Source organism: Odontesthes bonariensis, chromosome 12 (genome assembly GCF_027942865.1).
Source record: "Odontesthes bonariensis isolate fOdoBon6 chromosome 12, fOdoBon6.hap1, whole genome shotgun sequence".
NCBI lineage: Eukaryota > Metazoa > Chordata > Actinopteri > Atheriniformes > Atherinopsidae > Odontesthes > Odontesthes bonariensis.
The window spans coordinates 8058100-8346457 of NC_134517.1; the positions used below are offsets into that span (position 1 = coordinate 8058100).

Below are 288358 nucleotides of genomic sequence, written 5' to 3' on the forward strand. Positions count from 1 at the left end.
TGGCCCAGTGTGTTCTTTATTATGTTTTCTAACTATCAAGACCAAAAGAACATTACATTCAGACACTTTTATCTGAAGCAACTTACAATTGAGGAACACACTGGGGGGCCAATGACAGGTTCAGTAACTATTCATGCAGCCTCAGTGAACCGTCCTGCTCGTTCTAACTGTACTGGCAAAACATTTTGGATTTGTTGTCAAAATTAAATGTTACATGAACAATTTTGAAGCCTGCTTCATTCCAAACGTGATTACGTACATAAGTACAGAGGAGAATTGAGAACTGGTTCGAATTTTCCCGACTCGTCAGAACTGTACGGCTGCCAGCAGGAGCTGGTATTGTGCATAGATTGCAAAAAAACAACTTCATACACACACGTCTTTCAAATCTCAAGTATAAGGCGTAAGACTCACAATTTGCACTCGTCACACTCTCTGAGACCACACAGCATGTGCACAGCATGTTGACATTGTTGAAGACTGGCATCAACTACCAAAATGTACCAATTGGTAAATGTTGATTCTGACATCATTTCCACATTTAACCTATTGAAATGTCTATCCACACTATAAACTGAAACTGAATCTGTGTTTACCTCAAATCAATATTGAATTTACAGCTTTTAGTGTTCGGTGTCGTGGTTGGTATTTTATTAGAACCAAAACAGCAGTCTCACAGTGATTAAGACATGTAGTCTGAATGGGCCGCTGTTTCAGTCAGTGTCAGAGCCCTTTTATCACCAGAAGAAATAGAAAAATTTGTGAGCCAAAGCTGCTTCAAAGGAAAGTGGACTCTATAGTATATAGTTCTATGTGAGCACAGGGAATAAGAGAGATGCAAACATGTAGAGGGCTGGCATGGAGCAGGATGTATGTGCTTTGTATTCAGTGCTTCAGAATGGTTCGCTTATTTCAGTGTTTCCATTACCACGAAAGCGTACCGGTCCCATGGAACCCGTTACCATTTTTGTAACCCTTCTGCTTGGGGTACCGAGCACACAGGACCGGTTCCAGGCTCTGCTCTTGGTTGTTGGTGAGGAGGCTGTGCAGTGGGAGCTCGATGGCGCTGTGCCAAAAGAAAAAGTTTTCCAGCTGATTGCCGCAAAAATGGCAGAGAGTGGTTTCAACCGGACCGCGAGCCAGTGTCGCATTAAGCTGAAGAAGCTTCGGAGCGATCGACGTAGTGACGCTTCGGCACGCACTCCGCCCACCCCTGAGGGTCCCCTTTGTGCAGTGGGAACGCAAAGCTGACCCCAAAGCGACCCGTACCGATACGAAGTGACCCGAACCGTACTGACAGTGGAAACGAGGCTTATGTATGTGCAGCTCCAGTGCCAATGCTACTGTTTACCAACCGAACAGGTCATCTGCAACCTACAGCAAATATCCTGTTTTATCACAATATTGGCACCATGCTTAGCACATTTTTCCTTGAAATAGAAAACTGAATTAAAAAAGGATCTCCTCATTATTTCAGATGTTGGCCGAGAGATTGTTGCTACAGCTAATGTTAGCTCTCAGGCCACCAAACTGCTCAACTAAAACCTTTAAACCTTTCTGCAACTTGTTCCTTCATAGAAAATCTGGTCAAGATTTGATGAAAAACCACATTGACAAACAGCATTGATTAAAAAAATGGCTTTGGTATCAATAAAATCAGTTGTCACCCATATTCATAAGATTGGTGAGCCAATTTTGTACCTCTGTGACTGCATGTGAGCGCTAACTTCCAAAAAAACAGATCTATATTTGTGTGCTTTGGTTGACTGGATATGTGCACATTTATACTGTTGATAAATGTAAAGCCCTGAGCCTAAGTGTTCTCCCTGTCTCTCTGTGGGCGATGACCAAACATGCTCACCACACAAGATGGCACCGACAGGCACCAAATGCGTGGAATTGGAAATCCCATTAAAATTGGGCCAGTTGATAAGGAAGATGAGTACACAGCGCTCCAAGTGATTCCCAATTTCACACCTCAGTCTCCATTTAGTGCAAGGACTGGAGAGCAGTTTAAAAGTGAGGAGAACTGCATATGCACAAAACAACAAACCCTATTTAAAAAAAAAAACTGGATGCGCTGACATAGTGCAGATAAGTACAAAATGATCCCATCAAAATGAAAGATTCAACTTTCATACCCCACCTCACTGCTCTTTCAGGTCTGTGATCTGCATATTGGACATACTGAGTGCAAATGGCCTGCTTTTGTATTGCTGTTTTCAGCAAACTGTCTGAACTGCTCCATAAGACCATCAGACCCCACTTTAGCCATAAATTACTGTTTGCTGTGGTGTGGGGGAAGCTGCCTGGTCCTTGACCTGTGTCCTATTGATAAACTGTATGAGCATTAACACACAGCTGACGACTATTCAAGCTCCATCAGGTGGATATTAAGCTTCTGTGTCCTCTATGGCTGATGCGTGACATCTACAAAATACTGTGGATGATTCAAGCATAGTATTTTGACCACCTGGAGGCATAACTCTGTTCAACATCATCCGCATTTTGACCTGCCAGTATCAGTATACTGTTGCCTTGTTACACATCCAGCAAACACAATGCAACAATAGAACTAATCTGGAAAGAAGAATCAATAGTTGCTCTCCTTTTGACATCGTTTTGGTCTCCCGAGGGAGGCATTTAGCTAAATAATCAACTCTATTCATTAGTTGGTCTTTAATGTTTACTGTCTGCCTTTGGCTTATTTCTATGTGAAAACATTAGCCTGGTTCTGCAGATCATTTAAACCTAATTCTAATTAGTATTTCATGATCTCCGAGCTTGCATTTGTGAATGCAGTGAACTGTGTTCACTGTTAATGGTCTTCAGGAGTGATTTCCACAACAGAATTGAGTCTGTTTTCAATGCTCAAGGGTCCAAAGATCACAGATTGTGCTGTAGAGAATTAAATCAACCAAATAAACCGTTTTATGTCAAGAAATATTATTCTTGCTGCAGCAGTCAGCTCACGGAAATGGATCAGACTTTTTCACAGCAGGCATTTTGATCTTTTTCACAGCGAGAAAAGCAAAGGTGTTTGTTTGCCTGAGTGCAGGCATGTATGCAGACGTTCTGTCACTGTCCCCTTTTGGTGAAAGTACATTAAAGATGTAACTGAAAACACTTTTTTTGCCACAAGGTTAAAAACTAATGTAATGTGCTGATTGTAAAAGTCTGCGCCCGACAGCAGTTATAGATAATAATTTGGCCAACGACCAATGCCATTGTTTGTGTCATTAATAATTTTCCCTTTCATGCCAGGAAAAAATAAATAAATAAGCATTATAAACTGTAACCAGACCGTTTTCAAGTAGCTTTCCATGAGCAATTCTTTTATTTCAATATATCCACAAAAAAAACACCTTATATACAACGTTTATAGTTTTTTCACATGAGAAGAGAATTCCTGTGATTGATACATAATCAGATAAATGAACCAATTCTCTCATTTTGAATATGGCTCAACAATTTTTCTTTCTCATTTATTTATTTTGTGTACCAAACAAAACTCATTCTAAATAAATCTGTTAGGTTCAAGGCAAAGTAACCAGGACACACTTGGTGGTGCTCGGTTCAAATTTAACAATACGGATAATATATTTGTAGCCCGTGGGAATTGGATAGACACGCACAGGACACAATAACTGGGGTTTTATAGCTTTACTTGGTATTGCTATAGGTCAGTTGGCCTAAATCAGTAACCCAAAAATCTGAGGGCTGTTTTCAGATTTGATACTTGAAAGGAAATTAAAAATAAAATACAAAATGTCCCAGTGGCCGAGGAACTAATCACACAGAACAACACAGGGTCAGTAATGTAACCATTCAACAACCACAATTTGAAATATACAGTACATTAAAATAGACACTTCATCAATCGTCGTTCCACGTGTTTGAGTTTTCCTCACTTAGCACCAAAGTTAGCTGCTAACAGTGGTAGACGCCTAGCGTGTTCACATCCTGAAACGTATTGCCATTCTCTATCAATGACCATGTTCGGTCGCTTCACAAGCAGGTAAGTTCCAGTGTACAATATTTCCCCACATGTGTGTGTGTGTTTTACCTTTTGATTTTAAGCAACAGAGTGCCCGTTACACACTTTGCAGCTCTCAAGCCCACATGCAGCAGAAAAATAAAACGACAAAAGCCCAAAATGCATTTCGCGGTAAAAACTAACAGGCTCAGTGCTGCCACCCCGCGCCCAAAAAAGTGTCTGTGCACATCTCTGCTCCCCACAAAAAGAAAACCAAAACAAAACAAGCAAAGAACACACCATAATACTACATTGCAGTGCAGCATAATATCTGGGTTTAGTTACCACCCGGTTACATATTTAAGAAAAAAGTTGCTTGTTAATTGTGTGGTGCTGGCAAGATGCAGAAGAAAAAAACTGAACAAAAGAAAACAAAAAAGAGGAAAAAGTCAAGAAATGCAGTGTATCTAATGAAGTGATAGTAGAAGTATGAATGTGACTAAATCAAACTAAATTAAATCCCTTCAAGAGTGAAATGGAATTCAGGCTTATGCAGCGCAGTGACTGACAACGACTGAGAGCCTGATTGTTCTGCTCCTGTTTTTGTTCCTGGACAAATTGCACATTACGTCGGCCTATTTTTTTTCATATTGATACACAACGGACTGATTTTGACTGAAGGGGAGAGAAATAGAGATGGCAATAAATTTCATGCTTTAAGAGAATCTATGAACACTTTCCTCTTCTACATATTCTTCTTGGAAAACAAGCGAATGAAAGAAGTCAGCAGAAACAGAGGGCTTAGGGTTTATCTAAGAAAAGAATGTGCTCCTCCTGACAGTTATTAAAGTTCTCCCTTGCAGGGTAAATGATGAATTACACTGTAAGAAAAATTAATTTGTTCAGAGCCAAATCAGAGGGTGTTAGCCAGGGGGAGTGCTGCATTGATAAGGATGCTATAGTGAGGAGGATCTCCGAGGGGTGAATTATGGCTCATACCCAGAACCTAAATTGTTTTCCGGCACATTATTAGGAATCTGTATTTTGAGACCCTCTCTTCTCTTGATGCACAGCTGCCAGTGCTGCTGTGCTCACTGCTGCAGGCCAGCACAAACTCCTTCCTTCGCTTTGCCATTGATTTTCCTGCTGCATTGAGAGATGCAGCCAGAGCAGATACGAGCAGCTTTCGAGTGCCAACATTCTGATGGAACTTGAAGGACATTTTGTCATGACAATATTTTGTGCTCAGAAGCACAGTCACTCTGCTCCTTCTTGATTTCAAACACTGCTGAACTTTTGGTCTGCTTAATTCAAAGAAGCTAAAAGCCATTAATGAACAGTTTTTACCCGAGATAATGAGCATATATTTGGTTATTTCTTTCAATGACGCACCTCTGATTTCAAGTGCAACTTCTTTTTCTTTCCCAGGCTGCGAGAACTGGGTCATCAAAGAAGCCATTTAATAGGGTTTTGAGTAACAAACTTTACAAGTTTTACTTTGGAAATCGGCTGATTTTTCACTCATTTTCAGTCCAGTCCTTGTAGCTGATCATTTTCAGAGGAACATATACATTTTCTTCTTTGTCAAGCCACTAAAAAAAAAGACACCTTACTCAAGGACTGAACCAGTGTTGTGTCTACACAAAACTTTGCAAAAAGCCTATTTTGAATTGTACCTTTAGGCACTTTGTTACTCGCAGCTTGTCACAAAGACACATGATTTGCCCCCATTTTTTTTACTTGTATCTATGAAAAATGCCCAAGATAACACAATTTCACAAACACAAAATAGTATTTTTGCACCAACAAGGTGATTCCCAAAGAGCTATTAGCTGAAAACATGGCATGTTTCAGCCTGGTATGCAGTATATCCTTATACATTTGAGAAAACTGGACATGTGGAGGACAAAAGAAGTGTCAGGCCAATAAAAATCGGCTCCACAGATGAACAGGAAAAGCAGGAAAAAAATCACAGGACCAGAGAGATGCATCTGGACCTTCAGCTGATCCATCTACTGTTCACTGAAGCTTCATCAGAAATGGCTTCAATAGAAGGGTGGCTGTCAACAAGCCATTCTTAAGGAAGGGAAACAGGGAGAAAAGGCTGAGCTGTGCCAAATGACACAAGAAGTGGACTGAAAATCAGTGGCAGCAGGTCTGATGGAGGGATGAATCCTCCCCAGAGCCCGGAGCTCAACATTACTGAAGCAGTGTGGGATGGAACGGAACCAAAGGCAGCCGACATCCAAAGAAGAGCGTAAAGAGAGAAGTCAACCCGGCGCTCAGGTGTATCACAAACAGTCCAAAGTGGTGCTCTTGGGGTCGGGAAATCCACGATCAGAAAAGAAATAAGTCCCAGGCACTCAAAAGTAGAACAGGAAGAAGGTATTAAATTAAAAAGCCTTTAATGACTTTGGCTAATCATAGTAAAATGCAAACATGTTTCAACCACCACCACCACCAAAGAAGAGCTTTGGGATGTCCTTCAAGAAGCCTGGAGAACTATTCCTGAAGACCATTTAAAGAAATTATAAGAAAGCTTATCTAGATTCAGGCAGAGTTGAAAAATAAAGGTGGTCATATTAGATACTGAATTCTGAGCTTGTTGTTTTTGCCTCATATGCTCTCTTTTTTATTTATGTTCAAACATGTTTAATAAATGATATTTATTACATATTTACATGTTCAACATGTAAATATGTATGGAAATTAGTGGTGGCATGAGACTTGTGCACAGTATTTTTGATCAGTTTTCAGTTCCAGTTGGAGCTCTGAGGCAACGCAGTCTGACATTTGTGTGCCTTAACACTATCATGAGCGTTATTTACAGCAGATTTACAGTTTCCAGAAGATTGGCTCACCACAGCGGAAAAGGCTCTGTCTCCTCTGAGCTTCCGTTTAGCCCTCGGTTCCTCCAGGAGCAGCTGATCAGCTGACCTGAGGCACCGGGCAGGAGCATAAGGATGGAGCAGCTCAGAGAGGTAAGGCGAGGCGAGTCCATTTAAAGATTTAAAAACAAAGAAAAGAATCTTAAAATGGACTCTAAAATGCACAGGCAGCCAGTGGAGGGAGGCTAAAATGGGAGTGATGTGCTCCCTCAGACGTGTTCCAGTTAAGAGGCGAGCGGCAGCGGCAGTGACGTGAATGTGTGTGCACTATTGTCATTGTCTGCATGATGATTAATTATTTGAACACATTTAAACCTCAAGAAAGGGGACATCCGGTGTGAAAATGGAGTGTTTTCTTTTCCAAGAAATACGTCAAAATATAACTGCTTTGAAAAGTGAGTGAAGGATAACTGCTTTGTTGGCCACACAACAAACTGGTCTGTCTGAGCTCCATTATAGTGATGATTTCACAACAGCTCATCAGGCCATTGAAAAGCCACTGCAGGCTGCTCATTGTTTGTGGGAACGGCCTGCAGCAGTATCACACTGGCCAGCCGACACACTTCTTTGGGGAAATGAAATGACAGTTGAGTGGAGGAAAAATGCATCTACGGATGATTTTCAGCCTATTTTCACAGCAAAGCATTTTGCCCTTATGGAAGTTTTTGCTCTAAGTGCCAGCCAAAAATGCAACAAAAACACACAAAGAACACACATCACAGCTGTCACTCATTCTTTCGGAGTCCTGTGAGATCCCCCCCCCCCCCCCCCCCCCCCCCCATGTGCCTTAACTCCTGATGACTTTTGATATTTTTCATCAGGAGGCAAAGGCTGTGGCTTGTCAGCTACCCAAAGGGGAATAGTTTATGCCTTCCCACTGTGGTAGCTGTAAAGTGGAGCCTCTGTGGCAGCTATCACCCTGTCTATGTAATTCTCAGCCTCACTCAAGGGACCAGCAAGGGGCAATTTTCTGCTCTTTCGAGGCTTCTTTCATTTTTTTCGGTGTGCTGAGTGAGACCACATTTTTTGGCTTTGATGTCACGTAGCATGTTTGCTGTAAAGAAATAAATAGGAGGATACAGGAGACACGGGAGACGCTCGAGATAGACTATGAGAGTAAAAAAAACAAACAAAAAAAAACACAGGAAACAATGGATGTGCGAAACAAAACAACGAAGCTGCTAATGTCAACAAATACTAAGCAAGACTGTGGAGTACTGCTTTAGTGGAACTTGGCACTCCACCAGCAGAGCCTCAGTGGAACGACCCACTAACAAAACAAAGGAGTGATGATTTGTGTGTTTCCTTCTCCCTAAAGCCAAATGGTCCGGCGCAGGCCCACTTTCAAGGCCGCTGTGGCCCAGATGAATGAAGCATTCAGGGTTTTAGCATGGGCCAGCAATCAGCTCCTCTCCACGCTTCAAGTAAGAAGCACAGTTATTATTATCTGTGTGCATGGCTTGGAAATCATGCACAGTGCAGGCATTATGTGCGGGGCCACAGTAGCAGCCCACTCATTAGTAGTCTACATAGAGAGGATCCATCCCTTGTTTTAAAGAACATAATGTGATTCAAGACATTAAGGCATTATTCCACAATCCTATTATTATCACAACACTTCATTCATTCCACATGAGATACATCTATATATCTTTAGTTAGACAAAGAAAAGAAAGTTTTTCTAAGCAAGTGTGTCAAGTTCAGAAACTCTGTTACTGTGAAAGAATAAGAAAGTTTAAGAAAGCTTGATTTTTAAAAGGCGTATATTTGAAGATGTCTCTCTTCTCTAATGTTACGGATAAGATCACTTTTTTTGTCTGCTGAAGTTTCAGACTGACGTTTCTGAAGCAAAGGGTATGGAAACGTAACATCACCGCCTGTAAATGCCTTTCCGTTTGCAGCAGCAAAGCGTCTCTCTTTTCTTGTTTTGGGGGTGTTTTTCTTTTCTTCCTGCACAAGGGTTTTAGTCCAGCAAGACTCTTGAGCTGATTTGTATGCACAGTTCTTTTGAGGTTTATCTACAGATTTTTCCCTTTGCACCTCTTTTTTTTTTTTAAGAATCATTGTCCATTGGTTGCTTATGGAATCATTGATTCTCTCCACCAGAATATCCACATTTAAATAATGAGTTATCCAGTTCCATGTGTTATAGTTTTATAGTGAATTATTTTCATGACATTTTGCACTATTTTCGTTCTTTTTTAAACCAAAATCTAACAGGCTTAGTAAAATGTTTAGGACTTTAGGACACTGGAAAGTGTTTCTTCTTATTAGAAAGTTATATTTGTTCAGGTATCGTCAAATAAGAGGTTTAATTGACCTAACTAACGTTCCTATAAGCAGTTTTTATCTTCCAGAATCCATTTTGACCTTCATCATTTCCTCTTAACTGCCATTTTTTAAAATTACATTATCATCTACTTAAACGCATGCATGAAATTGCTTTGCTATCTTCTTTAAGCGCTCCTCTGCTTTCTGGGCATCATTTATTTGAAGTCAGAGTGCTGGAGTGGCTGCAGATTGCTGTGACAAGGTTTGAAGGATCAGAGTATTTATGAAGCTTTTAAAGTTGCCTCTTTAAATAATGATGTTAACAAGCTGTAACACGGAAAAGCTAATTAAGGCATGCTGAAACTTATGCACGGAACACCTTTTCTACTTTTTACTATGAAATTGAATGAATTGGTGTTTCGTGAATTTTTTTAATTTTTTTGCAGGTTCCTCTTATGCTCAAATATTTGACAACAGAAAGTAGACCAGGCGTTAAACCCAATTTCAGCCAATGTGTTGGGTAAATAGATGAAAAAAAAAATCCCCCCTAAGAATTATGAGATGATCACAATGGCAGAATTGGGCTTTCATATCCATATCCACTGGTAATCCTCTTTACCACACATACACAGAAAACACACACAGATTTATTAAGTTTTTAAGTAAACAAATGGGTTCAGACAGTTTAGATCTTTATTTGTACTGCTGCACATATACTACAGGATATTTTTCAGAAACTTCCCTTCAACAGAATTTGCAGTTTAAAATATGCCTGCAGGCATCTCCATGGAGTGAGTTCTGTGAAACTGATCAAATTAACATGACTCCCTCTCAGCTGTTTTACTATAAAAGGGTCATTGGATGTCTTTTGTTCATTAACTTTGCTGAGCCAAAAGCAGAACACTAGATAACCCACTCTATTGCACGGGAAAAATATTTATAGTTCGTATTCTAGCTCATGCCCATGCATTTTTTTAGATGTGAAGTGGCCTGAAATTGACAAACTGCAACTTCATTGTCAAAGTTAAGACATTTTTGCAGCAGTCCTAAAGACACCCTGTCCTTCTAATGTAACACAAGACCAGCAGTGACCTTAGATCCAGAGGGAAAGTACCTAATAAGAGGTTCAAGCTAGTAAGACTCAGGACCCTCTGGCCTAAGATGGGACTTTGATGGTGATTTTAGAATTGTCCGTATCAAGATATGACAGCTACAGTATATAGACAAAATACATATATTTGCACGGTGTAATGAAGAGCTTCATTACGTTGTCTGGACACTTAAAATGATGTTTGGAGTATTATTGAAAGAACAGATTACTCTGAAAGAGATTGGAGTATTTTATTAGTTTGTGCGGTTTAGGCAGTTTCTTCTCAGCTGGTACTGAGGATGACCTGTCCTGTGGAATAAACCAAATGAATAAATGAAACACTAGTATTGTAACTAATCTTTGTTTGAAGGTGTATTGTGAAGTAAATTACTTAGGCTACCTCTGTCTCTTCCTCTGTAGGTGTTCAGGCTAAAAGATTCCCCGGGAGCCTGAGCACTGTTTTAAAGGTTCCGGAAGAGACCATTATGAGTTGAAGGGGAGAAGTAAATAATGTGCATTTTGAATGTTTGGTGTTAAAAACCCTAGAACCTAGATAGACTTGTCTTCAGATGTCTGGTGATAGTTCAGATGTCTAGCGATAGAGTTTGTTAAATAAAGTGATGTTTTAGCTATTTTGTATGTATGTTAATGTATGTTTGTTTCCCCTGTCATGATAGGTTTGTTAATGGGAGGGGCTATAAAAGGCTACCGGTGGACAACCTGGGGTTGGGCTGTAGTGAGGATTATATGTGACTTGTATGATGAGGTTTCTGCCTTGTAAATGTTCAGTGTCGGTGAATAAAACACCTAGTGGGTTTGCACCTTTCCTCTCCCTCAAGCCTCCTGTTTAAGCCAGCCACTAAGGACCATTGTAACACACGGTGTTACACTTTCTAAATCTGTTATTCAGGCACTATAACAAGAGTAATCAAACCCTGCGATAAATGCTCTGCATCCAGAGCTGCAAGATAGTGTCAGAGCAACTCTACTCCAGCTTCTCCATCTTGATGATGCCATGTACTTAACACAGATTTTGTATTCTGCGTCATCTTGTATTGTTTGTCTCTGTGACAGTGGGACATTGTACACTGAGCTGAAGTTGTTCTGGTTCTAAATAGATCCCTGGCTAAGAGAATAAGGTCTTCTTTTTTATTACCAACAAGGCTGAGACAGGAGACAAGACTTTAAAATGTTGAATAAATGACAGAAGCCCCGAAGCATATATACATATTCAAGGAAAATGTACATTTTCCTTGAATATGTACATTTTCCTTGAATATACATTTTCAAGGAAAATGTACAATTTCTTTGTGTACTGGATTTCAAAGATAAATCAATTCAATTCAATTTTATTAACAGTACAGTGCATATTAATAACATGCCAGAGTTAGCCAAAGGCTAGTTTCCATCTGTTGTCCTGGTGGCCAGTTGTACAATGGCACCCTAAAAAAACATGGAATGTTAAACAATAAAATCATCAACAATTAAGAACGACATATTAAAACAGTGTTAGTTCATAATAGAGAGAGCAACAATGATGGTAGGAATTAGTAAGATACAAGTATAAGTAGTTCTGAGGATCAGCATAGCTATTCTTTAAGCACACGTAGCAGCAGCAAAGCGTTTAATAAAAACATAAAATCATCACTGAGTATCAAGCATTGATAAAACCGATTAAAGCATTTGGTAGATGCATGATAATTTAACAAACAGTGCTGATGAAATCATAAAAACAAGAGGTTTACACTAGGTCAAAAGAGAATCACACATTCACAAGTAAAACACGTTATGTCAGCAGCAGGGGTTTAATGTTGACAAGTCTGACTACTGATCAGCCGTTGTTTAAAATGAGCGCAAAATAATTTATATGTGTTGATGTCTCTAATTGTTGTGGGAATGGTATTCGATTTGTGAGAAGCTTTAACAGAAAAAGCTGACTGACTAAAAGCACTTTTTCTTAATGGGATGTCACCCCGAGACACTCCTCGAATGATTCTATGTGTAGATGTTCTTAGACTGATAAAATCACTAAGAGGAGGTGGGGCCATCTCATGTAGGATTCTGTATGTCTGAAAGACATTCGTGTACTTAATAAGATTGTCCCAGATTGTTTTTATTTTTATTTTTTTATTTTTTTTCTCTTATATGATTTATGGGGTGACTGGGTCTGGGTCTGGGTCCTGCTGTCCTCTGGCCTGCTTGTGCTGTTCCTGATGGGGGGGACGCATTGCTTTTCCCCGCTGCTCGCGGCCTCACCCACCTGTGGGCATGTCTTGACTCCCGGGGCGCTTGCCCAGGGGCACTGGGGCAGGCGCTGGCCCACTGTGGTTGGCTGTCTGGGGCGCCTGGCCCTCTCGGGTGTTGGGCGGGGCCCCTGCCGGGGGGTTTTGTTGGCGCTCGGGCTCGCGGGGGCCGGTTCCGGCGCGCGGCCCATGTCTGGGTGGCGGGGGCCTGGCGGGGCTGGTAGGCTGCCACCTCTGGTCGCCGGGGGGGCTCTGCCCGATGCTTGTGGGGGCTCTGTCCGGGAGCTTCCTCTGCTGTCTTCTGGGGGATGCGTGGTTGTCCCTATGGTGGGCTTCCCGGGTTCTGTGCTCCTTGGGGGCTGTTGGTGGCCTGGGTCTGGGGGCCCTCTCGGCCTGCTTCTGATTGCTGGGGGGGGGTGGGGATTGTGGCCCTATACACTGATATTTAAGCATGGTTATCATGTGGGACCCTCTATGTGTATTGCAAGTTCATGCACACACACACACACACACACACACACACACACACACTCACACTCACACTCACACACACACACACACACACTCACACACACACATTCATTAGCCCAGTAGCATGCTCACTAAGCAGTTGTTGTGCTGTCCTGTGGTTTAAGGTCACTTGTGTATTATATGAGATTGCTGCTGCTTGTGTTTTTTTTGTTTTTTTGTTTGTGTGTTTGTTCTCTGCTTGTCTGCTTCCAGGTGCTCCTGGTGTTTCTAAGGTTGGATTCCCCACAAAAGCCGTGAATCGTCTTCAGTTTTGTTTTTACAGGTGTAGCAGCTGGTTGTCTGATTTTTCATTGTTTTTTATGTTTGTCTCTTCTTGTTTCTGTTCCTTTTTTCTCTTCTTCGCTTTCCCTCTCTCTCTGTCCCCCGGTCCGGTTCAGCACTATTATCATATCATGTTAAATATTGTAACAAAAATAAATAAATAAAAATGAGGAGTTGATGGGCGTCAAGGGGAGCTTTACATTCATAAAGCTTCCCTTGGCATAGCAAATGTGTTTAGCATAAACAGTATTCAGATTACAATTCTGCTGCCATAATGCTGGACAGGACAAGGAAAATAAAAAAAATAAATAAAAAAATAAGATTGTCCCAACTTAAAAGATTGTATTTTGATAAAATGAAGCAGTGATGAAAGTGTTTTGGTTTCTTGTCAAGTACGTTCAGTGTCTGCTTGTATAAAGACTGTAACGGTTTCACATATGTGTTCACTTTATTGTTAACTGCTTTTTTTTTTTCAGTTTTACTCGATCTTATGACTTGTGTTTGGATCTTCTATCAATTCACAGTTCAAAATACAGCAGAGTTAGTGGACACACTGCTGAGAAACTGGCCTGACCGTGTCGGTTGGCACATCATGATTTTATAATTGACCAAGTAGACTCTTCTGGCTGCATCAAGTGATTAGTGATGGTCTATTAAGGGCCGGCAATTTTCTTCAGTGCACACACATAAACACACAGTTAAGTTCCCAGCACTTCAGAAGACATTAAAATGACTTACAGAATGTAAGCCGTAAACTTGCTGTAAACACAACACAAATCATTACTGCCCCAAAGCTTATCTTATCCAGGTATTCATCATGAATCTTTACAATCTACATGATATACACTTGACTGGCAAGAGCATTGGACAGGATTTTGTAAACAGACTGAAGTCCTTCCAACATGAGCGATGCATGTTTACCACATGCACAAGCTTCCACAACTATCCTTCTTGGGACATTGCACAGCCAAATCCAAATCCTAATGCTAACTGTAAAGTCCTGAAGTTAATTCATTTGATTACAAGATATGTTTAAGATGTTAACACTTAATTATTTGCATATTTGTGTTTAATGGTAAATATATTTCTGATATGTTTCTAATTACATGCTAAGCACTCCACTTTTGCATTGTGCCTTCAAGAGGGAAAATATGGGGAATCTGCGTTTGTGTTTTCCTTTTCCATTAGTCGAACTCCTCCTGGCTTTTGATTGGCTAGCTCAGACACATGGGATAAAGTACAAGTGTGCAGAAGAAGAGTAAAGTCCTGCAGAACGAATAATCTGTCTCTATCCTGCTGTTTATTAGCATCAAGAGTGACTTATCTACCACCTATTGAACCCTCAAGTTACACTAACCATAACCAGTTCCTGCCTAAACCTAACCTTAACCAACAATTACAACTTAGTCCAGAAACAACAGTTAAACTCATTAGGAGCAGGCTTTGGGTCCCATGACAGATCCTTGTGGTGTCAATCTGGGTGTTTGTAACAGGTGACAGGTCCCGGTGAGGACTGTCGAATATCACACATTCACTAATTCCTGCCGACTACTCATTTGCTTTTTCATTACAAACAGCATGACTGCAAGATATTTAGTTTTTTGTCTCGCCAACTACATTTAATTGGAGCATCTTGTTTTTGTCACATCAGGATGGCAACACATTCCATAAAAAATTGGCACAGTAAAGCTTTTACACTTGGCACTGATGCTGTCTTTTCTTCTTACAGCACTTTTTCTGAAATTCTGGTGTTGAGGATACCAAGTGATGAAGTGTTTCAGCTGTTATTTTTTTTCCCGTTCTTCTTGCAAACACATCTGAAGGTGCACAACAATACGGGGTCATTGCTGCATTTTTCTTTTGTAAAGTTTCCTCTCATTCTCTGTTGGGCACAGGTCAGCACTGCAGGGACTCTCTTTTTCCTCAGCCACGGCTCTGAGGTGTGGGCAGAGTGTGGTTTTGCATTGTCTTGTTAAAAATAACATGGAACTCTGTGGAAATAATGCTCTAAATTCTCATTTTATTTTGCTGCATTAGTGCTGCCATCACAGAGGTGTCAATCATTTTTGCCAATCGGACTAACACAATCATCACATATCCTGGCTTAAGAATTTTTTGCTGATAACGGTCTTGATGGTCCTTTTTGTCTTTGGTGAAAGCACCAAAGCAAACTGTGTCTATTTCTCGTATATTGACTGTTCTGACTATAATACATATTTCCAGTGTGTGATGGTCTCAGAGCACTGAAAGGTCGACACCAGCTCTTAACAGGGTTAGTCATGTGACATGGCATTTGTGGATTTAATTCCGTATTGTACAGCTAGACATAGGTTCCCACTGTAATCCTCACCCTCGTGATTTATCAGTTATAGAGGGAATGTTGGGTCATGGCAGAAACATCTCAGTTTAACAATACAAGGTCAAAATTTGTACTATTCCTGCAATTTCCTTACTGTTCCGTGCAAAGATGCAGCTCAAGTTTTGATTCGTCAGCACACCAACATACTTGGTCAGCACGTTGATGTCCTCTGTCTCCTTTTGGGTTGTGTTGCAGGACTGAAATGCAGTAATGGATGTATACTGTATTAACTAAGGAAGTGAGGCTAACAAAACACAACATAGAGTATCATAATGTTCATGTGGTTCATGCTATCTGTTACAAAAAAAGGTTTTATTTATCCCTCATTGTCCATACAGTCTTAACTTACTTGGAGTCTGACTGGATGTCATGGATAGCCATGTGTGATGCTTTCCACCGACACTGAACCTGACAAAGCCAAGAGGACAGGCAATGGATTTTCTACAAAAGAATATCTGATGTTGTTTAAAAAGAGTGTACTGTTATAATAAATTGCGCATTCAAAATATGAATTATGGCTTGAGTTTGGTAACAAAATACAAAAGTCTGACATTGTTTTCAGAATTTCTATGGTGCCTCCCTGAAGAAGCAACATTGCTACAGACTCTAAAAAAGCACAAAGATGTAATAAAAGGTGATAATAATACGGGAAGAGAAGAAGAAGGAAATCTAAAGTACCAAAAATAAAAATATTTCCAAGTCAAGTTCGGGCGAATAAAGGTTTTGGTGGACAAAAACAGAACATTGTGGTCCTGGATAGATAAAACAAACTTTCCCTGAAAATCAAATCAAAGTTTGCAATGATCTTTAAAGAAAGTTGAAATGTCACGTAACACAGGATTCTCATCAGTTCTTTGCTTGGTGCATCTCTGTTTATATTGTTATTCTATGACACTGCGGTGGCCAAAAAAGTGTTGCAAATGGAAGACAGATATTACACACTGTGATCTGATGGCTGTTCTTTGATTTATGGCATTTGTTAACTGCTATAATTGCTACTGTAGCCATCTAAATTATATGCAATAGAGCTGATTCCATAAAGTCATTAATGACCTATGTTATGTTCTGTCACAGTCTCATTTGGTGCTCTCTTTACTTTTATGGTCAATGAGTATTGATTGCCAGGAGGCTGAGTCTCGAGGATCCAGTGTCCAGCCAAACATCTAGCAGGAGCCTTGAGGACAGGACAGAGATGAGCTGCATTCCCTGTTATGTATATGCAGAGGAAAGGGGCATATAAGGTGCTTGGAAAACTAATTTAAGTTTATTTTTATAGAGGAAACACAACAGAGATGAAGAAGAGTAGCATTGAGGAGATTTCCTCCCATTTATTTGAAATAAAGTTGCAATGACAACAGGCTGAGAGGACATTCCACCTGTTTTGCCTGACATAATCTGCAGTTCTTCCTGGAGAATCCTTCAATGTTCCATGGGATACAGGGGGATGAAATAAAGAATCCATCTATGAGGCATCGTAATTAGCCGCTGAACCACTTTAACTGACACAAGTAGTTGAGGCTCTGTTCTACGCTCTTCCAGGGATGCCTGATGACCATTTCTTTAAAGCTGGTCCCAGTCACCCTGTGGAGGAAATCCACAATTTTGTTCTTTTGATAATTTCCTAAGATTATGACCTTCAGAGAGGGTTGGAATCTAAGTCTTCCGATTCAGTAATGGTTCAGTACAAGTCTTGCATAACCACAGACACTGCAACAAGCTCACGCTCCATTTGCTCCTTCAACAAGTTAGAAACAGTAACGCTCAGCCCAAAAAACAACATTGGAGAAGCCCCCATTGTAGACTCTCCACCTGCAGGGATAGACATTGGGGTGAGGTGCATTTTTAGCTAGGTGGCAGACAATGCAGTGAGACAGTGGCCTGTCTCACATCTTCTGGAAGACTGTTCCAGATTTTAGGAGCATAAAACTGAAACGCAGCCTCACCTTGTTTAGTCCTGACTCTGGGCACCAGCGGGAGACCCCTCCCTGAGGTTCTCAGAGTCCGAGTTGGTTCATATGGCTTTAACATGTCAGAGATGTACTTTGGGGCTACACCATGAAGAGACTTGTACACAAGCAGAGCTGTTTTAAAGTCTATTCTCTGAGCGACAGGAAGCCAGTGCAGAGACCTGAGCACTGGACTAATATGGTCGTATTTCCTGGTTCTAGTCAGGACTCGAGCAGCAGCTTTCTGGATGTACTGCAGCTGTCTTACAGCCCATTTAGAGAGCCCAGTGAGCAGGCCGTTACAGTAGTCTAACCTGCTGGAGACAAATGCATGGATTAGTCTTTCTAAGTCTGGTTTAGACACTATTCCTTTGATTCTGGCAATGTTTTTTACATGGTAAAAAGCTGCTGATGTTACAGATTTAATGTGGCTGTTAAAGTTCAGGTCTGAGTCCAATATTACCCCGAGATTTCTAACTTGATTATGAGGTTTTAGAGAGAGAATCTCAAGGTGACTGATAACACTTTCTCTTTGTTTCTGTGGGCCACAGACAAGGATTTCAGTTTTGTCTGAGTTTAGCTGGAGAAAATTGCATCCACACACTGATCTGTTCAATGCAGCGACACAATGTATCTACAGGCCCATGTTCTCCTGCCGTCAGTGACACATAGATCTGAGTGTCATCGGCATAGTTGTGGTAGGACACATTATAGCTACGTATTAGAGGGCCTAATGGAAGCATGTACAGGTTGAACAATAGGGGTCCAAGAATTGACCCCTGGGGAACACCACAGGCCATAGCCATTTGGTCTGAGACACAGTTACCAATTTCAAAAAAACATTTCCTGACTTGAACCAGTTCTAAAGGCTTTGACCTGGATATGTTTGTCCTGATTATGCAGACTTGACTGACAATATTACACAGGTAAGAATAGTACATTATGATATTATATTACTCATATGTGACTATTTATTCTGCAGCAAAAGTAATCAGTTATATCACTAGCTTCATTGTCTTCTTTATTTACTTTTCTCAGCCCAAAACTGTCAAAGCCACCTTTAGACTCCGATGTGTGAACTCTTGAATATGATCATTTGTACTTGGAGCATGTGTATAAACTTCATTATTATAATGTAATTAGTACATAGAGCCATATTTCTTTGCTATCAGCAGAGGCTACCAGCCTCCTCTGACCTAGATCATTACCTCTACTTTCAATCTTATAGTTAAGTTGGCAAACTGCTCCCCAGCTTTGGCCCTATACCAAACAGATAAGGATAGGAGTGTATTAGGTTTGTCACTTAACTCCTGGAAACAAAGTGAATAAGCGTATTTCCCCCAGTGTTCCTGAACAACCTGTCAAGGTATCTTTGAAATTCCATGTCAGAAACAGCAGTTTTCTTCCAGGTGACAGAAATAGAATGACTTCTTTTGTGTGGTTGTTGTGTCTTGTGTGGTAGTTCAAACACTGTCTGTGTTTGAACTAATTATTCACACCACCCCTCTACTGATTGTTATCACTGAGTAAAATCGTAGATTGAATCCCTCGTTGTGAGACACCGCTGTGAGGGGAGCTCAGCATGCCAGGCTATATTTTAACATGCATACTATCTCCCTGTAATGCATCAGTTATAAAGCATATCTGCAGTGCTTATTGTGACACTATGTTCCTGAAAATATGCAAATTTGGACCTTTTTCATGAGCACCGCATTTGAGCAGAAAGACATTTCATGTCCTTCATCTTGACCTTATTATGTTATCGTATTTACTGGTTTTGAAGGTCAGATCATTGGAGAGATGGAGTGAAGTGGGTGGTTGTTTCACCAATTAAGGCCTCAGCAATTTAAATGAGTCAAACTCAATCAAGGAAGGAATAAAAGCATCTATCAACCAAAAGCACTTTTTTTTTTTTTAAACTTCCTGTCCATTGCGACTGGGTGAAACTTGCCCACAGGAGGTCTGAAGTATCTGCTTGAGTTGGGTTTCAAGGAGTACTATAAATCTATCTCTTGGAGATAAAACAGAACAACATACAGGTTGAATCTTACTCCTGTTTTTTTATGAGTGTTTATCACAGCAAACTTTGATTCATGCACTGAGGAAAAGTTACAACTCCTCTTGCTCTAACAGAGGTTCTGTCCTGGGGCCATAACAGAAGTAAATGTGAGCCACACAAAGAGAAATGGTCTGGTCATTGTAACGCTTTCATTTGTTCACATGGCAGATGGTTCATTCACCTAATACACCATTCACTGGTGTATTAAGGTTTAAATATTGTATTTTTTTACTTGTTTTATCCTTGTGTAAAGAATAAATGAAACTCTGTGTCAAGCACAGAGTAAAGATAGTTCAAAAGTAAGAGGACAGGGCTAAACTATTCTTTAGTTGTTTCCACAGTCCTGTTACTGCATTCTCAACAGTCTTTAACTGTAGGCACTATTTGAAATAAGTTATTGTAGATTTTCTATCTGTTTTGGTAAAATATTACTGTAAAAGAGTGAAACTGAAGTTCTCTTTTAACTTGGCAAAAACTAAATAACTGAATTTATTAAAGAAAAATAAACGCTAACACCGAATGGCATCTGGCTTTTGTCTTGAGTGGGAAAAAGTTACAGTCTGAATTCAGTACTCTGCAGTAGTCATTGTTTTTTATCGGCTCTGGCTCCTATTGGCGGTTATGTAAACATTTCGTCAGCTGTAGGTTACCATTCTGTAGGCACTGTTTGCAAAACAGACTTTTACTGACCAAAGCATCAAACATGTAAGCTCTGAAACTGACAGCACCCACCCATGAATTAAAAGAAATGTGACCCACCACCTTTCTCCAGTCACTGAAAATGAGAAATATATATATATATATATATATATATATATATATATATATATTTTCAGAAAGCCAGATGGATCAAAAAGATTTGTACACTGCAAGAAAGTAAATTGGTAGTAGTAGTCTGCACGGATGTCCCTTGTTGAGAAGTACCAGCACCCACAGTGCCGTTAACAGGAAAGAAGTCAGATGCCTGCTGTTGTAGTGATATTTTCTTACACATTTAACCAGAGGGGAGAAAAAATGCTGAGCTTTATTTAAGGATTGGGTGACCATGCATTAATTGTTCAGCAAATCACTTTTTAATTGTGTAAGTTTTAGCTCTCAATGGGACCTATGAGAGCAGATGAAAATGAATCATCAAATGAATCCAATGAACTTAAGACTGTTAAAATCTTGAGCGGTGAATCGTAATAATTTTATGGAAACAAAAATACACTAAGATAACAATGTCATTTTGAACAATATACACAGCCTCAGTGTTGCATTTCCAGTTCAGTCGGTTGTCCAGGCAAACTCCCAGGTATCTGTGGTCCTTAACCACCTCCATCTCTTCTCCAATGATTGAGATTGGGTTTGGTTTATTCATGGTTATTCTAAAATCCTCAATCATCTCTTTTGTTTGTGTTCAAGATGAGTTGATTATTACCAGACCATGCCACTAAGTAGGCGACACGTTCCCTACACTCGGCTTCTTGTCCATCACTGATACACCTACAACTGTGGAGTCATCTGAGCATTTCTGGAGATGACAGGACCCTGAGTTGTGCTGGAAGTCTGAGCTGTACAGTCTGATAAGAAAAGGTGAAAGAACAGAAGTAATGTTAGGTGTAAAGGGTGTGGAAATGAGGTAGGGTCAGGGCGTAAGGGATGGGAAGGGCAGGACTACAATAGATGAGAAGATCAGAAGCTCTTTTTATGGTTCTTTGTGTAGAGCTTCTAAAAAAAGAAAAGCAGCATGTGTTTAAAATCCATAGATCTGCAGTTATATTAAATATGTAGTCAGAAATAAAACGTAAAACTGGGGCAGAGCACCTGAAGCTGGCTATGAGGCACCGGATCCCCTTTATTACTCTCTCCTTTATGTTGGATTTAGAACCACCTTTGCCACAAGCATCTCTTTTACATCTATTGTTTTCTTCTTATAACTGCTGTGACAGCTCAGAGAGTCACTGTCTGGCCTTTCTCATTTTATTAGAGAGCTCCTTCTGCTGGCTGTCCTCTTTTTAAGGTAATTCCTCCCTTTGCTCAGCTAGGTCAAGGAATCCATATGAGAATTTGTGCTTGCTTGTCGCTTTTTGTTGGCAGGGCTGTGTAATTCCTCTTTTTCATAAAAGAACTCTTCTCGTTCACCGCCTATTCTAAATGCCATTTATCCCGCTGTTGATTAATCAGGAGTGGATTTTATCCTCACAGTCTCAGGTTATAATGTAGGGATGCTCTGTGGAAGAGAGCTAACTTCTTCAAATTAATTTAAATTGGGATATAGTGTCATAGCCTACACACAAATAATTTAAGTCTTTCTACTGATGCTTTGTTCAGGTATCAAAAGATACTTTTATATAGATAGTCTTTGTGTGTTTGTAAGGAAAATATACCTGATATACCAGACATATACCTGTCTGCCATTGAGTTAAGAATTTGCTTTAAAAAATACCCACTACAGCAGTGATACTCACTATTTTTTTCACAAGAGCCACATTGGCAGTGCAAAATCAAGGGAAGAGCCACTTTTACGACAACATACTAAGTCCCCTTTTGCAAATGTGCATTTCTACATATAAAACATCCTACAAAAAAAGAAACAACACAGCCAATGCATTTTCAATTAAGACCATATTTACCTTAATACTGGGATGAGGGGAAGCTGGCATGCATGTCCTTGACTTTCTTCATGTTGTATTTGTAGTTTGTTGTTGTAATCATAGTGAGACATTCAAGATGAGCATGGTTTTTGTGCTGGTTTTTGCCCTTTTTTAATTAAGAACCGATCCATTGTGCCTGCATCTCGCGCTGGCTAAAGGAGCTAGCGTGCTCTGTGGTCGAGTGTGACGGTGGTTTAAGCGGGCTGCGTTGCCAGGTTTAACAGAGCCCCCTTTAGGAAACACCATTAAGCCTTAATAAAAATACTTAATACTACAAAAACGCAAACGTAATAAAAATACTTAATACTGTGCAGTATGTGATATATGTTATTTGAAAAAAAATGTATTGTTATTGTTACCATATTGTTATAAGCTACTATACGAGTGTGAGCCACCAATTAAAGCTTTAGGAGCCGCATGTGGCTCGCGGGCCGTGCAATGAGTATCTCTGCACTACAGTTATTATAATTAGAGGCCACCCACAGCCAAGTAATAGTCCTGTCATAAAGACAATGTTCATTCGAGGACAGAGGAGCGTGAAAAACAATTCACAGAGATTCTTTTGGTAGGAAAAGCAGATGTAAAAAAACAAATGTCTTTACGTCATGAGCAAGTCAAGAGGAAAGATCAGGTGATGAAGCGCATAGTGGAGGTGACAAAAGTCAGGCAAATGTACAGCTGTACTGAGCAACGCAAGAAGCATGATAACATTGGTGCAAACAGTTGTGATTTGACTCTCAGAGGACATGAGAGGTGAAGTTGTGGGTATGATCAGGACTGAAAAGACCCATGGACAATCATTCTAAGACATGTCACACATCTCATTCATGATTAACTGGTTGCTGTGATGGACTGTGAAAGCACTAAAGACAAGTATTTCACAGTTACTGAAACATAGATGCAGTATTGATATTGGCATGGATGTGGGCAACTCCACTGATGGTGCAAGCAACACGGATGGACAATGTTGTGGCTTTTTTGCATTCCCCACTGAGCAGTCTCCTTCATAGATTCTCCGACACAAGTGACGACAACTGTAAAGGTGAAACAAGGGAAACAAGGTGGTGGGAGAGGGACTAGGCTCTAACTGGATGTTTTGATAATCCACAGAATGCATTGTTTCTAGACCTGGTGCTGACCGTGGCCTCAGTTGAGACAACGGGAGGACAACAGGGTCAAATGAAAATATTGAAAGCCTTCTGAGGTACAAGAGTACCCTCTCAGTTCATACTCTTATTCTTTCAGCTAAAGCCTGGTTTCCACTATGCAGTCCGGTACGGGTCGGTTCAGAACGGTTCGCTTATTTCAGTGTTTCCATTACCACGAAAGCGTACCGGTCCCATGGAACCCGTTACCATTTTCGTAACCCTTCTGCTTGGGGTACCGAGCACACAGGACCGGTTCCAGGCTCTGCTCTCCGTTCTTGGTGAGGAGGCTGTGCAGCGGGAGCTCGATGGCGATGTGCGAAACCAAAAAGTTTTCCAGCTGATTGCCGCAAAAATGGCAGAGAGTGGTTTCAACCGGACCGTGAGCCAGTGTCGCATTAAGCTGAAGAAGCTTGGAGGTGGTTCGAAATTATGAATGTTATTTGTTATTTGCTGTTATCTGCTATTTACGCTTCGGCACGCACTCCGCCCACCCCTGAGGGTCCCCTTTGTACAGTGGGAACGCAAGCTGACCCCAAAGCGACCCGACCCGTACCGTACCGTTCTGAACTGACCCCGTACCGGACTGCATAGTGGAAACGAGGCTTAAGAGTCTGACTGAAGGACAGAGGAATGCTGTTGATGAGTTTGTTGGCTCATTATGGACACTGTGACAGATGGCATGAATAGGAGGTTTTTAGTAAATGCAAAACTTTGCTCAGAAATAGTTTGTATTGATCCGAAAAACCTTGCTCAAATAAAGCTAAATGGTCTCCCAGCCCTATACTCCATGACGTGCAAATGTCTGCTGAAGTTTGATGCTACAATTAGGACATTCGATATTGAGCTGTCCAGCCTGGTATTCCATCGGGAGAGACTGAAGAGATCCCCTCTTGAGAGATACATGTCAGGACAAGTTTTTAAATACCACCAAGAGGTGAGGAGGATAAAAGTTGTGGTGTGTAACCAGATGTTGAGTTAGAGAGCAGAACATGTTCTTCCAGCAAAAACTGCGCCGTCTGTGTTCATCTCATCCTCTCACAGTACAACCTACTTACCGATGCCTACCATATAATTGGATCGGTATAAAAGTTTTTGTTGATATTTTCAAGCACTCGGGTTCCCTGCGAGAGAAGCTTCTCAACGATGAATTTGTCTCAGAAGCTCAATGGCTCAGAAGCACTTAGAAGCCTTCATGCTAATTTGCACTGAAAAGGTAATCCCCGTGTCCATTCACAATGAAACAATGATAAACAAATTTTCAATGACTAGCACACTGCTTCAGTCATTGTTAATCTTGTAGCTATCTTGCCACGAGATTGTGAACAACAGTGTAATAAATATTTAATGAAGGCTAAAATGTTGCGTTGATTTTTGGACATCATCTTTTTGATTCATATTAGCTTTTTCATTCAATGATCAGTACTCTCACCATTTTGTATTTTTTAACCAAGATGGCATTTATCTTTTAATTTCTTGCTTATTTTCTCATTAAAAAATTTATTTTTTATTCTTGGTAGTTATAAAAACTGCAAGCAAATAAGTGCTTAACCATTGTAAAAAAGTGTGCTCTCGGACTAAAAAACATTTGGGTCCACGCCGGCCACATTCTTGACTTGGCTCCCTCATCAGTCTTCCTCCTTTTATTCTTCAAACTGAGAGGCTTCGGAAAGCTGCATCTGTCAAAGATGGCAAAGGTAAATAATCCAGTTAAATGCAATAAAAAAGGAATATATCGCATGTTGACTATTTTCAGAGAGTCATAAGAGAAATCAGCAATGCGAGTTACCTCAGCTGGGGCTCCCCTGCTGAAACATGAAAACTATGAAAAAAAGATGTTGCACTGCAGCATGAATTTCAGTGTTTGAAGGGCAAGCATGATCCTGTTAAACTCTAAAAATGATTAAGCACTTTGATTTTAGAACATAAATGAAAAATCGTGTATGTCATGAAATGCTCTCAGCCACTCAACTAACAACCAAGACGACCTCACATTTCCTCTGCCTGCAGTCACCATCAACACTGACAAATTACGTCTGGGTTGCAGAGTGAATGTTTTCCCAAGGTCAAAGCACGTGACAGTATACATTCACATTGTCAAGGAGCATGAGAGAGGCAATTTGGACTTAAACAGGCAACTATCTGCACCTCTGTGCCCTCTGCATTCCCTCTGTACTTGGAGGAGAATGAAACATGACAATGGAGATGGAACTGAAACACTGGTTCAAGTTGATGAGGAAACAAGAGTGCAAGCAGGTGACAGAAACTTCAATCCCACGAGACGGTGTAAAAGTATCAGCGGGCCAAGCCAGGCCTGAGGGTCAACTCTCAACAGACCTTGAAAAAGTCCCTGAAGTGGGGCAGCATGTCAAGAATTTAATTGGAGAATTTTAGACAATGTGAACTAACAGCTCAGGCAAAGAGGGTCCAAAACATGGTGTGTGGGCTCTGATTTTATGTTCACTTTTGGGAAATTATGCCTGACAAGTATCATCCCATTGCTGCATAATGTTCTTTCTGAGTATTTACACGCATGCTCAGTTTGAACATAATGTACATGAACATTTTTAGAATGAAAGCCACATTCTTGTCATTTAGCCGTTACCATCTTGAGTTTTTGAAAATCTAAGAACATCATGCGGGTCAGTTGGTTCGCAGTCATGTTACTCACCTGTCACCTAAAGCAGTATCTTGAACAATCATGCGCAATTCCGATTTTAAGATTTTTTAAGATGCAAAATGTTTCTTTCTCTCCCTCTGTCTCTCTCTCTCTCTTTCATTGTCTCAAAATGACCCATTTGCATTCTTGCCTGGAGCACAAGAAAAGTTAGAGCAATGCTGAAATGGAAGAAAACATTAACACAATGTAAAATAAATTAAAGAAAACATGAAAAGCCCATTTGATGTACATTAAATTGGGCTGAGTTGCTTTGTAAAGGAATGTCTCTTATAGTATAAAACCAAATCCATTATTGACAAATAGTTGGTTTTACATTTCTATGAACTATTTTTCCCCTACATATGTATAGCTTCCTGTAAACCTAACTTTGATAAACTCTCTCTTGAGCATCTGTCTGCAACTACTGGTTATGCCCTTGGTTACTCAAGGACAGACTTTAGCACACCATAAAGTCTTTAATATGAAATACCAAAATGGCCATGAAATACAAAACAAAGTATTTTTAATCCTGTAAAAACACAACTCCCTGTTCACCTGTGTTAGTTTAGTGGCCTGCCTTGGTACGGCTAATATAGCAGCTGCACTGACGCAACACAGCAAGGGGCTCAGGCAGTCCAACATTAAACATAAAATTCAACATAAAATGTCTTTGGTTATGGAGATGGCCCTTTGGGAGTGATTAATGCCCGTTTAATGGCATGATAACATTTAAGTCAGACATTTCAGAGGATTTGTGGAGTTTTCAATACAAATAAATCCATTCCTTGATGCAATAAATAATCTCATTGCTATCGGTGCATCTCACAGAATAAAAAGGGTAATAATCGAGCATATTTTATTATCTTAAAATGTTACCATTTTGCACTGAGATTCACCTAATTCTGTCCTAGTTCTTTGCATGAACATACATCAAGACAAAATGGCAATGAGGATGAAACAGAATATAGCATTGTTTTGCTGTTGACTAATTTCTAAATGTGAAAATTAAACTATTGCTAACCTCTCTGCTTAGCATGCGTAACAGTTTTCATAGGTTTCCAAAGCACAAATTTTCTCTATATTTACAAACCCCTATTTCCAGAAAAATTGGATTTGTTTGGACATTTGTTTGGTTTACTTTCACACTGCACTTTTGAAAGCGGACCAACTGCCTGGTCAATGTAACGCAGTTAAAACAACTGGTCGCTTGGGCCACAATGGCCCGAAATTAACATGCCCAGTAAGGAAAAAGGCACAAGGAAGAAGAAAACCTGGCTCAGTGATTGGCCCCTTAAGCCGGCTTGTTCACAACAAGCAATAACTCTAGCCACAAGCAACCATGATTTATAGTCCTCTGACCATATATCAATAAGTGCCTGCGCCTCATCACTATTCCACGTCTGCCCACAAGGTATTTTCCAACTTTTTCTTTGTTTACCTCTGTTTCATTGGTTTCACGCTGTTGGCTTTTTTTGTTTTTTTTTTCTATCCAAAATGCACTGCGCTCTACGTCACTTCCTCTCTTTGGTTCTCTGGATAGTCTTTAGGGGTCCTCTACAAGTGAACCTATACCCAGGGATTCCAAAGATCAAGAGCCAACCCACAACCACACGCTCGTTCAGGAAGTGGTCTCCTGAGGCAGAGGAGGCTCAGAGTGACTGTTTTCAGTCCATTGATTGGAGGGTACTACAGCAGCCACACGGTGAGGACATCGAGGGGGTCACACACTGCATTACGGACTACATGAACTTCTACAGGGACATGGTGCTCCCTATTAACACCGTGCACTGCTTCCCAAATAACAAACCCTGGATCATGAGCGACATCAAGGATGTCCTCAACAGAAAAAAGACGGCGTTTAGAGATGGAGATCGAGAGGGGCTGAAGCAGGCACAGAAGAAACTAAAGGCCTGTCTGCGGTAGCCCAAGGAGTCCTACAGCAGAAAGGTGGAGCAGAAACTCCAACAAAACTGGTCTGGGAGGGGATGAAGACAATCACAGGCTGCAAGAAGAGCCACAGCACGGCAGAGGGGGACAGAGAGAGAGGGTATTTGGGTATAAAAAAAACATTCATTGTCTTTCCACAGAAGGAGGAGCCATGGCTCACCATGAACTAAACTGAGAATCATCAGTGAGTTCCAGAAAATATTTCTCAATACAGGATTTCAAAGAACGTTGTTCTTTAGCACCAACAGCTCAGAGTATTGTAAAAAGAATGAGGGAGGAGGAAATCTCAGTGAGTAAAGGTCAAGGAAGAAAACCACTGCTGGGTGCATGTGGTATTTGAGACCTCAGACAGCACAGCATGAGAAATTGTCATGTCACTGTGATTGGTGTAGTCACACAGGCTCAGGCGTATCTCGGAAAACTATTCAGCACAGTCCACTGCTGCATCCAGCAGGTTTAAAAATACAGAAATGCCTCCAATTCCCTGAGAATAAGGCTAGCTTTACACGACAATGCTCTGAACACAATCCGCAAAAGTGGCGTTGCGTTCCCACTTTTTATTTTGCGTTTAGACGAGCATCTTTGGGTGGAAATCTGCATGCACACGGTAACGCAAAAGTGTGTGAAATTTGATGTAGTATGCATGCCAGGTGGCTAGGTGGTACTGTGAAGCACTGCCAACACCAAGAGCGCGCGCATGCGTTGAAACTTCCTTCTACTTCTCTCCGTAGTGGAGCGAAATAGGAAATAGCCCACAGTCGAAAACCAAAACATGGCGAAGAAGCGATTAGCTATCAAAGCAGCTAAGACAACTTGAATGTCTGACTGATGGAAATAATCCGACATGTTTGTTATTGTTTGGCTGTACTGCACATGGTTATGACGTCAACGCGTATGCGAGGATACCCAGCGTGAGCAGCTCAGAGCACACATTTGCGTTTTCAACCCTTTAGACGGGAACGCGACGGTGGAGCTGTCAAGAGTGGGCTTTTAAGGGAGGACACGGATGCGGATTTTCCAAAAGTAAAAATAGATTTATTTAACAAAAACAAAGTACCAAAAGGAAAGCGTGGCTGAGCCGGATACAAAAACCTAAACTGTGGAAATATCTATGACGAAACAAAACAAAAGCATGGAAACTTATCTGTGGCGTGGCGTGGCGTAGCGTAGCATGGATGGTGACGGGGAAGGATCTCACAAGAACTGAAAAGAAACCTGGAAACTAAATACTGTGGAGGGTGATTAGGGATTGAGTGCAGCTGAAGGGGAAAACACAGGTGAGGGACGTGAGGCTGATTGCAGGGAAGGAGAGGGTGGCGTGACATGAAAACTAAACAAGACCTGAACCTAAAACATGAGAAAAAAAACTAAACTAAGACATGAACTATAAACCAAAACATGACCTAAAACTCGTGACATGGCGTTACAGGAGCGTCTTTAAGATTTCCACTCTGGAGGGTCACTGCATGAAAAGTGGGATTTTCATCCCCGTAAACGCCCGAAAATCTCCCTAATTTTCGGCAGTTAACGACAATTTACAGCCTGCTAACGTGGCGTTTGTCGGTGCCACAAATTGTCGGAAACGTACCATGCTCACGGCTCTAATTAGCATAGGAATGCAGAAACCGCGCTCCTGGCGATGAATGTCCTTACTCAGGATTGGATGAAACCACTACTTTTCAAAAAAGTAAAAATCACTCGTGATTGGTTGGCAGAGCTACCAGTAGGCACGCTCATAAATGTAAACCCCAATAATAAATTATATTTATTATTATGATATATATATATATTTATTATATTATTATTATTATTATATATATGTTTATAATTTAATTTATATGCTATTATGCTGTATATCATTGTTCTCTTATGTAGGCTACTACACGACATGATTGAATTTATTGAGGTAAGGAACATTTACTAGAAACACGTTAATGAAAAGAAAGAGCTTTATTTAAAAAAAAATAAAAATAACACACACAGGAGATCTGCCCACACAACTTGTATGGGTAGCTGACAAAGAGTCAAAGAGTACCCAAAATCCTGGCTACAACTGTGTGAACTGCCGCTCTGCAGCCTCGGAGCAGTAGGTGGCGTTCTGTGCGAGGGCTGGCCGTGTTGCAGGCCGTGTTGTGGGTCGCTCTGTACTTCGGAGTCCCCTCCAATCGCGACTGCAACGTAGTACAGAGTTCGGAGAGGTCCTGGCTACGGAAGGAGGGAGAACGAACTATCCATCCAGACACCCCGCCAACAGTGCCGTCTTCATCGTCGGACATCAGGTTGACTGTAGCGGACTTCCAGAGTTCCTCTTCGGCCGCTGCTAGCACACTCTGTCTCGCTTCCAACAGCTGTAAAAAACAAATCAATGAAGGCAATCAACACTGTGCTATGCACTGCGTATGGACACAACACATCTATCAATGCATCTGAAAAATAGTCAACAAAAAAGTCTTACCCTCTTTCTTCTCGACTTACTCCGAGCTGAAATCTTCGCAGCTTCCTGCTCTGCAAGTCCTGGCTGGTATCGGAAACTCCGGCGTATGCTTTCAAAGTACGTCTTACAGGCCGCTGGAAAAAAATTAAATGAGAGTGGAATTAATAAAAATTAAACGTAAGTCACAGTAACATCAAGCAAGGAAGGAGAACCAGTAAAAAAAAAAAAAAAGTTACTTACACACAATTTCGTCATTATCAGCATCATGTAAATCTGGACTTGCGGACATAGCACCTAGCAAATAAGAGGTGACGGCCTCATTGTGAGGAGAGTTTAGCCTGTGAAAACAAATTATACAGTTAAGATCGGTATCTATTAATGTGTCCATTTCCTTATACAGAAGAATGAAAGCATATTATTTAAATCTTACCCTTGCTCCGGATCGTAGCGCCTAGTATTGGTCTCCGAGTTGTGAAGTCGGCGTACGGCTTCCTGTAAATTACAAGACAAAAATACACTTTAATAAAGAAACATACACTGCTTCTGTTGTTCTTTTGCAAGGCTACTAGGCTACTTTTAGCTTGGGCTACCAAAAAAGGCGTGGTTTTATAGTACGTTTAGCTTAGCTAGCAGTCATCAAACATATTCTTACCGCAATCTTAGGATTGTGCACCCGTCTTCTTTTCTTGGAGTTAGCCACTGGACAGCAACCTGGAGTTAACGGCACTGAACTGCTCGTTCATGCCAGTAGCAACCCGACTCAACCGACGAGACAGTCCGCTAATGGCAACCAACAGTTTCTTGTGGTCGGTCTGCGGACCGGCTGGAAGTTGGTCGCGTTCAACCAGAGGAGTTGAGGCGGGAGAGCTAAATGCGAGACGCCGTCCAGCCATTGTAGCAAAAATCCTTACTAGCGTGTAGACAAGGCAGCAAAACCACAGGAACTGGAGATGAAGGTCTGAGAACTAGCCAGGTACGATAATGTTTGTGTGCTAGTCGTGCAAGTAGCCGTGGCCATGACCTCTCACGTGATGAGGAGTAGAAGGCTCGTCGGGCTCCTCCAATCACATGCGAGGTTATTGTTATACGGAAGGACTCGCGAGACAAGCTCGCCCTGGCTCGCGTCTATGATATAAAAAAGGTGTGCCTGTGAAACTCTTGTTTGTTGAAAGATGGAAGTCCCAAGACGGAAGGAAAGACCTCGGCACTTCTGTGAACATTGCAACTATGAACTCTCTCATTCACAGTATTATGACCACAGAAGGCGCTATTTCAAAAATGGAGTTTGGGAGAGAAAATCCAAAAGCATTCATTAATATTGTGGATGTTAATACATCCACTGTGCATTTAAGTAAGACCAAAGAAAAGGTCACTGTAGTCATGCCACTATGCACAGTGGTTGAGCTCTAGGATGACAGGGACAACAAGAAAGCAGACATTCCCAGCTGCACTTCCCCTCCAGGCAATTGCATCCCCCCCATAGTGTCTTATTCTTATGTGTAGCCTTAGTTCTATTCTTACTGTTCTGTATTTTTTATTCTTTTTTATGTTATTGTTGAGTGTTGTACTTTGAGAGCAAAGATTAACCAGAGTCAAATTCCTTGTTTGTTTACGCCAAACTGGTTAAAAAAGCTAAAGCTTATTCTGATGTTGTGTATCTTTTTTTACATAACATTTGCCATTGCTAATAACATACACAGTAGTTAATCTAGCATACTTTCATTAAATAAATCAATTCAAGCTCAAATGTAAGAGTCTATAATTAGGCTATACTTAGCCTGATCTATTTGTACCAGAGATTTTACCTTTTAGAAAAATCTCACCTGGGATAAAACTCCCCCTGCAACCCTGATTTGAATTTGTATAGCCTCCCCTAGAATTAGAAGCAGGGGGGTCATAGGGGGATGACTGCCAAGCCAGGCCCACGTCAATTTCCGGCAATTCACGGCAGTTTTCTGCATTGCCTGCAAATTGCCGTAAACAGCCGTAAACCTGAAATTTCACGACAATCTACAGTGCCGCATACTGACGAAAATCCCACTTTTCATGCAGTGGTGGGTTCATTTTTTGGCGTTTTTAAGCCCCAAAAACGCTGTCGCCGTCTAAACGCGAATCTAAAGGCACATCTGATAAAATATTTTGTCGGTTTCACCCGGGAGCGTTGTCGTAAAGCCAGCCTAAGTTAATCTCTGATGGACAGAAAGACAGCGCACACGTTGTATAATCAGAAGGATCCACATTTCAGCAGAGTGGTCTTGTTTTACATGCCACAGATCAAAAAGGCAATCCAGGCTGTAATTAGAAGAAGATGCAAAATCCAGAGATTGTGATCTTATGGGGGGCATTAGTCCTTCTCATCAGTCCATCAGGGGGTCCTTGGTTGTATAAAAAAAAACAAAGCTAGACCTCGTTCGGCATGACTTCCAACTGTGTGGCTTCATTGATTCAGTGTGTCTGCATGACTGGCCAGCCTGCAGTCCAGAACTCGTGCTGAAAATGTATGGAGCATGATGGTAAATAGCGTGCACTTAAACAGCACTTTATAACTCTGTTCAGGTTTTACACTGTGCTTTACTATGTTTCTCATTGACCTGTCCAAATACACAATGACCAAGACCTGTTGAACAGCTGACACATGTATGGAGCAAGAATGGACACAGAGTCCTCTTGAAAAAGAGCAACAATTAGAGTCCTTGTTTCAAAATGAAAGGATAATCAAAGATGGTGTAAAGCCCTATTCGGACGGGACTAGTTTAATGGGGGGACCTGGGGTAAAGTAATAATAACCGGGAAATCTAGTCCCGTCCGAACGTGCCATGTTCAGTAAAGATAGCGGAGTATGTCGGTAAACTTTGCCGAGAATTCTACCTCCTGTGAAACGGTCCGGAGTATCTACCATAGGTAATACTAATCCCGTGCGAATGCGACCTTCGGTAATAAGTACGGAATATGTCGTCACATCCTTTTAAAGAGAGAAACAATTCGGTGTGTCTGTTTGCAAACGTGGAGGTTCTCTCTCGTCCAATTCCGGACTTTGGCTTGCTTCGGCCATCTCTGTTTACAGATGGGGTTTACGGAAGTGAAATGAAGACGTGCATAGCATCAAGGATGTGACGGTTGTGCGTAACCAACAACTCCTCCCATGTTAGATGAATATTACAGGGATTTCTTGTCCCGTCCGAATTGGTCATTTCTTCTCCCTGGCGTCGTCTGGTTAACCAACATTACCATACGTCCCCCCATTGAACTAGTCCCGTCCGAATAGGGCTTAAGACAGTTATAATGATAAACTTTTTAAAAACGTATTGCATCAAGTTGTACATGTGTTCATATTTTCTTGAAACAATGAAGCTGGCTAGTAAAGTCAACGAACATGATTTCATGTTTTACTGGCATCTCTTAAATAAGGTTTTATATTAATTAACTGCAGATTAAATTTTTTGCAGCATTTTAAAAAAAAAATTCTTGATATTGAGTTTGGACTAATTATGCAGCAAAGGGCTTTGTACAATTGCATTTTCCCCAAACGCCTCATTAAAACAGCTGCCACTTTAAGTCTAGCACAGAATGTAACAGGAGCAGCACAGTTTTTCTCTCCAAAGATAGCTCTTTAATCCAGCATTGTGCACAGATGCAGCCTCACAGTTTGAGTGCTTGTTTTTATTATGTCACCAGCATAGTGACATTTCGAAGCTCACTCTCTCAATTTTTTATTCGTGGGGAGAGAAAAAATCAAAGAGCTGGGGCTTGACACTGTCAGCTGCAATATCGTTGATATCACTTTTGGAGTGCAGAGAGTAATTTGGTCGGTTGGCACCCAGGTGCTCATCAACTTACACAGGATTTCAGGGAGATGGAAATATCAACTTCAGACAAAACATTTTTTGTTGTTGGCACTCCTAATCCCCAAAAGGATTGGCTTCTTTAGAACCTGTAGGACATCTTTCAAGTGAAAATGGATAAGGCTTAAAGTCTAGTTCCACTTCAGGTCACCAATTAGTTAAAGGAACTCATTTCTTTCTTTTTTTTTTGCTTGTTTAACAACAAAACATGATGTTCATAGACATAATATACGGAAAAGAAAACACTGGGAGCCGCAAATACTTTTTGACATCTAAAATGAAGATATTGTTTTTTTACCTTTACGCTTTGTATAAACAACTCTGGTGTGTTGCTTACAAAATCCTTGAAGTGCTACAGAGAAAATTAAATTTTATTTAGTTAAAGAAAACATTTTGAACATTTCGAACTCTAAAAAGTAATAATAAAAAAAACATGCCGAGTTGAAGGTCTCTTTCAAATGAATTAAAAAGCTGAACTTACAACTTGCAAATTAATCTGCCCAGGCACCATTAAATGTTCTATTTTCTTCAGATATTTTTCTTTTCTTACATTTCTCCAGACTTGGCCTCCCTGGGATTGAAAGTCTCGATAAATGCACAGCGTTTTGGAGGGCATTTACTGGCTTTCGGCGAGTGTGACGCGTACTTTGAGCGACGACAAATAATAAAATTAATAAAATATATTTATTTTAAAATTTCAAAATCACAATAATCTTCCAATTTAGAACTACAATAAAAAAAAAAAAACGAACTAACACAATTAAAATACACTTCAATTGGATATTTTTTTATTTATTTTCCCAAGCCACATGGAGCCGCAGCATAAGGATGAAAAAGCCGCGGGTTGCCGACCCCTGCCACAGGTTTAAGTAATGATGATACTGACGGCTACACCCCAGATTAGCCACATTCTCTTGACACCATTTGGTACACTTGTTTGTCAAGTCTACATCTTCTTCAACTACAGCAACTAGCTCAGACAATATATATATATAAAACTGCAACTTGAAACTGAATTACCTGCACTCGAGTGAAATACTTTTTTCCAGGCTTCATCAGACTGATTTACGGTCACCTACGGAGAGAGCCCTCTCTCTGTCGACGGAGACCCTCCCGGAGATGCTCTCCGTCCCTTGCGTGCGACGGCCAAAATTCCTATCTATCCGTCGAGGCGACGGAGACCGCAAGGGTTGTGATTGGTCGGCTAACAACATCATTTCCGGAATCACTTTTCCGGTTTAGCGCCTTCCTCTCAAAACAACAACAACCGCCATTTTTGAAAGAGTTTAGTGTGTGCCGGTCAACATTTGGTCAAAATTATTTGCATTTCAAAATCAATAAGCTCCAACTCCAACAACAGTCTTTCTCTCGGTCGCCATCGTTCACTGTGAGGAGTGGAACGGAGCCGGAAGGTAAACAATCAATCGACGACTTTCACGTTAGACGTTGTGAGATTGGGTCGTCTAACGTAGCGACGCCTGCTGATCGGGAGGTGAATTGCCTTGCGTATCCAACAGCCGGAGAACTTCAAAAGGATGGAGAACTGACAGATAGCGACGGAGAAGCATACTGAGGCCTTGAAGCTGACGAGTTGCTGCCGGGAGCTGGAATTAATAGTTAGGTCTACCTTTGGTACCAATTACCAATCAACAGATGACAGACCTCTGCAATCACTTTAAAGAGCTAATCGTTGCAGTGATTCCAGGTGGATGTGGGCTTATTTCGGATTTTAAAAATAAAAATAAAAGATGATGGCACTCAGGATCCATCCATAAGGGCTGTGTTGTTACTATTTCACTATAAATCTGGTGTGTGTGTGCAACAGCTGTCATGTAGGTGTGTCGGACACCGTCAGATCCTGACAATGTCATGAGTCCGTGGTAATTTTTAAGCACTCCAAAAGCAAATTAATTATATTCAAATAGTTTATTACACAAAAAGGAGCGACAAACAGGGTTAGGGTTAGGGACAAACACTGTTCACTTACTGATTTAAAACTAATAAAAATAATAATAATACATTTTGGGTAGGTTTCGGAGTTACTCTAAAAAAAATAAAAAAAAAAATAGGCTTAAATAAGCTATTGAAGGAATTGTCGGAATGGTGGTATGTTTTATTTTTTATAAACATCCCGCCATTCCGACAATGGGAGGAAAAAAGTGTCGGAATGGCGGGACGTTTGATAGAAAATTAAGTGTTGCCATTCCGACAATTGGAGATCCATGTCGGAATGGCGGTATGTAACCTAATCCCACAGTAAGTTAAGACCTGCAAGCTATCAGCCTCATATAAAACCAGCATTGACCGCACATCAGCTGGACTGGAGTCATCCATATGGAACAGTATTTCCATGCATACAGATTGTGCACTTCTCTCAGGGAACAGAATTGGATCATGGTGGTCCTGTCAATATATAGAAGGAATTCAATATGGAATTGCCTTTTGCTGATTCATCAAAAAGGTTTCCATTTACATACTCTAAAGAAATCAATGATTCTTGATGTAAACCTGCCATTTTGTGGTCTTTAAAGCTATAATGTGTAATATTTCACGGACAATGAATGTCTCCATGTCGCTCCGCCATTTTAAAACTACGGGATTTGTAGAAGGACATGTCATCAGCTTCGCATTTTCCGTTTCCAATGTGTAAACGGAAAATGCGAAGCTGATGACATGTCCTTCTACAAATCCCGTAGTTTAAAAATGGCGGAGAAACATGGCGACATCCATTGGGGTGTAACACTCTTATGTACATTCGCATGCTGAATATAAAGAATATAAGAACACTGCACTTTTGTGATGGAGGTAATTAATAACGATTGAGGTAATACTTGTGAATGATAAGACTCAAATTTGTTAATAGACAACGTGAAATATTACATATTATGGCTTTAATTCACTTAGATAAAGAACATAAGAAGACTCATTAGACAGTTTAATTATTCTTGTATCAATGGTACCCTTTTAGTTACTTTTTCCCCTTTCTTTCTTCTAAAATGCCAATGTTTGTGACATTGATAAACTTAATTTTTGGATTTAGTCACTCTCACTATGAAGAATATTTTGATTGAAGTAAAACATATGTACAAATGTTACAATACAAGTACAAATGATATTGAAGAAACAGCAGCAGTGATTTGGCTCCACGATGATTACCACCGTCGCCTCACAGCAAGAAGGTTCCTGGTTCGAATCCCAGCCGGGGCCTTTCTGTGTGGAGTTTGCATGTTCTCCCCGTGTATGCATGGGTTCTCTCTTTCCTCTCCCCATCCAAAAACCTGCATGTTAGGATAATTGGTGTCTCTAAGTTGTCCATAGGAATGAGTACGAGCGTGTATGATTGTGTGTCTCGTCTCATCGCGTGGCCCTGCGTTGGACTGGCGACCTGTCCAAGGTGTACCCCGCCTCTCGCCCAGTGACAGCTGGGATTGGCTCCAGCCCCCCTGCGAAGCTGAGTTGGATTAAGTGGGTATAGAAAATGGATGGATGAATGGACGCAGCAGTGATGTGAGATAACATTGTATACCAATCGTAAAAATAAACGGAGCATCCATCAAAACAGCGAGTGTCTTTCAAGTACTGTAATTGTCCAATGTAGATTTCACTTAGAAATATGAATTCCATCTTATGTGTTTTAAATCAGATTTCTAGACTGAGTTCTAGACTTTTCCGAAGAAAAGAAAACATCTTAAAGGGACATGAAGCTGTATGACATCCCATACTTGCAATATCATTTATGAATATTTTCTTACGCCCCTGCGTACTATGAGCCGAGTTCCAGCCTCGTTTTGGCGTTGACAAAAGTAGTCCGGCTAGTTGGCTGGGGCCACAAAAATAAAGCGTTTTGCTTCTCAAAACAATATGCGTTCAGAAGAGTATTACATTTGCATCACAAAATCGTTCTCCAGGAAAAAGTCAGACCTCACAATTGCTTGGCGCTATTTTCTCTCTACCATCGGATCACTGCGTGCTGTGTAGACCGTGCAGACCGAAGTGCAGACCGAGCAGCCCCCTGCTGCTGAGCAGTAAACACCGTAACAGGTGCGGCTGTCGGCAGGTGGCAGCAAAGAAGTAGTTAATGGTCAGAAGGAGAGGTCGATCAAAATATTTTGGTTCTATGCCATATATCCCTGCCCACACCTATCAAACACAAAGCTAAATAATCTGTCATTGCATTCACCTATTACATTCAGCACCTCTATAAAGGAAAGACAGTATAGTTTCATTTGTATGATATATTGATTATGATAAATTGTATACTGGGGATACCAGCCACTGGGGAGGCCAGCCAGAAAAGTAATTGTTTTCAGGAGACTCACACACACTTGCACTCTGTGCAAATGTGTATTCAGGATGAGGATAAACCTGCACAGCAGTTAAGTATTGTCATTCAAAGAGACAGTAAACATCCACTATCACTAGACATTACACTGGCATTATTCTCAAGGTGATCAGAGTAGCGAATGCTTTTAATGTTTACTGAAACTCATAGTGCTGATATGACAGACAAAGAGAGTGAGTGGATAGCATTGTAGAACTTCACCTTTTTTGTTTTTAGCTGTTTACTGTCCACTTCTGGAGAGGAAACATTCCAATTATGGACATTCAATAGCCCTAAAATGCTTGTTTGTTGCTGAAGAACCAAAAAACTCATGACTGTCAAACAGACACATCACAACACATCCCTCCATATGTCAAGAGTGGTCCCCTACAGCGGCCGCCCCGACCAGCAGGACATCAGTGACTCTGCTCTTCTAAGTATGAGGTGGGTTACTGTCATGTTATGGCTGATCAGTGTATGGACCAGAAAATGGCTCTGTCCCGGAGACAGTTCAGCTCAAAATAGCAGGGTGTAAGATTTAAATGGAACATCACTAGGTTGCTGGAATAGTATTTAATCTATGATATTTGGAGTAAAACTAACATTAAACTGGATTAAAGTGGTGTATAATGTGGCCTCACGGAATAACTTTTGAAAAGATTACCTTTAATAAGCCTGTGTTAGCCAGCTGTATGAAATACACGAGGTAAGTCAAATAATTCTCATTTATCTAAAAACCTTTGCTCTCTCACGTTCTTTCAAATCAGGAAGATGTCTATAGATTAGATCTCAAAGCTCATGTGTTAATCACATGCGTTGTGGCAAATGTTGCTGATCAGACTATGATGAGTCCCATCATACAGATAAGAGCATCTGCTTCTATGGTCGTGCGTCACCTACCTTCTGTCTGAAATCGATAATTCCATTTTATGACTCATAAGCTCAGTGAAAGGATTTTGTCTTGAAAAATAATTTGTATTCAGAAGCTGCATTTTTAGGGGAAAAATGAAGCAGGAGAAAAATTGTCTTAGGGCCATTTCAGACCAGGGCGGCAAAGCGTGGCGGAATGGAAGCGATTTTCACCGGCGGAGGCGAAAATACATGGAAACAGATCTGTCCTTGCACACCGACGCAGCGGTAGTCGGGCGGTAGCAGCGCGGGAGACGCCTCCGTCCCGCGCTGCTTTTGGAAAATAGAACTCGAGCGGAATTTAGACGGCAGCGGCCAGCGGCGGCCGGTGGTGTCCCGTTGAAATGAATGGGGAATGCAGACAGGGCTGGAGCGGAACTACCGCGGCCGCGGACTGTCCGGTGTGAAAAGCCAAGTACAACACACCGCCTGATAACCGGCGTTAAAGCTGCGGTCGGCAACTTTTTTTTAATCATATTAGCTTGAACTGTCATGGGATTCTGGAAGTAGAATATTAAATAGGCTGTTTAGGAAAAATAACGAAATCTGTAGCTCTCTCTGAAGCCTGTAATCATGCTTGCAAAAACCGAGCGCTCCCTGCTGTTTTTAACCAATCAAGTTAAGGTGGAGGAATCCTACCTGTCAATCACAGCTTGTGCACACGCTGCTGAGCGTGAGTCTGCCCCAGCTTGTGTGCGCTCACACTGGTGTGAACTCACGTGCACAACCTTGTCCACAGAGGGGGAGGGGTTTGGGGGGCGATTCGGAGCTTGTTAGAGGTTGGGGGAGGGACCTGAAAGTTGTATCAGTTCGAATTTTCCGACTTTAGACTCGGAATTTTGAAAACCTGCCGACTGCAGCTTTAGGGCCATTTCAGACCAGGGCGGCAAAGCGTGGCGGAATGGAAGCGATTTTCACCGGCGGAGGTGAAAATACATGGAAACAGATCTGTCCTTCCACACCGACGCGGCGGTAGTCGGGCGGTAGCGGCGCGGAGACGCCTCTGTCCCGCGCTGCTTTTGGAAAATAGAACTCGAGCGGAATTTGGACGGCAGCGGCCGGCGGTGTCCCGTTGAAATGAATGGGGAATGCAGACAGGGCTGGAGCAGAACTACCGCGGCCGCGGACTGTCCGGTGTGAAAAGCCAAGTTGAACACACCGCCTGATAACCGGCGTTAAGACTGCCGGCCTTAGACTGCCGTCGTCTCGCTGCCGCCACGCCACGCTCTAGTCGATTTCAGACTAGAGCGTGGCGTGGCGGCAGCGAAACGACGGCAGTCTTTACGCCGGTTATCAGGCGGTGTGTTCTACTTGGCTTTTCACACCGGACAGTCCGCGGCCGCGGTAGTTCCGCTCCAGCCCTGTCTGCATTCCCCATTCATTTCAACGGGACACCGCCGGCCGCTGCCGGCCGCTTCCGTCCAAATTCCGCTCGAGTTCTATTTTCCAAAAGCAGCGCGGGACGGAGGCGTCTCCCGCGCTACTACCGCCCGACTACCGCTGCGTCGGTGTGCAAGGACAGATCTGTTTCCATGTATTTTCGCCTCCGCCGGTGAAAATCGCTTCCGTTCCGCCACGCTTTGCCGCCCTGGTCTGAAATGGCCCTTAAATCGGCCTAAGTTCAGGGGAGGCAAATATGAGGCTTCAGTCATTTAAAGTTGATCTAATTTGATGACTAGTCTTTCAGTACAACATTCCCTCTTATTATTGCCCCTCCGCGGCAGAATGGATGATGTAATGACACAGCTAACAAAGGATCTTGACTTGTTTTAGAGAACTAACTTTAACTGCTTGCAAAGATTTATACCTGCTAAAACAAGTCATCTATTTAAATGTACCATTAGTTGTTGTTTTTTAATTTGCCAAAAGCAAAGTTTGTTCCTGATTAATGGGGTTACAGATTGCCCCTTTTTTTGTATCAATTTTAGTATCTTTGCCAAAAGGCTAAGATACCCAAAACACTAAAATAAATACCTGGAATTAAGTTCTGTCACGCGCATGCAGGATCCAGAATGACAAACCTTAGCAAATGGCACTGGCATGATGCCACACAGGACACCATGGACATGTATTCCTTAGAGAGGCTTTAAACTATGGATTAATATGCTGTTAAATACATTAATTACACATTTACCACACTGTTCATGCCCCTCTTACCTCAGCATCTGGCTGGTGATGCCAGGCCTTATGCAACGCAGCAGCCGATGGAAGCTTGTATCAGAAATGTTGAGAGGTTAACACAGATGCACTGGCCTTGCATTAATAACTGAAAGGTCAGGCGAGGAGAGGCCACACACAGCAAATTACTTACCAGCCTTTAGGTGATCTGAATACCCATGAACAAAGGAACAGCAAAGGGCAATCAATTAAATGAACCATGTGTTTCTGTGCATTAATTGAATTGTTCGTGCACTGACTTTATAATTTGTAAGTGTAAGAGTATTAATGTCAGTTTTTCACCTCTCAAGGAGAATCTCTAAGCCAGATAAACATGCCACCAAAGGACTGGACGTGGTTCCTAAATCAGGATCAAAATCAATGCATCACTCAGTATTGAGCCAACTCACTCCCAGCTGAGACATCGTAGAGCAAGGTTTAAGAGACAAGAGAATCAACACCCAGCGGTCTGCATCTTTAAAAAATTGTATATAAATATGTTGTAAGGTTTTACTGGGTATACACATAGGGATATCAAATGTGTTTTTAATTAATTTATGAACAGGAATATGTACATGTTTGTAAAGCCCCGTTTCCACTATGCAGTCCGGTACGGGTCAGTTCAGAACGGTACGGTACGGGTTGGGTCGCTTTGGGGTCAGCTTGCGTTCCCACTGTACAAAGGGGACCCTCAGGGCTGGGCGGAGTGCGTGCTGAAGTGTAAATAGCAAATAACAGCAAATAACAAATAACATCCACAATTTCGAACCACCAACAAGCTTCTCCAGCTTAAAGGATAAGACCGGTTTTTTGACATTGGGCCCTTGATTTCACATTATAACATGATGTTCTACTCACCCCTGCTTGTTGTTGAACATTTGGAGCTGTTCCGAAGATATTCGCGAGGCGTCTGGCTGCTCTCTTGAGATATTCGGCCATGAAACGGTTTCCTATGGGCAAGCTTATACAGGCACAAACTATGCTGTTTATAATTTATTAATTACTATACACTAGCACTGATAACGTGGAGGTGCGTCGCTTACTTAAAAAAAAATCCGGGTTATTGTAATTTTGATTTTTTTTGTCGTAAAGTGGGTGTTACTGACGTCATCGTCGTGCTACTGCCACAGGCAGCCCACAGACCTGCTGCCTATTTATTCATTCGGCTAAAATTCAAAATTAGTAACCCGGATTTTTTTAAGTAAGCGACGCACCTCCACGTTATCAGTGCTAGTGTAGAGTAATTAATAAATTATAAACAGCATAGTTTGTGCCTGTATAAGCTTGCCCATAGGAAACCGTTTCATGGCCGAATATCTCAAGAGAGCAGCCAGACGCCTCTCGAATATCTTCGGAACAGCTCCAAATGTTCAACAACAAGCAGGGGTGAGTAGAACATCATGTTATAATGTGAGATCAAGGGCCCAATGTCAAAAAACCGGTCTTATCCTTTAATGCGACACTGGCTCGCGGTCCGGTTGAAACCACTCTCTGCCATTTTTGCGGCAATCAGCTGGAAAACTTTTTGGTTTGGCACAGCGCCATCGAGCTCCCGCTGCACAGCCTCCTCACCAACAACGGAGAGCAGAGCCTGGAACCGGTCCTGTGTGCTCGGTACCCCAAGCAGAAGGGTTACAAGAATGGTACGGTACGGATCGGTACGCTTTCGTGGTAGTGGATGTCACGCCCATGGACTCTCGTTTTTAGTTTTATGTTTTAGGTTACGTTTTTGTGTTCATGTCTTGGTTTTTGGTTCTTAGTCAATGTTTAGTTTAGTCATGTCTTAGTTTCCCTGCACTCTGTTTATTAGTTCATTCACTTCACCTGTGTTTTTTCCCTCAGCTGCACTCACTCTCCAATCACTCTCACTCCCTATTTAGTTTCCAGTCTCCCCTCTCAGTTTGCCGGATCTTTGTTGCCATTCATGCCTTTCCTGTTTACTCCATGTTCCTCGAGTGACCAAGTTAAGTACTTCTTCATTTATTCTATGTCATGTCCTTTTGATTTTGTTCACAACTACGTTTTTTCCGGCTCAGCCGCATTTTATGTTGATACTTTGTTTTTTTGTATAATAAACCAAGCCTTTATTTTTGAAAGTCCGCATCCGTGTCCTCCCTTCCCCACACCACTTTGACAGTGGAAACACTGAAATAAGCGAACCGTTCCGCCCCGACCCATACCGGACTGCATAGTGGGAAGATGCCATAAGAGAGAACAGCATTTCTTCTTTTATCATTTCTTGTGTATGTTTCAAAGATTTTTTTTTTTTTTTTTGTGTGCACCTTGAAGGAGTAGCTGTAGTCTGCATCAGCTAATGAGCATTCCAAATAAAGTCATATCTAAACAACATGCTATAGGCCTAAGCCATTTGCCATTGGCTTAGAAAAGTCTGCATCCTTTATTTTTATGATCATGTGGAAACAAGTTTTCAAAATCCAGGTATTTTCTAACTCTAGCCTTTAGCCACATAAGCTATTAAGGCTTTGTTATTATTATCTGTTAGCGTTGGAACCATGGCTCGTTTAAATAGACAATTAAATTGAATTAAGGTGGTGTATAAAACTTTTGAGGTGTTTGTTGTCTGTAGACAGCAGTTAGGGTTAGCATTTTCAATTTGGAGAGGTGGGGAGTAGTACTGATGGAAGCAAACCATTGACATGGGCAAACAAAGTTGGAGTTACTCTGAAAGAGGCCACAGAAAAGCCACTAAAACCCTCAATCATTTCATAATTCAACACAATGCCACTTTACTATGAAATCATAATTTTGGCAAACCATTTTAAATGATTTAGGTTTGAGAACTTCTTTTTTGTTACAAGTTATCTGTGCCTTCTTTTTTAAACAAAACATTTTAAAACAAGCGTGTTGCGATGGCTTCACCTATGAACAGACCTGGGGCCTGTTGCACAAAAGTAGGATTAAGACATCCAGGATGAGTTACTTAGCCAGGTTCAAGGAATCCAAAACATGGGCGCCCAGGCTTAGTTGGTTGCACAAAGGCCAAGCCAGGATGAGCAGACACGGATTCATTAAGCCAGGTGAAAGCGATCCTGGATAAGTGCTGCACACGGCTTGCTTAAATAGACCTCACGATCGATCATAGATTCACTGATTCACCATGGCAACAAGGGCGGCGTATGTCTCCCCAGCGGAGCAAGAATTATTAATGGAAACCTATGAAGAGGTGAAGGAGAAAATAAAACAAAAAGGAAATACTGCCACAGTTAAAAAACAAAGGGAGCAAGCGTGGCAAACCATTGCTGACTGCCTGAATGCGTAAGTAGTGCACAAATCACACTCACCACTCCACTGAAACTATCACAATTAGGCTACAATCCAAATAAAATGTTAATTAACATATCGTCACCTTCCTAAAATAATCGCCCAAGTCATTTTTTGGCATCCAAAAAATGGTCCAAAAAATGCCTAAGTCATTTATTTAATCTTAGTTTTTATGAAAATCAATAAGTGTTCTTATGTGAAGCATCCTTTGATACATACTTACTGACTAAAATTATTATTTTATGCAATAATTTCACTTCTGGGAGGAGTTTTTTGTGTTTCCTGAAAAACCTGAAAAAATGACTTATGCGATTATTTTAGGAAGGTGACGATATTTGAAATCATATTTGTAGCCTACTTTGATTATGAATAAGTTGAAATTGACTGCATGTGAGTGAAATTATCTAAATGTAACTCCATGCTCCTCCACTGCTTCATTGTGTGTGTGTGTGTGTTTTTGTGCGTGTAGATTTAACATGACTGGACCAAAACGGACATGGCAGCAAGTCAAAGTAAACACCTGCAGAATGGTAAGTCCCCTGACAAATACTTAACAAGTGTACTTTTTATTAAGAATGTGCCTGCCCACACATTGCCTGTACTGTGCATTAATTGGTTTAACATCTTATCATTTCAGATGGTCTGCAATGCTGACTATTTGATCAGTAATGTTGTGGCAAAGTGGCCCGGCTCGGTCCACGACTCCCGAGTGTTTCGGAACTCGGAGATCTATCAGCGCCTATCACAAGGTGAGCCACAGAACCTCTATTGACAACCACTTTTAACATAATGGCTTTGTTAAGAATGTCACTACTTATGAGGTTGTGATGGTAACATTTTGTATTCACAGGTGAATTCCTGGGTGTATTGCTGGGTGACAGAGGGTATGCCTGCCAGCCTTTTCTGCTCACTCCATTTGCAGAACCTCTGGAGGCACAACTGGCACACAACCATGCCCATGCCAGAACAAGGGCCCGGATCGAAATGACATTTGGCCTACTGAAGGCACGTTTTCAGTGTCTGACCCACCTGAGAGTCAGTCCAGACAGGGCATGTGATATCATTGTGGCCTGTGCTGTCCTCCACAATGTGGCCTGCCTGAGAAAGGAGAGGGCCCCCAGAGTGCCAGCTCTCATAGACTGGGACATTCCTGCCATCTTCCCGGATGACGACTGTGGTCGGCTGGTCAGAGACCAATATGTGTTAAATTATTTTAATTAATATGCATGTTGATTTAAGTTGGGCCTGCAATGGCAGAGGAATTTTTGTTAGGTTTTTGTGCTGTATAGGCAAGGCAATTTTATTTGTATAGCCCATTTTTACAAACAGTTTGTCTCAAACTGCATGCTTTGATTCTGTGCTTTTTGTCTTGTAGAGCACTGTGTGACTTCAGTTTTAAAAGGAGCTGATGGTTTACTTGCTTTGATTCATCCTTGTTCAATAAAGGAACATCATGGTACTCTCTAATGTGTATTTATATTTATATGGTGATGTACTTTATGTGTAGTCTGTGGGAAACTAAATTATCTAGTGGTTCATCTAAAATCATCAGTTATCTAAAATGATTGTAATTAATGATCACAAATGTTTCAATAATGATAGTGGGTATAGTTAGATGTTTTAACAATATGTTCTAGGCAGTGGAATAAATATTGGTTTCCATTTGTGGCAACTGCTGACTGAGATAAGGAATGAGATTAATTAGATCCTGGAACTTAGCCTGGTCTGGAGCAGGCTAGCTTCACAGAATAAATCTCCATGGTAACTTAGGTCTGAACATATCCCACTTCCCTCTATCCCACTTTTGTGCAACGGGCCCCTGCTGTCATGAAATTCATAAGCAAGGCAAGGCAAGTTTATTTGTATAGCACAATTCAACTACAGGGTGATTCAAAGTGCTTTACAGATACATTAAAACAGTAAAAGCAAGATTTAAATTTTAAACAAAAAAGAAAGAAACAAGAACAATAGATAAAATCAATAGTTAAAGTTTTTTAAACTCAAGCTTCAGATTTGGAGCTTTATTCAAATGCAGCTGAAAATAGGTGTGTCTTCAGCCTGGACTTAAATACACTGAAGGCTGAGATATACTTCTTTTAATTGCGCTTGCATCTTGCGCTTGTCTTAATGGCTCGAGACGTTTATACTTCATTTTGCTTTGTCGGCGGTTGCGTGTGCTGCGTGGCGATTCACCGCCAGGACAGTAGGTGGAGCAGCGGGTTTTTTCAATGACAAGCCTACTACGATGAAAGGAAATTCACCGCCAGGACCTCTTCGGCAAGTCTCTCTTCGACTGGATTCATGCTTCTTCTTCTTCTTGTAAATAGCCGGTATTTTGTCAGATTTCAACACCTTGGGGGTCTAAACGACTACTTTCTCGCCTGAAAATGATTCAAATGTTGCTAAAGTTATATATTTACAGAGTTTATAGCTTAAGGGAAATCAGCTTTTCAGGCCGGCTGATTTCGGCTTGGGCAGGAGTGAAGTGCACTGTGTGTAAACGCTCTGCATACTGTTTGATCGATGAGTATGCCGTTTTCAAGTAGTAGGCGGTTTCGAACACAGCCAGTGGCTTGCGCTTGTGTGAAGTTTAGAAAATTGAGATGACACACGCAAGCACGCAAGGGGGGGGCTTGCAACCGCGCAAGGGCTTGCGTTGCGTCTTGCGTCACCGACTATAAATCAGGCTTGAGTCTTTCAGCTGATCTGAGGCTTTCTGGGAGTTTGTTCCAGACATGTGGAGCATAGAAGCTGAATGCAGTTCCTCCATGTCTGGTCCTGAGTCTGGGAACTGATAGAAGGCCGGATCCAGATGACCTGAGGGGTCTGGAAGGTTCATACTGGTTCAGGAGATCACTGATGTATTCTGGTCCTAGACCATTCAGAGCTTTATAGACCAGCCACCATTAGGGGACTTGCATACCACCATTTTCCGTAAAGATACAGACCGCAACACCACATTACATGCGGAGAGCTGTCATCCCCCTCACCTTATTAAGAACATCCCATTCGGGCAACTTCAGCGGCTTCGCCGCATATGCGACAAAGAAGATGATTTCGATACAAAAGCTGTGGAAATGACCCAACGCTTTAGGGAGAGGGGATACAAACAGGATAATCTGCAAACAGCATACAGAAGAGTGAAATCTATGGACAGAAAACATCTCCTACAAAAAACACAAAGAACACCGCACAATTCAAATGTCTATTTTGTGACTAAGTACAGTAAACAGTACAACCAAATATGCAACATCATCAAAAAGAATTGGAATATTTTACATGGAGATCCAATGCTGCTTGAACTGTTTCCTAATCTACCCTCCTTTGCCTCCAGGAGAGCACCTACTTTACAGGACAAGCTGGTCCAAAGTCATCTTGCCCCAAGAACTTCATGGCTCCAGAAACCAAAGGGCACCTACCCCTGCGGACATTGCTGCCACTGTGAGAACATTTCCAAAAGTAACACCTTTGTAGACATATTCAAACAAAAAACATACAAAATGAACCACTTTGCCAACTGCAACACCAAATGTGTAGTTTACCGTCTGGAATGCCCCTGTGGCCACTTTTACATTGGAAGAACTAAAAGAAGATTCAAAGACCGCCTCGGGGAACATAAGACTGCAATTCGCACAATAAACCAGAACTATGCTATGGCTGTGCATTACGAAGAGGCAGGGCATGGAAGCCCATCTTCCCTAAGAGCAGTGGTTCTTGAGAGTGTACCTCCTAATATAAGAGGAGGAGACAGAGTAAAAAAACTTCTACAAAGAGAAACATTTCGGATTGTTACTTTACAGGCTACCAAACCACCAGGACTTAATGATGAAGTGGACTATTTACCATTCTTATGACAAAAAACAAAAAAAACACACAAAAACCTCCTTGATAGATCTGTTCTTCTGAATGTGCCCTATACCAGTGTGTGAATATTAGCCTTCAATGAAGTGTAGTGCTTGTTGTTACTCAGTGGACCCACAACTAAAATATGTTATGATCTGTGTATATTAATCTCATACTTACCTGAACATTAGTTTTCAGTCATGACTGGTGCTTTGTGTAAACTTGTTTTATTCATGCTTTGTGCAACTTGAATTTTGTTAATGCTTTGTGCAACTAAGTCTTACAACTACCTGTTCACTTTGGTTAAGTGGATGGGCCACGCCCACCACCAATGACTAATTAACAGCTGTGATATATTGTGTCTTGTGATTGAATGACTGCACCCTGACAAAGACCGTGAAAGGTCGAAACGCGTCGGTCAGTCCTTTGCCTTTAAGAAAAGTAAAAAATAATGAAACCGGAGTGCCACAGTTTCCTGCCTTTTCTTTTATGATACTTACCACCCACAAAGACTGTTTGAGCACCTGTGTTTAAGACTTGGATCCTCGCAGCGCTTCCGTTTTTCCCCTTTTTTCTGAACTTTATAGACCAGCATCAGAACTTTAAAGTCTATCCTCTGATGGACAGGCAGCCGGTGTAAAGACCTCAGAGCTGGACTAATGTGGTCCACTTTTTTGGTCTTAGTGAGGACTCGAGCAGCAGAGTTCTGAATAACCTGCAGTTGTGTAACTGACTTTTTAGGTAGACCTGTAAAGATGCTGTTACAGTAATCAAGCCCACTAAAGATGAATGCATAGACTAGTTTTTCCAGGTCCTGCTGACACATCAGACCCTTTAACCTTGATATATTCTTAAGGTGATAGTAGACTGACTTTGTTACTGCCCTAATATGTTTTTCCAAATTTAGGTTTGAGTCCATCACTACACCCAGATTTCTGGCCTGGTTGGTAGTTTCTAGGTGTATAGATTGAAGTTCTGTGGTGACCTGTAATCGTTTCTCTTTGGCTCCAAAGACAATTACCTCAGTTTTGTTCCATACATCAAAAGATACAGCTTCAATAATGCTACATTTAATAGCCAATAAGAGGCCAATGTGTCTAAAGCTATAGTGAAACAGTAGAGAGAAAATTGCATCAAATTTCCTACCAGCGATCAACGTTGTTTTTATTTCACCATGGCTTCTGTCATTTTAACTTCACTACATAACATGAAAACCCCTCCCACCGCTCTCTTTATAGTTGTTGAACAGATGATGACTATTTTCTCTCTTGTTAATATGTCACGGCCAGAGAAGACAATGAAAAACAGCTTGAAGATAATGCTATAGCGCTGAAAAGTCACTCTACATCTATCAGCAGAAACAAATGGAACATTCAGTTCTATATGAAGGGTCTTTTCTCAACGAGCACACTTTCGATTAATATCTGTTCCATTTTTCCTGACTGTAGGCTGAATGAAGCTTTTGTGCGAGGATAGAGAAACATATTTCCTGTGTGTAACTGCAGGTTGCAGCTTTACACATCACACTGTCGAACAAGGCAAAGCAAACATTAATCTTCACATGTCATTAAGGCAGAAATTCTCTCGTCACTGCCGTCATACGGACTGCCCACAAAAGCTTCTGTCACTCATCGTTGAGTGATAGTATAACCTAACTACTTTGTAGCCTATTTGTGAGTTTTTATGTTTGCTCTTCTGTATATGTTCTGTTTTTGTGACCCTGGGTTAAAGTGGTCCCTATGGATAAAAAGACATTAAAAGGAAGGCTCAGGTGTCGGATGTGACATCCTGCACAGGGAGATAAATGGATTTCCACTTCATAGCAGTGTGTCCACAATATGAAATCTTTTATCTGCTCAAGGACAAATCTTAGAGAAAACTAAGTGCTTACGAGACGCTGCATTCTTTCAGAAAATTCTGTTTAATTCTGACCAAGAGATGACTGCAATTTGTGCAATGCTGTTGTGGCCTAAGTATTTGCTGCACAGCCTCAGCTTATCGTTGCCCCGTGGTTATTTTGACAGGCTGTATTTCAAAATCTATGTCTCTGAAGGAAGACGTCTGTAAGCCAAGCAGAAATTGTTTGGCCCACATTATGGAAAACTGCAAACTTTTTGTATTTGGGTTAATTTTTTTATTATCACAAGCTACATGGAATTTAGAATCATATTACTTGTTTCTTCAAGGCCCACTGTATTCTACCAGGTAAATTGACTTCTTTCTTGTTGTACTGTTCCTGTATGGAAAGCAGATCGTTCAGTCTGGCCAGCCTTACATATTTCTTTTTGTGGTGTTTTGAGAGGGGAAATGTCATATCCAGGATGGCAAAGTCGTTTCGCATCTTGGGTAATGCTATCCCTGGAAACAATGAGATTTTCATTGTGTGCTATCTTAAGTTTTTTTTTTTTAGCCAGCAGCAGCACCTTGAGCACAAGAAGGAGATTTAGCATTAAGGAATGTTTTGAAAGTTTTGAAACTGTAGAAACAGAAAACGGACATCTTTATGGCCATGAATTGTCATTAACCAAATTGGCCAAAATTAAAATGTTTTTAAGTTGTCATGACCTTGAGAAAGCCATCCATGCCCTAATAAGTTCCAGGTTAGACTATTGCAATGCACTTTATGTGGGGGTCTCCCAGTCTTCTCTCAGTCGCCTTCAACTTGTGCAGAACGCGGCTGCCTGTCTTTTAACCAACACTAACAGACGTGTGCACATCACTCCTGTTCTTAACTCCCTCCATTGGCTTCCTCTCCTTTATAGAATTGATTTTAAACTTTTAATGTTTGTTTTTAAAGCTCTTAACGCCCTCGCCCCATCATATTTATCTGAGCTTTTAACAGTCCGCAATCCTGGTAGAGCTCTGAGGTCCAGGTGCCCAGGTCAAAATACAAACCCTGGGGTGAGCGAGCCTTTTCTGTCGCTGCCCCCAGGCTCTGGAATAAGCTTCCCATCGAGCTGCGTCTTATTTCTGACCTGGGCCTCTTCAAGTCAAGGCTAAAAACCTACTTATTTAGGATTGCTTTTAATACCCAGTAGTATGATGACACTTTTATCTTATTTTCTTTTGTTGTATTTTATTGCTTTCACTGTCCTTTTATTGTTTTTACTTATTCTTCTCTTTATTTATTACCTGCTGTAAAGCACTTTGGTACACCGTAAGGATTGTCTGTAAAGGGCTGTATAAATAAAGTACATGTACATTTACATTTAACAAGGGTGCTGATAAAAGTAACCCATACAAAGAAAGCTGCTATTGTGATAAGGAGAAACAAACTGATAAATGTATGACTGAAACGTTTCAGTTTATCACAGAATGTCCTCAGTTGATGCAGAAGGATAACGATCCTTTAGCTGGCCTCCCATTGCTGTTTTTGATTTACGTTTAGAGGACGTAAATAAGAACAGGTGAATGGAAATGATGAGGAAAAAAAAACTCCCAGTAAAGATGAGTAGAACTTTGCAAACAGGATCTGACCTGGCAAAGATTAAATCATGTGACTCACCAGCTGTTTTTCAGTCTGACCTGGCAACCTATGAACTCACATATGACTGACATATCAGATATGAAACAATATCCCAATAACCCTATATATATATATATATATACATACATACACACACTTTTTTTGATTTTTTTTTTAAACACTGAGATACAAATACATCTTTATGCTAATAGACTCCTTCAAGGTATATTTTCTTCCATTGATCACAAGCTGGAAAGCAATGAAAGCTGGGAGAATGAACCAATGCTTTTCTCCACAGACTATAACATGGAAAATATGTATTAACATATTTCTCAGCTTCGTTCGTGATATTTAGTGCTGCTAAAGTGCATGAGAGACAGGGCACTGAAATCTTATTACATCCACTGTCACGTTCCCTCAGGTGTTTTGAGTAACGACTCCTCACCCACTGACACTGCAGAATCCGTTTCTGCCGATTAAAATTGTGTGGAGGCAGAAATTGATTCCTCAGCTCCAGTTTGCAGCCAGTCTCTAGTTAATTGAGTTAGAGGCCGATAAATTGGCATCCTGCCTCGTGTCATCAACGATACATGAGCCCTCCTGTTTGCTGGAGATGAAGCTTTCCTCTGCTTTAGCGATGAGAAGCAGGGAAGGATCTAGCAGCCAGTCATCACAGTCTGTGGTGAATGTGATGATTTAGAGTTGAAAATATTTGAGACAGCCTCATTAGATCAATTTATCTGTCTCACTGCGATCCAAATCCTGAATATGTTTCTATTATTAGTTGTCATTTTATTAACAGATATTAATAAAGGGGTATTTGTCTGTTCATCTACCAAAAGATATAGCAGACATCAAATTCAATTCACTTTGAAACGTTAAATCATTTTGATTTTAGTCCAAGTTAAATGATTTATAAATTGATATCTGCAGTGCAGTGAAATATTAAGGCTGAACTGTGAACTTTGTTTTAACCATAATACCCAGCCAACATTAATATGTGGGACTTATGTGTGTAATAGGTTGGCTTTACGGGAATACTCACAGTTTCCATTTTGGAAACCAACCTAAGGTCACTGAGGTCCAAATAGGAATTAAGAGAGAAAAAAACAAAAGAAAGACAAACATGGTTGAGGACTACTTTGTATTGTATTCAGATTCATTTAGTGTCAGCTGTTTCCCATGTTCTTTATTACTATCAATTATTCTTATTTGCTTTCTTATTTCATCCAATTTACTCTCCCTCAAATTGGTTGCAACCTGTGTTTCTTTTCCTGCTGGGAAAATCTTGGCTGGGGGAAAGAAGTGGCACAGCAGCCGGGTTAATACCAAGCACCTCAGGAGGAGTGCGAAGTGGATATGAACGAGCAAACTACAAGCCTGCTGCATCCAATACTGGATGCCAACAACTGGCCATTTGAGCTCCATCTCAACTCTTTAGTTCATACACAGCCATTGAACTCAGGCACCGATCCCAAATGCGAGAATGTACAGAGAATGAACTATTCTAAATGTTAAGTTAGCTCTCAACACACTGATATTAAAAATATGAGAAGAAATTGGCTGCAAAGGGAATTAAACATGTTTGCATGAAAATACTGATTGAGAAATTTTTTAAGAATTTATATGGGTGAACCACACTCCTAAATTGATAAGAAATGTGATTAAATGGGAAGCTGTAAGGATGCCCACGGGTCTACACTGATTTAGCAGGACAAAATAAAAGCCATGGCATATGTCACAATTCAGTCAGTTTTTCATTTTCTTTTTTTTTTTTTTTAACTCCTCATTTTTATTTATTTATTTTTGTTACAATATTTAACATGATTTGATAATAGTGCCGAACCAGACCGGGGGACAGAGAGAGAGGGAGAGCGAAGAAGAGAAAAAAGGAAAGAAAAAAGGAACAGAAACATGAAGAGACAAACATAACAAACAATGAAAAATCAGACAACCAGCTGCTACACCTGTAAAAACAAAACTGAAGACGATTCACGGCTTTTGTGGGGAATCCAGCCTTAGAAGCACCAGGAGCACCTGGAAGCAGACAAGCAGAGGACAAACACACAAACAAATAAACAAACAAAAAAAACAAAAAAAACACAAACAGCAGCAATCTCATATAATACACAGGTGACCTTAAACCACAGGACAGAACAACAACTGCTTAGTGAGCATGCTACTGGGATAATGAGTGTGTGTGTGTGCATGAACTTGCAATACACATAGATGGTCCCACATAATAACCATGCTTAAATATCAGTGTATAGGGCCACCCCCCCCCCAGCAATCAGAAGCAGGCCGAGAGGGCCCCCAGACCCAGGCCACCAACAGCCCCCAAGGAGCACAGAACCCGGGAAGCCCACCATAGGGACGACCACGCATCCCCCCAGAAGACAGCAGAGGAAGCTCCCGGACAGAGCCCCCACAAGCATCGGGCAGAGCCCCCCCGGCGACCAGAGGCGGCAGCCTACCAGCCCCGCCAGGCCCCCGCCACCCAGACATGGGCCGCGCGCCGGAACCGGCCCCCGCGAGCCCGAGCGCCACCAAACCCCCCGGCAGGGGCCCCGCCCAACACCCGAGAGGGCCAGGCGCCCCAGACAGCCAACCTCAGTGGGCCAGCGCATGCCCCAGTGCCCCTGGGAAAACGCCCCGGGAGTCAAGACGTGCCCACAGGTGGGTGAGGCCGTGAGCAGCGGGGAGAAGCAATGCGCATCAGGAACAACACAAGCAGGCCAGAGGACAGCAGGACCCAGACCCAGACCCAGGGGGTATTCCTAGAAAGTAGCTAAAGAAAGCCAGGCTATAGCCGGTAAGCGTCGCTTGAACTAGCGCCATCTCCCATTTAAGCCTTAAGTCGTTCCTCAAAGATATTTAGCTGCATCTCGGTGACGCTAATCCAAGCGAGGCTTACATAGCCTAGCTTAGTGAGAGTGCACGAGGAACGTAAGAAGCCCTGACGAGTGGATGGTGGAAAAACGGAGATCTCTGTGAAAAGGAGAGCGAGACAAGAGCTGTTATTTTTTCGTCAACTGAACAAATAATGGTGATGGAGCTGTATGAGGATTTTAAAAGTGTCATCACCAGAAATGGTAATACAGCTGCGATCAATAAAGCGAAGAAACGGCATGGCTAACAACTGCAGACGGACTAAATCCGTAAGTTATGAAAGTTTCATACCATTGACATTCATTTTACTGTCCTCATGTATTTATACTCTCCTCTTTGTGTTATAATTTGTTTACATAAAGCATGCTAAATGGTCTCTGTATGAGATGTACAGCACAAATATACTGGCCCTGCTCAGTTTATTAATTACCCAATAATCGACACGCATCATCATACTTTGTGACTATATTATCCTGTGTGTGTGAGCAATCTTAACAGCCAAAAGCGTACCTGGCAGCAGGTGAAGGTAAAGTAAGGTGAAAAAGGAAAATATTTCAGAGTGGTAAGTAGCCTTTGAAGAAATGTGTTTGTCCAATAAAGAGAGCACCAAACTAGATACAAGAAACTGAAAATAAAAAAGATCACGCTAGAGATTAGGACACCAGAGAGAGATGTTAGTATAAATTCAGACAAAGGAAAAGGTCGTGGTGTGAACTGTATTTAATTCTGTTTTCTCTCCACAGCTTGAGAAACATGTAATAATAATTAAACAATTCAACACAACTTGAACTCAAACTTGTCATTATTGTACGGTTCATGCAACGTGTTAGAAATGTGTTTATACATTTATATTCACAGTGGGGTGCCATGACCTAAACGTGTGGAAAGTTATAAATCATCTCTGTCCATTTAGCCTTCTTACACTTGCTCTGACTTAAACTGCTACTGTGTCGATGATAAATTATGAAAAGAAGTTCTAACTCAAAGGTCCCAACAATAAGGATCAAAGGAAATATGTGTCCCTGTATAGGTCCCTCACTGTGTCAGGAGAAACTGAGTCCTTTCAGGCACTACAACCTGCAGGGACTCAACGAAGAAAAGACTTGAGCCTGAAAAGTTGTCCACAAGACAAAATGTATAAAATATGAAGTATACTATCAATTTAAGATGGCTCTGTCAGAAGTCAGCCATGGTGCCTGAGAACTTTAAGCAATGAACCTGTATTTAATTTGGCCAAAGGTCATTTCTATCCGTGCCCTTGTTGTAGCATGTGCATGGTGGAATGCTCTCTCGGCCCTTGTTGCTGGATCAGGATATGGCGTGAGGAGGTACAGCCAGCATGCATAGCCTCTGTTCCCAAGCATGACACCATTGAACTCTCCTGCAGAATAAGAGAAATGTTGGATGGATATACATGTGTTAAGACTTGACAATTTGATGCAATATGTGCCTTATATGGCTATCTATAATAAAGTATGACGAGCACTTTAAATTCCTTAAGATGACCTCTACACCTGACCTCTCATTACATTACCAAAATTCTGCCTATGCTACACCTTACTTCAAAAGTACACTCCTTCGGGTAAGTAAAATTCTTGCGCCTTGTGCAAACCTCTGTGCCAGTGAGGATGCTCGGAAGATCCTATAATCATGAAATGATCCCAGCCATTTAGCCTCAATGTTGGAAATGAAATGACCTCCATCACAGATCATCTGTATGCACGGAGGATAGGAGTCAATGATGAGGTTTCACTGGGCATAAATATAACATTCCTCAGCATTACTCAAAGGGGTTGATGTGGTATTTTTCAAAATGAGAAATCCAGTTCAGAGTCTAAAGACAATTATCCCCAAGTGTACCTGTACATTTAGGATATGGACAAATTTTCGGTTTACATAGTCAGCCTCCACGGGTCCAGCAGGGGCCTGGACAATGTGACAATGTTTAAATCCAGACTGAAAATAGTTCTATTTAGATGTGCATAGGACACCTGAAAGTATTTTATCTGCACTCTTCACTTTTAAATTAATTAATTAATGATTTTTTTTTGTTTTTTGGAATGATTTTATTGCCTTCTTGTGGTTTTATGTAGCTGTAAAGCACTTTGAATTGCCTTGTGTACGAATTGTGCTCTACACATTGCCTTTGATGCGTACATGGGTACAGTGTAGTGCACCGATAACATTAGGGAAGCCTGAGGGAGATGATGAACTTAATGCAAATACTTCAGCCAGTAGGTTGTTTTACATTATCGGCTACTGTAAATGTGGAGCAGCAGCCTGAAAGGACAGAGGTCATGTTTTTAATATGGTAGCCTAAGATGTTTTAATTCCTGCGTTTTATCTAATATCTTGTTTGTACAGTCCTTGACTGTACAAATAATTTGTATCATTAACATTATTACCTGTCCCCCATTTTTCTGAGTCTGGTCCTACGTGGGTGTGGATCGGATGTTTGTTAGGTATTGATTAGTTTTAATGAATACCATGTTCTCTCTCATTTAATTTCATGTTTAATACGTGTGTATAGTTGCGTTTCTTTAGTTGCACAGGCACTGACTGATTGATTTTTCGAGACAGTGGAAGTGGTGATATGATAACCACAGTTTTTGCTTCGTTTTTTAGACAAGACATGAGTTGCGGGAGCGCAGAATTCTAGGTGAACATTTCTTTCCGGAGTCCGTTTCAGCCGTTCGGACATTTTTTGAGTTGCAGCTAAGCTCATCTTCAACTTTAGCCTGCCCGGGAGCAGGCTAGTTCAGCAGCATAAACTACCATGGTTACTCAGCGGGCGTTCAAATAAGCCACCTTTATGGAACGGAACTCTCGCTAAATTTAGCCAGAATTAGCGAAATAAGCCAGACTTTCCGCTAAGCCAGCTTCTAGGAATACCCCCCCCAGTCACCCCATAAATCATATAAGAAAAAAAAAAAATAAATACATATATAAATAGAAAAAAAAACACATCCACAAACACTCGCACAGCACGTCCATCCCCCAACTCCGCTGGAGTGTGGCGCAGTGGGCACATCCGGGGGCCAGCAACCTGCTGGTTCGGGGCTTCTGAGTAGTGGAGGGCCGTTATCGGCATTAACGTGCTGCTGTAGTGCTCTCAACACTGACGGCATAATTCACTTTCTTATATGTGTTCTGTTATCTGTTATGTTGTTGGTTCATCGTCTTTAATGTTGTGCGGTTCATTGTCTTGAATGTTATGATGCATTTAATAGTTGCGGTCTCTTTAAGAGATCCGGTGACGTTTCATGATAACAGCTGTTCTGGTGATGCGCGAGCTGTCAGTTGAAACTGTCAGTTGGAACTGTCAGTTGGAACTGTCAGTTTTTGGTCAGTTAATAAACGCGACTCACAGAGTCTTAATGTGAGAAGTTTTCGGCTCATCTTTTTGCCTAAAGGCAACTTCCACACTGGTGACCCCGACGTTTGTTTACTGGACGTATCCAGATCGCCATGACCGCAAACGCTGTGTCTCTCAAGCTCCCCGAATTCTGGGAATCGTCTTCTTCTGCCTGGTTTGCTCAGACTGAGGCACAGTTTGCCTTGCGTCAGATAACGGCCGACGAAACGAAATACTACTATGTGGTATCTGCCCTCGGAAGTTCTACGGCATCGAGAGTAGTGAGCCTTCTTAAACGTCCTCCTCTGACGAGAAAGTATGAAACTCTGAAAGAATACTTACTGAAAACATTCAAACTATCTGACACAGAGAGGGCTAGCAGGCTTTTCTCTCTTCAAGGGCTCGGTGACAGCAAGCCCTCGGGGGCTAATGGACCGAATGCTCGATCTGCTCGGTGACAACAAGCCAGATTTCCTTTTCCTCCACCTTTTCCTGCGCCAACTGCCTGCTCATGTGAGAGCTGCTTTGGCCAACACTGCCAGCACTGATTGTAGAGAACTGGCTGCTGAGGTTGACAAGTGTTTCCTGGCTAGTCAACAGCCCTGCGCAGCTGCCCTTCTTCCTGCTGGTGCTGTTGCTGTATCAGAAATATCCGATGATCACATGCTCATCGCAGCAGCAGCTCCGCGTCGGCAGCAGTCTTCAGGTGTTTGCTACTACCATGCCAGGTTTGGCCCCAAGGCCAAACGATGCCGCTCTCCATGCAGCTTCAGTGGAGCGGGAAACGCCAAGGCCGGCGCTCACTAGTGGCCATGAGTGTCGGCCATGCCGGCGGGCTGCTCTTCATCCACGACTCCATCTCCGGCCGGCGATTCCTCTGCGACACAGGGGCACAGCGGAGTCTACTTCCTGCTTCACAGGTGGACGTGGTGGCTGACACCCACGGCCCCCCCATGGAAGCCGCCAATGGAAGCCCTATCCGTACATACGGCACAAGGCATGTTGAACTGTGTTTTGACGGCCAATGCTTCGGCTGGGACTTTGTGACTGCCAAAGTCGCTGTTCCCCTCTTAGGATCAGATTTTTTGTGTGCATTTGGACTGTTAGTGGACGTTAAAAATCAGCGCTTGATCGACGCCGTCACTTTCTGTTCTTATGCCTGCGCGCTCAGCGACTCTGGCGCAGAACACCTCTCCAGCCTGTTCTCTGTCACGGATAGTTTCCAACGGCTGCTCGCCGAGTTTCCAGCACTCACCCAGCCCACTTTCTCCTCTTCTACAGCCAAGCACGGTGTAGAGCACCACATCGACGCCACTGGCCCACCTGTGTACGCCCGCGCTCGACGCCTCGAGCCGATCAAGCTTGCCGTAGCCAAGACAGAGTTCGAGTCCATGGAGCGCCTGGGGATTGTTCGACGCTCCAACAGTCCTTGGGCCTCTCCCCTACACCTCGTCCCCAAACCAGGGGGGGGCTGGCGTCCTTGCGGGGACTACCGACGACTCAACGACGCGACAACGCCTGACCGCTACCCAGTGCCGCACATCCAGGATTTTTCAGCGCACCTGGCTGGCAAGGTCATGTTTTCGAAGGTGGACCTGATCAGAGGATACCATCAAGTGCCCGTACACCCTCGCGACATTCCAAAAACAGCTGTAATCACACCGTTTGGTTTGTTTGAGTTCCTGCGCACACCATTTGGGCTCAAAAATGCTGCTCAAACGTTCCAGCGGCTCATGGACTCTGTGTTACGGGATCTGCCTTTTCTGTTTGTGTACCTTGACGACATCCTCGTGGCCAGTTCATCACCTCCAGAGCACCTTTCGCACCTTCGCACTCTGTTCGAGCGACTTACCGACCACGGGCTCATCATCAATCCAGCCAAGTGCGAGTTCGGTCGGTCCACCATGGACTTTCTGGGGCACAGAGTCACGAAGGACGGGGTTGTTCCCCTTCCGTCAAAAGTGGAGGCCATCACCACTTTTCCACGCCCAGTCACTGTTAGAGCCTTACAGGAGTTCCTTGGCATGGTTAACTTTTACCACCGTTTTCTCCCCAGGACTGCCCAAACCATGCGGCCCCTGTACGAGGCTCTGAAAGGTGCCAAGCCTAAGCACACTGTGGACTGGAACACGGAAAGAGACAAGGCTTTTGTGGACGCTAAGACAGCCCTGGCTAAGGCTGCCATGTTGGCCCATCCCGCCTCCTCTGCCCCAATCGCACTTACCACGGACGCCTCGGACTACGCGGTCGGTGCGGTTTACGAGCAGTGGGTGGGTAATGCTTGGCAGCCCCTCGCCTTTTTCAGCAGGCAGTTACGTCCCAGTGAACGGAAGTATAGCACCTTCGACCGGGAGCTACTTGGAGTGTACCTCGCCATCCGACACTTTCGTTCACTGCTGGAAGGACGCCAGTTCACCGTTTTTGTGGACCACAAGCCTCTGACCTTCGCCATGTCCAAAGTCACTCAGCCATGGTCCGGCAGGCAACAGCGGCAGCTGACTTACATCTCAGAGTTCACGACAGACATTGCACACCTCTCTGGGAAGCACAACCAGGTTGCAGACTGCCTCTCCCGTGCTGTTGCGGGGGCGGTCCACCTCGGTTTGGACTACGGCAGCATGGCAACGGAGCAGGCCACAGACCCGGACGTGCACGCTTGCCGTTCATCCGCTACTGGGCTGCAGCTTCAGGATGTGGCATTCGACGACGCTGGCACCACTCTGCTTTGCGACATCTCTATGGGCTCCCCTAGGCCTGTTGTGCCTGCGAAGTGGAGGCGGCCTGTTTTCGACGCCATCCATAGCCTCTCACACCCCGGAACCAAGGCCTCACAACGGCTGGTGGCAACAAAGTTTGTGTGGCACGGACTTAAAAAGGACGTGAGGGACTGGGCGAACACCTGTGTAGAGTGCCAACGTGCCAAAGTACACCGCCACACCAAAGCGCCACTGGAACAATTTCAAGTGCCTGAACGACGTTTCGACCACGTCAACATCGACCTAGTTGGCCCACTTCCACCCTCGCAGGGTTACACTCATGTACTCACTATGGTCGACAGGACCACACGGTGGGCAGAGGCTGTTCCACTGTCATCCATAACATCAGCGGACGTGGCACGGGCATTTATTGGCACCTGGGTGTCCCGTTTTGGCGCCCCTTCAGACATCTCCTCAGACCGTGGCGCTCAGTTTACCTCCGAGCTTTGGAACGCTGTCGCAGGGAGCTTGGGAGTTAAACTCCACCGCACCACGGCCTACCACCCCCAAAGCAATGGCCTCTGTGAATGATTTCACAGGTCAATGAAAGCCTCCCTGCGTGCCAGCCTGAAGGACAGTTCCTGGGCTGACAAGCTCCCATGGGTCATGCTGGGCATCAGGACAGCGCCGAAGGAAGACCTCCAGGCCTCCTCCGCAGAGCTGGTCTACGGTCAGCCACTGCGGGTCCCCGGGGATTTCGTCCCCAGCACCACGACCCCTTGGTCAGCCACACTCCAGCGCTCCAGCCTGTTAGACAATGCCAAGCTGTTTGCTCCACTTGCTACCTCCTGCCATGGTCTACCAAACTCTCACGTCCCCAGTGGCCTACAGTCTGCTGGGTATGTTTTCATTCATGTGGATGGGCACCGCAGACCTCTCCGTCCGCCTTACGAGGGCCCTTTCCGTGTTGTAGAAACTGGGGACAAGCACTTTATGGTGGACATTGGGGGCAAACCGGAGTGTATTTCTGTGGACCGCCTTAAACCAGCTCACCTTGATCTGGCCAGGCCAGTTGAGTTGGCACAGCCCCCAAAACGGGGACGGCCTCTGACTAGGCCCCCCCTTTCCGTTCCTCCTGCCCCTCGACCATGCCGCAGGGGAGCCCCACAGACAGCCACTGAGGGGGCGGTTCCGCACTCTCAAATTCGGCGGAGCCGCACTGGACGTTTGATTCGCCCCCCACGCCGTTGATATTTTTTCTCAGGTTTTCTGTTAGTGAATTCTGGGGGGGCATGTGTAGTGCTCTCAACACTGACGGCATAATTCACTTTCTTATATGTGTTCTGTTATCTGTTATGTTGTTGGTTCATCGTCTTTAATGTTGTGCGGTTCATTGTCTTGAATGTTATGATGCATTTAATAGTTGCGGTCTCTTTAAGAAATCCGGTGACGTTTCATGATAACAGCTGTTCTGGTGATGCGCGAGCTGTCAGTTGGAACTGTCAGTTTTTGGTCAGTTAATAAACGCGACTCACAGAGTCTTAATTTGAGAAGTTTTCGGCTCATCTTTTCGCCTAAAGGCAACTTCCACACTGCGATAATTTGAGAGTCTTATCGGGCGACATAAAAAAATATCGCTGTTAATCTATTCTCAAAATTGGGTTGGGAACTGGATTAAATAGGTAAGCAAACTGTGATGACTTTTACCTTGATATTTTAGCTCGGGTGTAGGCCGATGTACTTTGTCTGCCGTTATGAAAACAGAAGAACGCCACTTTGCAGAAGCCTGTGCTAGGCAGTTTATGGAGGTCGGGGATAGTTCAAGTGTCGTAAAATGGTGGGACATTTCAAACACAGTCCGGCCAACGCAGACGAGCTGAAAGTCCAGCAAACCTCCCTTGGGCAAGTTCAGGAGCCGCTCGTGCAAGATGTTCCAACACGGTGGAATTCCACCCTCGAGATGATCAAGCGCGTGTGGCACAACAGAGACGCACTGCACACAACGCAACTTGGGTAGCACGCATATTCTGAATGAGCCATTTTAATCTAGATTAATCTAGATTAATTTCAAGATTTCATTGAGATTAATCTAGATTAAAAAAAATAATCTATGCCCACCACTACTTCTGAGACATAGGTTGAGCTGAGCAGGCGGCAGAGCTTTCCTGGGGGGAGTCTGGTCGGCTCCTGCTTCCACACCTGTGTTCCATCTAAACTCATAGGGAGCCCCTCTTAAGGACTTGCAGTAGAAGCTGTTCTTCGTCAGATTCTCTATGTCTTCTGCGTGGTAATCAGGGCTCCCAAGATAATTCTGAGACCTGTTTAAGAAGTTACTTACCTCTCTGTCTTCTTGTGTTCTCGTTAATATTTCTGAATGTTCTGGATTATTCTCGGATTAGTCAAAACTCGAACAAGTAATAAATCACCTTTCCTTTTCCGTGGAGACTCCTACCTTCTGTCTGGATCCCCTGCCTGTGCCTCAGATCCACCTAAGTTTCATCATCTATAATAAACTCATTTTTTATACTAATCATTACGTCTTGGTGTTCTGCTTCGGAGTTGGCAATCGCAAGGCATGAATGTCAAAATGTATTGTGTTCTTTCATTTCTTTTTTCAAGTATTATTTAAAGAAATATATTTATATATAATTTGCAGCACCATTTTATATTTATATATATAAAATGGTGCTGCAAATTATGACAAGAACACTGGCGCTGTGGGCTTTGGCTTTCCTGATGCCTGTACCATGTAAATGAATTCTAACCATAACAATTCACAAATGAGTTTAGTAGAAAAAGGATGAGTTGCAAATTTGACGGAAGTCAGTCGAGAAGTACAATGGTTGTTTAAAACAGACGATCGCAGGACATTATTGACATCTGAGACATTAAAGTGTTGATGCAGAACACTGACATACTGATAAATCAAAACTTAATCATTTTAAATTTTTTTTTTTATCTTTAGTCATTTAACAGTTGACTGTGACTGCACTAATAAAACTTTCACTAATTCGAAGTTCTTACAGATGTAAATTATGGAGCACTGAAATTACTATAATCTGAAACAAATTACAGTAACTTACAGTAATAAATGCATCTAAAATAAAAGAAATGATGAATGCAATAATGTGTGTATAGAAGCTAATTCTGATTTCAGCTGTGTGTTTTTGTGAGAAGAGAGAGCTAGGTGGCTGAAGTGTGGCAAGTAGCTACAGTAATACATTTTACTACTTTGGATTGAAAAAAATAAAAATATGTGAGGAGGTTGCCAAATATATTTGGGCAGCTGTTATGAGTGTCCTGCCCCAGTATCAATATTGTTCTGGAAACTCCGCATAGGAATGTCCTCTATTATGATTTGGAGATTGTTATTGACAAGAGCACTGCTAAGAAGCGTTTCCCAAAGTGGAAGGATGGAGGATATTTCCTCTTGCATTGTAGAGGGTGATGTAATCTCAGACCAGTTCAAGGCACTTTGCATAAATTGCTCTGATTTTGAAATAATTCCGTCTCCTCTTTCCCAGCTCTACTTTTCTCTGCTAATGCTTCTTGATGAGGCTTGGCAGATGCATCAAGGAAATGTAACCTCAAAATAGATCTCACAACAGCCGGGCAGCTTTTCGTCTAGTTGAAAGGACATTGGAGCGGAAAGAGGCCAGAGACAGTTAAAAAGAGGACGGGTGGGATTTATTTATTTACTTCGTTAGTCATGTCGTTGAAGCCCGTGACAAGTAGCAAATGGGAGATGGAGCAGAACATTGACAGCCTACAAACATGCAGCAGGCTGTTCTGAGAGCCAATAAAAGAAACATATATATATATATGAATAAACAGACATATGTGTGTGCATATGTCTGTTTGTGTGTATGTGCTGGGGTGGGGCAGGGTGGGGATGGGGGCTGCTTTTAAACATGTACATGTATGTATGAGAAGTGCTTTATAAATAAAGTTTGATTTGATTTGATTTGACAGTGAAGACTTCAGCATGTTACATCGAGTGATTTCCAGCTGCAATGTCAGTCATAGTCCTTTCCTATATTGATCTCATCTCTGAAAAAAATGTGTCCTTTTCTCTCTCTCTGTGTTTATTTGCTTTCTGCCTCCAACTGGTATCAAATATTATTTGTAGCTTATCATGATATAACGCAGTGCAGCAGTCAGATCCAGCCATTGAATGCCTTGTTTGATTTAACCAAAGATAGCCCTTGCAGGCAGGCAAGCCAATGTTGCTGAAAATGTGGCACCTTGAGAATAGCAATATTGATATACAACAAGCCTGAGAGCTGTCTGTACGAAATAAGATTTATTTTCCTCCCAGTAACGACTGATTAATTTCCTTTTCATGCTGTACTTTTTTTTCTGAAACAAAACAAGGGGAATATTGTTTATATATTAGATATTAAAAGATAACCTGACAGGACACAATGAAACATCAACCCTCTTACTCTTTTTTTCGGTTAAGAAAAATCTGTTTAAGTTCATCATTCATTTTCTCTGATCAACGTAATCTTTGAGTTGCTTTGAAATCTCGCTGCAGCCGGCAGCTACCTTAAAGAAAACATTCTGGCCCTGTTTATCCAGCATCAGATGACAGGCTAACAAGTTTCTACAAGTAGCTGGTGAACAGGGTCGAACACACCTCAGTTGGTTGAGACAAATGAAAACCTAAAGGAAGACTGATTTTTCAGCCTGTCAAAGTAAACAGTTGCTACTTTATATTTAACTGATATGTTTAGTGCCATCATTTTTTGGCAAACGTGTCATGGTTTGGGTTTTGTTTCATAATATACTGGAATTGTCTCACATTTTAATCAGCTTTATGATTACTTCCTGTGTTATTTTGAAATACATTTTCCTTTCTGCATTACAGTCAGCTTTTACTTCCTATGTTTGATTCGCACGTGTTCTTTGTGTAAGTTAGTACTTTATTTCTTCTTATTCTGGCACCTGAGCGCGTAGCGAGGCACACATCACCAGATAGCTAAACACTGTGACTTGACTGATGTACCACAAAGTAGCTTGAATGACGAAGGAGCGTATAAGTTTGTTCTCAACGTGCACTTGAACGTCCGTTTATTGCCGTTACAGAGCTTCCATGTGGCATTTATAGCAGTAGCATCAGCAGTGTGAAACTGAAAATAAACAAATACAAAATGGCTATAAAATCCTCCAATAAATATGAAATACAATTAAATGTGAGCAAAGATAATTTCTTTAGACACAAATGAACTAATATACTCACAAACAAAGCTTCTCCAAGGCTTACACAGTTGGATGGAGTCAGATGTAAACAGAAAACATCAACATGCTGTTTCCCACATTCCTCTATCAGGAAATCTGCCTCGGGTCATGTGACAACTAACCATGTGACTCTAAACGGCCAATGAGAATACAGACCCAAATAGCAGAGACAAGCTGCATTCTACTTAAGCCCTGTAGGAGGTGCTGTAACATTTACACAATGAACACAAGTAACATAACACTCCCCGCCTGGTATTGAACACAATACCACCATCAAAGACTAAACATTTACAACTTAAGAAGTCTACAAAGTCTTTGTAGCTCTAGGGGGACATGAGCACCACCACCTCTGTGATGGGGCGGAGGAAAGTCCTGGAAGTCCCTCCCCTGGTGACCTTGAGTTCCAATGTCCTGACCCTTCCGTCACTTGCAGGAAAGGTTTTCGTGACCAGTGCCATGGGCCACTGGTTTCTCTTCATCTGAGTATCACGAAGTAGCACTAAGTCTCCTTCTTTGATGTTGGGATGGCCCTTCTGCCACTTGCAACGACTCTGAAGAGTAGAGAGATACTCGCGCCTCCACCTCTCCCAAAAGGTGTTGGCCAAGTGCTGGACCCTTCTCCATTGCTGGCGGTGTAGATCTGCATCCACGAAGCATCCTGGAGGAGGAGGACTGCAAACTTTCTGGGTGAGGATCATGGCTGGTGTAAGGAGTGAAGGAGCATTTGAATCTGTCGAGATTGTCGTCAGAGGTCTGGCATTAATTATGGCGGACACCTATGCCATGACTGTAGATAACACCTCGTGAGTCAGATTAGAAGGTCGAACCTGAGACAGCATGGCATCCAGAATTCTCCTGGAAACCCCAATCATCCTCTCCCATACACCACCTCTGTGAGAGGAATGGGGTGGATTAAAGATCCATGTACAGCCTTCTTCATTGAGAAACCTGGAGACACTGGGCTCCTTGTCCTCTTGCAGGAGCATTTTCAGCTCCTTGCAGGCTCCCTTGAAGTTTGTGCCACAGTCAGATCGGATGAGCTTCACGGGACCCCGGATGGCAAAGAATCGCCGAAGAGCGTTTATAAAGCTCGATGTATCCATAGCCTCGATGACCTCTATGTGAACAGCACGCACACTGAGGCAGGTGAAGATCACTGCCCACCTCTTGTTGTTGGCAGCGCCCCCACGAGTGCGTCGAGTAGAGATACTCCAAGGGCCAAATACATCGATGCCTACATTGGAGAAGGGCGGCTCTGTGCTTAGCCGATCTGAAGGAAGGTCAGCCATCTTTTGCTCGGCGACCTTACCCCGGAGCTTATTACACATCACACACTTGTGCAAATGCCTTGCGATGCATCTTTTGGCTCCGATCATCCAGATACCATCTGATCGTATAGCTCCCTCTGTGAAGACCCGGCCTTGGTGCTTGACTCTCTCATGATAGTAATTGATGAGTAGAGCGCCGACGTGGCTGCGACCAGGGATGATGAGAGGATGTTTCTCATCTGCCGTGAGACTCGAGTGATGAAGCCGGCCTCCAATTCTTAGGAGTCCGTTGCCATCGAGGATAGGATCCAACTTTCTCAATGGACTGTCGTTTGGAATGTCTTTCCCTTGCTTGAGACAAGACATCTCAGTTTGATATGCTTCGTTTTGGACACATCCAATGATGACCTGTTTGGCTTTCAACAGATTGTCAGGCGTGTGGATCTGTGAACACTGATGCCAGCCTTTACATTCTGAGCTCTCCTTTGTAGTATTGGCTCTGATGGTTGCAGCAACGTGGATCAGAGTGGCTGTGGCTCTGATGAGAGACCGCCAGCTTGAGAACCTCTCGAACCGCTTAGAGCCCAGGTTTGCATTGGTGCATGACGTGAGGTGAGATCGAACTTCTACATCAGAGTCTGGGTCGACAAGGTCATAAACTGTCTCCACCACAGCCTCTTCTTTTGTAGGTTGCAGTAGGAACTTGGGTCCAGTAAGCCAGCTGGTATGCGAGAGCAGTGCTGTAGTTACTGACCTGGTTGCTACATCCGCTGGATTCTGGTCTGTAGGTACGTAGTGCCATTGTTCAGGGCTCGAGAACTTCCTGATACGTTCCACTCTGTTACTGACGTACACGTAGAACCTGCGGGTGACATTGTGGACATAACCCAGCACAACCTTGCTGTCAGTGTAAAACCTCATGCCGTTGATCTTGACATCCAATTCTCTAGACACCAGTTCCGCAATCTCAACTGCAAGGACTGCAGCTCCTAGCTCAAGCCGAGGGACTGTAAGGGCTGACATAGGAGCCAACTTGGCTTTTCCCATGACGAATCCTACGTGGTACATGCCACTGTCATCCAACACCTTCAAGTAGGCAACTGCAGCGATGGCTCTCACAGACGCATCTGAAAAGATGTGCAGCTCCACACGCTGAGCGTTAGAAACGGATGTACTCGTGTAGCAACGTGGAGTCTCAAAGTGTTCAAGATCTTGTAGTGAATCTCTCCAAGTGATCCACTCTGCTTCTTTTTCAGCTGGAAGGGGCTCGTCCCAGTCAGTGGTATCATGGGTGAGCTCTCTCAGCAGTAACTTCCCCTGTATGGAGATGGGTGCCACTATACCAAGTGGATCGAACAAGCTATTCACAGTGGCAAGCACACCTCTGCGTGTGAAGGGCTTTTTGATACTGGCAACCCGGAAGGTGAATGTATCATTGCTCAGGTCCCAGCTCAATCCTAGGCTGCGCTGGACTGGAGGAGAGTCAATGTCTAGGTCGAGATCCTTTAGATCCTTGGCGTATTCAGAGGATGGAAATGCACGCATGACTGCTGGACAGTTGGATGCAATCTTGTGTAGGCGTAAGTTGGACATACTTAGCATACCTCGTGCTGCCCTGAGTAAGCTGATGGCTTCAGTAATGGAGGGTAGAGCTGCAAGACCATCATCCACATAGAAGTTTCTATGGACAAGTTCTTTTGCTGCGTGGCCAAACTCTCCTTCACCATGCAGAGCAGCTCGTCTCAGGCCGTAGGTAGCAACCGCTGGAGAGGGGCTGTTGCCAAATACATGGACCTTCATCCGGTACTCGACAACATCACCTGTCGGGTCATTGTTCTTGAACCAGAAGAACCGGAGGAAGTTCCTGTGGTCTTCCCTCACAATGAAACTATGGAACATTTGTTCTATGTCTGCGGTGACAGCGACCTGTTCACGTCGAAAGCGCATTAGAACTCCCAACAGACTGTTGTTCAGATCTGGTCCAGTCAGCAATACATCATTGAGAGACACTCCAAGATGTTTGGCGCTGGAATCAAACACGACTCGGATTTGATCTGGCTTGCGGGGGTGATACACTCCGAATGTGGGAAGATACCAGCACTCTTCTCCCTCTGCCAATGGTGGCGCCAATTCTGCATGGTCTTGATCGAAGATTCGCTGCATGAAGGCGACAAAGTGTTGCTTCATCTCGACCTTTCTATCCAGAGTACGACAAAGAGAGTTGAAGCGATTCAGAGCTTGTTCTCTGTTTTTAGGTAGACGTGATCTTGATGCACGGAAGGGAAGTGGGGCTACCCAGCTGTTTCCTTCATTGATAAACATCTCCTTATCCATTAGCTCGATGAACAGTTTGTCCTCGATAGAAGGAGCAACCTTATTGTCGTCCACTGTACGTTGGAAAATCTTACTTCCCAGGGAGTCGTCTTCTGGAACACGAGTCGGTTGTGAGCTCTGCACGTCGTGGGAACTGTGAGACCTTTGACTGTTCACAGTGAACTTCTCTTTCAGAATCAGGTGGTTCAAACAAGGTGTGAAGTGAGAGTGGCGTCCATTCTCAAGAACATGGGTACGATATACATTTACATCTTTGGGTTTGTGAGCAGCGCCTAAACAGGCTTCACCGATGATGACCCAACCGAGATCCAAGCGTTGGGCATATGGTGCATTGTTAGGCCCATTGCGCTGGTCTCTAACCTTGTGGACTTGTAGAACATCCCGCCCAAGGAGAAGTACGATCTGCGCCTCTGGATCAAGTGGAGGGATGTACTGTGCAATGGATCTGAGGTGAGCGTGATACCTTGCCACTTCAGGTGTTGGTATCTCTGACCTGTCTTCAGGGATATAGTTGCACTCTATGAGAGTTGAGAGATCAATGCTCAGACTTCCATCCAAAGGTTGTGCAATGAAGCCTGTAGCTCTCCTCCCTGACATCTCAGTGAGACCAGCACATGTCCTGAGTGTGTATAGAGCATCTATGCCTTCGAGGCCGAAGAGGTCAAAGAACTCAGATCTGGCGAGTGATCGGTTGCTCTGGTCATCGAGAATAGCATATAGTTTCACTGACTTGTCTGGTTGTCCTCGAGGATGTACTCTGATGAGGCAGATTTTAGAGCAGGAGCGTGGGCCATTGTTTTCTCCACAGACTTCTGTACACTTCGAATTTACAGTAGGAGGTGATTCACCCTCTTCCTCCCCGCCGTTCTCTGACTCAGGGGTTCTGCTGTCCCATGGAGCTGGTCCTGGGTGAAGAGCTGCTATATGCTTGTCACTTTTGCACTCTTTACACTGAACTGCGACTTTACAGTCTTTGGCAAAATGTTTGTTTGAAGAACAACATCTAAAACATATGCCTGCTTCTTTGAGAAAAGCCTTGCGCTCGTCTATGGTTTTGGTTCTAAAACCTCTACAATGTTTAAGAGGGTGAGGCTTTCTGTGGATGGGACATTGCTCACTGACATCCGGCCTAGCACTGGGAGTCTCTGTCGAGTCAGACGTGGAAGAGACCTCTGTCCTGTGTGTAGAGACAAAGTTTCTGGGGCTATACATCCTCTTCCCTGTGTTGTCTGGCCTTATCGTTGTAGCAGCGAAAGAGGACAGAGAGAAGCTTGGGTCATTGCGGATGTAGGCCTCTCTGCTGACGAAGTCAGCAAAGTAAGCGAATGGTGGAAAGTGCACGTCGTAGTGTATTTTGTAATTACTCCCATGAGACATCCATTTTTCTTGCAAATTGAATGGCAACTTCTCCACTATGGGGTTCAGGCCTCTAGCAGTGTCTAAGCAACTCAGCCCAGGTAGGTTGCCCTCACGCTGTGCTGACACTAACTCCTGCAGCAGGTCACCAAACTCTCTGAGCTTCTGGGTGTCTTTGTTGTTGAGTTTGGGAAACTTCTCCACTCTGTCAAAGAGAGCTCTCTCAAGCATCTCTGGCGACCCATAACACTCCTGAAGACGAGACCACGCCGTTTTTAGGCCTAGGGTTGAGTTGTTGACATGTATAGCTCTAATCCTCTTGACATGTACTGAAGACTGTGGGCCCAACCACTTAATTAGCAGATCGAGTTCTTCACTGCTGGTAAGATCTGTTCCTTCGATGGAGCTTAGAAAGCTTGACTTCCATGCCCAGTAACTTTCAGGTCGATCGTCGAATGTGGAGAGGCTGGAGCTTAGCAGCTCTCGTCGAGCGAGGAATCTAGCGATGTCACCAAATCCTGTGCGGTCAGCACAGGGAACTTGAGGAGCTTGGGGCTTATGGGGAGTGGATGGCAATGGCTGATGTGGCTTCATGAAGTCAGAACTGTGAGGTTCAGCTTTGGGCTCTGGCTTCATTGCCATGGTGGTAAAAATATGTTGCCTATTTTCTTTGGCACCAAGATGGAGGTTTGGAGCATCACTGATGAATGTAGCAGGATCGCTTTGCTGAGGCTGACTATGTGCAGGAACAGTGAGTGTAGGCTCAGAAGCTGCTCTTGAATGACATTCAACATATTCACTTGTTCTTTTATGTGGAGATTGAGGTGGAAGAGATCCAAAGTATAATGATCTGGAGCCTTTCTCGAATTCTGCTGCTGTGGACTCAAGAGCTTCAGCCTCTGCTTCTGCTGCTGCAATCCGTTTATTTAGCTTTAGCGTAGCGAGAGCAGCATCCATACGTGCCTTTTCCATTAACAGTTCATTTTCCCTCTGAACAAAGGCTGTGCAGGCACGTGCCGCTAACGCTTTAGCTCGTGCTTTAGCTGCAGCTATGCTAGCGGAAGATTTGTTCGTGCCTGAATTGCTTGAAGTGGAGCCTCCGGCCACAGACCTGATAGCGAAGCCGTCATCTTCTGTTGGACCTGCCTGGTGTTCCTCTCTGAGTGGAGTAGCATCCATTTTGTAGCTTATCCGGCTAGCTTAACACAAACAGCAATGTCTCTTGGGTCACGAGGGTGTCCGTTGTGTAAACCCGCTGTGATGCTGTTTTTTCACTATTCTGGCACCTGAGCGTGTAGCGAGGCACACATCACCAGATAGCTAAACACTGTGACTTGACTGATGTACCACAAAGTAGCTTGAATGACGAAGGAGCGTATAAGTTTGTTCTCAACGTGCACTTGAACGTCCGTTTATTGCCGTTACAGAGCTTCCATGTGGCATTTATAGCAGTAGCATCAGCAGTGTGAAACTGAAAATAAACAAATACAAAATGGCTATAAAATCCTCCAATAAATATGAAATACAATTAAATGTGAGCAAAGATAATTTCTTTAGACACAAATGAACTAATATACTCACAAACAAAGCTTCTCCAAGGCTTACACAGTTGGATGGAGTCAGATGTAAACAGAAAACATCAACATGCTGTTTCCCACATTCCTCTATCAGGAAATCTGCCTCGGGTCATGTGACAACTAACCATGTGACTCTAAACGGCCAATGAGAATACAGACCCAAATAGCAGAGACAAGCTGCATTCTACTTAAGCCCTGTAGGAGGTGCTGTAACATTTACACAATGAACACGAGTAACATAACACTTCTTTTATTTTGTTCAAGATTTTTCAAGTGTACTCTGTTTTGTTCTCTTTTTCTCTGTTTTTCAGTTTGGGTCTGGTCTGTGGTGTTCTGGTTTTCTCTGTTGTTGCTTGTTAGTTTCCCTAGATGTCCTCAGTTACCCTCATGTTGTTCCAAATGACTGTTTTACCACCTGTTCCCAGTTTCTCATTACTTACCTGCATCTATTCACCTAAATCAACCCCATACATACTCCCGATAGCCTGTCTAGGTTTTTGCCTCTGGTCTGTTGAGCTTTTTGGTAGGAATGGGCAATCCCTGTCTACCAGCTTTCTTCATGTGGGGGGAGACCGCTAGAAACTCTGGGTTTCTTATAGTAAACCTGCCAGCGAGCAGGTTATGTTCACAGAGTCTGTTACCATGGTGACTGACTCAGGCTACGGCTACACGAAAACGTTTTTCACTGTAAACGATACTTTAGCTTATCGATTGGCTGAGTTTCCCTTATCTCAGGGTTAGCTTACTCTGAGTTTTCACATAACCCGCTTTCTGGAATACCCCTCTGCTCAGCACAGACTTTAGAAATCTAGTGTGCAACTCATCAAGGCAGCACGTTGATGAACTCAGACTGCAGATGATCTCTTCGACTATTTTGTCAGTAACAGGTGCGAAATGTGTCAGCTCTAGGTGTCTAGCTGGCTGCAGAGTAGTTATTTGTGTTCTATTTGTGATATTTGTGTGGAAATTATTGCTTTTATAATGCCTTGAACTTTGTCATTAAAGAATATTGCAAACTCATTACACTTAGATGTAGAAATGAGTTCTAAAGGCAGAGAAACTGGAGGGTTTGTTAATCTGTTTACTGTAGCAAACAGGACACGAGAGTTGTTACTGCAGTTTTTGATGATTTCAGAAAAATAACTCCCTCGTTCTACGCAAAGTCTGGTTGAACACACATAGCTTTTCTTTATAAATGTCATAATGCCGTAACGGAGTAGGACCCAAATGCAGACAACGTAGAGGAGGTGAGTTGATAATGATGATTTAATGAAAATAGATTAAAAGATCCAGGAACACAGGGAGCACAGCAACAAAAACCAAAAGGAGACTAAGGAATGTTCGAGGGGATGACGGGAAGTTGATGAGGGAGACAAGAAAGACTAGTGGGACAAATAAGACGAGGATGGAGTGGTGGAACTGACATGACATATGAACTGGGGAGGTTGATTACTGAACAGGACGCAGGTGAGAGTGAAGAGGGCCGATAGAGAGAGAGAGAGAGAGAGAGAGAGAGAGAGAGAGAGAGAGAGAGAGAGAGAGAGAGAGAGAGAGAGAGAGAGAGAGAGAGAGAGAGAGAGAGAGAGAGAGAGAGAGAGAGAGAGAGAGAGAGAGAGAGAGAGAGAGAGAGAGAGAGAGAGAGAGAGAGTACAGGGGGCGAGGGAGAGCACACTAACTTAGGAAAATGAATCTAAAGCAAAGGGAAAATATACCAGAATAATAACGGGGAAATAATCTAACTAACACAAAGAACACGCAAGGAGTAATTAAACGCAACTGAATATGAGGAAAAAACAAAGCTAAGGTGAAACAAAAACACCACAAAAAACACCCAGATCCAGACAATAAATCTCATAATCAACCTGGAGCTTTGACTTGCACCATTTCCGTCCGGCTCTCCGGCACTCCCTTTTCTGTGCCCTGACTAACTCTTCTTTTCTCCATGGTGCACACTTTTTATAATAGTAATAATGCCACTATGTTCTTTTTTTTCAGTTTGTTGTCCACAGGGAACTAGAAAATCAATTGCATCAGAAGGTCTTTGTGTCAGATAAAAGCAGTGTGACATACTGGAACACAGTTCCGTTGGCCATAAGGGAAAACTCAACATATGTAGCTTTTAAGAAACAACTAAAAACATGGCTTACAGATAACCAGGACTGTAAACATGAAGGGTAGTTTTATTTAACATGCAATACTAAAAATAAATTGGTAGTAATTCTGTAATTCTTAAAATTAGTTGGCACTTTATTCCGTGCACTTTACTCCATGCACTTTAAAAATAGCACTTTAGGATAAACGCACTTTAATATAGTACCAGATGCACTTTAATAAATGTATACTTGTATAGGAGGGTAAAACATTATTTGCCAATCAGATGCATTTTAATGTCTGAAACTACTGTGCGACTAAATTGTGTTGATATGGTTTTTCAGTATGGTATTCGTACCATAACAGGTCATTTGTTGTATATCTAGTGATTTGGTTAAGTGAAATGGAATGTTGTACGCTTTGTTTTCTAGTTTCCTGTTTTTGTCTTTGTCTTGTCTTGATTTTAGTGTGGACAGCAGGACTGCAGATGGAAATTAGCCTTGGAGCTAAATCTGGCATATTTACATTGTATGTTTATTAATATGCAGAGTCCTGTCACAAATAAACAAATAACTAAAACAAAACACTAACTATTGCATCTTTTATTTTTTCTAATACTTCCATTTTCATGAGAAAGCACTTCCTCATTATTAAAATGAAAATAATGAGCTTATTTAGGGTCATATCTTTACCTTGGGTGAAAGATTTCACTTTAAGTTAAAAACTGATCTAAATAAATATGATTCCACATGTCTTTGACTCAGAAGTGCAGAATGTCCACAGCAGCTGTTTTTGGTGTTGGGCTAGGCTGGATAGGGTTAGGGTTAGGTTTTTTCTTCATAACTATTTAATGCAGAGTTTTGCCTGCACAAAATGTCCCCATACTGACATCTCAAGATACCTTTGTGTTTCGAGACCAAGTAATGACAACCCTGTTTGTGACTCACTGGTTCCCATTGGATTATGTGGTACACAGTCTTCCACAAATTTAGGTGCAAATTACCCTGAAGCCCTCAGCTGAACAAATCTATGCTATCACTGAAAAGTTCTTCTACTGACACTGTCACCATGGCACACAATGGACATAGTTGGGTTAACTTTCTCCTTTAAGGTGTGAATCCGTCCAGCAGATGGGTTCCTCATCCTCCTCTGGGTCTTTGTAGACAAAGGAAGGAGGAGATGATTAAAGTGGGTTTACAGAGTTGACTTTTCATTGGATGATGTGATTGCATCACCTCAAAGCAAGCCTATTATCTGTGCAGCAGAGCAGTAAAAGGAAAGCAGCCATTTGGCAAAATTTGTCTCGGGGATGGCCTCTAATTTCACCCTGTAATGAAATTATTTGAGCACTATCTTATCAGCACGTCCTCTCTGACTGAAAGGCAGAGTGGACTGCTTAACCCTCCCTCTCAAGCATTTCCAAGTGATCTGACTGGCTGTGTCAAATAAACTGGACTTGAAAACTGGATAAAATAGTGCATATTAAACAAGCAACTAACAGCAAATTGTTAAGATATTTCTGTTGCTTCTTTAGGGGAAAAACATTTAATTGCTTACTTATTTTCTAAGAAACTCAAGCAGCAATTTTCAGTAAATTATCAAATGATTTTTATTTTATTTATTTATTTATTTTTCTTTCCATTGTTCTGTCTAGCATAATGGCAAGTAGAATTGTAATATGAATACTGTGTTATGCAAAACACGGTATTCCTTTGGCAAAGCAAACACATTTGCTTTGTTAATGGAAGCTTTATGAATGTAAAGCTCCCCTTAATTCCCAAGGACTTCTTATTTATTTATTTTTGTTACAGTTCTTTAGAAATAATAGTGCCAACTCTGACAGGGTGTCAGGGAAAGACGGAGAGCAAAGAAAAAGAAAGAGAGACTAAAGAAATGATAGTAGAAGACCATGAAAAATAAGACAAAACCAGACAACTGGCTGCTATATCTGTAAACACCAAACAGAAAACATCTTAGAGTCTCTGTTGGGAAACCAGGTGAAGAACCATCAGGAGCACCTGAAGTCGACAAACAGAGAGAAAAAAACAAACAGCAACAACACAAGCAGCAAGTATATAGAACATAACTCTGGATACAGATAGTTTGAAACCACAGGACGACACAGCAACTCTATTATAATAAGCATGTGACTGAGTAAATGAATGTGTGTGTGTGTGTGTGTGTATGAACATGCAAAATATATGGTACAGGTTTTACATGGATTGTGCTCAGTCATGATATATCAAATAAAATTTCCATTATGTATTATATGTTCAAGATGTTTTATTCCTTTGTTCTTCCATAGAGTGAAGTTTAGCATTTTATAGTTTTGCAGGATGTCAGAATTGTCCCAGATGAGTCCAAGCTTACACAGGAGAAGTGAAGACTTTCCACCAGGCTGTCAGAGAGGTGCTGATGTTAATGCTTTTAAAACATTTGGGATGTTTTATGTTTGAACTAATGAGTGCAGGTCCGAGATTTCCAGGTTATCACACAGTGCTCGTTCTATATTTAACCATGGTTCATCTTGTGGGCTATAGGTTTAAACCATTTTTATATATATTGTAACCTATTCGCTATGAAATAGTGCTGAAAATTAGGTAAATCTAATCCACCACTGTCTTTGTTCTTTTATTGAGTTTTTAAACTGATAGGTAGTGGTTTGTTTTTCCAAAGAAATTTGGAGATGTATGAGTCCAGTGACTTAAATCAAGTAGCAGATGGTTTTATGGTGATCAGTGCATTTTCCCAATCAGCAGACATCATAATTTGTCACTGGACACTTTCAGCAAGGCTGTCTCTGTAGAGTAATGTTTGCGGAAACCAGACTGAAACGTCTCATGGATGTTACTTTGATCCAGGAATAATGACAGTTGTTCAGAGACCACCTTCTCTAGGATCTTGGACAAGAGTGGTAGCTTTAAAAAAGGCCTGAAATTAGATTAGATTAGATTGTACTTTATTTATCCCACAACGGGGAAATTCACTTGCCACAGCAGCAACACAGCAGCAACAACAAATATGGACAAGAAATTTAAAAAAGAGAAATTTAAAATGTGTCACATCAAAGAAGGGCTTGAATAATTTTTTTGAGTGCAGAGAACACATGCTGACATTCCTGGCAGATCATTATTTTCAAGACCATTCCATTTTGAAATAATTAATGACATCAGGCTCTTTATCTAATGAGTTGTAATCATTACTGCAGACTACGGGGCACTGACAACATACCAATCGACCACAGCACACCGCACCCTATGGAGTCAATAACTTACTAACCGCCTGAAGATCAAGTGTCTAAGCTTGATGTTCTTTTGATCAGGTTTTCTAATCCATAAAAAAGAAAATAGAAACAAGGATTTATCTCTTATTAACTATTTCCATTTTGGTCTTCGGTCAGCAAATACACTGGAAAGAATTACTGGAACTTTGTGGTGGAATGTCATTAGTTAAATAATAACAGTAGATAACTGTAATTTATCAGCATCATTTCCTGACAAACAGACCAACCGAACTTGGTCAATGACACCATGAATGTAGTGAGTTGTTGGACTGATTACAAGCTTGTTTTTTAAGGGGAAGTTTGAGACCTCAAATTAAAGACGACCAACTGGGTGAACTTAAATTGTGGGACACAAATCAACTACCAAATGGGCTTTAGATTATAAAATGTTATAAGTAATGTTATTCACATGGAGTTAGCTGCTATATGCTAGCAAACTTAAACCATTCTGGCCTTGATATATCTTAACACAATAATGTACTGTTATGAAATAAAACAAAACAAAAAATCTTGATAAATTCATCACAACTATGGAAAGTTATGACTAGTTGAGTAAGGATTATCAAAGTAAATATCACTTCACCACCTTCCCAACAATGAGGCGATGAAATACACCTCACAACGACTGCTTTTTCTTCAGGATTTCTGCTTGTATGTTTCATAGAATACATCAATTTGACTAATAATGTTTCTCGTAACATTTGAACAAAATAAAATGCAAATACTTTTTGTTATATACTGGAAACTATTGGGGACGGAACTGTAGTTAAATGGGGGTTGTCCCGCCGGGGGCTTTTTAGTGTGGAACATCCCAGTTTGGATGTTGTTGTTTTGCCGTCTGAATTCTCAAGTAAAGAATGACTAAACTGTTTACCTGCCTCCGTGTGGATTGAATGGATTTATACAGAGACACTCGGTTATCACACTGGCGACGAGGATTAAAAGAAGTGGATTAAAAGGAGTGAACGGGAAGTTTAAAAGGAGCAACGAACTTTAAGTCAGAATGATGTCAACGGTTGGGACGCTCAGTGAGTATGTGGAGACTGACGGAGATTGGGTGGAATATGTCGAGAGACTGCAACACTTTTTTGTGGCAAATGACATTAATGACCACTCCAAACAACGGTCAGTTCTCCTCAGTGTATGCGGTGCCAAGACCTACAAATTGATTCGTAACTTGGCATCGCCGCGGAAACCGGGAGACTTAAGCTTCCAGGACATAGTTAAGCTAGTTCAAAACCACCACAACCCCAAGCCACCAGTGATTGTTCAGCGCTTTAAATTCCACACGCATTCACGCAAGCAGGGAGTGTCAGTGGCTGCATTTGTGGCCGAACTCAGGGCCTTATCCGAGCACTGCGAGTTTGGTGATGTACTAAGTGACATGGTACGTGACAGATTAGTCTGTGGAATTAATGACGACAGTATTCAACGTCCGTTGTTGGGTGAAGCCAAGCTCCCTTTCAAAAAAGCACTGGAGATCGCCCAGGCAATGGAAACGGCGGCAATTAACACCAAAAGTATTCAACAAGCAAGTGGGACGGCGCAACCTGACGCTGTTCATCACGTGACCAATGAAAAAAAAGGTAAACAGCAAAAGTCAGTTGAGTGTTACCATTGTGGGGGACCACACTTTGCAAATGACTGTGGTTTCAAAGACTCTGTGTGTCACAATTGTCAGAAAAAGGGTCACATAGCCAAAGTGTGCAGGGGCATGAAAAACAAACAAAAGAAGGAATGGGGTGGAAAGCCAAACATGTTTGCACATCACTTGCAGGAGGATGAGCCTCAGGAAGAGGAAGAGTGTTCATATAACATGTTCCACATCCATGCCATCAGCCAGCCCAGGGCAGAGCCCATCTACGCTACACTGAAGGTGAATGAAGCTGAAGTGGACACTGGGGCTTCAGTGTCAGTGCTTAGTGAAAATGCATATCACCAACTCTGGAAAGCAGCAGAGGCACCTGCTCTAAAAAAGTCTGACATGCGATTGAGGACGTATACGGGTGAGTGCATTCCCATCATTGGGGCAATTGCTGTGGATATTGCTTACGAAGGACAGAAGACAGCAGGGACGCTGTTAGTTGTTCAAGGGGAGGGACCTAGTCTGCTGGGTCGGGATATACTACAGAAAATTCGCTTGCAGTGGGGGAACATCTGGGGAGAAGTGAAGCACATGACAGCAGTGCAAGACATAATAGCCAAGTATGCAGATGTGTTCAAGGATGAGCTGGGCACCCTCCAGGGCACCACAGTGAAACTGTCTGTGGACCCCAAAGCTCAGCCTCGGTTTTTCAAGCCACGTCCGGTGCCATACGCCATGAGGGTGAAAGTGGAGGCGGAGTTAGAGCGGCTGCAGAAAGTAGGTGTAATTGAGCCGGTGGAATTCTCCAACTGGGCAGCGCCAATAGTGCCAGTGGTGAAGGATTGATGGCGGAGTGCGAATCTGTGGAGATTACAAACTGACAATTAACCAGGCCTCCCAACTCGACACATACCCGCTGCCTCGAGTGGAGGATTTGTTCGCAATGTTAGCAGGTGGACAAACATTCACAAAGCTGGATATGAGCCATGCGTATCAACAACTTCTGTTAGATGAGGAGTCAAAACAATATGTGACTGTTAACGCGCATAAAGGACTGTTCAAGTACAACCGCCTGGCATTCGGTGTCGCATCCAGCCCAGGTATCTTCCAACGCACGATGGACAACCTGTTTCAAAACCTTCCACATGTGGCCGTGTACCTGGATGATATTTTGGTCACAGGAAAAACAGAGGAGGAGCATTTGCGAAACCTTGACCAGGTACTGAGGAGACTGTCTGAGGCGGGACTGCGCCTCAAGCGCAGCAAGTGCGTGTTCCAAGCTCAGAGTGTCACATACCTGGGCCATCGGATTTCGGCGCAGGGTTTGTCCCCAGTGGTAGAGAAGGTGAGGGCGATAAAGGAGGCCCCAAGCCCAAAGAATGTAACAGAGCTCAGGTCCTTCCTGGGGCTAGTGAACTATTACAGTAAATTCTTACCTAATCTCTCCACTGTTCTGGCTCCACTCTACCAGCTGCTGCACAAAGACAGTTTGTGGAAATGGCAGCAGGCCCAAGTGGAGGCATTCCAGCAGGTTAAAGGACTGTTACATTCAGACCGACAGCTGGTGCACTTTGACCCTGCCAAGGAGGTCATCCTGTCTTGCGACGCGTCCCCCTATGGCATGGGGGCGGTCCTTTCACACCGACTGGAGGATGGATCTGAAAAGCCCATCAGCTACGTATCACGTACACTGACCGCAGCAGAAAAAGGGTACTCACAACTGGAGAAAGAAGGACTAGCTGTAGTCTTTGTGGTGAAACGTTTTCACCGGTACCTCTATGGTCGCCGTTTCGACATTTTCACAGACCATAAGCTCTTAATGGGTCTATTCAGTGAGATAAAAGGCATTCCCCCGATGGCATCTGCAAGAATCCAGCGATGGGCACTGACCCTGTCTGCCTACCAGTACCACATAGTGTATAAGGCAGGTAGTGAGAATGCAAATGCTGATGCTTTCAGCCGCCTGCCACTTCCCGACACACCAAGCCACACCGTTTTCCCACCAGAGTCAGTTTTTCTGATGGACAGACTGGCAAACACACCAGTGACCGCAACACAGATCAAACAATGGACTGAAAGGGATCCAGTGCTATCACAAGTAAAGAGGTGGGTGATGCAGGGCTGGCCAGTAGCAGTAGGGGAGGAGAGATTCAAGCCATATGCAAAGCGCAAGTTAGAACTGAGTGTTCTGGATGGCTGTATCCTCTGGGGCTCCAGAGTGATCGTCCCCCTCCCAGGCCAGGCACAGGTGATGGATGCCCTGCATGATGCCCACCCAGGAGTTTCTCGGATGAAAAGCCTGGCCAGGTCATTCGTATGGTGGCCTGGGATGGACAACGCTTTAGAAGAAAAGGTCAAGAAATGTGCACAATGCCAAAGCAACCAGAAGATGCCGGCGTCGGCCCCATTGCACCCGTGGCAGTGGCCGGGCCGTGCTTGGTCCAGGCTCCATCTGGATTTTGCAGGTCCGTTTATGGGCCAGACCTTCCTGGTGCTGGTGGATGCACATTCGAAATGGCTCGATGCACATATCATGTCAAATATGACAGCGGCTGTCACCACTGACAAGCTCAGAAGCATCTTTGCTACACATGGATTACCAGACACGGTGGTGACAGACAATGGTCCCACTTTCACCAGTGAAATTTTCAAAGAGTTTATGGAAAAAAATGGGATCCGACATGTCTGCACTGCCCCCTATCACCCCTCCTCAAATGGACTAGCAGAGCGAGCTGTGGAAACGCTAAAAGATGGACTGAAAAAGATGACAGGACATTCTCTGGAAACCAAGCTCTCTCGTTTACTTTTCCAGTACCGGATTACTCCACACACCACAACAGGGGTATCACCAGCAGAGATGCTTTTGGGGAGGAGGCCAAAGTCTCACCTCGATCTCCTGCATCCAGACGTCGGTGAGAGAGTGGTCCGGTCGCAGGACAAACAGAAGCTGAGGCGGGACCAGCATGCAAAAGACAGAATCTTTCAGCCAGGTGATCAGGTTTATGTTAAAAACTTTGCTACTGGTCTGCCCTGGCTGCCAGGAGTTATTCAGCACCAGACAGGACCTGTGTCTTTTGTTGTGGATTTGTTAGATGGCAGGCAGGTGCGGAGGCACCAGGATCATCTACGTGACCGCTATGATGCAGGAGGGGAGGGGCCTCAACGTGTGGCACACAAGGACAGTGTGTTCAGCCCTGCAGGCCCAGCTGAAGTGCCCCAGGCACCAGAAGAAGACCAGGTCACGCCTGAAAAGCCAGCAGCTCCGACCACTCCGCTGGCCCCCAGGCCAACCCAGCTCGGGGGAACACCAGGCCTTAGGAGATCAACAAGGCCACATACGCCTCCAGACAGACTGGCCTGGTAACCCATAATGTTTGTTATGTTGTTAAGTCAGGTAACAGCCTAAGCACTTTAAGTTCAAACCAAGTTTAGACAGAGAGGTACAACTGTTTTTAATTTGTGCCATAATATGTTTACATTTAAAGGGGGAGAAGTGTTATATACTGGAAACTATTGGGGACGGAACTGTAGTTAAATGGGGGTTGTCCCGCTGGGGGATTTTTAGTGTGGAACATCCCAGTTTGGATGTTGTATTTTTGCCGTCTGAATTCTCAAGTAAAGAATGACTAAACTGTTTACCTGCCTCCGTGTGGATTGAATGGATTTATACAGAGACACTTGGTTATCACACTTTTTAAATAAGACAAACTACAAATTGCACTTCTGTTCAGCCATTATAAAAGATTATATTTGACTGGAAATCTACGTTTGTAGTGTTTTTTCAGTGACTTAGTACTTAATGTGCTACTCAAAAAACTGTTCTGGGATTTAAACTTTTTCTAAATTTAAGGACATTTTACATAAAATAATGTTTACATAATATATACATATATAAAAATATATATGTATATATATTAATAATCAGCATACATTTACATAAAACCTTCCGTCATCCTATCCTTTACAGGTATAAAAAAATACAATTACATACTGTAAATAACAGTGAAGTGAACTAAAAAAATACTAGTAAATTACTTGCATCTCTGCTACCATTGTTTTACGTGACCTTTTTGACAATGTATGGAAATAATTTTAAAATCTAAAAAATGATATTCTATTTCTGCTAAATCCTTAAATATAACAATTAATAACATTCAGAGGTCAACCTGGAGATGACAGTGATGTCAAATGCCATCCATCCTTTCTAGAAACAAATTCTATTTACATCAATATGTAAAAATTACCAGTTAAGAAAGTTATGAAAAACAACTTTGAGATCACCCCAGAGACCTTTACTTTTTAATCAGATATCTCCATCTGGGGGAGTGAAGAAAATAAAATGACCATTATTAATTCCATTATAATCTTTTCTACAACCACCTATCCCAAATTCAAATTTATCTTTTCATGTTTTTCTTGCAAGAATGATCCTCCTTTTCTCTAATGTTCACCCTCAAAACATATCACAAAACAATGTCCACAACCAATGATTCATCTACTTTCCTCTTAACCTTCTTCCTTTTTAGAAATCTCTCTAAATAGTACTTTTCCTTTGCTTTCCTTTTATCCTGATAGGTATCCCGAACTGATAAAAATTGTCATTAATTTAGCAAAGGCATTTCTTATATTATAGCATCTTTGTTACTTTTACACATTGTAACTTTATGTATTGTATAGAAACTGAAATGTCCAATATATATAACAACATTATAACAATATTATAACAACATCAACATCGGTTTTAATATAGAATAATTCAACTTAGCACTTGAATGATACATCTGACTGACACATCTCCAAAGAAACTGCACAAGCCCTAAAACCAATAAAGTTGAAAACAAACATCATAGGTGGGAAGAAGAGTCCTGAATTTCTTTCACTGCTTCTCTTCATGCCCAGCTTTAAAAGGACAGAATTCGCACCTAAAAAGATTCTTGTCTGTCAGAAAGATAAAGACCACCATCCATCACGACCAACCAGACAGATAGGTAACTCTGCAGAGGAGAGAAACTACCTGTACATTCTATCAATCTCAGATCCCTGCTCTTTTATACTGCCACAAGATAAGCTGAAGAGCAAAGGTTGCAGTTGTGAAGGTAATTGTGTCTTGTGAAGAGCAGCAGGTCCTTTGATCCTTAGTTTCAGTTTTGTTTCACTAGACATCTTCTATACATGTCTAATCCATATGCAAACGTATCACATGAAAGTTTGAAGAGAATCTTTTTACATAAAATCAACTTTTTTCTTTTAAAGTACAGTAAGTACTGTACTAAATGGGTCATCTGACCTGGAATGAAAAAAGTGAAAAAAATGTGGAGCAATCTTTTGAAATGAAATGTGACCCAGAAATCCTCAAGGGATCATCTATTTAATCTTTTCTCGGAAGACGATCATTTATGTGTATTCATTGGCTGGCTCAGACCACAAACAGCTGGCAGGTCACGTCATTTTAACCTTTGACAGGTCAGTTTTTCTTCTAAAACAAAACTACCTTAAGATCAATTATTTCATTCACTTTCTCTTTTGCACATCTCACCCAGCAATTGAGGTTACAGATGATGTACTAGTTATTTTGATGTTGCACAACAAGATTGATCCTGGCTCTGCAGCCAAACTGGAGAATGAGGCAGAGATAGTTTCCACTACCTAACTTTGAATTATCAATTCTCATCCAAGCTTCCTCATACTCAACAATGCAGTTTTGGTGGACCCTTGAAATACATCTACCAGATTTAAAGTGAATCAGATTATGACAAAAGCGACACACAGTGAGACACACATACAGAGAGAGATTTCTTCATATTCTGAAAAGGAGGTTGCAGACAACTGAACTACAGCTGGACTTGTTGACAAAGGTTCAAAATGGGGACAGCCCTTCCATCAAGGAGGAAGAAATCTGCAGTGACTGACACAAAGATAAGCTGCAGAGCTACCTTCATGTTTGCTTCTACTACATCTTAAAAGGAGAGCACCTCTTCCACCAGCAGGTGTCCCATTAGCTTAGATGGTTGGAAATCTCTGACCAAACAATACACACCCCTCTCCAAGCTGGCTCATTGGTGTATTTGTAGAACTAAATTTTTTTTACTGGTAGTAACAGAATATGACCTCCCAGAGGGGTGTATTTCCACAAGCTCATGCATATTTGAGGATGTATTTGAATTTGCCTGGTGATACATAAGGAAATCTGAATATGCTTTTTAGGCACGTGGTAAAAATTCCTCAATCTAATTCTCCTTCCTTGCATTTTGTGTCTGTGTTTGTGCTAAAGAAGCATTCAGCAGGAGTGTTATACCTTCCAGTGGGGTCTCCATTATGTGTGTGTTGTCTCTGTGTACAACTGTGTAGTAAATTGATGGAACAGTTAGGACATGGCAACTGCATAATTAAAATATCTCTGTCTGTGTTCATGAGCTACTCTGGAGGCCGTGAAAACCTTCATCCAGCTACAGTGTATAAGTTTAAATCATCTGTATTTTTAGTAAAAGTATTTCTGCTTTACTGAAGAAAAACTGCCTGAAATATAAAAGTAGTAAACCTTTAAAAAGTATGTGTTTTTTTTCCCCTCAAATGCTTGAAGTTTCATAGAGTGCAATTGCATCAATTCTATGCATCTCCTGTCTGTATGTGAAAGTTGTTGAGTAAAAAACTGCAATCTGTCAATTTATTTCCCCCGAATACACCAAGCATCACAAATTTAAAGTTTAGTTTTAGAGAATAGATAAGAAAAATATGTGCTCCACAGCCCAACTTCATACTCAACCACCAGCTGCCACTCAGAAGAAATTCAATTATTTAGGAAATTACTGAAACTGAAGTAAATAGATTGTTTGGCAACAGTCTCAAAGGAGTTGCTGATAGACCAAGAGTTATTTATTTTTGGCTACAATCATACAATCATCTCACCTGGGCTCTGATGTTAAGATTTAGAGATAGTGTCGGTCATCAGATTAATTACTCCACCAAAGCCTTTCCTGCAGAGCCTGGGGATGTATTTTGGTTCATTAAAAAAGAATAAAAACAAACAAACAAACAAAAAATACAGGTCAAATCCGATGGGTTGGAGGAGTTTGTGGGGTCCATCCATCCTCTTTGCTTTTCTCATATTTGGACTTTTCATTTTATGTTCATTTCCTGTTTCTTAGGCAAAGCAGTTATTTTGTTAATTGGTCTCCTCTCTGTATTTGGTGTAACAGTTCCATCCTGATCCATGCACTTTCCTCCAGATTTGATATTTATATACTGCTACTTGTTTTCTGGGAAGTGATTGTTGTATCACTAATGAACTCCTTCTCTGTAGCAGTGGGAACAGCTGTTCTGCCATTTCCAGGGTGACCCTTATTACAGGCTGTTTATACAACTGCACATAGACCTTAGTGTCTAAATGTACTTTAACTTTTTTCTTCAATTAGTAAAGAGGTTTGAGCTATTAAATGGATTAATGCAATGTTTAAAAAAGCTATTTGCTGAAAACCAAAGCCACATTTACAAGGCACATCTAATGGTGTCAGATATATTCAATTCCACTGTTTAAAGGGACATTATGTAATTTCTTCCTCCGTCTAGTGGTGCAATTTTATTTTGCAAAGTCGAATGAATTTGCTCTCTAGCGCCTCGCGTTTTCAAATGTGCGTTGCAACTTCTTGAACTACGGCAGGCGGTATGTGTCAAGACTCAAGAAGCTATAAATTCAGACTCAAGGTCCAAACAAACAAAAAGACATCAAGACACACAGTACAAAGGATTACATAACACACATACAACAACACTATAAATACAGATGACAGATAACATGTCAGATAACATAAGTTGACATAGCCTTTGGTGTGCAAACACGAACTACTTTTCATGTTATGGTTCTGCAACCTCGACCAAGAATTTCTAGTGACGCAAAATGGCGCGCCCAACACCAAGCGAGAATGACAACAACACAGACAACCGGAAAGGCACACCGAGGACCAATCACAGCCGCTTTTGTCTGCGCACTTCCGTTGGTGGTCTGCGTGCGTCTGTCGCGTAGTCAGGATTTTTTTGAGGTGCACGAGAACACGCGCAGAGCCTCTGCGTGGGGGAGTGGTCAAGATTTTGACGCTCGCAGAGGCTATGCGTCCGAGCGTCAGAGGCTTTGCGTCTGAAGCATAAATTAGGCTTTAGCAGCAGTGTGTAGTTGCTATCTGGAAAGTGTTCTTTTAAATAAACTCCCGGTAAACTTACAAACTTTCTAATGCCTCGTTTTGTGAGTTAAGAGCCTATGTGTACTACGGTAGAAGTTTGGTAACAATCAACGCATTATTAGTGGGATAATTTACGAGATACAATCTATTTACCATTAGCGCCGGTAATAAGCATTCGGCGGACGTGACGTCAAAATGACGTCATTTCTGCTTGCAGGCCTGGCGTTAGGGATACGTCCCCTACCCGGGGACCATAAATTAAATAGAATTTTGGAACAGGGAGATGGAATAGGGGCTTGCTCCGTCCACTACACGCATCGACCTGGTATTGCAATATCTCCAGGAACGTTGCACTAAAAAAAAAAAAAAAAAAAAAAAAAAAGGCCTGGCGTTGGGGAAAACGCGATTCGAAGTGCTTTTTGTCCCTCTTGGCACTTAGTCGTTTTTCATAGACCGGAAGGACATGGCAGCCTCCATAGAGCTTGCCCGCTCTATGTAGATACAGACAAGTTATTCTTCACTCAGGAGGATAATTTAGATTTTTGACAGAGATCATTTTACACCAATGAGGACTAATTTATGAATGGATATGTTGATTTGAGCTAATAAATGACTTAATTTATTACATAGTGTGCCTTTAAGTTCTGACTTGACTCACTAACTTAACTCAGGTCACTTAACTCAAAACCACTGCATGTAATCTCTTGAATCGTATTGTGCAAAGATGCCATCATGGCAACCTTTGCGAAATCTGCCGAGCTAAGAGCTGAACGAACATCCAATCACGACCCAAATACATCCTGATTGGGTGATTGTTCATGCAACCTATACCTACTTGTGACGAATATACAACCTCTGGAGGCCATGGGAGTAACTGCATGTCTATTGTAAAAAAAATAGTGGTGGGCCGTTATCGGCGTTAACGTGCTGCGATAATTTGAGAGTCTTATCGGGCGATATAAAAAATATCGCCGTTAATCTATTCTCAAAGTTGGGTTGAGAACTGGGTCAAAATAGGTAGCCTAAGCAAACTGTGATGACTTTTACCTTGATATTTTAGCTCGGGCGTAGGCCAATGTACTTTGTCTGCCGTTAGGTGTGATGAAAACAGAAGAATGCCACTTTGCAGAAGCCTGTGCGAGGTCGCTAATCTGTGGGGGATAGGTGACAAAATCTGTGAATAAGCTGGTCTGCCCTAATGCTGCGTGTTCAGTTCACCAAGAGCGACCTCGCTGGAGAAGCTTCGCTTGAGAATTTGCTTTGGTAGCTTTGGAAGCTCGTGACGTCACATTTAGAATGTTCAATTCTTAAAGGCCCCGTGGCTGTGCAGCATGGGAAAGTGAGGGCAGGGACACGAATAAACGTTTTGTTATTTACAATTTGTTATTCAAGATATACATCACGTTACAAATTATGTAAAACTACATTAGGTACACCTGAGAAGAGCAGGAATAGCAGAGGCAGCTGTGAAAAAGAAACTAAATTTGAAATAAAATTCCAAATAAAACTTAATTGCAGTGAGGAAGGTATGCGTGGGGTTACTACACTATTGTATTGAAGCACTCGACACGGCAATTGCAACAGTCTCAGGATTAAACGACTATTGTTTGGATAGGAACCAAAGTTTACACGTCTGTTTCCGCGAACCCCGCGGATTGTCGGACCCCTGAATGAGCCATTTTAATCTAGATTAATCTAGATTAATTTCAAGATTTCAGTGAGATTAATCTAGATTAAAAAAATGTATCTATGCCCACCACTAAAAAAAAAAAAACGTTTTTTATATATAATTTAGTCCTAATTAGGATAATTTCCTAACTCTAACCAAGTAGTTTTGATTTGTAATCAAAAGCAAATTAAGTCACAAAGTTTTGTTGTGACCTGTGATTACATGTAATCAAGGCAACCAGCAAAATTGAATCTGACAGTAATTCTGCAAAAAAACATGTATTTTAGCCCTAATCATGACCCTTATTCAACCCTAAACAACAATCATTATCTAAACCCAAACAGGATGTTATGAAAGTGTTTTGATAAAGTGTTGTTCTTCTCATTTATTGAACGTAACTCAGAAAAGAAATCGCGATTGTTAGATGATGGTCTTGAACACACATTGTGAAAGGATGAATGACTGAAAGTGCTGTAGATAACTGCATCATCCAACGTCCCCTTTTTCATCCTTATGAGGATTTAGTGGCTTCTAAAAGGATAGACTTAAGAATGATGCTCGGATGTAGAACTGGTCATATGAGTCATATTTTTTGGTACTTTAGAGGCAGTACTTTACGGGATGCTGTTATGGGTTGTATTTGAGGATGTGAACAGATTACCTATACGATCCTTTCGATTGCAGCACTTTTTGCAAATTAATATTTTGCAAAGCTCAAAGTCTGAGGGTGTCCAGACTTTTAATTGATAAATTAAATTATCTTCTTCAACATTCCATTCAATAAATTAATTTGATGTACTCTTCTTGCATCATGATTTATTTACATTGTTTTTTCTGTTTTAGTTCAAAAGCAGTTTATAACTCTTTTCTTGATCCACTCAAAGTCAGACTGTTTTTTCTTCATCCTCAGCTTGGAGAATCTGTTAGTTGAAAGTGATGAGCACAGGTTTAGTCCTGCACTGAAAAATTGAGCCTTTTATGCTTGTGGTATTTGGATTTTAAAAATGGTCGATAATCCTCCCAAGAAGCAACAGATGTTCACAGAATTACGGATTTTCATGATTCTAATGGATGAACAAATGGTAATATGAGTTATCAAGCCTCAGAACGATTGTGTTTTCTCTCTCCACCTAAGGGATTTATTCAAGCTGTGCAAATACTTTTGGCTGCAGGCCCATAATAATTCTTTTTGTAAGAGACATGGAGTCAAAAGTAAATTATTCTTTGCAGTTTACGTGAAAAGCACATTTGCCCAATTAGCAATCTTAAAAAAAGTCTAATGCCCTTTAATCCACATTCTTCTGAATTGTGGCTTGTTATTTATCATAATGCTGCTTGTCAGTAAAGCTCCCCAATGTCTCTGAGTGAAAACAATAGAAAAGAGAAATCATTTTAGAGTATATGCCTTTGAGTACAAGAGAAACTTCAATGGTGTTTTGTGCCATGATATCCGCCATGATTAGTGCATCTGTACTGTCTTTCAGACCAGCCTTTTGTGGCCATTGATAGGACTTCTCGATATCAGCTGCTTCTTCAATCTGTTGGTGATAAATGATGGGCAGAGACATATCCTTCCATAATGATTCATCTTCTTCCTCCTCTCCTCTCCTGGGCTTTATTTGCTTGAGACAGTCACTTAGCAGTTCATTAGTGGGGGCCATCTTCCTGATGTTTTCCTGGATATTAGTTGTTTCATCCTAGATAGTAGCTCTGACTCACATTTGACCCCTGCCTCCCTCCTTCCGCCAGAGTACAATTTCAGGGTCTTGGACTAGGGATGAGACCCTCCATGCACCCTCTATGAGGAGTGACTTGATATCAGTGGCTTCTATCCTTTGGCCAGATTGTTATACCAGCAGACTCACTGATGACTGGCAGGGCATATGTGTTGATGGCTCAAATTTCTGGTTCTTCCCATTCAGCTGACTCTTCAAGACCTGCCTTACTCTTTGTAGGTACTTGGTTGTGGCTGACTTCCTTGTGGCCTTCTAATGGCTGTCATTTGCCAGTGGGATCCCAAGGTATTTGAAGCTGTCCTAAACGTCTGCTATGGTGCCCTTTTGGTAGTTTAACCCCTTCAATTGTGATCACCTTGCCTCTGTTTGATATAACTCGGCCACATTTATCTTGTTGGAATGACATCCCAGCGTCCTTGCTGTATATCCTAGTGAGGAGTATCAGTGAGTCGATGTCTTGCTCAGTCCTGGCATACAGCTTGATGTCATCCATGCAGAGGAGGTGGGTGATGATTGCTCCACTTCAAAACCGGTATCCATAGCCACTCTTTGTCATGATGTGACTGACAGGGTTCAGGCCTATGCAGAACAGTAGTGGGGACAAAGCATCTCCCTGGTAGATACTGCACTTGATGTTAACTTGTGCAATTGGCTTTGAATTGGCCTCCAAGGTTGTCTGCCACAGTCCCATTGAGTTCTGGATGAAGGTTCTTAGTGTTCTTTTGATGTTGTAAAGTTCTAAGCATTCCAGTATCCATTTGTATGGCATTGCATTGTAGGATTTCTTGTACTCAATCCAGGTGGTGCACAGATTTCTCTGAACTTACAGTCTTGAGTTCTGTCTATCAGTAGCTGGTGTTTAGCTCCTCGAGTGTTACTTCCAATTCTCCTCTGGGCCTCACTCGTGTACTGAGTCATGTGCCTACTCATCTTATCTGCTATGATGCCTGACAGGAGTTTCCATGTTGTACAGAGGCAGGATATTGGCCGATAGCTGGATGGAAACGCCCCCTTCTGGGGATCTTTCATGATCAGGATTGTCCAACCTTGGATAACCAGCCTGGGTGGGACCCATTTGCAGCTGTTTCATTTGTGCTTCTAGGTATTCATTGAGTGCTGTTAGTTTCTGTAGAACCTTGCCACTGAGTGTACACTTTGGATGGTTAGTGGAGAACATCCTATTTATTCTCCTGTCTTCAGCTTCTCTTAGTATACCCTCTCAGGAAGGTAGCCAGAGCTGTAAGTCTTGGTTTGGCAAGTCAGTGCCTCAGGGATAGAGAGTTTGTTGTATGGAACTGCCTCCACATTTACGAAAAAAAACCTAAAGAACTGGTGGTAGATTTCCGCAGGAACAGAAAATCGTTATCTTTTAAAAGAAAAAGACAATTTCAATAACTGCAGTGTTGTTCATTTAGATGGCGAGAGCAATGATGGAAGCCTTCCCTCAACTCCCCAAATTGAAGTTTGAAACCTCAAGGAAAGCCATGGAAGAAGTGAGGAGAAAAATGGCTCTCCAAGTCCTTGAGGCGTCAGGTATATACAGTATCTACAACATATTTGAGTAACTTAAAGGCACTCCACATATATTCAGATTAAATGTGTCATGCAAATCCGCTTTCTTTCAGTCTTTGATGAGGAAACATGCTTAATGTGTGGTGCTGACAAGCCCCCTGGACATGCACTTTCTGTTACAGACTGGGTGAGTTGTTGTGAGCAGCAGTTAAATGCCTTGGTCCCCAATCTCTTTAAAGTAACGAGTAACATAAGGCATTACTCTGGGTAGGGAGTAACTAAGTAAAGTAATGCATTACATTTTTAAAATGAGCATAATGAGCAATATGTAATAAATATTTTTTGAGCAACTTCCCCAATGCTGGTGATACCAGTTAAACTTAAGTGTCTTACCACTGACAAAATCATATACATTAATAAATCATGAATTATTTTTTCAATTCAACAGATCCAGTGCGATAAATGTGACAGGTGGTTCCATAGGTTGAGATTGAGGAAAAAAACGATTTCCATTGGAAAGCAATGGATTTTCTGTATTTTCAAATATCAGCACGCAATGTGGGGCTGAAGTAGTTTGACAGGCACGGGCTTACCTTTGGTTTGGTTTTGGTTTGTTTGTGTTTGGGTTCGGTTTTTATTTAGTTTGAACTGGTGGTGGTTTTGTTTTTTTATTACAGGAAGATCTGAAACAATTATATAATTAACAAAACAAAGTTTGTTTAAAGAAATTAATATAAAATAGAGTGTGCATTCAATTTGTGTACAAAAAGGTGTGTGTGGTTGGTACTACATAGGGGAACTATTCTGCATTGGTTTGGAGTCACTAGGTCACATGGCTTGGGAGGTATTGAAAAAAAGAGACCATTCCCTATAGGAAATAATGGCTTTTCCTTAAAAAAAACAACATATAAAATAGAATGTGCATACAATTGGCTTTAAAAAAGGTGTGTGTGGTTGGTACTACATTGGAGAACTATTCTGCATTGGTTTGGAGTCACTAGGTCACAAGGCTTGGGAGGTATTGAAAAAAAGAGACCATTCCCTATAGGAAATAATGGCTTTTCCTTAAAAAAAAACCATATAAAATAGCGTGTGCATACAATTGATGTAAAAAAAAAAGGTGTGTGTGTGGTTGGTACTACATAGGAGAACTATTCCGCATTGGTTTGGAGTCACTAGGTCACATGGCTTGGGAGGTATTGAAAAAAAGAGACCATTCCCTATAGGAAATAATGGCTTTTCCTTAAAAAAAAACAACATATAAAATAGAATGTGCATACAATTGGCTTTAAAAAAGGTGTGTGTGGTTGGTACTACATAGGAGAACTATTCTGCATTGGTTTGGAGTCACTAGGTCACAAGGCTTGGTAGGTATTGAAAAAAAGAGACCATTCCCTATAGGAAATAATGGCTTTTCCTTAAACAAAATCATATAAAATAGCGTGTGCATACAATTGATGTAAAAAAAAAGGTGTGTGTGGTTGGTACTACATAGGAGAACTATTCTGCATTGGTTTGGAGTCACTAGGTCACAAGGCTTGGTAGGTATTGAAAAAAAAAGACCATTCCCTATAGGAAATAATGGCTTTTCCTTAAACAAAATCATATAAAATAGCGTGTGCATACAATTGATGTAAAAAAAAAGGTGTGTGTGGTTGGTACTACATAGGAGAACTATTCCGCATTGGTTTGGAGTCACTAGGTCACAAGGCTTGGTAGGTATTGAAAAAAAGAGACCATTCCCTATAGGAAATAATGGCTTTTCCTTAAACAAAATCATATAAAATAGCGTGTGCATACAATTGATGTAAAAAAAAAAAAGGTGTGTGTGGTTGGTACTACATAGGAGAACTATTCTGCATTGGTTTGGAGTCACTAAGTCACATGGCTTGGGAGGTATTGAAAAAAAGAGACCATTCCCTATAGGAAATAATGGCTTTTCCTTTAAAAAAAACATATAAAATAGAATGTGCATACAATTGGCTTTAAAAAAGGTGTGTGTGTGGTTGGTACTACATAGGAGAACTATTCTGCATTGGTTTGGAGTCACTAGGTCACATGGCTTGGGAGGTATTGGAAAAAAAGACACCTTATTTCCTTATTGTGAATATCTGTCGAATATCTGTCGAATATCCAATATCAAACCAACTTCACCACGGTTCGCACTTAGCCAAGCTATGTAAGCCTCGCTTGGATTAGCCTCACCGAGATGCAGCTAAAATGTCTTCGTGGAACGACTTGAGGCTTAATTGGGAGATGGTGCTAGTTCAAGCGACGCTTTCCGGCTACAGCCTGGCTTTCTTAAGCTTCTTTCGTGGAATACCCCCTTGGGAATTATCGTTACCTTTCAGGATGCAACAATAATAATAATAATAATAAGAGATCGGTTTTATATAGCGTTAATACTCAATGCCGCTTCCAGTGAATACCAGTCAATGAAACAACAGCAAATTCCTAACGGCATAATTTATTTACAAATAATTGCACAAAGTATTTTACATGATACAACCGTCAGCCGTGAGCCTGTTTTCGAGTTGGTCTATCCGGTTTGTCGTTCTCCAAGTTACAAATTTCGACTGGTGCACGACAACGCACCGTCGTGAACTATATTATAAATTATATCAATTATAAATCCAGCTTAATACCACCACTGCACTTTATGGGAAATTATCAATTATAAATCCAGCTTAATACCACCACTGCACTTTATGGGAAAAGGCTGACTTGAGTATTTAGCAGGTCCCGTAATTCCACTGCTGACACTGCTAAAAATAATAGATTTTCCTTTCTGGATCTCGGAAAGCAGAACTTCAATCTCAGAGCCCGTAAAGTTGTTCTTTTTGCACCTTGGTGCCATTCTCATGAATTAACACTTCCTGGCACAGGAAATCGGAAGCGTGGCCTTGTATGGTATTATTTTGCTGCCCCAACAGATGGCTGCAAACCAGATTCTACCCTTCACCACAGACTTATAGAATGCCTAAGCTTTCTTGTGAAGTACAGTATTTTAGACAGCCTCACTGTAATTACTCACAACCTTCTACTCCTTTTCCCAGGATGGGGAGTGTTTGGCTAAGATCCCCAGTCATCTCTTTTGTTTTGTTTGGGTTTAAGATGACTACTACAAAAAGTGGTCAACCAGTTCCCGGTACACCTTTGACCATCAGAGACAACTGATACACTCAACAGCTGTAGAGACATTGCTTTTCACCCCACTCCCACACTGATGAGTATGTATGGGGCAATGTGGGGTTTGGTGACTTGCCAAAAAACATTTTGACATGTGAAGGAGCTATGGATTAGACCACCGATCTTCTGGTTGGAAGCCGACCCTGATCAAAATTATGGTCCAGTGATTGAAGAGTGTCCACAAAACAATTTTCACTCAGTCTTTTGGCTTGTTTATATGGTTGGTGACAAACTGCAGACAGGCTCCTTTGCAGCCCTCCCATACATACCAGTGTTGTACAGAGTTTTCCTGGTGGTGAGCTCGTGAATATTAACAGGCCTTAGCTGCTTAGACTGAAAGTTACTATTAAACATGCTCTTGTAGTCTTTGTTGATTAACCACTCACAGTAGCTCGGGAATTCCCATGCTGCTTTGCGCTCGATTTCATTCTCACTGCAAAGTCAGCCTGGAAACCACCGCCCTTATTTTTGCCTGAGTTTGGGAAACAATCACAGAACGGGGGGGGGGGCAGCAAGACAATGACGACATCTATGCGCTACACCGAAGCTTGTAGAGTGTTAATCCAACATGGCAGCGGACACAACGTTACCGTTCGATGCAGCCTTAGAAAGTGTTTCGGAGTAGATTCACCTTAGGGTCATTTGAACCGTGACATCCAGCCAAGTAGCCCACCCAAAGTTTTTCCGATATTGGCTGAACATCAGCTGAGTTACAGAGTTATCCCGAATAGCTTAGTACAAGCGCTAATGGACCCTGGCAGTATCTCCAAAATTACCACAATAAAATCACATGCCATGACACCAAACTTCTACAGTAGTACAAATATGGTCTGTACTCACAAAGCGATGCATTTGGAAGTTTGTACATAGTCCAGGAGTTTATTATTATCAACACAAGCCTAATAGCTTCTCTGCTGCTAAAGCTGCGTTGACGTCACTTCCTTGATCTGGGAGCTTCAAAATAAGATGAGGGTTGATCTACTACTGTAGACAACAAAGCAAGGCTGCTCAATTTCTCCATTGATAAAATAAATTCACAACTCTACAACATAAAAATTCATGTAGAATATAGCATATACTTTGTAGCTTACTTTAAGTAGCTTAGAGCGCAAGTTTACTTTTATTTCTTTTTCTTCCTCGTCGAATTTCTGTTGTCATCTGGTATAAGTGATACAATTGGCTATGAATCGTGCGCAAAGCAGCATGGGAAGAACCAGACGCCATTTGATAGACATTCGTAGCGCCCAATAAACGGCTCTAGGCATTCGTAAACCACGCCTCAAATACGAGAAAATGCACACCTAGTTCCCAGACCACCATCTCTACGAGATTGTGGACGCGTCAGCCAGGCTACACTCACAGGGGAGTATAATTGGTCTTAGATTTCCTCACTTTAGAGACAGTTTGTAAACTTCTTCAGTCTGATGACCACTCTCTCTCTGAGGTCCTTTGTTTGTGCGAAGATATATATCCAGAGATGAATGTTATGAAACTTTGATAGATTGCTGTTCTTTGGTTGCCATCTAATTGACTGATTACACTTTCACCTTGAAATCAACTGCTAAGCTATGTTTATGCAGACATACAGCATAGATAATGTGAATGTGTGCAAGATAGAGAAATGTGCTTGATGCACAGTATAAAAAGCATTTTATGAATGTGGGTCTGAATAAGTCAGTATGGCTTGCAGTACAGAAGCATGTTAGTGGTAGAGTAAAGCAGAATATAAATGCAGTCAATTTACAATTTAAAAAGGGTTACAAACAAACTATAAAGTGTTTTTCAAACACTACTATATTTTCTTTAAAGGGAGACAGCTAGGTTTTTAAAAATCTAAGGATAATCACACAATTTACTGACTTCATGAATGCTACTGTCAGATCTAATTTTCAGTCTGCTATTTTCAGTTTTGCCTGATCACCAAATTTAGATACTTGTAGCTTGGGATAGCATAAAAACCTTAATTGCACAGCAAACCCTTTGTAGATCTATTTCTGTATTGAAGATATTGTGTGAGCTGAGAATCCCTTTCATTTCCTTTGTTTGACTTTAGCCGAGTTCACAAATTAATTTTAATCAAGTTACGGAGGAGTTCTGCTTTTATGTGGCAATGTAGTGTGACCTATTATACTGAGAGAAATATGCTTCCCAAATTAACAAGTGTTCTTCTTTGAAATTAGTTCAAATGCAACAACTTTTGCAAAAAGCTTACATTGTAATCTTGATTTAATACAGTGGTTCACAACAAAAAATACCTCTATTCTAGGGAATGTTTTCACAGTGTCTTCTCAAGTATGGCAAAAGAGGCTTCTTCCCCAAACAAGCCCACGTGGCATTTGTTCATGCAGGAAGACATGATCAGTCATTTCATGAAATGAATATGCAACCTCCTGCTCTAAAACGCATCTGTTTCTAAAATTTGGAGTAGGTACAAACAAAATGGGAAGGTTTTAAAGGGAAACACTGGTCGATCAAGGAAGACATCAAAGAGAACAGAAAACTCGAATCAATATGCCTCAAAAAGAGAAAATGGACACACACACAAACACATGTGACATGTACAAACTAACAAAAAAAAAGAGGAAAGAAAAACAAATTGGCATAGACAGGTGTCAATATTTCTGACTTGTCAAAGTAAAAAACAGACTGAGGGTAAAAATGGAATTTGCATCCATATAAGCCAAAGTTTTACAGTTATTGCTTCCAGCCATTGCTTCTATATTTTCAAATCAAACTTTCATATGTTCTCAAGACATTGGGCTAGGGATATTCAACTGATATTAAATTTTTTTATTTCAAAAGTTTGATGTCCACTTGAGCCAAAAGTACAATTCATAATAGGCCTAGGATGAAATGTTCAGAGCTAAAGTGGGGCAGTTGAGTAATAGACCAGCACTGCGTAAAAGTTAATCGGTAAAGAAATTCTGTATAATGTATAATAACATTTACTGGATATTTTTACTGGTACTATTTTGCCATCAAAATGTGGGAAAAGTGACTTTCTTAGATATATTTATACTTAAACTTCTAGTCCTGTACACAGGACTGACATCCAATTCCCCAATTGAAGACAAATCAAACTGAGAGAAGGATTTTTGCCAAAAAGCTGAAGTGACACAATCATACCCACACAAAGAAATACACAGATCGACTCACATGGTCTCACATGTACCAAAAATATTCCAACCAAAACTTATCTGTTACATATCAGTCATTCCCCTGTTGAAGAAATGTCACTCTTTTACTTGTTTTTCATTCAAACATTTGACTTATTATTGCATCTCTTTTTTGGAATGCAATTTAGCTTCCAATTTTCTTAGATAAAAATTACCACAAATAAAAGCCTCTGGAATCGATTTGGTATGATCACAGCATGTTCAACTTCTTTGGATATTAACTTAGGCTTCAGTGTTAATTTTGCAGTGCTTTCATACAATGCCATTCAGTTCTTTAACCCCTTATAATTCCTGCAATTTCCCCTAAAATGCCTAAAAAAAGGCATACCCAAAGTAAATTTCCAGCTGTTCTTGAACCATTTGTAGTAAAATTTGAAAGTTTACAGCAGTGGACTATGTGTCTTCATGGATGTAAGACTCGTTGCAGATCAACTATTTTACTGGAGTACATTAACTGGACCCTTGCCAATGTGACAGGACCATTTTTGTTGGAGTTGTATCTGTTCTTGGAATACTGTCAGGCTTCATAGGTGAGTTCTACAGTTTTTTGTATTTGAGACGTTTGACATGAGTGTTTATTGTGTCTAGTTCTGATTATATCCTGAAATGGCGTAGGCCTTACATAATTCAAATCTCAAGAACTTCATCTTTCCGACAATATATAGGTACATAGAAAGAGGGGCGGAGGAAAATCCCAGATTTGTCGTGAATTATGCAAAGTACCGTCTGAAAATTTGAAAATTTACTTTTTCAGCAAGTTCGACCAAGATGATTCACTTGACATAATTTAGCGATCAGCATTTTCTAGCTCATTAGTTTGTATAATTGTATTTGATATTAAGTGATAGTGATAACGATTTTTTTTGTCACAGCCATTTTTTTTGTGACTCCTGGACCCCATGGTGTTGACCCCCTCATCCTAAGTCTACAGGCAGGAGGTGGGAAGCAGCGCAGCAGCTGTAACACACCAGTTCTCTATCTTCTCCTGATTATCGGCTGTGTATCTGGCCTTCACATCCATTCATTGCCAGAGAGTTCCGCGTTCTAAAGCTTAGCTAACTTCCTGGAAGTGTAACCCTCCTGTGTTTTTTTTGCTTGATATTTTGCCCCTGCTTCTTACCTGTGTTTTTATGCCTCAGTTCACCTCGGGTCCGCTGCCGTCCTGCCTCCGCCGCCTGATCTCGACACCTGACTCTCCACACCTCCAATTATCATAGAAAATATTTTCTGTCCACAATAAACTGTACTTTTTGCACTTCATCTGTCTCTTCTGCCTCTTAGTGTCCACGCCAGGATCCTTATACTAAGTGTAAACCCCCCCTGCCCACACACACACACACAATTCATAGACAATAGACACATTCTAAGTATTTAACCCTCTTATTAATACTTATAAATTAAGTAACTAATCATAGTGATTTGGAATAATTACATTTTTTAGCATTTATAAATAATCGAGCTGGACTGAACAATTTTATTGCCCTAATTTAGAACCAAAGCACCTCACAATGACTGAGATTAAGAAATACATTTGGAAACTACACACCACACATGTTCACCAAACTGTAAAGAGAACGACATGAGACAGTAATTTTCTTCTGGCCCCGTGCTGTGTTACATAACAAAATCTGTGGGATATTTATTCAAATGCCAGTACAAGGTTATCAAAAGTAGATAATATATACACTCCTGCAGTATTCATACTTTTATAGTAGGAAAGTTTCAGTATTTCACAAGTAGGTTGACTGCACATTGTCGTGGTTCATGAGAGCACAGGCATGGCAGGCTCTAAAGCAGAACATCAGATAAGGTAAATGAGTAAAAGTGTGTGTGTGTGGGGAGGGGGGGGGGCAATGAGCAGGGCAGGTAAGTTGTGGAGGTGGGAATATAGCTACATGTGAGAAACTGGCAGGACTGAACAGCTGCTAATCAGCATGGGGTTCTTCAGAGGAGGCTGTACCAACAATTTTTACTGCAGTAATAATGAAATATTATTGAACTAAATTTGATTTAATTAAAGTGAACTGACTTATTGTAAGTTGTTAGTCATCTGTTTTTCTTGATTATTTTTCAATTAACAGGAAAGGAGCCAGTCGTAATCAACAGGCAACAGAACCAAATTTCTTTTCTCCCTCCTGTCACCGCTTAGGCTGGAAAAAAAGAAATCACTTCTAAAATAAAAAAATCATATCGAATAGGAAAAGAAACACCTAATCTGATCATAATGCCTCCGTGATGATCAAACTTCAAAGTTAAAAAACTCCTTTCAGCAATGCTTTCTCATTAACAGTAATGGACCAAACAGGAGCTGCTCTATAGAATAACTTATAGTAATATAACATCCCGTTGTGTAACTAACATAATTGATCAAATTGGACTTGGAGGCTTACATGTTTATGAAAACAATGCCAATAAACTACACATGCATCATTAACACAACTGGGGTGATATTTGGCGTTCAATGTTGCGAATGAAAGTGAACTGAGGACCGGGCATAAGCAATGTTGCAGTGTTAATGCAATGACGAGAGCTTCATAATACATCTTATTTACATCACTGCAGGTTTTCCACATTACAGAACATAACTTTTCAGCTAGTGTTTAACCTTTAAGAAGATAGCAAATACTTCTAATTCCCTGGAAGTTTGTGCGACTTCATTACCTAAGCTGTTAACGTCGGCCAGTGGTAAATGGTAAAACAAATAAATTAAACACTAAGAAGTTGTTTGAAAAAGCTATTATCAGTTGCATTACACCATGGAAGGGAGAGACCTGCCATGTCAAGCTTTTTATTTGTAGTTCCCAACTTCTGTGGAGAAAGTGGTGTTTATCTCCTTCAGACACTTATCTCATGGCTATTACCGTTACTGGCTTTGTTAACCCAGCATTACTACAGAGAGGAATTTCCAAAGTGGCAGGTCCAGAGAATTTTTGACAAATATGAAAACATTTTGGTCCTAACTGAACTCTTGCCAGACATCTGTTACCACTGCTACTTTGCTTTAGTCACGACTCAGTTGAACACAGGATGCAGGACTTGATGCAGAAAGTCCTTTACTGAAATCCGTGTTTTTTACCAACAGCACATTCAAAATGGTGTATGAGGCTCCTCAGTAAGTAGTTTGTTCTGATGATATCAGTTTCACATATTCTTGAACGCATCCACAATATCATTGATGAGCATTGATGAACTCCTTTCCATCAGCACACACACTCTGAATGCAGTATACAGTTATGTGTGCTTCTGTGGACTTTCAAGTTACTTGAGTCCATCTGATAAGGCTGGGATGAGAACATTTTAACCAAAGGGCTGTTAACTCGTGACTATGAAAACTAACAAAAACAAATAGAGAACAAATCTTTTTTTTAATGGAGAGATTCTTAGAAAAGTTATTTTTATCTTTTTTTTTTTACTTGCTTTGAAATTCTTTTAAGCCTAATAAGCCTTTGCAAACTACTTTTTAATATGTCTGACAAATTAATTTGACCATGACACATCATGGAAGCAAGGACAGTGTGCTTAGAAATGTATAACTGCCCTTGTGTCGCTTGCACAACTTTATTGACATTTACAGAAAGTTATGAAAATACAGTTGTTGGAATTTGTTTGACATTTTCATCTGTTTTTGCTTTGTGACATTTATCATCAAGCATTAACAGCGCTTCTTTTTTCAAATGGAAGCTCACCTCCCCCCTGAAGCGCAACAACTCATCACTTCTCAGAGATTAAAGCCTCATATATTCTACTGAGACTGGACGTTAATGTCATGTGGGTTCAGATGGTGCTCAGGGAACAGATGTGCCGGGCTATAAACAGTAATGTACATGTGATTATGTGTGCCATCCAGTCGAAAGCACCTTGTCTTTCAGCTCCAGCTGAGAAAGCTTTCACATGTGGCGCTCTGTAAGTGATGACAGCTGATTTCTAGTTTCTAACACATCAATAAGTTGGTCTTCAATGTTCCTTGCTTACTCTATCATTTCCATGTCGCTTCTCCCGCATGCTGTCTACTGATATTTTTTTCAGCCTGTCCACCTCCCCGGCATCCACCTGTAGGGTCCGGAGCAGAATGCACTCATGACTCCAACAGCATACTGAGAAAAGCATGTGCACAGGGCAGAATGGTTGCAGAGCCTACATGCCAAACAAAATGTTTGTTCCACATTAAAGCTTTATAAACATTCTACTTGATAGATGTCTGACAGAACTGATTTTGTGCTTTATTTGGATGGATACGTGACTATTCACAAATCCTCACAATTTATTGTCACAGGTTGCATAATATCTATGAGTTGTAATGTTCACTAAGATCATGTATTTATGATTGGAGGGTCACAAAGATGTGTAAAGTCTTTTCCATCACATTCCAAACATTCTCAATTTGGTTAAATACTCTGTGGTCACCAATCCATGTCTAAAAACAATGTCTCATGTCCCCTTTTACAATTTGAGCCAGATGAATCCAGGCATTGTCATTTTGAGATATGCACACATTATCATACAAGAAAAAATATATTGAGGAAATGTGGTCATTCAATATATCAGGTATTACAAATTCTCTCTAACAGAAATATGGCTTCATCAAGACGACTATGTCAGACAGCTCTGATCGAGGTAACAAACGATATTCACCTGAACACAGATGCAGGCAATCCATCTACCCTGGTTATGAGACCTTATTAAGGACCTGCAGGAGCAGCCAGCCTTCACTGGATTATCTTCATCTTCCATGTGGTAATCAGGGCTTCTCAGTTGCTCCTGCATTCAATATGAAATAAGTTATTTACCTGTTAATCCTGCTTCCTGGTTTGTTTGCCTTCCATGGTTCAACTTGCTTCTACCTCTTCGAGTCAGTTTCCTCGAGTCAGATTACTTGTACTTGTATTGGATCTAAGACATTCAGTTGATGTTCAAGTTGATGTTGGAAGAAAACACTACAAGGACTAATCACTATATCCGTCTTTCAGTGATTCATTGGATTGCCCTGTCTACTCTCTGACTATATCCACCTGTGAAAGATTAAACCCTCTTTGCACCTTTTACAACATTTCTTGAGTCTGCTTTGGAGCTCTATTTTAGCTTGGGCTGAAGCCTAAATGTTAATATTGGCAGGGAGGCCATAATGTTATGGCTAACAACATGGTCTCTGTTTCAATCTGAACAATTTCACCAAGTTGAAAAAAAGGACAGCAGCCAAAATGAACAGCAGCCCCCCTCCCCCCAAAAAGTTTTCATTATTCATTTAATATTCTATCCCCAACTTTCTAATGTTTCTAACAAATGTCATTGTAAAAACTGACACTTTTAACTTTGAATCCATCATTGACTTTCCAGACTTTTTGCTGTAAACAAATCTCTACCAATAAAAGTGTGTGTGCGTGTGTGTGTGTGTATGTATGAGATGAATAAAACAGAAGCCACAACCCTTCAAAGTTGCCAGAAAGTCATTCCTTGATAAATGAGGATGGACCATGTCACCCTTTCATCTGCTACAAGCTACAGTGTCAGATATCTTCTGCGTAAACACATTATTTCAAGCGTTAAATAATAAGGTCAAAATATTGTGAGGGAAAATTAGCACACAGGAAATTCCATCAGCTTTTCTGCAGATTTGACCATGTGACTTTAACTTTCTTTTACTCCACAATGTTCCACACTGAAGGTGGAGGACGGCAGAGGCACAGTTTCCATGAACAGTGTGAGTAATGGCTCTGCAAGCTTAATCTCACAGACAGGCACATTCTTGTCCACTGACTTCCCACACATGTGAACAAAGGCCCAATAAAGCATGCACACCCAGAAACAAACTTGCTGAAACTGTGGCCTGATTCGTTACAAGTGAATCCCTCTAACTTTTCTCTAAAAGAACAAATCTGCTAGAGAATTTAGGTGTTTCCCAGGGTAGCTTACTTTGTTTCAGAAACCGTACAAGTGAGTCATATCAACTTAAAAAAGATGGAAAATCCATCTTTTTACAGCTGCCCTACTGCTTTCAGTCTTATTTACTGTTGCTTCTTACATGATATCAGATCAAAAATGGTAACAATGATCAACTGTCTCATATCAAACATAATTACTGTTCCTAATACACTTATGTGCAATCTGACTTGACTCTATACAAAACTGAAATGTGGTCCTACAACAAATGTTATTTGAAGAATGGTTAAAAACAAGTGATCAAAATGAAATGCTTAAAATTTAGGAAACTGTGTTTATAGAAGTCATTTTCACCTCTGTGAGTTCTGATAACACACATACAACCAGTGAAAGCTAAAGGTACAAAGACAGCAGTTTTTTTTTTGCCATCTGCCAGGTAGTTCTGTACCAAAAGCCTGTCCTTCTTCCATTGCTGTGCTACTTGAGAGGCATGTCGAGACTTTTCATACTACACAAAATGAGACAACGCTGACAACACATGCAAGCGTGTGTCCCGTGTGAGCTAGTGTGGCTGGCATCCAAGCAGTCTCCAGGGCCTCTGCATGCTACTGCATAAAAACAGGGAGAGATTGATTTGATAATGCCCCACAGCAGCACTAATCAGTCTCTGAAACCACACCTCACTATCACAGCACATTGTGGCTGACATCATTAAAGTTACTGTGGCATTTCTTTGTGACCTCCCTGACCAATATCTTAACAAACTGTGACACCCCTCTATGTAGTGAGTCAGACATTTTGTAACGCTGTTCATAATTTCAAATGGAACCTTTCATTTACGATGTGGTGCACTACGAACTCATCACAGAGTACTACACCAAAAGTAGTGAACAAAAGCTGTACGATACATGGGCAAACTTGGACTCTCACGCTTTGCGGCCTGAAACCAGAAGATACGGAGCTGACAGTGTGCTACTGCTAGCCAAAGCTAATGTTTGCAGCTCAACATGAATGTTTTTGGATGGGAGGAAGCTGGAGTGCCCAGAGAGAACCCACGCATACACGGGGAGAACATGCAAACTCCAAATCGAACCTAGAACCCTCTTGCTGTGAGGCGATGGTGCTAGCCCTTTATTTTAATAATTTGAATATGATTACAGTGGAAACCGCTTATAGTGATCACGTTGATCCAGAGCCAATTTGAACACTATAAGCGGTTGATTACTAAAACCGAATTTGTATTACAGTACAGGTATTTCACTTATTTCTTTATGCAGAATATCATCTAAATGTCATTTGGATCATTTTTCAATGAGAAAAATTAAATAAAACGGATAGCTACAGCATTTACTGAATTTTATTATCATGCAAGTTTAATTACAGTACTGCGCAGTGCGCAGACATACTGTAGGCTAACTCAAATACAGTACGTAACTTATTCTCTGCTGTGCAGCCGGTGCCAAGCTTCGCCGCAGCATCTCGTTGGCTCGTTTTTGGTCATTTGTCATACGCCTCGAGGAGACTACGTTTTTCATTCAGAGAAAATGACTTCCTTTTTCCAGCCATGATTCGCGCGCTTGCCGCCCCGTGTCAACTCGTTACGTTAGCTAGTGAGGCAGAAGCATAGGGCAGAAGCAGACGTCCAGAAAGGAATCAAGGCAGTAAAAAATAAAATAGCTACACGTAGTTTTAAAATTATTAAATGGCCAAAAATTAACATTATAAGCGGATTTCTTGATTACTATAAACAAATTATTTAAACAGCATTTGTATAGAAATGATTCTGTCCCAAGCCTTTTGATCTATATAAGCGGTTGATTACTATATCCGTGACCACTATAAGCGGTTTCCACTGTATTTAGTTACAGCTTGGGGTAACACCGATTTGTAACATAAAATTTTATATCAGTAAAACATGGTCTGAACTTAAAAAAAGCAAACTTGAGTCGTCCATCATCTCAGATTTGGTGTGTGCCTATCCTGCCTGCATTTGCTCATGCAGCATACAACTGTGAGTATCTGGAGCTTAATTATGAAGCACTGCTGAATTAAAAAAAATACATCAGCAGCCGGCTGCCCTTATTCTATAGTGAGTTTTGAAGATACAGGCTGTTGGTATGCCTGCTAGGCATTGCTGCCTGACGCACCTCCACCAGTGCCCTCTATTCTAAAGTGCTCCCTTGAAACACCTATGGGCAGGAACGGGTCATCAGCTGGGGACCACCAATCACAGATGTTTCGCTCCTTTAACCCCAGTACATCTCTTGGTGGCGGAGCGATGGCTGGTATCTCTACCTGCCACCCCCTGCTGAAGCCCTAGGTGTTCTGCCCCCACCCTCTATCTCTCCTCCTTAGCCATAGCCAGAAACTGCCCTTCTCTGCCTCCTCCGCCATTTCCTTAATGGCTTTCCGGTTCCCTGCTCCTGTCCAGCCAATGTTTCGAAGCAGGCGAACCATTGAGGAGCCCACGAAGCCCCTACACCCCACCTCAACAGGGCATGTAATGGCTTTCCAGCCAGCCTCCTGACACTCTGCCGCCAAGTCTGCATACTTGGAACGCTTGCGTTCGTTGGCAGCCTCCATCCCTTGTTCCCACGGGACAGTGAGTTCCACCATCAGGATGGTCTTGCTTGGGACTGACCACAAGATCATATCTGGCCGGAGTGATGTTTCCACTATCTCCCTAGGAAACTGGAGCTGTCTTCCCAGGTCAACCCTCATGGTCCACTCTCCACCGGGTGAGAGGAGTCTTGGTGTTGCTCTCTGGTGGGTGGGTTTGGGGTTCTCCCCAGCTCTAGCAAAGGGGATGGGCTGTCTCACTGGGGCAGGAGGTTGGCTGTTGGCCTGTTGCCTGCATGCCTCTGCAACCTCTGCCAGCTTTTTCAGCACCAGGTCATGCCGCCACCTGTAGCGGCCTTGCGACAACGCCGTCTTGCATCCTGAGAGGATATGCTGGAGGCTTGCGTTGATGGTGTTGCACAGGGGGCAGCTTTCTTCCGCGCCAAACCATAGGTGGAGGTTTCGGGGGCAAGGCAGAGTGTCATAGGTGGACTTGATTAGGAAGCTGAGTCTGGCTTGGGGGGTTTTCCACATATCTGCCCATGACATGGGCCTGACTGTGATGCCTTCCCAAGACATCCAGCCTCCCTGCCGGCTTTGGGACACTGCTTTGACGCGTAGCCGATCTTGCTCCGTCCTTGCCACTTCTGCCACCACCATGGCTCTTCTCTGTTCCTTGGAGGCCTTGGACCAGAAGAGGGGGGCCTCCCCTCTCCCCAACCCTGCTCGACCATCCTGTGCTCTTCCCATGACCTCCTGGTGTTTTAACCTGCTGATGGCCATGTCAACCTCCTCCTGGGCTTTCCACTTCCTCCCTGTTCGTACTTGGGCACCAGCCGCTCTCACTAGCTCGTCGGTGGAACCCCTCAGCTCAAGCACCAGTCGGGCCTTTTCCTGCCTGTATCCCTGGCTGATGGATTGCAAAGGCAGTTGCAGCGTGTTCCTCCCGAATAGCCCCACGTCCGACAGGTATCTTGGCAGTCCCAGCCACTTCCTGATGAACACGTTCGCTGACCTGTCCATCTTATCTGCCACTGAGGAGGGGACCTCGCACATTTTCAGTGGCCACATCACCCTTGGGTACAAGATGAATTGGTAAGTCCATACTTTGTACTTGCCAGGGAGCTGGCTCTCGCTGATCCTTGCCAAGCCTTCTGCAAGCTGCTTCCTCACTGCTTCCCCCATCTGCTTGTCGGAGAGGTCTGCCGTGTAGGTCCGACCGAGGCTACGGACGGATTGACTAGCCAGCAATGGGATCTGCTCGCCACCTGCGACGAAGATGGTATGGTCGCTCCTGACCCCTTTCCTAAGGGACAGGCTACGTGACTTTGCGGGTTTGATTTTCATCCTTGCCCAGCCCACGAGCTCTTCGATCCTCTTAAGCAGTCTCGCTGTGCATGCTGCTGTCTGAAGGATGGTGGTGACATCGTCCATATAGCCTCTCACTGGTGGCAGCCTTTGTCCAGATGGTAGCTTCACCCCTCCCGTCGTCTTCCTTGCCCCTATTAGGATAATGGGGGAGATTGAGCATCCCATAGCAATGCCAACTTCCTGTCGTTGCCATCTCGTGGTGAAGTCTTGATGAGTACAACACATCTGGAGGTCTGCGAAATAGTTTGACACCAAGGCGCGAATGCAGACAGGGATATGGAAGAAGTCCAGGGCATACTCGATTAGCTGGTGGGGGACTGACCCATATGCATTGGCAAGGTCTAGCCACACCACATGCAGGTCACTTTTCTCTCTTTTTGCTCGCTGGATCTGCTCCCATATTACTACGGAGTGTTCCACGCACCCTGGGAAGCCTGGGACCCCTGCCTAAGTAAGTAAACTATTGAAAAATCTGAACACAGCCTCTACTATACAAGTAATATATACGGGGGCGCATTGCCTCTCCCCGCTGCTCGCGGCTTCACCCACCTGTGGACATGTCTTGACTCCTGGGGCGCTTGGCCAGGGGCATTGGGGCATGCACTGGCCCCTTACACTTGGCTTTCTGGGGCGCCTGGCCCTCTCGGGTATTGAGCGGGGCCTCTGCCCCTCGTGGGGACCGGTTCCAGCGCACAGCCCATGTCTGGGTGGCGGTGGCCTGACGGAGCCAGCGGGCTGTCGCCTCTGGTCACCGGGGGGCCTCTGCCCTATGCCTGTGGGGGCTCTGTCCGGGGGCTTCCCCCTGCGGTGGGCTTTCCGGGTTCTGTGCTCCATGGGGGCTGCTGGTGGCCTGGGTCTTGGGGCCCTCTCGGCCTGCATCTGATTGTTGGGGGGCTGTGGATTGTGGCCCTATACACTTATACACTCATAATGTATAATGCACGGTTATCATGTGGGATAACCGTGCTAAATACACAGCCATGTGTACTGCATGTTCATGCGCACACACACACACACACACACACACACACACACAAACACACACACACACACACACATATTCATTAGCCCAGTAGCATGCTCACTAAACAGTTGTTGTGTTGTCCTATGGTTTGAGGTCATCTGTATCCACAGTTGAGTTATATGTGTTTGCTTCTACTTGTGCTTTTTTTTGTTTGTTTGTGTGTTTGTTCTCTGCTTGTCTGCTTACGGTATACTGCTTACGCTATTTTGGGTTACGAACCTGTATTGTAACAAAAACAAATAAATAAGCAGTTGATGGGCATCAAGGGGAGCTTTACATTAATAAAGCTTCCCTTGGCATAGCAAATGTGTTTGGCATAAACGGTATTCAGATTACAATTCTTCTGCCATAATGTTGGACAGGACAAGGGGTAAAAAAAAAAATTTTTTTTAAAAAGACTTGCTAGGTTGTCATGACCAGATACAGACAGATTGTTGTTGGGTAGGTTGTAGACTATGAGCTTGTTGATGCTGTTCTCTCAAAACACTAAATGTTTGCAGTAGGCAGCAATTGATCAGATAAACCAGAGGGTAAATGATAAATATGTGGCTGGTGCTCTAACACCCAGGAATAAAGTTCAGGGGTTTAAAATGCTTTCAAGCAATTTTGGGTTGGGCCACAAGTGGTAGTGGATAGATCCTTCAAGTAACTCCCAACATTCAGGGTTTCAATCCATAATACTTTAGGAGTTTAAAAATAAGTCAAACACAAAGAAACAAACACTAAGCAATAAATATGAATTATACATTGCCAGTTTATTCAAGTCACTTGCACACTGTCTAAATCAGTTAGAATATGTCAGGCCTTCTGTGTCTCAGGATATGAAGCTCAGACATTGACCCATGAAAATGAAACAGTCATAGTTTGCTCAGGGTGTGTTGTTGGGATTCAGTTGATTCATACAGTTAACGACATTACCTTAAAAGTATTACCCTCAGCTATCTTCATCGTATTTAGAGATACGCAGCACTGTTTTCTATTTTTATCATCCTATTGCCAAACATAAAACCCTTGCTTTCCTGGTTTGCATCACAGACGATGTTCAAAACAGCCACACAAGGAAGATTACCAAGTATGACAACTAGCCCATTCCCAACTGCTTACCAACTTCATGACAGCAATTGCCATAGGCTGGCTTGATGTCAACTTAGGGAGACGAGACAAATACTAGTTTTCTTCTGTCCAGACTCTCCCAGATGTTCTCCAGACTTTAACCAGGACACCCTGTCACAGTCTGAAATTAGGTTATGGCAACTGATGATGGCACAAAAAAGTGTGGCCATTTCAGTTTCAATTCACCATACTGAATCATTGTTATAATATTATTTTTGGACTGGAGGCCCCTTTCATTCTATGTGATTCCCTGCTCTGAAAGCAAGCAGCAACTGAGAAGAACAGAAGCAAGAAAAATTATCCAGAAGCTGTCCCTTGACTATAGATAGGTAGTTTTAAACTTCTGAACCCTAAAACCCTGCTTCTATCATTCTGTTGTATCTATAGCCTCGTTTCCACTGTCAGTACGGTTCGGGTCACTTCGTATCGGTACGGTACGGGTCGGGTTGCTTTGGGGTCAGCTTTGCGTTCGCACCGTACAAAGGGGACCCTCAGGGATGGGCGGAGTGCGTGCCGAAGCGTAAATAACATCCATAATTTCGAACCACCTCCAAGCTTCTTCAGCTTAATGCGGCACTGGCTCGCGGTCCGGTTGAAACCACTCTCTGCCATTTTTGCGGCAATCAGCTGGAAAAACTGTTTTGTAAATTAGCCCCAATGCTTTTCTGTAACATCTCGAGATGGAAATCTCACTAGGTCTCACCTCGTGACATAAATGCTTTTACATAACAGTTTGCAGGTTTGGCAGGCTACAACAAATTGCTATGGCGATATGACATGTTGTTGTCAGGAAACTAACTCCATGGGGACTTTGTTTAAGAATTCACTTGACTCACTATCTAGTGTTGTGAAAATGGCAAGCATCTTGTACACTCTGTAGCTTTTTCTGTCACTTTCACAGGCATGTCTGAATAAAGTGTGAGGAAGTTTGAAGAGGCAAAGAACATAGCATGAGGTGGCTGTAGCTCAGGAGGAAGAGCTGTTGTCTGCCAATTGATGGCTCGATTCTGGTTTATCTAATCAAAGTGTATTTGGATGAGACACTGAACCCCATGTTGCTAACTATCGTAAATAAAACTATGGAGGGAGAAAAAGCTGGAAGACTATTAGCTGTTTCAGTATGTTTCCTCTGAAAGAACTAAAAAGTCAGAACTGCTTACAATGTCATTGCAAACTGAGGAGGTTAAACATCAATTCCATTAATCCCGTGCCAAATAGCACAATGTGTGCAAAGAGATTAAATATAATGTTGGCAAGAGTACACCTTATATTCTACGGTCTACCTGTAACATAAAAACAAACTATCTTTGGTAAACATTTACTAATATCCAGACTATTTTTTCTTTACTTGTTACCGCTTGTGACTAGGTACATAGGCTACACAGGCAATTTGACAGTGTAATGACTTTTTTCATGTTATGACAGAATAATGTAGAAAGGGACTGAAGCCTAATATTTCAACATATATGTCATCTTGAAGCTCAATTGCAGCATTGCCTGAGGGAGCTAAGGTTTCAGAACCTCTCCCAAGGCTATAAATCCAGTCGCATTCCCTGACTGAAACAGACAGCCGAGTCTTCCCATGAAAATTTCTCATTATTTTGAGATGTATTCCTGCAGATTAAAGGCTAGTTGATGTGTAGAAAAGAAGCAACCCAGGGCTCTGTTTGCAACAGTTTACAGGCTCCAAAGAGATGAGGGCGAACTTGTGTGTTTTGCGAGGTTTTACTCTGATGTGCTATTGGTAGATCCCACATCTATTATCATTGTTATAGCTTCACAAGAATTACGTCATACTTCTGAACTGGCAATAATGACTACATGATATTCAGTGTCAGTCGTCGTTTGCTTCCAATAAATATCTTGATTGGTATATGGGTGAGATTAAATATTTGTATTTATTTTTAATGATTGATGACAGATGGAAATTATTGAGAATTTCACTTTCATGTTGCCCTGCAGCTGACGTTGTTATCAAACGGAAGTACGCACCCGAGCACAGACACACATATACACTGACACTTGCTGAGACACTCAAACTTCAGCCTTACAACTTGAAGTTTCCCTCTAAACCTTACACTTCGCCTGGATCAGCGCTCCGTACGGCAGCATGTCTCTGACCAAGTGGTGGATTTTGTGCGCCGTCTTGCTCGGCTGTCTCTCCCGTCCTGGGTCTTGCAGAAGAAACAGAGGTAAGACGACTTATTAAAAAAAGGGGGGAAACGACATAAAGGCGAAAAAAAGCAATGAGTAGATTTTTATTAGAGGAGGGTACCCCCGCGTTGACTTTTCCTCTGAGTTGCTGTACAGTTGCTGGACGTTTTTCCCCGAAGCGTGTGCGTAAAATGGCACTGCGTCCAGTATTAGAGCAGTTTCAAGTCCTGGCTTTTGTTTAGCCTTGTTGAAATCTAGTTTTCAATTTTTTTACTACTTTTTTTATGATCTGTTCATTCAATAGGGAATTCTTTATTCGGGAATTTAAGCATGAACTTGTTGTCAACCAGGATTTGCGCCTCAAAGTTGTAAAACTAATAACTAATAACTTATTACTTTTTATTTTATTTTATTCTATTTATTTTTGTTTAATAAGTAATTCGTCATTATCTGCAACACTAATATATATTAGTGTTCCTATACTTCCTATTCCTATACTCTTAACAGTTCTGAGGTCCTGCGCGGTATCAATACGCTTTAGTTGTGCTGAAAGCTGTTTATGTCCCATTATTGACGGGAGAGAGGCCGAAGTCCACACCAGCGCAGTTCTCATACCGGCCACCTGGACCGCCAAGACACCCCCTCCTGTCCTGTAGCATAACAACAGACTTGTAATGAGGCTGTTGATGTCACGTAGCCAACAGGCTGTGAAATATGTGATTGAGACAGGTCTTGTCTGAAGTGTATGTGATACCCCCAGATCCTGCAAGCAAATGTCGACTTCAGAAAGACATGCAGTTAAGAGGGAAGTCCAGAGACATAATTTCTAGTGTGGTAGGTCAAACTTTGGCTTGAGGCAGCTGAGAGGTTTTGGTGATTAACTGCAACACTCACTGCAATCCTTAAATGTCAGTGTCTGCCTTCTCTTATCTTAAACTGACATACAACATTTTTACGCATCATTTCCCAGTATGGACAGAGCATTTTCAGGCTATGATTAGAATTTGTTATCGCGGAAGCCTGGAAATCCTCTTATGGTGACAGTAGTTTAATGTGCTTCCCCATATGTGTGGGAAATGTGGCCCAGCGATTGTCACAAACAGTTCTCCAGATGAAAGCAATATTCTACCACAAACACTCTCTTTGTTGGGATTAATTAAAAGGTAAAGCTGCTCTTCCTACTTATATATATATGTTGTGACTACTTGGCCAGGGCCATATTAAACCCTTCATGAGCCTTGAGGCAGAATCCAACTGTGGCCGCCTTTTGACTCCATTGATTTCATCCATTCTGTTTATTTTGTATGTATCCAGCTGTGTTTTTGTGTCTTTTACACACACTCCTTAAAGTCTCTACAGATGGTAGCTTTCAATTATTTTCCCCACAAACCAGAGACAAACTAATGGGCATCCAATATGATACAATTTCATTATGATTTGTACTGTAACCAGATTTATTTGATTAATCAGACTGTATTCAACTCAACTGAACTGGATGGCATTTTTGAATGCATCCCACTGAGATGGGCTTGTGTGAACAGCTAATGCAGAAAAAGTCACCCAGATTGTCTTCCTCCTGAAAAGTTTTGCTGTTGTTGTCGGTGCAATCGTTTGGTTTCCTAAGCTTGGAAATTATATTTGAAATGGCACTGTATGTATGAATTGGACTCATTTTGAATTTAACAAATTGAATTTGATTGGCTTATGATTATTTATTGGTTTGAATTGGACAGTATCATTGAAGTGCCTTGAGATGACATTTGTTTTGATTTGGCGCTATGAAAATACACTGAATTGAATTGAAATTGAATTGATTTGTGAAAACGGCTATACCATTCAGCCCAGCAACTCTTTTTACTTACCTATACTAGCAATCTGGTTCTTTCTGTTATGACACTGACTTCATGGGTGAGAGATGAAAAGTGCAAAAAGTTGTATCCACAGAGCTTTTCTGACTGTAAGAGTCGGATCCACCTGGATGAAGAACGACAATACTGTAAAAAGATTCATTCACTCAGTTGTACTGTAGCTTCTATGACAAATGACTGATTGACGGCATGTAATCCTTTAAGATAAATATGTGCTGTTTTTGAGCACCTTGAAACAAAGCTTTGCATTGAAAATGCTACAGAATTACCACGTTTGATTGTGTATTAAGAGGAGTCATTACATTTGTAATAAGACTCTTCTAATTTGTTCATTCATAAAAGTCTGACTGTTTTCATCCTCTTTCCTGAAGGAAGCTTTTAATTAATCTGAATTTTAAAAGGCATTTTCCAGCATGCCACCATTATTTGACTCTTAACTTCATCGACTTAACCTTTGGTCACATAAAAACAAATATACTACATGCTTAAATATATAACTGTACATACAGAAAGGCAAATCATACTGTCACACTGGCCTTCATCAAGGTTTTTTTTTAAAAAGAGGATCAACAGCTTTTACTGTTTGCATATCAATTACTGTATGTTCTCTCTTGAAAGCCAATGCTTTGAGGAATTTGCTAAGCCTTTTTGGAGCTGAATATCAAAATGATCTTAGCACGGTCTTGCTTGCTTCACTGTAATTGTCTCATGGAACTGTCAACATTGTGTCTAATTAATTTGTACAGAAATTTAATTAGATGCTGACTTGTTGTTTGAAGTGGTCCTGTTTTTATGAGCCTCAGGCCATAGACGGAGAAAAAATGGTGGAGCATGTGCCATCTTAATTATCTTTTACAGTAAGGAGTACACTTCAGACAAGCGCTTCCCTGAAACTGTGACAAATGTTTTTAATACCGTCTATCATACAGGCCTTAGTTTCATTCTGTCTTAACAGTTCCACTATGCAAAAGCAGCAGCCCTTCCAGGGGGCCAAACCAGCAGTTTAATACAGACTGCTAAAAGAAAAAAACTGTTAAATAAACTGTTAATAAAGACAGTATTCTACAGCTGTTCTAAAGAGATAGTTTATTCTAAAGCACAGATAAATACATGCATCTGGCCCCTGTATATAAATGCACCACCACATACTTTCACTGGGTCATGTTTCACTTTCATGCCTTTCATGGGAAAAATGCATGAAACTTTCTGTAAGTGCTGCAATCCACAGTTCTTTAAGTATTTTCTGTTTGTGCATGCTAACAAACAAAACCTCAGTTTTAAATTTTCAAGTGCTGACCTACAAAGGTTTTTGCACGGTTTTGTCTATTCTCATCCTGAATTCTGTAATTCGTTATCAAAGGTATCCATCGGGGCACCATACAGTGTTGATTAATTTCTTATTACCCCTATGCTTGCCTGCCTGTACTGGTTCCTTGTTAGGTTTTTTATTAATTCTAAAATCCTCCTGCTGACCTTAAATGGCTTTGTCCCCAAATAACATCTCAAATTTATTGACTGGTATGTGCCCTCCTGACCCTTGAGATCCACAGCTAATTATTCTCAGATAGCATTTTTAGGTGACAAAGGGAGATCTGCCAACTAATTGAAGTGCCAGCTACATGTAAACCAACGCTAATTGTGTTGTCCTATGTGACAGTCTTGATATCCTCTGTTGAAAACCAAAACCCATCATGAATTTTCATTTTGAAAAGTTGCTCTCCTATGGAATCAATGCATTTTGAAAATCATCTGAAAAAACAGTGTTGTGTTTTTGTATTCTCTACTTATTTATGTCGACTTCTGAGGACGGACATTTTTTTCTAATTGTCCCTCTTACCAGTGCTCCCAGCAGACAAAGAACTGAGTGGACTGGAACATGTGGTACTCATGATGTAAGAATTTGGGATTGGTTAGTGGACTTGAACAGTAAAACCTGACGGGTATGTTGGACCCGATCAGGATAACTTTGGATTTTAACTTAGACTTGCTCCGAGACTTGATTTGCTGCCTAAAAACCTAAAACTTGTCTTAGATCCAACTTGAAGTGTCTGAGGCTGGATAAGACTTGAGATGTACACCTATAAAATATGTTTTATACTAAGTTATGACTCGCTCTGTCTGATACTGGGTGGAAACATCAGGTGAAATCCCTGTCACAGTCTGAAACAAATCATCCTAGCATGAAGGTATCAGCATTATTTGATATTTAAAAACTTCAGATCACTGCCACAGTGCCGTGATCTGAAGAGTGCAGACGCTTTTTATCGCAGTACAGGATCGCTCCTGACAGCATAGCGACAAAAGTTGGAAGCTTTCGATCCCAGACACAGATGAACACACAACCGTCTTCATGCAGAGCACTGTGAACGGGGATTTCATCCTCCACTATCATCTGATACCGATGTTTTTATCCAATGACTCTTGCTCTCTGCAATCCAAGGATATTATTTTGACTTCCTCTTGAAAGACTTGGAAGAGTACTTGGTCTTGAACCAGAATATCTTTTGATCTTCCAAAGAGATCCCAAAGTATCTTTGTTGGCCTAGGATGATACGTTGCAATTTCATTATGAAGACTAAAAATAATTTGCCATTGCGATGTTTCCTTTTCTTAATTCTGAGAACAACATTTGAACAAACATGTGAACAAACATTTACAATACGTTTTGCGGTAGGACTGATCCTTGATGTTCAGTTTTTAGAGACTGAGAGTCAGCATGTCAACCTCTCTGCTATTTTAAATTGTCCCAACACATCAGTTTTTGTCAGAGAATAATTTGAAGGGGTGTTTTTACACAAGGAGGGATCATTTAAAAAATAAAAATCATTGTGGAGATGAGTTATGTGCCTATAATTATAGGAATAAATATATATATATATATATATACAGGATACTGTGTATTCTCTCTAGCAAAAGCTTTAATGGCTGCGATTTTCCAGTCTTTTGTCAGCTTCCACTCAGCCCTCTTACTATTGCTGCCCATTTTGTTGGTAAAATTTGACAATGACGTGACATAGAAACAAACTTGATCAAATCCTATTGATGAATATGGATTAGTATTGACGTTCCCAGCCTGATCCACTCATGAGAGTTATGTTACTGTGACTTTTGAAGGCAGAGGCTTGAATTCTGCTTGACGCCTACTGAGTTATCTTGTGTTTTGCATCCGTCTTTTCCTGTCACCATCTAAAGTGCAGTGAAGACACGCAGTGTTCATGCCTGTAGTAACAGCGTGCACACAGAAATACACCTCCATCAGGATGCCCCATGGCTGAGTGGGAATCATAAAGCCATTGTGACACGTCCATTTGTAATTTAATTGACTTGGACCTTGTTGACTAACCAGCTTTTAAATGCCACAGAGTTTAAAAGTCCTTGCTGATTCATCTCCTGCAGAATATAAAGTCAAGGACACCCTGGTGCTTAACATGACAGTGAGAATACAAGCATAGGGCATAAATAAGAACATTTCTTTGGGCGTGAGTGTTATGAAGCACAGGCAAGAAAACAGGGGAGAAACAATGCCTTTTAAATCAGACAAAACACACTATACAGAGACAATAGACTGTGGCACAACATATAACATTTCCGTATGTGAGTCATAGTAAGTAGAATACCCTTATTCCATGGAACAATTGAATGTAATGACCACACTGCAGTGTGGTGAGTAGTGTCCTCTGGGAAGAAGAACCTGTCCACTCGAGTTTGACACAGCTGGGGAGATGACAGATGCACTCAGAGGAGCATCAGCCCCAGGTTAATCTGGGAGTCCTGTGCACTGTCGTCTGTAACTTAGCTCTGGATGTAGAGAGGGCACTCTTTCCTTTGTCATCCATGTTTTTGTTCTCCATATTATGTAAGAAGAAATTATTTGTAAGAATGTTACAAGTAGTTATCTTGTGGTTTTGAGACAGACATATCAGCTGAATTTTCTGCTATGTCTTTGGAAATTATTCTACGTTTGCCTTTTAAACAATAAACAAAGCTTTTTAACATTTGTGACATACAAAATCCTCCATGTCGAGTTTACCTTTGAATGTCAGATTTCAGGCAAGGGCACAGAAATAACCCCCTTTAAGGAATGTGAAAATGCCTCTTTTATACCTCTGTTATGAGCGTTAGGTGACACATATACGAGAAAAAGATGCTTATGTTTGGTGGAGATCAAAAACAATAAAACTGATGTTTAAAAAATTTGTAAAAACAAATAAATCAGTACATGTCATATTTTGTAGATGCAAATGTGTAAAGGTGAAGCATCAATCATGGGACTTAACTGTTGTACATACTATTTTATATGTCACTATTGTAGAAATAAGGCACAATTTAGTGAAAGAGAATCTTCTCACGGATGGACATTGGGCTGAATTTCTGCCTTTTTCTTTATTACTCTGATTTAATTTGTTTTCCTTTTGAACTGATTCAATGATCTTGAACTGATGTAAAATACCAATGTTAATGTGGACTAAGAAGAGCAGTTTGATTTATGGTCAAACTCAAATTTGTTTTTCAAATTCAATATTTCAGAGGGGACTGGCTGGTTCAGTTCTGAGTATATTGGGACATGCAGCTTCATGCTGTGCTTGATATTTAATGCTGACTGGCCTGACAGGGATGCTGTCTTCAAAGGTCAGATTCCTCAAAATAAGACATGCTGCTTTTCCCAGTTGTGGTGGTTTGTTTGAAACAGGCTTGTGGCCAATGTTGACATGTTTCATTTCTGATTTTGGGGATGTTTCTTTATCATTCCAGGAGCATTATCACACAAAATAAGCCTTAGATGTCCTTTCATCTGTGAGCAGGGGACACATTACTGCTGTCTCTCCAAAGCTTACAGGGATTTTTATCTCTTCACATTTGACACGCAACTGGCATTTTCTGCAGGGGTGATTGACACCAACAAGGATTCTAATTAGAACGGGGGGGGGGGGGGGGGTCCCTGTTCTGCCTTCAAGACTCACTGTAGTTTATTTTAAAAAGATAGTGATGTTTCGTTTGCGCATGGAAAGTTCGTACAGTTAAGTGTAGCCAGGGGTCTGTGGATGGATAAGACCTTAGTACAGTTTCCTGTATGACCAGTGTTATGTGACCACGATAAATGTGAGTTTTATTCAAGAGGGTGAATTTCCGGAAGTCAGTATCTTACAGGATACAGAATTTGTAGGAGATAAGTTTCTTAATATAGAAATAAACATTGTTCAGATGGAAAGGTGGCTGTGTTACTGTGTTCTTTTCTTTCGACCAAAGTTTGCAGAATATTAAAAACTCATCTCAGCATAACTGTTTTCATGTTTTCAATGTTTCACAGATGTGCAGAGAATAAGGTCTGGGCCTTCTCCACATCAGCAGGCACACTCCCTTACTGTGCTCTGTGGGATTACCTGCTGTGTTAATATTTGCGTGTGCAGCATCCATGGATCATAAATTCCGAGGGTGCATGTGCGAAAAAAAGCTTCATTTATTCAGAAGGAAAATAAAACCTCCTCGTTCTTCATAAGAAGGTGTGTTGACCAATTGACTAATTTTACTCAAGTATTACCAGCTAAAGTCAGCAGAGCGAAGAAGTTGTTCATAATAAAGAAAGAGGTGAACTATGTCCAAACTTGTTGAAAGGAAATCACTTTGTGTTCAGTTTGTGCCAGTTCAGACAAAGTAAAACGGGAAGATGGTGGACGGATACGTTAATCTGAAAGTACTAAATGAAAGACATAAATGAAGTGTGAAAAATGACAAGTGGAGGCTGATTTAGCATTAAAACTTGAAGTGAAGAGATAGTTATTGGGTACCTGCACTGTGTAGTTCTTTGTTTGTTTTTTTTCAGCTGTGCAACATTTAACATTATGAAAGCACACATGAGAGCAGTGTCAGTTTAAAAAACAATACTTGATGCTTCAATGCTGTGAGAAATAACAAAAGGACAGCCACTTATTTTTCTTCTTTACCCTTGCTAGTGGCAGGAGTCCAAAAATATTAGTACATAATTCAGTTCATTTCTTTGGTCCAGCCTGAAATATTGCAATAAGGACTCAATGGATTCCAGTTATCTTTTGTACAGCCATTCATGTTGTCCAGATGATGAATTCTAACGACTTTGACATCCTCTAACTGTGTCTGTCTTAATGTCCGCAGCAATGATGAGGTGGTTGGTAAATGTCTAAAGGACCCAAGTTTCACAGCAACAATTTTTGCATTGTGATCGGCGTAAATCATTGTTGCTGTTTCACATGACATGTCAGAAGGTTTGATATTGGGCTCAATGAGCTTTTAGGATAATTATTATACCTGCTAAACGTTCAGGCATTATCAAGGTTAACAGAGCCGCTCTCATCAGATAATACATAGTAGGTGTGTTTATCCACATCTCCAAAGCTTACAGTCACAATTTATGGTTAGAAACTGTGAGGTGGAAAGGTATCACTAATACCCCAATTGTTTTATGTCGGGCAGTTTCTATGATATAGAAAATATGCAAGTCATGTATATTTTCTAACCCTTACCATCTGATCGCAACTCGTAGCCCTAACTTTTCATGAGTGAAAGCGAAGTAGAAAAGTCCATCCATCCATTATGTTCCACTTATCCGAGGTCAGGTTGTAGGGCAACACAGTCCAAGAGGAAAACCCAGACATCCCTGTTCCTAGAGACACTCTCCAGCTGCTCCTGGGGGTTTCCAAGGTGTTTCCCAGACCAGGAAGGATAAATAATCCCTTCAGCAAGTTCTGGGTCTTCCCCTACAGTCTTGCATGAATTTGCATATAATTGCATTTTTTTTAACGGACTTCTAAAATTGATTTTGTTTTAAATTTGGTCAGACATGATTGTAGTTTGCAATTAGAAAGCTCCTGGAACTAGTTAGAATACTATTTCCTTCCTTGGTGAAGATTCTACCCATGTATTTTGCAAACCATGCTAATCTTTTTTTTGTTGAGAATGTTAGTGATTGGGCATTGCTGATTTAGAAAAAGTGGTGATAAATCAAAAGGAGACTGCATTCTGAGCTGAACTTTCAGGGCCCCTCATATGTAAGGGGCCCTCAGTTGCGACTCCAGCAGCAGCAGGATTAATCCCTCAGAGGAACGCATGTTTTATAACTTTCTGTCTAACTTTCACTCCTCTCTTTCTCTCTGCTAACAGAGGAAGGATTTCCTTTTCTTCTCATCTGTATTGTTTGAATGATAACCTGCACTGCTGAAAAAGACTGCAATATTGATTCCCAATCAAGTGCATCTACAGCACAGTCAGCTGAGAATGACATTGGCACAGACAGGAAATGAGACACTTTTTCCCACTTTTTTTCTGGCCTATCGATTCAACTGGGAAATATTCAAGACTGCAATAAAGGTCCTCTGATTGTTTGACAAATGATAGCTTCATTGTATGGTACATGGAGTATTGATGCATTTAGGTCCTGTTTAATAATTGCAAAGTACTACCCAGCAGGTAGTTTTTCTTTTTATGTCATTGATCATGTCAGTAGTTGGGCTCTTTGAATTGCTGGATTTCCATTTGCAAGATTTTCTGATAAAATATTTAACATCTTATAGCACAGATGACTATAAACAGTGGTCACACTCTTCTGAATACTTTGATAAGAAGTAGTATTTCATTAAAGTCAATTAAATGTAACACTGTATTGCAAGATGTGCAGCATTGGTGATAAAATAGCAGAGGTATCGAGGCCTGTAACACTTCCATCATAATGTCCATTCTAAACCTTGTCTGTTGTCTAGTTAGGGTTAGTGAAGTGCACAAGTCTAAAAGCTGCGATATCTTGAAGGTGTGTTATTGCACTAGTTATTGCATAGTTTCAGAGCCTCCAGGTGAAACACTACCATTGGTAAAATGTGTGTTTCTATAAAGAATTAATGAGCTGTACTTGGGATAGGATATTGGTCTGTTGTTTATCTATGCCACCCTAAATACAGGCATGTTCGTCAAACGAGTGAGGAGATGCAGCTCTTGGCGAACCCAGTAAGGAGCCGTGGCTTGGCTGGCCAACCGGCAAGCAATGAATTTATAATACTGTAGAAAGCTATAGTAAGTAATTACATTACCATTCTGATAAGTCCACTTGCATGTGACCTTGTATATTACCTTGTATAATCAAGCTTCCTCTTCTTGAGAACTGTTCACATGTTCAAAAATGAATGGCAGAATTACTCCAATATTAGACTTTGCCATAGCAAAGCAGAGTCAGTATCATCTGCTGGTTGGAGAAGTTGGTGGTGCCAGATGACCATATTCATAAGTCAAAGAGTCACACAACAAACCATTCTGGGGTTATGAGAATTTTTTTATTTTCTAGAAAATACTTTTTGACCATTTTTTTAACTAAGATAAGTTTTCCAAGGATTTCTAACTGCTGGAGTAGGAATTGAAGTCATACATGTTCAAACCTGACCTATAACGGGAAACTTGCATATCCTTATGCAGACTCTATAGGTGAGTGACAACATTTTAGCAACTGTAAGCTTTGTGGTTTCCATTTGTAGCATTTGTGACCTGAGTAGTGTAGTTAAAAAAGTGATTTTCTAAAATCACCGTCTGAATCACCTGTGTTCAAACACTGACCGGGCATGGAACATAAGGTCCTCGAATACCCATTATCTCGATACCTACTGACTTAACTGGAAGCCTCCTAAAACTTGGTCTTTGCCATTATAGGTTAAGGAGACTGTAGTTGATAGGCTCTGAGAGCGAAAAAATTAAGACAACAGAATGATTAGATATGTGAGTCATGAATATCTGAAAAAAAGGCAGTCTATAATTAAATAATACAAAAGATATCACCGTGACACACAAATAGTTATCTTACACACTATTTATTTATTTACTAGCTGTTTTGCTGTATGTGTTTACAGAAGCTGTCTTATACCAAGACAACGAGCAACTTTTTAACAATAGTTTTTCTTTTTCTTTTTACAAGACAGAAAAATGAGGATGTACCTTTTAAAAACCTGCATTAATCTTGAGGTTATGTAGTAGATCAGCTTTATGTCTTTTATCTTAAACACAAGGTGATGTTTACTACGTTCAATGCAGACAGTGTGCAGTAACGCTGTAATATTTTATGCATAGTTGAAACAGTTGTTCAAAATTCCCTACTTCTCCTCAATCAGTTACATTTTAATGTAGCCTCATTACAGTCTGTCAGTGTTCTTTGTCACGAAATCCTTTGAGTTGAACATTTTCCATTACTGGTTTCAACACCTCCGCTCTTGAGAGTCATTCGGTTGTTATTGCGAGTGATGTGATGAATAATTCACTCAGTCGTTCATAACTGGGACTTCCTCAATTTAACAGATGGTGCTGTGCCACTTTCTCCCCAAAGTGCCATGTGCAGCTTATGGCCACTCATGTCCGCATCATTGTTTTCCATATGCTTCGTGTGGACTGAGGAGTCCCCATCTTCTGTCAAATTAAAGGGGTCAGACAAACAGTTTACCCCCCACAGCTGCATGATTAATTTCTTCAACAGGCACAGGGAAGCTTGTGGATATATATTGCCAAGCTGTATTTTAGCCAATCACACACATTGTCCAGCTGGTTGCCCTCGAACCAGCTGACACAGCCCCTTAATTGGCATCATGTGGAATTGCTTGGTTTACCAGTACTTGTAATTTGTAAATGTCAGAGCATGGATTTAGTAGAATCATCCATGAGATGAGAAGGATTTCTGGTTTACTCTTTTGTACCATTTTATAGACCTGATGGGAGGCAGGAAGGGGCTCAACTTAGATATTGCAAGAAAAATATGATGCTGCTGCAGTGAGACGTGATTCCCACCACTGAGCTGATGGGGGGGAAATGAATTGCACTGATAAAAACAGCTATTCAGGTTCACTGGGCATATGGAGGAAAGTTAAAGCCTTGAGGCGTACAGGATGTATTTTTTCTTCACTTTGTCTGCCTGCAGTCTTCTGTTAGAAAGAGCAAAACAAAAGAAGAAAAGAGCCAACCTTAAGGGGTTCTGGGTAGAAAAGACAAGCTGAGATAAATCTTAAACCTATTTGGCATGGACAGATGAATCCACAAATGCTATCAAGTGGAGCAACAATTAATTTGCTTATCATATCTCTCCTCCCCTACCACCTGCTATACCAACTCTGATTAAAAATGCAAAGGTTTCACAAGCCTTTTAGATAATTAAGCAGGTTTCCCAGCAGCCTAACAATTGAAGAGCAGATCAGAGTCACAGTCTGTGTTAGGAACACCAGATAACACACGCAGAGACTCAAAAGCTCATTTTGGTGAAAGATAGCATTATCTATCATGTGACTGTGTTTTTCCCCTTTCCACTGCAATGGTTATGTTATCCACCACGTGCTGAGATATACAGGACCGTGTGTGTTGCGGACCAAACATGAGTAGATTAACTACTCACTCAGCCCTTAGTTGAGCCCCCAGACCGTTTTGCTTTGAAAGCTATTATTGTTCCTAGAAATGGCAACACTTTTCTCCTAAAGGCATGAACTCAGCCGTGTTTCACAGGGATTCCTTTGCTCTTCCGGCTAAAATCTTCTGGAAGGTGCCTGAGGCTCACTTTGATGTCCTACCATGAGGATCCTCTGGAAGGAATGCTGCAGGAATGAGGCCATCTGAAATAATCTGAGCGATCCTTGTCGTTGTTGAGTCAGACTTTTTCTGTTTCCCTGTTTTTTCAGTTTGCCTCTTACGGAGCTGATCCAGTTATTTTTTCGTTCTTGCCTCCGTGATGTTAATCTCTGTTTTGCTTTTGTTGTATTTCAAATCAAATCAAATCAAATTTATTTACATAGCACATTTCATGTATAAACAGTTCAAAGTGCTTTACATAAAATAAAAGCATTGTAGCAGGGAGTGTAAGAAGCATTAATAATACATAAAAGAATATAAAGAGAAACAAATAAAATAATTTAAATTAATTTAAAAACAAGCAACAGTCTAGATAAGTTAAAAGATATTTCATGCATAGACACATGAGAACAGAAATGTCTTTAACCTGGATTTAAAAATGTCTACATTTGGTGAGTTTCTCCTGGTCTTTTTGGGAGAGGAAACCTTTAATTCTGTTGATGTTTCTGAGATGGTAAAAAGCTGCCTTGGTGACAGCTTTGATGTGGCTGCTGAAAGTCAGATCTGAGGCTACGTGCCCACGACAACGCTCTGAAGCATAAACGCAGATGTCCGTTTTTTTCCTCCACAATTTATCTGCGTTCTCACGAGCGTCTTGGGGTGGATATCTGTCTACCCATGGGAACAGGGAAAACGTATAAAACTCGCAGTTTGCCGATGTAGTATGCACGCCCCGGACGTAGGTGGCAGTAGCAATAATACCTTTGGTATTGTTATATGAGTTATATTGTTATATATTAATAAATATGAGAAATGCCTGTTTTGTGGCTACCTTCTCCGCGTCAGTTGGAAGAAAATGGCGAAGCGCGGCAGCAACAACAGTACGCCTTCAAACTTTGTTTGGACAGATGATGAGGTCCAGTTGCTCCTGAACACGACACTGAACTACAAAGCCAGGAAGGCAGTGGATAATGTGGATTGGGAGAGTGTCCAAAATAAATATATTGAGATATGTGAGTTGTTAATGGAGAACTACCCACTTAACGTGTGCAAAAAATGCACTTCTGCGTTTTGAACTGTTCCTACGGCGACGAGAGGTTGGATCGTTTTCAAGATCTCCACTCTGGAGGGCGTTTGCGTTTTCTCCGTTTTGAACTCCTAAAAACGCCGTCGCCGTGTGCAAGATAGGCACATCTGTCGAAATGTTCTGCGTTTATCTGTCGTTACCGTTGTCGTGGGCACGTAGCCTGAGTCTATCAACACTCCGAGGTTACGAACTTAGTCAGTGATTGTAAGGTCCCGAGTTTCAAGATATTTACCAACGCTGACCCTCTTCTCTTTGCTCCCAAACAGAATGATCTCAGTTTTGTCTTCATTTAATTGTAGAAAATTCTCTCTCATCCAGGTGTTTACTTCCTCCAGACACTGACACAGTACGTCTGCTGGGCTGCAGTCGTCTGGTGACAGAGACACATAAAGTTGTGCATCGTCTGCATAACTGTGATAATTGATGTTAAAATTCTGCAATATCTGACCCAAAGGGAGCATATACAAGTTAAACAGAAGAGGTCCAAGAATTGACCCCTGGGGGACTCCACAAGTCATAAATACAACTTTCTCAATAATCTTAGATATAAAAGAGAGATTAGAGACAGGTCTGTAGTTGTTCATCATAGAGGCGTCTAGAGTTCTCTTCTTGAGGAGTGGCTTAATGACAGCTGTCTTTAGTGACTTGGGAAAAATGCCTGATGCCAGTGAGCTGTTAACTATTTGTAGGAGATCACTTTCTACTGAGGTAAAAACAGTTTTTAAAAAGTCAGATGGTATTATGTCCAGAGAACAAGTTGTTGATTTCATATGAAGAACTGTTTCCTCTAGGATTTTTAAATCTACAATATTAAATTGTGACATAACGTCAGAGTTATTTCTAGGTTTTAGACACAGATTAGTTTTCTTGTTTTGTGTTGCGTGAATGTTTTATCTAGTCGTTTTGATTTTTTGGCTAAAAAAGTTGGCAATTTCTCAGTTGCATTTTTCAGTGGAGAGGAGGTCTGGATTTGACTGTTTAGGAGGATTTGTGAGTTTTTCAACCATAGCAAACAGAGTTCGAGAATTGTTGACATTCTTATTAATGATTTCAGATAAATGCAGCTGTCTGGCCTTGCACAGCTCATTGTTATAACTATGCAGGCTTTGTTTGTACAGCTCATAGTGAATCTGAAGCTTTGTTTTCCTCCATTTACGTTCAGCTTTCCTGCATTCTCTTTTCAGGTTTTTGACCGTAGTGGTGTTTCTCCATGGGGTTTTCTGTTTGATCAAGGTGCTCTTGATTCTTATCGGTGCAACAGCTTCCATTACATTAAAAATTGTAAAAGTTAAAATTAAAAAAGTTAAAATTATCCAGCATTCATTCAATTTCTTTGAGACTCTTCATAAACAAGCACATTTGAGATGAGTTGACACTTATAATAACCAAGGGCCTGAATTATGACGCAGCTTTAATGTGTCCATGGTAACTTTAGGTTATCTGGCTTAACTAACAAGCATTCAAGATCGCACCCAGTGATATCACACCACTTAGTAATTAAATCCAGGTTTTCCAGACGATGGTTGATGTAAAAAGGCGGTGTTGGCTTTCCCTGTTTTAGGCTATACAAGAATTTTCCTCCACGTGAATATCACTCATGGAGATTATTCTCAATGAAAAGTAAAATGGAACGTAGACATAAAAGAGACTGTCTCACCGTCCAGACACCAATGTTGGTCTTAAAGGTGGGGTCTGTGATGTTTTCTGGAGCATTTTTTATCATATTGTCTGAAAACCTCCTCACGACCCCATTGCATCCACTAAAATAGAATGTTTGGAGAAAAAAAAACAAATCTTTTAGTCCATTGTAGAGGGTGTAGCAAGAGGAAATGTCTGACCAATAGAAGTAATGATGAGAGTTACTTCTATTGGATTCTGACATGTCAATCAACCGTCAGCCCCCCTGCGCGTTCACAGACTCGTGACTCGTTCATGTGTTTTGAAGGCGTGGTTACGAGCAGAGCTATAGAGTAATACAGAGTTGCAACACGCTTTGAAGTCGCCGCTGGGGCTGTCACGTGGTTCATGTGAGCCTCCGGAGTTCCAAACTTCACAGCGCTGTCAGTCAGTTTGAACGGGTCTTAGCGGGACGGAGCACAAAAACGATAAATTAACATTTACGACGCAATTTTCTGTAAATATTGACCCATAATGGGCATTGATCACTTCACCGACGATGTATTTTATCAACGTTTTTCTTTTTTGGAGTGGCAGAGACACATTTATCACTGTTTTAAATCTTAGAGGGCACCCCTGCATGCCAGCAGGGGGCAGCTACCTTGTCCTCCTTTATACTGAATCATGCCAGTGGTCCAGCTTACCTTCAGATCTACATCCTCCAACAGAGCCTGATGTTACTGTCTGTTCCCAGGATCTACTCCTGTTGTCCCAAACACTCCATCTGTAGAAGATGTCATTCAGTCTGTCTTTTCTTTCTGGTGTCAGATGGACAATGAGCCCCCCCCCCCGCGACACGACCGACGGATTCAGCGGGTATAATGGATGGATGGATGGATTAAAATATGAATTTAACTTTTTTTTCTGGTTAAAACCATATTAATGACAAAATAAAAGTGTCAGTTGTGAAAAAAAAATTAAACAAAACAGATTTAAACCAAACATTTTATTATAAAATGTCATCATGGAAAATGTAAAACAAGCCTTAGATAAAGAAGTTCTTTTACTGCTATTTATACTGTTGGGTAGATTAATCTGCAACAATGAACTGTATTTGACCAAATTCAAGAGTTTGGACATTGTAGAAATCTGCTGAAGCCCTAAAAAGGGTTGATCCATGGCAGCATGACAGCAGCGACCACCACATCTGCTGACCTCCCTGACAACAACAACAGAGAAATTAATAAATTCATTATCACAGCTGCAAAGTCATGCTGAAAAAAACTTACTTGATTAAAGACCAGTCAGCTAATGCCTCACTATGCCAAAAATGTTGTAATTTAATCAATTTACCGGAGAAAATACGTCAGAAATACCAAAAAGGTATTAAATGTATTATTACTGATAGGCCTATATAGTATTTTGGTAATGTTTTAAAACCTGACAATCAAAACAACTTTACATAATGTCACCTGACAATAAAAAGTTAACGGACTTTAGTGAAATGATCACGTTAATTACCTCACGTTAGCCTCCGTTACCAAGCTTTAAGCTAGGTCTCTAAATCCATTACATTTTTAACATCGACATCGACATTTCATGCTAACCAAATGTAAAAATAACGATATCTAAGCGTATACTTCTGATAGATAATGCTTAAAAATGTAAAAAACGTGTAAAATGCTGTTGTTTTTATTAACTTACCAGTAATTGTTCTTGACGAGTAATTGAGGTTAACGGAGCTGCGTCTCTTATTTGGAACTCTGGCGTCTCCGTGACCCACGTGACTTCCGCATTCCTTTCTTTCTATAGAAGTCTATGGGAGTGTCGCCACTCTCTTTTCACACCACTCTGGTTTCGAGGGGTGGGCTGAAGGGAGATAACCTGGTTCTCACGCAGATGGATGTTTCTCATCCATCTGGAATTTTGTCGGTTGCCTAGCTGTTCTCTGCTGTGAGTAGGCGGGGGTTGTATTCAAAAACCTCTCGAACCTGATTGGAGAATTCAATGTGTGTGTCACGTACTACTTCGACCAATCATATCGAAAGCGGACGTGACGCGTTGGAGCGCGACCAGTCTCTCGGTCTGTGGTGGAAAATAAACAAAACACACAACAGCAGCGAGCAAAGCAGGAGCTAGCAGCAGCTAATCGTCCGGCAATGGCGGTAAATGATAGATGTTTGACTGTGTTCGTTGTCGCGCCGGATGTTACGTCATACCTGTTAACACCCCGCCCCACGATTGTGATTGGATCTAGGCATAGAGGCGGGCCCGGTTATGGGGTAACCGAAGACTTCGGGCTCAACAAGGCGAGCCCAGACCCTAGTGCGAGCTCACGAAGTGTAACGAAGATGCACGAAGCACGAAGGGTCTGTGTGAGAGCCAGGCTAGAAGGGAGAGGCAAGGTTGTGTATTTTCAAAAATATAGCTTGCAGGAACCGTTTTTCCAAGATCTCAGACCCCACCTTTAAGTTTCCAGTTCTTAAGAACGTTGATTGGTCAAGAGGTAGTGTTCTCATCTTGAACATATTCTGCTTCAGATTAGGTTTGAACTAGTTGCCACATTGATTTACCTCAGTGAGAAACGAACCAGTCCCATGACACTGAGTTGAACCTGAAGATGCCACACTAAGAAACAAACCCTACTTCTTTTTACAATTCTCCAGTTTTACCCTAGACAGGAGGTTTATTTGACTAAGATGCTGTAGAAAGATTATTGAAAACACTTCCTTTTTTTGTTTGTTTTTGTCCTACATTTTTATACACAATGTGAGCAAATGCTGTTGATGTACACGGCTAACCACAATGATCAGTAAGGCTAAATGTTGTGCATTCAGAAAACGTTTAAAATTCTAAATGTCTTCTGAATTAAATGCAAATTACCAATTCAGTAAAATGGGAATAGTAACAAAATTCACAAACTGAACAACAAAAGTAAGCATTGATTGTAAACACAAAATACATAGAAATTTGCCTACAATTCATGGCACCCTTGACTGATAATGAGTTTGAACATCTAGAATCTTCTTACACGTGTCTGGTATTAGTTTCTGCTACTTTCCCAAAAATATTTTTTTCTGTGGCAGATTTCTGCTCTTTTATAAGATTTTTAATGGCGTTTAGGTTGGGCAATGTGCTGCCACTTTAAGTGTTTCTCTTTTCATCCATTTTTTCATGCCTTTGCATGTGATTCACAAGGGCTAAGACCTGCACCTCAAACCTAGGTTTTTGACGAAGTAAACGTTATGCAAAAGGACAAACTTACCTTTTCAAGTTTCAAGTTTATTTATTTAACAAAGGGACAGCATATATTACTAGTATTTAAAACAAAATGCAAAATATACAAGATTGTAGCCATAAGGCTAATTTCCATCTTTAGTCCCTTGACAGGTTTGATGTTCCTTAAAAAAGAAATAAAAAACAAGTATTGCACACAATTGTAAAATTAAAAAGTCAAAGATATCTCACTCATTTTAAAATAAATAATACAAAATACAAATACAAAGTTAAATACAGCAATAAGTTTAGAACAACTGCCAGTACCAACTATATTGAATTATGTTGACAGTATTGTTTATCCAGTAGCCATGATTTTACCTGTTTACTAAATGAATTTAATGTTGGCAATTCTCTAATTGTGCTGGGAATTATGTTCCAGGTGTGAGAGGCTCTGTGGGAGAATACAGCCTGACTAAAAGCGCTCTTCCTAAATGGGATAGAGCAATCACCCCTGGAACTGGCTCTGGTAACCCCGTTTGTGCTTTTTGTAATACATTTCTGTAGAGGAGGAGAGGCCAGGCCATGAAGAAGTTTGTAAAGTAAAACTGAATCATTATATTTAACATAGTTATCCCAGTCCAACAGTCTATGTTTTTTCAGTATTTTACAGTGATGGTATGTTTCAGGTTTTCTATCTAAAATTTTCAGTGCTTGTTTGTATAATGTTTGAATGGCTTTTAAGGTTGTGGCATTAGCTGATGCCCAACTAGTTAGACAGTAAGACATATGTGACATGATCATTGCGTTAAAATACAGTGTAGCTGACTCAAGGGTTAAATTATTCCTAATGTACCTGAAATTAGCTAGGTTAAATTTTATTTTACCTATAATTTTTTTAACATGTTGCCTAAAACCAAGTTGTGAATCTATTATTACACCAAGGTATTTAAACTCTTGAACAACTTCCAGTTTCTCACCATGCACCATGATGCTGGGGTCAGGTTCAGTAGTACCTCTTTTTGATAAATACATACAGACAGTCTTTGACACATTAAGATGAAGACGTGAGTGTTGTAGCCATGTACACATTGTTCATGACTGATGTTAGCTGTTGTGCAGCTAGAAGTTTGTCTTTTGCGTGGATGTATAATACAGCATCGTCTGCATATAACTGGCAGTTTACTGATGCAGGACAACAACTAGACAGGTCGTTAATATACAAGCTGAACAACAGTGGACCTAGTATGGACCCCTGTGGTACTCCAAGAGAGTTTATGCAAGTGCTTGATGTAGTATGTTGCACTCTAACACACTGTGTCCGTGATGCTAGGTATGACACCATCCATTTCAAGGAGTCAGCAGAAAAATTAAAATAAGTGAGCTTTTGTAACAGTATCTGATGGTTGACTGTATCAAAGGCCTTTCTAAAATCAAGAAAAACAGCCCCTACAACACCGCCAGCATCAAGTTTTGATTTAACATTTTCCAAAAAGAAGCAGACAGCCGTCTCTGTTGAGTGATGTTTTCTAAACCCAAACTGCATGCTGTTGAGCACATGACTGTTATTTAGGTGCTGAGTGAGTTGTTCTGCCACCAGTTTCTCAGTTATTTTAGAAATAGCAGGAAGGATACTAATTGGTCTATAGTTACTAGTTATTGTTGGGTCACCAGATTTGGAGTTATTGCTGCGCTTTTCCAACTGTCTGGAAATACCTGCTGGGTGAAAGAGTCATTAACAATGGTTGTGATTGGTGAAAGGAGGGGTTGCTTATAGGTTTTAATAAATAGTGTGTCCATGCCGTGGGCATCTTTAGCTCTAGAGCTTTTTAGCCCACAGATGACCTTATCGACCTGTGCCTGAGACACCATGGCCCTCATTTATCAAACTTGCGTAAGACGAAAAACGTGCGTAGGTCGTGTGTACGTTCTTTTCTGCGCAAAGGTTGGCATTTATCAAATCCATCGTGAGCGCAGGAAAGATGAAATCGCCACGACAGGTCTGAGGCCGTGTACGCACTTTTCCATTTTGACTTGCGGTGACTGCAATAGCATACATAAACAGCAGCGTCACTAGTGCGTGCCTTATGAGTCGCAACAAATCCCTTGGTTAAAATTACAGACTTATCACTTCAAAGAAGGCCCATGTTTTATTTGACTTCAACATAAATATAAACATAAACGCAAATTAAATAAATTAAACAAGTACAACTCCGTAATTGGAAGAGTGATGGCTCATTATTCAACCGCGCACCCTCACACCGAACAGGAGAGGCGCTTTAACACTGCGCACTGTGGAGAGGTTAGGGCACCTAAAGGGCAGGTGGATCTGTCTCTCGGCTGCGGGGGAACCCTTCTATATACGCCCGAAAAGGTATGCAATATTATTATTGCATGCGGGGTTCACATTGCCCAAAAAAATGGAGTGCCATTTCCAGATGTACATCCAGAGGACCCCGTACCCAGAGATCCCACCAGCCTGCACATTCTGTTATTCAAGGAAAAAAGACGTAGCTCCGATCAGGCCAGCCACCCTCTCCTCCAAGGCACTCAAATCCAAACCTGGATCAGAGCCCCCCCCCCCCCCCCCCCCTGTTTGTGACATGCTGCGTCGGAGAGCTGCGACCTTTTTTGTGGCCAATTTCATATCGGACCACTTCTTCCTGATCTTATTGGAGAAAAAGTAAAACATCGTTCAATTTTAGATTTCATTTAATCTGGAGTTTATCACATTTTATTGACCATCACAGTAGGGGAAAATACATAACTCGTCCGGTCTGCGATTTACATCGCCAACGCTGTTGACAGCCGTCCCAGCTGTCAACAGCGTTGACAGCGTTTCTTTGCCGTCTTTTGTCTATCCATGTCGCAAATCTAGAGGTGCGGCCCTTTTATAGAAGGCGTGGTTAGGATCATTACGATGGATTTCACCCGCCAGATTTATCAACAGCCGCTCTGTTTTACGATGGGATTGGTGTGGTACGCATGTTTTGTAAATCTCACTTGAGCTTCTGCGTACGACGAGTTCTCCGCTCATATCTACGATGCTTTCTACGACGGCTTGATAAATGAGGGCCAGTGTGTATGTTAAAAAGTGGTGATGTGGTGCTGATAAGCGTCTTGCTTAACTCTTTAACTTCAGAATCAGTGCTTTTTTACAGAATCAATAAAATATGTATTGAGTGCTGTTGCAATATCCTTAGGGTCCTGGACTACAGTGTTATTTATCTGCAACTCTTTAATTTCTCTGTGTGTGTTACTGTTGTTTGTCAGTTTTTTAATATTTGTCCAGATCTCTTTGGCATTTCCCCTAGCATTACTGATTACGTTTATAAAAAAATGTTGCTTTCGCAGTTCTGAGAGCCTTCACCACTTTATTTCTCAGTGACACAAATATCTGTCTATCATGTATAGTGTTTCTTTTAAGAGATGTCTTGAGTGCGTGGTCTCTCTGTTTCATAAGTGTCCATATGTTCTCATCAAGCCATGGTAGGTGGTTCCTTTTGTGAGGCTTTTGTTTAACCTTTTTCCTAAATTGCGCCATAGTATCCTTGATTACCCCCATAAATTCTTCACATTTTTTGTTTGCATCACTATTGACCAGATGGTCACACCAGTTTATTTGATTTAAAGCTTCTTTTAGGTTCTCAGTCTCATTTTTAGGTATTCTTACATGGCCATTTGTTTGGATGGGTGGGCGTAACAGTCTGTTTTTAGACAACTTCCTTGAGAACAGAATCAGGTTGTGGTCTGACAAACTTGTAAGTAGACTGTATGTTTTCAGAATCCTATCACATTTATTACTAAAAACAAGATCTATGCACGTTTGTGTTGTGTTAGTTATTCTAGTAGGACATATTATTAACTGAGACATGTCAAACTTTGCTGCAAGGGTTTTCAGAGGTCTTCGTTTCGCTTTGTCGAACCAATTTATATTAAAGTCCCCAAGTAAGATGGTTTCAGTCTTTAAATTGCACTCTTTCAGTATGTCCTGTAGTTCATCATAGAAAGCACTACAAGATGATGGTGGCCTGTAAATTCCCACTAGGACAACAGACATTTCTGGAGAGAGGACTACTCCAATACATTCCATGTTGTGTAGAGTAGCCCATTTTATCTGGTTACATTTGAGGTGTTCCTTCACATAAAACATTACCCCTCCACCCCTTCCCGTAGTTCTGTCCAGTCTGAAGATATTGTATCCTGGTATATTTAAGCCAGCCATAGGAGAGTAGCTGTGTAACCATGTTTAATGTTAAATTAAAAATCCAAGTTTGAGTCACTTAGCAAATGGTGGATTTGGTCACTTTTTGGTATGATGCTTCGAATGTTTATGTGACCACCGAGCAGTCCCTTGGGCTTACATTTCGGGTCCCAGATAATCTTGGCATGATTAAGAGTTTGTTGCAATTTTATGAATTTACGTTTTTTAAAAATAGTCTTATTGAGTGCTCTACGACTTGTGTCATTGTCATAAAAACGTTCTGCGCTTGAGTGTTATGGCCAAGTTGTTGTTCCAGCAGAGGTGGAAAGAGTACTCCGATGCCGCCTGACAGACCCGAGTTTTCAGCTGGAGGCAGTGGATCCGGGTTTGGCTCCGGGTTTCTGTTGGTTAGCCGTCGTCTGGTGTCCACTTGAGGCTTGCTAGCCTCCACTGTACCGGAGGCCCCAGCTAGCATCTTGGTTGTCAGCGCTTGAGTGTTTTGGTGTGGTCGCTATATTGATCCATGTCCCAGACCTCCGCCAGTGGGAGAATTCATCTCAGGTATTCCACCCCCGCTGTCCGATAGTCCATTATCAGGAGGAGGTAGAGGGCCCGGGTTTAACTCCACATCGCCAGCCAGGAGCAGTGTCACCACAAGGTACATATTTCTGATAAAAGTCCGGGATGGGCCAGTGCCCCTTTTAGTGGTGGGAACACTGGCATTTCCATTTTTTAAAAACGTTGCATATAGTAGATGTTGACTACCGTTTACAGGAGTGCAGAGTGAGCTGCCATTGCTGGTCTTAACTCGGTGTTTGGTAGTGCAGTAGTAGAGTTATGCACAAGCCTACACAAAAACTAAAAATCATTCGCTGATCATGTTTCAGTTTTTGTGCCTCTGTTGAGTTATTTGGAGGCTGACAAAGCAGCTTTCGTGGCGTATTCCTAGCACCTGTCAAACTTCGGACGCACCGACCATAGCTACCTGCCGCCATAACACGCCTCTGAAACCTTCAGTCAAAAAAAAAAAAACTTGCTGGGTAAGTTGCTTTTATCCAAAGCAATTTACATGTAGGCAGGTAGGGTAAGGGGGTCTTGCCTAAGGACCCCTACTGGAGGTAGTACCTTTCATGCAGGGGATTTGAACCCAGGTCACCTACACGAAACAGATAGATTTTATTGTTGGCAGTTGTCATCCGTCAAAGGTATAAAGAAAAAAAACGAGATCCTTTTATGCTCTCCATCATAGAATTGCATCCTTGAAAACTACATTAAAGAGTGGACTTTTAGTATGTAGACATAAACACTGCTAGTTGAAAGTCTTGACATATCAAGTCATTCATTTTGAATGAGTAGGTGAAGATACACATAATGATGGTAACCTCATCCTCTGTGAGGTCAGCTGTAAATCCTTGGGATAGGCTGTGACTCACCCTCAGCTCTTTGTCCACTGGCCTCAGGGCATGGCTCTGATAAACACTGACAACATTTCTTATGTAACACGCCTACCTACAATGGCACAGTCAATGCACCCTTTTGGTTTTCTCATAAAAGCATATGCATACTGCTCTTACTGTGTTGCAATTCAACCTGACCTAGTCACTGGAGACTAAGGCATGTGGTATGACCATATGAGTCAGCTGAGCATGCTTATCTTCACATTTGTTCCTCTAATTTGATCCACCTTTTGACTTTCATTTTGCTTAAGTATGCGGGATTAGACCTTGTGACTTTGCTTTCCAAGCTGCCCTACCTGTTTATGTTCTGGTTAAAAAAGAAAAAAAAATATTTTTTTCCCTTCCATGTGTACGGTTTGTCAAAAAATAACGTCTTATATCATTTTTGTTAATGCCAGTGGTAAAGGATCAATGGAGGGAAGAATTTGGAAGTAGGAAAAGAGAACCACACTTCAAAGAGAACCCTTGGGCTACCCTAACTTGTGATTCACTTCATTTAAATTCAGTTTATTTTATATACCACCTAATCACAATAAAATTAATCTAAGAACATTCGACAGTAAAAGTAAACCAGTTCAAGTCCCCAAAAAACAGCTCAGTTATTTCTAGTTATGTATAATTTAGCACAGTAAAATTCACTATAAGATGACGTTTTCTAAAAAGTAAGGAACAAGCCAAGGAAATAACTGATCACATTAAATCTCTAATTTGAGTCAACAAGTTTGAGTTAACATTAAGACACCTTCAGCAGAACCAGAATCAGGGAGGTGTGAGAGGACAGGACAGTGATGCAAACAGACACAACAGCTAAAAAAAGAGCTATGATGGCACATGGAGAGTAAAGACAGCAAAGTAATGTGATACAGTGCCCCCAGTAGGCCTACTTAACATAACTATAGCGAAGCCAGTCCTAACTTTTAAACTAATCCAAAAGTTTGAAAGGTTGTCTGCCTTTCAAACTCGTACTGAGAGCTGGTTCCACAAACGATGAGACTGAAACTTTAACTAAAGACTGCCGTCCATTTTACTTCTGCTAACTCTGGGAGACACCATTTAGCCTGCTGTATGAGACTGTAGCGCTCTGTTGCAAAAAAAATCTACTACGGTGTCATTAAAATACAATGGAACTCAGTCATTAAGAGCTTTAAATGGGAGGACAGGTATTTTAAATTATTTTCCTAATTTTACTGGGAGTTGGATAAAAATGCTAGTTCCAATCAAACTCTTGAGGCAAAGAGGGAAGATTTCAGAGAACAATTTGGACATCCTGATAATACATTTATTTTTATTTTTGTACAGTCTTGAAGTAGAAAAATAGATAGCTTTAGTGGTTCACAGAGCAAAACATCCACGTTTCAGGATAAAGACTAACAAAATTGTACTGTGAATATGTTTTCCTTACTCCATATGTGTTTCTATTTAAGCACATTCACTTACCATGTCTCGCTATTGTTGAGTTTGCCTTAATTGCTTATTAAGATTGAAAGGGGGAGATTGGAGGTGTTAATCCATGGATTCTTTTGTGACTCTGAATACCTTTTTGCAAGAGATTACTGGTTAAATCTTGTCCTGCTCAACTTTTTAGAACTGTATTTTTTTTTGCTTTTGTCCCAATTGTCATTCCTTTCTTTTCTACAGCACCCTGTCACAGGAATAGTTAGGGTTAGAAATAAAGCTCATTTTATGGTCAACTTTCATATATCAACTGTCAACTATGTCAACTATCAATTCATGATTAGACAGTTATAAAAACTAACATAGTTTTTGGCACATTTTTCTTGTCATGTGATGCAATTTCGTTCATGTCTAATGAACACAGCCTCTTAGAGAACAACAGCCTTGGGATACTTTATCATCTCACAACCAGGGATTGTCAGTTAGGAAGTTTCCTTAGATAGATACTTCGGTAGCTAGGTGTTAGATACATGACGAGATGGCAAAAAGTAAGCTAATTGCTAAATGCTAATACGCTGTAGTATTTATAGAATTATGATGTTAGAGGCAGGATTAATTTTTTCAAGCTGTTCCGCTGTGTTGGCAAGCAATAATATTTGGATTGTCCAACAAATCCTTAGAACACAAACACACAAAAGAGGGACATTTTAATGATCTCTCATAATGCAACACCAACATATCTGTCAATCTATTGCACATATTTCTGCATTGTTATAGCATGTAAAGGCTAATGTGTTTTGAAGAAAATATAAATCGATGGCCATTTATGTAACTTCCTTGCTATTTTACCCTATGTAAATAATAGTACTGACCTCAGAAGTACCTATGAGCTCTGGAGTGTTGAATTATAAATAGCTATTTCTGTATGCATATGTGCTAAGAAGGGTTTGAGATGTTACTCCTGAAAATCATCATCTGCCTCAATGTGTCATGAAAAACGTAACAATACCAAAGTAAAAAGAAGCTAAATGTGTGACATAATTATGGAGGGCATGTTTTTAATTCTGGTTTTACTCTGGTCAATCATTTCTTATTTTTCAAAAATGTGTTCAAGTATTCACTTTTTCAGTGTAGTGAGCAAATGTCATGCAGAAACTATTACTTAATGGGAACCACATTTAGAAATGACTATTTTTTCCCATGCAGCACAAAGTCATAAAATTGAGGATATGTATGAGTAAACGACTGGGAACTGTCAAGACTGTGGCATTGCTATGGTCTTTTTTTCCTCTTCTCTGCCTTTTTTCCCCCTCATCTTTTTTAAATTTCTCCACTAAACTTTCATCCTGAAAGTGTTTACTCTGCATTTTGTCTATTACCAACTCACTTGGTAATGGGATTTTTCCTGTAGTTTGCTGTTATATGCCTTCTGTACCAAAGGTAATTCAACCCCCTTTGCAAAGGGATCTTGAAGTGAAGCGAAAGAACAATCTGATTGTATACCAAACAAGTTTGAACTGGTCCTCAAACAGATCCAACCTGCCCGTATGAAGAATTACTGAGGTTCTTGGCACAACACTGAGCAACTCAGATCTTTATCCAAATGTGTTTGTTAGTAAATCTTGGCCAGGCTGAAGCTGTCAGCACTACTCAAGGGACAAGCTGCCAATTTAAATTTGATTAATTTACTACTTCCCTATTCAGCATAATTCAAGGAGTTGGCTGATTTGTAAGTTAGCTTCCAAGGACTTTCCTGATATATTGTCTGAACAGGACTATGTTTACCTACGCTCTCTTCAGTAAAGTGGAGGATAACTGATGACAGACCTGGAGCTTTGAATGATAATGCAGATTGCTCATAAAGACTGCATACTTTTAAAAGCTTGTGTGTAAGGGGTGTGTTGTTCATGTATTTCACACTTTTGTTTAACCTGTTGTACTACAAATATTATTTTGTAACAATCACATGTCATGATGCTTAAAAGAGCTTATAGGAAAACAGTGACACAATAAATCATTTGAAATGTACTTGTGCAGTTGCATGTCACTAAGATCCTCAAAAACATTTAACTTAAAGGGATAGTTCGCCTCTTTTAACATGAAGCTGTATGACATCCCATATTAGCAATATCATTTATGAACATTGGGGTCTTGGACTTACCCCCTGCTGTGTCCTGTGAGCCGAGTTCCAGCCTCGTTTTGGTGTTGACGAAGGTAGTCCGGCTAGTTTGCTAGGGTTCCGAAAATAAAGCGTCTTGCTTCTCAAAACAATATGCGTTCAAAAGAGTAATACATTTGCATCACAAAATCGTCCCTCCAGAAAAACTCAGACCTCACAATTGCTTGGCGCTGTCATGTCAAAACAGGCGAACTATCCCTTTAACCGAGATTTCTTTATATATTACAGGAAAGATCTTTGAAATGTCAATAAAAACACAATGCAATAATTTGCTAATCCCATAAATAAAAATAAATTGTATCCACAATAGACAGATATATTTGACTATTTCATGAAATAATAGAATAATAATAAAAATATTAGCACATTTTGAATATGATAACAGCAACATATCTCCAAAAATTTGGGACATGGGCATCAAAAGGCTGGAAAAATCAGTGATACTACAAAGAAACAACTGGAGGAACATGTTGTAAATGATCAAGTTAATTGACAACAGGTCTATTTTGTAGCTTGGGTTTTCTAGTCTATTGCATATCAGTGTGCATATATTTACAGTTCAGTTTATACTCATATTATATGTTTACACAAGAAGTGACAGAAAGTCAGACTTTTCCAAAAATCTGATGTGTTGGCACCCTGTTGTTCTCTAAAAGTTTTAATTGCTTTTTGCAATTGTATTAGGTCAGACATAGCCTGGGCGAAAGCCGACTGTTGACTCCGTCAAACAGTCTGGAAAAACCCAAGAGGAATCCGTTCCCATGGAGGGTGGGACCTTATTCAGCAACTTAAATTCATTGGAGTTCCCTTAACCAATCAGTAATGTTTAGAAATGACGTAGGTTATGCGCCGAAGGAGAGCTACGACATCCTTGCCACTAACAAAATTGACGAGGCATTCCTCTTGCTCTTGTTTTAATTGTGTAATGCTCTCCAGAGTTGAGACAACTTCATGGATAGCTTCTAGCGTCTCTTCTTCCGTCGCCATGTTTATTTCCGCTGCGGTTGAACTACAATTACATGGACTACAATGGACTTCGCGGGTGAGTTCTGCGTCACCACTCTCAGCTGTTTGCTGATTGGCGAAACACTGAGCGAACCGAGGTAGGGTGGTTGGGCCAGACTATGTGCGGAGCCAAAATCTTTGGGCGGAAGTACGTAGGATGGCGTCGCCAGGCTAGGTCAGACACTGTAATATCCACAAATCATTTCTAACAAATGTAAATGGATAGGCACACTCAGTAGAGGTGGGTCTTAATTTGGCGCATGATCAGCTTTTCAAAGGAATCCAATAGATCATCCATCCATTATCTATACCGCTGATTCCGTCAGTCGGGTCGCGGGGGGGGCTGGAGCCTATCCCAGCAGTCAATGCGCGAGAGGCAGGGTGGACAGGCCACCAGTCCATCGCAGGGCCACACAGAGACAAACAACCATGCACGCTCACACTCACTCCTAAGGAAAATTTAGAGATGCCAATTAACCTAACATGCATGATTTTTTTTTGGACAGTGGGAGGAAGCCGGAGTACCCGGAGAGAACCCACGCATACACGAGGAGAACATGCAAACTCCACACAGAAAGACCCCAGCTGGGTGTTGAACCTGGAACCTTCTTGCTGTGAGGCAACGGTGCTAACCACCACACCACCGTGCAGCCCCCAATAGATCATGTTATAATTAGGGCTGTGACTTGATTAAAATTTTTAATCGCGTTAACTACAGGCTTTGAAATTAATTAATCGAAATTAATCGCATTTTAATCGCATATACTTTATCCTTTAGAAAATTAACATTTTCAACAATATTTCAACAAACACAGAACATATCCCTATTTGAAATCTGAATGTAGCATGCATGAAAACACAGTATATAGAATCTTGGATGTTAAGCTGCGTTGGGCCCCCGTTAGCTTCCACGCTAGCTGCTACATGTTTAGCGTTGAGGTGATATTTGAGGCTTGATCAGCGGCGGCGCCAGCGATTTTTCGTTGGGGTTGCTATGCAGTTGCTGCATGAATGTGAGGGGTTGCTTGTCAAAACAGCACCGCCCCCCCGCACATCAACGCAACAACGTTACTGACCCATTACTCCACCGTCTGCATGCAGCCTTGCATAGTGTAATGTAGCCTTGCATACTGTAAACTTTAAGTTATCAGCAGAGCTTACTGCTCACAAGCAGACAGATGTCGCACTGTGCGTTGTGGTGGAACAGCTGCATAGAAGGTCCAGGGGCAAGACAGCCCCAGCCCGTGTACGCAACCACACACGCACACACAGGCATACCTGTCCATCTCATTCATTCATAGCCCGTTCATTAAGGATAAAATAGCCAATCCACAAAGGCTACTTTGCCCACTGTGTTCCTCAAATAAGTTTTGATCAACTTCATCTTGGAAAAAAAGAGCTGGGAGTGAATGAGCTACAGTGCGGACTTTCTATTTCATCTCATCTGACGCACAACAGTTGTAGGCGACAACTTTCAAGAGATAGTTCTACCCGGCGGGCTTCCAACAGTAGCCTCGTACAGTGCTAAATCACACAGGCACAACATTACGTTCAACTTGTTGCTCACACCAGTCTGTCCGCTGCCACAGCGGACACATAGCCTACTCAAGCCAATCTACTCGCATCACATTATGGCAGAGGAAGCACGCTGGCAACCTAACATAAAGTAAAAAGTGTGTCCGTTAGTTTCAAAAGATGGTGCTAACTGCACTGACACTAGGCTACTTAGCAAGTAGCTCTAGATAGACTGCACGCACCTAGAGTCGACTAACAAACCAAGTCACAAGAAGACTATTTGATAATAGTGTTTCGGCGAGCATATGAAAAACAACTGGGATTTCCTACCTTATTTGTGTTACTTGAAGAAGGACATTCTCAAAATCGCCATATTCCAGTTAGAATCGCCAAATATCCATTTAGAATTGCAGTTTAGCTCTGTTATGAGTGAATGGGTGCTAAAATGAGAGGAAAACTGTAACATATGACTATTCAAAAACAAATTAAACTGAGAATACAATTAAATAGGGTTTCTATTTATCTCATAAATCTGCTTTATGGAAATATTATTTTAGACCTCCGATTTCCCCGGGTAATTTAGAACAGACGTGATTGGCTGACTGTAGAATGACATCACCACAGCTACTGTAGATCTAGGAACAATGTGGATAGCCGTTTCACCAGTAAAGCTGGTGTTTTATAACCTGTCTCACGTCATCTGGCTGCGTTCACCAACTACACGCGGGGGCGTTCCCTTTCCTCACACAACCATCTGAGGAGCCTGGGAGTCATATGTGTTTCGTCCGAGTAGAAAATAATCAGAGCCAATCATTAATCGCTGGGTGGGACTTTGGATGAATGGGCGGCGTTATGGCCGCCCATTCATGCTCCAGAGGGCAGGAGTCAGGTAAGCTCTGAGCTACGTCACGGGTTGAGTCATTGGGAGTGGCTGCAGTGGCGTGTCAGTCAAGATGACAGACAGATTCTTCATCCAATCACATGTACGAATTTTAGAAAAAATAGCCCCATTTGAAATCATGTCGGTTGTGGGCTCGTCCCAGATGGTATGCGAATACCAGAGGGCGGGAGTCAGGTAAGGTGTTTTATACCTTTCCATATGTATATTTATCAGCTAAAGAACGAAAAACGGGGATAGGCTACCACGCAGCAACCTACGTGATTCTTTACTTCTTAATATTGTTGTCGTTGTTGCACTGCACTTCTGTTCTTTGTGAGCAGTAAACCTGCCTCTAGCCCCAAAGTTGGGGTAGCTATGGGGTTGCTGAGCACATTCTTGGGGTTGCTATAGCAACCTTAAGCAACCCCTTAGCGCCGCCTCTGGGCTTGATACGCTGCGGTGATACGCAAATTCCTTGTTGCATAATCTGCACACAACCACGCTCTTGTCGACGCTTCCATCCGTCTGTATTTATAAAAAAATTAAATAAAATAAAAATAAATAAATTATAGTGTGCGATTAAAATGCGTTTTTTTTTTAACGCGCTAATATGTGTGTAGTTAATTAATCGAAATTAACGCACTAAAGTCCCAGCCCTAGTTATAATAATTATCGATTAGGTAACACAGCAGTTCAAATTTTTCTGCTTTATGGATATAAAAAGAAAATTTTAATTATTAGATTACCTGAGCTAAATAAAATATAAAAAACTGCCACAGCCTTTTGGATCGTATTGCAACTGCAGCTTCTCCTCCCACACTCACAGTGGACTGCACATAGGCAGGTGTGAAGGTAGAGTCTGCAAGAAAAGCAAAAAATTAATTTCTTTAAATTTTTCTAATAATTGCATTCACAGAAAACAAAAGGAGCAGTAAAACAGTAGTTGAGACTCTGACATTAGGCTAAAATGGTACAAGCACAGACAAATAATGCAGTGGAATGAAGTCCCACAGTTGAGCAAAGAAAACACCAACACTGGATGTGAAAAGAGTTAGAAGAAGATTGATTACTCAAATTGATAAGAATTTGCCATGTTACTGATCTAATTACCAACAAGTATTAATCAGCAAAAAAAAAAAAAAAACTCCAATAAAAGACATAACCAGTGCAGTTAAGCCTAGTATGAATCAACAAATATGACCTACTGTAAGAGATCTGGGACTATTGTACCTAACCTGATATAATTCCAGTCTCATGAAAATGGCTAATACTGTGTGAGCACTGGGGTTCTGGGGTGTCATGTATGTGTCTGAATGAAGCTGCATGGAATGTTAAATGTAATCTGTGTCTGAATTACTGAATTAATTTATGTAGTAATTTAACAAGTTGATAAAAGCATTGTTGTTGTTTACCTCATCTGAAAGGGACTTAGGTGAGTTCGCATGTTTCGACGTCTTCTTGCTGTATTTCTGAAATAAACAGTTTATTTTAACTTCTATCATTGGTTGCTGCAATGCTTTTTTTTTAGATGGCTTCATATTGTTGCCTGGACATTCGACAAAAATGATTGAAGAACATATTACTTGTACTTTGGCCTGGCTCAGACAGGAGGAGCAAAAATCAATAAGGACTTGTTGTCTGTCCTGTCCTCAGACAGCTAAATCCTGGTTTATTGAAGATCCTTATGTACTCGGCTTTGCCAAAGGCCAGTTTGCACCATATCTGTTTTTAGAGTTATCTGAATGGAATAACATGAGACTTTTAATGACAAAAAAGAGAGCAAACAGTCTTGAGATTACATAATTCCACAGTATAGTTCATTAAGGTTCAGAAACCGTGTGTGTTTACGTACAGTTGCTAAAATGGGACCTAGATCACCTGTGTCAATGTCTGATTTATTATGTGGGAAGTTACCCTCTCTGCATTTGTATAAATCCATGACAAGAATAAATGAAAAATATACCATGAGATTTTGCTGCAATTTCCACTGCCCACAGCACACAGTGACCAACCCTTTAAAGCTGTAGCTACAGACACAGCAGCACATTGTAGTAAATGCTAGCATCAGTTAAACAGATCAGTTGAATGGATGCAAGGAAAAAAAAAAAGAGAAACAAGGGATGACTTTCAAACATTATATTTGGCAGTTAGAGTCTAGAAGAACATAATAGAATAGAAAAATACTTTATTCATCCCCCATGGTGGAAATTCAAAAAGTCCGATGGATTGTCTCTGTTAGGTGGGATGTGAATGAAGGAAAAGGATTAGATAGGATCCCCATGAGTCTACATGCTAGTGGTGGTTGATGAGCAGTGTTAAGAGGTGACAGAGACTTCTGGTGAGGCTCCATTGGCATCAGAGACAGGTGGAGATGAGCTGGAAGCAGTTTGGGGAGATTGACAGATAGAGGAGACTTTCAAAGATCAGCGACCATATGATTGGCTTAAAAAGTTGCTAGCAAGAAGACTATTGGACCAGAGTAGTGACAACACTATTAGGAATGAGCTGAGTATGACAGCATGGGAAAACAGAATTAATAAATCGAATGAGGATGAAAAGCCCAAATTCCTGAGAATGGGGGCAGACATGACGGAACAGATCTTCCTCAATGAACTCACACAAAAGCTTCATTAGAGTAGTATGCTGACAGTGACAGTATTTATAATACATTATTTTTATGATGTAAATTTTAGTTTAATCAGTTGAAATCACAAAGCTAAAAAGAGGTCAACAGCTGATAAGTACAGCTATATTAGAGAGCTTTATACAAATCAGAGAAGTCAGAGTCTACAGAGTATACAAGTCAGAGAACCACCAGTGCTGCAACAGTTCATTCCGAGAGGAACATGATTCTTAGAAGATATCGTGATGTTCCATCCAAAATATCATCAGTCATTACTGCACCTCCTCTGGTGACCACGAATGTCTTCACAAACGTTTAGAGTTATTCATTTTAAACAAAGTGAGATTATTTATCCTATAAATAAATCTTTACCAGCTTTAACACAAGCCAGAAAGCTTCAACCTGTGGAAAGAACATCTCTATATTTCCAAATTCAAAAACACCACCCTGTTAGTGGTGCTAGAAGAAAACTTTCCACAGCAGCAAGGATTCAAACTCAAAGGACAATGAATGTGTGTTTAGAATTTAATCCATAAAGTCAGTTTTACAAACTTTTTTTTTCTGACTGACTCAACAAATCAATCAACAAATTGCACTTGACAGCTTTAGAGGCAAATTACTGGCATCTGTCTCTTGGCAACATCCCTGATCAGGGTAAGGTTTTTTAAGCCAGACTCAAACAGGAAGATATTTATGACTCAGATAAACCTTGCTGTGTTGATACAAAGACATCAGATTCTGGCTAAATCTCTGCTTCAGTGAATGGCTTGTTTGTTCAGAGAGAACAGCAACAGACATGCGCTCATGCCCTCTGGCACTGTCAAATTTTGTCATTTTTATTTGTGGTCACAAATGAATGTTTGGAAAATTGTGTAAAAATATCCAAATATTTTGAGTGTGCCAGTGTCTGGAGGAAGTAAACACCTGGATGAGAGAGAATTTTTTACAATTAAATGAAGACAAAACTGAGATCATTCTGTTTGGTAGCAAAGAGAAGAGGGTCAGCGTTGGTAAATATCTTGAGACTCGGGGCCTTACAATCACTGACTAAGTTCGTAACCTCGGAGTGTTGATAGACTCAGATCTGACTTTCAGCAGCCACATCAAAGCTGTCACCAAGGCAGCTTTTTACCACCTCAGAAACATCAACAGAATTAAAGGTTTCCTCTCCCAAAAAGACCTGGAGAAACTCATCCATGCATTCATCTCCAGTAGACTCGATTACTGTAATGCTCTTTTAACTGGACTTCCCAAAAAGAGCATTAAACATCTGCAGCTCATCCAGAACGCTGCTGCTCGAGTTTTAACCCGGACTAAGAGATCTGAACACATCACACCAGTTTTGAAATCTTTACACTGGCTTCCAGTCAGTCACAGAATAGATTTTAAAAGCCTGCTGATGGTTTACAAATCCCAGAACGGTTTAGGGCCAAAATACATCTGTGATATGTTCAGAGAATATAAACCCAGCAGAGCTCTTAGATCCAAGGACTCAGGTCAGCTGGTCCAGTCCAGAGTCCAGACTAAACATGGAGAAGCAGCATTTAGCTGTTATGCTGCAAACAAGTGGAAGAAACTACCAGTGGAGATTAAACTTTCACCAAATGTAGACATTTTTAAATCCAGGTTAAAAACATTTCTTTTCTCATGTGTCTAAGCATGAAATATATTTTAACTTATCTAGACTGTTGCTTGTTTTTAAATTCATTTAAATTATTTTATTTGTTTCTCTTTATATTTTATTTTAATGTATTTTTAATGCTTCTTACACTCCCTGCTGCAATGCTTTTATTTTATGTAAAGCACTTTGAACTGTTTGTACATGAAATGTGCTATATAAATAAATTTGATTTGATTGTGATTTGATTTGATTTTGAGATAATGAAAAAATGAAATCACTTTCCATCTGAGGATCATAAGAAAATAAAAAAAACAAAAAATTGTGTCTGGACTTGGCGTACCTGATTTGAAACAGTAGGCGTTTTCTTAAGGAATCTCAAGACTAACAAGTAAGACACATTGGACCTGTGAAAAGATTAATCCACCCACTAAGCAGTAACCATTAAGGATGGTACATTATATTTTTAGGCGTTTCACCTCTCGTGAATCTTTAGCCCCTTTCACACTGCGACCCGCTACCTTAGCGGGTCCAAATTGCACCTTCGACCCGCGCCGAGCAATGTGAACGCTTGGCGTGTTGGTGACCCGTGTCGCCTGAAACCGAGTTCAGGGGGCGTTGCCTAGTGGCAGAGCGTCACACGAAACACATAAAATGCTGGGCGTGTACAATGACGTAGGCACAAGCCATGCGTCGGAGGTAGGGTTAAATACACCTTGAGGACTCGTTTTTGCAATTGTATATGCAGTTCATGGAGATGTTATTTTACCGGGTGTGGATGGTTACAACGTGGGATGCCGCCGAAGAACATATGCGGAGAATACAAGAGCGCTATAGTCCCCGAAATGTGGCGGTAAATAACGTCCTCTGCTCGGAGGCTGAGGAGCTCGCGGACCTCCTTGTCTCCCCAGTTGGCCATATTAAAAAATGTCTTGAACTTGATGTAGGCTAAAACAGAGTAAAACTTGTCCTCACCTGTCGCTGTTGTTCTGAATCAGCTGTCCATTCTGTCTTTTAAACTCCTCACTTCACGCCACGCCCACGTCCGACCCGCGTCGATTGCGTTCACACCAAACTCGGCTCGGCAAAAAGACTAGGGTCCGACGCGGGTCGAAAGGCGAGTCGAGTTGACGCGGCAGCCCGGGTCGGCAGTGTGAACGCAACAGCGGACACGCTAAATTCGCGGATTAAACGCGGGTTATTCGGCAGTGTGAAAGGGGCTAGTAATGTTCTCATGCATAAAAAGAAATGCAAAAAGCCAGTTTTAAATTCCAAACTTTATTTTTGTACAGCCTTTACAAAATGAAGTTTGGAATTTCAAACTGGATGTAAAGTTTGGAACGTAATTATTTTAATTAAGTTTGGAACTTAATTTTCTCTCTTCTGTACAATTGCCACATTAACATGATGGAGCGGCACCAGACAAAAATAGTTACCTTCCCGGAAAAGGGAAACTGGGCCAGGCCTGGGGCGGTGGGCTCACTGGCAAGCGCCTGGTCGGCCTCAGCCCGAAGGAGAGTCAGGAAGCCACCTCCACGTGGGCCCACCACTCGGACAGTGGCGGAAATTCGAGGTTGGGTGTAGTGTGAGCTGGTCGGTCCTGACAGCAGCTCAGATTACCTGGCCTGTTTTCAGCCTCTGGGTGGCATCCTCGAGGGGGTGTGACCTGGGGATTTCTTTGTTCTTCTGGGGGACTTCAATGCCCATTGTGGCAATGATCGAGTTACCTGGAGAGGCGTGATTGGGAGGAACGGCCTCCCTGATCTAAATCCGAGTCTTGTTCTCGGACTTCTGTGCTAGCCAACAAACAACATGTCCGAGCATAAGGTGGTCCATAAGTTTACCTGGTACCAGGCCACATTAGGTCAAAGGTGATTGACTTTGTAGTCGTATCATAAGCCCTGCGGGCTTATGTCTTGGACATAAGAAGGTGAAGAAAGGGGCAGAGCTGTCAACTGATCACCACCTGGTGGTGACTTGGATCCGTTGGGGGAAAGACTACTGGTAACCCCAAACCAGTAGTGAGGGTGAACTGGGAACGTCTGGTGGAAGCCCCTGCTCATGAGGTCTTTAACTTGCACCTTTGGGAGAATTTTTTTCACATACCAGGTGAGGTTGGGGACATGGGATCTGAATGGACCATGTTCAGGACCTCCATTGTGGATGCAGCTACCAAGAATTGTGGCCTGAAGGTTGTCTGTGCCTGTTGTGGCAGTAACTGGAGGACCCGCTGGTGGGCGTAGGGGGTGAGGGAAACCGTCAAGCTGAAGAAGGAGGCCTTTCGGGCTTGGTTGTCCCAGGGGTCACCTGGTGCGGCAAAGCACCAGCGGTGAACAAGATTCGCCCTGAGATGCGAAAGGCTCTGGACATGGTGGGGCTGGCTTTGCTGACACACCTCTTCAATGTTGCATGGAAGTATGGGTCAAAGCCTGTGGAGTGGCAGACCGGGGTTGTGGTTTCCATTTTTAAGAAAGGAGACCATAGAGTGTGTTTCAACTACAGGCGGATTACACTACTCAGCCTCCCCAGGAAAGTTTACTTGAGGGTGTTGGAGTGGAGGCTCCGACTTATTGTCAGACCTCAGATTCAGGAGGAGCAGTGAGGTTTTCGCCTAGGTCGTGGAGCAGTGGAGCAGATCTTTATCCTTGCAGATTTACTGAGGGAATGGTTGGAGTTTAACCATCCAGTCTACATGTGTTTTGCAGACTTAGAAAAGGCTTATGAACGTGTTCCCTGATAGACTCTGTGGGGGGATGCTGAGGGAGTATGGGGTACCGGGGCCACTTTTATGAGCTGTAAAAGCTACCCTGTACAACCAAAGCAAGAGCTGTGTCGAACTTGTTTACAGTGCGCGTTGGACTCTGCGAGGGCTGCCCCTTGTCATCGATCCTGTTTGTGATTTTTATGGACAGGATCTCTCAAATCTCAAGGCGTTGTCGTGAAGAGGAGAACTTCTGGTTTGGGAACCTCAGGGTCGCATCTCTGCTTTTTGCGGATGATGTAGTTCTGTTAGCTTCTTCAAGCGGTTCGCAGCTGAGTATGAAGTGGCCGGGATGAAAGTTAGCTCTTCCAAATCCGAAGCCATGGTTCTCAACTGGAAAAAGGAGGAATGCCCTCTCCGGGTCAGGGATGAGACCTCTCCTCAGACGGAAGAGTTTAGGTATCTGGTTATCTTGTTCACGAGCGATGGCAGGTTGGAGCGAGAGATGGACAGATGGATTGGGGCTTTGTCAGATGTATCAGGGCGCTGCTCCAATCTGTTGTGGTAAAGAGGGAGCTGAGCTGGAAAGTGAAGCTTTCAATTTACTGTTCCGTCTTTGTTCCAGCCCTCACCCATGGTCACAAGATCTGGGTAGTAAATGAAAGAACGAGATCGCAGCTACAAGCGGCTGAAATGGGTTTCCTTCGGAGATAGGGTGAGGAGCTCGGCCACTTGGAGGGACCTCGGAGTAGAGCCACTGCTCCTTCACATAAAAAGGAGTCAGCTGAGATGGTTCGGACATCTGTTTAGGATGCCTCCTGGTCACCTCTCTTTGGAAGTTTTCTGGGCACGTCCTACTGGGAGGAGGCCCTGGAGCAGACCTAGGATTTACTTAAGGGATTTTATGTCTCATTTGGCTTGACAACACTTTGGGATCCCCGAGGAGGGGCTGGAGAGTGTTACTGGCGACAGGGATGTCTGGATTTCTCCCCTGGACCTGTCGCCTCCGTGACCCAATCTCAGATAAGCATATGAAAATGGATGGATGGAAATTATTTTCTGTCCCTTCAAACATTTGTTTCTAATTTAGAAAAATCAACTTATAGCCTTTATGTTGATTCATTTACCAATATCTGTACAACAGGCGGGTAGTTTTTCTCCCATTATGTATCGTCAGCTTTTATCTGTTTTGTCACACTCTATTGAAGTGCGGATCCCAGAGCGGACAGAGAGTCAGGAGAAGCAAATTCAGTTTATTTGTGAACAAAGTCTCACTGAGAAAAACCTGGATTGGTGAGCAGAAGAGTCGAACAAAAAACATGGGTAATCTAAGTACTGAAAATAATCCAAAGGGAAACAAAAAACTCTAGAGGTCAAGGTCCAGGGTTATTAGCCAAATATGCATTACAGAAAACATGAACACACTGGCGATGAATGGCAGAGAAGAGCAGGTATTTAAACTAATGGGGCAATCAAGGGAAGATGGAACACAGTAGTGTCAATAAAACATTGAATGATACATGACATTTCGTTATAGTTACGAAATATCAGCATGTGCAAAACAGAGAGCAGATTTTAAACACCGTCACTCAGAATGTGACCATATTCAACACCCTCTGACTTGATTCAGCATTGGCCAGTGAAGCAACTGCACCTCTGTAGGCGAGAATAACACAGAGCTGACCTCAAAACAACAAGGACGAGGGAGAAATACATTTCCCTGCTACACGCTGAGATAGGGATTTAACATTCACAACAGACTTCAGCAGAGCTCAGAGGATTCGGTGTCACCTTTTTCCAGCTTTTTATGAATGATAATGACATTAGAGAGCTATGTCGGTGTGGATCCTCGTCGTCCACAATATGAATAACCTGATATGAGTCTCGATCTACTGGTGATCAAACACGTTCTCCACATCAGCGCAGATTATTTGAAACAGTGAAAATCCAGTCTCTCAGTCTGTGCAATAAATAAACTGAATTGCTACAGCGCAAAGTATTACTTTGGCTTTCATGCTGGGAATTTTTTTGCTTTCACTCCATCTCCTCCCCCCCAGCAGCCCCCTGCCTGAATCAATTCTTATGCAGGTGCTCAGTGATGGTTACTTATTCTCGGTGTGAGTCCAAGAAATGAATAATTAGAAATAAGTCCACAATCTGAGCCCTGTGCCCAGAGTTGTATTTTATCTAATAAAATGTAATTAAAATAAAGAAATAGTATTTGATGTGGGAGGTTAAACTGACTTTTACAACATTTGCATAATTTTGAAATATGTTCAACATTCAGTCAGGTCACACACGTTGGCATTCTCCGCAGCTCCCTCTCCCTCTGCAACCCAGAATATCAAGACAGTAAGCTGTCAAACACTAAAGTCAACTTCACCTCATTTCAAAAGCCCGAGGTTAGAGTTTGATGGTGTTACACACAAACAAAACACCATCCACTGAGGTTTGCCAGAAAAAGGATACTGAAAGTTTTTCTTCCTCTCCCCCCTCAGAGCACGAAGCGCAACCTGAGCTCTTCATCTTCAAAGAGTTGTGTGCCCTGAAAGATGAGCCGGGGCCATGCAAGGCCATCAAGGACAGATTCTTCTTCAATGTAAACACGGGACACTGTGAGCAGTTCGAATATGGAGGCTGCAGAGGTAACGCCAACAACTTTGAGACCTTGGAAGAGTGTGAGGAAACATGTGTTGTCTCAGGTGAGTGAAACCATTACAAAGTGGATTTTAGCATATTTCTTCTATTTCAGTTTGATTAAACCGTGACTAAAGATCCTAATGTTTTGATACACAAGAATGAAAAAAATAAAGGATCGCTGTAATAATGACTGCTGACATCACATTCTGTAGATTTACATTGTAATTCTGTTTCGTGTAAATGCTTTTTCTCAAGGACTGTTGTTCTTAATTAGGCTTCATTGCCACCTAGGGCATAAAATCCTATTACAAAGTTATTTTGTTGCTATGCAGCTAACATGGAACATTGGCAGCACATTAATAAGCACAGTTTTGCTGAGGGCATCTGCTTAAAGGGGGGAAAAAGGTAATCTAATCTGTATTGCATATAGATTACAAAAAACTATGGTGCTGATAAATTATAGGTGAATGAATCATTCATAATTTTTAAATAGGTGCTCAGGCTCAGACTGGATTTCCCACTTCATTTTTCGGCTTAGGCAGAAGTTTCATTAGATTGGCAATTGGTTTTAAATCTCTAGGTGAGGAGTAAACCAACAGAAATCCAGTAAAATAATACATACATACTGGGTTTTTAATGATGGAAAAGATGGAAAACAAAACTTATTTGCTTTTAGTGATTAACAACCTCTTACACATGTGACAGCATGATGTTTTTTTCACATATTGGTTGGGGCTTATTTGCACAAAAAATAAACCAAAAACCTCTCTTGTTTATTCACTGCTGTTCCTCTTTGGTAAGTCAGTCATACCAAACAGAGGTGGAGCCGCACTGTATCAAAAGCATCTGCTGAATGCCATTTCCAAACACTTCATTCTTCAGTGGGAACACTTATTGACGGGTCGAAAACACTGAGGGGACTGATCATTTTCTCAGACAGAGGAGAACATCTTACACATGAGATGTTGACAATCTGCCCACAACATCTGCTCACAGTCAATAATAAGATGGCAATCTCATCACCACAAGTAATCTAACCTGCTAGTATGCAATTACATTTGGAAGATTTAGGGAAAAACTGCATTGAGCAGAGAAGTAAATATAACAAATAGTTGAAGGTATGGATGTCTGTGTTTTGGTGGAGAGAGGAGCTTCTGCATGGCAGTGTTACCAGATAAGTGTTGACTTCAAAATGTACATAAAAACAGAGATGCCGTTTATTATCTATAATTTGAATATGCATCTATGACTTATAATGATGCTGCTGTTGGTAGTTTTTTGATTAGTTACATTGTCAATATTGTTGAAGGGACACATTTATTACAAATCTAATGTCAGAGACGGGAAGATAGTGAAAGAGGTGGTGCAAGAAGTTCCTTTTTTCAGCTCCTTTTTTTACCCCTTTCTTTTGTCAGATGGGAAATTTTACTCAGCCATCATCATTGCTAAGTTACCCTCACATTCATTCACAACACCACAAGTTCAAGCATGATTTGTGATATCTATTTCTTCGAAAATAGTGACCAACTGAAAATTTACAGGTGTGAGTTTGACTAAAGCATCATGAACTGACAGTGTGTGGGTGGACCCCCTGGTGCTTTGTCCACAACAATTTGTAGCACCAGCCTGTCTTGGAGACCTAGTAACATACAATTTACATAACACTTTCAACATGGTACAAGTCTGAACCGCTGCACACGTGTCACATTAATAGACAGACACGCAACGCAAAGGTGGTTTACTTTTGACAGATTATCAGCTCTTCAAAGGAAAACTAGTCAACATTGTCCAAACTTTTCTCCTCTTAGCTTTGACTTCGGATAATTGGCTGCAAAAGAGAGCGATTTATTTCACATAATCTAAGACAAATCAAAGAGAAAATTGTGCTTGAAAGAATTTGAGCTGCAGCTGAAGCTTCTCATGTCTCCATATGTCAATATTTTGACAAAAAAATATTTAGATTTATTTTCCCCAACAATTCAACATTTTATGAGAAAACTATAACTCCAGAAGGAGTTGGGAAAATTTGTAAAATGTTCAATGACGAAAGTCTGTAAAGGATCTAGCAGTCACATTAACAAACATGAAATGGCGTGTTCCCACTATGCAGTCCGGTACGGGTCGGGTCGGAACGGTTCGCTTATTTCAGTGTTTCCATTATCACGAAAGCGTACCGATCCGTACCGTACCATTACCATTTTCGTAACCCTTCTGCTTGGGGTACCGAGCACACAGGACCGGTTCCAGGCTCTGCTCTCCGGTGTTGGTGAGGAGGCTGTGCAGCGGGAGCTCGATGGTGCTGTGCTAAACGAAAATGTTTTCCAGCTGATTGCCACAAATATGGCAGAGAGTGGTTTCAACCGGACCGCGAGCCAGTGTCGCATTTAGCTGAAGAAGCTTTGAGGTGGTTCCAAATTATGGATGTTATTTGTTATTTGCTATTTACGCTTCAGCACGCACTCCGCCCACCCCTGAGGGTCCCCTTTGTACAGTGGGAACGCAAAGCTGACCCCAAAGCGACCCGTACTGTACCGTTCTGAACCGACCCGTACCGGACTGCATAGTGGGAACGAGGCTATATTGATGGTATAATCTGACCAGCTCCATTTTAGTGAAGCAATAAGCATTTGGCCTGTGCATAAAGTAATCCTTGGGCATCATGTTTGATGTTAGGTTTTTGGAGAACTGCATGCAAGTCCATTTATGTTGTTAAAATACCCAAAATCCTTCACTCTGCATGAGGGAGAGTAACGCAGGCAGATATCTCTTGGTAAGCATGTTTATGCATTTAGCAGACGCTTTTATCCAAAGCGACTTACAAATTAGGATATAACATTACAGCTAACATCAAAGCTAACAATAGGCTACATAGAAGGAAACCGCTAGTCAGACTATGTCGGAGGTGACATGGGTGAGAGTATAGAGATAGAGTGCAGGCATAGAGGGAAGTACAGAAAGATAAATTGCAGTAGAAGGGGTAGGGAAGTACAGGGTAAGTGCTAGGATTGGAGATGCTCTCTGAAGAGCTGGGTCTGGGTCTGTTATATTTTGTATCATTAAAAGTAAGATAGTAAATACACAAAGCCCACAATTTAAAGAAAATAGGATAAAAGTAATATGAAATAAACCTGCATATTTTGCCATTGAAAATATCTTAACTGGTTAAGTCAAAATGTGTTTTTTATATCAAATGTAAGGTTATAATTACGTGATTTTAATAATAGGTTGTGATCTAAAGTGGGCTGGTCTGAGGCTACGGCTACACGAAAACGAAACGAGGTTTTTTTTGAAAACGGGTACGAAAATTCTTGCGACCACACGGCAACGCGCTGCTGTAAAGACTCAGGTCCAGACGAAAACGGATGAAAACGATGAAACGATGCAGTACACACGCCACTGTGTCACGCCACGCTGTGAGACAATAGAGAAGTGTTAAAATTGGCTCACAGCGTCAACGTTTGACTGACGCAAAAACGTTTTAGCTGTAACAATGGAAACGAAACAAGGCCGTTTTCAAACTTTCCCACTCTGGAACCCGTTCTCAAAAACTATCGTTTTGGGGTAGTGGGAACGCCGGCTCCGTGTGGCCGCGACAGCGAAACGATAAGAAAAAGTATTGTTTAAAGTGAAAAACATTTTCGTGTAGACGCAGCCTGAGGCATGAAACTCCAGGGCTGAAAATGAGTCCCACTCCGGCCCTGGTTCACAGCCTCTGATTACTCTGATTGATTTCTGATGGCCCAACTGATGGCCCAGCATAGCCCCCCTCCTCACTTTCAACTTTATCACTTCAAGTTGAGCTCAAAAGTTCACATAAGAGTAAAAGAAGTTCAATTATCAGAGTTTTATGCACCTTAAAACACAAAAGTAAGGAGTGACTTAGCAAGGACAACAGCCAAACTAGGGCAAGTTTAACATTAAGAAATATGGGTCCACACAGGAATTGTTACGCTAAAGAGATTTTCAGCTATTGTTTTGATGAAGATTCTCAGTCATCCAGGTCATGGTAATCAAAGGAGCTTGAATAAGGGCAACGGGACTTCTTCTTGGATCTTGAAGATGTTTCACATGTCATCCGACAGGCTACTTCAGTTCTGAACTAGATGGTGGGGAGTATCAGCTTATAAGCAGAGAGGGTCGTTACAGTCACATGTGCACCGAGTCCCCTGACCAATGTGCATGTCGTTAGAGTCATTATCATCTCTGAATTGTCTGCCTGCCTGAAAGGGTGAATTTTGGTCACAGGATCCAACGTGCAAATGATTGTGAAACTGCTTGGGGAGGAGAGACAATTGCTGCATTGTAGGTGCTGGGAAGGTGATACCTGAGACTACCTCCTCTGTTCAAAGGTGGTTTTTGCAGTTTAACATAGATTGCTTTCTTGACTTCTTTCTCAAATCCTGTCTTCTCTATCCAGAAATCAAGCTCTTGTGATTCAGCTGTTGTTTCAGTTGAAGCTGAAGCTGAAGCTTGCTGCTAATTTCTGTTAACTTGATTGGAATTTTTAAATGGTTAAACCTTGAAAATTGTCATTCTATGAGAACTTATAGAGTCACATGTGGTGGTGAAACTTCTCTCAGAGACAGCAATGATGCTGTGGAGAGGGCATCGTCAGCTGAAGTGAAAGCTCACACTGCTAAGCCCTTTTCAAAGATTTTTCACATTCCAAGGCTCTTTCTGTCACGTTCACAGGCATGTCTGTCGGAACACTAGAGAAAGAGTGATAAGTGCCTTGATTGATAAAGCTCTGAATGTTATGTATCGCATAAAAGGGGCTTGATAGACAAAATAAAGATAAAATCCCAAAGCCGCCATTGATTTAGTTGTACCATCATAAATCAGTATTTGGAAAAGCACAGTGAGGCCAGCCAAGTGCAGCATTGACAGTGAAGCAGTACGTTCTGTCATTGACCACAGTGTACACATATTTTCTTTGAGTGGTACTTCATTATAACATCACAAAACTTTTGCACTGAAAAGCAATCAAAGCTGCAACAATTAGACCTTTCACTCGTGGCAGTTCAATTTACTCGCAGTTGCTCTGCAGTGGCATTTAGCAGGGTGGAACTGAGAATCCGAGAATGACACATGAACACCTCTGTCACTTCCAGAAAGGCTATGGACAGTGTGTAACAGTATCTGCCATTTGCAGAAAGCATATGATACATTTTTGTACTTTGATATGTTGGATGAACATGAATTATGCCCTTGCATGCAACGCGATAACACATCTGCATGGCATGTTATTCCGTAATATGACAAAGTGCTTTGTGTCACTGGCAAACATTAACCTTCACCTTACTGCATGCTATGTGTTCCAGTATGCTGCCAGACAAGAGGATCATGAATGAATTTGCATTCAGCAGGCTTTGTCACATCCATTTTAGCATTTTCCACACAAACAAATCTGTTTGCTGCTTTTTAAACATAAACTAAATGTAACTAAATTGAACATATGTATAAAATTCGCACATTTTCACAATGTATATACACAGTATATACACATACATATAGCCTACATATATATTTGTTCTTATATACAGTAAAATCCACCAAATAAAAGGTCTTTATTCAAAAGGTATTTTGCAGCTCTTAGTGGTATTCATTAATTTGAATCCATGTTTTGTTTGTATCATTTGTTCATGCATTCACAGTATGGTATATGTGAAGGAACATGTAGCAACAACAACTGCATGTGTTCTATAGAAGGGTTGCACTGCTCAGCACAATGTTTTCAGAACAAATAGAAAGAAAGTGAGACCCATCCACTCTAACACCAGAGCTTTTGAATCTGTGAACACTAGAATGTTTGGTTAAATTATCAGATATGTACCAGTTATTCCACTGCAAATACTCTTCTTTTCTTTCTGTGCAGAGAAAGGAGTATTTAATTCAATTCAAACAACTTTGTTTGTTCCCGTGGGGCAGTTAAAAGCACACAGAGCAGTTGTTAACACACAAGTCAAGGAAAGTACGTGTAAACAGGAAGTAAAGAGTAAAACGTTAAGTTAATGCGGTAAAAATTAATATTCTTCCAAAACTTTTGTTCTTATTCCAAACTATTCCTATACTAATACGAAAATCCTTCTTTACATCCATAGGTGCAGTGTATTCTTTGGACAAACATCAAAAAGTTTTAGAAGTGCTTTTAGGTACCAGCTGGATTGTTATTTGAGTGTGCACAACACATGTCACCTTTTTTTGAGTACCACTGCAGTGTAGGTGAAAAAAGAATAGATCTATCAGATGTTTCTTGCCAATCGGCTGTGCGCTTACACGATTTCATAACTGGGCTCAAATCTTCCCAACTATCTGATGTGTGTTTTGCCGGTGGGATGTGTGTGACTGAATGGTCCATGGTCCAATGTACATGTTACATTGAGCTGATGTGAGACTAACGGCATATTTATGTTGTGTCCAATAAGTATGTGTCAATGTGAGTTTGTTAAACCTCTCCCTTAACCCACCTCCCTCGTATGATTCGTCAGGTTCCGGTGACACATGAGAGATACATTACAGGTCCTCTGGTGCCATGAAGTCTGTTGCAGCTGTTGAAATTAGTTTCCTGGCTGAAACAAACTCAGGAAAGAATGTTAATGGTTGCAATTGCCATTGAAATCCATATGTCATGTTCAAGGTGTGGTATACAAAGGAGTGGGGAAAACTTGGTGTCATATCAGTTAGTCTGCGATCTTTGACACCTTCTGTGGTTGAGATTAGACAAAGGCTTAATTTGCACATCAAGTTCCTGCTCATCAGGTTACTGGGAGTGACTTCAGAGAGCAAGAATGCGTATTTGAAGCTTGAATGTTTGAATGAATACACATTTGAATAGGACAGTGCCTCCTTCCTTCTTCACAAGCTGGTTTAGCTAATCAGTAGGAGTCCATCTCTCTCCCACAACCCCCAACCACTTTCCGTCCAACTTGTCTGCTGGTGTCGATAAGGTGTTTCAGTGACAATCACACTTCCAGTGTCCACGTTGGCCACAGAAATCACTTGGAAATCTCTTTTCCCAGTTCTTGTGATGGCCATGTCCCTCCCCTGTTGTTCTTTGCGTGTGTGGAATTTGCTTTGGTTTAAACTTTTCTGCATGCTAAGTAGGGCTGTAGCGATACACTAATCTCACGATACGGTACACGATATTCAGCCAATGATATGATTCGATTCGATACGATTCGATACGATACGATCCGATACGATTCGATACAATTCGATACACTTACATAATTTTCTGGGGGGGAAAAGGTGACAGTGTGATTTGACATGAATCGTCACTGATTGGACTGTTGGTCCAACCTTTGAACTGGAAGGACAACACAGCCAGACAAACAGAAACAAACGAACATGTCACAAACGTGAGAGCTATGCACTTTTTACAACATTTTTATGAACTAATTTATCGCTGTTTTGTATAATGTGACCCCCCGGCATTGTATTGTATTACCTTAATGCTCTGTGTTTTCACTAATTGTAACGTCTGACTTTTCAATAAAGTTAGCTTTAAAAAAAAAAATTTAAATGTTAAAATAAAAAAATAATTTAACTTAAAAAAAAAATTAAAAATCGATACTCATGGCTGAAAAATCGATACTTTATAGGGAAACGATATATCAATATATATCGCAGGATCAATAAAATTGCTCAGCCCTAATGCTAAGGGAAGTTGTTTTTGCAGTAATCTCTTACTTCATGTCTCTGCTTCTACTTTCCACATCTCAAAACATTCTTTTTTAATTTTGTTTTTTCTTCTCATTTCTTGTTCCTTTTTCTTCTAACTTTGCTATATTAAACTCTTATCCCCACAATTCTTTTTCATGATATCTACAATTGGCCCCTCTGGAGGTCCATCCTCAACAGAAAACCTACTCCCCATTCCAAACAAGAGGGCCATACGACAATCCAATCCAGACGTCTCTGTCATTGGATACTTTATTCAAATGCTAAGTCACAAAAGCCGACTGCTTCGTTTGAGGCTACAAGCAGTAAAAAGTAATTATTAAGTGTTCATTTTAAAAGAAAAAAAAGCCCTGTTACTTGTTTAAAGCTACAAGTAATGGAAAAATCTTATCACTTCGTTTTCATTGCTACAAGTAATAGAAAGCTAGCCAACTGTGGAGATCATACGAAATGAAAATGTTTTCTAATTAAAACCCAAATTTGAAAGAAAATGAATTTAATGTCAATATTTCAGTACTCACCAGATGAAGTTTGCTGAATTATGTTTGTGAAATCCCAGCAGCAACTATCCAGGACGCTGAATAAGTTTGGAGGCTGGAAATGATTCAATTCAATTCAGTTTTATTTATATAGTGCCAAATTGCAACAAATGTCATCTCAAGGCACTTAAATAGTATAGTTCAATTCAAGCCAATTGGAATTCAATTCATTGTAATCATAATTATTTTCAAAATAATCCAATTCATTCATATAGAGCCAATTCAAAAACAATTTCCTGGCTAAGGAAATCAACAGATTGCCCCGAAACTTGTCTTCAGTCCAATCTCTCGTCCTGAGCGTGCCTGAGGCCACTGTGGAAAGTAACGACTCCATTTTAACAGGAAGAAACCTCTGGCAGAACCAGACTCGGGAAGGGTGGGGACCAGCTGGGGTTTGAGAAGACAGAAAAGATGGGAAACACGAGTTAACGACCACAATAATGTCCCATGTACATAATATCAAACGGGGGAAAAAGAGAGTAAAGTGAGGAAAGGTGTGACAGATGAGGCCCCCCAGCAGTCTGGGCCTATAGCAGCTTAACTATGGGATGTTTCAGGATGACTTGAGCCATCCCTAACTATAAGCTTTATCAAAAAGGAAAGTTTTAAGCCTGGTCTTAAAAGTGGAAAGGGTGTCTGCTTCCCGGACATTTACTGGCAGCTTATTCTACAAGAGAGGGGCCTGATAACTGAAGGCTCTGCCTTCCATTCTACTTTTAGAAACCCTGGGAACCACAAGTAAACCTGCATTTTGGGAGCAAAGTTAGTCAGAAGGGATAAATAAAGTGATTATTAGTAGTCCAAGAGGAGCAAGAAATTCCACAGAACCACTCATCATTAGGTGCAGATATTTTTCTAAACATGTGCAAACACAAATGTAAATACATTAAATTAGGAATAGGAATAGTTAGTCAGGAATAGTTTTTCAGAATTCTTGAAGGACATTCCAAAGCTCTTCTTTGAATGTTGGCTGCCTTTTGTTCTGTTCTCTGTCAAGATCATCCCACATGCACTGGATAGTGTAGTGAATTAGTGAAGATTGCCACCTTTCATGTGGGTGACCTGAGTTTGAATCCTGACCCCCTGCATGAAAGGTACTACCTCCAGTAGGGGTCCTGAGGCAAGACTCACTTACGCTACCTGCCTACCTGGGATATGAGTGTAAGGTGCTTTGGATAAAAGCGTCGGCCAAATGCATAAACATAAACATTGCTTAAAAAATGCTGCAATCTGGGCTCAGAGGATGTCAAGTCATAACTGATAGTGTTCCACTAGTGTGTTTGTCTATTGACCTATGTTTTTACTGCATCTGCAGTGTGTAAGGAATAAATAAATGTTCCTAGAGGCCAAACAGATGCTCTCCTGACAGCACTGCAGGGTGGATCCAAATCTGACTACTTTTTCATGTTCATAATTTCGTCAGTTTTGACAACAGTGGCTGAAATGCAGCCCAAAACCATGACAGAGCCCCCATCATGCTTTACAGATGGCTATTGATGCTCACTGCTGTTCCTCTCTTCTAACCTCCGACCGACACAACATAGATATTAACCAGTAAGTTCAAATGTGTATTTATAACTCATGAAGACTTTTTGCAGCTGATTTTTAGCCCATTCTGTGTGTAATTTGGCATACCATAGACTTTTCTCCTTGTTTTTCTCATTTAAGACAATTTCTGGACTCTAGCTGGAAGTGACATAAGAATATGCTGTATATATATATGCTGTTTTAGGAAATCTGGGATGGACAAATGCAGCCGGCTTCTCTAAACAAACATAGTTACCTGTACTGTATAGTACTAAATTATTTCTTCCAGTTTTGGAGGTAATTTTTAGAAAAAATAAGTCATCACATTGATGTGTCACAGCATGGCAGGAACATTTGGCTATTTTTTGTCTAAGAATCACATTTATAGCATATTTTCATGTTTTATAAATTTTATGTTTTGTTTTTAAATGAAATCTTTTACTATTTTTAACACATGCAGAACCAACGACAAACAAGCAGTTAAGAGGAAGGTACGGCAGGCAGGGTAATGGCCAACTCATTAAAACTCATAAAACATTTCCTTTCAGCTAAGAGACCTAATTCAACTCCTATTCTACTCTCCTTTTACCTTTGATATTGCTGTTTGATATTGTGTTATGTCCTTTCACTGGCATTTTTTCCACTGTTCTTCTCATGTTTCTTTGTTTACACGTATGCACCAGTGCTACATGTTTAGGTTTAGGAAAAATAAATACAATGGTTAGGTTTAGGAAATTAAACACCTGATTAAGTTTAGGGAAAAATAAAGGAGAGAAGATTGTTTCTGGTTTGCTTTGTGTGAATAATGTCACAAACGAATTGGACAGCTTCTCTCTTGTCCTCGTAGGAGTGGATATGAAGGTATTCTGATAGTCAGAACCAATCAACCAATGTGATTGGTTCTGACAATTAAACTGCACTGTCATTGGTTATCTTTGATCTATTCTGCATTCATATTTCATTTGACCCACACAAGTTTGTTTTAAACTAAAACAGTCAAGCATGTACACACCCTTACATAATCTGTTTGTTTCTCAAAAATCATCACTCTATATATAGTGACATATATCTCTGAATTCATATGTGATTAGTACAGCATCAGTCTGAGATATTTCACTGGGCTATGAGGTGAGACGATATAGCTATGAAACATGCACTGCTCATCATTACTGTCATTTTCCAAACAAATCTCAAACAATCCCTCTTTACAGTGTTTTTGCTTATCTTATAGGATGGTAAATTCAAAATCCATAAATTGTGACATTTTCAGGCATTTAGTTATGCTCGAAGAAACGTTTCTGAGCCTTTTTACCCCCAGTTTCTGTTTTACATTTAATAGTTTGTCATTCATTAACCGATGTAGAAAATATGTGGCAGATAAACAGCTCATGAAAATTACTACGAATGGTAATCTTTAGTCGCAGACCTGGCAGGCCGCTTAACTCCCAGACACATTTAATCTCAGAGAATTATTCAGCCATTCCAATTTATTGCACCTTTTTCTGTCATTTAAATTTTTCTGCTGAGATAACACAGTCATATTTTCTCTCCTTCGGGGTAAAATTGCAAGAAAACTGGCCTTTAACACTGAGACTTCCATCCCTCACACTGGACATATGTATTACTTTTCTAAACACACAAATAACATCATAAAAAGGCTTTTCATAACAAAACGAAAATGAAGGTGATGGTTAAACCTCCTACCTCATTGAGTTCTTTGTAGTTCCTTTGTCTCACCCCAGTGGTCACTGCTATTTTAACACATATTGTCCCCTTATATTTGAAATGAAAGGAAAGGATGAGAGATCAAATGTCTTTTCTTTCTATATGATAACTTTAAAACACATATCAACCCTTCCACCTTCACAGCTTTAATAGAAAAGTACATTTTGAATTATTCATCACAGCACTCCTCCAGAGAGAGAACTAGCCTTTACCCTTTTCACATATGTGTTTGCCCAGTGCTTTAAAGTCAAAGTCACCTCATAAAACATATTTAGATGTTACAATGATCGCATTTTAATCGTGGTCGCCCTTTAGTGGAGTGTGGCTATTCAAAGACTTAACAGATAAACCAAACTGAGGGAGCACAACTTTAAGATATCCCCCGGCAGTCATATTAGCAATCTTTACATGCAGACAATAGTGACTTTGGAGTAGAATCAGCATATATTTAGTCACATGTCTGAAGGCTTAGCAGAATACTAAGTAAGCTTCTACCATGTTTGATTGATTGTTTATTTTGTTTGTTGACTTGTTTGTCAATAAATAACATTCTGTGGTAAGTTGATTGCCAGTCTTGATGTAAACTCCTGATGCCTCTGTTTTTCTCCTTTAACTCCAGCAGCAAAGCACAGACCATAAATGCATGTTTAAAAATGTTCATCTATTTGTAAAATGTCAAATTGCTTGATCAAATCACATAATGTTTTAGAATAAAACCCATATGTTCTAGTGCACAGGCTGAAAAAACGTAGAGAACTGAACACTCTTGGTTTACAGTGTAGAAAGGAAACCAAGAGAAGGCCAGAATTGACAGGAAAAGGGTGCAATTACAAACCCGTCAGTTACTTCAGCACCATGGACAGTGGTGCATCAAGATATGGCCAACAGCTCCTAGGCTCAATACTTCAACATCTTATACATGGAAGTAATACTGAGAAGAGGATCTGACTTTCTGGAGTCATTGTACAGCTGGGGTGTCAGCACAGTGTGCAATGCCCAGTGATTTCAGCATGAGTCGGACAGCATGAGTCAGTTCATTTATTGCATGTTCTACTTAACACTGTATAAGGTCATACTACATCATAATTACGATGCGCATGGGAAAGTTAATATTTGAGAGCAGCTGGGCTTTTGGAAGCCCAAGTAATACCCCAAATAAGACCCTGTATCCAGATGCAAATAGAATGCTTGGAGCACTGACAAGGAAACAGTAAGAAAATAGGGAATGCAGTAGACTGTAGACAGAGCAGTAAGAGGGATCTTGGATCTCAGGGATTGTTAACAACTGATAGTGTAATTCTGTCTCTGCACTCCTGCTGTTGAATTGTTGGCTGTGAGTTTCTACTCATTTTTCTACCATCAGAGTTCACCTGTGTTACGCCACATGTCATTAGCTCAGTTATTGCAACACTACAAACGCAACAGCCAATATCTGGAGATCTCAACCATGCATCTCTCTGCTACACCAGTTTGTCAACTTATTTATTTATTTATGTTCCTCAATAATTTATACTAAAACAATAGATTTCCCTTTGGGGATTCATATTATTTATCCATCATTCCCCTTTCTATACCCGCCTAATCCAATTGAAGGTTGCGGGGGGGCTGGCACCTATCCCAGCTGCCACTGGACGAGGTGGCGCACACCCTGGACGGGTTGCCAGTCCATCACAGAGCCACACACAGAAAAAATAGACAAGAAACTACGCACACTCACACTCACTCCTAAGTTCAATGTAGAATCACCAATTAACCTAACATGCATGATTTTGGGCGGTGGGAGGAAGCTGGAGTACTCAGAGAGAACCAATGCATGCAAGGGGAGAAGTGTTATCCACCAAATCACGATGACAACCAAATCATTCATGTTTCTAAACATATTAGACCAACCAATACAAATACAGTCACAGATAAACAGAAAACTCAGTTTATGCAGCAATGTTTTCTCTGTTCTTTCTTCTTTTTTTTTAAAGCAAAGTCAATTTTTTTTGTCAGTTTTTGTAACTTTGCTTTTTGAACCAAACTGAAAAGTAACATTGATCTATTCCAAACAAAGTGAGGATGAGTCTTTATAATGTAGAATTAACCAGACTGTTTGGCACATGGTAAAATAAAACTACCTTGAAAAAGTGGCGTCCTCAGGCACAGCAGCTTTCAAGATAAAGTTATACATTTTATATTTCACATCTAATTTAAGTCAGAAGCAACAACTATAGACTCTCATGTTCTCTGATGTAAAGAAACTGCATTCACTTGCTGTGTTTAAAATCATGCACCTGCTCACTAATCGCTAACGACTACTTATGTAGTATTCTCATCACTTTAAAGTGATACTCCGGAGTAAATTCAACCTGGGGTCATATGAACGGTGATATCCAGCCAAGTAGCCCACCCGCAGTTTTTTCGATATTGGCTGAACATCAGCTGAGTTACTGAGTTATCCCGAATAGCTTCGTACAAGGGTTAATGGATCCAGGTCCGTATCTCCAAAATTACCACACTAAAATCACATGCCATGACACCAAACTTCTACAGTAGTACAAATACGGTCTGTACTCACAAAGCGATGCATTTGGAAGTTTGAAAATAGTCCAGGAGTTTATTATTATCAACACAAGCCTGATAGCTTCTCTGCAGCTAAAGCTACGTCGACGTCACTCCAAGGCGCCGGGAGCTTCAAAGTAAGATGAGGGTTGATCTACTACTGTAGACAACAAAGTATATGCTATATTCTACATGTTTTTTTATGAATTTTTGTGTTGTAGAGTTGTGAAATTATTTTATCAATGGAGAAATTGAGCAGCCTTGCTTTGTTGTCTACAGTAGTAGATCAACCCTCATCTTACTTTGAAGCTCCCAGCTCTCTGAAGTGACGTCGACGCAGCTTTAGCTGCAGAGAAGCTATCAGGCTTGTGTTGATAATAATAAACTCCTGGACTATTTTCAAACTTCCAAATGCATCGCTTTGTGAGTACAGACCATATTTGTACTACTGTAGAAGTTTGGTGTCATGGCATGTGATTTTAGTGTGGTAATTTTGGAGATACGGACCTGGATCCATTAACCCTTGTACGAAGCTATTCGGGATAACTCAGTAACTCAGCTGATGTTCAGCCAAGATCGAAAAAACTGCGGGTGGGCTACTTGGCTGGATATCACCGTTCAAATGACCCCAGGTTGAATTTACTCCGGAGTATCACTTTAACAAAAGATTTGTTGCTGTGAATAACACGACTGTCGTTGCACAATTTAACTCAACAGTTCAATACCAACATGAATTTTTTTGATGTGGGGAGAATATTTTAACTTTGTTCCTCCAATGAATAAATACAAAATGTGTCACAATTGTCGAGGAGCAGACCCAAGAGAAGGACTTAGACAACAGAGGCAAAAGCTGGCAGATGGTCGTGAGTTTTTTAAAAAAAACACTCACTGTAAAAACCGAGGGAAAACAGAGTAACATGGAAAATTCTACAGGCATGGGAAAAACAACAACATGAAATGATCCGACAATGACTAATAGAAAACCAGAAGTATATATACAAAGGGAGTAGTGAGGGAATGGAAAACAGGTGAGGCAACAGAAAAGAAAATATGGATGGAAATACAACTGAATACACAAGAGGGAAAACTCAACAAAATAAAGTAGGAAGTAAGAAAACTGATACAAAATGAAGATAAGTAACTGATAGAAATTATGTAAAATACAAAACATGACATAGCATAGATACTAATGAACCAAAGAACAAAAACACGCACCACGACTTAATGCTTTGATTGAGATTTGATTTTCTGCTCTGTTCAGCTTATTCATATTAGATTCAAAAATGTATTTGTTATTTATAAATAGCTATTTTTCTTGATTGATGCAGAAATGATTATGTTACATGATTCAAGACACTTATGTATTATCTATAATAGAATCCATTGAAATTTAGGATTTATATTGTTAAGAAAGCATTTTGTCATTCTTAGAATTATTCAAAATGTTTATGGCAGCTAATGGAGCTGCTGCAGGTCTGCTTGATTTATACTTGATTGTCAGCCTTTTTCCTTTGTTGCAATTCATTACAGTATATATTTGATGGGTTAGATACAATTGATTCTACACTAGTTGTCATTGAAGACTTTGAGTGCACTATATAGGGTACATAAATTCTCACTATACATTCGGACAGCCCTAAAAAATGGCAAACTCACTTTTTATTCAGTCCTATAGGGAATTATGAGGGGATTGGGATACAGTCACTGATTATCTACAGTTCTGTATGTATTTAGCAACATGATAAATGACTGCATGCTATAATGGAATCCTTACTTTTTCTTTGTCTTCCTTTCATAGCTGACAAGAACCCATGTCATTTACCAGAGGCCCCTGGCCCCTGTCGAGGACTGGTGACACGCTACTTCTTTGACAGCAATAGTCAGCAGTGCACACATTTCTTTTATGGTGGCTGCTTTGGAAATGCCAACAACTTCAGGAGCATGGCTGATTGCCAAGCGAAATGTCAGAACCCAGGTAGGCCCGGCTGAACTTTTGCTCTCTTATAGTAAGGACTGGCAGGCACCCAAACTGCCAACACAGCATTGATAGGTCCTATTCGAAACCACAAGTAAAAGTTCAGCACAAAAATTAGGCTGGTCACAATGACTTTTTTTTTTTTTTTTTTTAAGAAGTTGCTTCCAGACTGAGTAGTATACATTCCTATACAGTTTTAGAATCTACGCCTCATATTTAATCGTATTTAATCATTTCACTTTCGAGCGCTTTAGTTTGGCAAACAAAAATAATTACTTTCTAGCCTTCACCTTAAAGCATTATGGAAGACTTCAGGATCTATAGCCAGCGGAGGCACAGCAGAGGTCCGTTTCACGAAGCAGGTTTAGTGAAAACTCTGAGTAGGTTAACCCTGAAATGAGGGAAACCCTGAGTTTTCCGTTTCACAAAGGGAGGTAACTCAACCCCGAGAAAGAGGGGTAACTCTAGCCTGTTTCACAAAGAGAGGTAACTTAACCTCACGGTCAGTTACCGGAGTAACAGACTCTCTGAACCTAACCTGGTCGGGACCAGGTTTTATTCAAGAAACCTTGAGTTTCTTTCTGTCTCCGCCCTCTTTCAGCCACACACGCCATTTGATTTCCTCATTCATTCATTTAGCAGAGCGAGTTCTTCTACTTCTATAAGTCCATTAGGCACAGTAGGAGGCAACTTTTTTCACGAACATGTCCTTTTGACAATGATCCCGTGGATGAAGGTGCAGCATTATTGCGCAGAGAAATAAATATTCGTCGGAGATGGTTATCAGACCGCGCATAGATTTTTGCATTGACAGACAATTATCTTTTTGAGCGGCACCATCAGAATGTGTTGGGACAAAAGAAAAAAAAGACATAAAAGACAAATAAATATTTGTATGAATAGGCTTAAAAAGACATATATAGGCCTATTATATTTTATAAAGGCACTCGTGTCTTGGGGGTGGACTCCCTCCGGGGATTCCCTCAGCCACTGCCCTCCCGTTAGAGGTGGTGGCCACCACCCGTTTTACGGGCATCTGCCTTCTTTCTGTTGGCTCAGTAGAAATCTGTGTTAGTTTAAATAGGCTTAATTATTTAACAGAACATGATATAGATGATGACTCTAAATTGTCCTTCTGAGTGACTGTGAGTGTGTATGGTTGTTTGTCTCGTTTGTCTCTATGTGGCCCTGTGATGGACTGGCGGCCTGTCCAGGGTGTACCCCGCCTCTTGCCCATTGACTGCTGGGATAGGCTCCAGCCCCCCCGCGACCCGACTGACGGATTCAGCGGTGTATAGATAATGGATGGATGGATGATATAGATGAGAAGACATAGTTTATGTGTATGAAAACAGCATTATGTTGGGAATAAAATAACTGCACAGTCAAATAGCCACTTAATATTTATTTTACAGTGTAAAACATGATCAAAATGAGGTACCTCCATGCCGAGGTCTCACCTGTTTGAACAATATTTTTATATTTCATCTTAAACTGCTGCCAAGAGCGCTTCTCCCCTGCGGGATTGCACCTAAATGAAATAAATGAATGGGCTACCATTCAAGCAGTTTCCCTGTAATATTATTGTGATTGCAAAGGACTACATTTAAACTTACACTTTTGTTGCTGCAGCGGTGTTGCACTTATTTCTAAAAACGTATTGAAACTCGCCGTATGAGCGCATTAAGATTTCCAATTCGAGGTTGGTGAAAAACGTAGCCCCTCCTCTTCCCCCGTTGCCAAGGTGACTCGTCGAATCGGGGCTCCGTTGATGCTGGCTTTTTAAAGTTGTGGTGCACGCGCTAAACTCAAGGTGAACTTACTCAGAGTTGATTAACCTCACTCAAATCAGCGTTTCTGGAACCGAAAACTCAGGGTTTTCTATCTCAGAGTAGATCAACTCAGAGATCAGGAATAGACTCAGAGTTGGTTGAACCTGCTACGTGAAACGGACCCCAGATCAAAGTTCCTACACAGCTATAGAAAACAATATAATTAAAATAGTTCTGCCTCAGAAAAATGACTTTGATAAATTTTCCGCTGAGCATGAAATCACATTTGTCTTTGATTTAGCATTTATAAAATTTTAACGAACAAAAGCAGACTTAAACTAAATTGAAGCATGACTTGGAAGTCATTTAGGTATTGAAGTTGTCAGGGAAAACAACAAACACGTTGTTAGACTGACTATTTTAGTCAGCATCCGATTTTATACAAAGAAAAATCAATGAATACCCCATTACCTTCTCTCTTTTTATCTTGAGTCTCTTAGTTTCATTTGCAGACCAACACCCATGCTGGCTGAACATAAATTTGACAAAGGTTAGATTTTAGATAGAACAAAATTTTTTTCTCAGTAGGTAGGCTATAGCCCTTTGGATCAATGTTATGTGGATAACAATGAAAACACTTTATTAACGTTATTGTATTTGTTGCTGTCTTTTGTCTATGTACAGTTAAACCTACCATGGCACCAGAAGTCTACACACAGTCTGCTAATGAAGCCAGTGCTGTGCAGTCAACCGTTGTAACTGGTAAAACTGAATACCCACTATACTCTACTTTTGGAGAAGTTGGCCATCTAAAATTTTGTTTGTTGATGTTAAAAAATGTTTTATAACTTCAACACATCCATTCATTGCAAGTAAAAAAGTTGTTGTTCTACAGTGTCAGGATGGGTGAGGAGGGAGGATACGGATGCAGACTTTTCAAAAAAGGCGGCTTGGTTTATTAACAAAGAGCAAACAAAAGGCGTAGCAAAGCCGGATTCAAAAAACAAAACGTGGCAAAATAAACAAAGGACTCAACATGGCATAAATAAATAAATACTTAACTTTGGCAATATCGACGTGGAACATGGATCAAGAATCTTGGCATAGAAGGCAAACAACATGCAACAAAGATCCAGCAAACTGACAGGGGAGGCTGGAAACTAAATAGGGAGTGAGAGTGATTGGAGAGTGAGTGCAGCTGAGGGAAAAAACACAGGTGAAGTGAGTGAACTAATAAACAGAGTGCAGGGAAACTAAGGCATGACTAAAAACTAAACATGGACTGAAAAACAAAAGCATAACCTAAAACATGAAAACTAAAAACGAGTCCCTGGGCGTGACAGAGCCCCGCCCCCCCCCAAGGGGTGGATCCCAGACAACCCTTAACAGTCCGAGGGTGGGAGCGAGGGGCTCGAAGCCGGTCAGGCGGGGGACCAGCTTCGGACAGCAGGAGGCAGTGGTCTGGCGGACGCCCAGACTTCTGACGGCGTGACAGGAACAGGCGGTGGTCTGGCGGACGCCCAGACCGCAGACGGTGTGGCAGGAACAGGCGGGGGTCTGGTGGACGTCCAGACCCCCGATGACGTGGCAGTGGTCCGGCGGACGCCCGGACCCCAATGACGTGGCAGCAGGCGGTGGTCTGGTTGGCACCCAGACTTCCGTTGGCGCGGCGGCAGCAGGCGGTGGTCTGGTTGGCACCCAGACTTCCGTTGGCGCGGCGGCAGTCCGATGGACGCCCAGACCTCCGTCGGCGTGGCCGGGCCCTATGGCCTCTTGGTCAGGCCCTGTGGCCTCTTGGTCAGGTTCGGGGTCAGGCCCTATGGCCTCGTGGTCAGGCCCTATGGCCTCGTGGTCAGGCCCTGTGGCCTCGTGGTCAGGCCCTGTGGCCTCTTGGTCAGGCCCTGCGGCCTCTTGGTCAGGTTCTGGGTCGGGTTCAGGCCCTGAGGCCTCTGTGGCCAGCTCCTGGACGGCTGGGGCCAGTGTAATCGTTGTGTTAAGTTTTTTTTGAAGAAGGACCGACACTCTTAACTTCAGGACTGGACTTTTATTGCCTGAATAATGATAAAGCATACGACTGGTCAGCTCACGGTCAAGCACAGCACTCGTTCAGCACAGCTTAATGAGAGAAAGTTAGCAAGTTTAGCTTAGCCTTGGAGCCAAGATCGCTAACAAACATTACATTACAAGATAAAAACACATTTAGTCAAATGCAATGTTGTCACCATCTTACTGAGTATGATATACAAATAATAATAATGCTAACTGCATTATTACATTAAATCCAGTTTCCGTATAACGCTGTGCTTTGTGTAACAACCTTACCATGGGCTCAATCCTCGTGCACTGGCACTGCGCATGTATCACAGCCCATATTTATGTACTAAGGAGAGCCCTGCCGACCAGCGAGCATCCAAGATACATGAACAACAGCAAATATGATTGGCAGTCACTGTGGAAGTGAAATCAACACTTTACACCCGTTACACCAGCTCCTGGACGGCTGGGGCCAGCTCCTGGACGGCTGGGGCCAGCTCCGGAACGGCTGGGGCTGCTGGGTTTCTGGACACTGTAGCTGGGGGTGCTGGGTCTCTGGACACTGTGGCTGGGGCGCTGGAATGAAAAACTGGAGAGGTGAGGGAGGTTGTGAGTCGTGCAGCTACCTGTTCTGGCTCCAAGCCAAAAACGTCCAATGAAGCAGCGCGGTGAACAGTCCTGGCATGATCCCAAGCGCCCACCAGGTTATCATGCCACCCCCGGAGCCCCCTCCTCACCGACAGGAACGCCAGTAGCTTACCAGCCACCCAAAGTCTCTCCGATGCGGAGCCCCGCTCAATACTTAAAAACAACTCTTCGTAGAGATCCCAGAATTTGTCCGAGTCCGCCGCGTCCATTTTATGGCCGGATCTTTCTGTCAGGTGTGGGTTTTAGGGAAGGGAGGACACAGATGCGGACTTCAAAGCAAAACAGGGTTTATTAAGCAAAAACAAAGTAACAAACTAAAGGCGCGGCTAAAGCCGGATTCAGAAAACTAGTGATGTTACCTCCAACACCGAAGCTCCGAAGCACGCTTCAAACTCGACAGGGTAGTTATAGTGAAGCAGTGGGCCGGAGCTTGCTTCATGTGACGTCACTGATGACAATTGAACCACTTCACTGCTTCATTCAAACCGAGTCAGCTGACTGCTTCGAGTTGATGTGCGGAGCTTTGAACATTTGCCGCGATTCAGTGTATTCAAGATGGCTGAAGCCCCGGTTCATCTCCCCGTTCTACACGTATTATACGTTACGAACAGCTCTCGTTTTTTGATATTCGGAGTTTTGGATTATTCTCTCATGGAGAATAATCGAGGAAGCGTTCTAAAGTGTGGGAATATTTCGACCCAAACAGTTCCTTCAGTACACCAGCCTCCTCTGTTCCCTGTGACAGAGTATTTTCCAAAGCTGGAGAAATTGACTAAAAAAAAAAAAAAATAAACCGTTTGAGCCCTTCTACTGTGCAAAAACTACTTTTCTTGAATTAAAACACCTGAAGTAACACAAGCACCCTCTTTATTACACCAAGCACACTCCCAAAGAAAATATGAATGACAAACCAAAAATTTCACATTGTTTTTAAATTATTATTCCATCTAAAAACTAAACATGGACTGAAAAACAAAAGCATAACCTAAAACATGAAAACTAAAAACGAGTCCCTGGGCGTGACATACAGTAAGATGAGAAGATGGAAGCAGTTAGCTTAGCTTGGCATGTTTAGAAACTGGGGTAATTTAGCTGTAAATGCTGGAAACATACATATATTCTCATGAGGACGAAGCTAAATTGTATAAAGTGGAAGTATCAGACTGGAAATGTATTCACCTTCTATGGCTTTCAACAACATTAAAAATTACTCTTCACCAGCCAAGTGCTCTTGCAGGTGGGCTTTCAGCTCAGGCAGCGGGTTTTGCTAGCTCTTTCCCCCAGCTGAGGGCCAGCTGAGGGAGCCCATGGTTTGGTACTCCCACCTTGTTCAGCTGCGAGCTCTGTTAGCTCACAAAATCCCGGCTGATCGCTCAAACAAGCCAATATCACCAGTACTATGGGAACTTTTCGCTTTGAGATAGATCCTGACTGGTTGAACTCAAAGCTAATTTGGCAAACTTCTAAAATCACAGCCAAGCAACAGCCCGGTTACTTCTCAGCTGAGGTTATGGCTTCCATGTTGGTCAGCTTCCAGACCAGCTGGAGGCTCCCGCTTCTTGCTTGGCTGGCCAAGAGCTGGGACTCTTCGCACAGCCATGGTTCTACTGTCTTCTTCCTCTAGCTTGGGCTAACTTGATAGCTTCTAGTTTCATCAGTGGCTCACAGAGTATGCTCCTTAGCTGTACGGACCCGACCTACAAGTAGTCAAAATCACTTCCTGAAAATATCTCACTCTGGTGTCAACACAAGTGGCAGACCTTTCAGTAGCTCCTCCTTAATTTCCCTTTGGGAGGAATAAAGTATCTATCGATCTATCTATCTAAATAGTCTATATAGAACATACCAGCTGCCTGACCTAACGTTTCTGAGGATATAGGTGGTGCTCTGAAGATTCACAGGAGAAATATTCAGCCATTGCAATCATGACTGATTTTACTCATGATAAGCATTTCAAAACATTAAAAAAAACACCTAATACACATATTAACAATGATAGGGGCTTGATTTTTAGCCGAGGGGGACTTTGACAAAAGCTTCAACAACACTCTTAAGGAGAATTCTTAAAACTGCTTGAGTATGTGATGAATCCAAAAGGATGTCCCCATGTTTTAACTTGAGCAAGCTGTTCAGGTCTTCTCCCTAATATGTTTCTGTCCCTTTTTTTAGATACATGAATGTCCTATTATATCTCGGCCTTGGACGGAAAGCGAATTGAGGGATATATATAACGTTAACATATGTTTATTTTTCAGGGGAATTGTCTGTAAGCAAACCTCAGGTGCAACTGAATGACTCTAGTCAAGAGAGAAATGGTAAGAGTACACCTTTAAATGTGTGTTAATACAAAATCCCACATAAAAAATAAAAATAATAATTATAATGTAATTATTATAATAATGATAATAATAAAATAAAATTGCCCCCCCCCCCATAGGACTCTATGAATCAACCTTAAATTTCTGAGATAAAGTTTTTGAGTTCTGGTGGCAGTCAGGGCCACATAGGCAGAGCTAATCAGCCTCCCTATAGCTGCTGTCTACTGTTAGGGCCAGTGTACAGAGACAAATAAAGTTGGGTATAGTTATAGTTCCATTATAGTTATTATTGACAGCCTGCACCCAAGTGCAGTTTTAGCTATGTAACATAAATCAAAGTGAAAGATATTTAGAGCTAACAGCTTACAGCATAAAATGAATTCAGACAGAAAAGCACAGAGCCTAAATAAGTGCTTTCAGTGTTAAATGTGTTCTAAAATGTGTGAAAGATTAAATGTTGTGAGGTGTAATTAAATCACACATGTTGTGCTCAGTGTAGCAGCCAGTCCGTGCTGAATTCTGACATAAGCTGAGACCTCAAAGTAAGTACCAGCGTGTTCCTCCAGAAGTGTTGAAAAATAAGAAAAAATGTCAAGCTGCAGTGATGCATAGATGGTAGACAGCTTGTAAAATTGCTTTTGTTGTGAAGAGCAAAAGGCAGAAACAAAGTGCATCAGTGTCTCTCTGACTCATCACATTTATCACAAAGTCCCACTTATTAATTTTCTTGGTATCGGCTGAAAGGAAGCGTATATCCGAGCTGTCATGTTCCAAGGCTGTTTGAGCAGCAGCGGGAGACAACAGGAGAACCAGGTCCATCTCACTCAACTCAGTCAGTGATAATTCTAGGAATTCAATTTCACTCCTGTCAGTAAATATTGAGAGGGAAAGATTCAGGATGAGCCACCTCCATAGTTCTAGCTCCTGTCAGTGCTTTCTTAGAATTACATTTTGACTGAGATACTCAGGAAAAAGCATCCCCAAGGAACAAATAAGCATTAAAACAGAGCTTCTTTGAATACAAAAAAAAACATATTCAGTAAAGGATCAGGTTTCACTGCTAAGCTGAATTGGAATATCTGAATTTCACACTCAAAAGTTGAAAAATGAGCATGAGAGAGCACGAGAGAGCTCGATATCACCGTGGTGAAATCAGAGACTGACATCTTGTGGCTGTGCAATAAAGTACACTTTTAGTAACTGTTGGTGGGCTGTGTCAGTGGCAGCTCTGGATCAGCATTTGTTCTAAACACATGCTTGTGTTGAAATACACAATACTGTTACTGCATCAGTTGTAAGTCTACTGGACCACTTTGTTTTGTTGGTTTCTTGAACCTCTTCACAGTTAATCCTTCAGTTTTTTGTGATAGTTTTAGTAAGTGAAAAAAAAAAAAAATTAAAAATAAAAAAACAAAAAACTCTGCTCATTGCAAAAAAGTATTGATATTTAGCTTCATATATGTCAGCCTTCCTTCTGTATCAACCAATGTGGACTGCAATTGGCCAACTGGTAATAGGATAACATAAAATGATATTTGTCTGGTGTATTCTGGTTGTGTTGCATAGACTTTTTTGTCGGGCACAAAAAAAAAATTATGAAAAACATTTAGGCTGTGAAGAGTCATGAAGTTAGTAATGGTTTAACAGGCTAAAAGGTGACGGCATGTTTTTATGTGAAAGATTATAATATTATGTAAAAAAAAAAAAATTTCTAAAATATAAGACCTGAAAGGAAAGTAGTGCATACATATTTATTCACTCTGGAACTCGAAATTATGATTTGTGCCAGTGAAATACTTTCAGATGTCATATAATTAAGATTACCGGTTTGTCATTTTTTCTTACATCTGTTATGATGAAAAACCATGGCAATGGAAAAGTTGTTTGCATGTGGGAGCTGCTGATTGAGGTTTACGAAGCCCAAGTAATGCCTTGATTTGAAGAGATGTCTAGGACGCAGAGCCGGAATAAAACAGAGAGAGAGGAGGAGGAAGTTTAAACCATTTCTTCCCTTGATCAGCATGGGAGGTGTGAGATAAATGGCAGATAAAACAGATGACAGATGAGCCTGGAGCCTTGATGAAAGCAGGAATATCAGGAAGGCGAAATTATTTTTTTCACTTAAACATGTCAGCAGGAACAGCTCTAACACCTCTCTTAAGTTTTAAAATATATAGGCAGACAGTCATGGCAGATAACAGATTTTTTTTAAATTTGATCTATTTTGTTATCTATACTAAAAATGCATCTTTAATAATCATTTTCTGCAACAATATATTATCCCTACAAAGATTAATGACATATATTGTTGATATATTGAATTCAATTGAAATGGAATTACTAAGCATAGTGCTAAACCATAACTCAGGTTTAAGGGAACCATTGGAATGACCTAGTCAAATCCCAGATCTCAGTCTAGTAGAAAATCTGTGGTATGACTTTAAGATTGCTTAGCACTAGCAGAAGCCATTTAACTTGAAAGGCCTGGAGTAGTTCTGCCTTTAAGAATGGGCAAAAATCACCCAGCTAAAATGTGCTGAGCCATTCCCGATACATACCAAGAGACCTGCACTGGTAACTCCTGCGAAAGGGGGCTCAAAAAAATATTGACTTTTGTGGGGTGAGTACTTAGTTTCAAAACGTAGTACTTAGTATTCTTGATTGTTTCACAATTCTAAATATTTTGCAACTTACTGGTAGACGTGTTGTGTTGGTCTAATTATACAAACTTACCAAAAATCCATTTTAATTACAGGTTGTAAGGAAATAAAATAGTTAAAAAAAATGACCAAATGTGTTCCTGTCAGACCAAAGGCTGACACTCAAAGAAACCATGTGGACTTTTAAACCCACACAGATGAAAAGCAGTCAGCTTCATCCACTTTAAGAAACAGTTTCTGTGAGGCTCTGTGATGGAAGGTGGCTCATCCAGGATCCACACACACACACACACACACACACACACACACAACCCTGAGTTGGATTAGGCAGGTGTGGCGAATGAATGGATGGATGGATAGATGGATCGACTTTAACAATATCCTCCACCCCCCTTCTGAATAATGCAACCAAATTGCAATGGTTCTAATTTAACAAAATTCAGAATTATGTACCATTATCATTTGAGTTTCATTTGAGATTTTTAAAATGAATTGTTTGTTGCCTCTTACTGCGACTGACAGACTTCAGTCGTTCAGACATGTGCCTGAGCCCTGTGGAAAGGGGGACGTGTCACGGAGCTGAGAGGAGATTTGCATACAACCCAGAAACCAGGAGATGCCAGATGTTTGTCTACAGCGGCTGTGGGGGAAACAACAACAACTTCACATACCGCAAACACTGCGTTCACAAGTGTAACAAAATCAAAAAGGGTACAGTCATTGTAAGAGATCAGCTCTAAAGTGTGTGTTTTCATTGTTGATCAATTCAAACAGAAAAGGAAACAAATCTGGAATACTTTACTTTCATTCATTACAATTAATTCATTTGTTATTGTGATCCAAAGTTCATTTTGTTCTGTTGCAGGTCACAAGAAGGGGATGATCCGAATAAGGAAGAAAAACGTAGACAGCATTTTGAACCGCTCAGTCTGAAGACTTGGATCTGCGTGAGGTTCCTTCTCTAATACTGTGCACTGACTTGTATTTATGTCTTTATTGTCGTTTTGGTTTTACTTGTATGTCCTGCTCCGTAGTGCTGCAGTATATTGTAAATCAACTCTGCTTTAAGGCTTGACATCACTTTTCTTTACATAACTCCATATAAATTAGGTTTATTTCTTGTAACTGTTCAGCAGACTCGTCCTGCAATATCTGTGTGATTCAATAAAAGTTTTCCCAAAAAGCATTGATCCACCAGGCTAAGTTCGGGCTGCACTATGCATCAATTGGTGACAATAGGTAATCCAGGAATCTGTATAAGGTTAACGGAGTTTCTTTTCTATGATACTGTAGTCATTTGAAAAATACCACCACTTCTCGAACTCAACAGCTCCTTGTCTGTCATCAACTCAACCAAACTTGACGGATAATGCGACCATTTGACCATCAGTTCAGGCTGTATGGTCATAATTGTGTTCTCCTTCCAGACTTTTCCCAGTAGCGCTCCATTATCTCACATTCTGGTCTTGGGTGTGAGGCAGCACATTTTTCTCTAATTACCACATCCCGTTTCTGGTAGCAAAGATTTCATTTTGTTGTATAATGCCATGATTTAGTGGTGATGTAAATTAGAAATAGTGAAACGCTACATGTGTACTGAGCTAATTACAAAGATACTCTTGCCAAAACAAAATAAAATGATCTTGTAACCAACAAACTAAGCACTTGTAACTTCTATATTTCATGAATCGATTCAAAACAGGCTCACTGTGATTCTGAAGAGAATGAGGCTGGTATGGAAAATGAAGAAATTAATTAACTGGAAGGGGTCTGGAAGGTTCATTCTGGCAACAAAAGCAACAAAAAAGGAGCGCAGTTTTACCAAATATGAAACCTAATCACACATTATTAAAGTTGAATGAAAATTTAATCAGTTTTATTTCATGGTCTTAATTGTAGAATCATAAACAGAAAAAAAGTGCTGCAGAGGTAAAAACAAATGATTCATTGATTACGTATCTGGACCATAGACTTAAGGAAAAGAAACATCCTATATGCATATTTTGTTTCACATCTTACTAAATTTCTAAATGTTACAGCAGCTAAAGGACAATGCTCAGGACAGCCTATGTTGTTGATGTTTAGTATAGCAGAGAAGGTTTGGTGAGCATAAAAGTTTATTATGAAGAAAAACTTATTTAAAACAGGTTTTTCTATTTTAATACTTGTGTAAAAATATTTTTATTCAGATTTAGTTTTATAGTGACTGAATCGTTCCTTATTTTGTTGTATGCATCTAATTGTTTTTCCACAATATTTAGTCTTGATGTCTACCAGTAATTTTAAAAGGAACTTTTTTTTGTTCAGCAATGTTTTGTTCAGCGACGTTACTAACTCTTCTACTTCATATATACTGTCTATACACAATAACGGATACTTTTTTATAATGGTTTAGGTATAGCAAATACATACATACATATATATATATATATATATATAGCTCTCACTGTGGGTAACAATTTTTGATTCCGTAAGAATGACAAGAATTTCTGATTGCTTTATTTTATGAACCTGTTTGTCCCTTCAAATCTCTTCAACTTTAATCAACAACTACTGTTTTACTCTTGTTGTGTTGATAAAAGTCTAACACAAGGGGGCAGTGTTGTATAAAGAAAGCAGGTTATCGGTGGTCCCTCTACAGCATTTGCTTTAATGTTCCATTTCATAACTATGATTGTATTGAATTGTAAAAGTACTAAATAATAAACGCAGCCAATCCCATATTCTTCTGTCTTGTTTTTATTAATTGAATTTCATTTCCAATCAGACTGTGTCTGTAATTAATATCAGATGTTTCACTGTGAAATAAACAAATCCAGGGAGTTATATCAAGCCCCACATTGAAGAGTTGGTCTATATTTTATGAGCTGAATATTGAATCTGTCAAGGAAAAGAGTAAAGTTAAGTAAATCTCTCAATCAGAGAGTGCTAAGGAGTACATGTACAAGTATGAAGAAATATTTGCAGTAGCATTCAGATCGTTTATGTGGGGAATTAAGTTTTACAACTAAGTAATAACACGACTAAAACAGTTAACACTGCACTCTTTAGCATTTGTTCATCAAATGACTGTACTGTGAAAGGGACTACTTTCAAACACAGAGAGAACTATCGCCTGACTCTGTAGCCCCCCACCGTCACTGAGCATTACTGTATTTATCTACATGCTGTTTTAGGTTTATGGCCCATAACTTTTAAATCTCCACTCTTGCATGATTGTTTTTCTTTTTCTCTGTGTTGCCCCTGTGATTGACTGGTGTCCTCTCCTAGCCCAGCGACGGCTGGGAAAGGCTTCAGCCCCCCTGAGATTCTGAAGAGAATGAGGCTGGTATGGAAAATGAAGAAATTAATTAACTTTCCACTATTTAATTGAGTCTAACAGTTTGGACCAATGTTTTTAGCAGCAAGAGCTGAACTTTACAGCTCACGACTAAGTGAAACAGTGTGAGTCTATAATACAACAATCAGTCATAACATATTGCCCATTTGGCAACAGCACCTCCCGAGTACCAGCCTCCCCAAGAAAGACTCACAGAAACTGCTCAGGAAGGGCTCATACAACTTGGCAAAGTGTCTGAGGTGTTCGTCTGGCCTCCAAATTCCCAAGATAACAAACTAATGGGATCGAATGGCATGTGTGTGAAGCAAGTCCAATCCACAAAGACCCCACACCACAGATCCCAAAGGATCTATTGCTAACATTCCAGTCCAAGAAACCGTCGGATGTTTCTTGTCCAGCATTCCTTTGATGGGTCAAAACTCGTTTGGCTGCAGGAGGAGGCACTGCTCAGCGTTAAGTAGGCTGGTCATAAAGTGTTAACTAATTGGTTTAGCTGTTGGAAGTAGCCTAGTGAGTAAGTGAACGAGCTGGGATTTAAGACACGGCCCATAAAAAGGATGAATGAAGGCTGCTCCCACATTTATCATGTATAAAGAAACATTTGGTCTATGGATGTTTAGCAAGACCCTGTAAGGTGATTCCAAAAGAAATGGAGAAAAATATTCAGCTTTTAATAATAACAAAATGTTTTCTTTGTAATATTTAGTACTGTGCAAAAGTCTTTCACCAGCCCTTATTCATGTTATTTTGCTTCCAGGGAGCCAGACTTTCTTGTAATCTCTTGACGGGGTCTTGTGCAACAGTTATCCAGGCTTTCTGGAGGTCTTTTAAAGCTTTTCTGTGGACATTGGCTGCTTTTTCACTCATTTTCAATTAATTTCTTGTACATGACCATTTTCAGAAGAATGTGTTTGTGTTGTTTGTGCTGACCTATGTATCACATAGAAAAAGACCTGGTTGAACCAGTGTTGTGTCTACACATAACTAACAACTTAGCAAAGAATATATTTTGAATTGTAAACCAGCCTCAATGACAGATAATGTGTTTCCATGTCTTTATTACATATAAGAAAAATATCAAATATAACACAGTATAACAGGCAAATATTTAGTGTTCAGAGCCCACAAAGTGATTCCCAAATAACTATTAGCCAAAAACACATGGTGTGCAGTGTGGCCATGATAAAAGGCCAATGTAACTGGACAATTGGAGGACAATCCAAGAAGGAGGCAGGCCTAAAAAACTACCTACAGCAGATGAACAGTATCTGGCAGTGATGTCCCTAAGAAATAGGAGGAAAATACATAAAAGAGAACACGACAAAAGGCAGCCAACATCCGAGGAAGAGCTTTGAAATGTCATTGAAAACTATTCCTAAAGTTTTCTTAAATAAAATACAAGAAAGGTTGCCTAAGAGGGTTCAGGCTGTGATGAAGAAAAAAGACATTAGGCCTACATTAAATACATTTCCAATAATCTTTTGATAAATTGTTGCAACCATCACTAGCTTTTTTCCTTTAGATAAGAGGAGGCTCAAATGTATTTTGAGCCTTTTTAAAATTCTGCCCCAGCTCTTCCAACGTTCACATAAACCATCACTGACATGTTGGACTCGGAGGGGATAAAATGCCAGAAAAGAGCCCCAAACGCTGCACAGCTCGTTTCTCCCCGAAGGTGAGCAACTTGCTGCATATTAAGCAGCTGCCCAGAGATGTGCCGACTGTGCTGAGTTTATTGGGAAACAGCCTTTCCCAGAATAAACCACAATTTAATTACGATAGCCACTTGTCTGCATGGGAAGTGTGGGAGTTGAAAGGCGAACCATCCGGCGCTATGCGAAACTCGCCACAGATTCCAGGTCCTCAGCTGTAGGCTTACAGTGTGATGTAACAGGAAGTAGTGGGTTGACTTCCAACGTCAACCTGACAGCCGTTTCTCCTGCGCTCATTGAGCGCCGGAGACTCGCTGCGGTCGGTCCGACTCAGCCAAAGCCGAAGACAAGAAGACGCTTTTGGGATTTCCCTGAGAGTTCATCCCGGTCCAACCCGCTGCTGGATTAAAGTCTCTGGTAGGACGCGCTGAAATCGAGCGTGAGTTTTTGTGCGGTGCGCTGTGCTCCTTCCATGTTTTCCAGGGATACTGTGGGGTTGATGTCGAACGCATTGAACGCTGAGGTGACGGGGAATCCGTCGCTTTTGTTGGACAACATTTGGCTACACAAGTGTCCAGTAAATCTCACGCGCTACAGACTCACTATTCAGTTTTAGATGGCTGCAGTCACTACGTGCTGGACTGTTCATTATTGTTGAGTGTAACAGTAATGCGTAACGCTTATAGTAATGCGTAAATCCTCCCGCACAGGGTTAGAATTGAGCTGTTTTGTACATTACATTACATTACATTTTACATTTACATTTTTACATTACATTGTTGTGAACATGTATGCACTGCTGACTCAGCTGTGGATGTTACAGCCACGGAACAACCCAGAGCTGTCATCCATCCCACACACTTGACAAATCGTTTGTACAGAAGTGCTGCAGGATTTCAACGTTTATTCAACTGGTTGCCTTCAGCTCCGAGACCTTCATTTAAGAGATGGTCACCGGTTGCTAAATAGTCTACAGGGTTACATAAGCTGCAGATTTTGACATGCTGGAAGTTTGTGGGCTGGACAGTAAAGAAAGGAGGGGATGATGATGGTTCTGATGATGATTGTGTGTAGGAGGAGGGTATGATGATGATAGCCGCTATTGGCAGATGATACTTGGCTCAGGAAAGATGCAATGGAGTCTCAGTGAGGGAGGTGACCACAGAGATAACTCCCAGTCTGAGGCCAACTGGCTTTTCAGAGCAGTTTTTGTTCACATGAGTGAACTCTTTATGTCATTGCCTCAGTCTTGCTGCACTTACTGCACATTTGTGGCTGCTATTGTTAACACAAAATGGGGGGATCTTGTATAGGCCCTAATAACCAGGATATGTTCATTAAATTTTGTCAGATGACAAATGTTACTATGTTCACTGTCATATTGGTGAACAGCAATGATTAAAGAACTAAACTGTTTTAGTTTTTTGCTTTGTCTTTAAACTGTGCATTTATCCAACAACAAACAGCCTGCTTAAAATGTTTTATTATCTGTTTTTTGGAAACCAAAGAGGAAAGAAATTAAGATAACATAATCTCGTTCATGAAATAATTTGGCGATTTGTTAAAAACTGAGAAGGAAGTGGATACTTTTGTTTCTTTAAAACCTGCATTGTGTCCTCACCTGATATCCTGATGAAAATAAACGATGGTTGAATAGAAAGAAAGAGGTGATCAAATAACCTTATTAAAATGCTTTTTGAAGCTGGCCCTGAGATTTGTCCACATACCTCGCATTAGCCACATTGTGACAACATTGTTACCTTTGGATCAAATATTCATGCCGCTGATGCAGAAGTGGTCCAACGTTAAAGAACAACTTTTACGTATTTCATAGCTGCCAGGTTCTTTGGGAAAAAAAAAAAACTGCAGTATCTGACTACCACGAATGTCAGCAGGTGAGATATACAGTACAATGTTTCAAGCAAACATATATTCAAACTGTGGTGACTTTCTTTTTCTCCCCATTTAGATATGTCACATTTTAGACTTTTTGATGGGTCTCCCCTGAGTGACTTTTGTTTATGTACTATAAATGTAATGCACTTTGAGACCCACTCAAAAGAACTATGAATTACAGAATTTACAGTATTTTTGTAACTTTTGTTTGAATTGACTTTTACATTTTCTTCAAAATCACAGCAGTTTATGGAGTCTTTCTCTGTATCATCCGAGTCATCAAAGAAAACCTCTAATTTCCTATCAGATCCGTTGAATTTTTCATGTTATCTAATACATACTTAGCTTTAATCAAGGATATGGAGTAGAAGCCAGTCGGCAGAAAGATTCTGGCTGTAAAAGCCCAAAGTTTTAATGGCTCTATTTATTCCTACAAACTGATTGCATACTTTACTTAGTAATATAAATTCTTTACGTTTCATTTGGGGCATTTCACATTGGAAAACAACATAAAAGTTAAAGGATCTTATCAACAATAAATTTCCAGTGTGGCTGAGCCATAGGTTCATGAGACAAAACTATGCCTTAGACCAGACTCTGCTGTAAATGATGAAGGTAAATAATTCATTCATCAGTTCATTTATGCAGCTGCATGTGTGAGTGCAGCCCCAGATTATGCTCTGGAAACACCTTTCAAACCAACAAATGCGTTTCACATGGAGGCTCAGAAATTGATAAGAACACCAACCTGTGGAAAAAAGTGGATGTGACGAATCGGTTATCAGTCTCTGCACAGGAGCTAGAAGTTTGCCATCAGTCCTACTGTGCCAGCCTGTTGTGTGATGCTTGTACTCTACTCGTCCACAACAGCCTGTTGGATAGTTGTATGTAGTCTCTTCCTGTTGCTGTAGCATTCATGTTAGTTCTGTGAAATTATTTTAGATTGTTGTAACGGATCAGACATTGAATATAACCATTGATGGTTACGTCCACCTTTGTCTGTGATGGTGGATGCAGCACCACTTTCTCAGTATAAAGTTCCTGTTATTAGACTAGCTGCACATCCATATTGATAAGAAATGCTAAAAAAAATAAGCTTGCTGAATCTGTGTGTTTTTTTTTTTCATTCTGCATACATTTCAGCTTATCAATATCGACATTTAGCAGGCCTGTCAGATGAGTCCATGGGGCCATTTTGTATTGACCTCTTCAAATGGCCTTAGCCTAACACTCAGTAGATGTGAAATCTTCTTGCCCTGCACTGCATTCAGTTGTCAGACTATTAAACTGAGAGTTTATTACCCATGTCAAGAAAAAAAGCCATTAAATGTGGGTGAAACAAAGGTCTTGACAGTTCTTCTCCAAAGCCCCTTACAATATCCACTGTGGAATGGATCTTTTCTTAAAGCAGTGGCTTTTGAAGTCTGTGCCAGTGTAATCCCATAACTTTGCAGTCAAGCAGCAAATGGATAATTGCTATGTTGCTGTATGGTGTTTTCTAAAGGGATTATGTACAAGTGATGCCTCGCTACTCCTCACTAATGAGGATTTTCATGAAACCTAACCCCTCATAAATCATCAAGGCATAGTGGCCTCCTTCAGCCTCTCCATTATTGATTTTCCTGCAATGTCAATTTTTCTCCCTGTTGAAGATTTAGAGGTTGGAAAGCTCTTGCATTTTAAAGGAAAATTACCACTAACTTCAGTTTTTTTACAAATCTGTATAAGATTATTGGCATACAATTGTCTGCTTACCCCAGGCTGAAGTTATCATATTACGTTAAAGCACAACAATGTGCGGCACTCCCCTTCGGTACTGTTTGTAGTTTCAGAGATGTGAAACCTTTTGAAGGATTTTTTCCACTCATACATTATGAAGCTTTTTTTCCCCCACTTTGACCCAGTTTAAATTTAGCTCAAGGTGGTTAATGGTCATGTAGTGGGCAGATGTGTGTAGTGATTGGCACTTTGAGCCGCTGTAGTTTGTGGAGGATAGAGTAGTGGGAAGAGGCTGTGTGGTTTTATATAGCCTACCATATTATGTGAGCTTAACAAACTGTCAGTGACACCCACGTTGTTATTTACTGTATGGGATGAACTTCTGGTATACCAATGAAAGGATAGTTCCCGGGGAGCTCTGGGTGTTTGTGTTCCAATGGTGAGGCTCTGTTACTGTGCAGTATTTGCAAAAGACAAGTTCCACTTGTGTGGTTTTTACTGTCCCATATAATAAAATTGCCATATTATTTTGGAGGATTTGACAGAAAAGGCAATTAATGAATAATTAGTTTTACATGTGTAGAAATACTTTTTTTTATTTCAAAAAGCTCCCTTTCTAAGCACTTCAATCCTTCTTCCAGTTCTCATCTTCTGGTGCTGTGAGCAAATATCTGCAGCAGACATTTCTCTTGAATCTCCAATTAGCCAACTTACTCTACTGTGAAAATATGAGTATTATTACTGTCAAGCTCATTCTGCTTTAAGCTGTGCTGAAAATGTATCCTCATTGTTGTGATTAATTGGTTCCAGTGGTTGTTGGAAGTTCCCTTTCGAAAAAAAAACTGCTTATTATTGGCTTTGTGAAGTTGAAGACAGAAGCCCCCTAAACTTACACTTTGTGAACATGGAGGTTGCATTTGCCAGATGGATAAACTGTTATTTCCAGTCTTTAGATTATTTGTCAAACATGTTGATTCGTGATTTGCTAGTTTCCTTTGGCATATCTAAAACTTTTAGGGGTTCGTCTTCATGAATTCATTATTTTTCATTTCTTATTTCAACTTACATACTTGATCATGTAAAAAAATAAGTCGGTAACCACAAAGGATACCGGTCATCGTTTTGTAAAAACAGTAAAGTGTAAGTGTACATTAATGCAGGTAAATACCCAATAAAGCTGCTCTAATTCACATTTTTTTCTGCTTCTCTTGTCAAAACGCATCAGAAATTGTGACAGAGAAGCAGCCCATTGAAAATATGTATCAACTCGCCGTTGCTTAAAGCATCTTGAGACTGTCGCTCTTCTCTAATAAAATCTCTTTATGACTACAGTGTCATCTGACAAAATTGCTATTCAAGTAATTTGAAGGCGATGTATTTGGATGGAATTCAGCTCTACCATATCTGTACGCAGCCTGTCTTGAACAATTTCTCACACAGACCAGTGTGGTCCAGACTTACTTGGGTCAGTAACTTCCACTCCCATATAACATGCCTTCAGAAATTATTGAATTGTGGTAGTTTGATTAAAACATGTTTGTCCAACTGAATTCCTACTGAATAAGATTTTTTAAAGTCAGACGAGCGGTAGGGCTGAGCAATTTTATCGATACTGCGATATATATTGATATTTCGTTTCCCGATAAAGTATCGCCTTTTCAGCCGCGAGTATCGATTTATTTATTTATTTTTTATTTTTTTCTTTAAAGCAAACTTTATTGAAAAGTCAGACGTTACAATTAGTGAAAACACAGAACATAGCCTACTACTACTAGCCTAATGCAATACAATGCCAGGGGGTCACATGATACAAAACAGTGATAAATCCCGATGTACATTTTACAATCTACATTTGCTATGGATAAAAATCTAGCAGTATATTAGCTCTGGTGATATCATGGCTTGCATTAATTTTGCTAGCTGGAATGTCAAAGGACTAGGTCGACCAACGAAACTCAATAAGGTGTTGGCACATTTAAATTCCCTGCATGTTCAGATTGCATTTCTTCAAGAAACAGATATGTCTGTTTCTGAACACACGAAATTGAGAAGGGGATGGGTCTCACAGAGTTTTCACTCCCTTTTCAATAGTAGGGCCAGGGGGGCTGCCATCATAATACACAGAAATGTTATGTTTACTACCTCAGATGTTGTTGCTGATAGGGGAGGGAGGTATATAATTGTCACTGGAACTTTATTCAATACTCCTGTAATTCTGGCCAATGTGTATGCACCTAATTATGACGATGACGGTTTTCTTGTTAAGTTTCTGTCTTCTATTCCAAACCTTGATTCTCATCATCTGATAATTGGAGGCGACTTCAACACATGCTTAGACCCCATGCTGGACAGGTCATCTAAAAGACAAATAACTATGTCTAGGTCAGCAAAGATGATAAATAGTTTTCTCACAGATTATGCAGTTGTGGATGTGTGGCGCTCTCTTAACCCAACTACAAGGGCTTACTCTTTTTTTTCTAATGTTCATCAAACATTCTCCCGTATTGATTATTTTCTTTTAGACAAGAAGCTTATCCCATCAGTCAGAGCTTGTACATATGAAGCAATAGTAATTTCTGATCACTCACCTCTCTCTCTTCAATTGAAATTTGATGACATACCTATAACTCATCCATGCTGGAGATTTGATAAAAGTATGCTCTTAGATAAATATATGACCAGGGTTATTGCTACTAACATTGAGTTTTACATACAAACAAACTCCACTCAAGATGTGTCCCATAGCACAATCTGGGAGGCTCTTAAAGCCTTCATGAGGGGCCGGTTGATATCTATATCATCATCATTCCAGAAAAAACAACACACAAAGGAAATAACTTGCCTGACTCATCAAATTCATCAGATTGATAACCAACTAGCCAGTGACTCATCACCTGAACTCATAAAGGACCGTCTTCTTCTCAAGGCAGAATTTGACACACTTACAACAAAGGATGTTAAAAAAATGTTACTTAGATCTAGGCATTCATACTATGAGTTTGGTGAGAGAGCACATAGGCTTCTTGCTCACCAGCTGAGACAATCCTCTGCTTCTCATATTATTTCTGAAATTAAGACACCAAATGGGCTTACACGGGACTTCTCAGAAATAAACAATGCTTTTAGAGAACATTATATATCATTATATACTTCTGAACAAAATTGCACCTCTCTGGAGATGGAGCAATTTTTTACTACTCTACAAACCAACAAAAGTCCTGGACCTGACGGCTTCACAGTGGAATTTTATAAAGCATTTTCTGCTCAGTTGGTACCACTTTTATTAGATATGTATAACGAGTCATTTGAATTGGGACATCTAACCCAAACATTATGTGAGGCATCTCTCACCTTGTTATTAAAGAAAAATAAAGACCCTCATCTATGTGGCTCATATCGCCCTGTATCCCTTTTGCCAGTAGATTTTACGATTTTAACAAAGGTCCTGGCCACACGTCTAGAGTCCATACTTCCACATATTATCTCTCCAGACCAAACTGGATTTGTTAAAAACAGGTTTTCTTTTTTCAACATTCGTTGACTTTTCAATATTATCTATTATCCGTCGCAGTCTACTACATCTGAGGTAATAATTTCATTGGATGCCAAAACGGCTTTTGATAGAATAGATTGGCGATATTTGTTTTATACATTAGAAAGGTTTGGTTTTGGAAAAAATTTATTTCATGGGTCAAATTATTGTATGCAGCTCCTTTGTCTTCAGTGAGAACAAATAATGTTTCGTCTGAGCTTTTCTCTGTTTCATGTGGTACTCGACAGGGGTGTCCTTTGTCACACCTGTTGTTTGCTATTGAAATTGAGCCATTAGCCTTGTTTTACGGCAGACAACTCAACTCACAGGGATTTTCAGAGAGGGTCAAGAACATAGGGTTTCCCTTTATGCAGATGACTTAGGCTGCGGCTACACGGAAACGTTTTTCACTGTAAACGATACTTTTTCTTATCGTTTCGCTGTCGCGGCCACACGGAGCCGGCGTTCCCACTACCCCAAAACGATAGTTTTTGAAAACGGGTTCCAGAGTGGGAAAGTTTGAAAACGGCCTCGTTTCGTTTCCATTGTTACAGCTAAAACGTTTTTGCGTCAGTCACACGTTGACGCTGGGAGCCAATTTTAACACTTCTCTATTGTCTCACAGCGTGGCGTGACACAGTGGCGTGTGTACTGCCTCGTTTCATCGTTTTCGTCTGGACAGCAGCGCGTTTCCGTGTGGTCGCAAGAATTTTCGAACCCGTTTTCAAAAAAAACCTCGTTTCGTTTTCGTGTAGCCGTAGCCTTATTATTATACCTGTCTGATTACTCTCATTCCCTCCCATCTGCATTAAATATATTGGAAAGATTTGGTAAACTCTCAGGATATAAAATTAACCTGTCCAAGAGTGAACTTTTCCCAGTAAATAATGTAGCTTCATCAATGTCATTCAACACATCCCCTTTCAAAGTAACTTCCAATTTTACATACCTTGGAATCAATGTGCCAGACAAATTTTCCAAACTATTTAAAGAGAATTTTCCCCCTCTTATGACAAAAGTTGAACAGCTCTTAAAACGTTGGACCCAACTCCCCCTGTCAGTAGCAGGACGAATTAATTCTATAAAAATGTCTATACTCCCCAAGTTTACATATTTGTTTCAGAATATTTTTATTCCAAAGTCCTTCTTTCGCAAACTTGACAGCATCCTTTCATCTTTCATTTGGAACTATAAAACTGCTAGGGCAAGAAAAAGTCTTCTGACTCAACCAAAACGTTTGGGTGGCATGTCTCTTCCTGATTTTCAATCATACTATTGGGCATGTAACATAAGACCCATGTTGCATTGGCTATATGAGGACCCCAGTGCCGATGCACTTTCTTGGCAGTATATTGAATCACAGTCATGTAAACCATCATCATTAGCAGCTCTTGCATATGCACCTCTTTCATCAAACACAAATCATACAACTAATTTGCTAGTGAAAACATCTCTGAAAATATGGACACAGATTAGGAGGCATTTTGGTTGGCACTCCATTTCATTTAGAGCACCCGTCTATGCCAATCATTGTTTTAAACCATCTGTTATGGACAAGGCTTTCCTAATATGGCACAATGCAGGCATAAAGCAATTTGAAGATTTATATCACAATAGTACATTTGTCTCTTTCCAGTTTCTTCATGACACATTTAATATCCCTAAAACTCATTTTTTCCGCTTTCTTCAAATTCGTAATTATATTAGGAATATATCCCCAACATTTCCAAGACAACTTCCTTGTGCTCCCTATGACCATATATTACTTAGGCCTGTGTCATTCAAAGGTATCATATCAGCCTGTTATGGTAGGCTGATGGCACTTTCATCCTCCAACACCTCTGAATTAAAATATCAATGGGAAGGTGAGTTTGGGAAATCAATTAGTGAAGAAACGTGGGAGGCAGCCCTGGACCGGGTACATAGTTCTTCAATTTGTGCTAGACATGGGTTCCTACAATTTAAAGTTTTACACCGTTCCCACTGGACCAAACTAAGACTATTTAAACGGTTTCCTGATGTTGACCCTTATGCGATCGTTGTAAGTGTACTCCAGCATCACATACCCACATGTTCTGGTCCTGTAGTAAACTAGCACAGTATTGGTCATCCATCTTTGACATAATATCAGGCTTCCTGGGTCAACCAATCTCTCCATGTCCTGAGGTTGGGATATTTGGTGTGGTACCTGATCACTTAAGTGTAACTAGAGCACAATCCCATAGTATTGCCTTCCTAACTCTTCTAGCCAGGCGGCTGATTTTGATGAAATGGAAAGACTGCAAACCCCCAACGGTAACACATTGGGTCAAGGATGTTCTGTATTTCCTCAAGTTGGAAAAAATAAGACATTCTCTGAAGGGCACAGCAAAAAACACTTATAAGAAAATATGGGAACCTTTTCTGGACTATATTAAGACACACACCACACTCACCATAGAATAGGCTAGAGCAAAAGTATACTCTATAGCAAAGATTGTGATTATTCATTACACATTTTAATATGGCCTCTCCGTAATGTGTTGGTTTTTTTTTTGTTTTTTTGGGGTTTTTTTTGTCTTTGTCTTTGTCTTTTTATTGCTGCTATTATTATTAGTATTTTCTCTGTTATTATTTTGCTGGGGACTTTTGTAATTGTCAGTTACTACATTTCATGTCAAAACTTACTCAGATATGTTATGTATATTCTGAACTGAAAATAAAAAAAGAATGTTAAAAAAAAAAAAAAAGATAAATTAATTCTTAAATTTGTTGTATACAGTGCATAGCTCTCACGTTTGTGACATGTTCGGTTGTTTCTGTTTGTCTGGCGGTGTTGTCCTTCTGGTTCAAAGGTTGGACCAACAGTCCAATCAGCGACGATTCATATCAAATCACACTGTCCCTTTTTTTACCCCCAGAAAATTATGTAAGTGTATCGAATCGTATTGTTGGCTGAATATCGTGTATCGTATCGTATTGTATCGTGAGATTAGTGTATCGCTACAGCCCTAACGAGCAGCCAGATAATGCGGTTGCATGTACATTATGTTCCAAGTGGCGCAAAGTGGACCTTACAGTTAGACTCGGCAAACAAGCTGAGAAAGTCTCCTTTCTACATATTTGTCCACACGACTCCTCTTTATAAGCCTTAACTCTTACTGATTAGGCCTATAATTGTAATTGTGGTTGGAAATTGTTTGACTATTCAGATTCTTATTCTCAATTCCATAACTAGCCAGGGCTCTAGAGTGCGACCTATTTTCTCAATGGTGCGACTAAAAAAAATCTGAGGTTGCAACCACCCGTTCCAGGAAAAAAAAAAAACTCTGAAAGTCTCCCTGTGGTTCAACAACAGGCACACGTTAGACCACAGATTCTATAATACTACCAGATTCGCAACTCACGGTGCATTTCCGGTTTCCAACGATTCCACCCTCTTTCCACATGGGGCGCTCAATTTTTGGAGACCAGAATGAATGGAGTCCTATGGAGCTATACGCCCTAGCGTGCCCTTATCTCAAGATATAATTTTTTCTCTAGTAATTCGAATGTTGTGTTCGAAAGAGGATGTTTAGAAAATACCCATGGCTGAGTTTTAGATTTTTAGAGCCACTCTAAAAATTATTTATTTTTAGAATTTATAATTTATATTAGAATTATTTATTTGCTTAAATCATTGAAAAGAACGATTGACAACTTTTTGGTTAAGTTAAGGCCTGATTCGTCCGAAAATAACCACAACCAATGCTCTGACAGGAAGCCATCAACCTCCCACATTATGTCATGCCCTGGTCCGGAGCTAGCATCAGATAATGAGCTAGCATCCGGAGCTAGCATCAGATAATGAGCTAGCATCCGGAGCTAGCACCAGATAATGAGCTAGCATCAGATAATGAGCTAGCGTCCGGAGCTAGCATCAGATAATGAGCTAGCATCCGGAGCTAGCATCAGATAATGAGCCACATACGATCGACTCTGAGCCAGAACCAACTGAAATTAAAAGGGGTAAAGTGTATACATTTCGAAGAGAGTGGCTTGACCAGTTTCCCTGGCATTGATGCAGTAAAGCCGATAATATAATGCACTGCATTTACTGTAAAGTGTGGCAATAGTGCATTTGTGACTGGTTCTAATAGATTTCGAATTGAAACGCTGAAAAAGCACAACGCATCTATGAAACACATCACCTGCTCAAGTGTCCCCTGTCCCCGCCGCCTTTCAGCGGCAGCAAACAGATCATCGGACGAGGCCGAGATGATAATCAAGTTTAACGTTGCCTACCATATTGCAAAAGTTCCCTTCACTAAGTTCAAGTCCGAAATAATTCTTCAGAAGAAAAATGGCTTGAAGGTAAACCCGACGTACAGCAATGATGTCGCGTGCGCGCAATTTATAGGTGTCATTGCAGATAAATTGAAAAAAAAAGACGTCTGTGCTAATTGGGAACCGTGAGTATACATGGCATTCCTGATCGTTCAGGAATGCGTCATTGTGAATACACTGATATATATATATATATATATTTAACCCAACTACAGGAGTTGGCCATTCGAGGGGCATGTGACTGCAATGGAGGATAGACCATAAGACATTGAGATGTTCAGTTTGAAGCCCTTAAAACACTTGCAATTTTAATTTAGATTTTCTTTTTATTTAATTTATCTTGAGATGTTTTAATTTAAATTTCAGGTTAGCGAAGCACTTTAAGCACCAACTCTTTTTCAGTAAGTTTCAGTAAGTAGTTAGTAAGTTAAGTTCAGTAAGTTTGTAGAATTGTGCTTCAAATAAAGAACTTTATTTTGACCAGATTTCTAATAGACATATATGGGCATCGATTTAAAAATAAATAAATAAAGTGAACCTGTAAAACTGCAGTGTTAAATGCAATGTGTTTGAAAATTTGGGTGCACCTAAGAAAAAAAGTTAGGCGCACCAGTGTAACCAGTGCAAAACGTTAGTCTAGAGCCCTGCTAGCACATCCTTAGTTTTGATTCCAACATGTTGAGGAAAAAAAGGACATCTAATGTTTAGAAAGCTAGAAGTATCTTTGTTCTGAACGTTCAAATTCAAAATGTCAATTTTATGTTTATAGGGAATCTCATGTAAATCATTAGCTGTTTGAGGTGCAATCAGCTACACAGGTGCTGACAGAGAGGTTGCCTTTTATTTGTAGAACAGCAGCCTTTCCAGTGGGGGATTCTAACCTACCCATGAGGTAGTACAGAGGTGCACTCAGGAACTGATAAGAAAAATGTAAACATTTCATTGGGGAGGGTACTTTCTTTTTGATTCCTGTTTGAAATTGAGTTTCGATTCCCTAGTGGCTACATGCGAGCTTGCTGCTGTGAGTTGTGGCACGTGTTAATAATTCATGAGTGGACTGACAAAAAACTCATGGTGATCATTTGATGGGAAACATCTTCAACAAGTGCCCAGAACTCTCTAGTTTCAGCTTGAGCTTCAGTTGCTCTTTTCCTTTTGCTGTATGACAGCACATTTAAAGGTTTTCAGACTAAACCAGCCAACTGAAAACATCAGAAGCCTCCAAGAAGCTGTGGGTATCATATTTTTTCTTTTTCTAAATATTTTATAGAGGATGGAGAGATAAATCATTAATGGAAAAAGTCCTATATACGGGATAGATATATTATGAAAAAAACAGTTTTAAGTACTTTGATTATAAATTGGCAACGACAACTTTTATCAGCAGGTTTTTTTTTTTTTTTTCTTTTCTTCAAAAGCCTAATAATTCAGGACGACATACTGTGTTTTTGGGGTGGGCACCACACACAAGAAAGCAGTTACATGTTTTTGTGAGACAAAGGCACACGGGGCAATTTGAAACTAAATGTAATGACGAGTCTATAATATGATAGCAGTCTGGGAGGTCGAGTCTCCGATCAGCAGCAGAAACATGGAGGATACTCTTCGGCTCAGTCAAGCGGTATTTTTGTCCTGGAATTACCTCTTAAGAACCCCTCAGACCTGTCAACAGAGAACTTGAGTTCACTGTTGACATTGTTTGTCCAACACAAGAGTTGACACATAGTTGTGTGTCACCAAAGGAATAAAAAAAGTGCATCAGTTAGTAAAAAAAAGGTTTCTTAAAATCGCAACGCAATAAACGACTTCATAAATCCGTTTTTAAAAACTGATGTGAGAAATGTTTGGATGGATAGAATGACTCAGAAAAAGAAGGAGATTACTAAATATGGCTAAACGAGCTTTCAGAGAGATCCCAAAGGGCATCTTTTTGGCTTTATGATGTTTCCAAAGTCAAATGAAAAACAACTGATAAGTGAGCTGAATCATTTATGGTAATATCCACATTCTGAGGAACCATTTCCCGATTCCTTAAGAAAATATGAAGAGAAATGTAAACTTGAATTGAAAGCCTTAGGGCAGCTTCTGGCCTGAAACCCCCCTCCGGCTGTGTGCCTCTTTAATGAATTCTAATCACTGCAGCAAATACAGTAATGGAATCATTTGAAAAGTGGCAGCTTGGTAGGATGCAGATGTATCGCACAGAAACGAGGCTTCAGCTCCTGCATAAAGCTTTTGGTCTACTGACAAAGAGAATCTGGTGACCTGCAAAATGTACTGCTGAGAATTCCCGGACTTGAGCACACATTGTTACCAGACTGTACTATATTTCCCAAGTTAAGCAATGTGCTCATGCTTAGCTGGTAAGGTTTTTCAAACCCAGCTTGTTAGCATTATAGCTGCAACAAAAAATTGACACCAAGGAACACTAGCAGCTATGCAGGTACAGTGCAGGATGGAGTCTGCTTTATTTTTAACCTGAGTATTTGTTCTATTTTTTCCTGTGCGTAGATCAGAGGCCTCTTCAATAAGATCATCTTTCTATGGAAAGGCCTACTCAATGCCTTTTAAACTGAGGACAACCAAGTGTTTTGTGTGTGTGTGTGGATAATGGAAGAGCATGAAAAATAATTTCAGAATCAGAGGAAAAATATAATTCTTATCTAATTGCACTAATTGCATTAAAAACGTATAGCAATTATTTGACAGATCTCACTGCATGATGAATATGTTTCTTCAGCCAGGAAATGGTTGACATTAAGACTAGAAACATAGAGAACCAGCAGCCTTGGATTTGCACAAAAGTGCTGCGATATAATCCTAATAAAACCTCAAAAGCTTACATATTTACATGACACATTTAAGTTGTTCAATCTGTATACAAAACATCAAGTTGTTGTTAGTGCCAGTTATGAATGAGGTTATGATGAACTGTAGTTTTGGGCAAATAAACAACTAGCTCGACAGAGAATGTCACAGCTCCTGATTAATGGATTTTTAGTGGATCAGACCCAGACAGTAGCTACAAAAAAAAAAAAAACATGCTGAGATCTTTCACTTTAGTATAAATACAGATACATGGTCTGGAAGTGGTCACTGTCTTTGTAAGGCTTCGCAGTTGGAAATCCCCTGGAGATTGTGTCCCCTGTGTCCCCTGTGTGTGTGTATGTGAAATGTAAGGTTCTCACAAGCATATATTTTTAGTTTGTTACAAGTCATGCCAAAATTCCTCATATAATGTCGAAAGCTTTTTTTTTCAGTTTTTTCCTTCTAACAGTTTAAGGGTACCAGACCATTATTAGAGGCAGGCCTTTATTTCAAATTCTCATTGTTAATTGTATGACTTTTCATATTTTCCGGAAATGTCTTGTTTAAATTTGTGTGTAAACACTTGCACCTCATTTCCACATATCTGCATGTCCATATGCGAGTCAGTTAGAAATCCATTCCTTCCTACAGTTTCTGGAGCTCTGTAATCAGGACAAGTGTGCAAAATACTGCTGTTGATTTTTTTTTTTTCCCCTCCAGAAAATGTAACTTTAGCGGTCTATTGCAGAGAGAGGGACTGCGATGTGTGCCAGAAAGCTGAATAAGCAAAATAGCAAACGGGTTAATGAACTATTAACTTGACAAGCTGTGACTACTCGCTTAAAGATCCACTTCCATCGTTATTTTATTTACAAATATACATATTACTGTGGTCACCACTATGATTGAATGCATTGTGCATCGTTTCTGTCAAAAATATCGTCCTTGTCTCCTTGTTTCAAGCTGTTTTGTGTGAGCTAGAATTGGCCTGTGTGGCAAACGACTGGCTTTTCCGGTTTTCCTCATGAATATCCGCGACGTGACAATAAGGCACCTCTGATTGGTTTCTAAAAAAGAAAAAACGTCACGGGGCACACCCCCTAGACCCCAGCTGAGCTGTGCCACTGCCAGCCCGCAGCGCGCTATGTTTGAACTGTGCCCGGAGTTTCTTGCTGCACTGCAACGATTGGCAATCATTGCTGTGAATTTGTGAAAGTTGGCTGATAAAATCATGTCTTCATGTCTTCATGTATTCGCACCGCCTTACTCGCGCGAGTATTGCCGCGGGTGTAAATTGAATTTAGTCGCCTTATTCGCGCGAGTAAAAAACGAGCGAATAGCTCAAGGGGCTATCCATTTAATTCTCTCATCAACCATGGCTGATATAAGTACTCGGAGGATCGGTGCCGTGATCTCTCGGCAGGACACCAACTACAGGCGCTCCGCAGCTGAAATGGAGCTACGGTGACGTGATCACCTGAAATCGGTGCCGTGATTTCAGGTTTATTTTTTTATTTTAATTATTTTATTTAGTCAGGGACCATGTGCAAAGTACATTAATTACAAAGTAAAGAGATGACCTGCACCAGATTGTAGTTTAGAAGCTAATTTCCATCTGCAGTCCCATCTGCATGTCACAGAAACGACTCCATTTCAGCTGCGGAGCGCCTGTCCATCAGATTAGCTGTGGCCATGCCATACAAGGCTATGGGCGAGGCTTACAACCGAGTGACGAATCAATCTCTTGCAAATCAATGTTTAGAATATCAAAAATGCATGTAGCCATCACTTCCTGCCATCCCCACATTCCCACTTCCTAAATGTTTGTGATCAAGAAAAAATGAGTGAGCCAGGAAAAGAGGAATTTATCAATTTTTAACCCATATGGAGACGTAGGACGTTGACGTGTGGACAAATCAAAGTTAGAACTGTTCCTGTGTAGGGAAATGTTGTATTTTGTTTGTCATGAGATCGCGGAGGACGCCTCAAGTGTGGCACACAACTGTAGACATTTGTTTCACAGTTTCTTTCTCGTTTTCAGAAACGTTATACCCATTTTTAACCACTAGAGTTTGGAACTGTTTCAAAATGATCAGTTTCAATTTTTCTTATCAGTTCCAGTTTTAACTGACTCCTAGTTTCCGTTCCAAAAATGCTTTTAATAAACAGTACGTTTAGAAAAAAATCTCTTTATTCTGAACATTTAACTTAAATTATTAATTGTTGTGCTAGTTTGAAACCTCCCCAATAAATCACGAGCTATTTATGTTGACATAAACATAATCATGCAGGCAGGGTCATTGTGATCACGTCTGCAGGTCCTGACAGAGACTTCCCCTTCATTTGCAAAATTACAAGTTTGTCTTCCCATGATCCCTCCAGGACCTTTCTCTGTTGTCTCTGTAGTCTTAAAAGCGCTTTGGGTGGTTGCCTAGACTATTAAAAAACGCTATATAAGTACTGTCCGTTTACCATTTGGGTATGATCAGGAATGTATAAGAAGAATTTAACTCTTTTCTTTGGGTATCCTGTACCAGCTATATAAAATACCTATGGTCAGCTATCCCCATTCAGCTTATCAGCATTCTCATTGCTGTTTCGCAGGAACAGCTTTTTCTATTTCCTATTTGGGATTGAGTTTTGATCCTTGACCTTAGGATATAATCACCAGTGATGTGTTTTTAATTTGTTTCACTTCCACTTACATATCTTGTGGATTCAGACTTTCCAGATGAATCTCTAAACCACATAGAAAAATGCTGTGGTCACTACTACTCCTGGTGACTGTTGCGAAACTTAAATTGTTGGATCTCTGCCATATTAATCTCTGTAACACACCAGCTGTACATTGCAACTGGAGAACTATTACAGTAAGGCTGATGCCGTTAAAAAAAATAAAGCCCACTTTAGGCTAATTATTGAATGTAAAAAGGCATAAGAACTCCATTGGATGTCCTTTCACCAACCCACCCTACACACATTTATTTTCTGACTTGCTATAAAAAAAAAAGATGACACATAACCTGCACAGCCACAGAATACGGGCTTTGGAAGAAGATTGTGAGTGACATAATCTTTCAATATTCATAATTTCTTGGGATCTGTCCTTTGTCAGATGATGAAGCTCCGGGGCTTGAGAAAGTATAGTGACGGGCTGTATACGTTGACATCATCTGTTTTGCACAAGTAGGACACTTTACTTACATTTTTAAATTTCCCATGAGCACTTTGTGCATTAGTATAGGAATGCTTGCTTTTCCTCTTCTCAGCACAATACTTGTGAATAGATCCATGTGCTTGCCCTGAGGATGCTGGCATGCTGGGTGTGAATGCAATGACATGAATACTTTGGTATCTTGGTTGTTGTCTGGCTCGAAACCACAAAAAACAACAACCTCCCTCTTGGTCTGTCAGTGTAAAGAATGGGCCCTGCATTAGTCAGGGTGGATGGATTGAGACTGAGGTTGCTGTTAAGCAAGTTTCTCCGTCACATCTGCATGGGATTGCTCTTGCTTTCCCTGACATCTGGTGATGCCCTTGGCAACTTGGAGATCTGCTGTCATGTCCTGGGCTTGATGGTATAATATATCAGGCACATGGGAAAGATCTAAAGGCACAGCTGATGCTGTTGGAAGTTACCATGAGCTCTATGTGGGTCTGCTGAGTGAGAGGTAACTCTAATGGAAATCATTGTTTCACATAAGTTTGTAAAGCTTCTATTTCTGTTTCTTGTTTACACATGGCCATCATCTCTCTCAGAGAGACCTATATGCTGTTATATTCCCTATTTTTTTTCCACGCAACTATTAGCTTCTACTGTGTTTACAGAAAGATCAGCAAGAGAGCAAGCTGACCTGGAGCCATGCCTTCTTGTGAGGCCACATGAACTTCATTGTTAGTATTTTTTGGGGGGGATCAAATATGTTTCTATAAGCCTACATATAGAGCACAAAAAAAAGCCCAACATCACAATAATTAGTTTAAATGTATACATGTTGAAGCCAATAACAATATTAAAAAGGTCATTATCTGTACTTGTCTTTTAAAAGCAAACACAGATGGTCCAGCTGGATGCAGGCTGTAATCTTGTTTATTCGCCTGATTACGACACTAACACCTGTGCTAATGATCATCTTTCCCAAGCATATTTGATAAGACTCGTAACCATAAGGGAACACAAAACTGGGACTCATGTTGGACATTTAGGAATAACATCAAAACTTGATTCACAACTTTATTTATTATCTCTATATACAACTACTTTTGAATTTCATGCCTGCAATACAATAAAAACCCTTTTCCAGACATGTTTTAAGGTGTGCTACAGTAAAAAGTTGTCCACACATTCTCCACACATTTTTTATTGGAAAGGTCAGAACTGCAGGCAGACCAGTCGAGTACTTTTACCTTTGCCTTTGTCAGAATATGGTTTTCCATTGTCTTGTTGAAAAATGGACATCCCTCAAAATTATGTCATCTTGACGGCTACTTTTCAGCAGTCCTGCTGCTGGTACAATTCCATACCATCACAGAGCCTGGCTTCAGGATTTGTTGCCTACAACAGTCTAGATTATTCTATTATTCTCGGTTTGGAGATGGCGTCCATTTCTTCTTAAGAAAGATCTGGAATACTGAATTGTATGACCTTCTCATTTGTGTTCACTGTAAAATGGTCCATTCCAGATGCCTCCGAGCTCAGCGAAGTGGACACCACCTCTGGACAAGGTTAACATCAGGCTTCTTTTATCCACAGTAACTTTGTGAATGCCGGTTTATTGTAGTGCTTGACAAAGGCTCCTCCAGATTCCTTTTTCTGTAGAGGGAGAAATATGCAAATCAACCTAGTCTTTAAGGAATATTAATTTTTCAAAACAATAACTATCATTGGTTCATACTGTTTGAAGTGAAATTAAGTAAGTTTTATGTACAAATTGAATTTTTAACAAATTCTAGGGTATGTGCAATGGGTCCAAAAGACCTCCGGACCTAATTGGATTGACTTACATCCAATTTGAGAACAAAAAACAAGTGACACAGTGCCAAGTGACATCAGAGTTGTTTCGCAGTATAGTCAAAACTTCCCCATATAAGAGAAATGTTGTGGTTATGCTGCCCCTCCCTCTGTATCCCCACTTCCCTTACAGTGACAGTACTCACATCTGTTTGAATTGTTACTTTTAATTAGGAGATTTGCTAAGTAAAAGGAATTGACACTTTTCCACTTGCTGAACAATGCTGTTTTAAGTTTAGAGCTATTCTGATATAGCCCAATCAATTATTTGACCATTCAGCATGCTGACCTTTACAATAAGTTAAATAGTTTATCAGGCGTTACATTTTTTTTATTGCTTTGATAACACAACAAATGTAATTTCTTTTTAAGAGAACCCTGCAAGTTGAGCTGGACAAATACAGTTTAAGGACTTTTCAGTGCTCCCTGGTGTACCAATTACAGCTGCCATATGTGTGAACAGCATAATTGTACTGTCTAAAACTTAAATATTTAACATGCTAACTAAGGCCTGTGGAGTCTGAGATGTACTTGTTGGGTTCTTTTTATATTTCTGTAAGCATTGCACAGTCTGACCTTGCGGTGAACTTGCACATTGCTGTAAAAATTGGCAATATGTTTATGTTTATGCATTTAGCAGACGCTTTTATCCAAAGCGACTTACAATTGAAAAAATAAATAACATTACAGCTAAAATCAAAGCTAACAATAAGCTACATAGAAGGAAACCACAAGTCAGACTGTATCAGAGGTTAGAGGGGTGACAGTGTAGAGATAGAGTGCAGGCATAGAAGGAAGTACAGAAAAATAAAGTGCAGTAGAAGGGGTAGGGAAGTACATGGTAAGTGCTAGGACAGGAGATGCTCTCTGAAGAGCTGGGTCTTCAAGAGTGTCTCTCACTTGATTGTTCAACTCACTTGATTGTTCAACACTTGTGAATAATCCTTCCTATTGTAGAGTGTTGGACTCCAAAATGTTTGCAAATGGCCTTATAACCCTTCTGAGATTGTATGGTAGCAACAATTGTTTCTCTAAGATAATTGCTGATGTCTTTCCTCCTTGGCATTGTGTTAACACTCACCTGAGTGCATTTAATTAACAGCACCGAGCTGTTATAAACCCTCTTAATCCTTAAAAACTAAGGGTGCTTTCTTTTTTGACACGGCTGTTTGTATGTTACCTAATAATGTAGTACTTATAGTCGTAACTTGTAGTAATTATTGTACTTTATATTTACTTGTGAACCTGGTTGCTTTCTTTGCAAACTACCTAAAACTTTGGCTTTTTTCATTTTTCCTTAGACAATGTTTTTAACTGTTTAGTGTTTATGTAATGTTTAACTGGGTCAGTCTTATTGTACTTATGATGCATAAATCAGGGGTTCTGGTGCACTCACTGAATATGGCAAAGAATTTGATAGCTATATAATGGGTGTATGTTGCGAGACAGGATAGGTCTTGGTGGCAGAGACATTTAAAAAAAAAAAGGGAATTTCAATGGAGTTAGTTCTTCTGCATGAAGACACTTTGTCTGTTCTAATGGCTTCCTCTACCTCTAGTTAAGTCTGTATCCCATGATAGAATGAGACAGTAATGAGGTTAGAGGCCTTCGCCAGTCGAATGGACATCCGAATGCCATTGGGTGGAACTCTTTGTGACTTTGAGTATGGAGCGGCAAACATCCTGTGATTGCAAACGGATGTTTATAGCCAGCAGAACATGTCTGCAGGGACAGTGGGAAAAGATAAGTAGAGGCAGGGATCTGGCACTGGAAGACAACAGATGTTATGCGTAGGCTGTTTTCCTGGGTAACTTTCTGCATGCCAGCAGATGTAATTGGTGACGTCATCTCTTGTGCAAAGTTTACATGACTAACCACTTGAGTGAAACTCTCTGAGGTACTAGAGATAATAGCGGGCCACCCACAGTATCCACTGCTCTGTTGTTATATTTCAAACGGATCAATAATGAAGTTTTATGCTTCTGTGGAGGTTGCTCCCTTAGCGCTGAGCTGCGATTAGCAAACTAAGAAAATAAATGTGATAGATTTTTTTTTTTCTATAAATCCTTTTCAAGCTACAATCATTCATGTATCTGTTCTTTTATGTGTGTCCCAATGTGCTCTGTTTTTTTTTGATATTATTGTCCCTTGAGCTTGTTTAGTTGCAACAAAATTTATGGGATTTTGATGTGAAATTTAGAGTTACATAAATGGTTATCTGACGTCAGAGAGGAAAGAGCAGCAGAAGTACACTTGCTACCCTTGGTATCATGTCTACTGTCCTGGAACAAATGGTGCAATGGGAGAGAAAGAAATACACAGAATCTCTCTTGTTACGTTTGATCTCTTCGTCATCAGTGTTTTTTACTTATCAGCATTGTTGTGTAATATATTTGCGTTTTAAATTTTGAAGGAGGCAGTGGTTTTAACAAAACAATTTATACTGCTGTTTTACAAGGCAGTCAGTGGGAGAACTGGTCTCAGAGTTATGTTCCTCTACCTTAATGGAAAATAACTATATTTTAATAGAGCTTTGAGCTAAAGCAAGGTCATTGAAACAACATATTTTGCAATTGAATTTAAATGCTATGAATAAATTGCAAATAACAATGGCTGGTTTAGGGAACACAGTACTTCCTCATTTGGTTTGAATACAGACTGCCTAGTTTCTGGGTTAATTGAAAACGAACAAAAGACCAAGCACTTTAAATATAATTTTTAAAAAGTACCTGTCTGGAAATGATTTTGTACTGTTCTAAATCTTACAAGAACCAGCAAGGAGAAAAACAAACAGATCAGACATTTGTTAGGTTTTATTAATTAATTTCAATTCAATTCAGTTTACTTATATAGCGCCAAATTAGAACAAATGTCATCTCAAGGCACTTAAATAATATAGTCCAATTCAAGCCAATTGTAGTTCAATTCATTGTAATCATAATTAATTTCAAAATAATCAAATTCATTCATACAGTGCTCCTCCATCAAGGTGTGGTATCCCGGGGCCTCTGCCAGGGACAGACACAGACTGCAGCGAGTTGTGCGCTCCGCAGAGAAGGTGATCGGCTGCAGCCTCCCATCGATCCATGACCTGCACGTCTCCAGGACTATGGGGCGAGCAGGTCGGATCACAGCTGACCCTTCTCACCCTGCACATGGACTATTTGAACCACTCCCCTCAGGCAGGAGGCTTCGGTCCATTCGGACTAGAACCTCCTGTCACAAAAACAGTTTTTTCCCCCTTGCAGTCAGACTTATAAACACTTCATAATCACCTCATAACCTGCCCCAGTCACTTTACTTTACCATCAAATTGCACTAACGAAGCTGCACTGTTGTTGCTCTGTATATTGGTTACTGTGTATTGTTGTACACACCTTGTACATTTTGTATTCATATATTTTTATTCTTTATTTTTTATCATTATATCCCTGTTACATGTTTGCACCTTACGCCGCAGCAAATTCCTAGTTAGTGAACACTGTTCACTAACAATGGCAATAAAAACGAATTCTGATTCTGATTCTACAGAGCCAATTCAAAAACAATTTCCGAGCTAAGGAAACCAACAGAACCAACTGAAACTTCTCTTCAGTCCAATCTCCCGTCCTGAGCGTGCCTGAGGCGACTGTGGAAAGGAACGACTCCCTTATAACAGGAAGAAACCTCTGGCAGAACCAGACTCAGGAAGGGTGGCCATCCGCCTCTAGCCTGGGTGCCAGCCGAACTTAGCCCCGCCCATAAAAGTTTTGGTCGGGAAGTTCGGTCTGGCTCTGCTCAGTTGGGAAATCATTATGCCCGACCAAGAATTGGTCGGACCAATCAGATTGCCAGGGCGGGCTTTATACGATGATGGACAGATGATCAACAGGGACATTATCGACTACGTCACTAAAGAGCTGAACACGGCTGCAGCTGGAGAGCTAGGGTGTGTAGATTCTGCCATCGAGTCTGTTCTACAGGATCTCCACATTGCATTCATTTTGAAAGACGAACAGAGGAACGCGATAAAGGCTTTTATCGATAGAAAAGATGTTTTTGCCGTCCTTCCTACAACAAATGTGTGTGTTGCTTAATCTACGTCACATACTACGTTGCTCTGATTGGTTGTAGGTCTATCCAATTGAGCGAAGAGGCATTTTTTCTCCTGGTTCGGTTGAAACACGCCCCATACTCAAATCTCTATTGAGCGGTATCAGACTCACATTCTGACTAGAATCGTGAGTATGACGTAGTCAGGCTAATCCGCCTCCACCAGCTGGGGAGAAGACAGAAAAGAGAGGAAAAAACACTGTAACACCATTCAAAGGATATCTGTTGGAACAGGGAAACACAAGTTAATGACCACAATAATGTCACATACACATAATATCATTTGAAAAATTAAACGGAGGAAAAGAGAGTAAAGTGAGGAAAGGTGTGACAGATGAGCCCCCCCAGCAGTCTAGGCCTATAGCAGCTTAACTATGGGATGTTTCAGGATCACCGGAACGATTTCTAACTATAAGCTTTATCAAAAAGGAAAGTTTTAAGCCTGGTCTTAAAAGTGGAAAGGGTGTCTGCTTCCCGGACATTTACTGGCAGCTTATTCCACAAGAGAGGGGCCTGATAACTGAAGGCTCTGCCTCCCATTCTACTTTTAGAAACTCTGGAAACCTCAAGTAGACCTGCAGTTTGGGAGCGAAGTGCTCTGTTAGAAAAATATCTTACAATGAGATCTTTAGGATATGATGGAGCTCAGTCATTAAGAGCAAAACAATTATTTTGTTATAGTCAAAAACAAGGTAATAAACAAGGTATTAACTGTGAAACTAAACAAAGCACACCATTCCCACTATGAGAAAAGGTTTCATTTTGAATTTGAGGGGTCAGTGTTTTTTATTTTTTTTATTACATCTATAGGATTAGGTGGCCTGCGTGTGCAACCAGTTCAAAGAAGAACTGGCATTAAAAAGTTCAATTACAAACAAACCACAACTACGAGGCAAGAAACTTTTGACGCACTTCCTTTGTTGCCATCTGACCAGACACATCCTCTGTATCACTTTTTATGTATGAAAAACAGCCCTTGCCAAGAAACAGCTGGGGAACTTGGCAAAATGTAGCCAAGTGTGTGTATTTGAGAGTGTTTTTGTAAACGTGTATGTGTATTTGAATACATGTATGACAGAGCAGCTGACCTTTTCTTGGCTGTTTCTAATTTGCAGATCCCCCTCATGTTTTAGAATCCCACTTTCAGTAACCCCCCCCCTCCTCCTCCACGACTTTCCTCACTATAATGCTCTTGTAACTGTTAGCAGACTAGAGGACCCTGGTGACATAGCTCCATGGAGATCAGTGAGAATAAACCGGGTCAAATCTCTCTGTTTTGTACTGTAAAGTAATTACCCCCTGCTGCCTCCTCATTTATTCCTCTTTGGGTTGTAATACTGCACCACGTCCTAGCACGTAAAACTGATTTGGGAACTAAACAGTGAATGTTTAAGCTTTTAGTAAAGATGAAGCTGTATGAAATACTTGCAATATCTTTTAGTATTTAAATATAGATAAGTAGTTTGCTAAATATCTAGAATAACCCCTAACCCTCAACTATTAACTCGTGAGTGAGTTTAGGGGATCTAATGTTTTAGCTGTAATTAAAGGGATAATCCGGAGTAAAATGCACTTTAGGTCAATTTACGGGATGTTGGGAGTGCATACGTTGAGTTGACATCAAAATCATGTCATTCGGATGTGTTTTGAGAATTTTGATTTGACCGGTTTTAGCCAAAAGTCGTTAGCCTGGAGGAGAGTGGGGCATGTCTTATCGCCGCTACAAAACGCTATTTTTATACCTCTTCTACAGCTCCAAACAACATAACACTTACGTGGTAGTGAGTAGAGGGTCCCTAAAGCCAAACCGAAGTGTCCCGGGGTCTTCATGTGGTCGGATAGAGAGTCCAGAATGAATTTACTCAAGCCAGTATCTTTCCGGAAATGTTGCTGCTGCAGCTGCCATCTTTAGCGGAAAGCCCGTATGAGTTGAGAGCCGAGTGTGTTTTTTTTACAAACATAGTCCAGTATTTCTTTCGAAAGGTCCCACTCATGACAACAGAGGTACTCCTCTTCGGTGGCCATGGGCGCACATCGCCCACAGCCACACCACCAGTTGCCATCAACTCGCGGCTGGGTTCCAGCAATCTCCGCCTGCTGCATTTGTGTTGCTCTCCTTCTTTCCTCCTCTTCCAATTCTTTTAATTCCTCGTCTGTATATTCAGGTTTGAATTTGTATGGCAGGCCATCGAATTCAAAATCAAATCCAAAATATTCCTCTTCGTAGAGATCCTCTGCCATCCTGCTACGTTTTTTCTTTCCTGCTCTTCTCTGCTGCTCAATCAGCCTCTTCCGTCAACAGGAGGCTAGGTCACGCGAGACGTCACGTCACGTGACATTTTATAAAATTCCAACCTGTTAGTAAGCTAGGCTTTGCTGTTGCATACAACTTCATTTCACTTTCGAAAGAAATACTGGACTATGTTTGTAAAAAAAACGGCAACGGAATTGTGAATTTCCAGAGCGTGTTACTCCACACTCGGCTCTCAACTCATACGGACTTTCCGCTAAAGATGGCAGCTGCAGCAGCAACATTTCCGGAAAGATACTGGCTTGAGTAAATTCATTCTGGACTCTCTATCCGACCACATGAAGACCCCGGGACACTTCGGTTTGGCTTTAGGGACCCTCTACTCACTACCACGTAAGTGTTATGTTGTTTGGAGCTGTAGAAGAGGTATAAAAATAGCGTTTTGTAGCGGCGATAAGACATGCCCCACTCTCCTCCAGGCTAACGACTTTTGGCTAAAAACGGTCAAATCAAAATTCTCAAAACACATCCGAATGACATGATTTTGATGTCAACTCAACGTATGCACTCCCAACATCCCGTAAATTGACCTAAAGTGCATTTTACTCCGGATTATCCCTTTAAAGTTGAAATTAAAACCCCAATTCCAACAAAGTTGTGCTTTTGTGTAAAATGTAAATAAAAACTGAATGCACTAATTTTCAGATGGCAAAAAAAAAAAAGATTAATGAACAATAAAGCATAGAAAACATCTCAAATGTTTAAAGTGCAACACTAATTTCATGAAAAATATTATCTCATGAATTCAATGACAACACATCTCAAAAAGTATGGAGAAGGGCCAAGGCTGATTCTTTTTTTTTTTTTACTATTTTCGTAACAAAAAACGAACTGTTGATCACATAAAATGAAACATTAAACATATGAAACTGAGTAGTTGAGCACAGTTCACACAAGCATTCAGTGCTCCACTCTTTACACCAAGTTTACTTTACTTTATCAATGAAAGTATTGACGCTAATGGCTAATTGTGAACACTCACTGAGTTTGACAAGAAAAGATCCTAATAATGACATTTATGGCTTTCAGCCACAGGGATATTACACCTTGTGTGTTTATTGATGCTATTATTATTATTATTATGGTTTCTTTTCTAATCTAGCAGCTCTATGATAGCCTGTGAACATTTTTAGCACAAGTGGCCTTTATTGACAGGAAGAACACAGAAAAGTGGGCAGAGAGAAGGGGAGAATGTGGTGAACTTGGGCTGACCATGAGGAGGACTCACAGCTTCTGTACAGGGGGCGTCCGCTCGACCTGTTAAGCCACCTGGTGCCCTTGCCTATGAAATGAAAAATCTAATTTCACTAAACAAAAAACTAGAAATTGAAGCACAGACCTCTGCCGATGAGGTGGATGAGTCATTTGTGTTAATTGTAATTTAATGCATGACTGTATTTACTGCAGACTAATAATCTTCATATTGTGACCAGTGGTTGATCTTCAGAATCATAAGCAGCTATTTTACATTCTCTTCTTCAGAATGTTCTACCCATAACATTTATGGGAGCTAATTTTTATTATTAGCTCCCATTTTTATTACTTATATGCTTACAGATAAACACTCTGCATTGATGAGACTTCCCTTTATTTCTCTACTTCTCTGTTGCAGTGGTTTTGTTATGACAGTTGCCAATTAATTAGATTTCAGATGTTTCACATTGAGGTTATCGGGTTACATTCACATTCAGGGGTTCATGTTCTTGCCCCGTGTCCCCATCCACTGGCTAGTTTCGGTTTCAGACTGAAAGCACTGCTGCCACAAAAACATTGTATGTTATTTATATTCGATATTGTAACAGTACTAACTCCTTTTTTTCCAGATGCAATAGATGCAAGTACAGGATTTTTGGCCAATCCTGTGAGGCATTAATAGAAAAACTATTTAAGTTGTGTTACATGAGGGATATGTATCTATTTGAATTCTGGCTCATCTGCTAGGCAGAGGTCTACAGCTTCATTCTAAACAACCCTACAGGGCTTCGCTGTGTAGAGATATAAACGTTACCTCTAAAAGTGAAATATTTAACACACCCACAATTTACAACTGCTGTCACATTTTTTTGTGCAAAGGATGTTTGAACTAAATAACTCCGAGCAGCAGTAAGAATACGAGGTGTGCTAACATGACTTTAGTCGGGAAACTTGAGCGTCCCTGGAACAGTCAAGTTGTGTTGGCCTCATTTGAACTGCCTGTTTTTTCAGCTGTGTTGTTCTTTAATCACTGAACCAAGTGCATCTTGGGAGCATTTTAATTCCAGAGTGACCTACAGTTACAGAGACAGTGATGGCATGCCTCATTGCTTGTACACAGACAAACAGTACATGTTTGTGTGTCCAACAGTCCAGCTCATTGGTTTAGCTAAAATTTGAACATAGTTGCCTACCCATCATTTGGATTGATCCAGAAATCTGTAGATGATGTTTGTAAGTAGCCATATCTGTGCTGTTTAGGCTGGGTTTAAAAAAAAAAACTCAGTCTGTTACTGGCTAAATTGACTGTGATGGCAAGTACAGTGGCAATACTTTAGGAGAGATGAGTACTGTGAAGAGGCCTTTATGGGGGTTTTCAGTTGTTTGCTCTCCATTCCAGATCTGCAGCTGCTAAAGCACCAACCAGCCTGAAAATGTCTGAGAGGAAGCTGGACAGCTTTAGACGAAGCTGGATGGTGGCACTCGTGCTTCTGTGCAATCCAACGATGGTAGGACTACCTCCACACACACATACACGCATGATATACTCAATGGAATACATTTACATGTGTGGAGATCAGACGTTTATCAGCTTTATCGAAGTAAACCCACTGTCCCAGTGGGGGCAGTAACCACTTAATCCAACCTTAGATTTATTTACCGTGTGTATGTTGGAAACTTATTAAAGAGCGGAAAAGCCGCTGCTGGAGGTTACTGATTGGCTATATCATAGTTTCCATGTTGCTCAAATTAATTTGATAGATTGTTGTGTGACTTTCTCTACCAGCATGATGAAGAATAGGACAGTATTACCTTGATACATCACAAGTGGGCTAATACACAGCCAAAATTTTACTCAGTACTTGTATATTACTCATTTTTTATTTGTATAGAGAGGCTTTTTTTTTGTCTTTTCTTTCTTATTGAAAGATCTAAGAGGAATTAAATAAGATAAAGTGAAATAAAAACTAAATTAAATTAAATGATACTTTATTATTCCCAAAGGAAATTGTAATGTTGCAGTAATTTTTTTTATAAATATATATTTTTCAGTAATCATCTTAAACTGTTTTCCAATGTTGCTGGCAGGAATGACCTCCTGAACCTGAACTTTTATGTTGCAGAGCTCTGAGCTGATTCACATAGTTTAAACTCTTATGTCATGTAGAGGAGGGGCAGTATTGTCCATGATGTTTATTAATTTGTGCCGCATTCGTCTTTGACAAACTCAAACACCAAATACTTTAAATAAGCATAAAGAAGTCGATATTTGCTTATGAATCTTATCTGAAAACAGTCAGGAAAAGGGATAAGCTACAGGTTAGAAGTCTGTCACATCACTAAAAAAAATGTGTTATTAACCGCTCAGCCAAACACAAATGACAAAAGCAATCAAAAAGTCAAAACAATTACGTTTCAAAATCCCAAAAGTTTGATTCACAAATTCACGTCAGCAGCTGTGCTCTTGATGCTGGAGGAATGTCTGCTGAGGACAGATCTCAGATCAGCTCAGCTCAGCCACAACACGGGGCAAACTGAATGGAAACCACACACCAAACCACACTGCTTGGATGCCGAATTACAAAGATAATAATATTTCATTCACCTTACAGCTTTGGATGGAGTTACCATCATAGTTAAATGGTTCAGCTTACATTTTCATGGCGGGTATGTCCTGTCAAGGGTTCAGCCAAGATATTTGCTGCAACCTGAGCGCACTAGAGGGTGGGGAAGAATCTTTTCTGTGGTTGCGCTGATATATCAGTGTATTATTTGATCTTAGCTAATTTATAGTTTAGAAAACCACCAGGGGTAAAAAGTAGGCAAGTGCTGTTAGTGATCCTCAACATTCTATTAATGTGGCTCTGCACAGAATCAGCCACTGAGGGTTATAACTCCAAACTTTAGTTTTTAGAGTAGGTGCACAGCACTCTGCCAGTATGAAATCGTCTACTTTGCCTCTCAATCCACCAAGCATTAATCTGATTCTCTGAGCTGCTTGTAGCCCCTCCAACATCTGCAACTTTTTCCACTTTGGTCTTGACAAAATTAGAAAATTATTCTGCATCAGTTTGAGAACTAAACAATCCTCTGGCATCCAGGAAAAATACTTTTTCTGTGATGAAGGCAGAACAGTTAGCTAGCTAGTTGTCAGATAAAAAAAAAACAACAAAAAACATACAACATGGTTGGCTTGTCAGACACTAATGCATTGTTGTTGAAGGTCTATTTATAACATCATTCTGTGCAGAATTCACTTCTGCTCACCCTTTGTACTCACTCCCGCAGCATCATGAATTTAGAAATTTACACCGGCCCTAAAAATCTGTTTAGCATTCAAACTGAGTCCCAGTATTTTAACATGTTTTAAGTAACTTCTGTGTACTACATGTAACATGGTTACATGCAGATCTCTGAATGTCCTTTACTTGAACTTGAAGTATTTATAATGCACACTTTTTATTGAAGTTTAACACACAAGTAATACAGACAGGGAGAGATCAATTCACTCAATCAGGAACCATCTAGGTTGGAAATATGCTCCTTTTCGTAAATGGGTTTAGTATAAAAACAAAACAAACAAAAAAACAAACAACCACAACATAGACCACCACAATGATAAGCAGTATTAATTATAAGAATGGAGTAGAAAATCAAATCAAATCATTTCTTGCATAGTTTTCTGTCCTCATCTTGAGTCTTTTTTGTCTTTGTGTTTGTTTTTTTGGTTGCAGACTGATTTTCTCATGTCAATAAGCAAACTGAAGCTTGTGTGACTTTATGTTGTCTGCATTTTTGTTGTTGTGTGTCCTGTCTGTTTCTTTCTGTTGTTACTTGAATTCCCCTTTTTGTCTTTTATTCTCGTAAACTGGCTCTTTCTTAAGTTGAAAAAAACAAAACATCAATGGAATTCTTTGTGCCCGACCAACGGATTCAGCAGGTATAGAAAATGGATGGATGGATGGAATTCTTTGCTTATGTTCTATGCACACTTTCTCTCTTTCTTCTTCCTTGCAGTTTATGGTGAAGGCAAGCATGGACCTTAATGAAACCCAGCAGGAGCATCCAACTAATGTGTACCATGACACAGGAGTCACCAGGAACAAGATAGTTACAGCACAGTTTGAGTGCTATCAAAAGATAATGAAGGACAACTCCCACATCAGACAAGGTAGTGTTGATGTTGTTTCATGTTTCTGAATGTTAAAGCTTTTCTTGATTGAGTAATGGCAAGAAATAAACTTAAAACACAGCTTGCAAAATTGTACAAGTGTCTTTGATGGAGAGTTCATATTTCCATTGTCTGAACAGTAAAACAGAGTGAAGTTTTAGTGTTTGTAATGAGGTTGGAGAACAGTGATCGTGCTTCCCAGTTGTTTTTGTGGCTCAGATGCGTATCTGTGGTTTCAGAGCCCATGTGTAATCGTACTTGGGATGGCTGGCTATGCTGGGATGACACGAAAGCAGGAGTTACATCTGAGCAGCACTGCCCGGACTACTTCCAGGATTTTGATCCTTCAGGTGATATGTGCAACTTATTGTAGCCAAACATGTAGGGTTCAGTTTTGAGACAAAAACTGAAAGAAGTTGTGATTCTCAAATAGGCTTGAATGTGATAAAGTTCAGTTTGTCTAGACTGAGAAATCCCTTTTGGCATCATTAGAGATAAAGCACAACAGAACTGCAAAGGACATTATACTACTGATTTCCCTTGCTGAGTAACAAACTAATCCTTGTGCAATTTGTTTTTGAACAGTTTTTTGTTCTAAACTCATCTTAAAATGATTACTTTTCATAATTCCACAGATAATTTTTCATATTGACTAACCTTAACTGTTTTTTTGGAGAATTTAGTAGATACATTTAATATCTTCTGCCCTTCATGTAGAACGCACAGCATGGATACTTAGATAATTAAGTTTGTTTAAAAAAAAACTGTGGGGTTTGTGGGGTTTTTTTTGTTTTCTTTTTAACTTTTTATTTATACATTTTTTCCTGCAGAAACGGTCACAAAGATCTGCACTGATAATGGTCACTGGTATATGCATCCTGTGAGCAACCGGACATGGAGCAACTTCACTCGCTGCAATTTGCACACCAATGAAGGCAGAGTGGTAGGTAACGTCATAAAAGGGCATTACAGCACCTAATACCTGACTCAGGATTACCACTGACCTTTTAGTCAGTGTCGAGCCAATTACTGTACATTTGCTTTGACCAGACGATAGTAAAAGGTCACAAATGTGCACCTCTTACACGTTGGGTTGTCTGGAGTAGACAACTATTTCACATACATACCGTAGACTTAACTGAACCTAAACACTAAAGTCATTCTTGCATCTGATGAAATGTGCTAAAAGGATTCTGTAGTTCTGCTAAAACTGTATTTTCAGCATACAGCACATAAAGAAAAAGACTAAATCAAATATTTTGATTTCTGTCTCGTGTCCTTCCAGACGGCGATGAATCTTTTTTACTTAGCCCTCATAGGACACGGACTGTCACTCACCTCCCTCTTAATCTCCCTTGTTATATTCTTCCATTTCAAGTGAGTCCACATTTCTCACCTCAGCATGCTTCGTTGAGAAGTCTTTGCATGAATTATACATGCTGTGAGGTAACATTTATAGTAATGTCTTTTTTCTTGCAGAAGTTTGAGTTGCCAAAGGATCACCCTTCACAAAAACCTCTTCTTCTCTTTTGTTCTGAACTCTGTGATCACTATCATTTGGCTGACTGCAGTGGCAAACAACCAGGAGCTGGTGCAGAGGAATCCAGTTAGTTTATTTCTTTATTATTATCCATTGGTCTTTTTCACTGCTGCTTTTATTAAATTTTAATATATGAATTGAATTAACCAGCTGGAAATATGCTTTAAAACTGTCCTGCTTGATACAGCCACCATCTTTTGTTATGTGAATGTTTTTCTTCCTCAGACGAGCTGTAAAGTGTCCCAGTTTATTCATCTGTACCTGTTTGGCTGTAATTACTTCTGGATGTTGTGTGAGGGAATCTATCTGCACACTCTCATCGTGGTAGCTGTGTTTGCAGAGAAGCAGCACCTCATGTGGTACTATCTCCTGGGATGGGGTAAGTGGGGTATATTGGCAAATTAAACACAATTACAGCTGTGCAAGCTTTTCAAGATCTTCTGTAGGTTTTAACTTCAGTCCTATTTTCTTCACAGGCTTTCCTCTCATTCCAGCTTCCATACATGCCATTGCTCGGAGTTACTACTACAACGACAAGTAAGTTAAGGCTACTGTTTATGACAATCAAAAACAATAGTAAATTCAACAGAGAACTTCAAATAAATTACATCAAATGTAATAAAAACAAATATTCATATATTCAACAAATAATAACCTATCAAATGAATCACTCCACTGAACTGCTCCCAAATCATTTCTGAGAAAAGCTATCTGTGTAATTGGTCACATATCATGTGATGCACTGATACTGTTGTGTAAACTCTGCTGTTTTGTTCTTCGTTGTAGTTGTTGGATTAGCTCCAAAACATCGCTACTCTACATCATCCATGGCCCAATATGTGCTGCTCTTTTGGTAAGGGGGCTTCCTCTTTCTCCTGACACCAATCAAAAACAACAGATGAAATCACAACATGTCAGTTTACTCAAATAAAGCTTGCACAATGAGCACAGTAATCTGCTTTGGTCCTGTTAGTGGACACCATGGGGGGCCTGCAAACAGGGCACAGTTTCAGAGCGTGTTAGATTGTGTTTTTCTTGTGAAATCAATTCATCTGCTCCTCTGAGAACCCCCCCATGGCTCCCTACGTTTGTGTAGTTTTCTAGGAATTTACCCAATCAGTACACTGGCACGCTACAGAGACAACTCTGTCCCTTTAGACACCTTCAGTACTGAATTTTTATATTAAAAGAATTTTAGAAGGTGCCATGGATTTGCACATAAATCTCTTTCTTTTAGGAGGTAAATGATTTGTCAGTTAAGAATCAGGGTCTCAACAAAGTAATGGAAAATGTTGACTTTTTCAGCATAAAAATGTTTTTCTTCTTCATGAAACAGTGCTTAAATCAATAAGATTAAAGGCAGATGTTCCAGATTAGGAGTTGGTGTTTGGAACCTTCTTATGGAGTGACTGGTGGAAACCGCCACGTTTAAACCTATGACCTCTAGGGCCCATTGTTCTTTTTGTAAGTGAAGTGTGTGGTTTCATCATGGCACGATCAAACAAGCTCTCTAAGACCCTCTGGAGAAAAAAAAAAACATTTTTAGATAAATGAACTGTTAAGAAACACAAGTTCTAGTACTAACACTGCCTACAGTGCTGTCGGAGCAGAGATATGCCTCTCTACTTTCAAGAATATCTTGAAGATTCATCTCTTTAGTGAACACCATCTCCCCTAACACCTCTAATACCCCAACTTACCTAACCTGCGCTTGTTTGCATTTCTGTGCTTGTTCTACTGATAATCTGTAGTTCAGATAGATTTATATTGATTTACTACTCAATGTATAGACCAGAGTTTCTTACTACACTGAAGCTTTAATGTTATTTCCTCACTCCAGATAGATGCCTGTGCAAAATGGCTTAATGTACATGTACAAGTATTTAGACAGCAAATTTAGACCTTTTGTTTTATTCGGTCTCTTAGAACACTAATTTGATCTGCAATTAACTTTTAAAGCCATTGGTGCATCCATTTTCAAATTTTGTGTGGGGTTGATGTGTTGCCTCAGGGACTTGGCATCTTGCAATCATCGATTTAATGTTAATCCAGTGCTTGTGAGGCCTTTCACCTGGACAGCTATACTCAGTACAGAAGCAGCTCCACCACAGTGGCTCTGAAAGAATAAATGAGTAATTATGTAATGGCCTTTTTCGAACATAGATTTAATAATATATGCTGTTATATATATATACATATAATAATATGCTGAACTATTTATTTTTTGTCTTATCAGGTCAATTTGTTCTTTCTTCTAAACATTGTGCGAGTTCTCATCACCAAGCTGAAGGTGACCCATCAAGCAGAGTCGAGCCTCTATATGAAGGCAGTACGAGCCACCCTCATCCTGGTACCTCTACTGGGAATTCAGTACGTCCTGCTTCCCTACAAGCCTGAAGGACGAGTATCCTCTGAAATATATGACTACATCATGCACATACTGATGCATTACCAGGTGAGACGGCGGTCATTGCTCAGTGTGAAGGCAAGGCCAGGCAAGTTTATTTGTGTAGCACAATTCAACAACAAGGTGATTCAAAGTGCTTTGAGTGAAGGGTTGAGTTACATGGTCATTTTTTCAGGCCGATTGTCTGAGGCTTCCTTGAAAATAGTACTTTAAAGAATATAGAATAAACAAAGAACATGTATTTATATACATACATATATATATGTATATGTTTATGTGTATATATATATATATATATATATATATATATATATATATATATATATATATATATATATATACATATAAATACCCCTGCTGTGTAAATGCATGTCCACTTTATAGTTTTAGAATGCTACTGTAAAAGGTCACTGCCTGCATTCACTGTTGCATTCATCTGTGAAGTGCTGTTACCTTTTAACATATCATTTATTAGGAAACTTGATTATATGGCCGCTCTGTCCTCTATTGAAAGAGGCATTCATTTGTCTGAATCAAATTGTTGCCAGGGTCTCAGCCTTATTATTTGCTTAGCTTTTAGTTGAAGACGAACATTGTAATAAGCCCCTGAGGAAAATCTGTTTATGTTGTTGTTCGGGGAAGAAAAGCAGGAAGGAAGACACGAATTATCTGAGCTGAAAGGGGAAGAAGTCAGTTGGATGCTGACAAGATGCTATCTGATCATCCTGAGCTGTCCGAGCCTGGCCAGCACAGGAAATATGTCTTGAGCAATAGTCTGCATCAGATCTCAAAATGCCTTTATTTGAATTAAGTTTATCTGCTTCTTAGCACTTTAGAGCTTAAAATCTTGTCAAGAAAAATCTTTCTTCAGACTTGTTACTAAGCTGTATATCTCTTTTTTTGTATTTTTTTTTATTCCAGGGTCTGCTTGTGGCTACTATCTTCTGCTTTTTCAATGGAGAAGTAAGTTGGGGTTATTCCCTTTCATTTATTTTATTTTTTTTTTTAGACCTGCAAGCACACACACAAACTCTTTCACACTTCCCCTTTGTGATCAGGTTTAGAGCCCAGACAACATTCTCAGCCTTGACCCCATGGTGGGGAAGGGCTTTGCCTTCAGAGGCCCAATCCTGCAGTGGCTTTCTTGACTCTGAAAATTATTGTAAAGAAGCCATGGACTCTAAACTGAATGTTATGTGAATAGTGTGCATTAAAAATAGCCTGTATTTGCTTGAAGTAAATTCTGTAAATGTAAGTACAGAGGGCTATATAAAGGGCTTTAACAAAGCAGCAAATTATGTCATGAACATGCTAGAAAACATTTAGCAACGTATTTTTTCCAGCTAACTTTAGCTACGTCAACATTAGAATGAATTGGCAGCACTGGACACTGCAACCTATGACAAAGCCACTGGGTGAGGTGTTCCTTGCTCTTGCAAGGCTTTAAATTGCCAAGCTGAAATCAGTGACAATGTCGGTCTACTCTTTTTATGCCGCAAAGTTTTCACTGCATAAGAAAATGGATGTGTTTTTTTTTTTTAGTCTCACACTCTGAGTCTTGAGAGTCCTGAGAAGTATGTTAGCATTATTTCGGCTGAGCATGAACACAGGCAACATAGTTAAATACTGTCAGTAACTGACATCTCATTGGTTTCATCTATTTAAAAAAACTCACAATTTGTTACACTCACGACCCATCCAGGGTGTACCCTGCCTCTCGCCCAATGACAGCTGGGACAGGCTCCAACCACCCCATGACCCTGAGTTGGATTAAGCGGGTATAGAAAATGGATGGATGGACAATCTGTTACACCAGAGGGAGTTTTACTCTTTTAGTTGACTATTTATCAGTTTATCTCTACCCTGCACTACTGTGTAGGATTCCCTAGTCTGTAACTAGTTATGCTCCATACTTCTATAGAAATATTAACACTAGAAATCTTGCTAGGATAAATCAATTCAAGGAGGCTATATTTGTTTAATGTGCTATGCTGTTGTCAGAAATGGCTTAAGTGTGTTGAGCCCCGTTAAAAATAGTTTTTCCAACTTAAAATACCCTCAGACAGACTGTTGTTCAATGCAATTAAATTCAGTTTATTAATATAGCGCCAAATCACGACAAATATCATCCCAAGGCACTTCAGCGATACAGTCCAATTCAAGCCAATTAGAGTCTAATTCATTGTAATCATAATCCAATCAAATCCAATTTAATACATTCAAAATTAGTCCAATTCATACATATAGAGCCCATTCAAAAAGAAACCAACAGACTGCACCAAAACATCTCTTCGGTCCACCCCCCCGAGCATGCACGAGGGGACAGGAAGAAACCTCTGGCAGAACCAGACTCAGGAAGGGTGGCCATCCGCCTCAACCTGCTGGGGTTTGAGAGGACAGAAAAGAGGGGACAACAAACACCGTAACACCGTTCAAAGGATATCTGCTGAGAAAGAAAAACACAAGTCCATGGCAAAAATAATGCCAAATGTATTTAATATCATGTGAGGAAATAAAAAGGGGGGGAAAAGAGAGCAAAGTGAGGAAAGGTGTAACATAGGAGATACTCCAGCAGTCTAGGCCTATAGCAGCTTACCTATGGGATGTTTCAGGATCACCTGAGCCATCCCTAACTATACGATTTACCAAAAAGGAAAGTTTTAAGCCTAGTCCTAAAGTTAGAGAGGGTGTCTGTTTCCTAGACATATACTGGCATCTGGTTCCACAAGAGAGGGCCCTGATAACTGAAGGCTCTGCCTCCCACTCTACTTTTGGAAACTCTGGGAACCTCAAGTAAACCTGCAGTTTGGGATCGAAGTGCTCTGTTGGGAAAATATTAACAATGAAGATATGGTGGATCTTGGTCATTAAGAGCTTTATATATGAGGAGAACAATTTTAAATTCTATTCTGATTCAACAGGGAGCCAATGAAGAGAAGCTACAACTGTTGAAATATGATCTCTCCTGCTAGTTCTCATCAGAAGTCTGGCTGCAGCATTTGGGATCAGCTGAAGGCTTTTCAGAGAATTTGTGGGACATCCCACAATGACAGCAATAAAGAATTATTAGTGTTCAAGTCCATCGATGTTCACTTATACTCAATTCTTTTGAGACAAACATTTCTTAGCAGGTTTGTGTTTCAGATGAGTTGATAATTCACTTTAAGGAAAGATACTTTATTGTATTAATTGTAGAGCTGGAGCCAATCGGCTGTTAGCATAGCAGCCTAGCATTTAAACTGAATAAAAGGGTGCGTTTCAGCTAGGCTGGCTTTTACGAATAGCTGACATCTGATGTCTATCACTTACAGAAAATGTTTTAAGCATTCTATTTCTAACTCTTTTTGAGCTTGACAGACTAAATAGCCAGGCTAAAGTGGACGCTTTTTTGTTGATGATTGTTTAGTGTCTTTTTGTATTTGTTTTGGGGGTTTTTTGTGAGCAAACCACTGTAGACACAGAGGCAGATTGATAAGCTGCTATGCCCCAACAAATAGTCACAGTGCTTTTACTAACTTAAGGCGCCATTTTTAGTATCTGTTTGTGCATATGTTTAAAATTTAAGTATAGCTAACTAGCTAATGAGGTATGGATTTTTTTTTTCCCTGGAGAAGAAGCCTTGCCCATAATATTTGGCAGTCCATATACAAAATTACAACAAGGTTGACTCAGACATATTAGTTTTGGCTCTATGTCAACTATTTCCAAGCATTTTCTTTAATGTCTGAAATGTCGTTCTTCCGTTAGGTCCAAGCAGTTCTGAGGCGACACTGGAACCAATATCAAATCCAGTTCGGCAGCAGCATAGGAAACCACTCCGATGCCCTGCGCTCGGCCTCCTACACGGCTTCCTCCATCACAGAGGTGCAGGGTTGCTACACCATCGACAGTCACACAGAACACATGAATGGCAAGGGCTGCCATGACACAGACGTCTCCATCTTAAAATCAGACAGCCCCTTTGCCTGACCTCAACGCTCTTGTAAAACTCATCTAATCCTTCCACCTTCCTTAAGATCTTCAGAATGTTTGGAGCTCCGTGGAACGTACGGACACTGGTCTCTTCTTGTAGATACAATGTGAGAAGAAATGAGTGCAGAAAAGGGTTTTACACACGAACAGTCACCCGCCTAAAGAAAATGAACATCTTTCTGTCATATCAAAACAGGCCCTTTAACAGCACAGGAAGATGAGCTTGGTACAACCATTTTTGCACTGGGTTTTGTCTACAGCTTGCAACGAAGCTGCTTCACATGGACTTTGACGCATTCTGATAAAGCCAATATTGTTGCAATCTTTCTGCCTGACAAAATAGTTTTGAATGAATGGTGACTGTCTGTATATCCTTTTGGCATCACATTGTGCACAAAAAAACTTTTGGTTTTACTGTAAATTCCTTTGACGGGGGTTAGTGCCAAACCTGAAAATCTCACCTTCTTCATTTACTTTATATTTCAGCAAAGAATTGAAATGGAAAAAGGGCATCTAACAGGTGCATCATAATATATCAAAGCTATATTATAATATTCATTTTAAATGTTAAACTTAATTTATCAAAACATATTCCTTTTTATTTAATGAAAACAGAATACCGAACAGTATTTAATAAAGACAACATACTACGCCTTCCTCAAAATTAGTTAAATACTAATATGACTTCTTGCCAGTTACACATAAACCTTCAAAGCATTCTTGTTTTTGTTTTTTTGTTTGTTTCTATGTATAAGTCATGACAGAATCAAACATAAACCCTAAATTCTACAGAGTTGTAGATGTGGTCATGCTATTGTCTGGACGTGATCCGTGCCAATGTGGATCCTTCAAACCACATCGTAACGTAAAGTCGTAACTGTAATGTCACTTGGCAGCTCAATTTTATCATAGAGAAGCCATTTTGAAATTGCATGTGTTTCAATATTTGCTCATCACACTTGAATTCAAAAGTTCAATTACAAGAGCCGTGTTGAACATAAGCACACCACATTCCCTTTCACTGCCGTCTTCACCCTCATTCTTCCCACATATGCTCTGTATATTTAACCAAGACATAAGCATCACGATATTAAAGACTGAATGGAGCACTGTGTGTAGACGCTGATGAGCAGATGAAATTAAGTTTAAAAAGTTTTGTTTTTGATGAGGCGCACAGGTTCATTTAACACAGTACAGTACTCTCATGCAGTTAAAAGACTAATTCCATCTGTTTGTACAAGCCATGATCCTACTCTTTCACAAGTGCAGTTTATTGTGAAAAGGGAGCAATTTGCAGTCCTTGTTCAGTGCCAAACTGATTTCTTCAGTTTATTCAAAGCTAATAACCTAAATCTGGTACCTTTATGCTATTTATTCATGTGTATGTTTAACTCCTCTTTACAGAAGAAACAAAATTATGTACCAAAGAACTTTTCATTTTCAGAAAGAGCCATCATATTTGACACCCTCTATCTTTTGCTGAATAGTCGAAATGAAAAAGAATGCTCAGAGGCCTGTAAGGAGGATTAAATAGGATGTATATTTTCAATTTGCTCTGAAAAAGAAACAGATACAGGTGCAACAATAAAAAATATGGATGTACACGCTATATCTCCCTCTACACTAAGAGATGAGAAATGATAAAAAGAGAGAATAAGCGAGAAAAGCACAATTTTCCTCTGCTGAATACATGAAAGTAATTCAAATTGCATTATTCATCCTGCCTTGAATCTTATTTTCATGAGTTAATACTCTTTTTCTATTATGGAAAGGAAAAATGAATGCTCTAATCCTTTTTAGATGCAGTCTTTTTTTTCCTTCTCATTTATCTAACACTGTGCTAGAATTGGAGGACCTCTCGCAAAAAAGCTGCCCAAGGAAAGAAAAAGTGCAACAAAAGAAGAGTGTTTAGCTGCATTCGCATGTTTCCAGAGCCACTCGATCGTAATAACTTTTGCCCGCAGATATGTGGTCATTTGACTCATTCACATCCACTGATCCAATTGTTGTTGTTGTTTTCATTTAATTTAAAACATTAAAAAAAATATTGTCCGAAATGCTGGAAACAGGTGTCAGTATCAACGGTGTAAATATTTTTGTAAATCTAACATCTCTTAACAGAGAAGTTGAACATGTGAGTGTGTGTGCATGATTTATATATACAGTATCTAGTTGTATACTGTACTCAGTTAAGCATTTGTTATGGAATTTTTGTCTTAACTCCCTATTAAGATTTTGCTTACCATCCTATTACATCTGATGAGAAGTGAAATAGAGACTTTCAATGTTTGTGCCGGCCGGCCACGTGTTTATTTTCTTCTGCAAAAGAGGTCAATCCTCACCAGTCAGCGTTGTGGTGAGAAGAGACCCAGAACAAAGGAAATCAGAAGCATTTATACAGAAAGAGGAGGGTTTGGACTTTCAGGTGACACCTGAAAGAACACACCGTGTGTATTCTCCAACTGTCTCCTTGCCACACCCCCAGGGGGAAAGTCTCGCACTTTGGGGAGATGCAGAATCCGGAGACAATGGTCATTTGAATGATTATTGTCAATGTGTTAATCAACAGACACATGTCTGCAGACAGTGGATTTTACAACAAGGTGTCATTTCAAAGACAAATGGTTAGCAGACATCGAATTTACCATAACATTCCCCCCTTTTTGATTCAATTAATCACTGATAGGAGACAAACTTAAGAAAAAATAAAAAGAATAAACTAAGAAGAATAAAATGAATTAATGTAAAAACTAAAGGAAAACAATATTGAAATTGAATTTTAAAAAGATAAAAATTAGAAATCATCAACCACTTTCTTTCAATTGAGTAGACCTAATCACTAATAGAAAACAAAACAACCTTAAAGAAAAATAAAAAGGAATTAAAAAAAATGAAAGGGAACAAAATTAAAAATAGTCATAACTATTATCACTAATTCACACAGATTGAAAAATATATCATCCTGGCGGTTGTCTACAAGAGAGAAAATAATGGGAATATAAAAACAAACAAACAAAACCAAACCAACACAAAGCAAAACAAAGAAAATAAAAATAAACATTTACAAAATGTTATTATCAAAGTCTGATTTGGTGTCAGGAATGTGAGCAGAGGTTGAATTTTGGTCGGCCTTATTGGCATACACATGAACATACGTGGAGGAGTAAATCATCTTTGTTATGAGCACATCAAACAGCCATTTTAACACGCATGGAATTAAGATGCAGAGCAAAAAGAAAATTATTATTAAAAAAAAACGTGCTGGCCATCCTTGGCTCTAAGATTTTAGCCTAGAAAGTCATTCACTGCTGGTGGGGGTTGAATGGCATCTTGCATATTTTTGATGATGCTGGTAATGTTCTCATATTCATCAGAATGGTTGTCTTCAGTTCCAGAGGTCCGCTTGACCGTCTTAAAATCTACCAGCATGTTAAATTGGGAGCCATGTGGGTCGAGTGACCCATTGACTAAAACTGAGTTGTTTGTGTATACCCGAGCTTGGATATTTAATTCCACACCAATACGTGCCATGGTGTAGTTTGTTGAAACACGTCTCGTTGGCGTTTATTGAGTTGATTCCTTGCGTCGTCCTCTCTGGCGTCTGTGCGTCCTTGCACCATTCGTCCTCGTGTTGTTCATCCTCGGCGTGTGTTCCTCTTTGTCGTTCCGGTTGGCAGCTTGGCTCCTCCTCCGTTGGCTCGGGGATCTTCCTTCAGTGGTTGGCGTGAACCCGCGTCGTTCTCTGCTGTCGTTCACAGCGGTATCAGTCATCAGAAGGCCCTGGGATGGATCTCGTTACCATTTGGAATGCCGGTGCTTCCTTCTCAGGCCCTCCACCCCCACTCAGTCGTCAGGCTGGAAGTCATGGCGTGAAGTGGAAGCTGGTGGTGATTTTACCTGCTGACACAGAGAGACAGAATAAGTTTTGCAATATTTTAACATATTTCCTTGTGTGAGTGGAATGGAGTGGTCTGGTTACAGACTCCGTGTGTAAAAGAATTGCAAAAGGTCTTATGTGTATGTTAAATGTTTTCCTTATTCTAATATGCATAAGGACAATAGGCTTTTGTCCACGGCAGTCCTGTTTCCTCACAACACTACGCTAATTTGATTTTAGAGTGTCATTTTCTGGCAGGGTGTTATAAACAATGTTGTTTGAGGTTAATAGCAAGAAATGTATTAATTTGGGTTATTACAGAATTGACAAAGTGAGCTGGGAATAATCTCTGTTAGCAGAGCCTCTTTAGGTATTTTGCTGGGAATACTTCAATTCAGTTCGACCACATGTCGATCTATTACTAAGCAATTATTAAATCTATCGTCAGGTGTTCAAATGGTTTGTCTGTGGTGGGTGAGTGGGTGTGATCGTTTTGTTTTACCTGTTATGCGTTGCACAAACCATTCATGATTGATGAAACTTGAAGAAAATCTGAAAATCCTTTAGTGAAAACAGTGTTGGGTTATAGCATTATTCTTCCCCCCTTTTGACACATGGTTCAACCCATGTGTCACTTATGCCAAGTGAGGAAAGAAATGTTCAGGCAGGAAAGATTTATCGTCAGGTCCACATCACACAGCTTCCTTTTCTGTGTGGCACTGGAGCGTCTTTTCCTGTGGTGTGGCGAAGGGCTGTGTTGCTGTAAGAAAGTTGGAAATGGTAAAAGGAATTGATACAAAATCAGTGTGTTGGAATGTCGCTCTGTTTGCAGCCAGCGGCATCCTCGCCTGCATTTCCTGAAAGAGACAGGATCTGAGTTGTTAGTGTGAGAATAGAATATCAACATCAGAATAGACCTGCAAAGTGGGATGCAAATCTTTAGGTCATCAGCATATTGTAACGAAGTAGTGTCTGGAGAGAAAACAAAGGATTCAAGACTGTCTGAGCGCTTCATTGGCTTTCACAGTATTCTTGAAACAGACGTGTGAATTTATGGCCTCGTGTGCTGAAGTTGAAAGCAAACCAGAATTAGCTTCCTGTGTAAACCTGGAGCCTCAAATTAGATGTATGAAAAAGTTGACCATTGATACAAATATTGTATTAATTGGCTGCATTACCTGCTTGCAGACCCTGAAAAACACGCCACTGTGTTGGCTGACACTGTGTTGGCTGATTTTTTATCTCTTCTATCTTCTTATCAGGAAATAAAGGTGTGTGTTTTGGAGAATCATCATCTGAGACAATGACTCCTGCTGTCTTAAGAGACTCAAAGAATGGTGGTTTTCCATCGATGGCTTCTTGTTTAACTGAATTACAAAGTTTAAAGTCTGATTTTGGAGTGATGATAACATTTTCACAAACTTTGAAAAACATCATACTTACCGACAGTCCACAGTGACTTGGAGACCTCCTGTAAGGCTGTTTGAGTACAGTGTTTTCTTTGGACAAACAACAAAAGTTTTTTAGAAGTGCTTTTAGTTACCAGCTGGATTTTCCTTTGGGTGTGCACACAGATGTCTCTTTTTCTCTTTTTTTTTTTTTTTTTTTTTTTTTTTTTTTTTGTACCACTGCAGTGTAGGTGAGAAACAAACCAGATTGATCAGATTTTCTTGCTAATCGGCTGCACGCTTACATGATTTCATAACGGGGCTTAAATCTTCCCAACTATCTGATGTGTGTTTTTCCTGTGGGATGTGTGGGCCTGAATGAGACTAGTGCAGCACATTTATGTTGTGTCCAATAAATGTGTTTCAATGCGAATTTGTCAAACCTTTCCTTTAACCAGCCTTCATCATCAGGTGGCACATAAGGAATGCGTTCCAGGTCCTCTGGTGTCTTAAAGTCGTTTGCTTTTCTTGGCTGAAACAAAACTCAGAAGCATGTTAAAGTTTGCAATTTCCATTGGTTAGCAAAAGTCATGTTCAGGGTGTGGTAGACGAGGTGTGTGAAGGAGTTGGTGCGTTGAGATTAGACAAAGCCTAATTTGCAAATTCAGTCTCTACCTATCAAGTTAATAGAACAGACTTCAGAGAGCAAGAATGCGTATTTGAAGCTTGAATGTGACCCGTCTACAAATTTGAATAGGACAGTACCTTCTTTGCAAGTTGGTTTGGCCTATCAGCAGGAGTCCATTTCCTTCCGTCAGCCTCCATCCACCGTCAGTCTGATTTTTCTGCTGATGCCGATAAGGCGTTTCTGGGACAGTCACGTCGCCAATGTCCGCTTTGGCCACAGATGAAACATACATCTTTGGGGGTTTTCCTTTCCCATTCTGATGAGGCGTTTCTGGGACAGTCACGTCGCCAATGTCCGCTTTGGCCACAAACAAAACATACATCTTTGGGGGTTTTCCTTTGTTTCCTGTAACGGCCATGTCCCTCCCCCGTTGTATCCCGTGTGTGTGGAATAATCCAGCCGCCATTGGTTTCAACTCCTTCGCATGTAAATGGAATTGGTATCTGTGTATATCTCTCACCTCGTGTCTCTGCCTCGGTTTTCCACATTTGTAAACAATCTCTTTGAATTTTGTTCTGTCTTATTATTTCCTGTTCCCTTTTCTTCAGTTTTTCTTCTAACTTTGATATGTCTTTTAAAATAAAGGATCCCCCTATTGGAAACCCAAACTCATTCGTCCAAACATTTAGATATTTTAAACTTTTTTTTCCAAATTTCTTTCTCATAACGTCAACAAGTGGCCCCCGCGGAGATGGCGCTATCTCAACGGAAAATCTGCCCCCCATTCCAAATAGGAAGCGTCGTACGACTCACTATTATTTAACTCTTCTCTGCTTCGGTTTCCTTAAGTTTACAAGCAGCAAAAAACTACAAACAAACACATTCACCATTACACATTCACTCTTCTGCTTCGTTTTTCTTAAGTTCACAAGCAGCAAAAAACTACGTTAGACAAACATTTACAACATTTAACGTACAAACACATTCACTCCGGCTTCGTCTTCTTAAGTTTACAAGCAGCAAAAAACTACATTAGACAAACATTTTACAAACATTTAACATCCTCTGCTTCGTCTTTCTTAAGTTTACAAGCAGCAAAAAACTTTGCCACCTGCTAAGATCATGAGAAATGGAAATGCTAAAACCCAAATTTGAAATAATAATTTAGAAGTCAATATTTCAGTACTCACCAGATGGTTTTTCGCTGATCTATGTTCGTTGGACTTCAGCGGCAACGATTCAGGACAAATACACGGTTAAGCCCTCCCGTCTTAAAAACTAAACAGACGTTCAGAGGCTGAATTATATAATCCAGGACGGCCAATCGCTTCCCGTGTTTTGCCCCGGACGATTGCGCGTGAGTCCTGCCGACAACGCCAAATTGTTATGGAATTTTTGTCTTAACTCCCTATTAAGATTTTGCTTACCATCCTATTACATTTGATGAGAAGTGAAATAGAGACTTTCAATGTTTGTGCCGGCCGGCCACGTGTTTATTTTCTTCTGCAAAAGAGGTCAATCCTCACCAGTCAGCGTTGTGGTGAGAAGAGACCCAGAACAAAGGAAATCAGAAGCATTTATACAGAAAGAGGAGGGTTTGGACTTTCAGGTGACACCTGAAAGAACACACCGTGTGTATTCTCCAACTGTCTCCTTGCCACACCCCCAGGGGGAAAGTCTCGCACTTTGGGGAGATGCAGAATCCGGAGACAATGGTCATTTGAATGATTATTGTCAATGTGTTAATCAACAGACACATGTCTGCAGACAGTGGATTTTACAACAAGGTGTCATTTCAAAGACAAATGGTTAGCAGACATCGAATTTACCATAACAGCATTAAACCACTTCTTTGTTTTAGAGGGAGAGAGAGGAGTGGTTTTACTACCCAGGATCTCTCAACACGCTACTGTGTCTCTCGACCCTCATGACCTGACATTATCCCTGATGGATTCTGTCAGCGTTTTCACGACGTTCCTTTTGCCTCGGAATTTTGAAGTCAGAGCTGGGAATGTGGTAGCAAGTCAGAAAAACCAGTGCAGATTGGTCACTGACCAGGCTAGCTATTATTAGCAATACAAGTTGATGACATATGAGGCTGCGTTTTGCACATACAAACACTGTAGCTTGGACATGTGCAACTGATCTAATTAGACACAAACGGACACAAGTGCTAATGAGCTGTTGCATGCTGTAACCATCACTGGATTTTGAGGTTTGAGCTTATGAGGTTCTTCTTGCTTCCCATGTTAGAAATCTGACTTTGGGTGACATCCCAGTTGATTGGGAACTCTGAAATTCCAACTTCCAAGTTCATATGGAATGCGCCATCTGTTTTGCCTGTGTTAGAGAGCATGAGGAGGATACGCTTAAATAGTTTATGAAGACAATATTCTCCAACATCTTAACGGGCTTTAACATTTCAACGGCTGTTTGTTTATCGACGTCCATGTTTGAAAGTCTCAAGTTTCAGTCTTTAATCACTTTAACACTCGATTCTCCACAGAACAAGAAGGGATGTACTCTATGTTGAAGAAACATAAATATAACCCATTTCAGACACGTGAATATGTTCAGAGTATTGAAAGCTACAGGGATCAGTCTGCAGTATCACACACACTGTTTCCATCTTTTCATGTCATATCTTCAGGACGGTTTCTCCACTTAATCATAAATCCTTCATTGATGGCACACAGTACTGCTTTCACTAAGTAATTCATTTGAAATGATAGAATTCTGAAGTCTTCTTTGAAATCCATGTATTGTTTGTGGTACATTATAGACATTTATGAGGCTGTAGTAATTTCATCAAAACTGGAAAAGCCAGAGGCTTTTGCATGTGTAGTAAATCCTGTGCATCATTTATGTTGTGTATTTATGTGCAAAATGTTTTCATATGGCTCTTCACAGAGTTTTTAAAGTCCCCAGTGACACTATGATGAACTGAGAAGTATGACAAAAGCATTGAGGACACTGTCTGTCGTTTTTGTTTATATTGTACTGTATCTAACTTTGATAGTCTTGACACATAGACTCCATACTACTGTTTGAATGTAATGGTTTTCTTTTATTCTCTGGATGTGAAGAACATATCTATCTATATCTATATCTATATCTATATATAGATATATGTATAGATAGATAAATAGATATATATGTATGTTTGTATGTATATTATACATATGTCTCTTTTTTATTATGTCGTTGAGTTAGACAATGTTGCTATCTTGTGTGTATCTGCATACAAATACAGTATAGCACAGAAATAGTCTTCAGTTCTCCTTTGTTTCCTTGTATATATTTTTTTCATTTGTATTTCATGCAAATGCCAGTCCAGTGCAAGTATGCTAAAGCTTTACAAACATACACTATATTCCCAAAGGTATTCGCTCATCTGCCTTATGAATGCATATGAATTTAAGTGACATCCCATTCTTAATCCAGAGGGTTAAATATGACGTCAGCCCACCCTTTGCAGCTATAACAGCTTCAACTCTTCTGAGCAAGCTTTCCACAAGGTTTAGGAGTGTGTTTATGGGAATTTTTGACCATTCTTCCAGAAGCGCATTTGTGAGGTCAGACACTGATGTTGGACAGAAGGCCTGGCTCACAGTCTGCGCTCTAATTCATCCCAAACATCATCCATGTCTTTATGGACCGTGCTTTGTGCACTGGTGCGCAGTCATGTTGGAACAGGAAGGGGCCATCCCCAAACTGTTTCCACAAAGTTGGGAGAATAAAATTGTCCAAAATCTCTTGGTATGCTGAAGCATTCAGAGTTCCTTTCACTGGAACTTAGGGGCCAAGCCCAGCTCCTGAAAAACAACCCCACACCATAATCCCTCCTCCACCAAACTTTACACTTGGCACAATGCAGTCTCCACTGCTCTAGAATCCAGTGGCGGCATGCTTTACACCACTGCATCCGACGCTTTGCATTTCACTTGGTGATGTACGGCTTGGATGCAGCTGCTCAGCCATGGAAACCCATTCCATGAAGCTCTCTACGCACTGTTCTTGAGCTAATCTGAAGGCCACATTAAGTTTGGAGGTCTGTAGCGATTGACTCTGCAGAAAGACCTCTGCTTATTATGCACCTCAGTCAGCATCCTCTGACCCCACTCTGACATTTTACGTGGCCTACCACTTCGTGGCTGATTTGCTGTCGTTCCCAATCACTTTCACTTTGTTATAATACCACTGCCAGTTGACTGCGGAATATTTATTAGCGAGGAAATTTCACAACTGGACTTGTTACACAGATGGCATCCTTTCAAGGTACCACGCTGGAATTCACTGAGCTCCTGAGAGCGACCCACTCCAGAAGCAGTCTGCATGCCATTGGTCATTAAGAGGAGAATTTAAGAATTTAACAGGCAGCCAGTGAAGAGAAACTAAAACTGTAGAAATGTGATCTCTCCTGTTAATTCTAATCAGAACTCTGGCTAATGAAAAAACATCAACCACTTGGCAAAGAGTCCCCACAGTAATTGTCAAAAAGAACAAACAGGCTTTCTATTTACGGTGCTCAGTTTCCAAATCTATTTTGATGTGAGTTGCCAGAGATAATCTGTTGCAAAATATGACCGACTTCATATTGAAACAAATTATTCAATTCAACACCACTGGTGAACAATGTATTTTCAGATTACTGATTTAAGAAATATCCAGAGCAACAGCCAACAAAGTATAAAACAATGAAGAACAATGCAGTATTGAACAGTTAAGAAAAAAACAAACAAACTTGAAAGTAAAATGGTGCAAGGTATAGAAGAGACACTGAATTGAATTGAATTGAAAGCCTTCATTGTCATTGTACAATGAAATTCAAAAGTGCCACTCCACTGGGTACATACAATATAAATAAATAAATACAGCAATACACAGTGAATACAAATGCAACAATTTAAAATGCAGAGCAAGTGTTCATGTGCAAGAGGGCGGCAGGTGGGAGGGTTTATTATCTGTGTTTGTTTTATGAAGTTATAGCATGTGGATAAAAGCTGTTAGTGACTGCATATCCTGGATTTGATGTTGCCTGCCCGAGGGTAGCAGTTCAAACAGATGATGACCGGGGTGTGTATTGTCCTTTATGGTGTTTTTAGCTCTTGGGAGAATGCGGCTGTTTGCTGTCTGACAGAGAGGGGAGGGGGTTAACCGATGATTTTTTCTGCTGTCTGAACATCCAGGAAACCACACAGAAATGCAGTAGGCCAGGATGTTCTCGACTGTAGATCTTTAAAAGGACACCAGCAACTTTTCACTCAGTTGTTTTTTTCCTGAGGATCCTCAGGAAGTAGAGGCGCTATTGTGCCTTTTTAACCGTTGCTGAGGTGACCGTGACTGAGATGTGGACGCCAAGGAATTTGAATGAGCGAACTCTCTCCACACACTCCTCATTTACGAAGAGAGGCCGGTGACCTGTGTTGTTTTTCCTGAAGTCGATTATGAGGGTTTTTTTGTTTTTGTAGTGTTGAGGATGAGGTTGTTGACAGAGCACCACTCGGACAGGTTCTCCAACTCAACTGTCATAAGTCCAAACACAGTAGTGTCATCTGCACACTTAACAACAGAGTTGGATGGAAATGTTGGTGTACAGTCAGAGGTGTATAATGAATACTGAGCTAAAACATTAATATATTAGAGTCAGTACTTGACTATCCCTTAACCTTTTTAAAAGTTCCATATGCTTCTACTCAACAGTGACCTTAGAGAGTTTCTATAGAGTTACCATATGGATTGTGTCATAGAAACCAACAGGAAAGTTGGGTGGATATACCAAGATGTTAAAAAGTTGCTGTGAGGTGTTATAATTAATGATAGTGTCTAGATCAGAGATCCTCATTGCGCAGCTCGCGAGCCACATGCGGCTCCTCACACTTTAATTGGCGGCTCGCATTCGCATAGTAGCTTATAACAATATGGTAACAATAACAATACATTTTTTAAAATAACATACAGCGAATACTGCACAGTATTAAAGGTAGGGTAGGAGATCCTGGATTTTGAGTCCAGCGAAGCTGCATTTTGAAAATACACAGGTCAAAAGTCCCAAACCCTTTCTTCAGACTTTCCCCCCGAAGCCACGCCTCTAGAGTACATGAACACGCAATGCTTGTTCACGACCACGAAAGTGCATGAGCGCTGTTCTGACAGCAAGCATCGATTGTTGCCGTATTTAGTATTTAGTATATGCTAACTATACGTTTAATAATGCTAGGTGCTAGCCAAGCTGGCTCTAGTTTAGCTTCCTGCCAAGCTTCTGGACGCGTAATTCGTTCACGAAGAAGGGTACGCGCACAGGGGGAAGGAGGGGGAGGGAGGAGCAGATTGCAGTTTGATAGACGCATCAGAATCTAATTATCGTTAACGGTCCGTTAAATATGATTGGATAGTGTTTTTCCTAGATTGTACGTTCTAGAAGCCACTAAAACCTTTCATTTTTGTGTCAAAACTTTTAATTAATTGGTTGCAATGGGGGTGTGAAGAGTATTTCAAGCAATATGTAAAAAAAATGCTCCAGAAAAAGAACCCCTACCCCACCTTTAAGTATTTTTATTAAGTTTGCGTTTTTGTAGTATTAAAGGGATATGCCACCCACAGGCCAAATTAAGTGTATCCCCGCATTCCCAAGACATAAATAAGTGTGTGGGAGCGTTTTCCTGGCGACCCAGGCATTGTCCGAATCTCACAGCACTGACCACTGCTTGGTTGCGCGTAATACATACATGCTAGCGTCGCCAGCGTCGCCAATCGAAATATTTCGCCCAACGTGAATTAATTTACTTGATTTACCTTCTAATTACTGTGTGAGTGGTGTACTTTCACATTGAGTGCAAATGACTGTGTAAATCTACACGGAAGGCTTGGTTTGCTCATGTCGGTTTGGGAACTAGTTTCCGGTGCGGAAAACACAGCCGAAGCACACTCCCCGCTATGTCTTTGGGAATCCCCATCCCCGACTTCCTCAAACAAACCAGCGTGAAGCAGCCAGGGGATGGGGATTCCCAATGACGTAGTGGGGAGTGTCCTTCGGCTGTGTTTTCCGCACCGGAAACTAGTTCCCAAACCGACATGAGCAAATCAAGCCTTCCGTGTAGATTTACACAGTCATTTGCACTCGATGTGAAAGTGCACCACTCACACAGTAATTAGAAGTAAATCAAGTAAATTAATTCACGTTGGGCGAAATATTTCGATTGGCGACGCTAGCATGTATGCATTACACGCAACCAAGCAGTGGTCAGTGCTGTGAGATTCGGACAATGCCTGGGTCGCCAGGAAAACGCTCCCACACACTTATTTATGTCTCGGGAATGCGGGGATACACTTAATTTGGCCTGGGGGTGGCATATCCCTTTAAGTATTTTTATTAAGTATTAATTAAGGCTTAATGGTGTTTCCTAAAGGGGGCTCTGTTAAACCTTGCAACGCAGCCCGCTTAAACCACCGTAACACTTGACCGCAGAGCACGCTCGCTCCTTTAGCCAGCGCGAGATGCAGGCACAATGGATCGGTTCTTAATTAAAAAAGGGCAAAAACCTGCACAAAAACCATGCTCATCTTGAATGTCTCACTATGATTACAACAACAAACTATAAATACAACATGAAGACAGTCAAGGACATGCATGCCAGGTTCCGCTCATCTCAGTATCATGGTCTTAATTGAAAATATGTTGGCTGTGTTGTTTCTTTTTTTGTGGGATGTTTTATATGTAGAAATGCACATTTGCAAAAAGGGACTTAGTATGTTGTCGTAAAAGTGGCTCTTCCCTTGATTTTGCTCTGCCAATGTGACTTGTGAAAAATAGTGAGTATCACTGGTGTAGATGCAAATTGATTGATTACATTTCTGTTATTTTATTTGGCTCGGGACAGCAGAAGTTTTACATGTTAAACATTTTATCATGTCTGCCTTGAAATATTTGATGGCTTTTACCATTTTGTCCACGTCTGCCATCTCTAAGCTCGACACACAACACGCTTACATTCACAGTTAAGAAGAGCTAAAGTTATTGCTCATTTTTAATTTGACCCTAATTTGTCCTAGTATGGTATGGTATAGTTTATTATCCAATTTATTGACCAAAGTTCGTCAGACACAGCTGATGATGATCTGGGTCATTTAAGCTTGTTAGTATTGAGTTTTCAATTTCATTTTTATTGTTACTTCACAGACCAAAACATTTGCTGGTGGTGAATTTGTCCACCACTCTTTAACTGTACAGCAACACAAAGACATTCCTCTGCATGTCACTTTGTCCAATTAAAACTCCATGCACATCTCATTTGCTCATGCTCCACTGCAGAAACCAACCTGAGCTGACGTGTGGAATTTCCTCTCAGCTTGTGGCAAGAGTCACCCCAGCGAAATTTTGCACAAATACTTTTTGCTGTCAGTGATGACAACAATGAAGGTAGACATGCATGCAGTTCTGTGTAAACAGACTATTTGTGCTGTAAATCTTTTCTCTACTCCCTCCTACATGACAAGGATAAGTTAGGTGGCAAACCATAGCTAGTAAAAGGTGAGGAGAGACTGCTTTAGGGAGCTGGCACATGTACTTAGCCTCAAAAGCAGTGACAGTGTTGAATCCACAAAGTGCAAGAAAGCACAATGCAGCTTTTACATCGTTCTCTTGTTCCTGCTATGACCAAAATTAGATTATTTGGCACAGATGAAAAATTATGTGAATTCAAGCAACAGAAACGTTTTAAAAATAAGCATCTTTATCATAATCCAAACACAGCTGGTTTTTTGTTGTTGTTTTGTTTTAACAATGCTAGTACAATAATCCAATATATTTTTTACTCTAATACCAATCATTGTGATAATACTACACTAAAAAGTTGCCCACGGTGGGGAATCTAAAGAGAACTATTATCTTGACTTATTTTCTGTTGTGAATTGAAGTGAATATTTGGCTTGCTCTGGCTTCTATGAGCTTTATAGTGGGTTTGAGCTCACTGCAGCTGTCTACTTCATTGTTTTGCTTTGCTCTCACAACTTTGTTTTTGACTGCTGCAGACAGCTGTTTTCAGCTGTGTCCATGAAAAACTTTACAAACGTCTGGTACCGAATCAGTACCAACAGTAACATACAATCATGAGAAAACAATTGCAACGATTGCTATTCCAAGGTTATAATTCACGCAAAAAACAAAAAAGGACTTTACCAGGTCTTAGAATTCGGTAAACAACCTCAGATGAACAGCTACACAACATATTAAATGGTAAATAGACTGTACTTGTACACTTGTATAGTGCTTTTCCAGTCTAGCTAATCAATTAAAGTGCTTCCTTTTACACTACATCAACCCATTCACTCACATAGATGCAGCACATCTTAGTCTTGCTGTTTTGTTGCTGTTTTACTCATTCACATACATCCATACTCCAATGGATGCATCTGTAGGCAACATGGGGTTCAGTGTATTGCCCAAGGACGTTTCAACATGAGGCCCGGGGAAGCCACCAACCTTTCAGTTGGCAGGTGAATGCTCTTTCCCACTTTATTACAAAAGTTCTCACATCAATCACTCTCACATCGTTGTGGAAGAATTTTGTATGAGAGGCCATTTAGGAAATAATTCATATTTGCTCTCACACTTACTATCATACTCTCTCACACATACTCACATAGAGTGTGAGAGATATGAATTATTTCCGAAACGGAAACGTTTACAATGTAGCTTCAATTCATTAAAGATTGTGGACATATGTTTTATGCACAGCTCTCTCAAGGTCCCACCACAGCATTGCAGTCAATTTCAGTTTCCTGTAGCATGATTCAATTTCAGCAAAGTTTTAGCTGTCAGACACATGGCCTTATATTTGACTCTAGAATACTTTGGTATGAGGAGTTCATGGTCGACCCAGTGACTGCAAGGTGCCCAGATTTTGTGGCTGCAAAACTCAAGTCATCATCCCTCCACCACCGTGCTTGATAGTTGGTATGAGATGTGTTTGCTGATTTGCTGGGTTTCAGCAAATAAGCTGCTGTGCATTGTGACCAAAAATCTCCAATTTGGTCTCCAGAAGTCACACACTGTATAAAACGTCAGCCGTGCTGCAATGTTCTTTTTAGAGAGAAGAGGCTTTCTCCTGGCAACCCTTCCAAACAAGCAATACTTTTTTCAATTGTTTTTACTTTTTCTTATTGTGCTGTCAACATTAATACACAATGTGCATCCATTTAATCTGGAAATAGATGCATATTGATTTGTCATCACAAAGTAATGACAGCAGCAGAAATAAATTCAGTGAATCAAAAAAATTATACAGGATTCCATTTCTTTCCAATACTTCATCAGACTAAAATGAACTGCTGCAACAATAGATGTTAAATTCCTATCACAGTATGAATAGCTGAATGAGCTGCCTGTTGAGGAAAAAAGTGTATCTTTTGCACTGTGCAGGGGTAAAACAGGCTGCATTTCTTTTTAACATTGTGGTCTAAAATCTCACCATGTTTGAAAAGCTGCACAGAATAAGCCGATGCATGGGCTCTTTGGTCCCTAATCGCTTCCATCCAGCACCCTCAATGACAGCAGTGGAAATAGAACAAAAGAGAAGTCTAAGGCCTAATGAAAATATTTACTCTGACATATGCTGATAACTGATGTTGTATATATGGAGAAAAACAAACAATTTACAGGAAGGATGATAAGCGAGTTTGTTTGCATTTAGGGAAGCTAGGAAATTTCCATGTAAAGGTCAGACAAGCAGGATTGTAAAGAATGTAGCTGAATGCACTCACTAAAAACACATTTTAGATAGATTTTCACTTTTGTTTTAGAAAAACAAAGTGATAGAAGAAAAAAGACGTAAGTCCTGTACTTGCTGTAAATAATGGACTTAATATAATAGATGGATGTGGCCATTACATCAACCATTTCTTTGTGGATTTTGAAATGTTAAGTTTGTCATTTAGCCCTCACCATCTCAGGTTTTTGGAGCTAGAATTTTCAGGTAAGATCTGACTTAGAACTCAGGGAGTTCAGTGAATGCCTATGTAGTTTCACATACTGCTATGTTGTGTGATCATCAACCTCCATCCTCTCTTACTTTCTGTTCATCTGGTTTAGTATATTTAATTTGAGTTTCTGTACTTTTCTGTTGAGAGACGTAAATGTTAATTGAAGTTTATTCAACTTTGAATCCACGGTACCTGGTGTGGAGCATATTTATAGGAATTTGTATTCGGAAAATGCTATCAGGGAAATCTGATTTATTACTTTAGCATTCATAATGCTTCAAGAAATCAAACATCTCTCATGCTGCTTTGTGTTTATCACTTCGCCCCCCTCCCTTCAAATTGCTTCACAGCTTTGACAGGTGCTGTCATCTGAGAATCTTGGTGTTGCCTCTCCCTGTGACCATGTGTGGGGTGAGGGGTTCACGAGCCTTAACATTCCTTGGGAAACCCTCAGGGGAGCTTCTGTATACAGGATGTGACATTGCAAAGCAGTAAATTATTTCTGTTTTCAGGGGACACAATTGAGTTAATGGCAATAGTTAGATTATGAACAAAGTCTCCTATAGTTTGAGGCGCATAGACTGTAATGAAGATGGAGTGGAAAAACATGTTTACACCAGTCAAGTCCTCTGAGTTTTGTAGAGATTGGAGTCAGCTAATGTGACCCTGGAGGTGGACACAACCAGTAAGAGAAGAAGAGGGAATGTTACTGAGAGGTGACCCCTTGGTCACAAGTAATTTGAACTGAGTTGGTACGTCAGAAGAGGACAGTTTGGCTGTGACTGAGAGTAGTGGATCAGTCAGTGGAGACCTTTTTGTTTGGTATTTTGAAGTCTCATGCATCTCAAGCTGCATGAGTTGAGATGTAAAACAACTTGTCCCCTTAAAAAAATTCAGTGTCAGTATCATGTCAACATGCCACGAGTGCAAACTGTGCTGTATTCATGTGCATGCTATTTGACAATTATCATAAGTAGATATGTTATCTTTACTTAAAATGTTTTCACAAATTCACATAAAGTTTCACACTTGGACATATGTTATTATTCACCACAGATTTCAATTCATCTTAAGTAGGAAAGAGGATAGTTATGCTCACCCAAACTCTGACACCCCTGCTTTTTGTTTCATAAAAGTCTGTCTCAGCAGCTTTCAGCCGTATTGGCCTTATCAACCTGTGAAACTATGCCATGTCTGTGAATCTAAATTCAGCTGGTAGAGCTTCCAGGAACTGCTAATGCACATCAGCCAGAAAGCTGTCTGGCAGCTGGTGTCCAAGAGTGCGATGACAGGTGTATCGTAACAGTGGCAGGGACACTGCAGAAAGTGAGAAAAGATGGATAAGCTGTGACTGAGTTTTTGCATGTGTGAAATTAGAGCTGTGTGTGTGTTTGTGTGCAGAAGTGTGTGTTGCATCATGTTTCTGTCTTTTTCACATAGTTTTGAACTTATACGTGGCGAATTGTGTGCATGTTTCAGGTTTGTGGACTGGAAGATCTATTATTTTCTTTTTTATAAGTGGTCCTTATTATAAGTATGCGAGTTGTGCATTTTGTGTCCATAGCAACGCACAATGTGTAGTGTAACAACCATACTTCCTATGCCCTTGGATTTGAGACCAGAGGTTTAGGGGTTTAACTCCTTACTAAACCTGTCACTTGGAACCCGGAAGAGATCAGCATTTCAGCTGACATCAATACCATCGGGACTTCTTCCATCTGTTCCACCATGGGAGGATCAGTTCCAGATCTGCTTTGTTGGCTGTTAAATAGAATTCAAATAAGAATTAAGCTGACATCTTAATTTAGAGACCTGCATACTTGAATTGACCAATAAAAAAACAAAAAAATTGTTGCAAATTTGAATATACTAATAAAATACTTGCAGCAGGTTTCCAGGGATCGGGATGTCAGTCAGCGTTAGCTGTTTGGTCAGTCAGCAGCTTTAATCCCTTTGCTTCGTTAAGATTTTCATGGAAGTTTGAGCATTCATGGTTTTTCTGAGGATGAATCCTAATGGCTTTTTGATACTGTGAATTTGAATATTTCACCACAAACAGGCTTTCATTGAACAGATTTTTCTTAACCAATATCTCCGAGGTATGGCATTAGTATTAGCGTTAGTTTTGGATAAATATGGCAGCCTGAGGATAGATTGTTGATAAATTTGATGTTCTTGGTTTTAGTCTGAATTGCTTTGGTAATCTCATTTTTATGTAGTTTCAAAGACCTTTTTATTAAAAATAACTTCAAAAATACCAACAAAACTAATAACATCATCCCGAGATTCACTTTGCTTGAATTTACTAGCTTTAGCTTGGTTGGCTTTGCGTAATGTTTACCAGTTGTTTGCTCTGCACATGGAGACGAAATCAGGTTTTCTTAAGTGTGGTCGGTCATTCAGATAGTCACTGAAATGTCAAACAATTTACACACTTCCTCACAATTTAGCAAAGACAGGAGGGAAGAGGCTTGTTTGTGGAGCCAATTGTTCAGGATGTCTGCTAACGAGACAAACTCCAGAGCATTGCTCTTCAATCACACAAGGAAATGTCTTTCCAGGCTGCCCCCTGAGAAGACCAAAATCTTCCTGCAATTGTGGAAATATACTGCTTTAAAGCATATACTTTCTTTGTTTGTTGTCAGAGAGATAAGAATGTTTATTGTGTTACCCAAAGCAGTTGAGTGTTATTTGATAGGAAAATGATACGACGGGAAAGAAAATATAAAGCTTGAAAATAGTTGCCATATATCTTATCTGCATTTAAAATCCAAGTCTTGGAACTGGAATGCCATGTGATGTAAGTAACATGCATGACAAAAATACTTTTTCATAATTAACATTACATAATCTTTAAAAATACAAACATGTTTGAATTAAAACTAATTACTTTCTTTTGTTTATAAAACATTACCTATAATTCAGGTATTACTGTTGAAGTAAAAAATATCTATTTGCCAAATTGTGAGACACCTAATCAACTATAAACAGTATTAATTATTTGCATTTCTGGAAATAATTCCTAATTTTGAGATATCATTTTTACTAAATCTGATCATGTAGCAAAGCAAGAGATACAACTCTGAATTGATCACAAAAATATTATAAGACAATATCGAGAGTAGACATCAGAACAAAGGTATAATCTATGTTTTAAACCCTTATCTGACTCAACTCCACCCAACCCCAGCCTGTCAAATGCTGTATCCCCCAGGATACAGATATCAAGGCCTGCTAGATAAACATCCTGCCCAGAGTTAGAGAGCTCCGTCTCAGGCCTTGACAATTCAATGAGACATGCCACCGAAAAACACCAAGAATGGAACAGAACAAAGCATTTGAGGGTTCTGAAATGGCTTTCTAAAGAAGCAGTAATGATTATTTCCAGACTGCAAACAGACAATGAGGAGCCAAGCCAGAATGTTGAAGTTGGAGACCACATTGGATGTTTGTTCATGCAGGATGTTAGAACCTGTGTTGACATTATAAAAACATATGACATAGATTTCAAGACAGCAAATGCAAGTGTCAAAAATTTATAATGGTATATAAAAAAAAGAAACAACTTGCATCCATAGAGATGATTTTTTACATGCAAGAGCATACAAAACAAGCTCCATAGATTAAAACAATGGGACACATATTGACTGATCAGATTTAGTTGATAAAAACGTCTGCATTTGGACGGTTGAAGAGGTTGGGGATGTCACTACAAAGTTAACTGACAAGTTGTATAGTTAAACTGAAGTCCCATCTTGACCACTGGAGTCTTCAAGTAACTTTCCAGTAATTTTTGCATTCAGTTGCTGTTTCCTTGTGCTTTCACTTGATGTTTTGGTTATGTATTTAAAAGGACATGGTTAAGGTTAGAAGAAACACCATGACTTGCATTAAAACATACCCTCTAATAATGTATTACTACATGCTTTTTCTTGTATTATTGGTTGATGAGTCCGACCCCTCTGGCTAAACACACAAAACGTGCTGGACCCACAAACGAGACGTCTGACTGAAATAGATTACTTTGAAAGTTGTGTGAAAAAAATAACATAAAATAAAAAATATATGCAAAAATTGTCAGAATGAATACATGAAAAAAAAAGATGTATTTTTCCATAACAACCAAACTATAATCTATAATTTATTGTAGATTTACATAATTATACATTATTAATAAATGATTATAGATTAAGAATACATTACAGATTATTGTTTGTATGAATTATTATTTCAAATCAAACTTTATTTATATAGCACTTTTCATACCAAAAGTATGATTATTGATTTTAATTACAAAATAAAATCAATAATCAAATCAATTCATGCATAAACTCACACACAACATCACACCGACAACCACAATGCACACACCCATTTTGATTTTGAACCCTAAATATATAATGTTAATTGTAAACAAGTTATGCTATTGTCTAAACTCCGCAGGAAAGTAAAATTGGCCTGTTTGGATTAAAGTGGAGTTTGTCACTTTGAGTTAAATGTTCAGAGATTCATTTATTCATTCAGTGAGGAGAAAGCAAGTTCCATTTTTGTTATTCCGAAGTGTTCAGCTGCCCAAATATTTTACTTTAACCAATTTAACACAGACACAAACACTATTAAAGGGATAGTTTGCCTCTTTTGACATGAAGCTGTATGACATCCCATATTAGCAACATCATTTATGAACATTGACTTACCCCCTGCTGCGTCCTGTGAGCGGAGTCCCAGCTGAGTTTTGGAGTTGACGAAGGTAGTCCAGCTAGTTGGCTGGGGACACAAAAATAAAGCGTCTTGTTTCTCAAAAAAATATGTGCGTTCAAAAGAGTGATACATTTGCACGCATATTGTTTTGAGAAGCAAGACGCTTTATTTTTGTGTCCCCAGCCAACTAGCCGGACTACCTTCGTCAACTCCAAAACTCAGCTGGGACTCCGCTCACAGGACGCAGCAGGGGGTAAGTCAATGTTCATAAATGATGTTGCTAATATGGGATGTCACACAGCTCCATGTCAAAAGAGGCGAACTATCCCTTTAAGAATTGGGAAGTGTGACAACATTTCTTATTAGGAATTTAACCAAGTTTCTAGATTAAAAGACAACCCACCACCACAATACTCAATACATATTTCTGTAAAATTAAATTACATCAAGCGTTCAAAAGGCAATGCAAAGGTTTTGGGAAAATTAACACTTTATTTTTTAATGCATTAGTTTAAGATGGTGTCACAGTCTTAATAGTGTTTAAGAGCATTTTGAACATCCTAAACCCTTGCTATGATCCCAACAGTATTGAACAATATTTCACAGTATGAACCAATACTTACCACTTCTAAGTAATTTGTTCAGGTACAACATTTTAAAAGATTTCTAAATGAGCTAAAACCTCAGAGGAGGTCAGTACAGGGACAAAATCGTTTAAGGTGGATGAAAAATCCTCACCTTTTACATCTTTGATACACTGTTTAAATACCTACCACTTTGTACATTGCATTAAAATGTGCTATGTTTTTGTTAAGAAAGACTTGGATGGATGGATTATTATCTATATTATTTAGCAGGTACTGTTTTCTTACAATATTAGGGTATATAAAAAATACTGGGGACATCATTATTAAGATTAATAGTAATAATAATGCATTTTATTTAAAAGCGCTAGATACTTAAAGAGGCCCTGTGATGGACTGGCGACCTGTCCAGGGTGTACCCCGCCTCTTGCCCGATGACTGCTGGGATAGGCTCCAGCACCCCCGCGAACCACCCAACAGATTCAGCAGGTATAGAAAATGGATGGATGGATACTCAAAGACACTTTACATAAAAAGAACATCAAATCAGCAAACCAATATAAAATAGTACAATAAAAACACATTCCACTGAGCTAAACATTAAGAGGTTAATTATCTTGATTAATTCAAGAGATTCATTATTATTATTATGAAAACTTATTGGGGTGTAGTTAATGCCTCTCTGTTGAGATACTTTAAGAGCACCGCTGAAAATATTTTTCACTTATGACTTGCAGGAAAGTAAATTAACAAGTGCATAGTATTCCCTGATAAGCTGCAGTTAATTTGAGATCAAATTTCTAGGAATGAAAATTTCTAGTTGCACACCTGTATTCCGGTGTCTGTATCAGCTGTGTCATAGTGTAGACATAGCTTTTATTATCAGTCACTTCATGAAATGGAAAATCTGCCACCTTAACCATCATTGCTATCCACAATGGCTGCAAAACATTTTACATATGCCAAATAGAAGGAAGAAATAAAGAAAGGCAAAGGCCTTCAGGGATTCAAGTGTTAAAACAGCTAATCCTTCATTAAGACAGACAGTGATTTTGCTGCCTCCAGGGATTCTTTTTATGGCTCCAAGCAAAACGTCTGAGCAAGATGTCTTGCTATCTGAATAATGCAAGTCAGAAAAACTGTATACTACAGTAAGCAATGTTCCAAGTAGCATTGGCATGGTATTAGATTACATGATTACATGGCTGCCAGTTTCCTCTAGGATCAATTTGAATATTTTGGTTTTAACTTTCAGAGCATTGCATGGTCAGGCTCCACCTTACAGTGATCTGATCCAGCCTTACACCCCAGCTCGGGATCTGAGGTCTGTGGATCAGAATCTACTGATGGTGCCACGCACTCGTTTCCGGACCAGAGGAGACCGATCCTTCCAGGCTGTTGCTCCTAGGCTTTGGAACGATCTTCCGCTCTCTCTGCGTTCGATGGAGTCTGTTGACGCCTTCAAAAGGCAACTTAAGACCTATTTATTTGTTCAGGCTTTTGCCTAATTGTCTTAGGGCTGCTATGATTGTCATTGAGTTGCCTTGGCCTTTCAAACTTATACTTGTATGTACTTCCTAACTGTGTGTTTCTGTTGTAACTGTAAAGCGCTTTGTGACCCTGGTCTGTGAAAGGCGCTGTACAAATAAAGCTTACTTACTTACTCACTTACTTACTTACTTACATGCACATCACTTAGTGGTGTTGTAGGTAGCAGATAATTTTAAAGTACTGCAGCATAAAGGTGACTGTCATGGTTTCTGAATGCACACAGGTGTTACTTTATCATTGCTTTATCTCTTTAAGTTATGTATGATACAGTGTATGTACCAGAAGTTTCTAACAAATTCTCAAAACGACTAATGATTAGCCACATTCGCACTGTAGGAACCTTCTGCAGTTCCTATAACCTTTTCAGGAACGGGGCCTTTTTTCCCCGCATTCGCACATACAGGAACTCGGGACCATCGCCCTCAGTTCCTATAACCATTTTAGCTCCTTCTCCAAGGCTGGGTCTTTTCAGGGTTCTATAGGAACACATCTGACGTAGGTGTTTGGTGGTTGGTAGCTACGCCCCATAACATGTTGTCACGGCTGAAATGTTTCCTCATACGACACAGACACAACCGGCGCGTGTTTAATAAGTTAAACTGACACGTGGTCTCCTTTGTCTGTGGCACTCTGCTCTCCTTCCTTCATGAAATGAAGAAGTATCGCCTGCGCTCGATCCTGACTCTCTCTGTGGGCTCTTCCAGCCTCGATGTTAGACACCTGATGTGATCGTCCATGAGTTATATCATCATCATGCAGACCATGAACACGGTGGCCTCCCCGCTCTCCACATTAGCTTCTTTGTGGTGTTTTTTTCTTCTCTCCTTACTTTTCGCGGGTTTCGTTTTGTTTTGTTTTGTTGTTGAACGTGGCGCTAAAGTAACACGTCACTGTCGCAGATGGTTGCATCGCATCAGTCCCTATCAAGATCCCGACTCATGTGCGAATGCAAACTGAAACAGTTCCCCTGGGGTACGACAGTTATCAAAACGAAATTCGAGGAGGAACGCGCTTAGAACGGCGTTCTTAGAACTGCTCTGTACGAATGCGGTTATCATAAGTCCGTTTAAAGAAGGCACAGTGACATTTTCAGATCTGATGTTCCACAGCAAACTTCATTCTTGAGTATACTTGCAATCAAACAACAATAGATGTGTATGCACACTCTTCAGTGTTCTTCTTTAGGCAAAAATAATCCCTTCCAGTGCTGTGTCATATGTTATTGACAAAAAAGAAAAGAGAAAAAAGGAGATTGAGACTATATGTTTCAAGTGATTTCCAAAATTAGAATCAGACTCAGAGTATCTTTATTGCCATTGTAAATAAATACAATGGAATTAAAATGCAGTCCAAAACATTAAAAAAGTGCATCTAAAACCTCTGACGTGGTAAATAAATAAATTGATATGAAGCTTAAAAAGCAACAGTCTTCATCAAGCACACATAATGTGGTAGATGATACTACAGGAAGGGAAATAGGGAAATTAAATAATGCATAGTTTAATGCCCTTATGGCACTGGCATAACAACTATTTTTAAGCCTGTTCGTTCTAGCTCTTAATGCCTTGAAACATCTGCCAGAGGGCAAAAGTTCAAACACAGTTACCCGGGGTGAGGTGGGTCCCTGAGAATGTTTTGAGCTTTTTTTAAACTGTGGGAGCAGTACTGATCCACCAGGGAGAGGAGCGGGACAAGATGACCTTCTGTGACGTAGTCATGACTGTGGAGCGGTTTCCTGTCTCCTGCTGTACAGCTGGAGGACCACACACAGAGACAGTAAAGTTATTATGCTCCCAGTGGAGCAATGGTAGAAGGGCATCAGCAGTCTATGTTAAATATGGTTGTTCCAGATCACTATCAGGAAGTACAGTCTCTGGTGTGCCTTCTTGATGCTGTTTGTGTGGTGATGCTCCAGAATAGGTCGTCCTGAATGTGCACCCTGCAGTTATGGGTCCCTGGGACCCTGCAGTCAATTAGGAAGTCCTTACTGCTCCCGGGCTGCTCAAGATGGGACAAAGTGAAGTGATGTAGCTACTGCCTCTTATTAGGTTGGCTCTGGCAACACTGTACAGTATTCCATCAGAGGACCTGAAAGCAATGTGCCTCTCCCGTAGGCTCTGCACTTCTTTGGTCATCCAGGGCTTTTTGTTGGGATAAGCCCAGATACACTTATCCACAGTCACAATGTTTGTGCAGAGCTTTATGTATCCCAGGATAACTGTTTTGTAACACTCTAAGTCTTGATGCTCAAAAACACCCTAGTTTGTTGTCTCAAAGCAGTCCTGCTGCATAGGCACCTTCAGGTTAAGTTTTAACAAACACTGAGGGGCATCTATGCTGGGATTAGGAGCATGGACATGTGGTCTGAGTGGCCCAGGTGAGGTAGTAGCTTTGCACTGAAGCCCATATTCATGTTAGAGTAGACTTTGTCCATTGTATTTTTACTCCAGTTGAAGTGTTGATGGAATTTAGGGTGCACTCTCTGTAAAGACCTCGGTATGGTTCTCCGTCGCTATACGTTAATCCGACTCCGTGGTCACTAAACCTTTCGAAGTTCTCCGTCGGGATGTCGGATACGCAAGGCCATTCACCTCCCGATCAGTAGGCGTCGCTATGTTTGACGACCCAATCTCGCAACGTCTATGTGATAGTCGTTGATTGATTGTTTACCTTCCGACCCCGTTTCAAACTTCACAGTTGAACGATGGCAACCGAGAGAGAAAGACTGTTGTTGGAGTTGGAGCTTGTTGAAATTGAAATGCAAATAATTTTGACCAAATGTTTACCAGCGCACAGTAAACTCTTTCAAAAATGGTGGTGTTGTTGTTCTGAGAGGAAGGAGCAAAACCGGAAAAGTGATTCCGGAAATGATGTTGTTAGCCGACCAATCATAACCCCTGCGGTCTCCGCGAGTCTCCGTCGCCTCCACGGAAAGATAGGAATTTTGGTCAACGCACGCAAGCGACGAAGACGCTCTTCGTCGCTTGCGTGCGTTGCGAGGGTCTCCGTCTCCGTAGACGACCATAAATCAGTCAGTATGGTTGAAGTCCCTTGCAATGATGGAAACAGCCAAAGGATACATACTCTGCTGACTGCTAATGGTGTCATGTAAAATTCCAAGTGCCGAGCTCACATTAGCATCCGCTGCAATATAGCCTACACAGCAGTCACCATGACAACAGTGAACTCCTGAGAAATATATAAAGACCTGCATTTAACAGTCACATACTTCAGATCCGGAGAGCAGTGACTTAGTGTTAGTACACCAGCTGTTGTTATGTTGTAAACATATTACCCCCTCTCCCTCCTCTGCTCTTACTTGAGTCCCTTGTCCTGTCATGAAGGTGCACTGTAGCCTGCCTGCATGTCTGGAATGAATGAGTGAAGCCAGGTCTCTGTGAAAAGCAGGATGCAGCTGTCCTTCACAATGTTGTTTGTTGCAAACCTGTAGTTTCAATTAATCCATCTTATTGCAAGGGATCTGGCATTGGTGACAAAGATGCTAGGAAGTAGCGGTTTGTGTGGCCGCCTATGTAGCCTAACCAGTACACCAGCTCCACAGCCTCACTTTTGCCTCCTCTCCCTGCGCTGCGTTCCTGCACGGATGGTAATTCATGGAGAGCCAGAAAGCGTAGCGATTTCCAGTGTGCAGATCTCGGGAAAATGGAAACACTCAGATGTAACAGCTTGTTCACTGAGTATCTATTTTCAATGAGATCACGCCAGCTGTAAATGTTGTTTACCCTGCAGAATGTTGTTGGAACAACAAACAACTCACACACAAACAGCCAAATAAAGCACCGAAAGGCAGAGCACTGAACCCCTTCGTCTCTGTGCGCTAGGGTTGCCAACTCCCTGAAAAATAAATAAGGGACACCTCATTAGAAGGGCCAGCCAACCCGATTGCCTTCCCCCTTCCTGGCCTGGTGAATTTTTTAGCCCCTTTTTTTGTGAGTGAAACGATTTTTTAACTATTTAACTCGAACCTGAATTGAATTAGATGCATATTTTTTGAGTGACTTGAACACATGGAAAACAAATTATTATTCAGAAATTCACTTTAATACAAAATAACAAAATTAACTGAATAAAATAAGTATCTTTCTTAAAGGAGAAGTTAATTTTTTTTAAAAACCTGGACCTTATTTCTGGCATAAAATACGTTTATCTACTCACCGATAACAGTTTGGTGAAAGTCGGCATCCATCGGAAGATATTTAGATCACTGGAGATCGGCGTATATATAACAGGAGAGAACAGGACAGAGACAATACAGCCTCTAAATAAGGCATTATCTGTCTTTATTTCACCGATACTTTAAGACCAATGAATGAATGAACGTGTACTATTGCACTGTTAGATCAGAACTGCCGTGTTGTTGTTATTTTGTAGCAGAGTGGTGCAAAAAGTCTACATTAAGTGGGTTCAGAGAGTTACATAGTTCTGTAAAAGCATTCATAAAACAATACAGCAATGTACTGATATTAGAAAACGTACTTTGTACTTTTAAATACTTAAGTATTTTTAAAAGTAAGTTCTTCAGTATTTTAACTTCAGTAAAATTTTGAACTTGTAGTTGAGTAAGATTTGACCATGAGTATCAATACTTTAACTCAAGTACTGAAGTTGAGTACTTTGTCCACCACTGCTTAAAGCAGTGTCTGCTTACTGTCACCCATGCCTGCTGCCTTGTTGTCTTCCGCTATCTTCTCCGCGAGCAACAGTACCTCCTCGACCAATGAGCTGACAGCGTATTCTCGGGTGTGAATATGCTGTCAGTTCATTGGTCACAGAGCAGGACAGGGCCTGGGAACAAGTTTACCGTACATTTTCATATAAAGCCCCGTTATTCTTTTCCATTGGCATGATACTGACTATTTTTAGACTCTCACAGTAATACGGGACAAAGTGCGTCCCTTTATAGCTCAATACGGGACAGGTGCTGTTGTTTCTAAATACGGGACGATTCCGTTTTTCAAGAGACGGTTGGCAACCCTACTGTGCGCTACCATCTTACTCTTTAGAAGAACTTAGCATATTATCATCTTAGCAAATAGCTGATGCTAGTACAATTAACCGTAGCCTGTTTGCATTCGTCACAGTTTTTCTAACGTCATTATGAATATTAGTTTCAAACAAGGATTCACTGACAAGAAAGATTATTATTAAGTTATCAGGTCTGAATGCTACATACCAAGAGATAAACCAAAAGGTTTTCAGTTTCACAGTAATGGAAAGTTACTGTGCAGGTTCACTGAAGGCTAGTTCCTGTCATATGAATCATATCAATGCAATAGATCTTGTGCAGCTATAGACTTCTGAAGAAATTTGATATGATACTCTCAAAAGAATATTAGTGTGCCCAAAACCAAGATTGGATAATGTGATAACATTAGTTATAATCCATTTTTGTTTTTGTGCCTGAGGAAAATGTATGAAAACTAATTACTTTGTTATATTTACTGGAGGCTTGGCAAAAAGGCAAACAGCGTGCTTGTTGAAATGTAAACCTCTTTTTCTGAGACATGCGTGCAAACTTGACAAACAACAATCACTGTGTGCATACAATCCATTAATTCACAATTTACTTTAATTTCCACTCGATCACTCTTGCTTTCAGTCATTGTTTGATTAGGTTTAGGAAAAGGCCATAGCAACATTTCTGTTTGATAATATTTTTTATTGAATCGTGATTACACTATAATAATCAAGTGTTGTTGAGCCACACAATCATCCCCCAGAACCTGGTGAGCAAACTGACCCTCTTGGACTCAACACCCTCCCGTGTAACTGGCTGCTGGATTTCTTCACAGACAGACCCCAGTCTGTGCGGGTTGGCAGAAACGCCTCCAGCGCCATCTCCCTCAGCACCGGCTCCCCCCAGGGCTGCGTCCTGAGCCCACTGCTATTCACCTCGATGACCCACGACTGCCGTGCCAGGTTCAGTACAAACCACATCATAAAGTATGCGGACGACGCAACAGTGGTGGGCCTCATCAGGGATACCAACGCACTGGCTTACAGAGAGGCGGTGAAACACCACGTGGACTGGTGTGACATGAACAATTTAATCCTGAATGTCAACAAAACAAAAGGGATCGTCGTTGACTCCAGGAAAAAAACAGCCCAGTCACACACCCCTCCTCATCAATGATGCTGCAGTGGAGCGAGTCAGCAGCACCAAATTCCTGGGGTGCAGATCACAGACACTTTGACCTGGTCCCTTCACACCTCTGCTCTTGTGAATAGAGCACAGCAACGTCTGCACTTTTTGCGTCGGATGAGAAGAGGAAACCTCCCCCCTCCTATCCTCACCTCTTTCTACAAAGGGACAACAGAGAGCATACTGACCAGCTGCATCTCTGTCTGGCCTGGGGCCTGCAATGCCTCAGACAGGAAATGTGTGAGTGTGAGAGTGGTGAGGACAGCAGAGAGAATCATCAGGACAGCACTCCCCTCCATCCATGACACTGCTTGCAGATGCTGCCTAACCAGGGCTCAGTCTAGTTGTTGTTATAACTGCATTGGGCTGGTTTAAGTCATATTTATCAGATAGATTCCAGTTTGTTCATGTAAACGAAGAGTCTCTCGCACACCAGCATAAGTCATGGAGTTCCGCAGGGTTCTGTGCTTGGAACGATTCTTTTATATATAATTCCATTTGATAATATTATTAGACAGCATAGCATACATTTCCATTACAATGCTGATGATACTCAGCTGTACTTATCTATGAAACCAGATGAACCCAATAGGTTGGTCAGACTACAAGTATGTCTTAAAATCATAAAGACCTGGATGACTCAGAACTGTCTGCTTCTAAATTCAGACATAACTGAAGTCGTTATCTTTAGACCTGAGCGCTTTAGGGAGAAATTGTCTAGCTATATAGTTACTCTAGATGGTATTTCCTTGGCTTCTCGTACTACAGTGAGGAACCCTTGATTTATATTTGACCAGAATTGATCATTTGACTCGCATATAAAACAGGTTTCTAGGTGTGCCTTCTTTCAACTTCATAATATTGTTAAAATTAGGAACATTCTGTCTGAGTGATGCAGAAAAACTAGTCCATGCATTTGTTACTTCAAGACTGGACTACTGTAATTCTTTATTATTGGACTGTCCCACATATTCGCTGAAAAGCCTTCAGTTGATCCAAAATGCTGCAGCCAGAGTTCTGATGAGAACTAACAGGAGAGATCATATTTCTCCAGTTTTGGCTTCTCTTCATTGACTCCCTGTTAAATTCAGAATATAATTTAAGATTCTTGTCCTCCCATATAAATCTCTTAATGACCGAGCTCCATCATATCTTAAAGATCTCATTATAAGATATTTTCCTTACAGAGCACTTCGCTCCCAAACTGCAGGTTTACTTGAGGTTCCCAGAGTTTCTAAAAGTAGAATGGGAGGCAGAGCCTTCAGTTATCAGGCCCCTCTATTGTGGAATAAGCTGCCAGTAAATGTCTAGGAAGCAGACACCCTATCTAACTTTAAGATTAGGCTTAAAACTTTCCTTTTTGATAAAGCTTATAGTTAGGGAGGGCTCCGGTCATCCTGAAACATCCCATAGTTATGCTGCTATAGGCCTAGACTGCTGGGATACCTTCCATGATGCATCTCTCCTCACTCTGTTCTCTTAACTGTCCATTTACACATGACATTTTTGTTGTCATTAACTTGTGTTTTTCTTTCTCAACAGGTATCCCTGGCCTGGTGTCATGGTGCTTGTTGTCCCGTCTTTCCTATCCTTTCAACCCCCAGCTATTTAAAAGGAAGTTTTTTCTTTCCACCGTCACCTCATGCATTCTCAGGATGGGGGATTGGATCGAAAAGAAGTTTTGATGTGATCTGTTGGTTTCCTTAGCGAGCGACCTTTTTCCCTAATTGACTTAATACAAATTGGACCAATTTGGAATTTAATTGATTTGATTATGATTGTATTACAAGGAATTGGATTTTAATTGATTTGAATTAGACTGTATCTTTGAAGTGCTTTGAGATGACATTTCTTGTGATTTGATGCTGTATAAATAAAACTGAACTGAATTTAACTGAATTGAAGTGTCGCACTCGAGGTCCAATTTTGGTGGGGTAGGTTGTCAAAAAAGAAAAGAATGACTGGGGGTAGTCACCTAACTTCTTCCTTTGCTCTTGGCTCAATTGTAAATGCTAAGTAGTTGACCAAAAAAATATACTATATTGAACATACAGTATATTAAAGTATCTGACTGGTAGAAACCACTAATACTGCTTTGCATAGCTGTTTAATCTATCTCCAGAAAAATGTGACAGCATAGTGCAAATGAAGGTTGAAATGCTAATAATTGTAATAATAATAATAACAATATTAATGTATAAAATTAATTTACTAAAAATCTCATTTCCCATCTTTTTGGCCTGTTGAGTGTCAGTTAAGGCAACCGATGAACAACATTAAATGTATATAAAGCTGGAAATTAATTTTATGGTTAAATTCACAGGAACACCCCAAAAATTGTCATGATGTCGTGTTTAACTGTTTGAAACTTGTTTGAACATTGTATTTATGATATCACTGGTTTACTGAATTGCAAAGCCTTTTTTCCCCTTCTTGTCCCAAACAAATCAAAATCTTCCCCCTGTTTAATCTCCTGCACAATTCACAATAGAATATTTATGTAAACAGCAGATGGAGTGTTTACAAAACCCCTGCTTCTTCTTTTATTCTTACTTAACTGCAATTAGGGAAATAATATTGAATTCATGTCGACTTCAGCGTGGGAGTCCTACCAGCCTTTACATTAGAAGACAGACTGAAATAAATTGTATTGCTGCTTTTAAACTTCAGGACACTTTTCTGGCTGACTCAGAACGTACACACAGGCATACACTGAACATCTTTGGCAAGAAATATACAGAATCTTGTTTGTGGGACCAGAAGAGATAAAGAGGTGTTGCGTTCACTCTTCCACTCGACCAGGGAGGTTCTACATTTTGTTAAGATTACATCGATTTGGGTCTTGGCGAAAATCAGAAGTGATTTTAGTTAAGAAAATAAAATGGGGAAAAAACAGGAACTTCTTTGCCGAAATTAAAAGAAGCATGCAGGCCACATGAAACTTAATAATACTTCTTACTTACATTCTGATACATTGCCCAACGTGGTGAGTTAATTTTGAATGTCGTAAACAATCGGGAAATGTCTTGTTCCTACATGGGTTGTTTGGCAGATTAGCATTAACCTATTGAAATTTGCTTGCGGTTTCTATGGCTTCTGTACAGTTAGGGCTACGTTAGCACTTGTTTATTGCACAAAACAGATTGAGGATGATGTGTTATTTGCTCTGATGTGTTCAAAGGGAAATTATATGTTATATGTTATGTGAGTTAAAGCCATTTAACTCACATAACATTATAAGCCACATATAATGCTCATTTACTGTGAAGCTTTAAATGTATGGTTCAAAATTTGTGTTTATTTGAATGTTATTAAATACTAAATATTGTAAATGTATTTGTTTACAGTTTAACCGGATTGAACACGTAATTCACCAGGTAATAAACAACAACAACACCAAAGACTAGTTTATGTTATTTGTAACATAAAGTTAAACTTAAGTGGCAACCATGTCTGAAGCCAAAGATTCTGCAGGAGAAAAAGACCTTACAACACTGAAAAGGAGGCGAGGACAAGCTAAAAGCAGCTGTATCCAAGATGACAATGGCTATGAATGTAAACATCTGAGAAAACAAGCCTGAAGAGTTGGAAGCAGTATTGGAAAGCCACAACCAAGCCCTCACACAACTTCAAGAAGCACACAGATGTTATCATGATAGACTCACTGATGACATTGACAAAGAAGAGTCCGATGCCTATGAGAAGCTTATCTTGATGAGCGTTCATGATGTGCGTCACAAGACTAGCCTGGCTGCATGAAGTGAAGGATGAAGTTGATGATCATCCATATGTTGATGAAGAGTTGGACATCACAACCCAAAATGATTTAGTCAATGAATCTCATGACGACACAAAATATGAAAGCAGAGTGAGAGATTCTACAAACCCTGCAAGAAAGGAACAAGAAAACTTTGAACTGCTACTTCGATAACAAAGAAGAGTTTGAACTGGAACTCCAGCGAATGCATCACGGCCGAGCTAGATGCACAGATGCTACACAATGAACAAAGGAAGCAAGTCCTAACTGCAGATTTCTATTCCACACCAAAAGCTGGTAGGATCCCTGCAATAACACAACCGTCACTGGCCAATATCAGGGAATTCAATATCACAACTGCTGAGTTTTCAAGGCAGCAGTATCAGGTCCAAGTAGACTCTCTTAGGCTCCCACCAACGGATATGGTCAAGTTTGATGGTGACCCCCTCCAGTATTGGAAGTTCATGAGGCTTTTCAATAACAATAGTGGACAAGGAGTCAGTTAATGCAGAGGAGAAGCAGCATCAGTTCTGTCACGTATGCATTACTCAATCCAGGAGCCAACACCAATTTAGTGTCGGAAGAACTCACCAAGAAACTCAAAGTCAAAGGCAAGCCTGCAAGGTTTGACCTTGATACAGTAGGAGGCAGCCGAGAAGGAATATTTACTCGAACTGTGGACCTTAACATAGACTCTCTGCATGATGGCAGCATGTACACGCTTAATGGTGTGAGAACACTAAATAAGTAAAACATAGGACTTAGCTGTCTAGCCACACCTGATGAGATGGCCAGATTGGACCACTTAGTGGACATCCCTATTCCCAGCATCAACTCCAACGATGTGCACCTTGTCATTGGACAACATGCACCACGTCTTATCAGAGCTGAAGAATATCGTGTAGGAGGAGATAATGACACATATGCTACCATAATGATGCTTGGCTGGGCCATAAATGGACCAATTGATTACAAGGAAGGAAGGAATACCATGGCCTACCTCCTCAAGTCCGATCATAGCCTGCAAACTCAGGTAGAAAGGTTTTGGAAATTTAATGACCCCACACACAAGAACAATCTATCAATCAATGACCACAAGGTAATTAAACTGTGGGAAAATTCATTCTCCAAAGAAGGTTCACACTATAGCATAGACATACAGTACCTTTCAAGAAAGAAACAGTGACATTACCAAACAATATCAACTTAGCAACACACAGACTACGACTACTGGAATGCAGACTAAGAAAGAACGCAGACCTGAAAGAAAATTATGTGGAGGCCATGAAGTCAACCATTGACAAAGGTTATGCAGAAGAGGTCTCAGCTTCGTCACCTGACCGCAGTGATTGCAAGGTCTGGTACCTCCCACATCACCCAGAGACTCATCCATCAAGCCTGGAAAGGTATGTGTCGTCTTTGACTGCGCAGCTAAGTATGACGGAGTATCCCTCAATGACCTCGTCCACCAGGGACCAGATCTGACAAACAAACTAAAAACTGTGTTGATTCGCTTCCGACAGGGGCCTGTTGCTATCATGGCAGACATCGAAGGTAAGTTCAACCAGATACATGTAACTACAGACCACAGAGATGTCCTGCGGTTCCTGTAGTGAAAGGACCATGATCCTAATAATGAGGTAGTTACTTACGGTATGACGTCCCAACTCTTTGGAGGAGTGCGGTCTCCAAGTGCAGCAAGTTTGCATTGTGCAGTGTGCATCAGACACTGTCTCCACTGTTGAATGAAAATTCTATGTGGATGATTGCCTGAAATCTTCTGACTCACCTCAACAAGCCATCCATATAGCAACGTAGCTGACCGACCTGCTCAAGCGAGGGGGGTTCCGCTTGACCAAAAGAACCAGCAATGCTACTGAGGTCCTGGAGTCTATTCCAGAGGAGGAGCGTATAAATAGAGCACCATGTTTGGACCTGGATCAAAATCCGTCATTGGAGAGGACTCTGGGGGGGATATGGGACATAACAACTGCATCATCTTCATCGTCAAGGTCAAAGACAAACCCAACACCAAAAGAGGCATGCTAAGCACAATAAGCTTAATCTATGACCCCTTGGGATTAGTTGGCCCATTCATTTTAAGGGGCAAGGCACTGTTTCAGGCACTATGTCGCATGAAGCTAGGCTGGGATGAAACTATCCCAAGTGAGATTGGTGAGAAATGGGGCCGGTGGTTGGATGACATGCCAAAACTCTGCTGGCTACGAGTGCCTCGATGTCTCAGGCCTAATGGCTACACTGAGCCTTCAGTCACCATGCAACTCCATCACTTCAGCGATGCTTCTGAGTTGGGATATGACGCCGTCTGCTATCTCAGGCTTGTTAGCAACAATAACATCTACTGTAACATCATCATCGCGAGGAACAGGCTGGCTCCTGTCAATCCAAGCACCATTCCAAGACTAGAACTGACAGCCGCAGTAGTAGCAGTACAACCCAATCAGAAAATCCGTGAAAGCTTTGAGCTATCCCTCCTGGATTCTGTCTTTTGGACTGATAGCACTGTTGTGCTGCATTTATATAAGAAATGCAGATAAAAGGTTCCAAACCTTTGTTGCAAATAGAATTTCACAGATCCGTGAAATCTCAGCAGCCTAGCAATGGAAGCATGTCTGCACAGAATTGAACCCTGCAGATGATGTTTCTAGAGGATTGTCTGCTGAAGAACTAGCAAGCACTGAACGCTGGCTTAAAGGCCCTGCTTTCCTTTGGAAGGAAGAAGAGTTTTGGCTTTGCCAACCTGAGTGAGGAAGCTTGCCCTCGGAAGCAGAGGTAAAGAAGTCGAGTCAGACATACGCAATCTCTTCCAAAGTCACTACCCAATCAGCATTTGATTGTTTTATCCAAAAGTATTCTTCCTGGTACAAACTCAAATCAGCTATTGTGCTGATCCTACGAGCCAAGGATATTCTTCTGAAGAAGACTGAACCCAGACTATGCGCACCTATAGCACTGAATGACATGAAGCTGGCGGAGATTGCCATCATTGACTATGTTCAACGCTTGGCAGATTAGCATTAAACTATTGAAATATACTAGCGTTATCTAAAGGTTCTGTATGTTCTGTCTGTTTATTATGTTATTCATAACAGGTGTCTCTAGAACACAAATGGGTTTAATAAAGGATTTATAGAAATTCGCATAGATGTGGCTGAGAGACATGGAGAGCCTTATTCAACCCCAATCAAAACCCTTTGGTATTCCAAAGGGTTTGGTATTCTAATCTCTAATCTTTCTCTAATCCCAATCATCTTGTTCAGGATTCCAAGTGGGTGGATCTTATCCTAGCTTCAGTTGGATAAGATTCATTTTACATGAATGTGTTTGAACTCTGGGAGGAAACTAGTACAACCTGAGCAGGCACAGAAATCCCTGAACAGAGGTCTAAACAAGTAACCTTTTTTGGGTGAGGTCCAAACCACTCACCACAGTGCTACCCTCTTTGTTATTTCATTTAGCTCTAACTAATCCTAGTAATTCTGATAGATCTATTGCCAAACTTACTTTTACTGATGTCTGATTCAGAACAGAAACATCTATTACTTTCCATTACTTGGATAGTTTTTTTCATGTGCCATATGATAATGATGCATGTGCACATGTGAACTTTACAGCAGGAGTCTGTTTAACCTGATGAAGAAGGTATGTTTCAGTCGGCCCAGCTGAAGACAATGTAACTGTAACAATACAGTTACACACATATAAGTGAGAATGGACAGTTTTTGAATAGCCAATGGTTTTATTTAAAGGAGACATATTGTGCAATTTTGTCACAAGTTGACACAATTCCCAGAGGTCCTGATTAAATGTGATGAAGATGTGAGTTTTTGATTAGCTTTTGCTTTTTTTTAACCATTAATATATACCTATATTCAAAGCAGACAGTTTTAGGATGTCGACTTATTTGACTCCAAACCTCACCTCTTCATATTTAGCCTCTTTTGAGATCGGTAGTACTCGTTAACAGTAGCATACAGTAAATAGCCTCAGAGCACACACTACCGCACACAGCAAACCCAGCTCAGTCTATGATATCAAACCAGATGCAGTTTAATTCTGAAGGTCTGATAGTTCAGATCCCTCTATTATGGAACAATCTTTTTACAAAAGTGTTTAACTTGCCCCTGCAACACCATAGATAAGGAATGCCGTGGCCAGTCAGCAGGGCTGATATGCCTTTCAAAAATCACATTTTAAAATTTCTGTTACACATTAACTCTTTAGAGCCTAGACTTCACATTCGGTGCATCCTTATATGTTTTGTTTACATCAAGACCTGTTGCTTACATGGTGAAAGTTGAACAGATTTTTATTTTTGAAATGGCAGAATGCCGTCATGCCTTTAATCTTCCAACTGGGAAAAACACTTAAAGAATGCCAATTATAGCTATATACTATAAGTACAGGTGGAGCATTATTACATTTTTATTACTTTTTCTTTCTTAAAGCTGCCGTCGGCAGGTTTTCAAAATTCCGAGTCTAAAGTCGGAAAATTCGAACTAATACAACTTTCAGGTCCCTCCCCCTCTGTGGACGAGGTTGTGCACATGAGTTCACACCAGTGTGCGCGCACACAAGCTGGGGGTAGACTCACGCTCAGCATGGAAGACATGGTTGGTGACTGTTCTGCTCAGATAATAGATAAATAATAAACCTAACGTGATTGGTTAAAAACAGCCGGGAGCGCTCGATTTACAGCACGATTACAGGCTTTAGAGGGAGCTACAGAATTCGGGATTTTTCCTAAACAGCCTATTTAATATTCTACTTCCAGAATCCCATGACAGTTCAAGCTAATATGACTAAAAAAAAGTTGCCGACGGCAGCTTTAAATGAAGTACACTATATTGCCTAAAGTATTCACTCACCCATCCAAATAATTACATTCAGGTGTTTCAATCACTTCCATGGCCACAGGTGTATAAATCCAAGCACCTAGGCATGCAGACCGCTTCTACAAACATTTGTGAAGGAATGGGTTGCTCTCAGGAGCTCAGTAAATCACAAAGACCTCGCTACAGACCTCCCAACTTCATGTGACCTTCATATTAGCTCAAGAACAGTTCATAGAGTGCTTTGTGGAATGGGTTTCCATGGCTGAGCAGCTGCATCCAAGCCATACATCACAAAGTGCAATGCAAAGCGTCGGATGCAGTGGTGTAATGCACACTGCCACTGGACTCTAGTGCAGTGGAGATGCGTTCTCTGGAGTAACGAATCACGCTTCTCCATCTGGCAATCTGATGGACGAGTATGGGTTTGGCAGTTGACAAGAGAACGGCACTTGTCTGACAAGTACATTGTGCCAAGTGTAAAGTTTGGTGGAGGGGGGATCATGGTGTGGGGTTGTTTTTCAGGAGCTGGGCTTGGCCCCTTAGTTCCAGTGAAAGGAACTCTGAATGCTTCAGCATACCAAGAGATTTTGGACTTTCAACTTTTCAACTTTACAACTTCCTACCTCTGAGATATTGAATGCGGCATGATTTGCACCTGAAGTTGAGTTTAGATTTCCACAAGTAGGTTCCCTTATAGTACTTTAAGGTGGGAGTTTGAAGTAGAAATGTACTGCGAATCTGAACAGTAAGCTTAATGAGACATTTTCAAACTTACACCATTTAATTCTAAAATTTCAAAAATAAATTAATCATATTTAGCACAGACAAAGGCTGAGCGTTCCTTTTTGTCCTAAAACATGCTGAGGAAATTCAAGCAAATGTACCAAATATAACAAATGACAGAAAAATGTAATTCGCTGGAATTAAAGGCAGCCAAATATAACCCATTATGTACCTGCTTTGATTTATTAAGCACTATGTTCATATACTTTTCAGAGCATTTGTTTACAACCACCAAAGCAATTTATATCCAAAATGTCTTCCTTCTTGAGACAGTGCTTTAAAGACATATTATTTGACAGAGTTTATCTGTTTCTAGAAATATAATCATTGAGTAAAAAGATGTGTGATTCGATTCTGCATAATTAGTGTACTGAATTCTTTTGTCGTTTATTTATTTACAAATTAAAAGATCAAAGATCAGGCTAAAACCTGAAAAGAGAATGCAGGAAAGCTGAACGTAAATGGAGGAAAACAAAGCTTCAGATTTACTATGAGCTGTACAAAGAAAGCCTGCGTAGTTATAACAATGAGCTGTGCAAGGCCAGACAGCTGCATTTATCTGAAATGATTAATAAGAATGACAACAATTCTCGAACTCTGTTTGCTATGGTTGAAAAACTCACAAATCCTCCTAAACAGTCAAACCCAGACCTCCTTTCCACTGAGAAATGCAACGAATTCGCCAACATTTTTAGCCAAAAAATCAAAACGATTAGACAAAACATTCACGCAACACAAAACAAGAAAACTAATCTGTGTCTAAAACCTAGAAATAACTCTGACGTTATGTCATAATTTAATATTGTTAATTTAAAAATCCTAGAGGAAACAGTTCGGTAGCTGAAATCAACAACTTGCACTCTGGACATAATACCATCCGACTTTTTAAAAACTGTTTTACCTCAGTAGAAAGTGATCTCCTACGAATAGTTAACAGCTCACTGGCATCAGGCATTTTTCCCAAGTCACTAAAGACAGCTGCCATTAAGCCACTCCTAAAGAAGAGAACTCTAGACGCCTCTATGATGAACAACTACAGACCTGTCTCTAAACTCTCTTTTATATCCAAGATTATTGAGAAAGTTGTATTTAACCAGCTCAACGACTTTCTGAATGAAAGTGGAAGTCTTGATAACTTTCAATCAGGCTTCAGACGTCATCACAGCACTGAAACAGCTCTAATAAAAGTGTTAAATGACATTAGGTTGAATACTGATTCTGGTAATGTTTCAGTCCTGGTTCTGTTGGACCTCAGCGCTGCGTTTGATACTGTAGATCACAGAATCCTGTTGCACAGGCTGGAAAACTGGGTTGGACTTTCTGGAGCGGTCCTTAACTGGTTCAGGTCCTACTTAGAAGGCCGGAGTTATTTTGTTACAATTGGCAGCTATGAATCTGAGCGAGTGGCCATGACTTGTGGAGTCCCCCAGGGGTCAATTCTTGGACCTCTTCTGTTTAACTTGTATATGCTCCCTTTGGGTCAGATATTGCAGAATTTTAACATCAATTATCACAGTTATGCAGACGATACACAACTTTATGTGTCTCTGTCACCGGACGACTGCAGCCCAGCAGACGTACTGTGTCAGTGTCTGGAGGAAGTAAACACCTGGATGAGAGAGAATTTTCTACAATTAAATGAAGACAAAACTGAGATCATTCTGTTTGGTAGCAAAGAGAAGAGGGTCAGCGTTGGTACATATCTTGAGACTCGGGACCTTACAATCACTGACCAAGTTCGTAACCTCGGAGTGTTGATAGGCTCAGATCTGACTTTCAGCAGCCACATCAAAGCTGTCACCAAGGCAGCTTTTTACCATCTCAGAAACATCAAGAGAATTAAAGGTTTCCTCTCCCAAAAAGACCAGGAGAAACTCATCCATGTGTTCATCTCCAGTAGACTCGATTACTGTAATGCTCTTTTAACTGGACTTCCCAAAAAGAGCATTAAACATCTGCAGCTCATCCAGAACGCTGCTGCTAGAGTTTTAACCCGGACTAAGAGATCTGAACACATCACAGCAGCTTTAAAATCTTTACACTGGCTTCCAGTCAGTCACAGAATAGATTTTAAAAGCCTGCTGATGGTTTACAAATCCCAGAACGGTTTAGAGCCAAAATACATCTGTGATATGTTCAGAGAATATAAACCCAGCAGAGCTCTTAGATCCAAGGACTCAGGTCAGCTGGTCCAGTCCAGAGTCCAGACTAAACATGGAGAAGCAGCATTTAGCTGTTATGCTGCCAATAAGTGGAACAAACTGCCAGTGGAGATTAAACTTTCACCAAATGTAGACATTTTTAAATCCAGGTTAAAGACATTTCTTCTCTCATGTTTCTATGCATGAAATATCTTTTAACTTATCTAGACTGTTGCCTGTTTTTAAATTCATTTAAATGATTTTATTTGTTTCTCTTTATATTATTTTATGTATTTTTAATGCTTCTTACACTCCTTGCTGCAATGCTTTTATTTTATGTAAAGCACTTTGAACTGTTTGTACATGAAATGTGCTACACAAATAAATTTGATTTGATTTGATTTTGAATTTGAAAAAGGTATTATAATGACACATTGGCTCTGGAAATGATAGTGCGGTAAATGAAGCCCAACCAAAGATCCATCCTGTTGTTTAAGTCCACTGAGGGATGGCTGTAGGACTTAATGAAGACATAAAAAAGTCTACTGTATGTTTATAGGAATAAACTCTATCTAATGCAGAATTCTATTTTTTTCATCCAGAAAGGTCCACCGCTGCTGCATGAATGACTCATCATAACAATGACTAACACAACATGACCTGCGAGCACTCTTCAAGTGACAGTGCACTCAGAGATAGAATAGAGTTTGCTTTCATAATTTTGCATTATGGAAAAAAAGACAACTCAGCCCACTCACAATTTCAAGTACTCACAGACAGGTTTTAATGGGTTTCAGGAATAGTCCAGCCCCCCCTACTCAGTGGCCATGTACACTGAATGCCCATGTGCATAAAGAGTCTGACCACTTCATTTATAGGTCTTGGACATCACCTGGTAAATCTGAAGTCTTGTCCTGAGTTGATTTCTGACTTTTGCATTAGTGTGGGCTTAAACTTCTTGTTTATGCAAGAGTACTTATTGATGTTTTCAAAATTATCATAAACAAGCTATACTGAGTATGTTTGAGTATATTGGTGCATGGTTTTTAAAACAAGATGGAAATATGTCATTAAATCACTGTTAGAGGGACTTTTACCTGTAGCTGCTCAGAAAACTGAGGGGAAGCTTGTTGTAGATGGGAGGATTTTGCACTGCAACTTGTGGTTCAAAGTGTGAAAAGGTCTGGCTGAGTACAATGTTTTCTCACATACTCTTAAGTGGTTTAGTAGCCTAAACCCAATCAAACTCTATTTGAGACAACACTACTCTGTCACGCCTCCAACACACCCATTAGTTGCACATGCAAAATGAGTTGATATTTCACAGTATCATCTCACAATGGCAGTCGCTGAGGTAAGCAATTTCACACTTAGAAATGTTGTTTTAGGAGTCACTGGCGACTGAGTTGTTCTTCAGTTGTTTAGCTATGAGATGTTAATGGTTACCATGATGGTCATTGCCAAAGTCTGAGTGGGAATTTCACCTTTGGTATTACTTTTTTCTACGTTGCAATATTTGGAAAAATGTTTCCTGTACCATGAAAGACTGTATGAAGTGTTGGCATGGTATGTTTCTGAAATAACAAAAGGTGAACCATGTTTCACCCGTCACAAGAAGCAGTCAGATCTCCTTTATATTTGAAGGATGCTGGGAACTAAGTATGTGAGTTACAGAATTTGATGGTTTTCTGGTGATATTCTGGTGAAATATGGTGATACTTTTTTGTGGTTGGCTTTTGTTCTGAGCGCAAGTCACCCACTGTGACTTGGGACTTCTCCCATGTATGCTGGGCATTGAGATTTTTGTCCTCACCGATGAGTCACAAGGATTTACATCCCTGCAAAGGAAGACACGCTCCTCCATGACCTCTTGTTGCCATCACAGATCCAGCCTTTATGTTTGATTTATGACCTCAGATTATCACCAGTTCAGATAACAGTGACAACAGCCACATGTGCTAGTATTTCATGTATATAATAATTACCTCATCATCATTGTCTTTGATGCTGACATGGCACTATTTTAATTTGTGAAGAAGTGAAAACAATGAGAATGATTGAGTGAGAGTTACGAAAGTAAGATAACAAAAAAAAACCATAAAGTATATCAAACTGAAATCACAGATAACAGATGATTTAGCCTCAACCAAATTGTTTGAAGGTTTACAAGGTCTAATGGCAGAGGCCAAATCCTTTGTCTTTATTCTGCTGCCAGAAAAAACGCTAATAAAAGATTGCTGGAAGGCCTGAGTCTCAGCTGGAGTTAAACAGCTGCCTCATCAGGTTACACTGCTTCTGCACTTAAAAAGGAAGAGCTTTAATACAAGTGTGGCTAAAGATACTGGGGAACTGAGCAACCACTGCTTTTCACCACTTTGCCCCAGGGAGACCCAGGACTGGCGCCAAATGTAAACTCAAATGATCTAATCAAAACTATTGTAATACTTAAATGTTTAATAAGATTAATGCATTGTTACAGTGTTAAACATCATCCATTAATCTTCTATAATTAAAAAAACATAGTAGTTTTGCATGTCAAACAATTCAGTTCAATTCAGTTTTTATTTATATGGCGCCAAATCACTGCGAATGTCATCTCAAGGTACAAACAAATTTAAACATTATGTTTAAAGAGTTAAAGTTCAGGAGATTTCAAATGGACAACTAGAGCATTTCAAATTTTTGCTCCTTTAACAGAAAAACTGTCGGAAAAAAAGATCTTTTACAAATTGAGACTTCATTATTTCTCCCTGAAGCAGGTCTGAGGCCAGACAGTCAAGCCATATGACACATGTGAAAATATCAGCATTTAGAAACAGCAAGGTCAGACAGTGAAATGTCAAACAGTTTCTTAACATTGTAAAGAAGTAAAGGTTAGCCTTTATTGTTTTAGATATTATTCAAACATGACAATTCTCTTCTGCTTCTTGCTCAATGAGATCATATTTTATTTAACATTCAGGTGCAGATGGTTTTTAAGTTAAGCCGATAGATCTAAATTTGAGGTTAGCTCTTCTGCAACATCGCAAGTTTCATCAGAAACATCAGCAGAAAATGTAGAATTTAACTTATTGATGGCTTTCGTGACATCTGATTGGTTTTCTTCCCTAATCTTAAAGGAATTTATATCATATTCATCAGAGATTATAGCATTTATATTAATAATATATATATAGTTTGTTATATAAGGAAATGTCATTATCAGATCTTTAACAGCTTAAATAAAGAAGTCATTCAATCTGTTGACAACCTATAAAGGGACAGAGGTGATGTTTTCACCAATTCTGGGTTAATATTTATCATTAGTATTTATATTTGATCTTATTAAGCCATTTAACTATTTAACTATAGCAGAGGAAACAATTGATCTGTTCTCTTAACAGAGCAGCAACATGCTTTACAGAAAGGTTTAAAGTGAGTTAGATTATTAGAATATTAACAAAAACATAATAATAAAATTATATGTGAGTCAGATATCCCCAATGGCTTTCTGAAAGGGGAAAACTGCAAAGGCAGCTGCAGTGAGTCTGAGTCATAACAAGTCAAGTCAAGGTTTACTTTTATGGTGCATTTAAAAACAACCATTGTGGACCAGAGAGCTGTGCAAGCTGAACAAAATATGAATATTACTAGCAACTTAGTACCTAAGCCTGTATGTAAATATAAATTAAATTAAAGAGCAAAGGCATCTATGAATGACCACAAGGAAAACTAATTATTCCACGCAATCTGTTCAGATATGCTGCATTATTGAGCCATGGAAAATGTCATGTCTGGAGGGATGGTAAATGCCATAGAACGGGCATTCACAACATATGGATTGTTAAATTCCTCTAAAAAACGTTTGTTCAATGTGTACAGTCAAACCCAACCCACGAGACCAAAATCTAAGACAAAAAAAAAAACAGGTTCCAGTTTCCAAAACCAGAGTATCCCTTCCAACATATTTGCATGGATTTTATTGAACTTAGTAAATGAAGGAAAGAATGCAAGGAAAGAAATACTGTTTGATGATAACTGATATACACACAAAATGGGTGTCACGTTCATGGGGTTTTCCCCATGTTTTTAGTTTTATGTTTTATCAGGTTTTAGTCATGTCTTGGTTTTTAAGTTCATGTTTAGTTAAGTTTTGCCATGTTTTAGTTTTGCCATTGCTTTTTCCTCAGTCCCCATGTTCTGGTCATTAGTTTCAGTCACGTCATCTGTATTCATTGTCCCCAGCTGCACCCATTCACCAATCACTCCCAGTTCAGTATTTAGTATCCAGGTTGTTTCCCCATTCAGTTTTGTGAAATCCTTTCTTTTTTCACCCTTCATGCCACGCCACGACTAACCAAGATAAGTTATTTCATGATTTACCAAGCCATGTTCTTTGATTTGCCTTGCCTAAACAATGTTTATTTCCCACAGCTTAGTTTTGTCACCCGGCTCAGCCGCGCCTTTTGTTAACCTTGTTTGAAAATAAACCCAGTTTGCTTTTAGCTTTTTGAAGTCCGCATCCGTGTCCTGCCTAACACCAACCTGACAATGGGAATAAATATTCCCTTGTGCACACCCAGATGCACTGACAGTAGCCAAAGTCTTGGTAAAAGAAATAATACCATGATTTGGCATCCCAGAAAGAATGTACAGTGGCAACAGAACACATTTTGAAAACAATGTTATCACTCTGATAGCTAATAACCCTAAATATAGAACTAAAATAATCACTGTCCACATCATCAACAATCAGCACTATTGGTGGAAAGATTCAAAGGAATTGTTATCAAACTGAGAAAAACCATGGAAGAGAGAAAAAAAAATCAGGTTTACTATCTACTACAGGTACAGCTAAATAGCACATGGTCCCAACAAGCACAGGTCTTGCGTCATTTGAGATGATGTATGGAAGACCTTATGTCATTCCAGAACTGAGTCACTCACTAGGAGTGATGAAACAGCTGAAGAAACTCTGGCTGATTGAGAAAAATGTTAACTAACAAAAGTGTCCAATCTATTGATTCTATTCCAAACAGGAACAGCCCACATCAATGGTGGATCCTGGATATTGAGTTTTCATCAAAGTTATCAAAAAGAAAACCTGGTCCAGCCCTAGGTGGGAAGGTCCATATCAAGTTCTCCTCACCACCCCAATCGCTGTGAAAAATCGCTGAGAGGACCTCCCAGATCCATTTGTCACATTGCAAAAAGGTACAACAACTAATTCCAGCAAAGCCTGAGTCCGGTAAACTGTAAACATTCTGAACCCGCCTCCTCAGTGGTGTAAGCTGAGCTCCCAGACTTGGACTCTGTGTATGCTGAGCGCATGCGGAGGAGAGCTCGGTCCATCAATAGCACCCAGGACACTCCTTGTTTGTCCCACTGCCGTCAGGGAAAAGGTACCACACCATTAGGAACAGCTTTTTTCCTGTTGAGCTGTTGCCTCAATCAACCCCCCCACTCCCACCCCCAAACAAACCAACTGAAATCTGAATAAATGCAATAACAAGGACTCAAACATTTCTTTGAGTGCAATAGAAAAAGTGCAATAATCCCTACCTCTATGGGAAATGTGCAATATTATATTACATATACTGCGTCAATGTTTACCTCCACCAAATTTATAATTCCACCATTTTTCGAACTGTATATATATTTTTCTACTATATTTATAACTGTTTACTACTCGACACTTTATTTTTTTTATTCATAACTCTTTATTTTATGCATTGTTGTTGTCTGTCTGTTTTTTTTCTCGAGTGCCAACAAATTTTCGTTGTAGAAATATAACGACAAATAAAAATCCTTCAATCACCTATTTCATCAGATCAAGCAGTTGAAGCACATCATAGAAATAAGAGGGCCAGCAGATCCCAACCCAACAAGGGAGGCAAGGTAACAGTGTAATTTGTGTGAGGGAGAGAGCGTTACCTTCCTCATAGACTTATGCGCCACTGGCAACTGCAACGGTAACGATCAATACTATTCTGCAAATGGATCATAGCCAGTCTAGCTCACCACCATCTAGACCCATAGTAACGTATCTGAATATCTCTGACCTCCAAACTGTGGTAAGCATTGAAACTGGTTTTACTGATAAGAATGAATGACTGGACTGGCTAATTATCGCAGCCCACGAAGCTGGACCAAAACAAAACTGTTTAACTTGTGTATCTTAAGTTTGGGTACAGTTCCATTCCCATTAGACTCTAACATTAATCCCACAGACTATAAGTGTGTCTTACAGTTGTTTACAACTCCTAAACTACCTTGACACTGTACCACCCTTCACTACCTGTTCATCCACCCTACCTTTCCCCGTCTGCTGGCAATTACACCTGCAACCACCGACAAACGTGGGAAATCCGTCATGGTGTAATGTCACTATAACTCCAGTGTCGTGAATTTTTTTTATTCTTTTCCTGTGTTTTAATATCTTTTGGATTTTGAAGTTTCCATTAAGCATAAAGTATAAACAGGAGGGGAGTTGTAGAAAAATTCTTATCTTTTATGCCTACATAATCATTTTCACTTCTGTGTAACTGCTTATGTTGCAAATATTGTACCTGTGTGTGTGAAAATAACAGCTGCGCTCAAAGAAGGAACGAGATGTCAGGGAGAATTTATCGGCCTTGGCCCTGAGGTCACAACTGCCTGCTACTATGAGATGAACAAAGAATTGTTTCTTTGTTTAAAGAAGCGATTTGTATCAACAGATATACAGGCCTTCTTCCAATCTACCCTATAAAAGTTCCCTGTCATCTCTGAATCTTTGCATCAGAGTCTCTGTTTGTAAGCTGTTCCCTTGTTGCAACATGATTAAATGTCCTGTGTTTGTGAAATTCAGACAGTATTCTTGACTATTCCTGACTGGTGTCACAACACCAGGTATTCAGCTTCACAGTTTATGGATGTACAGTGTATCTTTGAAGTGTAGTACCAAGTTTAAAGAGGTCCAAAAAAAGAGCTCTAAAACTAAGGCTCCTCTACTGATTTTTGGGTTAGGATTGGGGGATGGGTGGAGGCTCAACACCAAACTTGAAATCCCCTTTTAATTTGATCCAGATTTTCTTTGTTGCTTTGTAATGAAAAACAAACACTTGGTTATTGTTGGAGCCTTTCTGTGTGGAGTTTGCATGTTCTCCCCGTGTATGCGGGAGTTCTCTCTCCGGAAACTCCAGCTTAGTCCCACCGCCCAAAAACATGCATTTTAGGTTAATTGGTGACTCTAAAATTGACGCTAGGAGTGCGTGGGAGTGTGGATGGTCATTTGTCTCATTTGTCTCTATGTGGCCCTGTGATGGACTGTCGACCTGTTCAGGGTGTAACCTGCCTCTTGCCTGATGACAGCGGGGATAGGCCCAAACCACTCCTCAACCCTGAATTGGATTAAGTGGGTATAGAAAATTGATAGGATTTATTGGATCAAGAATATCAAAAGAAAAATGTATTGTTTACTGCATGACTTGCTCTTTTGAGGAATGCCGAAGTTGTGGTTGACACACCTAACTTGAGATATCAAACTGGAAATCTGACTCCTTGAGGCACTGTCTTTGCTTCTCACAAATGGGAAATTCCAAGTTTTTAATTGATCTCAAATGCAGCACTGGTAAATCATAGATATCATAGAACGTTTGCTGTCACAAGTTAAGATAGCCTACCTATGATGTAATAAAACACAAGTTAGTTGTTACAAATGACATATTTAGGGCACCGTTGAATCACCATCTTACAATGCATTATTTAGATGAGAAGCTGTATCCTGTCCTTCATATGAAACCTACTTGTACCTAAAAATATTCACAGACAAGAAACGGCGTCCTCCAGCAAGATAGCAATGGACTGTGTAAAAACTGCTAAGGTCTCAAAGAACAGGACAAAGAGTCCTAGATGTTTATCCACACCCCAAACTCCCAAGATAGCAATCTGATGGGATCTAATGTAATCTGTGGGAAGCAAGAACAATCCAGAAAGACCCCAACCGAAAACCCACACGGCCAAAAAGATCTGTAGCTAACATCCTGGCCCCAGACACTAAAGGACACCCTCAGATGGCCATGGTGGCATGATGAGGGCCCATGGAACATAAGGTGCTTTTAATGTTGTGGCTGATCGGTCTTTTTGCAGTTTATTATATTTTGTATTTCTACAAATACTCTTACTGAACTTAAAGGGGCCTTAATTATGGAAATATAATCGCAGATCATGCTCCTATCCATCAGTTCTTTTTTCTTTACTCGTTAAACATTTTTCCATGAAAAATTATTAATTGTACAAAGCAAATAAATTTAACCATTTGACCACAATGTACAAAAAACACAACAAATTTCAAATATTACTTCTGCAGTACTGAAAATATCAGGTCTCTGCAGATTAATGAAGCGACTATAATTCTCCTCATATTAGTATTTGAAACAAACATCTAGTGGACATTTCTGTTTCACAAGTTTGACTTCCTTTCAAATAGGTGACATTTGAAGTGTTGCGCCCTCTTCTCCTGCAGTGGTTGAAAGCCACAACAAAAAATGAGCACTGAGAGTTTGTGATACACAGTTACAATCTATACAATGCAATTGATGTAATGATTTAAAAAAAATGTTTTAATCATATATGAACATTTTTATAATTCATAATCTAACTTAGGTTTGTTCCAGGGATGCATTGATATTGTAATTCTGGGTGATTGGCTGATAGCTAACACCGATTAAATTTGCATTAATATCATGTAACACAAACAACCCAAAGTTAATTTTCTCAAAAGTATTTAATTGGTGTTTTGAGTTTTAACTACAACAGAAGGTGATAGAATGGGCTTAAATAGCAGCACAGGTGAAAGAATTTTTTGAAAAAAACAAAACAGATTGATTTTGTATTGGTGTCTATTTGAAACAAAGTCTTATAAACAAAAAAAGGGATTGGGCTCTCAAGCGCTTCTAAAAATATAATTCCTTCCCTCTTGGTACTTTGTGATTTTCTTTTTTAGTTCCCAATGTCAACACGAAAGGAAATTTAAGAGTTTGAGAATAAAAACTGGGGCAAGCCTGAAATGGAAAATGCGGACAGTAGTGCAAAACCGGGGATCCAAAAAGATGCATATACTTTGGCAAAGAACTATAGGTGTGGTGAGTGAAGATGAGAGCACTCTGTATTCCCCAAGGCACTCTGTCAGACAGGCAGGAAGCATGAGGCGGAGCTAAGACAAACTTAAACACTGATACAGACATTAAAGGAACAGTTCACTATTTAAGACCTTGAGTCCCAGTTCCAGCTTGTTTATCAAGAATAAGAAATGAGGAGACCATTTTCACAACAATAGCTCATTTCTATCCATTTTGGCTGTTTTCGCTGGTCCATCCTGCTGCTACAGACAGGGTTCCATTGGGCACTCTGTCCAATGTCCTTAAAACAATACTAATGTTAATTTTAAAGAAAAGGTCAACTCACCGGGTGGTTCGTGGTATTAAAAAAAAAAATGTCGGCGCATTTTATGGTTTTCCATCCGTGTTCTTTGCTGTTCAGGAACTATTTTTCATGCTAAATCACGACGCACGTAAACATCCGCTCTATAGTTGAGTCTGAGGCTCTAGCCCTGGCGCGGTGATCTGACAGTGAAAGTGAAAAGTCTTCCAAACGGAATACAATTGGATTTCAAAATGCTAAATAAAGCAAGAAATAACTTTTATTTCGCAACGCAATTTTTTTTGGGACACACAGGAACATCCACGAACCACCCGGTGAGTTGACCTTTTCTTTAAAATTAACATTAGTATTGTTTTAAGGACATTGAACAGAGTGCCCAATGGAACCCTGTCTGTAGCAGCAGGATGGACCAGCGAAAACAGACAAAATGGATAGAAATGAGCTATTGTTGTGAAAATGGTCTCCTCATTTCTTATTCTTGATAAACAAGCTGGAACTGGGATTCAAGGTCTTAAATAGTGAACTGTTCCTTTAAAAGGTATACTGGGTTCAAACATGTGCTTGACCTGTGTGTTTTGGCAGTAAGTGTTATGTAGCTTGATGTTGTGTTAGCTATCAGTGACAGAACACTGTATTATTATGGTGTTCATATCACTGTTTAAGTTTAAGAGATTTTTTTTTAGTTACACTTTGAGGTACAGCATCCCAAAGCACTCGCCAAGTGGTGGTGTAGTGAAACAATATCCACCAAACTGAGCAAACTCACAGCAACAGTTGTAATTTTCTTTGAGATTAACTGTCTAAGAGCCTGTAGTGGATGGAAGCTTAAGGAAACATTCAGCATTTTATTTAGTTATTTAGGTTTCTATGGTCTTAATTTGGACCTAGAACATCTTGAACCTCTTTTTTCTCCTTTTCATAGAAGAGGTTTTCCCTCAGTTTCCCTAAATTTTTGTTTCCCTCTTTCAGTTTTACAGGGTTTACCTGTCAGATCCTGTGGCTGCAAAACAAGCCCAAATCAACATCCCTCCATCCCTGTTCTTGACAGTTGGTGTGAGGTGTTTGTGCTGATATGCTGTGTTTCCACTTAATGTGCTGCTGTGTTTTTTTGGCCGAACATCTCCACTTGGTCTTGTCTGTCCACAGGACATTGTTCCAGAAGTCTTGTGATTTGTATTAGCATAGAACATTTGAACAATCACAAAGGCTTTTAAATGGTGAAACATTTTCTTGCAATACAAAAATTAGCACAGTTTGCTCATACTCATACAAATTTTGAGAGCGTGTGTTTTTGTAAAAAGTCATACTTCCACTGTCCTGAGCTATGCTGAACATACTGCTGCTGCTGACCTCAGAGTTGAGACTCTCCAGATGTTTGAACTCATGTATTATCTAAGATCCAAAACAGCAGAGACCTCTGCCTGCTCCATACGTGGCATTTATGAGTCTTCAAAACTGTATCATGAAGTGTCCCAGCTCTTCTTCCAGCTGGTATAATCCATCTGTTTTATTTATCCACCACAAGCAGTTTTCCACAGCCTTCTTAGATAATGAGCAGTTCTTAGAATCGACTCTGTTTCAACACATCACTGCATTAAAAGTATCATGCAGATCTTCTACAAGTCTGTTGTTGAGAGCGTCATTTCCTCTTGTGTCATCTGTTGGGGCAGCAGCATCAGAACCAGGGACCTAAAAAGACTCAACAACCTGATAAGGAAGGCTGGTTCTGTTCTGGGGACGACGGTGGAACCTCTGGAGACAATAATGCAAAGAAGGATTTTGCATAAAATCAAGAGAATTATGGACAACCCTGAACATCCTCTACATGAGACTGTTATCAGAAAACAGAGTCTCTTCAGTCAAAGGCTTCTTCAGTTTGGATGCAAAACGGACCGCTACAGGAAATCTTTCCTGCCCACAGCCATCAGCATCTATAATAACTCCTTGATTTAATTGAGCTACATCAACATTTAATTTCCCTCTGGGATAAATAAAGTATTTTTGAATTGAATTGAATTGAATACAAGGATGATGCATTCACAAATGACAGGATATTAGAATATGTCTAATATGTCTAATAATATAAGAACAGGAGTAATCTGAATCTGAATACAAAAGGACAGGGAAACCAATTCAGACATTAGACCAAAGATATAGAAATATTGCACGATGGCAAGTCTAATCGTGATTATTAAGGCAGGCAATGAGATTCTAGCTCAGGTCGATCCATTTTCTTGTTCCAACAAAATATAACCTATAATACAAGAAAACAAAATGAACATAACATTATTTAGCATTTGACTCAATCTCCACTTGATTATTTACATTTTTTTCAGAAGTCTGAACTAATACTTCTATAACTTTGCAAGCTGTGATATAATTTTCATTGGATGAAGCAAGGTGTCAAAAACTGAAAACGACTCTTCCCAGAGTAAGGGAAGTTTTTTCAAAGTTTTCGAAAATATATAACAGGAAGCCTCTAACCTTTTGTATCATAGATGACTTTTCTGTTGTTCATATCTGTTTCAACAGTTTCCGCAGATACAAGTCAGGCAGGAACAGGTGCATCCACCCTCTAAAAACGCACATGTCAGAGGGAATACTTTGGAACAGAAAGCGGAAGCCTTAAGATACAGTTTTTCAATCCAGAATAGGAACGTGGGAACAAACCTGATTGCCATTTTGGCATTGCTCTGACCAGGTTCACCCACCTGGAATGTGCAAAGCTCAGTTTATGCACGTGTCTTTACTTAAAAGGTGGTGGTAACAGCCTGCTGCCAAAGAAACAACTCACAGGCACAGCTGGCAAGCTGCCAGAACTTGATATGAAACTGCTGAATGTCAGTGAGCATTTGCACAAAGGCATTTATTGAAGATTTCTTTGCTGATAAAAGCAACAGGATAAATGCAAAAGAGATACTGAGGTATTCTGTGCACTCCAGTCAAACACATCAAAAGTTAGTGGATATTTCATTTCAGCGCTAAAATCCTAAGCACAGGGCATGGACAACTAAAGATCTACTCAGATGGGAAGAATAATTTTGTCCTGTTGAGCTCCTCATTCAGGTAAGATTCAGAAAACTTGAATGTCTTTCATGACAGAAAATCATTTTTGGCGTGGCCTAACATGCACCACCAAAAACAAAACCTGGGAACTTGAAATAAAAGGATTAATAAAATCAGAAGGCACTGGAAATGGGAAATCTGAGAATTCATTTAGGATGTGTACAGCACTGGTAACAAAGGAATATGGATGAAAGTTTTCTTAGCCAAAGGTACTTTGTAGTAGCAAACTTATGGTAATAGCTGGAAGATTTGTGTAGGGGATAAGTGGGATCAGTCCCAGCCAGCATGTCCATGTGGGGCCCATAAGGTTTAAATTTGGGCTGCAGATAAGGGTCCCAAGTGGGTTTTTCCGCAGTTTCCACGGTGGCCTCACTTGTGTTTGCCCATATGGGCCTCAAGTGGGTTCTGACTGGGTTTCAGGTGGGGCCCCGACTTGGCGCGTTGCACAGGACCCATGTAGGCCCCATATCTTTGCCCACATGGGCACAAAGAGGGATCAAAATGGATCCTAAATGGGGCCCAACTGGGCAATTTATCTGAGACCCATTGTAGCGTTACCGGGTATTTATATACCTATTAAATATAAGGATTTATGAGATGTTCTTACAGTCTCAAATAAACCTTACCTCGAATTCAGGGCACCACCTACCTAGGTTTTTAACTTAATTTAAGTCACAGTCAGGTAGGAAAACTGCTCGAAATCTTACGATCCTGGTGTTAAATTAATTAATAATCAATTAATATTCAGTCTCATATCTCGCTACTTTCGTGAAGTTCTCGTTTGGTTGGACAGACATTACATAAAGAAAGCATACGACACAATCTGTGATTATAACATATATATATAGATATATGAGCTGTTTATTACAATGATATGATCTTAGACATGAACCTTTAAACAAACAGGAGATGCATTGAATATGGGTGATTATATAAAACACTTAGTGAATATAAAATAAAATATGGGAATGGAGAGCTACTGGATTTATTCAAATAGTTTGGGTTGGCTGACTATTTGAATCTAAATACTGACATTTCGGATTAATGTATCATTCTGTGAAAGCCTCGAGACATCCATCAAACCCACTTTAAGGTGAAAACGGGTCGGTCTTACTGTGCTGAAGTTCTGTTTAGTCGGTTCGGACCACGGCAGCGGCCACGCGGGTCCGAGGGGATTTCTCTTCCGCTCTCTGGGCCTTCCTGGCTGTGGTGGCTGACTTTAGCGGACTTCTCAGTTGCTTCTTTCACCGGGAAACCGAAACGATGGTGCCGAGGACTGGGGTTAGATGGTCGAATCTTCTTAGTGTCAGTGGGTCCGTTGCTTCTCTGATGAAGTGAACTTAAGTTCACAGAAGATTAATAAAAGGTTGCTTGGAGTTGGCTTCTTGGTAGGAAAAGGTGATGATGGCGTGAAACAGCGGAGGTTAGGACGTGCGACGTAGAAGGACGTGGATGGCGAGGGACGAACAAAAACACGTAAAACGTGCATCTTCAGAGTATTTTAATCTGTTTCTTTGTTCGGGTCTTTCTTTCTCGTCTCCGGGGTCTCACTGGATTCTGGAGGGTCTCCTCCGGTCGTCCGCTGCATCGTTATCCACACGTCCTTCCGCTCTCTCCTGAGATTATGGGAAAACTCCCAAACTCCGGCGAGCTCTTCTCTTCTGCTTAAACCATCTCTAAAAGTCTCTGAGCAGCTGTTCTCTGCTCAAATCTCCTTCTGAAACTCTGGGTTGGAACCCTTCTGGAACAAGAGGCAAGAAGCAAAAGAGCAGACGCCTGAAGCGAGCCAGCAAACGAGAGAACTAGAGAGCCAGAGAGAGTTTTTCCGCGGGTTCCGGGTTTTGACTCTCGGAGGCGGGGCTTACACTACTTTTTCAGCCAATGACATGCTTGAACTGTGTGCATGTCTGTGTAAGGTGATCTGTGCTATGTGGGGATTTCTGGATTTAGACAAAGAAAACTCTTATTTCTCCATTACTCCCATCTCATAGAACATTTGTCTCGGTGATTCTGAAAACACCACATCTTGTTAAGATATGCAGATTAAAGATATAACATAGACTTGTAATATAAAGACATCAAAATAACACACATGATAAAGACAATTATGACTTTCAAAATTCAGATGAATATCTATGAAATCGTGACATATGAATAGTGAGTCACACAATGTTCATTTTCTGTGTTAACAATGGGGACACTAAACAAATACCAAATAGATACCGAAGGGACATCGTTAGAAGTTACTAGTTGCCTATGTTGTCCATTTTACTGAGTCCTCTGGGATTTAAATGTTCAACTAATCAACACTGCAGACCACTAGGGGGCAATGTGGTTCCATCAGGCAGGTTGGGCATTTTCCAACAAGTTTGTTTCTTTGTCAATATTTAAGCCAGAATCGTACAAATTGTCTCTATATGCGTCTTGTGATCAAGCTGGAAACCTGAAAGAAATTGTACACGGTTATCAAACACATTTAATATAGTTTTAAGATTCGACTAAAAGTGAGTCTTATGAAGTCTTCTCAGTTCGTGTGTAGCCATCTGGTCGGTTTGCTGGTGAAAAGGGGTGTTAAAGTGTCAACTTTCGAGTTATGGTCCAGATAAGATAGTAAGTGTCCCACTTTTCCAAGAGTGAGTTCTTTGTTCGTTAGAGTCTATCCCAATTTTTATTGCAAGCGTCTGTTGCGAGTTCGACTCCCCAAAAGCTCTTAAGAGAGTAGAAGTTGAACGTAAATTAGGCAGTTTCTGTCTCTTTTTCCTTTGTGGAAAGAAAATGAAGATCTGGTTTATATCCACATACGTAAACATCCCCCACAGGAATGTTGGTTTTGTCAAAGTTTGAAAAACTCTTAATCCACACGGCACTGTGACTGCTACACCATTTAGGCCCCACCTGTGTGATTTTAAGAGGGATCTGACTAGGCTTTAAGTGGGACCCAAGTGGGAGACTTTCATGAGAAGCATGTCATCCCCATATGGTCCTGAAGTGAGTTCAGGCTGGGTTTTAGGTGAGGCCTAAGTGGGTGAGTTCTATCAGACACATGTAGGCTTCACCTGTAGGTTCCCATGTGGGCTTGAGGGATTTTACCATTTCAAACTCAATTAAAGTGAATATGTACACAAGGCCCAACTGGGCAATTTATCCAAAGTGGCCCCACCTTTGCTCACATGACCTTTGATTATCAATTGAGGCTAATAATCCAAATTTCAGGTTGAACAGTCATATTTAAAGGTGAACTATGCAAGTCTGGGGACTTTTTTGCCGTTTTGCTAACCCTTCTCTCTCACCTACCTGGTCATGTGCATTTGTTTTCAACAAAGACGACAAGAACGCAATCCGTGGAGTGGTGAATAATGTTATATATCATAAAGGATGTTGTGATGTATATATTTGTGTAGTTTTATCTGTCAGCAAACAAGAGGATTATGGGTTACAGAGCGAGTTTGTGTTGTGGTGCCGCCGAGATGAGGACTGGAATACCGGGTCAGAAGCACTGATCCTGCAGGGTTTGTTTTCGGCCAAGATATGCTAGGTAGAAGGCAGAGAGCCTCCTTTTCCACCCGTAGCAAATCATTTAACCATCACAATTACTCTACTCCCAATCTGTTAAATAAATTAATTATTTAAATATAACAAAAGTAAAAGTCTTGCATAGTACGTCTTTAAGTAAAAAGAAAAAAAATATTGATACAAAAAAGACAATATAAAGTTGTTTTCAATGGATTTTTAATAAAACATGTTCTAGTTTTAAATTTACGTTTGAGCTGCAGTCTTTTTTTTTCTTTATTTAAAAAAAGAGAAAAAAAATGGGGCAGAAAAACTTGAGGTGACAACTAAAGCTTTGACCTCTGAAACTGAATGAGTCCAAAATTGAACAAGCTCAAGTCCAACATAATATAGCCTGGGTGCAAAGTTTTACCTACTGGGATTTTTCCTCTTGGAGTACCCCACCCTCCAACTTTTTTGAAGCTCTCTCTGAGCTCTTACTGTTCTGTTTCCACCTCTGTCACGGGCTCCGATGAACCACTTGGAGAGGGCCCTTTCTGCATCCTTCCATGTGATTCCTTGGGTCAATGCGTTCCTCTTTAGCGCTCCTAAAAATAAATCACAAGAGCTAGAGTTGTAGCACAGAATAACAAAGTTTATGTGCCACCATGCAGAGAATATGGAAAACAACATAAACTGAAAACAGTGGCCTCTGCTTAGATTTGTTGTTTTGGCAACCTCAGAATCGGGTCTTTGCTCTTTGCGGACGATGTGGTTCTGTTGGCGTCGTCGGGCCGTGACCTTCAGCTCTCACTGGAGCAGTTCGCAGCCGAGTGTGAAGCGGCTGGGATGAGAATCAGCACCTCCAAATCTGAGACCATGGTCCTCAGCCGGAAAAGGGTGGAATGCTCTCTCCGGGTCGGGAATGAGATCCTTCCCCAAGTGGAGGAGTTCAAGTATCTCGGGGTCTTGTTCACGAGTGAGGGACGAATGGAGCAGGAGATTGACAGACGGATCGGTGCAGCGTCTGCAGTGATGCGGGCTCTGCACCGGCCCGTCGTGGTGAAGAAGGAGCTGAGCCAGAAGGCAAAGCTCTCGATTTACCGGTCAATTTACGTTCCTACCCTCACCTATGGTCACGAGCTGTGGGTAGTGACCGAAAGAACGAGATCGCGAATACAAGCGGCCGAAATGAGTTTCCTCCGCAGGGTGTCTGGGCTCTCCCTTAGAGATAGGGTGAGAAGCTCGGTCATCCGGGAGGGGCTCAGAGTAGAACCGCTGCTCCTCCGCATCGAGAGGAGTCAGATGAGGTGGCTCGGGCATCTGGTTAGGATGCCTCCTGGACGCCTCCCTGGTGAGGTGTTCCGGGCCCGTCCCACTGGGAGGAGGCCCCGGGGAAGACCCAGGACACGTTGGAGAGACTATGTCTCTCGGCTGGCCTGGGAACGCCTCGGGGTCCCCCCAGAAGAGCTGGAGGAAGTGGCCGGGGACAGGGACGTCTGGGTTTCTCTGCTCAAGCTGCTGCCCCTGCGACCCGACCCCCGGACAAGCGGAAGATGATGGATGGATGGATGGATGGATGGATGGGTTACCAATTTTACAAACATGGCTCCTTCAATGTCACTGTGGCTGCTCACACTTGAGGAAGCACTAAGGCTTCGAACACTCGGGGTCGAGTTGGGGCTTCGAACACTCGGGGTCGCGCTGGAGCCACTCACTCTCACAGTGATATTAGGCTTGTCTCCAACTGCTGAATGTCTGCCAAATTCAGGGGGAGAAGGTGGCACTAGGTCCTCATCACATGACTCAGCGTCCTCCTCACTTGACTGAACCTGGGTTCTTTTGGGTGGCCTACATTCAGGTAGAAGATACTTTTAAAAAAATATAATAAAAAACTTGAACACTTAAAAGGTTATTTACACGTTCCTTACACATAGCAACATCTTGGAAAATGCACTGGGACAATATTAACATTGATTATCAATTAATCATTGTTGAAGGAGTGGTCTCATTTTGGATAGTTACGTCAGCTTGTAAACATTAGAATTTGGTGGACTTAGTAATGTGTCAGTATTGTCCGTGGGTCCAAGTACTACAGGCATACACATAAAAGTTTAAGGAAGCACAATAAAATATGAGCCTTTAATGGCCTATCACCATGTTATACTGTATATCGATATTGTTGTATACAGTATGTTGTTTACCATAGTTCATGATGAAACTTTGTAACAACCTGCCTGGAACTAAAGATGAAAATTTGTCTTTTGGCCAGTTGTGACACATTTACAGCAATTCACAACATAACAACAAAAAAAAGCATGGTCCAGTTGAGAAATCAAACAATTATTAAATAAAGTTGACAGTTCATTTCAGAGCACTGTCCAAATTGTGAAATTATCAGTCATGTGTCAGCGATGACAGGCAAGAACTTTTTAGTGATGCTGGCTGAAAATAATTCTTTAAAACTGTCATATTTTTTTGTACAGTTGCAACCCTACAACTATCTTTATACAATATAAAACTGTTAAAATATGTAAAATCTTCCTTTATGTAAGTAAGTAAGTAAGTAAGTAAGTAATTTTTATTTATAGAGCACGTTTAAAACAGTTTCCACTGACCAAAGTGCTGTACATATGATATGGCTAAAAAAATAGAAAAATAAAAGCAAATCAGAACAAGCAAAATATAAAAGCAAACACAAAGAGAGTAAGAAAGACAAATACAGAAATACAATTGACAAATAGACAGCACTAACAAATAAATAGCAACAGAACAGAAGACACTTGAATATAAAGAGAGGAGAGAGATGGAAAGCTAGGAAGCAGGGAAAGCCAGGGAGTATAGGTGGGTCTTGAGCCTTGATTTAAAGGTGGTCACAGAGGGAGACAGTCTAACATCTGGGGGAAGACAATTCCACAGACGTGGGGCTGCTACTGCAAAAGCTCTATCGCCTTTTTGCTTGAGGCGGGTGCGGGCCACAGACAGAAGACCCTTGTCGGCAGATCTAAGGGACCTGGATGCTGAGAGGGGATGGAGGAGGTCTGAGATATATGAGGGAGCCAACCCATGCAGTGCCTTATATACAATCAGCAGGACTTTAAAGTGGATCCTAAAGCTAATGGGGAGCCAGTGTAAGGAGGCCAGTACAGGGGTGATGTGTTGATATTTTTTGGTGCCAGTTAGCAGCCTTGCAGCTGCATTCTGTACCAATTGCAGAAAGTTGGGACTGGGGGAGATCAAGATAGAGGGAGTCGCAATAATCTAACCGGGATGTAACAAATGCATAAATTACTGTTTCTAAGTCCTTGGGAGACAGGGAGGATTTGAGATGGGAAATAATTCTCAGCTGATGGAAGCTACTCTTGATAACAGAGCTAATCTGCCTTTTAAAACAGAGCTCTGAGTCAATGGTGACACCTAGATTTTTGGCATGTGGCTTGACAAAAGGGGAGAGGTGGGCTAATTGTCCTTCGATCAGGGGCCTAGCTTTAGGAGGGCCAAAAATGATGACCTCTGTCTTACCATCATTTAGCTGAAGGAAGTTACTACTCATCCAGCGCTTAATATCCTGGAGACAATCCAGAAGAGGCTGAATGGAGTTATCAGATTTTAGGGGCAGGTATAGCTGGGTGTCATCGGCATAAAAGTGAAAAGAGATGTCATAACGCCGGATGAAGTCGCCAAGGGGGAGCATGTATAAACAAAACAGCAAAGGGACAAAATGGAGCCTTGCGGGACCCCATAAGAAACAGGAGCTGAGGAGGAAGAGGAGCAACCAAGGGATACAGAGAAGGTTCTGTGTCTGAGGTAGGAGCTGAACCAGAGTAATGCTGTCCCCTTTATGCCTACCCAGTCCTCAAGACGGGATAGGAGGGTGTTGTGGTCCACAGTATCAAACGCTGCACTGAGGTCCAAAAGAACCAGGATCGCATTTTGACCTGAATCTAAAGTGAGAAGCAGATCATTGGTGACTTTTAGCAGAGCCGATTCAGTACTGTGGAGTGTTCTAAAACCTGACTGGAAGGGCTCAAGGATGTTATGCTCAGTCAGGAAGAGAAGCAACTGGGCCAGCACTACTTTCTCCAGTACCTTGGAAAGGAAAGGAATTTTAGAGATGGGACGGTAATTATTTAAAGAATTTGCATCCAGGTTGGGCTTTTTAAGCAGGGGTTGGACCACTGCATGCTTAAAGCAGGCAGGGACAGCGCCAGATGTCAAACAGGAGTTGACCACTAACTGCATGGAAGGGCCCAGCACATCAAAAGCATCTTTAAAAATAGAAGAGGGGACAACATCACCAGGGGAAAATGTGGGTTTCATACAGAGGACTATGTCCTTGAGATCTGCCAGCGATATATTAGCAAAGTGACTAAAAGTAAATAAAGGGCCTGAAGACACCTGCTCTGATGTTTTCAATTTTATCAATGAAAAATGTCTTAAATTTCTCACAAGCATCAGCATTTGTGAAGGGAGCCGGTGAGAGTGGAGGGTTGGTGATTTGATTAATAGTGTGAAACAGGATTTTGGGTCTGTTAGCATGTTGATTGATAATATCAGAGAAGTATTTAGCTCTGGCTGCTTTGGCAGCTGCCTGGAAGGATGTACCCAGGCTCCGCCCTCGCAGTGACGCAACACCTTCGGCTCTGCTACACTTACTCAGGCAAACTGCTCATTCAGGTGGATCCGAGTTCCCGAAAAAATGAGAACTCCACCCACTTTGTCGGGAAGCAATCAACTTTGAGCAGCGCCAACGGCCCAGGGTAGAGGCGTGTTCAAGGTAGTGACGTGGTTGAACTGCCACTCAACCCATGGATTGTACACGGAAGCGCTTCATTCAATATCAACATGGAGCAGCGTCAAGCTTTTGACACTGCTGTAGATGCTGTAATGAAAGTGTTCAACGGGAGATTCTCGTTAAAAATCGAGCAAAGAACAGCCCTTGAATCATTTCTTGACAGGAAAGACGTTTTCGCCTTGCTCCCTACTGCCTTTGGTAAGAGTTTAATCTACCAGTTAGCCCCGCTGGTAGCTAAATCATACGTCAGAGGAAAGAGTGGTGTGATTGGCTTAAGCTTAGGCACAGCCTTTTCTGGCCACAACCAGTAGCAACCCGAGGGAGGCGGGTTGACCAGGCCATTTCGAATCGTATTCGTTATGGTCTTGGTCAGACCAGAATCTCGAAGAGATTTGAAAGTCTATGTTAATCAGGCTAGGAAGGATGCTAAAGTAGATTTAAAAATGTCATGGGAGATTGTAAGACGGTCTTTTAGCCATTTCCTTTCAGCTCTCCGGCAGGCCTGCCTGAGTGAGCGGGAGGCATCATCTAACCAGACTTGAGATCTAAATTTTGGGCGCTTGTGACAAAGAGGAGCTACCATATCCAGAATGGCTAGGCAGGAGGAGTGGAAGAGAGCAACAATATCATCTTGGCTGGATGAGACAGAAGAGGCTGAGGACATCAAATCAAATCAAAATCAAATCAAATTTATTTGTATAGCACATTTCATGTACAAACAGTTCAAAGTGCTTTACATAAAATAAAAGCATTGCAGCAGGGAGTGCAAGAAGCATTAAAAATACATAAAATAATATAAAGAGAAACAAATAAAATCATTTAAATGAATTAAAATCAGGCAACAGTCTAGATAAGTTAAAAGATATTTCATGCATAGACACATGAGAAAAGAAATGTTTTTAACCTGGATTTAAAAATGTCTACATTTGGTGAAAGTTTAATCTCCACTGGCAGTTTGTTCCACTTGTTTGCAGCATAACAGCTAAATGCTGCTTCTCCATGTTTAGTCTGGACTCTGGACTGGACCAGCTGACCTGAGTCCTTGGATCTAAGAGCTCTGCTGGGTTTATATTCTCTGAACATATCACAGATGTATTTTGGGCCTAAACCATTCTGGGATTTGTAAACCATCAGCAGGCTTTTAAAATCTATTCTGTGACTGACTGGAAGCCAGTGTAAAGATTTTAAAACTGGTGTGATGTGTTCAGATCTCTTAGTCCGGGTTAAAACTCTAGCAGCAGCGTTCTGGATGAGCTGCAGATGTTTAATGCTCTTTTTGGGAAGTCCATTTAAAAGAGCGTTACAGTAATCGAGTCTACTGGAGATGAATGCATGGATGAGTTTCTCCTGTTTTTTTTGGGAGAGGAAACCTTTAATTCTGTTGATATTTCTGACATGGTAGTAGCAATGGACTCTTTGACAAAAAAGTCAGAGAACTGAGCCATTGACTGAGAATTTACACAGCGAGAGTAGCGGCCAGTAGCTTTAGCCGCCTGCACAGGGTTAGAGATGACAAAGTTAAATAAAACAGGTAGATGGTCAGAGAAGGACGTTTCCTCAACCATAATATTGTCTACAGAAAAACCATAAGATAAAACAAGATCAAGGGTATGACCTAATATGTGGGTGGCTTGATCAATATGTTGACTGAGACCAAATGCATTCATAGCATCACAGAACTCTTTTACCATTGACTTATCTGGGCAGCATACATGAATATTAAAATCACCCAGTACTAGTAACTGGTCATGCAATGACACAAAATGAGAGAGGAAACCTGAAAATTCAGCAATAAAATCTTTATCTGGTTTAGGAGGTCTATAAATCAACACACACACCAGCAAGTTCGTTTTAGATTCCACTGTCACGTTCGAAGGTACTGTAAATCTCTGTTGGAAACGACCGGATTTTCACGGCATTTTAGTATACAAGAGCTACGCCACCACCTCTTCCAACACGTCTCGGGGTACTAACAAATGAATAGTTTGTGGGACACAGTTCACCGAAGGCAGCAGACTCACCAACTCCGGCAACAATCCAGGTCTCCGTTAGAAACAATAAGTCCAGGTCATGACGGCAGAGAAAGTCGTTCAATATGAAAGTCTTATTTAGCACCGACCTGCAGTTGACAAGAGCTGCATTAGCCACAAAGTGAGCTGCGGCTTGATGACATGGCGAGTAGTCCAATGAACGAATGTTTCGGGGGTTTACTCCACCACTGCGGATGCGTAGCCTCGGTCAGGCGGGGATGACGGGCGCTGAGGACTTCGGTGGAGCAGCAGAGACATGACAGGAGTAGATCAGATCCCACGAACGCCGAGTCAGGAAGATGTCATCTCGGCCTAAGGAGAAGGCATGGCACAGGTGGGGTCCTAGTCCTGACTGCGAGTGGGCAAGTCTCGCCCAGCTCCTGATTTTCACCCGAAGGCCTCCACGATTGCCTCGACGCTTACGACGCTTCTTGCGGTGGGCAGAGCAGCAAGAGAGCCGGCGTATGCACTCCAGGGACGGCTGGATGAACGTTGGATGAAACCAGTGATGAACGGCAGGATTAGCACTGGTAAAGTGGTCCAGTGAGTCCTTAATGTGGAGCAATAACTGGTGATCATAGATCAGAAGAGCAGCGGAGTATTTCCAGGGCAGCAGGAGGAGAAGCAAGAGCAGACAAAACTTGAGACGGACAGGTAAGAGCTCACGGAGCAGACGGCAGGCCGACGAGCACACTGGCGCCATCATGCAACCGGAAGCATGTGCGGAGGATATGTGCTGCTA

At 40.7% G+C, this 288358-nt stretch overlaps 3 protein-coding genes and 1 pseudogene across 6 annotated transcripts; all 4 read left to right on the forward strand.

The window, feature by feature from the left end:
* Positions 1-79358: 79358 nt before the first annotated feature.
* LOC142396605 (uncharacterized) lies at positions 79359-80052 on the forward strand. Its single transcript, XM_075479518.1, has 2 exons — positions 79359-79954; positions 80037-80052. Exons 1-2 carry the CDS (start codon positions 79359-79361, stop codon positions 80050-80052), a joined length of 612 nt encoding a protein of 203 aa, XP_075335633.1.
* Positions 80053-88317: 8265 nt separating this feature from the next.
* Positions 88318-88473, forward strand: LOC142397033 (U2 spliceosomal RNA; annotated as a pseudogene).
* A 24708-nt stretch (positions 88474-113181) lies between these two features.
* Positions 113182-182198, forward strand: tfpia (tissue factor pathway inhibitor a). 3 transcript variants are annotated; one of them, XM_075479034.1, is made up of 7 exons: positions 113183-113532; positions 153912-154115; positions 169867-170043; positions 172500-172577; positions 176753-176812; positions 179998-180197; positions 180341-182198. In XM_075479034.1, exons 1-7 carry the CDS (start codon positions 113451-113453, stop codon positions 180356-180358), a joined length of 819 nt encoding a protein of 272 aa, XP_075335149.1. In that variant the 5' UTR covers positions 113183-113450; the 3' UTR covers positions 180359-182198. The 3 variants fall into 3 exon arrangements, with proteins under 3 accessions (XP_075335150.1, XP_075335149.1, XP_075335147.1); XM_075479032.1 differs by having other exon boundaries at positions 113187-113532; positions 179998-180186; XM_075479035.1 differs by lacking the exon at positions 176753-176812 and having other exon boundaries at positions 113182-113532; positions 179998-180186.
* Positions 182199-184744: 2546 nt separating this feature from the next.
* Positions 184745-232584, forward strand: LOC142396378 (calcitonin gene-related peptide type 1 receptor). 2 transcript variants are annotated; one of them, XM_075479030.1, is made up of 13 exons: positions 184745-184906; positions 212735-212843; positions 215353-215506; positions 215746-215856; positions 216337-216449; positions 216792-216883; positions 216986-217112; positions 217272-217425; positions 217523-217583; positions 217833-217899; positions 219283-219501; positions 220375-220416; positions 223201-232584. In XM_075479030.1, exons 2-13 carry the CDS (start codon positions 212769-212771, stop codon positions 223420-223422), a joined length of 1437 nt encoding a protein of 478 aa, XP_075335145.1. In that variant the 5' UTR covers positions 184745-184906; positions 212735-212768; the 3' UTR covers positions 223423-232584. The 2 variants fall into 2 exon arrangements, with proteins under 2 accessions (XP_075335145.1, XP_075335146.1); XM_075479031.1 differs by having other exon boundaries at positions 184745-184884.
* The last annotated feature ends 55774 nt before the right edge of the window (positions 232585-288358 follow it).

Coding starts and splice junctions, on each gene's coding strand:
- LOC142396378 (XM_075479030.1), top strand. CDS start 212,769: ATGTCTGAGAGGAAGCTGGACAGCTTTAGACGAAGCTGGATGGTGGCA. Junction 216,450..216,791: donor ACACCAATGAAGGCAGAGTG/GTAGGTAACGTC, acceptor GTGTCCTTCCAG/ACGGCGATGAATCTTTTTTA. Junction 216,884..216,985: donor GTTATATTCTTCCATTTCAA/GTGAGTCCACAT, acceptor TTTTTCTTGCAG/AAGTTTGAGTTGCCAAAGGA.
- tfpia (XM_075479032.1), top strand. CDS start 113,451: ATGTCTCTGACCAAGTGGTGGATTTTGTGCGCCGTCTTGCTCGGCTGT. Junction 172,578..176,752: donor GCAGTCAACCGTTGTAACTG/GTAAAACTGAAT, acceptor TTTATTTTTCAG/GGGAATTGTCTGTAAGCAAA. Junction 176,813..179,997: donor CTCTAGTCAAGAGAGAAATG/GTAAGAGTACAC, acceptor TGCGACTGACAG/ACTTCAGTCGTTCAGACATG.
- LOC142396605 (XM_075479518.1), top strand. CDS start 79,359: ATGATGTCAACGGTTGGGACGCTCAGTGAGTATGTGGAGACTGACGGA.